This window comes from Ambystoma mexicanum, chromosome 3p (genome assembly GCF_040938575.1).
Source record: "Ambystoma mexicanum isolate Mex_15411 chromosome 3p, UKY_AmexF1_1, whole genome shotgun sequence".
Lineage (NCBI taxonomy): Eukaryota > Metazoa > Chordata > Amphibia > Caudata > Ambystomatidae > Ambystoma > Ambystoma mexicanum.
Genome location: NC_090925.1, coordinates 856624368 through 856912725, shown reverse-complemented (window position 1 = coordinate 856912725; position 288358 = coordinate 856624368). Strand labels below are relative to the sequence as shown.

Here is a 288358-nt window from a genome sequence, read left to right as displayed (position 1 = left end):
ACTGGGCCAATCGCGTGTGGAACTTCCCGCGCACCCCTGAAATACACGTACCCTGCTGAAATCGCGTGTGGAACTTCCCGCGCACCCATGGAATACACGTACCCTGCTCGCACTGGGCCAATCGCGTGTGGAACTTCCCGCGCACCCCTGAAATGCACGTACCCTGCTTGCACGGGGCCAATCGCGTGTGGAACTTCCCGCGCACCCCTGAAATACACGTACCCTGCTCGCACTGGGCCAATCGCGTGTGGAACTTCCCGCGCACCCCTGAAATACACGTACCCTGCTGAAATCGCGTGTGGAACTTCCCGCGCACCCATGGAATACACGTACCCTGCTCGCACTGGGCCAATCGTGTGTGGAACTTCCCGCGCACCCCTGAAATACACGTACCCTGCTGAAATCGCGTGTGGAACTTCCTGCGCACCCCTGGAATACACGTACCCTGCTGAAATCGCGTGTGGAACTTCCCGCGCACCCATGGAATACATGTACCCTGCTCGCACTGGGCCAATCGCGTGTGGAACTTCCCGCGCACCCCTGAAATACACGTACCCTGCTGAAATCGTGTGTGGAACTTCCCGTGCACCCCTGGAATACACGTACCCTGCTGAAATCGCGTGTGGAACTTCCCGCGCACCCATGGAATACACGTACCCTGCTCGCACTGGGCCAATCGCGTGTGGAACTTCCCGCGCACCCCTGAAATACACGTACCCTGCTTGCACGGGGCCAATCGCGTGTGGAACTTCCCGCGCACCCCTGAAATACACGTTCCCCGCTTGGCGTTTGCCGTTTGCCAGCCCGGTGAACTGGTCCAGGGTTAGCGCAGCCCTTTGCGATGATTTAGCGATTTTGATGGCTTTTCCTTGCGCGAGGGCGTTCTTGGGGGCGTTACTGGCGCTACTGCAGGGTCGCTGCGATTCTCTGCGCCACGGCTGGTTTGGGAGCCTAAAATCCATGAATACGCTGTGCACGGAAATCGGTTTTAGCGCACGTGCCTGGCGCAGACAATCGCACGCGGACACTCTTTGCCAGCCGCTTGCGACACTTTTCTGCGAAATTCTATGAATTACCCTGTAAAGTGCGTCGGTGTGGCGCTCCCCTGATCTTGCTCACCCTTTGAGAAACGCACAGGCAGGGTGGCTGTACACACAACAATGTGCATATTTTGCAAATTGCAGTACAGGAGCACATGCATGATTGTTATCTGCTGCTTGCCTTGCAGCTTGTAGAGCTGTGCGTTTACCAATAGTTGACGATGCTCTTTCGTTCAGATTTGCGCAACAGGCAGGAAGGGAGTGCATCAGGAGGATTTAAGGGAGCCACAGGGGGAGCTCTCCCTCAGCTCGGGCACTGTCTAGTCTAGAGCACATACTGCCCTCTTCCCTGCAGCAACACCCCAGGTCAGTCAACTTGGGTGTGTTGTATGCAAACAAGGTATCCACCAATTTCTTGTTTAACTGCGGTGCCACTGTGCTGCCAGCGTAAATGATACGCAAGAAAGTAATTAATTTGGTGTATTTAGAAGATTTCTTTGCGTAAAAAGGCTGAGTACACCCCTTATCTGGAGGGCTGGATGTAGGTGTTTTTTTGGCACTGGGTCTGTTTTTCCAGTTAGATTTGTGGTTCAGGTCTTTCCTGGTGTGTTTCTGGCTGTCCACATCTTTTCTGTCTCGTGATGTCCAGTTACATGAATGTTATGGAGGAAGGATTCTTTTCCTTGGTTGGTATTCCTTGTTGGTTGGCGTTTTAGTGGGCGACACTTGTTTGAGCTGTGTTTTTTTTCAGAGCATCAAAACAGAGAGTGGTGGGCTGTAGTGTAAGATGTAATATTGCAGGACACGCTATCCCAGGTGCACGCTATCCCAGGGGCAGACCCTCCTGGGGGCAGACAGGTCATTGGACAAACCCGCAGGGAGCAGAATATCATAGGGGTAGTGTCGCAGGAGGAAAATATTTCAGGGTGTAGAGTATTTCCAGGGCTGATGCAAGGTTTTCATGTGGTATCAAAACGGAAGATTCTCAGAGTGGTAGGTCCTCACTGTGTCAGGGCCTTATAGACACAAGAGACTGTGCAGGTGGCGCAGGTTTCTACTACTTTCAAAGGTTCATTTTGGGTCTGCTCCTCTTTAGCCCTCTGGCTCCAGCAAGAACTAGAACACAAAAGGAGAGATTGCATCAATTAGCACCCTGCTGACTTCTGAAGTGCTACTGAATACAAACCTTTGGATGCTAAAGCCAGGCTTTCTACCTGTGGTACTGAGGGAAGGAGAGACAGTTGAAAAATGGATTTTCATTAGTAGACAGTATTTTTCTTTGTTTTGTGGGTGGGATATTTTTGAGGTGTTTTGGGGCATGGTAAAAGATAACAGACAAAAATATATGGAATGCCGAGTCTCCATGTTTTTTGGCTTATTTTACAGGGAAAGAACAGTGCTGATTTTCATATAATTAGCATGGGCATGTTTATCATACTTATTTGCTTCACTTGTATATCCATTTGGCCCAATGTTTCTAAATTGTAAACTTGTATCTCCTAGTCTTTATTACAAAAATATCCCTCTTTTTAACTCTACAATATTGGGCTGTCACAGAATGGGGCATTTTGGTTCAAAATGTTTTTGTAAAACTTGTATTCTATTGACTAGCCACATTCGCACCCGGAAGTGGCACGCAAGTGGGCTGTTGGGCTGGAGAGACTGCAAGTGTTTGTTGCCTGGATTGAGGACGTTTGGATCTTTGCCCTGACAAAGTCCATTGTTTGTTTGTTTTCCTGGACCACGCCCCCTGGCCCAACGTGTATTTAGCCTCCCGTGCTAGCGCACCCGCACCCGGAAGTGGCATGCAAGTGGGCTGTTGGGCTGGAGAGACTGCGAGTGTTTCTTGCCTGGATTAAGGACGTTTGGATCTTTGCCCTGACAAGTGAGTCGGCAAGAGGAAGCACAGAAGGCTCTTTTTGCAGCATAACACGCAGGCTACTCAGCGAAGTACTGCGAGCCAAGCGCTGGGACTTGGGGACTGCTCTGGGACTCTGGGTCTTGGGGACTTGGGGATCTGTGCTAAGGGAGTTGGGGACTCTTGTTGGTGACGGTGTGGTGCGTTAAAGATAGGCTGCACCACTGATCTCTGATATTTCTATTTCTATTATTTTTCAGAGTCCATTGTTTGTTTGTTTTCCTGGACCACGCCCCCTGGCCCAACGTGCATTTAGCCTCCCGTGCTAGCGCACTGGCGCGCGCACCCAGAAGTGGCACGGAAGTGGGCTGTTGGGCTGTTGGGCTGTTGGGCTGTTGGGCTGTTGGGCTGTTTGGGTGCTTTGGGGGTGTGGAGGTGGAGGGGCTGTAGGCTGGACATTTCTACACTGGGGTAAGTTGACTTCTCTGCCCCGATTATTTTCCATCCCTCTGCCCTACTACTAAAACAAACTAATACAAACCAAGGGCACCATGTCTACCATGCTCGGTAACGGTAAAATCTGTGCACTAAAGACCCCGGCGCCCCCTACGACCTCACAAAAAAACTTGATAACGCAATGCGTGGGGACAGAGATAGAGCCCATGGGGGAACCACACGAAACCCATGAAATATCCCGTTTGGAAGAGGGGATCAAAGTACAAACACCTGTGGTCCCTATACTGGGTATCATTACTCAGGAAGAAAACTCTGGGGCAGCCATTTCAGAGGAGGATGAAAGGAAAAAAAGGGAAGCCATCAAGCAATAGGTGGAACTTTCCTATATGCACTCACAATTACCTACAAAATTGGGTGCACAATCTTCGGGGGAGGAAGACATATCCTTTGTGCCCGCTGGCTTGTCTTTTGACTCTCAAATTCCTATTCATTTGAGTTTCTTAAGTGTAGGAGAGTCAATAAATCAGAAACTCAATGAGAATTTTGACATCATGCCGAAGGATACAAACTTGGATGTATCTATGATGGGTCAAATAGTGAGGACAGAACTGGGTAAGCGCGCTAGGCTCACAAGGGGTCCCTCTACACCTGTAAATGCTGCCTGCAATGGAATTGATCAGGTACATCTGTTTAATACGCTTCCCCAGTTGAAGACTCTAACACCCCATAGAGTCTTTTCAGTAAATGCAAAATTCCCTCTACTCTCCGCTTCTATATTTACAAATACACAAGAAGGGTGGGGCGAGGAACCAAAGACCACCAAGGGCACTCAGGGGGGACATCTTCCGTTGGAGAATTTGGCGAATTCTGCACTGCCCTTGCATATTAATAACCCTCCAACTTCAGGGCTCTCTTTCACAAGCTCCCCAATAAATGACAATGATACATTTGAGGAGTCACTTCCGGTGATTTCAAAGATTCTGAACCTTTTAGATAAAGGACATGAGCTAACACATTGGGAGATAAAAGACCTGAAAAGAATTGTTCTTGATACTCCAATAAAACTCAGCAAAGTGGAAGGCTTCCTCATGGCTAGAGAGGAAGCCAAGGTACTCGCAATGAAGACAGACATTCCACCTTCCCTAAAAACAACCAATTCACAAGGATCCCAAACCCTAGTTAATGGAAAGGAGGGCCTGACTTTTGCCAATATGCTCTCCACGGGGAACGGGATGAATAAGGCTATGGTAAAAAATGAAACTAATGCCCAAAAGCCTGTTTTTGAAGGGGAAAAAAGGATCATGGAGGTTCTCAAGGACCTCTCTGTGAAATTGTCTGCGTTGGAAAAGGGCATGCAAGTATTGGTAGGGTGCTCAGCCCCAAGATTGCCCTTGGTGCCATCACCACCAGTGCGGGAGGGGGAATCAAATCTCTCTGACACACCAGATAGCCCATCTGTCCTAATTAGAATACTAGACTCTGTAGAGGGCTCAGCGTTGAAAGAAGAGGCTCAAGAAAAACAAGAGGAAGATGAAAGTGTTAGTGGAAGTGGTTTTTTTCTTTCACGGCGACAAAAACGATTGGCTTTGAAAGCAAAAAAAAGGCTAATGAAAAAGGGATTGCTTTCCAGTGAGCCAAATATTCCTAACAAAGAATTGAAGATCCCCCCAAATGAAGTTGCCCTATCTGATCTCAAACAATTGAATGAGGAGAGTAGGAAGGCCCTACAATTAAACAATGATGATTCCCTGAAATCCATCCCGGAAGTAATCCCGGAAAATAAAAAAATAAAAAAACAAAACTGTAAAAAACAAAAAATACAGAAAAGAAACAGGAGAGTGAAAGTAAATCTTTGGTACAGGATAAGACAGAGGGCTTGGCTAACGGAAAAGCAATGTTGCAACAAACGGGGGGGGAAATAAGGAAGTGAAATAGTTACAACTCTCTAACTTCTATAAGGTTTTAGCGAAATCGACATCCAGACAGATACTGCATCAAGACCCCCGTAATCTCCTGGCCGATTGTCCTATGACCTCAGCGGAATCTAATAGACTGGGCTTTTCTTCTTTACCCTCTGTCCTGACCTTCGTCCCCTCAATTCCCGCGACATCAAATATTACGGATACCAATCTACCACAGGGTAACGTGAAGCCTATTTTTGAGAAATCCCAACCTCACAGTGATACGAATGAGGGGCATACATTTGCCCTGAGTGGAGAACAGCCCTTGATAGGGAATGAGGGGGTCAACTCGAATCTACCAGAAACCATAAAAAGGATTATGATGAATTTCTTCCCTGATCTTGCACTACCTGGAAACAAGGTCATGATCGGAAGGGATTACGGGGAAAGGGGAAAGTCTGGTTGGCCATCGAGTGAACTGTCTACCGACTCTGTGGCTAGGGAGGGAAACACAGAAAAAGCACAGTCTCGCGGAAGAGAGGAATACGTGAGGTCACCCACTCAGCCGGGAAATGAACATGCTATGCCCCAATCTACAGGCCCACAGGAATCGAGAAACCCATTACAATATGAACCAGCTAGGCCGCTTCACATTAAGGATAGTGACTTAAGGAATACAATGTGGCGGAAGGTTTCCCTCCCGGAATATCCAAGTTTCCTCCTGTATAATCTGTGTGACATTGGAGGCCCATCCTCCCTGAATAGACCCTGCATCCCGTCGCTCTTTAATGAGGTGTCACGGTGGAGGCAGATTTCTTCAGCGGACATTTGTTTAGTGGACTTCATTCATCCTTTACGGTTAGATCACGTCCACATTGTCCCTAATTCACAAAAGATCTTTGATATAATAACACAGGAGACAGAACAATTTAATAGAAGGGGTTATGATATCTTGATCTTTAGTAATGGTTGGGAGAATGGAAATGTTCATACGCAGGAAAAAATAAACCCCAACATACCAAGGGAGGAAGCGAACACACGAAAGGAAATAAATATGGCCTACAAGGGGGAGGAGGTTCAGGATTGGACCTGACTTGCTCAATCCATAAGAGAGTCAATCACTGAAATTCAAAAGATGAAGCAAAAACTTTAGTACCCAAAATGAAAAATCTTATTGGAAATTGCTTTCATGGAATTCAAGGGGTAACTCGAATTTGGTAAATTCGGGTCCGTTATGTGCAAAACTCAAAACTTTCGACCTCCTATGTATACAGGAGACATGGCTCACTAGTCCCATGCATTTAGATGGTTTTGCTTGTAAACATCTTTTAGCCAAAACGGGGATTCGTGGGAGACCGACTGGTGGCTTAATCACAGCTGTTAAAATTGCATCAGGCACACAAGTTCTGGAATAAAGGGAACTACTGAACTTTGCTCTTGCTGTCATTCTGGAATATGCGAGTTACTCACTCCCGCAGTTGATCCTTGTGCTAAACATTTATTGGAACCCCCATGTACCATTGGGTTACGTTATACCACACTTGAATAACTATATATAATCTATGTTGCTCAAATATAGAGGAATAGACATCATAGTTGCAGGGGACCTAAACGCAGAAATCAGATATGGCCAAGGTATTGCGAAAAAAATGGGTGTCTCAACAATAAATTACATGCAGCCCCAGAAAACTGTGGAGGGTGGCCCATTTGCAATTAAACAAAAGCTAAATAATGGTGAGATCTGGAGGAACTTATTTGATTATTGGGGTTTGGATCACATTAATGGTCTTTTTACTTCCTCTATACATGAGCATACATGGTCCAACAGGGTTTTTAAATCACAGATCGATCACATTTTCATGTCTAAATCCTTATCTGCTCTGTGCTCGGAACTAATGACACCAACACAATACCTAAACAAAGCACAATGCAAAAGCACTCCACAGTGGCATGCGGTGGAAATCGCATAACCTGGCATGAGGGAAATGTCAACAAACTTAATATCGTCTTTGTCCAAGAATATAACAATACGTCATTGTCTACAAGAATTTAACGTTTCTCTGTATCACACTTTACGAATTACATCAAAGACATGATAGGTAGGTCGATAAAAGAGAGAAAACAAGGCACTGTGAAACTCTTTACAAATCGCCAAATTAGATTAATTTTGAAGGCCAATCTGCCCCAAACAGAAAAAAGGAAACAAATTTCTAGAATTAAACAAGCAAAAAAAAATTGGATGAAAAATCATAAGATGGTCCTTCACAACAATGATAATATTAACATGCTAGAGGCACTCAGGGGTTCGTCGGGACGCGAGTTCTGGAGCCTGATAAACATACTGGAAAAACGTCAGGTAACCATTCAATCTGTAAATGTACAGGAAGCAACCTGGGAAAAACACTTTTCTTCTCTATATAAAAGTAAAATGGAGAAGACAGACAAACTTGTAATTATAAAAAAAGGCGATTGGAATTTCGATTTCACAGTTACAGATATCGAAAGCCAGATTAAGAGGGCAAATACATCTAAGGTGGCCGGACCAACCGGGCTGACCAATAATACACTGAAAAGGTCCTCGGAGCATTGGGCTAGTCCCTATCCATTCTCTTTCACTCTATTACACAACTCAGGTTAATTCCTCAGTCCTGGAAAATATCATATGATGTTCCGATATATAAAAAGGGGGACAGAACATGCCCGGCTAACTACCCCCTATTTCGGTGATGGACGCCGATTCTAAAATCTTTGCGGGGCTGTTATTACAGAGAATTGAGGAGTGGGCTGACTGTAATAAGATTCTTCTTCCACAACAGTTTGGTTTTCAAAAGGGGATGGGAACAGAGATAGGGGGTCTGATAATCTGTCTTCTCTTGGAAAAGGCATAAACAAAAAAAAACTGCATCCCCAACATATTTGGCGTCAGTAGACCTGTCACTTGCCTTTGATAAGGTGGACAGGGTGCGACTCTGGACAAAATTAGCCCATCTGGGGCTTCCCTCAGTACTCCTGGCCATTCTTATTAATTTGCATGAGGATTCTGCAATCCAAGTGAGATTGAATTTGTCTGGCGACCTATCAAAAATAATCCAAACACACAATGGCCTCAGACAAGGTTGCCTGTTTGCTCCTACCCTTTTCAATCTTTATACTGCCAATGTAAATGTTCCCCTTATGCCCTCCTCGCTCGTATCTCCCAGTGTAGAGGGAATCAAAATATGCTGCAATGCATATGCTGACGACCTCCTCCTGGTCGATAATACCCCTGTGGGTCTACAGCGCAAACTCACAACACTGGCAACATATGTCCATGAAAACGAACTTTTCATAAATGAAAAGAAATCAGTGATTATATCTTTTACCACCATAAAAAAGATTGAAAAATATAACTGGCGACTCAATGCATGTATTCTTGTAAAAGTAAGATCTCTCTGCTATCTTGGCTTCCCGGTCTTTGGGACCGCTTCCATACAATCCTATTGGAATTTCTACCTTGAAAAGTTGGATAAACTTATTCCCCAAATGAGGAAGGTTGCCAACAAATATTGTACATTTTCAGTTACTCCCCTGATCAGGTTCTATAACCTGAAAATTGTACCAACATTTTTATATGGTTTTGAAATTCTACCCTTCGAAACATCACGTTTGGTACAGAAAATGGAATCGAAAATTTGGTGGAAAATCATCTTTTATTTACCTCAAAGTGTGCCTATATCAGCAATCCGCTATGAATTAGGCCTTACGTCCCTAAAAATGCATGTAAACTGGAAAAAAATGGTTCTGTATCGGAATTTGATTATATCTAAGAATAATTCCCTATACACCTTGCTGGGCTGTAAATTGAGAAGCGGTACTAGTGACTCGAAATGGATGCTGAAGCTACAGAAACACTGTACAGATTTGTTGGAGTCCATTAACGTAACCTTTGAAATGTTAACCTGATGGGCGTGAAAAAACGTCTGCAGTGGCTTGATTGGGCAACCTCCATGGAAATGGTAGCTGCATCTAAGGTTTACAAACAACTAATCGCAGAAGGGAAAGAACTAGGCAGGTTGGAATGCTACCTGATTAAATTCCCGGATCCAACTAGGAGAGCAGTATACTTACGCTTTCGTTTCAACGTTCTTCCTACTGGGGAAATATTAGAAATTAGATTGCGTACTCGACAAAAATTTCCCTGTCGCTTCTGCAATCATAAAACCATGACCGAATCACTCGAGCACTTACTGCTCTACTGCAAAAAAATTGCACCTCAGCGACTCATTTACTTTGGCCGTTTTGTTCACGACATATCAAGGGTATTCTATTAAAGTTTATGGTGGCACATGCTCCATGGGAAGTTAAATGCTCTGAAACTGGCCGTGGTAAATGTCTTAATTGAAGTGTCCGGCTTGGTAAATACAGTAAATTGAACTAGAATAGTGAAGAATTCTGCTTCTGACCCCTGAATTGAAATGAATGTATAGAGTAATGTTCTCTTTTTCTTTGTTCCCTGTTTTTATTTTTCTGTTTGATGTATATGTGCAAATTTAGTAGAAGTTGTATCAGATGTGTGAGCTTACCTGAATTGAAATTATGTCTCTTGTTTTGTTATTTCTGTCTTGTTTACTAGGAAATGTCAAATACTAAATAACGAAATTGTAAATTGTTTTAGAAAGGTTACATACATGGAATATTGTAGTATTTTTTTAAGTCATTTTAATTATGTCTTAATTGATTTTGTAAAAGGTTTATTTTGTATAAACCAGATGCAAATGAAAAAAAAAGACTAGCCACCTTCATTAGAAACATCTGCCACTTTTACGCAATTCAAAGGGACTCATTTTGGCATCAGAAATTTGGAGGGCAGGGATTGTACCTATGTTTCGATATTACACACACATCTCTGCCACAGGCACACTTCACACTGAGTGATCTTACTTGCTTTATAACCTTGGCCTGCAGGCTGAATACACTTCTTTGTTGCAGGCACTCTGCCATCTGAGCTATTTTACTCAGGTTTTGGAACTGACTGGGATCTCTGCAGCAGCTGTATTGTTACGACTTAATTGGATTGGGAATTGGTGGGATTGGAACCTGTACATTTCAAGATTACTCACACAGGTCATCAGCAGACCAATTAGCCCCTAAATAAAATACAATTTTCCAATAGCCTCTTTGTAAACTCTTGTTCCTGCTCAATGGGTTTCAACTGTAACATACAGGGGAGACCGGAGACCAGAGACCTCTCATTGCACATTCAAAATATTGAGCGAACCACCAGATGAGTCTGTTTGTCCAGCACCTGAAGGGCCGAGACTTTGTTTGTACTTTCACACCTGTACTCTGCCTGTACTCGGTCATAAATGTGACAGCAGCATTTGTTTAATGATCCTTTTAAAAGATAAAAATTACATACCCAAATGGTTCCAGGCACCCAGTCAAGCGGTACTTAATGTATTATATAGGGGAAACTTTTCAGCTTTGAGTGATAATAAGTATTCAGCTGAATGTCTCATTTTCAGACGAAATTCAGCTGAATACTTATTTTAAGACGCATTTCAGGGCACTCTGGGCAAAGGGTTTTTGATACCCTATCGGGGGGAAATATGTCTATAGTTTCCACCAAACCTCCCCATTTGAGGGTCCTAACTCAGAATAAAAATATTCACATGCATGTTTATACTGATGACAAAGTCCTGGGCCATTCATTCCTGGCACTCTGACTAGCGTCACCTGTTTGACCAAGATCTGCTTGAACCACAGCCTCTATGTACCTTCTGCAGACAGGCCATTGGCCAGCCTATCACCACAATCCATCTTCGCTGAATCGCATCTTTTCGGGGAGAATTGAAGTATGTTTCATGGAGTACTGCTTTCCGTTGGTCTTCACCTCAGCAAAACTAGTGGAAGAGATTTTACAGTGAACAAACCTTACACACTATTTTCTGGAAGAGTAGTACTGCAGACAATTCCACAGTTTCAGACAAAGTTTCACTGATGTCCATCACAACTCAGTGGTCTCGGCCACTTTGGGAGTGTCTTTCCCGGCTAAAGAGCATCATAGAATCTAGCAATGACGCAGGCAATGCAGGTCGTTCTTGTTCTGTTCTAATAATGCAGTACAGAATCCTGTTTTATGGTAATTAGCAGCAGTTTTACAGGTCGTGCAATTTCAAAGCAAGATTTGTGAGTTGGATTTTGTCTTGCATCATACAGTCATAACACTGCCACAAGATTCTCTAAATGGCGGAGGTGCGCCAAACAAATCCCAGATAATGTATCATGAAATAATAAGCGAGAGCGCATAAGCAGGAACCGGGATGTCAGAGGGCATTCCACTTCAGGATGGTTGCGGACTGGCAAACTGGGCAGTGCTGCACACATTTACAAAGCATTATTGCTTCTATTTTTGTTAGGTCAAAGGGCCAATTTGGACTCTCCCTTTGCTGTTAACCTGAACATTTTGCGAGCTTTTTAGAAACCTAACTTATGTTTGCTGACAAGGAGGCTGCTATTGAGGTCTCAGTGATTTCTGCAACCGTATGTGCTGCCATAAGTAGCCCATATGACTACCTGTAAATGGGCATGGTGTTTCAGGTTAATGGTAACTGTCTACTTTATTTGTCTGCAGTGTTTTAGCCTTGTTACTGCATTGGTATTAAGCCATATGACCTAGCCTTTTTGTTTTCTGGTTATTTCTTTGTGCGTTTTCTGTGAGGAAGCACCATATTGGCCTTTTGAGCCGATGTGGTCTCACTCGAGAGCCAACAAAGGTTCCTTTGTGTGAGTGGCAAATAGTTTTGACTGGATTAGGGTCTCTCAGACACCTCAACCCACATCCGTTGTGTATGTTCAAAAAACTAACTGGAGTTTGACTGGAAAGTCTTGATTGGGTGACTGCCCATGTTTTGAATGGTGCATGGATGCCGTTTGGAGTCCTCCCCTGTGAAACCTGCCTGCAATACCCTCCGAGTAGCTGTAGGAAATGCTGTCCTGAAGGTCTTTGCTGCACGCCTGTGCTGCTTCGTCCATATCTTCCTACTGTGCAGCGGGACCGTATCTTAGGCACTGCCTCCCTCCTATCCAGCTGTGTCCTCTACTGCAGCTCTAGGTGATTACATTTGAGCGCCTGCCTCCTTTGTCTGTGATGGAGAAAGAAGTGGGTGATTTGCTGTAACAGAATGGTGTTGCTGCTCCTCAAACCATTCCGCTCCATCGTGGAATACCTTGGTCTGAACTTGTGCACTCGTTCCTTTAGGGGATCCATCTTCCGCCAGTCCACTGTTCTCACCGGGGAACCACTGACCAGCATCCAAAATACTAGTAATTGCGGTATCTTGCTGTGGTATCTTGCTTGCTAGGTCTTGCTCACCATCTTGTGGGTTGTCTTTTTGTGGAGCTGCTGCTTGACTGTGGTTGCTGGAACCAATCCGCTCTGTACAGGGGCTTAATGTGCAGTCCCAGCATCAAGAGTCTGAGAGTGCTGCAAACACCAACATCTCCTTTAACCACTGCATCCTTGAACTGTAGGCTATTTCTGTAGGACACAGTAGCCACTTCTACATCCTTGGTATCTCTGGGCCTGAAATCAGTCGCTGGTAGCTTTCTTCTGGGGTTCTGTGTGCAGACCATCTGCAAACATCTCCTTCCAGGCCTCTAGTCGAACCTGGATCTGGGACTCCTCTGTTGTGGTCCTCTATCTTAGCCAGCCTGAAGCTTGCCATTTCTACTGCTCCCCTCAAACTCTGCTAATACTTGTCTGTGTTTTCATTATAAGCGCGAGCCGAACTGTTGACTTTGTCCCGTCGGTTTCTATATACACATTATTTAGAAGTTGTAAAACTAATACTACTTATACTAAAAGTACTTGCAACATTTAATTATTGCCAGTAAGTCTTCATTCAATACTTTTTTCCTATTGCGATCTAGGGGGGTTTCCAGTAGTTGGTTGTTTTTACAGCCTACCTGCTATTGTATGTCTGTGGAAAAAATCACTGATGTTCATGCTTCGAGCTCCTTTGATAAAGGAGTGTACTGACTGATAAATAGTGTACTAACTGTTTTAAGCTTTTTTACTTCTCTCTTTAAATTTCTACGTTAGACCCTTTACTGTTTTTGTAGTAATTATCTATGTGGAGAACTTACCTGTAAATTTGTGTATTTCCTGATGCTTTACTTTACTGCAAAATGTTAAATATGTGTGGACAGTCGTTTGTGTGCTGTGGGTTTACCACGCTTCCTTTATCACCAACTCTATCCCCTTCTACGTCTGGTTGATACTACATTATCATTGTGAGTATCTGGGTAACTTGGTGGAAACCCCTGCCTTACACTTCATGTTGGTTTTTCTAAGCCCTCAACAGAGGACACTTTAAACCTCTGCCTAACAAAGTGCAAGCCAGCGATGAGGCCAGGGTCAATGCGCAGCAGAGGTTGTTTCAATTAAGGGAAGGCTTATTTACCCTTTGGCGCAGTATTGATTTCAATTTAGTGTGGATCATGAGTTTATTGAAACCATCTGACTGAAAAAGTAAATCCTGGCAAACAAAAAATGGTGTTCACCTGTGACTAGTTCTCCACCGTGCATATCTTCCATAGATTGACAACACACTACTTTAAACACATTGGTATGCAATTACTTGTTTATCTAAACAATTTTCTTCACAGTGCAAGCAGGATTTTGAAGAACCTCAATTATGTTATAAGGAGTGCTGTCCATGTCTGGTCTCTTCTAGAGAGACATGTTGCACTGTAGACAGGAGCAGTTTCTCATCTGAAAAATTATACTTTCAGCAGCACTACATGGTGAACACAGACTTTACCCAGGGACGTCAATCCACCAAAATGCCGTGGGTAGCGCAAGTGACATTGCATGCCTGATGACATCGCTGGAAGTGATGTCACATGACCCTTGACCTGGAGGGCATCAGTTCCTCTTTAACCCTGGTGACATCAACATAAGTGGCTTGCGAGAATAAAAAGTACATACATTTACAATTTTGTATACACCAAATAGGTACTAAAGCAGACAGGAATATTTTAGATACCAACCACATTTTAACAAGGGTGCTGCCTTCATATGCCATGGATGGGGTCAGTATATGATCGGGTTAGACCCAATAGAATCAACATAGGCTGAGGCACTGCCATAGATATGCCACGTCAGCATTGTATGGCCAGTTACTTCCATATTATGCCAGTTATAGCTGCATGCCAGGTATTGCCATAATATGATAAGTAGAGCCCCTACATTGCCATTTGCTGCAATATTACAGTATCCAAAAATCCCCAACAATGCACAGGAGCATTATTGCTTTACTTCATGATGTTTTGTTATTTATATAGCACTTTTTCCAAAGCACTATACATAGCACATATTTAAATACAAGTATTCCAACTGAAGGTGGTACTCATTTATCAGTCTCTGAAGAATGAAAGGCTAAGTTGGCCTTGCCGAGATTCGAACCAGCAACTTGCAGATCATAGATTGCAGCAGCAAATTCTTAACCCGCTGAGCTATCTTACCGCTTTGCTATTGAAAATGCAATGCCACAATAAGAAAACATGTCAAAATTGGCTGCACAATGTAGGCTAGGCACATAATAACACAGATCATGTTTGCTGTAACCTTGATTATGCACAGTAAAAAATGTCATGCCACAATAAATATGCTCAGATGGGTTGCACCAAAATGCCAATCTAACCACGTAATAACACGTATACTTACTTTATCATAGATGACCAGAACAATATACCATGCCACAGTAAAATAAAAAGGCTAGACTGGCTGTACCCGAATGCCAGTCTAGCCAGGTATTTACACTCATGATTGCTTTATGATTGCTTTATCAGAGATGCCCAGTACAAATATGTCAAGCCACAGTAAGACATTGATAGACTAGCTGGACCAAGATGCTAGTCTAGCCACGTAATAACACTTATGATTCTTTCTTCCTTCTGTATGCCATGACACAGAAAGAACAGACTATACTGGCTGCACCCAAATGCCAAGATAGACAGGTAATACCGAATATCATGTTCACTTTATTAAACATGCCCAGTAAATAAGTCATGCCACAGTAAGAAGTGACTAGATTGGCTGTACCAAAATGTCAGTCTAGCCACTAATACATATCATGCCTGCTTTATCATTGATTACCTTTATGTATTAGAGCACCTCTCTCCTGCCCTACTCTTCCCACATGCCCTCTCTCTCCCCCACTCTCCTCCTCCAACCCACAAAATCCACTCCTCAGCTCAGTATTACCTCAACGCTAGTCTTCCTCATCCCAGTACTTATTTATGAGGCAATGTGCTTCTTAGGCAAGTACTTGGACGAGTAAGAGTTGGACTAGGAGTAATAAAGATTGCTGGTAACTAATCCAGGTCTTTAACACAAGCAAACACATTCACACACCACTTGCTCATTTACTCATGCACTCATTCACCATTCATTCACACCAGCATGCCGAGCTACCTAACCATCATGCACTCATTCACACACATGATAATATACATTACATAATAATTCATACACACACATTTTTACGCTAAAAATAAATAAATGTCCTTACCTTCCAGAATCCGTTGCTCCTCATTTGTAGCCATGACTCTGGCGCCCATGCCCCAGCATGCACGAAAGGAACCAACTCTGGTTCTTGTCATGCGCAGCAGAGCACAGGAGCCAGAGCCACCCATGCCCTGGGTGTGGGGGAGAGGGGGCAGGATTTCAAAATGAAATAATTTATTTTTGAGCTCACTCTGACTTCAAAAAGAAAGTATTTCTGATATGGAAAACTGGAACTGAAATAATTTATTTTTGAAGTCAGAGTCACTTCAACAATAAATCATTTCTTTTTGAAATTCGAGCCCTCCCCCAGGGGTCGCAGAGGCAGTGCCAGTGGTTGCTCGGCATCGCTGTTGCGACCCCCAAATAACGTCCCTGACTGTAGCCCATGATTCTATTCGGGTTTTAAAGTATTGCTGAAATGTCCATGTTAAGAAGGCCAACTTGTTTGACAAATTGCATGCCTATCAGTAGTTCCACATTGCCTATGTTTGACATGAATGGAGAAGGAGATTCTGTCCTGCCTGGCTCCTCAGTCCCGTTATGGCAATTGGGAGGCACAGGGTAGGTGGGGCAGCAGGAATGCTGCACTCTATTGCCAGCTCTGTATTCCTGATGCCATCAAGCGCTGCAATAATACCTGCAGTTATTTCCCAGTCTAATGATACTGGTAATATCTGTTAGTTTAATGATGCTGTCGGTGGCGGTGGAGGGGGAATTTCCACTGTGGACTGTGTGAGAAGAGTTTGGGGCTTGATGGAGACAATATGGCAGACCACTTGGGGAAATGCCCAGGGATTCTAGCCCCTCCCCACAAATGCCTGGCAAACACCTTCTTGATCGGTCAATGACAGGAAGAAATCCCAGCAGGCCACTGAGCACAGCACTTTAGCATGGTAAACAGAGGGTTGAGGCATCCCCCAGCCTGCCAACCAGCATGCTAAGCATATTGGGCAAAATGGGTGACTGGGGTCCCAAATTTCAAGTAGCCCTTTCTCTGAACCAAAGGTTCTTGCCTCCCATAACCCTTAGCTGTTGCTTATGGAAATGGACTGGAGTTTACAGACTGCCTACCTTCCCCTTCATCTGCCAACACAGATGTTTGTTTTGCTGCACATGGGATATAATGTATGATGTGTTAGAGAGAGAGAGAGAGAGAGAGAGAGGGAGGAAGGAGAGAGAGGGATAAGCAGGGGGTGGGTGAGAGAGTCAAATAGGACCTGTATGCAAGAGACCAGTGGTGGGGGTGCAGGGTTGCAGCTTGTTTTGCCTTAACTACATGTTATTCGGTGTGCATGTGTTCTGCATGTAAAGTATCAGAGCCCTCAACTGTAGATAGTTGCCCTAGGGGTCGATAGACTATTTATTTATCATACCCATTCCACCTCTTGCACTGCAACCCAAATAATAGTCCTATTGGACTCCACAGGAATGGGGACTAACAGTTTCCGCCGCCTGATCTCGCGGGCCGCTGAGACTTGTAATGTCCCGGTGGCAACAGGATCTCAGGCGGCAGAAACAGTGTTCGAGTCCGGCGGCAACTCGTCGGTAGCACCAGCAAGAGACCGCTAGACTTGCAATGAGGCCCAATGAGTTCTTTGGAACCCTAAATGAAACTTAGCCTTCAAGTCGATGTGGTCAGATAGTCTTGTTACTGTCTGTTTATATTAAAGAGGGCCCTCCCTTTTCTCCGACCTGTGACTCATGCAGTAGTGATTAATTCCTTGTTCTACTGCCAGCTTGATTACTGTGCCTTATAGGCTGCATTACCAGGCTACTCGATACATCGATTTCAAACCACTCAAAATGTGGATAACAGGCTCATTTGTAAAGTCTGTACGTTTTCTCCATTATCTACTGCTAGACGCTCGCTACACTGGCTTCCGAGCTCCCAACAAGTAATCCTTAAAATGTTGAAACTGGTATTCAAATGGGTCAAAGGTTTGGCACCCACGCAGCTAGGTGATAAAATTGAACCTTACCAGGCGCATGCTACAGTCTTCTAATCAATACCGGTTACATGTTCCGCCAACACCATGGGCCTCATTCCGAGTACGGCGCTAACCAATGGCGCTATTAACGCCTTGGTTGACGCCGCACCCGGACCGGCAGCGCCTTGGTGGATGGCGGAATCACCGCCCCATTCCAAGGTTGGCGGGGCGGTGATTCCCCATTCACCAAGGCTCTTCCCCATTCCCAAATGAGCCCCCATAGGGCTAAAGGGGAATGGGGAAGATGCAAATAACGGTGACCGTTCATTACGGTCACCGTTATTGGCTTGCAGGCCCCTTTGCGCCCTCGACTTTAACACCTGCTCAAAGCAGGCGTTAAGGGCGAGGGCGCAGAGGGAACTCGGAGTATGGCGGTAAGGGAATACTGCCACCGGTCTCGTTACCGGTGGCCGCTATCCCTTACCGCCATACTCGGAATGAGGCCCCATGCCTTACCAGAGGAGACAGGCGTTCCTCAATTCTAGGCCCCCATCTCTGGAAGAACCTCCCTCTTCAGCTTTTCTTTGAATTCCCTGATGATTTTTAGGAACATGTGACCTCCTCTTTTCATGTAATTGCTTAACTGTTTCTGTACATTATGCAGGTTTTCTTTGTCTCCATTCTCTGACTTGTATGTCTCCAGCAGTGCCCAGATGCATGCCATGCCTGCCTGGTACCCTTGCATTTTGCACCCTACAAATGCAAAATATATATATATATATATAGAAACTTGATTTTACTTTTTTATTTGTAGGTTACTGCTATCATTATCTTGTTTGTTTATTTTTTCTTGTGTTTTTTCTTTTTAGTGTATGATGAAGATTGTTTGTTTTGTACCCTATTACTAAAGAATTGTTGATAAATTTTAACGCAATACAAAAAATTACCTTACTTAGGTAAGTGGGTGTACTGGAATGTGACCTCCCTTCCTGGAGTCTCTTCTTAGTGGGCACAATGAAGTCTGAAACTAGGTGCTACCTGGGCATGTTCGAATCTGACCTGACACTATTGTGTTAAATGGAAACAAATTGAACCTAATCATGGAATGCTAGGTGGGCACGATGTTGTGAGAACCTGAACATTGGGCTTCTTAACATTTGAGAGAATGTTTAATTTGATTGCATGAGAGGATATTCTTAAGAATTGTTAGGCTGAGTTACACCTGCATCTAGTGAACATGATATATCACAGACCATAGGGATCTTGCAACAGCTGCGACAGTACACTAGTCCAGAGACCGGCTTCAGCGAGCACACCCAAAGCAGGAAAAAACGGATTCTGAGAAAAGTAAACCAAAGGAGAGCAAGTTCAAAAGTTCACTTTTCAGCTACAATTTCAGCCACATGGCTCATCAGTGTCCACAGAGAATGGTGAGGGCACATCAAACACTGGAGCACCAGCATCCTCAACACCCAAATTATGTTTTCTGTGTGGCTACATGACGCATAGGAAGGGTGATCCGGCCTGTGAGGTTAGCCCAAACAGGTCGTCGTCGGTGTGGGCCTCCCTACAGAAGGGCATAGTCAGTGTGGCTTCTTAGCGGATGAATTTCCACTACGCCACGGAGTGGACAAATGTGCCCTTGTGACACTGAGTGGTAAAGGTACTGGGTCCCCTCAGGAGGCCCCAGATCCTGTCAATACTGAGATCATTTTGGAGCACCTCTTTAATAATGGAAGCAAAGCTCCCATTCTGTGTGACACAGCTGCTAATGTCACCACTGTCAGGTGACAGTGGGTGCAAAGACCGGAATTGCAGGTCCAGACTGGTTATTCGGGGGGCACAGAGGGTTGGGTTGATGGCCTCAGCCAATGTCCACTGGCAATGGTAGAGTTTAGCTGGTGGGGAAGCAGCCAGAAAAACAGCAATAGAGGCAATGGGCCCCAAGGCTCTTTCTGCTAGAGTAGAGGTCTGCAACCTATGGCTCTCCAGATGTTTGGGGCTACAACTCTAATGATCCCTCACCATTGACTATGCTGGCTAAGATTGATGAGAGATGTAATCAAAAACACCTGGAGAGCCAAAGGTTGCAGACCCCTGTAGCTAGAGTGTGCGTATGACTGGAGACCGGTTGAGGCCTAGTCCAGTCGCTAAGCCCACTGAGGCCTCTGTACCTATGGGAGAGGGTCCAGTGACCACTGTTGTGCCTAATAGGGTGGCACAGGATTCCATGATCTCTGGGTTGCCTATGGCATACAACCAGAGGACACAGTCACTTCAGACCTTGGGGGCATGCCAGAACCTAGTGAGTTGCTCTCAGCCGGAGGCTCAAGTCAGGATGTTTGCAAGGCACGGAGGGACTGCCCCACTCGGCACCCAGGTATGTGGAAGCAGACAAGCAACAGGCTTAGGGCGAGGCTGTCGGCTGGTTTAAGGTGTACTGCGAGAATGGTCTTCTGTGCAGTGAACCCAAGAATTATAGCATACAGGGTGACTGGACATTATATGTCTCCAAATGCCACAGATAGTTCTTACTAGATTTGGCTCATGGCATTCCTTTGGCAGGCCACTTCGGAGTGACCAAAACAGGTGACTGGCTCTCCGTCCATTTTTAGTGGCCTCAGATGGGTGTAAAAATCAAGGAATTTCTGGCCCCATCACACTTTCCAAGATTTTTCTTAAGTCAAGCAGGGCCACAAAGGGTCTTTTAATTCAACTACCAGTGGTTAAGTATGCCTTTTGAGAGAATAGCGATGGACATTGTGCATTGTCTTAAGCAGCACCAATGCCTGTGTGGTGGCGAAGACTCTAATAGGGATTTTCTCATGTGTGCAGTTCCCTAAAGAAGTAATTTGTGAGAGTGGCTGCAAATTCATATCTGCGTATATGTAAGCAATTTGTGAGGATTGTGCAGTGACTTACAAGTGCTATACAGCTTTCCAGCCTCAAACAAAAACGGCTTGTAGGGAGATTTAACAAGACCCTAAACGGCTACGTGAGGAGTCTGGAAGAACACCTAAGGAGAAAGTGGGATATTCTCCTGCCATGCCCGCTGTTCGCCTACAGAGAAGTGTCACAGGATGTAATCGGGTTCAGTCCTGTTGAGCTGCTTGGCCACTCTGTTAGGAACCTCCAAGTGTGGTGTGTGAAGGATGAGAGGGTAACCCCTTAATTCCCTTGCCATGACATCTAACATACCTCAACACCTCTGCCATTAGTATACAGCGACAACCTTTGAAAACAAAAATAATTCGGTCTAGGTGGGCACACATGGAATCTCCTGTACTAGCACTGTATCCTAACCCACCAACCGCACCCATTTCTGAAACAAATTTTAGTCATTCATTCAAATGGTAAAATTAAAATATTTACAGGCCGATTCATGGAATTAATGTGCGCCGAAAATTCCGGCGCAGAGGTGCCAAAACGTGCAAATCGCAGTGCAAGTGCGAAAATCGCAGGGAAACCAGCGCACATCGATTCATGGAAGTCCGTGCGCGATAAATATTGGATGTGCGCTGAAAAAGTGCGCAGCGCACGCCGGCGCACAGGTCATCCAACGGCGTGTGCCACGGCCACAGTGAAATCGCGCATAGCGTGGCGCACATAACAAAAGTAGGCGGAACACGGGGCGTAACACTCGGAATGGGGAACAACGTGTGAAAATATGGGCGTCACGGGGGAAGTACAGGAGGCAAGTGCGTGGAACACCCACACGCTCGCCTACAACTCATATTCATGGAATCGAATAGGGCAAACCAGCGCACGGGCAAAGACGCGCACAGGGCCAAACAAGTCCGCCACAAGAAAGCAGGCGGTAGCGTCCCTGCGCCTGAAATAAATGTGCGCCTATATACAGCTATGATGAATGATCCATACTGTGGCCCTCTAAGACAAATGAGGTGCAAAGGGGTACGCGACAAACATGGACACCCGCTTTGTGAAAAATAGCGTGTGCGTGTATTCCGGGGTGCCCGTGAAGTTCCACACGCAATTTCAGCAGGGTATGTGCACTTCGGGTGCGCCGCGAAGTTCCACACGCGAATCCAGCAGCCTACGTGTATTTCGGGGGTGCCGGGGAGTACTACACGTGAATTGGCCGTGTGGGTCCTCCCAGGTGTTCCCTCTACACCCTCCACGGCCCCTGCAGGCAGCCCACACAACAGGGGACTACCCTGCACCCCTGCACCTGTCCCGCAGGCAGCCCATCCACCATGGCCATGCCCCCCAGCCAACCCACATGTCACCTTGCACTACTGCCCACCAACGCATGTCTCCCAGCACCCCCACCCCCCAGCAGTCAGGGGCACCCTCCACCAGGCCCCCACTCATGTCTCCCAGCACCCCCACCCCCCAGCATCCAGGGGCACCCTCCACCAGGCCCTCACTCATGTCCCCCTGCACCCCCACCCCCCAGCATCCAGGGGCACCCTCCACCAGGCCCCCACTCATGTCCAACTCATGTCTCCCTGCAACCCCACCCCCCAGCAGTCGGGCACCCTCCACCAGGCCCCCACTCATGTCCAACTCATGTCCCCCTGCACCCCCAGCATCCAGGGGCACCCTCCACCAGGCCCCCACTCATGTCCCCCTGCACCCCCACCCCCCAGCATCCAGGGGCACCCTTCACAAGGCCCCCACTCATGTCCCCCTGCACCCTCACCCCCCAGCATGCAGGGGCACCCTCCACCAGGCCCCCACTCATATCCCCCTGCACCCCCACTCCCCAGCATCCAGGGGCACCCTCCACCAGGCCCCCACTCATGTCCAACTCATGTTCCCCTGCATCCCCACCCCCCAGCAGTCAGGGGCACCCTCCACCAGGCCCCCACTCATGTCCCCCTGCACCCCCACCCCCCAGCAGTGCAGGGCACCTGCTTGCAGGCCCCCACTCATGTCTCCCAGCGCCCCCACCCCCCAGCAGTCAGGGGCACCCCCCACCAGGCCCCAACTCATGTCCCCCTGCACCCCCACCCCCCAGCATCCAGGGGCACCCTCCACCAGGCCCCCACTCATGTCTCCCAGCACCCCCACCCCCCAGCATCCAGGGGCACCCTCCTCCAGGCCCCCACTCATGTCTCCCAGCACCCCCACCCCCAGCAGTGCAGGGCACCTGCCAGCAGGCCCCCACTCATGTCTCCCAGCACCCCCACCCCCCAGCAGTCAGGGGCACCCCCCACCAGGCCCCAACTCATGTCCCCCTGCACCCCCACCCCCCAGCATCCAGGGGCACCCTCCACCAGGCCCCCACTCATGTCTCCCAGCACCCCCACCCCCCAGCATCCAGGGGCACCCTCCACCAGGCCCCCACTCATGTCCAACTCATGTCCCCCTGCACCCCCAGCATCCAGAGGCACCCTCCACCAGGCCCCCACTCATGACCCCCTGCACCCCCAGGATCCAGGGGCACCCTCCACCAGGCCCCCACTCATGTCCCTCTACACCCCCACCCCTAGCATCCAGGGGCACCCTCCACCAGGCCCCCACTCATGTCCCCCTGCGCCCCCACACGCAATTTCAGCAGGGTACGTGCACTTCGGGTGCGCGGGAAGTTCCACACGCGAATCCAGCAGCCTACGTGTATTTCGAGGGTGCCGGGGATTACTACACGTGAATTGGCCATGTGGGTCCTCCCAGGTGTTCCCTCTACACCCTCCACGGCCCCTGCAGGCAGCCCACACAACAGGGGACTACCCTGCACCCCTGCACATGTCCCGCAGGTAGCCCATCCACCATGGCCATGCCCCCCAGCCAACCCACATGTCACCTTGCACTACTGCCCACCAACGCATGTCTCCCAGCACCCCCACCCCCCAGCCGTCAGGGGCACCCTCCACCAGGCCCCCACTCATGTCTCCCAGCACCCCCAGCATCCAGGGGCACCCTCCACCAGGCCCTCACTCATGTCCCCCTGGACTCCCACCGCCCAGCATCCAGGGGCACCCTCCACCAGGCCCCCACTTATGTCCCCCTGCACCCCCACCCCCCAGCATCCAGGGGCACCCTCCACCAGGCCCCCACTCATGTCCAACTCATGTTCCCCTGCATCCCCACCCCCCAGCAATCAGGGGCACCCTCCACCAGGCCCCCACTCATGTCCCCCCTGCACCCCCACCTCCCAGCAGTGCAGAGCACCTGCCTGCAGGCCGCACTCATGTCTCCCAGCGCCCCCACCCCCCGGCAGTCAGGGACACCCTCCACCAGGCCCCAACTCATGTCCCCCTGCACCCCCACCCCCCAGCATCCAGGGGCACCCTCCACCAGGCCCCCCACTCATGTCTCCCAGCACCCCCACCCCCTAGCATTCAGGGGCACCCTCCACCAGGCCCCCACTCATGTCTCCCAGCACCCCCAGCATTGCAGGGCACCTGCCAGCAGACCCCCACTCATGTCTCCCAGCACCCCCACCCCCCAGCAGTCAGGGGCACCCTCCAGCAGGCCCCCACTCATGTCCAACTCATGTCCCCCCTGCACCCCCAGCATCCAGGGGCACCCTCCACCAGGCCCCCACTCATGTCCAACTCATGTCCCCCTGCACCCCACCCCCCAGCATCCAGGGGCACCCTCCACCAGGCACCCACTCATGTCCCCCTGCACCCCCAGCATCCAGGGGCACCCTCCACCAGGCCCCCACTCATGTCCCCCTGTGCCCCCACCCACCAGCATTCAGGGGCACCCTCCACCAGGCCCCCACTCATGTCCAACTCATGTCCCCCTTCACCCCAACCCCCCAGCATCCAGGGGCACCCTCCACCAGGCCCCCACTCATGTCCCCCTGCACCCACACCATCCAGGGGCACCCTCCACCAGGCCCCAACTCATGTCCAACTCATGTCTCCTGCACCCCCACCCCCCAGCAGTCAGGGGCGCCCTCCACCAGGCCCCCACTCATGTCCAACTCATGTCTCCCAGCACCCCCACCCCCCAGCAGTGCGATTGGCCTGGGTACGTGTATTTCAGGGGTGCGCGGGTAGTTTTACACACGATTTCAGCAGGGTACGTGTATTACGGGTTCTCGTGAACTTCCACACGCGATAGCAGGGTACGTGTATTACGGGGTTCGCGTGAACTTCCACACGCGACTGGGAGAGTGGGGTACGTGTATTCCTGGGGTGGGCGGGAAGATTTACACGCGACTGGGCCTGGGAGAGCGTGTTGCGTGTATTCCTGTGGTGGGCGGGAAGATTCACACGGTCGCCTACAACGCGCCAAAAAAGACGGTCCAATCTGGAAACATGTACGCCAGCATGAAGCAGGCGCACGTCGACCCGCGCAGCATAAAAGTGTGCGCAAACAACAAACAAGCTCAGACGGCAGGATGAATATACCGTTCCTAGCAGCAGTGGCCGTGGGATACCGCAGGAGGAGGAGGAGGAGGAGGAGGATAGTCAGGGCCAGAATCTTTACACCCAGAACCAGCCTTTTTGGTATGCCTGATGACCAGGTGTATGGGAGGTACAGGTTTCACCTCACATAATACTCGACCTGGTCAGTGAGTGGGAGGATGACCTCACATCACTCACCCTGTGCTCCCAAGCACTCAGCCCCCTGGAGAAGGTCCTCAATGTACTGCACTTCTTGGCTACCGGATCATTTCAGGGGACAAGTGCCATAGTGGGGGGGGTGTCACAGGCCACGCAGTCATGGTGCCTACACCAGGTGTTGGCCATCATCACTGCACGCCCATCAGTCCGCAGGCACATATACCTGCCCAGAACACCTGCAGAAAGGCAGGCTGTCATCCAGGATTTCTACGGGGTGGCACAATTCCCCAAAGTGCTAGGTGCCATTGATTGCACCCATGTGGCTCTACGTCCCCCCAGGGCATCTGAGCACATCTATAGAAACCGCAAGCACTGGCATTCCATCAACGTCCAGGTAGTATGTGATGCCAAGGGAATCATCACCTCAGTATATGTCAACTATCCAGGGTCCACCCACGACAGCTTCATTTACAGGATGTCAACCCTAAACCGGGACATGGAAGCTGGGCGGCATGGCGATGCATGGCTGCTTGGTGAGTGTAAATGCCACAGCACACGCATGCATGTCAGATACAGAGTAATGTCACTACCCCACTAATGATACCCATCACCACCTCCCCAGGGGACAGTGCCTACCCTTTGAGCACCCACATGATGACGCCAATTCGGAACCCCATCACGCCTCCCGAGGTAAGATACAACACAGCCCATATTGCAACCTGGGGCATAGTGGAGCACACATTCGGAGAGCTCAAGTCACGCTTTCGCTCCCTTGACCGTTCTGGCGGGCAGCTCTTATACGCTCCCCCAGTAGTGTGCAGGATCATAGTGGCAGCATGTGTCCTGCACAATGTTGCAACACGCCGGGGCCTGGCTGTGGTCATGGTGGTGCCCCCACATCCCCAACCACATGCACGCCCGTACGCAGCTGGTGGCTAATTACTTCACATAGAAATCACACCCCTGTGGAGTGCACACAGCCCTGGCACATACCATCTGACAATCAATGATGACTCAATCTGACAATTATGATGAATGAAGGGACAGTCAACTGTCAGAACCATAGCAGCCTGAGATTGTTCACCTGGAATTGTCACAATGTGTGCATCCCTACCTACACAAACACCACCAATGCAGTGTCATCAAAAGAGACACTTCTATGCAGCAAAAATACAACATGAGAACAGTGCCATGTCACCCAACCCCTCCCCAGCACCGCCACACAACACACCATGGCATGTCATGCTATGTGAGAGCAAACAAAGTAATCCCCACAACATACCTACCTAATGGAAACTGGCCACACATGAAATGCTCACAGTAATGCAGGACCAACAACACACATTACCAAATATTTAGCAATAATACAAATCATCTACACAACCTCAAACCTACCATAAACATGACAGTACAGATTTAAAAAATTAGTAGTCTCACTACCTGATAATGCCAGCACTTCGACCACTTCCAACTGTACAGTGTTAGCGCCACGCAAAAGTGTAGGTGCACTGCTTACAACATGGACTCCATATCCAAAGTAGACCGCCTTGTGAAGACATGAGGAATGGACCTGCAAATTAGGAGGATGAGATGGATGCAGAGGCACATATCAATACACCATGCAGTGTACAATACAACAACAATATGCACTAGGAATGTTTACACAGTATTGACTACAGACTGCCCACACAGCAAATGGGAGTCCAATGTCACTGTGTAAGTCAATGTCACTTGGGCCCACCCTTTGCAAGCCCATGGAAAAGGGAAGCAGGAGGGGTGTGTGTCACACAAACCCAAGCATCTAACCCAATTTCAGGACAAGCCTGCATGTGCCCAGCCACAATACAGCGTATGCCCACGGGAGCCACACAAGGCAGGCACTGTAAAAAAAAGGCCATGTATGGGCCACGGGGGGTGAGGGAGGCCACCCAGGAGGTCCGAGGACAGGGTGCACACCAAAACCCACCTGTGTGGATTTTGGGAATAAAAACACCTCCATGGGCTCATGGCCTGCACGGCTACCCTATTGTGAGAGAATCGCTGCTGTCGCTCTCCTCACCCTCTGCAGCTGCATCAGGAGGTGATGGTACTATGGGAGGCAGCCCACGCAAAGCCCTAGTCTGGTCCTCCATGGCAGCAAGCATGCGGGTGTGGAAGGTCTGGTTCTGGAGGATAATCATGCGGAGGTCCCCATTCAACAACTCACGGGATGCCCGGACCTCCTCCCGAGTTGCCTGCATCTCAGCTGAGAGCGTACGTGTGAGCCGCTCCAGCTGCTGTTCTGTCCTTGTGTCAGTTGAAGCCTCAAGCTCAACAAGAGTCACCCTGAGCTGACGGAGTTCCACCCTCAAGGCTTCCCTGTGGCCCTGGGACTCAATAGAAATGGCTTCCCGCAGAGTCTCCAGTGCCGCCCGTCTGTCCCTGTTGGACGCCAACATGTCCTCCCTGTGTGACTGGCAAATGGAGTCTGTTGCCTGCTGTAGTTGTTCCATCAGCCTTTCTTGGGGGACCATGGAAGTGGCCACCCTATCCATGGCCTGAGCCATAATCTCAGATGATGCTGCCTGTTGGTTTGCCATACCATATATGGATTGCTCCCATGCGGTATTGCCTTGTGGTGTACGGCCACTGCGTCGGCGGGCACGACACCTGTCTGAGGCAAGGCGAACTGCGCCTTGCTGTGCCGGCACTGCCTGAGGCTGCAGGACTGCATTCCCCCTCTGATCTGCTGGCCCAGGAACAGGATCAGATGTTGCGGAGTGTGACCCTGCATCCGTAACCACCAAAGGCGGACCTACCAACACTGACATCCCCATTGATGGTTCTACCCCTGGTGCATGTGGGTTGGATAGTACAGAAACCCTCACAGAAACACTTACCTGCGACGCCACAAAGGTCTCATCATCCGAATCGACACCTGAATAGAGCTCGGGGGAGGTGCACCCAGAGAAACCCCTTGAGAGAATGGTCTGCAGCAAGTGTGGGTTCTCACCCACCACCACACCACGTCCCTCACTGGTGCCCGGTCGGCCCTGAGACCCCTCCTGTGTCTTCACCATCTCCACAACCCCAGCAGTATCAAGTGCGTCATCCCCTGCAAAGACATGAAAGAAAAAAAATGGGAACAGGCATTAGCACCATGGTACACGATTAGGGCTGAGAAGCAACAGAACCAGTACTTCATTGACACATGTCCCACTATAACCCTCCCATGCATGCACCGTCACTGCGTATGAAGGGGAGGCAAATGGCACACATTGATGACACCAAGATGGAAGACCAACACATTTGCTGCATGCTGGCTAGCAGTGCCATCACACATTGGCCTGTGATTGGCATGTCCAATACACATACATGACACATGCCATCACACAGATGGCATGTACCATAGCCATGTCACACATGTGACAATAGGACTGAGAAATGCCTAGTGAAAGTGGTGGAATGCAAACAATCAGCCTGAATGAACACAGAATAATACGCAACAATGTTGTGGCAAGATGACACTTCAAGGGCAACTGGCGTGAGGTTGGGCTAAATGTCTACTGTTGCCAGAAGGGATACTGCAATACCCAAATCCTGGTGCACAGACTGTATTGGATGAAGCACATGGGGGACCCAAACCACTCAGGCACACACACCCTCACCTGGCACTCAATCAGAAGCCCTCTCACACACACCATGCACATGGATGACACACACATGCATGTGCACTCACCGGACAATGCCTCGTAATCTGGCAGGTCTCCCACGCCTTGGATCTGTCCCTCCGTGACGTAGGTCCCAGCAACATACTCATGTGGAGTGAGTTCAATGTCCTCTGCTGGAGACCCACCTCCAGTCACTAGAGTAGCGGCATGACTTGAGGCCAGCTTTTTCTTTGCCCTGCGCTTAAGGTCATTCCAGTGCTTGTAGCAATCATTAGCTGTGCGCCTCACGAATCCAAGGGCACTTATGATGTCCGCGATGGTCTGCCAGTGTGCCAGACGTTGTGTGGATGTGGTCTTGCATCCTGCAGTAATCACCATTTCGCTGTCATGTGCGGACACATACTCCACAAGTGCATCAAGTTCGGCCTGATTGAAGCTGGGCTTCCTTGGCGGGCCGGACTGTGTAGCCGTGTCTGGGGCATCAGCCTGTACTGGACGAGCACTCTTCCTCTTCCGCTTGGAAGGTGGTGGGGATCCTGAGTGTCCTATGCTGCTCTGGACACTAGGGGCAGGAGCCCCGGTGGACTGTGTACTAGGAGTGTGGGAATGAACACTCACCATGGGACTTGGTGCAGGCATTTGCTGAAGTGTGATGTAGTCAGGGGGAACATCAGCAGGATGGACTGGGACCAACACTGTCCTGGCTGGGAGACTCAGAGCTGGGGTGGATGGAGCCGCAGCTGCCCCTGCAGCCTCCCCACCCTGCCTACTCGGGGCAGCAGATGACATAGCTGCCCCTGATCCACGTGGCCTGGTGACACCAACGTGCACCGCCACACGTGGCCTAGACCTGCTGACCTGGAAGTCAGCCATGGAGTCACCCTGTGCCAGGTCTGGTGCCACAATGGGCTGGTCCAACAAGGGCTGTGCAGGGATGGTGTCAGACACGTTACCCTCAACCAGGGGGGGGGCATGGGTGTCCCTGACTGGTCATCCACACATGGGGGGCTATGGGCACCCTGCAAGTCCCGGCCACGTCCCCTACCGTATCCACCACGCCCACCTCTTGAGGCTCGGCCACCTTTGCCACCCTTACCGCATGCTCGCCTCCCAACCATGGCACTGATGTTGTTGTGCGTATGGGAGTTGCAGTAAACTATTGTCCTGGGCAATTGGGGGTCAAAGGGGTAGGGTACTAGATGGAATGCGTACCCTAGTGCCCTAGCAAGGCTCTATGTGACCCCTGGGGGAAGATGACGGGTCACGCAACGCACAGGCACCCCAAAAAAGGGAGATAATGTGCACGCAACCCCTCATAGTCCACGTGCGTGGAAAAATAAACCTGCACTATGCTGTGGCACCCAGAAACACAAAAATGAACGTATGCGTGTCACACGCAGCCTAGAATGACCTCTGAAGGGGTACGTGACACACGGGGCAAGCACAGATGTTAAATACGTGCGCGACTCACCGTCTGCCTGGATAAATAGTGTGAAAAAGACGCGCCTGTGCGTGTTGGCAACACCCCCGACAAAAGAAGAATTGTACGCTGTCTGAGGAGACAGGACAACAGAAGAAGCTAACGCTGTTTGAGGAAACAGGCCCAGGAAAAAGACAAAAAGAGAAAAAGCTGTCAGAGGTAACAGGGAGTACGAACTTGGAACACTGTGAAGTAAATCGCGTGTGAACCGACAACAAGTACAGATTTCACCCACTCGCTCTCCACGAAAAGCATGTACAAGGAAATGGCATTCTACACGTACCTTTTAAACATGCCCACACGTCCAGCGTCACTTCTACATGTACGCGCTAAGGCCCTACCCTCCAATTACACGAGCTGACACTCTGACGTGCAGTCATTGGACGTGTAACATGCACCCGTGTACAGGGAAACACCCGTGCACGCACGTCACAGACGCGCATACGCGCTCAGGCCCTTTCCACCAATTACACGCTATGAGACTCTGACGTGCTTATTTTTTCTACGCGCCATGGTAAACGCACGTGCGCGTAACGTCATAGACGCGCCTACATGCTGGGGGCCTTTGGGCCAATGAATTTGCATACGTGTGCTAACGCGCTTACGCGCTAAGGCCCTTTCCTCGAATTACATGCAGACGTGCTGGATTTTCACGTGCCAAATCACTCCGTATCAAGCTGGCCATGCGTAAGCACACGGAAGACCACGCTCCTGCCCAGAAGGCCGAATTACTGCCCCCCAGAGCCCCGAGCACGCTCCCACCTGCTGCTGCCTGACTGCCTGCTGCCCACGTGCCCTGCCATTTGCTGCCTGCACATCAGCCAGGGGTGCTGTTGCTGTGACCACCCCTGCTGGAACCGAAGACTCCCGACTGGGATTCCATCGCTCCACAGACCAGCCCAAGGACCCAGTTGCCCACCCACTCCTGCCTCTGGGGTTGTCATGTCGGGCACTGCAACATCTGGCACCACTGGCAACCCCCGGCCAGAGAGGCAGAGGGGCACCAGCTTCACTGCACCGAAGTTGGTGTCCTGGTGGAGCAAGTCCTGGGGCAGTATGATGCCCTCTTCAGAAGTTTGCGCACCGACAAGGAAGGACGGACACGGATCTGGACTGACATTGTGACTGCCATCAACGCGGAGGGGGTGGCAGTCCGACTATTCCATCATGTCAAGAAGCGCTGGGAGGACTTCAGGTCCAGGACCCTCAACAAGGCCCGGTGCAACAGTGATGCAACATGGATGCATGTGACACCGGGATGTGGAAGACTGATTGGCGGATGTGACATGGATGCCGATCTCAAACACTGCACCAGTTGGCAGAGGTGTACACATGCATGCAAATGTGGGGGTGTGTGTGCATGTGTAGTGCACTCCCTGTGTTGCATGTGATGTCTGGCTCACCTTTGCCTGCTCATGCTGTTGTATGTGTATGGATGGTGCTGGCAGTTGCGATATGGCTGTGGTATGGCTCATGTGTGCGAGTTGAAATGACATGTGTGTTGGCAATTGTGATGCCATGTCTGAGGTTTGCAAATGCCACTCATGTACAACTGTCGTGTGTATGTGTCCATTGTACAGTGCCCTGGTGCCTGTGTTTTATTTCTCCCTGTCTGCAGCGTCAACTGATGAAGAGGGCGGAGACGGTGCTATGAAGCACAGCGGCAGCGATCGCACCGCCAGCCGGTGACGCAAGGCCCGGCTCCCCTCCCAGGTTGTCATCTCGTCGGGGAGTGAGGAGTCTGGTGCCGCGTCCCAGGCCGCAGCTGCCGGGGGGAGGTCCAAGAGGCGGAGGTCAGAGTTGGACTCCTCGGCAGCAGAAGGGGCAGCTGGGACCCCACAGGGCCCAACGGGGGAAGATGGCACGGAGTCATCCAGGTTGGTGGGGGGTTTGGTGGAGGAGGAGGCCATGCAAGCGACAGAGACTGGGTCTGGAGGTGGGGATTCCACTGGTGCTAGTGGTGCAGTGCAGGGACAGGAGGCAGCACAGGCCGCCGCGGAGGTGCCTGTGTGCAATCCTGTCCCTGATCCTGTCACTGCATCATCTTGCACCAGCAGGGATGCCCACGTCCAGACCCGTTTTCAGGCAGGGGATGAGCTTACAACAACTGGCCTTCCTCTGCCTGCGGACGTGGCTATCCAGGTACGGGTTGAGCCTGTCCTGACTGGTGTGGCGTTGTGTCAACGGGCCATGCGAGGTGACCTGCAGTCTTTTCATGAGGAGACTGCACGTCATCTCAAATGGCTCGTTGACCGCGTCGGCCTACTGGGACAGGTCACCCACGCCGGATTCCTCCGTTTGCTGGAGCTTATTCCGACCCCCTCCTCAACTGAACACCCTATGCGCCAGTCATCCTCCGTGCCATCTTTCCACCCATTTGCCACCTGGGTGCCCTGTGGAGCTGCCTATTACGGTGCGGCCAGGCTGGTGGAGGACACATCCCTGCCACAGTCGGGAGTCGGACGTCCAGCAGGGGTGGCCACATCAACGACTGCACCCCAGCCGGTGGAGAATGTGCAGGCAGCAGGAGCCAGGGCACGGGCACAGGCACAGCAGCAGCAGCAACAAGGTGGGAGCCATGATGGCTCGGGGCCTTCGACATCGGAGGGGCAGGCATCGGCCGGAGGGCAGGAGGACCCAGGATGGGAAGTGTCTTCCATGTGGCAGCGGTTGGGCCACGCCATAGATGCGGAGCGGCAGCGGGCGGAAGAGGCACGGCTAACGATGGTCAGGGCGTTGAACTCCATGCGGAGGGCCCTGAGGCGGGCCGAGTGCCTCGAGGCAATCCACAGGGAGTTGGTGTAGAATATGTCATCATCCCTGCGGACCCTCGGGGCCATAGAAGAGGACCGCCTCCGGGACATTGAGCAGGAGTTCGATGATGCCCTGGGCCGGAACATCCAGAAGTGAGCCGTCGGACTAGCCCGCTGCCCTTGTAAATAGTTCTTTAGTGTTAAGTTTCCTTTGTTTTTGTTTTTTTTTTGGGGCGCTTGGACAATGCCCCAACTTCTTGTATATAGTTCTTCATTAGGTAGGATTTTATTTTATAGGTTTCATTTAAAGGATTGGGCACATGGACCCTGGATGTTCACTTTGTACATAGTTTGACAATGGATTTGGATTGTTGATTTTTTTTCCCCATGGATCAATGTTTTTTTTATTATTTTTGTTCCTTGGATTTATTTTCTCAGACTGACACTTTGGAGACTTGCTTTTGGATTGCTTTTCATTTGGATTTCATGCATCTTTTTCATTTATTGGACATGCTGGATTTCATTTATTATTTCCATTTTCTTCTGTTCCATTTCATTGCCTTGCTTTTCTGTTTAATACATTATCATTTGGTACTTCAATGTGTGGTATTCTCTCTTTGGTTTCATGCATGTCACAATGTGTGTTTTATCATTCACATGCTGTCATTGTGTGGGTTTGACGGATATATGTTGATGTGCAGACTAGCCATTTCGGATGCATCATGTGCTGGTGATTTCTTTGTGGGGTGGATGTCATACCTGGTGGTGTGTTCGGACTGGGGTGGCGTAGACAGTGTATTGAGGGGGCATGGGGGCCATGATTATGGATCATCATGAGGTGTTGGGGGGACATGTATGGGGGCCTGCTGGCAGGTGCCCTGCACTGCTGGGTGGTGGTGGTGGTGCAGGGGGACATGAGTGGGGGCCTGCTGGCAGGTGCCCTGCATTGCTGGGGGGTGGTGGTGCAGGGGGACATGAGTGGGGGCCTGGTGGAGGGTGCCCTGCACTGCTGGGGGGTGGGGGTGCTGGGAGACATGAGTGGGGGCCTGGTCGAGGGTGCCCTGCACTGCTGGGGGTGGGGGTGCTGGGAGACATGAGTGGGGGCCTGGTGGAGGGTGCCCTGCACTGCTGGGGGGTGGGGGTGCTGGGAAACATGAGTGAGGGCCTGGTGGAGGGTGCTCCTGCACTGCTGGGGGGTGGGGGTGCTGGGAGACATGAGTTGGACATGAGTGGGGGCCTGGTGGAGGGTGCTCTGCACTGCTGGGGGGTGGGGGTGCTGGGAGACATGAGTGGGGGCCTGGTGGAGGGTGCACCTGCACTGCTGGGGGGTGGGGGTGCTGGGAGACATGAGTGGGGGCCTGGTGGAGGGTGCCCCTGCACTGCTGGGGTGTGGGGGTGCTGGGAGACATGTGTGGGGGCCTGGTGGAGGGTGCCCCTGACTGCTGGGGGGTGGGGATGCAGGGGGACATGAGTTGGACATGAGTGGGGGCCTGCTGGGAGGTGCCCCACAGTGCTGGGGGGTGGGGGTGCAGGGGGACATGAGTTGGACATGTGTGGGGGCCTGGTGGAGGGTGCCCCTGACTGCTGGGGGGTGGGGGTGCTGGGAGACATGAGTGGGGGCCTGATGGCAGGTGCCCTGCACTGCTGGGGGGTGGGGCTGCAGGGGGACATGAGTGGGGGCCTGGTGGAGGGTGCCCCTGACTGCTGGGGGGTGGGGGTGCTGGGAGACATGTGTGGGGGCCTGGTGGAGTGTGCCCCTGACTTCTAGGGGGGTGGGGATGCAGGGGGACATGAGTTGGACATGAGTGGGGGCCTGGTGGAGGGTGCCCCTGGATGCTGGGGGGTGGGGGTGCAGGGGGACATGAGTGAGGGCCTGGTGGAGGGTGTCCCTGGATGCTGGGGGGTGGGGGTGCAGGGGGATATGAGTTGGACATGGGTGGGGGCCTGGTGGAGGGTGTCCCTGGATGCTGGGGGGTGGGGGTGCAGGGGGACATGAGTTGGACATGAGTGGGGGCCTGGTGGAGGGTGCCCCTGGATGCTGGGGGGTGGGGGTGCAGGGGGACATGAGTTGGACATGAGTGGGGGCCTGCTGGCAGGTGCCCCACAGTGCTGGGGGGTGGGGGTGCTGGGAGACATGCGTTGTTGATCAGTAGTGCAAGGTGACATGTGGCTTGGCTGGGGGCCATGCCCATGGTGGATGGGCTGCCTGCGGGACATGAGCAGGGGTGCAGGGTAGTCCCCTGTGGTTTGGGCTGACTGCAGGGGCCGTGGAGGGTGTAGAGGGAACATCTGGGAGGACACACACGGCCAATTCATGTGTAGTACTCCCCGGAACCCCTGAAATACACGTACCCTGCTGAAATTGCGTGTGAGACTTCCTGCACACCCCGAAATACACGTACCCAGGGCAATCGCGTGTAGAATTCCCACGCACCCCTGAAATACATGTGCCCTGATGGAATCGCGTGTGAAACTTCACGCGCACCTGTGAAATACACGTACCCAGGACAATTGCGTGTGGAACTTCCCGCGCACCCCTGAAATACACGTACCCTGCTGAATTTACGTGTGAAACTTCCCGCACACCCTGAAATACACGTGCCCTGCAGGATTCGCATGTGAAAATTCACGCGCACCCCGAAATACACGTACCCAGGCCAATCGCGTGTGGATCTTCCTGCGCACCCTGAAATACACGTGCCCTGATGGAATCGCGTGTGAAACTTCCTGCGAACCCCTGAAATACACGTTCCCCGCTTGGCGTTTGCTGTTTGGCAGCCCTGTAAATTGGTCCAGGGTTAGCGCAGACATTTGCGATGAATTGGGGATTTTGATGGATTTTCCTTGTGCGAGGGCGTTCTTGGGGGCGTAACTGGCGCTGCTGCAGGGTCGCTGCGCCACGACTGGTTTTGGAGGCTAAAATCCATGAATACGCTGTGCGATGAAATGGATTTTATCGCACGCGGCTGGCGCAGTGTATCGCACGGGGACACTGTGCGCCAGCCACGTGCGCCACTTTTGTGCGAAATTCTATGAATTACGCTGTTAGTCTTCTTGGATTGAAGCCAACTATGCAAGCGACTGCGGGTGTGCTGCTCACTCTTCAATATACTTAGCAATGTTAGGTCTTACTTCCACTGCTTCAATGTGTTCAAACTAGACCTTACTCTCAACATTGGTGGGAATATGTTTAGGGGATTTTCAAGTATTATGGGATATATTGGGATGCTAGTGAAAGGGCAAATGAAAGCATCGAGGTTCCATCCTTTTCAATTCCCACGAAAATAACAGTAAACACATGATAGGCATTAAATAAAGTGTTCTGAAATCACAGCATTTACAGATACATGAACCTAACTATAAGACCCCGGGAGGCAACCTGTAGGGAGATGTGCTTTTACGTGTGATCTTAAAGCCAGTGTTTAATGTCTTTAATTTCTGGGAGTGCGGAAGTAGTGTTACACAGCCAGGAGAGAAAACGCTTCAATTTCCACTGTTTGGCTTAGAAATCACAGCATCAGAGGCATGCTTCAAAACCCTACAGTTTCTACGGCATTGTTTTCCCGTGAGGGACTCTGGTGCAATGGCACGAGTGGTGGTTTTAGACCACACCACACCCCAGTTTGCTTAGGTGCTAGGCAAGCAAGAATTTTAGATTTGTTGGAGCTGTTTACATCAATTCAGAATTCTTCAATTGGGGTGTATATTTGCCAGAGAATGTGTGCAGCTACACTTTATTTTTTTTCATAAGGTATTTTTTATATTTATTTTATTTATCTATAACATGATAAATTGAGACTAGTGCACGCAAACTGTGTAATGTTTGTCTAGTTAGTCCTTGTGAGAGGAAACGGAAGTGACATTTGGTAAATGTGAACATGCTGTATGTTCGTTTGAAAAATTCTGTAGAATCTCTTCGAATCAAGTGGTCTAATTTTTCCGCATTGGATTTTTCATAGATTCATGTGCTGTTGCACAGTCTTTGTGATCAGGCTGGGAATCAGTGGTAGAGGACAATGATTGAGCACATTAGAAAGTTGTTTACAGTACAACAAAAAGATGTGCACTGTCTATGTGCTATCAGAGGGAATAAACAATTCAAAGTAGGTTTATGACCGACAAGGTCAATGTTCTTTTGGGTGCTGAAGATTTCACACCCTGGCTCCACAAAACAATCCAAAAAGTGAGATGGAGGGGGGAGTCAAAAGTTGGCAGTTAACTAGGAAAAGTCACTCTCAATAGCAACAAGATTGTGGTCCCTCCTTGCTGCCTGTGTCGATACCCTGGTCTTTGTCTTAAGTTGCAGGTTTTCGGGGTTCTGCAGAATCTGTAGCCCAGGGCCTCTGAGGGCCACAGGGGGCAGCTTAGGTCACAACCTCGGTATTTCTTCCATCATTCTCTGCAGAAGTGGAGATTCTTTCCCACAGGCCCATCCCTCCACAAGTTGAGCAATGCCCTTGGGTAAGGTTCTGCTGGCTATCCCCTTCCCTGGGCTTGCCACATCAATCGTTATAATTGTTTTTTTATAACGCGCTTAATACCGAAGAGGTTTCTAAGCGCAGACCCGGGATTCGAACCTGTGTTGCTCTCAAGCGCGTTTGCCAGTGAGCTATACTAACCGCGTCAATCATAACATCCCTCGTTGGGGTTGCACAGTGTCATTCCTCCTCTTGCCTCTCCAATTAGTCGTGGACTGGTCTGTTGTGCTGGAACCTTCCTAGTCTCGCTGGCTAGTAGGATGGTGTTAGATGCTGGCTTTCCGGAGGCCCAGCACGAGGAGCTGGCTCCGGTCCAGGAGGCCGCGTGGCCTGGAACGCGGCCAAGGCAGGAGCGCTAACGTAATCACACACACACGCTGGCATGCATTCGCCCGGAACTGCCTCCCTCTCCAGGGGGCGGGGCTTTTTTTAAGCTGCCCTACGTCACCGCGTTGCGGGACGTAGGGCGGATATAACATCCCTCCTTTATTTCAAAATAGCCTAACAAAACAAACATAAACAACATGCTCAACTATAAACTCCTGCCACTGCTGTTGGCTTAGCATACATAGTCATTCAGCCTCGCAGGCGGTCTCGTGGTCTCTCTCAGACTGTACCGCTTCGCTTGGGGGCTGTCCCCGCTCGGTTCGTAAGTCTGCTCACCTTCGCTGCATGTGTCCTCACCGCTGGGCAGTCTCGGTGATTGCCAGCTGCGATCCCCCGCGGGTTCCTCCTCCGTTTCTTCGGCGACTAACACTTCCTGCTGGGTGGCTGGTCGTGGGTGTCTCGACAGGAAGTCCGCGGGGTTGCCGCTGCCCGGTTGGTAGACAAGTTCGAAATCATATTGCTGGAGGTGTAGCAGCCACTTGGTGATTCTGGCTGGTGGGTGTGCCGATGACCCAATGAAGATTGGTAGTAGGGGCTTGTGGTCGGTGATCGCCGTGAACTTGCGCCCATATAGGTACATGTGGAAGTGTCGACACCCCCATAAAACGGCGATTGCCTCCTTTTCTATATGGGAGTACCTTTGTTCCGTTGCTGTGAGCGCCCTGGATGCATATGCAATCGACCTTTTTGTGCCCTCTTTCGTGACCTGCATCAGGATTGCTCCAAGTCCGACTGGGCTGGCATCCACAAATAGTTCTGTCGGGAGGTCCGTGTCATAGTAGGCCATCTTGGTATCAGTTGACAGGGAGTCTTTTATGCTCTCAAATGCTTCCTGGCATTCGGGCCCCCAGTCCCACTTGGTGCTGGCCTTTGTTAGCTCCCGCAGCGGTTCGGATAGGGTTGCTAAGTTCCGAATGAATCTGCCACAGTAGGTGGCCATTCCCAGGAAACTGCGCACCTCGGTGGGAGTCGTGGGGGGGCTGGCAGCTTGTATGTCCGCCACTTTCTGGGGATCAGGTGATATGCCGGTGCGGTCGAACCTGTATCCAAAAAAAGTTATTTCTGGTTTTAGGAATTCGCACTTCTCTCGATGGATTGTGAGTCCGGCGCTTTCCAGCCTGCCCAGTAGTGCCTTGAGTCTCACGATGTGTTCCTTGGTGTCCGGTGCATGTATTAGGATGTCATCGCTCACGTTCAATACCCCTGGTATGCCTCTGATGACCTCCTGGATGGTCTGTTGAAAAACCTCAGCGGCCGATGATATGCCGAAACTCAGGCGCTTGTACCTCCTCAGACCTAGGTGGGTTGAGAACGTGGTGATATAGCGCGACTCTCTGTGTAGCTTCAGCTGGTGGTACCCCGCCTTTAGGTCTACCTTTGAGAACACACACGATCCAGTGAGGTCAGTGATGATTTCATCAATTGTGGGTGTTATGTGTCGCTCTCTTTTTATGGCTGCATTGGGCAGGCGCATGTCAATGCAGATCCGAACTTTTCCTGGTTGTTTGGGCTTCCGGGTGACTACCATCGGGGAAACCCACGGTGTTGGTCCCGTGACTTCTTCAATAATACCAGCGGCTTCGAGTGACCTTAACTCCTTCTCAACTTGTTCCCTCATGTGGAAGGGTGTCCTTCGGTGTCTTACCGCGCGTGGTTGCACTGATTGATCAATATGCAGTTTGATGGTCTTTCCTTTGAGACAGCCTATCCCCCTCTGTAGCTTGGGGTGTTGCCTGAGGAAGTTCTCGACCTCGGATGTGTCGTCAACGTGGCATATGAATTTGACCACGCCCAGGTCTTCAGCCGCATCTCCGCTCAGCAGGCTTTCAATTCCCGCCTTGACAACATAGATCTTCGACCACAACTTCTGTTCGCCATGCTCAAGAGTGGTGCGGAACCTCCCGATGACTGGTAGAGGTTTCCGACTGCCGTAGGCAAATAGCCGAGTGTCTGTGGATTTTAGCTCAGGTCGTGGTGCGAGGGTTTGGAAAACGGTGGTTGGCATGACGTTTACCGAGGCCCCCGTGTCAATGGTCATCTGTATGTCCTGGCCTTGTATGTTGACCATGCATTTTCGTCGCCTGGCGGTTCTTTTCGACGGTGCTGGCCCTTGGTTTAGTGTCGATACTAAGTACACCTTTCGGCCCTTTCCTTCGTTCTCCGTGCCTGCTGTTTGTCGTAGGGCTGAGAGGTCATCTCCCTCTTCTTCCGTCGAGGAGTTGACTACCGCAACCCTCCTCGCGCTGGCTTGTGTCTTTTTTCTCGATGACCCTTTTTCCTGGGATCCTTGTGGAGGCTGTAGTGGCGTGTTCACTGATCTGCACACTTTCGCGTAGTGATCCTTCCTGCCACATGCTCCGCACGTGGTGCCTTGCGCCGGGCAGTTTCGCCTTCCGTGCCTTTGACCACCACACCATCCACATTCAGCTGGTCCTGGTGCTCGAGGCTGCCACATGTTCTGGGTATAACCGCTGCCACTTTCACTTCTCGTGGATTGTCTGTCTGAGATTTGAGCAACCATCGCTGTAGAAAGTGACGGCTGAAGTTTTTGTAGGGTCACTTCCATGTTGGCGGCCCTGGAGTGGGCGAGCTCCCTCTGTCGACCCAGTTCCAGGATGCGTTGTAGGGGGATGCCCTTTTCACTGAGCACGAGACGCCTCAGCTTCCCCGAGTGAATTCCATGTATGATTTGCCTCCTTATCTCCCTTTCAGTGTTCGTGAACTCACACGACATGGCCAGCTTCCTCAGCCTTGTGTGGTAGGCGTCGAGAGTCTCATCGGTGGCCTGGATGGTCGTGCAAAAGATAAAGGTTTCATAGTCTGGATTTAGTTGCGGGAGAAAATGTGCTGTTAGCGCGTCCTTCGCACTCCGGTATGCATCTTGGCCGTCATCGACATCCAGGGAGTTGAAGATGCGCAGCACCTCGTCGCCCACACTGAGGAGTAGATGAGCTTTCATCTTTCTGGAAGACGTGACGTCCTTACATTCCATGGCCATCTCAAACTTCTGTAGCCATAGCTGCCATCTGGGCCCACTGGACGATGGGTCTGTGAATGGGTCGAATGGTTGGATCAACGTCGACGAACTCCCCTGCGTGCGAGGCGGCGGTGACGCCATAGACAGGTTTGCCGCCATCCTGGACGGTGTTGAGGGTCCAGGGGTAGATGACCCAGTCGCCATGGTGTAGCGTGCGCTTGGTCAATGATACTCCGCCCTCTGGGTTCGTGCGCGCCCTGTGTTGAGGCAGTGTCCTACCGGCACTTGTGCTCCGATGGATTGGCGCTTCGTGACCTGTGTGCCATGCGAGGGGCGTTGTGCAGGTGATGACCGTGATGACACGAGACGAGAGAAAAAAAAATGTTTCACCCCCTTGAAGATGATGTGTGGGAGGGGAAATGAAAAAAGAAAAAAATTTTTTTTTTTTTTGTTTTTTTTTTTTGGGGGTGGGGGTCACGTGATCGTGGGGGCCCCCACCGGGTGTCCAAAAATTAACACGGAGCGTCCGTGTGGCATCCGCGTGCGAAGATGGTGGTGGAGCGCGTGGATGCTCACTCACTTCCTCGTCGCCATTGTTAGATGCTGGCTTTCCGGAGGCCCAGCACGAGGAGCTGGCTCCGGTCCAGGAGGCCGCGTGGCCTGGAACGCAGCCAAGGCAGGAGCGCTAAAGTAATCACACACACACGCTGGCATGCATTCGCCCGGAACTGCCTCCCTCTCCAGGGGGCGGGGCTTTTTTTAAGCTGCCCTACGTCACCGCGTTGCGGGACGTAGGGCGGATATAACAGATGGTGTCTCACCTCTTCATCTCATGCCGTGCAGCTCTATTTCCTCCATTAGCCTCCTCACACCAACTTCTCACCAGGTGGTAATAGCTCTCAGTCTCTGCTTCCTCATTACTCCTCTCAAGGTGGTAACCTCTTTCTCCCTCCACTAGCCTCATTAAACACTGAGGAACATCTACGCACATCAACTGATTTAGCTGTGCGCCTTTAATCATGAAGCTCATTCATAGCAGTACTCTTTGAAGCCCCTTCCTGTTTTCCGAGACTGTGGTGTTAAAACCAGGTATCCGTGAGTTCGGTTTTACTCGCAGTTGCATTCCAACTCAAAGGAAAACTTCCCTGAAGTCTGCGTGATCTCCATGCAAGAATGCAGGGCAGTGGTGATCGTTTTCTCTCACTGTGATCTTGAGTGTGCTTAAGCTAAGTCGAGCTTTACTTTCTATGCATGCTGGGGAGGGGACGGGATCAGTCCTCTGGCTATGAGGGTCCTTTAGAATTGGGAATCTGGTCTGGGGAGTATACCTGTGGCATTCCTCTGCGAGGAAACCAGTGTGGGAAGTCTGGAAAATGTATGTAAACAACACAAACTGCATTTACCATCTGCTTCCTTTCATACCTCTTGGCCAATTAGGCAGCAGCCCCTCCCAGCTCCACCCCTGGAGGCCATCTTCAGATTCTTTTCCATACAGTCCAAGTGTTGGGGAAAGCTCTCTCTTTGACATTTTTGTAAAGAATCTTACCATTGAAGCTTCTAAGAAGGCTTTTATGGAGAATGCTGCAATGGCCATCAGTACATTTTTCGCTCAATTTCTATTGGGCAATCCTTAGCTGCAGAGGCTCCACTCAGTCCAAGGGGAAGGCTTTGAAGTAAGCTTGACTTTCCCTACTAGCCTTCCCCATGCTTCACCTTCCCATTTGGGGTGTACCTGTCAAAGTACATCTCAAAGTGGAAAATCATGACTTTGGACTCTTTTGCCCCACACTTCAATTCTGAGTGGCGGCAAGTGGCAGTCCTGCAGGAAACTCTGTCTTCCCTGTCACTCTTACCTGAAGGAGGAGCTTCATTCATCCCCATAAAGACTGTCAGACACCGCAGAGTAGCGGCGAGTGGCAGTCCTGCAGTCATGGTTGGCTTGGCTGCGAGGACTGCCCCTCCACTAACATCGCCCCACGACGACGAAGGCCGTTGGCTGCGCAGTACGCGACTGCGTTTGAACTCTGAGAAATCACTAACTTTTTTGAAATACGGAAAAAGTACCATGCGGAAAGTAGAGAAAAAAGAGGTGGGCGTCCCGCAGAGGCCTGCAGTGCTTAGAGATCCTACCACGCCCAGCCTTGGTGTACAGGATGCCCAAACTTTCTCCCAAACAATGAATCACCAGCCTACCGCACCCAAAATCTTCGGACAAACATCTGCGCAACCCCCGGCTAGAAGTCCACCTCATGTTCACTTACCAGCTATCTCCGGAGGGGAGGGCCGTGTCGGCGGCCCAGGAGGTGTGCAGCGTCGCAGTGGATGGCTCCTGTGAGGAGGAGAGAGCCCCGGAGTCACACATTGGCAGGGAGACCACTAAGGCAGCAGTAGAGACCTGGTCAGGGCGTTCCAGGCTCAGGCGAGTCCTCCCCACCCCCACAGAGGGGCCCCGTTGCTCCCTACGGCTGGAGGCGCTTTGGTGGTGTATCTAAGTGGAGCCGTGGGCAGAGCCCAGATAACAGTCCGAGTGCAAGTCCACACGGACGCTGGAGATGACCTGCCCTTCCTGCACTCAAGAGAAGTTGTTGTGACAAAAGAGGCACCGACGTGCACCACCCCCAAGCGGAACTCCGAAAACAAAACAAACCGCTCTGATGACTACAACGAGGACATGATAAGGCAAACGCTGGAAACTGACCTGGCATCACAGGCAAAAAAAGCTGCTTTGAACCCACAGAAACGATCCAGATTTTTGCTAGACACGCCAAAGAGAGCAAAGGAGAAGAACACAGTAACAATTGCAAGTAATAACAGAGCTCGCTATGCTGGACCTCCAAAGAAACTGTCTCTAAACAAAGGCAGTTTTCCTCGTAAAAGGGTCAGCACTTTGAATAAAGTTGTGGGTAAAGTCACCCCAATTACCCTGTTGACAAACTTTTTCCATAAGCAGGCAAACTCTAGCATTGACAACAGACTTGAATTGTCTGACGCAGAGATATTAGAAGCAGTTCTGGACACTCAGCCTCCCTACAAGCATAGAAAATACAACTGCAACTAAGTCGAGATCTCTGGCAACTAACCTCCAAGCAAACCAAAACCCGACTCTGACAAACCGACACCCAGATGAACCCAAGTCACTGGAGTACATGAACACGCCAGATAGAGGACCGTTCTCAAAGGATCAAGCGCTGCAGATTATTCCAACGCCAGATAATCTTTAATAAAAAAGAATTGACTTAACGATTACAGTTAATTGGGCTGCAGCCCAACTGTGAGCCACATTATATTTGTACCCCAGAGGCACAAACAATTCCAGATGTCTCCTCTCCAAGCAGCCCTTCTTTAAGCCTGCACGCCCTTATCCCTCAAAGTCAATCCTTGGAAAAGTTCCAACTGGCTGGTACCGACTCCCAAAATACAAATAAACGTCAGGCACCTAACGCATTGGCCAACTGGCACCAGCCACATGAAATGACAGCAGTGACTCTGCCGAATCAGAGGTTACGTCAAAAACTATTTTTCCAACTTGTGGAAACGCACAGCGGGCAACCCTGCAAGACACCCACGCAGCAACTCTGCAGCCATACACCCATAGAAGACATTCCTCTGACTGGCACCCTAATCAGAAACAACATAGAACAGTCTCAGGTCTTTTGGCATCTCCCCTGATTCTGAACAAACCTTGTGTACGGTCTCAATGAAACAATAAAGACTCCCCATCAAAAAAGCCAGACATTTTTTCCATCATGTCGTCAATCATCATCGCTCTGGCGCCTTTTACCAAACTTTACGAGTCTATATACGACACAATGAAAGATCACACAACGATTCAGGCCATGATCCATACCAATCGTATCTACTTGGAAGGATACATAATGGTGCAGGAGGAAAGAGCCAAAAACGCAAATCTAAATCTAAAAGACATGACCTCCCAGCTTCTTGCAAATTCAGAAATCCTATTCCACAAAACTTAAATAGAAGACCTGTGCTGATGCTGTTCCACTACATTCCAAATCTTCGTCAGATCAAAATCGACGACCTGAAAATAGTGGACCCGAGTCACAGACCTGGCAAAGCAATACGCCACTTACATATCTGGTCAACGACGGTTACAGACCTTTTGAGACACGAAACAAACAAACTTCTAAGATTGGGTCATGACTTAACAGAAATCAAGACAAAAACTCAGCACTCAGACAGACCCCTAAACTGGCTTTCACCTGAAAAGCGAGCGTCGAAACATATAACGACGAGCGAACGATACCTGGGTGAAAAATAGCAAAATCCTCACCTGACGCTGCATACCAAAACCAAAAAGACTACCAGAGATCGTCCGGATAACAACCAGGACAAGATTCCATCTTTAACCCAAGAGTTAGGCTCTTATCAAAAACCTCAACGGTCGGCCCCAGTCAGAAGCCAATGCCTTCTATCACCACTAGAACCAAAGAAGGGACCCCATTACGAAACATCCAAGATGCCAACAGATTACATAAAAATGGAAAGGACTATTACTCAAGAAGTACATGTCGAAAAAGTTGCTACTGCGCCTCGAGAAAACAGGAAAACCAAACAGGGCTTTTGGTCCTGGCTCCCAAAAGCCTTAACATCAGAGCGCGACAAATAGCAATCCAAGCCCCTTGAATCAACCCTGCAGGCGGGTCCTATGCTTGACACCAGCGTTCCCGACCTAAGGTTAGGTCCTTGGAGTACTAGGGGCTACCTCCATCTGACTGCCACTTGAGACATAATCTTGCGGTCTTACGACATCTTATGTTTCCAAGAAACCTGTCGCACAAAAAAAAACCATATTAGATGGATACGAAACCATTTTAGCTACAGCCAAAAAGTGAACAATGGGCCGCCCTTCTTCTGGACTCCTCATGGCCTGTTGGAGTGGACAGGGCCTTGCAGTGACTAAAACACTGGTGTCGAATTATTCCCTGTTGGCAGTAATGCTGAATTGGAACTATAACTGTACATCTGCAAACACCCAACCAGCAATCTCAGTCGCCATCCTGAACATGTACTGGAACCCAGCGACAACCGATTCCACTCAGTTTCTTGAACTAATTGAGACCACGATCGACGAGATATTAGCGGTCCACCAGGTATACCACATCCTGGTGTGTGGTGACCTAAATGCTACCTGCTATAAACCCAAAAACTAAGACTAAATCTTCCTTAGCGGAAGAGGAGTGGCCCGATGGCTCAACTTGATGAATTCAAGGAACCTACTCAACCTGGACACAGCCTTTTAAAAATCAAGATCGTCTTCCAACCTGGGAAAATGGCAAACTTCATTCAACAATTGACCACATCTTTGTATCCAGCCAACTCTTACATCTGACCACGTCTTTTGAAGTTATACAAACAACTGCTAGTGACCACAACTTTTTGCAGATGACTTGGAAGACAACCAATAGCACCCATGAAACGATGAAAACTACGCTGGAGGTGAATACCCAAGGTAATAGGCTAAAACTGACAGAAAAAAGTATCAGAGAACTAACCGGTAAATACACCAGAGAAGGCGGGCCAGATCGCCACCAAATGGTGGATTACAGGCCATTGTTAATGGTTTACAAGCAAACCGGAACTAGATCTAAGTCGACCGCACTTCTGAAAAAACACACGTATGATAAGCTCCTGGTGCTTAAGCCACGAGAGTTTCGGAAAGCCAAAAGAAAAGCAGCAAACCTGGAACCACAACAAGCCAACATAACCATCTGTGATGCCACGAGAAGTTACTGCTCATGGGTCAGAACCCATTGTTGGGAGTTGTATCAAAAAGATGCTGAAGCAATCCTTAAGGCAATCTGCGGCAACAACATCAGGGAATTTTGGTCTCTCCTGAAAAACACTGCGCCAGCCAGCAGGGATGCAATTCTGAACAGAATAGGCGAATCTACTTGGGTCAGTCATTTTAAAAACGTCTTCCAACTCCCGGATGAAATGAACCCTGTGAGACAAATAACATCACTTGTCACCAAGACAAAGTACCAAGACCAACTCGATCCACCGAGGCAAAAGCAAGAAGGATACGACAAGGTTCCACACGAATGGCCGAAATTTGACAACCAAACTGAAATTGGCGACCTCCTGAAAAAACGGAAAAGCTCCAGGGCGCCCGAACCAGACAGCATCACTAATCTTAACTTGAAGCCCCACCCGGAGGAATGGGCAAAATTCATAAGAGCGGTGTTCATCAGATGTGCAGAGTCAAAATCTATCCCAGCCTCATGGACTTCTGCCATCGTGGTCCAGATCTTTAAAAAAGGGAACCATAACGACCCAGCAAACCACTGCCTGATTGCGTTGCTAGACCCTATCGTGAAGATATTCGGCTCTCTTCTTCTGAAGAAATTTCAAACATGGGCAACGAATGCACCCTGCAACAACCACTTCCAATCAGGCTTTAAAAAGAATACAGGAACAGCTGTAAACATTATTTTGATAAGTACCCTGAATAGCAAGGTGCTGGAAGGTGGACCTAGACTGTTTGCTGCTTTTGTCGACCTATCCCAGGTCTATGACCGGGTCGACAGGGCTCATCTTTGGGAAAAGCTCCAGCACTGGGAATGCCCTACAACAATCCTCGAGCCCATAAACTGTTAACGGCTTCAACTCAGCAATCCCACTAAGTCAGTGCCTCGTCTGGGACGCCCAAGGGAAGCCCTTATTTATATATTTTTATGACAAGTTATACTCTGGTTGATAAACCCTTATATAACGCCCCTCTCTTAGAATCCCCCTGACCCCACTGAGCCAAGAAGTAGGTTTGTTTTGCAAATTGAAAAGGTTTATTTGAAAAATGAAACAATAGATATATATCACACTTTTATAATAAATTAATATTTGACATCACACTTATGAGTATAATGTCGATCAACAATGGATAATGTTATACTAGCACACTTATTTTATTACTTAGGAGTTGGTACGGAAAGAACAAGGTAGCTGGGAATGCTTTATGGTTTCAAGGAGATGCAAAGATGAATAAAAGGCAGTACAGAAATAAACTTGATATGATTTCAGCAAAAGATAATATGATCACTTTTTCTCTGACAATTCACTCCCCCTATGCAATGTAAGGAGATGGAAGTAACACACACAGTCTTCAGGAATACAATCACAGTACAATACGAATTCAGTTCCCCCCTAGCAAGCTTAGAGAAACAGGGATGATTTTAAACACAGGCAAAGTACTTTAAAGGTGGTATGCAAAGAAGGGAAAAATATGCCAAAAATGATTTTAATTCCCTATAAGAGATTCAGGTTGGGTGATAGTTACTTCAAATTAGTTCAGTATCACTTCAGCAATGCTCGATGAATGATTGTCAGGTTGCAAACGAATTTCAGCAAAGGAATGCAAGAAGCTGCTATTTTGACAAGGGAAGCAATTTGAGCCAAATCGCAAATCGCAGCACTTTTTCCGAGTGCGTCGAGCGCGATTACGGAAAAAGTATAATGAAAAGAAAGTCTGGGTTCTGCATTCGTTGGAAAGCCTAGAATCTTAGCTTTAAAATGAGTTAAATCTCGCTTCTAGCACAAACGGTTCAAGAGATACGGACGATTTTGTGAAGGTAGTTTTTCAGAAATTAGATAATGATTCAAAATGGCAAAATGACACTTTTACAGGTTTAAAATTGGAGCAGGGACACATGATTCTATGATGCAGTTCTGGACAGGTTCAAATGTTTTGAATCAGATTATTTTAAGCTAAGAGATGGGTTCTGCACAGTTCTAGCTGGGTACTCGCTCCTAATTTTGGAAGGAATGGGCCTCGTCACAGATCTGGTCAACAGGTTAGACTGGACTTCTGGGCGGTTTCTGGTACTGGTTCTCTGGTTCTGGATCTCTGGTTCTGGTTTGGTCTGGATCTCTGGTTCTGCTCACAGCGATCTGGTCTGGGTCCGGTCTGCGGTTATGGATACAGCTCTGCTTTCTGGGTGTTTCTGGCACAGGGTTCTAGGCCAGAATCCGACAGCTCAGCCCGGCTGTTTGAATAATTTGCAAATGATTTTGAGGCCTGCTGAAAAAGGATTCAGCTTGTGGATTCAGGCCTCTCTTCTACAAGTTCTGGAGTCTGGATTCAAAGTTCTGGTCTCTGGAGATTGATGGATATGAAGTCTGGAGTCTCCCGGCAAAGCGTCCCGCAAGAAAGTGGAAAGTGAATGTTCCTGTCTGGCTTCCAGTGGCTCTTTTTATGTCTTTTGAAAATGGGTGTGTATGCTAACTTTCTGTGCCCAACCCACTCACGATTTGATAGGTCAAGGATTTCTCTTTGACCTGATTTGAGAAGGGAGCAGTGAGTCAGAGTGATGAGGCAGGTTTATGGTCAGAGGATCCTCCCCTTGTCAAATTGCACACAGATCTATTACTGATCCAAATACATATTTCCCAGATACACAATTTGTTGAAATTACATACACACATCATATATCACATAAGGTAGTCTCTGTTCCAACTCTGATGTTTCTAAGAGCTTGGATTAAGAAATGACAACATTTTGCGCTTTTTGGTTGGTTTCCCAATATTGGACTTTTACACAAATGTACAGAGGTACCCTGTCTCTCTACACATATTCCAGTAAATTTCCATGTCTCTAACTTAAACCCAGTGTCTGCAACATGAATAAATTGCGGGGTTCGGTCCCAGAACATCGTACGGAATTGAGTTTAGACTCAAATTGTAGGTACATTTTCATTTTAAGGATCTCCAAATTGTACATTCCTGTCATCTGGTTACAATTAGTTATCAGTGTTTTTATAAAACATATATTTGTATTCAATTCACAAACAGTGTCTGGCCCGCCCCTAGGAACTGGGTGAGTTAGGGATCACATGTCTCTTCTTTCAGGAAGAGCTCTGTTTACAGTCCACAACCAAATCAGCATATCCCATTCAATTGAAAGAGACTATTGTGTTGGGTCCTGCAGGCTGGAGGAGAAACCCCTCCCTCTCAATTAACAGGGCCATGTGATATCCTGCCTCCTGGTGTGGGTCTCAGGGGTGTTAAGAGTTCTCAGGAAAGGCATGTCTTTTGAACTTTTAATTACATAAGAGCCCCTTCTGTTCACTGCACAGTTCTGCAAGACAGCTCTCCTGTCAGGATTTATAGAGCGCCAGCGCCGGTCAGTGTCCAATGCCGGTACTGCACCTATTTTTGACAGCTGTCTTGAATTAATACATTTCAAAAGGAAAGGATTTTACTTGATAGTATATGATCCTTACTTGACATGGCATTGATGTGGATCTGTAGTAGAGTAAAGTAAAACACTCAACCATAGTTGGATTTTTGTTTGGTGGTTCCGGGCCCATGATCTTAGCAATTTTTGACATTAATAAAAACGGGTTTTGAACAGAACCATCTTTCTTTGCACTGGTGGGTGGCAGGTCAGGGGACCATTTTGCTGTGCACAAAACTACACGGTTCTCCAGGATTCTGGTGCAAATGTGGGCTTTTCCGCACTCTTGTATTTCCTAAGCCCACAGCACCAAATGCTGCAGCATAATAACTCGAACATGGGTCAAAACCCCTGACAAAACGCGTCGTATACAGAAACAAATATGGGGGCCCGCCTGAGTAAACAAGGCACCCTATCCACAGCTATTGCCACATCAAGGGGAGTGAAGCAAGGGTGCCCCCTCGCACCGGCCCTGTTCCTGGCCTATATATGCGACTACAAGTCCTCAGAGGAAGGTGTTAGATCATTCCCTCTGAACCTAGTCCAGGTAAAAATCAGCAGATTGCTATACGCCGACGATTAATTCTACTTGACCAGACTCCTATTGGGCTGCAGCGCCGCCTCGACAACCTTTTCAAGCACACAACGGCAAACAACTTAGCCATCAACATTGAAAAGACGAAAATTATGATAGTCGAAAAGTCAGCTGAGAAGTCTGAGAAACTAAAATGGAGCCTTGACAAAACCGCCATAGATAAAGTCAAAAACTTAAAGTACCTTGGTATATTACTGGACATTACAAAAAAAGAAGTCGCAATGCAAGAAAGCCCTTTGCTCAAAATCCGAACCCTGGCCACACAGGGCAAGGCCATTGACAGGAAATTCGGCAAATTCTCTACCCTCCCTGCTCTAAATTTCTACAAAATGAAGGTGGTCCCCACAATCACCTACGGGCTGAGGCAATGCTGTCCATACCGACAGCCATAGGGGCCAGACTTGAAGCATAATATTGGCAGACAGTGTTGGGTCTCCCAAAATCCACGCCGGTAGTTCTAATCAGGCGTGAACTCAGCCTACCTTCATTGAAAGGTCCCCTAAATTGCAACTCATTGATGCTCTTTAGGAAATTTTTGATGCCTAACAGCACCTTCTTACACGGTTTGATTAATAGAGAAATTAGAGACTCAAACTGTGCAATGCTAAAAACATGGAGAGCTGACATCGCACTCTTGGAAGCAATAGTGAGCGGAGAGGAGGAATTGATTAACAACCTGGTAAATGTGTTAAAAAACTAAAGGAACTAGATTGGATTGAGACTTTAACACAGGCCGAAACCAACAAACTGACCCGAGAAAATTGAACAAACTTCAAGGATACATTAAGAAATTTCGCAGCAGGTTGGCGCGAAATTTCATTCTAAGAACTCGCCTCAATCTATTAGACACAAATGAAATTCGAGCAATCAGAGGTCTCTCCACAACAGACTCCTGCAGAATTTGCAAAACCCCCAACGAGAAAGAGACCATACGGCATCTACTCTTGTCTTGTCCAGGCACCGAGGGGGTCAGGTCTCAATATATCAAGCATTTCTTCACAAACCCCGTATTGGCGGAAGAAGAAACCTGGTGGTTAAGGATGATTAGTGGAGATAAAGCCACCTGGAAAAGAGCAACTTTCAAAATTTTGCAACATATAATGGCAACTTTGTCAATGCTTTCAACACCTTCTTCGCAAGGCACATAGGCCCAGGAAATCGGACTCAGTAAACATGAACTTGGCGACCCAGCTAAACATAGCAGATAGCTAAACTGCTATACTGAAACGATCAGGATGATCATGTTGCAAAAAAATCAATTTTCATTTGATTAAAGTCAACAATAAAATAAAAATGAAAAAATTCTTATAAAAACTGATGGTGATACCGCTAGTGTTCTGGAAGGCAGTATGTCTTGGGATTCTCAAAAGTGGTCAAGGTGCTCATATTCAAAGGAGCAATAGAGCTTTTGTACACTCAAAATACTTACTGATCTGGGGGGCGCTGTTGAGCAGCCAACAAGATGGCTGCTTAGTCCCAACGCTCCGTGGCCCGTCTGCAACATATCCGCCTGAATCGGCGGTTATACGGATGTCCTGGACCTTGGAAGCTGAATACTTGCTCCTCAACGCCTCGACACTGTTCGGACTGGATTTGGTTCAAAACCGGAGCCGTTTCGCTGTGCTGCTGCCGGCTGGGGACTCCTGGGCCGCGTGATTCCCTGGTGGCCCATCCCCCCCCTCACCCTCGGAGAGCGGCTCTACTGCGGGGGACGGCCGCCCGGCTCCTCCTGTTGCCTGAGGCGGGCGCGGCCGCCTCGAGCGCCGTGCTCCCCCCTCCTCTGCCCTCCCGCCCTGGACCTTGCTGCTCCACACGGCTTGGCGCCGCTGCCCTTCATGCCTCAGTTTCATCAGGAGGGGTAGCGCCTGAACTGGTCGAGCTTCGGCGCGGCTTCCCTCGCCCGCCCGCTCTTACTCCTGGCAGCGGTGGCGGCCCCCCGCCAGGCCTACTCTCTCTGCGGGATCGCGGGGGCTGCCGGAGCGGCCCCCCGCAGCCACAACATCCTGCAGGTCCCGTCTTCTGAGGGGGGCGGCCTGGACTTGCCGACTCTTTGGCGCGGCTTCCCTGGCCTGCTTGCTCTTGCTCTTGACGGCGGTGGGGGTGCCGGCCCCCGGCGGACCAACTCTCCCTGCAGTGCGGCGGGGGCTGCCGGAGCGGCCCCCCGCGGTCACGACTTCCCGCGGGTCCTGCCTGGCGGCTGGCGCCGGCGTCACTGGTCCTGTGGGAACCCTGCAACTCCTGCCTGGCGGACCCCCACCAACATAGCTGACACGTGGGACATCCCTATAACTTCAACTTGCGGTCTACCGCCACCATCGCTGGTCCCGTGGTGGGGCTGGGGCTGGGCTGCTGTACTCAGGCTGTACTCAGGCTGTACTCAGGCCGCCCTTGGTTCTGCCTCCTGCTACCGCCACCGCCCGGATCGACATACTTTGTGCCGGGGTCCGCTCCCGTCAGGATCACCATCCGCATATTGGCCTGCAGTGCTCTGAGGTGAGGGGGCTGGGGCGCAGCACGCTGCTTAACTCGCATTTTCTTCTCCTTGCCTTATCCTCGTGCTGCGCTTGCCCCATCTCACGAGTGTCTGTGGCCCCCAATTGTACCAAGCTTACCCCACTACCCTCCTGTCTCCGAACTGTGTGGTTATTTGCTATGCTCTGAGCCCACCGGGCGCCCTGGACGGCGCTGCCCTCCATTGCTGACTCCTTCTGTCTGGGGTCCTCCTGGCTCCGGGGTGTGTGCCGCAGGTCACTATCCTTTCCAACTCACTCTGCTGCTTCGACACCCTACCTCCCCCTTGGAGTGGACTTGCTGCCTTACAATACACCCACTGCCAGTGCTCCTTGGTCCTGTCTCTTGAGCAGCTGCATGCTGTTGCCTGACTGTGAGCCGTGGTCCCGTTCCAATCCTCCGGGGCCCCATTGCTGCCTTTCTGCACTACACACCCTGCTATTCTTGGTGCACACCCCAAACATGTCCGGCAAGGCACGCGGGGCCAACAAGGCTGGAGCAATGGACAAATTTGCCAAATCACTTGCAAAACAAGACCAGAGTGGGGCTGCCCTCCCTCAGGACGACCTGGATGCACCTTCCTGTCCTCCCCAGCCAGACCTCACGACGCTCATGGAGTCGATGGCCAAAAACTTTGCGGCATTCCATGAAAAACTAGACGACATAAACGCTAGTGTGGCCTCATTACGCACCAAACTGGATCAGCATGGTACTAGGCTGGTGGAGGCCGAGACCAGGATTGGGGCCACTGAGGATGAGGTACATGTGCTCCAGAATACAGTCTCCGACCTGGTGCGAGATATGAAGCAGGTCAAGGCGAAGTGCAACGACTTAGAGTCCAGATCCCGCAGGAATAATATCCGCATTGTTGGGGTTCCCGAGACAGCCCTCAAGGGCAAAATGGAACTTGCAGTCGAGACCCTTCTGAGAGACCTCCTGGGTAATCCTCAACTCTCCCCGTTTTTCACTATTGAGCGAGCCCACCGTTCACTGGCCCCGCGCCCCAGGCCGGGTGATTTTTCCCAGACCAATTATTGCCAAGGTCCTCAGCTTCAGGGACAGGGACCACATCCTACGTCTGGCCCGCGAAAAAGGGGAACTGAAATTTGAGTCCCAGACAATCCGCATCTTTCCCGACTTCTCGGTCAACGTTCAAATGGAGCGCAGACAATTTAATGGTGTGAAGAAGCTGCTCAGAGAGAGGAAGGTGCAATACGCCATGTTGTTCCCTGCAAGGCTGAAGCTCACGCACCACAACAAATTGTACTTTTTCACAGTCCCAGAGGAGGCGGTGAAATTTATTGAAGCCCATATCCAGGTCCCTGGGCCGGCGGTTGACCTGGTCGAGGAGGGCTGAGTCGGTTTGCCTTGTACCCATTATTTGATTCACTGTGGTATCGCTACCACTCTTGTCATATGCATGCTTTTGTAACCTGACATATCTCTTCCTATGTGCATTTATACATTGTCGTAACTCATTACGCATGAAACGTAATATGAGGGTTTATGGGTCACTGCACCTAAAGCTGGGATCCTCTATTCTTATACCCCCTACTTATTGCACTCTACTATGTTGTCTTCTGAGAATGTTGTGCTTAATTATCGCTGCAAGATATTTGGTGTACTCCACCGTCAATTATCTTAGTCGGGCTCACAGCAGCAGCTTCCCCCACTGCAGTTGCAATGCCGAGTTTGTCGTGTTGTGTTGACTGGTTGCTCCCCTGTTGGGTGTGGGGGCTCGGCCTGCCCCGTTGGGCTTGGCGCGAAATCCATGAGGCTATGGGTGGGTTCCTGGGCACTGCTGTGTTGGGGACGGCAGTGAGGGAGGGGGGTGGTTCAGTTTGGGAATGTTTTAACAAAAATGGCGAGACTGTGGCAGCTCCTGGTATGACGTACCTGGCCGCTGTATTAGTGGCCGGCACTTGTTCGACAAGCTATGACACACACTACTCCGATCCCCCTAAAGCCGTACTGAATGGCCATTAGGCTGATGTCTTGGAATATCAGAGGGCTCAGCCATTTCACAAAGTCTCGAAGGATCACGGCGTATGTCCAAAGACACGGGGTCAAAATACTTCTCCTACAAGAAACCCACGCCCTCGCACATCTCTCGGCCTCTTTTGCTCCGGCATGGGGCCCCAATAAATACTACACAGTGTTCTCCTCTCAGTCCAGAGGAGTCCTAACCCTGATTCACAAGTCCTTAGAGTTCTCCCTTCGCACCAGCCACATAGATGCCCGGGACAGATATGTGATTCTTCACTGTTTCCTTGCTAATACAGAGTGCCTGTTGGTTAACACGTATGCCCCTTGCGTCGATGCACCTCATTTTTTCGATCACATCCTCGACATCCTCCTTGCCTATGTGGGGGTTCCCATTATTTGGGGGGGACATGAATCTCATCCTGGACTCCGACTTGGACAGATCTGGGGTTGCACCAAAAACACTGTCCAGAGCTGCTCGCCGTCTCCAGGCGCATATGCTCTCTGCCAGACTGGTAGATGCCTGGAGAGAACTCCACCCAATGTCGAAAGAGTTTACATTCTACTCTTCTGTCCATGAAAGCCACTCCAGGATAGACCTTTTCCTTCTCTCCGAAGGGCTCATGAGCAAAACACTTACCACACATTCTGCAACGCACACTATCTGACCATGCCCCGATCACATTGGACATTGCCCTACACCCGGCCCTCCCCCAGCACTCTAACTGGTGGTTTAAATCAGATGCACTGCAAGATGTGGTCTTCAAGGCTGACATCCTAGCAGATATCACCTCGTTCTTCGATAATAATAAGCGGCACAACACCACTGATGGGGTGAGATGGGAGGCCTTTTAGGTTTTCATCAGGGGCATGTGTATCTCTAGGGAGGCTGGAGTACTGAAAGATATTAGAAATGCCCTGCGTCGCTCTGAGTCCAGACTCGGAGAGTTAGAACGGGATTATGCGACCAACCCCTCTCCACCTAAGCTTGCGCTGATAAGGACCGAACTAGATGCGTTTGAGTCCTTTGCCCACAGTGAGATTAAATACCTTGCCCGGCCCATTGCGGCCCGAAAGTACGGCGAAGGAGAGAGACCTGGCCGAAATTATATCACTGTACGCTGATGACGTGCTTCTATACATTAGAGACCCCTCGGTCCACCTTGATCCGATCATGCGCGGAATTATCAAAATTGGCACATTCTCGGGCTTCACCATAAATTATACTAAATCAGAAATCCTACCCCTCACGCCCGCAACGCCCCAACCTACCTGCAACTTTCCTCTCAAATGGGCACCGGGGGGCATTAAATACCTAGGAGTTCAGGCTTCCCTCTCAAAATCCTCCTTATTGTCAGATAATTATGGGGCCGCTGCGCAATATGCCGGCGCCAGGATGGAAAAATGGCGTAATCTCCCCCTCTCACTATTGGGGAGACTGTCCCTCATAAAAATGATCATAGTCCCGAAACTCCTTTACATATTCGCTAATGTTCCACTTTGGCCAGGAAACAGTACTTTGCAGACCTGCACGCGGGATGCGCCCGTTTTCTATGGCATTTGGGTGGCGTGCGCAGAAAGTGGCAGCATATGACCCTTCCGTATGAGAGGGGGTGGCTTCAGTGCACCTGATCTCACTCAGTATTGGATAGCCGCTCAGGCCCTGCATGCTACATACTGGTACCATCACCACAACCCCCCCCCCGCATGTTAAGCTTGAAATCCTGGCGACTGAGGAGGTGAATGTCATGTCCCTGATCCTTTTTCACTCATACCGCTCGGAGGCCCCTGCTGACCCAGTGGCCTCCACTATAAGAGCGTGGCGGCAGATTCTGAAGCCTGGTTCTGGCTCCCCCCCGTATTACAAATGGCTTCCCCTCTGGTCGTTCCCTGGCCTCACTCCCACACAAGATAAGCTCCTCATGCGCCACTGGTCGGACCTGGGATACAAATCACTCTCCGACCTGTTCCCTGACGGGAAATTCATCACCCCGGATACGTGGAAGCCAGGGCACTCCAAGTCCCCTCTTGAGTTGCTACAATACTTTCGACTTAGGGCGGCGGTCCAAGACATGTGGCCGTCATATCCAGACGAGCTCCCTAAATCCCCCAAGGTTTGCTACATCTCCAATTCCGCTGGTGGAAGGGGCATTGTATCCTCCCTTTATAAAATGTTGATGGCGCAAGCTGTAGAACCCCCCCCCACACTGCTCGAGATGCCTGGGGCAGGGAGCTGGGATTAGACATCACAGATGGTATGTGGTCCAGAATGTGCATGCATACACGCAAGGTTTCTATTAATTTCAGAATTAGATGTGTTCAATATAAGCTGCTCAATCGCCTGTACTATACTCCCCATGCGATTGGGAAGTTTGCCCGGGATCAATCCCACCCCTGTCAAAGATGCAGATCCAATGATGCGGACCACGGCCATATGTTGCCCTCACCTGGACGCAATCTTGAAAAGAAGACTACATTAACATGTTGCCCAGTAATGCTCGTCCTAAAAACATATGGACTGGGTTTTGTAGCTACTTGAACCGCAAAGTGGATCTGGAACTTTTGTCATCTCCCCCTTCTCCGGAACAGAGGTCAGATCGTAACACATGATAAATGCTTCTACTGTAATTGACCTTAGCTAGGATTACATGTGTCCCTCTGTAGAATTTATGCTTTTCATTCATGTTCGAAATGTAAACTGTGTATGTTGGATTGTTGTAATTTGCGCTATGCCAGCTGCCACTTCTTGCCAATAAACAAAAGTTAAAAAAAAAAAATACTTACTGATCTGTAAATCCTCAGGATGTTGGAGACCTAGTCTGGACTGCTGATTTCTCAACTCACAAGGCAGCAATAGAATAGCATTTTCCTTCCTTTGTTGGATTTGGAAGATTGTTTACTCCACATCCCGTCCAACTCAATTAGTTTTCTCAGGTTGGATGTATGCCACTGAGGATCTTCCCCAAATCTCTGGCCACAGTAGTGACTCACCAATGAAGAGCAAGACATCAGATATGCCCTTATTTGGGCAATGGGCTTCTTCGAAGAACCAACAGTTAGCAAGCTTAACAATGCGTGGAGAAGTTGGAAAAAACTAAAATATCTGCAATCCTTCGTCAAGTACAAGATGTCCTCCATAATTCAAGGTGAATTGTGTTGTTGCGGGCTCTCTGGACATAGCAACTACAACGGTGTGACCAGTCAATGAAAGAATCCATGTTCTATTTTCCAAAGTTATACTCCTGTTGGCAAAGAAAGTAACAACCGTTCTCGTGTACAAGTCTGTGCCTGGCATGCTTTCCTCCTGCATTTCCCTCATTACAAATTCCAGACTGCACATGCAACCACTTCAACAGAACCCAGATGCTAGCAGGTATCCTGTCTCACGTCTGAGGTGACAGGCTACCTCCTAACGTTTCATTCCACAGGACCATCTCATGGTGGAAGAACAAGCACAACTTCTTAAGCAGAGCTCTGTTTGCAGACTCTCAGTTCTCACAAAAGTAACAATGGATGCATTAATGGGGGGCTCGTAAGGCTGTTTAGATGACCTTCCTGCTGGGGGTCAGGGGTGCGTGGAGAAAAAATACATTGCCCGTCAATGTCTTGAGCTCTGAGCAGTCCTTTAAACACTAATGTCTTTCTTGCCCCAACTCAAAGTCATAGTCGGAATTTTCCCAGGTAACACTACATCCATGTTTTATTTAAGGAAACAAGAAGGAACCCCCTCCAAAATTCTATAAACTGATGCCCAGATTTGTATAATGGCCTGAATAAGAACTGAAACCGGGTTAGAAGGATTATATTTTCATGGCATGGGGGCTAGCCTCCAATAAACTTCTTCACTGCAGCCAACACCGAATGCCTAACATTAACTAGAAGGCGCAATCATCCTGCCAGCCTAGGAAAAGCCTTCCTGTTCCCCTTGGAAGGGCCTGTTTGTCTTTATATTTCCCCCTCTGCCTCTCATCCTGCGGGTGTTCTGCAATTTAAGGTGTAGAAATTACCAGTATTGCCCTAGGTTTGTACAGGAGAACATAGTGTGCTTGGTGAATAGCCATTGCCGTACTAAAGATATTGATGTCGGGGAGAGCCACCACACCCTAAAGTTTGGGCACTTTCAGTTTAAGCAGAAAACTCCTGGACCTTTTGTTCCACCATAGAAATCTGGCTATTTTATTGTCAATTGCAGAATAGAATCTGGCCAGGAAAACGAAGTGCTGTTATGGGATACACTTTGATGGGTGTTCTCATCATTCTAACTGCATCCACAGTTCTACCAGGTCCTGTGCAAGGAAGTCCATGATTCCACAAGCTTAGCATGAGTAAAGATGGTGGCTAGGTAGTTAAATTTACGTATTATCTTGTTTTGAGGAACCTTTTCGGGGGTACCTTTTAGTGGAGCTCCGCACCCTGTTGTGTTATCAGAGAATTTGTATATCCAGGTCGCATCAGCATAGGTAACAACAGAGTCCTTAGTTCCTCTACTCCGTTTGGCTAGAAAATTGAATTTGGTAGTTACACTAAAATGTACTCATGTGCCCATTTTTCCAATGAAAGAAAACAGTAAGCCTCTTTTCAGATGATGCATTGTTTTTTATATCAAAAAGTGCCCTTTTATGATGACACGTGTTTCAACAGTATTTCCGTCTTTTTCAAATCCGGGCTGTGTGTACCAAATCAAAATTATGTTACCAATATATTGTTGTTTAAGTTTGAAGTAAGTTTAAATAAAAATAATAAATATAAAACATAAACCATATTAACGCAATTCAAACATTCATTGCAAAAATCATTTAGAGAAAACATATGTAAGATGCCTATTTTAGGAGGGGTGTAGGGCAGGAGGTTTATAGGTATTCAAAAGAAAATAGTGAGAGAAAGAAAAATTAAATACATTGTTGGTTCACTCATTTCAACTCATGTAAGTGCAGATTTCCATAGCAGCAGTAAATTAAAAACCAAGCATCATCCGATCCTTGTATCTGCTTACCCAGTCTTGTTTGATGCACTATATATCCTTAACAGCTTCAATATAATGTCATGGGATAACCCTAGCTACTCCTAAGAAAAAGATCATGGACACAGACGAATGACGGCCCTGCATTGATTATCGGGGTCTTAACAAAATCACAATTCCCGATCGCTATCCAATACCACTAATCCCAGATATCTTGGAGGCAGTTAAGTGGGCAACAATATACACAAAACTGGACCTCAGAGGTGCTTATCACCTCATCAGAATCAAAGAGGGGGATGAGTGGAAAACTGCGTCGCCCGCAGGAAGTTTGTTGCCCTCCGTAGGGGTATGCGTCATTGCGCAATCCCATTCTATACCCACTGGCAACTGCCCTGGAGAATAGTGGCTTCGGCTCACTCCGTGGCAATTTTGGACTACAATTCCCAGCTACCAGCCTCCCTCTGTCAGCCCAGAGGCAATGATGCGTGAGCCTCGGTTTCGTCCGGTTCCGCCTTCTCCTTCCCGATTTAAACCTCAGAACCGGACGAAACGCTGCTTCTGATTAAAGTTGCATCCCGGTATTTAGAAGTTCCGTCTTCAACCCTACTCTTGCCCTCGTGTACCAGACCTGTTTACTTCATTCACAGGCTGCTTTGCCTGCCGTTTTGGAATATCTGCTTGCTCGTGTACCAGACCTGTTTTCTTCATTCACGGACTGCTTTGCCTGCCGTTTTGGTAATATCCGCCTGCTCGTGTACCAGACCTTTACTTCATTCACAGACTGCTTTGCCTGCCGCTTTGGAACTGTTTGAGATCACGGCATTGGTAAGACCCTTCTTTTCACCTCTTGCTACCCAGCATATCTCCTGTACTCATTGTACCTTGCCGCCAAACTATATAACCTGCAACACTCCAACTTAATTGTGTCCTTTGTTGTTACCATCCTCTTGCCACAATAAGACTTCAATTGGGCTTTCTTCAGTACTGCACAGGGACGCTTTGCTGATAGTGCACCAACCCGACTATAGTGCGGCCCTCGTTCTGCCTGGGTTCAGTTTCCCTAACTAACCTACCTATTTGTTATTTTGCCCTTCCGTTGTCAATAACTCTTTGGATATTGCAGATTCAACAGCACATTAGTGGTAAGGGTTTTTTGTGGTTATTCATTTTCCTTTGCTAATTGCCAACTATAGTCAGGACAGGTTACATTCTCCTCTTTTAATTATAGGTGGTTTCCAGTTGCCTTGAATCAAAGGGAGGGCATAGTTCAGGTACCAATAGAAAGAAGTATCGAGGGTAAGGGATCTTTCTGTATTCCCAATTGCCCACCTCTTGTTTTTCCTTTACAGCTGGGTTCGTGGCGGTGTGTTCTCCCCGCTCTTTTAAGCGATCAGTCTCTCTGCCTGGTTCTACCCAGCAGAGAGTCATATCGTTAAAAAGGTCTTGTGCCCTCACAGAGAGGAGGCTAGGTTGGAGGCCCCGACCAAGCTCTTCAATCAATAGTTCAGTCCTGCGCCTTCCGGCCACTGATTTGGTATACTCCCCGTCCGGTGAGTAACAAATCAGAAGCCATGGAAGAAGCGGATCCGTTGGCCACTCTGGTTCATTTGGTCTCCGAACTACGGGCAGACATGACTGCAGCGCATGATGCCTTACACCATCGGATTGATAACCTGAGGCCCTTTCCTGCACCCCAGACTCTGGGGATTGATCCGTCCGTTGCTACTGCCTCAGGCTCCGGAGCCCATACAGCCTCCACCTCTGGGTTCACCTCTGGCCCTGTTCTGATGGCCACACAATTCCCATTGGCCCCTCCGGAACGTTTTACCGGTGACCCAAAGCAATACCGGACATTTATCAACCAATGCAAATTGCATTTTCTTTGTCGTCCCTCTGCCTTTCCCAATTCCACCACGAAGGCGGCCTTTGTCCTTTCACACCTTGGAGGGACAGCGGCAGCCTGGGCTAATCCTCTGCTTGAGTCCAATAGCTATGTTTTGTATGACTGTGATGCTCTTATCACAGCCATGAATAGGGTGTTTGATACCCGATACAAGTCACAGGCTACGGACCTAGAATTCCTGAATTTACGCCAGGGTACGTCTTCCTTGTTTGTATACCTCACTAGGTTCAATCAATTGGCAGCCGAGACGGATTGGCCAGAAGAGAAGAAATCTGCGGTGTTCTACAAAGGATTGTCTGAGGAGTTAAAAGACGTCCTGACTACTGTGCCAGTAATTCCTACCACATTTGGTGAGTTACTTGATTTGGTGTTACAAATAGAAGCTAGACGATCGGAAAGGAAGGGAGAACAGAAAAACGTGGCTCCAGTGCCCCTTTCCCTTGATTCCGTCAACCCTCCCTCCTCTGCTTCTTCAGAACCTATGCAGATAGGGGCAGTGCGTGGTCCGTTGTCTCCTGCACAACGTGAACACCGACGATCCAACAATTTATGTATGTACTGTGGTTCGCCTGAGTACCAACTTAAGGATTGTCCAAAGAAACCCGTTAAGAAGGCGGGAAACGCCAGAACCCGGCGATAGCAGGAGTCCCTAAGCCGGGGGTATTATCTTTGGACTCGAATGTGGCAATTACCATACCTGTTAGTCTGCCAGTGGTATTTACCACTACAACTGAATGTTCCTTCTCTTCTCAGGCTATAATTGATTCCGGTGCTACTGGGAATTATATGGATTATGACTATGCCATGAGTAATAACGTTCCTGTGGTCTCTAAACCACAACCTGAAGCCGTACATGCTGTAGACGGCTCTTCCCTGGTCTCGGGTCTGGTTACTCAAAGCACGTCTCTCGTCCGTATGCAGACGGACGACGGACATACTGAAACACTCTCATTTGACCTGATTAAGGCCCCCCAGCTTTGTGTAATTTTGGGTATTCCGTGGTTACAGGACCACAATCCTGACATCGACTGGGCAAGGAACGTGGTACAATTCCCTTCCTCTGTCTCTAACGAGAGGTGTTTTCAGACCAGTAGCATTACCGGTACTTCCTGTCAAGCCCTGGTGGCCTCAATGGCCTTGATAGGTGCCATTACCAATGCCACCGAACCTCGTATCCCTGTGGAATACGCTTCATTCCGGGACGTCTTCGATAAACAAGGCGCAGACCAGTTGCCCCCACACAGGCCATACGATTGTCCTATCGACCTGGTACCGGGGGCTAAAATACCTGCTGGCAGAGTTTATTCGCTCACACGGCCAGAAGACAAGGTGCTGAAAGAGTACATTGACAAGGCGTTGGTTACAGGGTTCATCAGACCATCGAGATCACCGGCAGCGTCTCCCCTGTTTTTTGTCCCTAAAAAGGAAGGCGACCTTCGCCCTTGCATTGATTACAGGGCATTAAACACAATTACAGTTAAGAACCAGTACCCGCTCCCCCTGATCTCTGTACTCTTGGATCAGGTAGGTTCTTCTATAATCTTTACCAAACTTGACCTGCGTGGTGCCTACAATCTAGTCCGCATGAGAGAGGGGGACGAGTGGAAAACCGCCTTCAAGACCCGGTACGGGTTATTTGAATACCTTGTGATGCCCTTCAGGTTGTGTAACGCCCCAGCCACCTTTCAGGCATTCATGAACGATGTCTTTCACGATTGTCTGGACCAGTTTGTTGTGGTCTACCTAGACGACATACTGATTTATTCTTCATCCAAGAGTGAACACACCGAACATGTGCGATTCGTCTTACAAAGGCTGAGAGAGAACCGTCTCTTCGTCAAAGCTGTGAAGTGTATCTTCAATTCATCTGAGGTTGAGTTTTTAGGTTACGACCTTACCAATCGGGGCATCCGGATGAGCCAGTCCAAGGTTAAGGCCGTTTTGGAATGGCCTGTTCCTACTACAACCAAAGCCCTACAGTCATTCCTGGGGTTCTCAAACTTTTACAGGCACTTTATCTTTTCGTTTTCTGCCATATCGGCTCCTTTAACAGCTTTAACCGGCTCGAAACAACCATACCGATGGACACCAGAAGCGCAATCTGCCTTTGAGGCCTTAAAGGCGGCTTTTTCTTCAGCACCAGTGTTGCAACATCCCGATCCGCTCCTGCCCTTTTTGGTGGAAGCTGATGCTTCTGGGACAGCCATCAGGGCTATACTGTCACAACGTTGTCAGGACTCGGGTGAGATTCACCCGGTTGCGTTCTTTTCGAGAAAACTGACCCCATACGAGCGCAACTATCCTATCACGGAAAGAGAGTTGTTGGCAGTCAAGGACGCTTTCTCGGAATGGTGTCACCACCTATTGGGGGCCCGTCATCCAGTTACAGTCTTCTCTGACCATCGGAGTCTATTGGCATTCAAGTCGATGAAGTGTCTCACTGCCCGGCAGGCCCGCTGGCACCTTTGCTCCACACCCTTTGCTCCGTTCTTTAATCTCTGACTGGGTGAATACACATAAGGAGGAATGTGTAGCCCTAAATGTTGACATGGTACAAGGACTCCCCTATATTCAGGGCCGCCTGTTTATGCCCCCTGGGAAAGCTCGTCTCCATGCGCTTGCGTTGTCCCATAACTCCTTGATAGCTGCTCATCCAGGCCAAAAGAAGACTCTGGACTTGCTCCATCGTTGGGCCTGGTGGCCGGCTATGTCTCAAGACGTGGTTAACTATTTGGCCTCCTCTTCTGTGTGCGCTCAATGTAAGGTCTTCCGGTCTAAACCTGTGGGTTTATTGCAGTCACTCCCGGTCCCTCACGAGCCATGGTACATGGTCTCTATGGATTTCATTGTGGACCTGCCACCAGTAGACGGTTTTGATACCATTTGGGTGGTAATCGATTATTTTACAAAGATGGCGCTTTTCATTCCTTGTGCGGGTTTGCCTTCTGCTCCGACATTGGCCTCATTGTTCCTTAAAAACGTGTTCCGTTTCTTTGGTCTGCCTTCTATTGTGGTTTCGGATTGCGGGCCGCAGTTTACGTCACGTTTTTGGAGGGCTCTGACGGCATCTCTTGGCATTGATGACAGGTTCAGCTCTGCCTTCCATCCACAGACCGATGGGCAGACTGAACGGCTCAACGCTACTCTCGAGAAATTTCTACGCTGCCTCACACTTCGTTTCCACTCCTCCTGGTTGGCGTTGCTACCGCCCACTGAATTCGCTTATAATAACTCTCTGCATGCTGCTTCTGGTGTGTCTCCCTTTTTTGCACTATACGGACACCATCCACGGTCCTTGCCCCTGGATCCTGACCTTCCCATTGACAATTCAGCTGCTCATGCGTTTGTTCGGGACCTCAAGTCTGTTCATGGGGTCGTGCGTGCTCAGGCAAAAGCAAAGAAATATGCAGACATGCATCGGACACCTGCACCCAACTACCGTGTGGGTATGAAGGTTTGGTTGTCTTCGCGCAACCTGAGAATACCTGGTAAACGATTGCTCTTACCCAAGTTTGTGGGTCCCTTTCCTGTTACAAAGGTCTTAAATCCGGTTGCTGTGCGTCTTTCCTTGCCCTCTTCTTGGACACAGCACCCAGTGTTTCATGTCAGTCTGCTGAAACCTTGCCCATCCAACATGCGGTTGCCGGTCCGCCCACCCCCGGTGCGGGTGGATGGCAATGATGAGTTCGAGGTGGCAAATATCCTGGACTTCCGACGTCGTAGAGGTCGTCCTTTTTACCTGGTTGACTGGAAGGGGTTTGGCCCTGAGGATAGATCTTGAGAACCTTTGTCTAATATCCATGCCCCGGCCCTGCTTCGCCGCTTCCATGCCCGCAGGGGGGTGGTGCCGCCTTTGGGGGTGGATGCTGTTACGCCTCGCTGACCCATTCTATACCCACTGGCAACTGCCCTGGAGAATAGTGGCTTCGGCTCACTCCGCGGCAATTTTGGACTACAATTCCCAGCTTTCCGCCTCCCTCTGTCAGCCCAGAGGCGATGACGCGTGAGCCTCGGTTTCGTCCGGTTCTGCCTTCTCCTTCCCGATTTAAACCTCGGAACCGGACGAAACGCTGCTTCTGATTAAAGTTGCATCCCGGTATTTAGAAGTTCCGTCTTCAACCCTACTCTTGCCCTCGGGTACCAGACCTGTTTACTTCATTCACGGACTGCTTTCCCTGCCGTTTTGGAATATCTGCTTGCTCGTGTACCAGACCTGTTTTCTTCATTCATGGACTGCTTTGCCTGCCGTTTTGGTAATATCCGCCTGCTCGTGTACCAGACCTTTACTTAATTCACAGACTGCTTTGCCTGCCGCTTTGGAACTATTTGAGATCACGGCATCGGTAAGACCCTTCTTTTCACCGCTTGCTACCCAGCATATCTCCTGTACTCATTGTACTTTGCCGCCAAACTATATCACCTGCAACACTCCAACTTAATTGTGTCCTTTGCTGTTACCATCCTCTTGCCACAATAAGACTTCAATTGGGCTTTCTTCAGTAGTGCACAGGGACGCTTTGCTGATAGTGCACCAACCCGACTCTAGTGCGGCCCTCGTTCCGCCCGGGTTCAGTTTCCCTAACAAACCTACCTATTTGTTATTTTGCCCTTCCGTTGTCAATAACTCTTTGGATATTGCAGATTCAACAGTACATTAGTGGTAAGGGTTTTTTGTGGTTATTCATTTTCCTTTGCTAATTGACAACTATAGGGAGGACAGGTTACATTCTCCTCTTTTAATTATAGGTGGTTTCCAGTTGCCTCGAATCAAGGGGAGGGCATAGTTCAGGTACTAATAGAAAGAAGTATCGAGGGAAAGGGATCTTTCTGTATTCCCAATTGCTCACCTCTTGTTTTTCCTTTACAGCTGGGTTTGTGGCGGTGTGTTCTCCCCGCTCTTTTAAGCGATCAGTCTCTCTGCCTGGTTCTACCCAGCAGAGAGTCATATCGTTAAAAAGGTCTTGTGCCCTCACAGAGAGGAGGCTAGGTTGGAGGCCCCGACCTAGCTCTTCAATCAATAGTTCAGTCCTGCGCCTTCCGGCCACCGATTTGGTATACTCCCCGTCCGGTGAGTAACACATTTCCTAGCATTACCCTCAGTACCAACAGCTCCACAGATGGCAAGACATTTTATAGATTCCATATTCTCCCAGCACGGGCTTCCGGACAGCATAGTGTCAGATCGGGGTTTCCAATATGGCTCCCGATATTGGCAACAGGTCTGCTCCACTTTAGGCATTAAAAGGGCCTTGAGTTCGGGATACCATCCTCAAACAAACGGGCAGACCGAACGTTTAAATCAAACTCTGGAAACTTATCTGCACTGTTTCGTGTCTGCTGCACAGGACAATTGAAAGGATCTGTTACCTTTGGCAGAGTTTGCCTATAATAACGCTCCCTAGGCATCTATTAAGACTAGTCCATTTCATTGTACTTATGGGTATGATCCCTCCTGCTATCCATCCTCACTTCTGAAGTCTTCAGCCTTTCCAGATGTTGACGCCCTGATGGGCGACTTTCAACAGGGACATCTTTTGGCCAGGACCACATTGATGGAAGCTCAAGAGCGTTCTAAACGCTATGCGGATCTGCATCGCTCGCCGACTCTGGTGATTGCTCCGGGGGACTTGCTCTGATCTCTGCAAGATTTCTTCCCAGACACCTGATTCCATCTAAGTTGTCTCCGAAGTTTTTTGGGCCTTTCACGGTATTGGGTGAGAAGGGTCCTTTGGCCTTTGAGTTGCTGCTTCCACCATCGTGGTCCAGGATCCACCTGGTGTTTAATGTTTCTCAACTCAAGCTTCATGTGTCAGATCGTTTTGGTCGTTCTTCAATGGCCTGCCCTCCTCCAGTGTCTACTATGGATGGTCCCGAGTTCGAAGTCTCTGGTGTTTGTGATTCCCGATATCATCACGGTCGGCTGCAGTATTTGATTCATTGGAAGGGGTACTCGGTGGCTGATCGTTCGTGGGAGCCGGCCTCTGCCGTCCACGCCCCCTTGCTTGTTCGCTGTTTTCACAGGTGTTTCCCTCAGGAGGGGGCATACTGTCACGGCTCGCTGGCGGCGCCGTTCTCTTTGGCAACGCTGGAGGTTGCGAGCGCTTTCTATTTTCCCTTCTTCCAACATGGCTCCTCATCCCCTGAGACGCGGTGCAGTGTTTTTGCGTTTGAATGTCAGACGTCCTCTGACGTCATCACGTTGTTCCAGGGATTCCAGATCCAAAACTCTGTGTGTCGCTTCTCTCTCCAGATGCTACGTGAGTTCGCAGCTAGGGTGCATGTTTACCCAAATCCTTTCCTGTACTTACCCTTTTCCTTCTGTTCTTCCCCGCACCCTTGCGTTTCTGTCCAGCCATCTACATCCGTTGCCCACAATCCTTCAAGAAGCGTTGTTAGCTCCCCTTCCCGACACGCTAGGTACATTCCGAACCATCTTCATTTGATTCCCTTAGTATTTCTGTTCCTTTGCTCATTCCCTGTTTGTTTATTCAGAATGAAGATTCCCTCTGCTAATAGCACAGGGAGCTCTTGATTCTCTTAAAGACAAGGAGGCGAGCATTAAGCTTTCATCTTCTTTATTTTCTACTCTCCAGCAGTTTCAACAAACATAACTTTGTAAACTTTCAATTTAAATCTTTTCTTTTTCTTTTTTTTTTTCCAAACAAGCTTCAAATCCCATCAATCCTGTAGTCCCCTAGTCTCTGGCCATGTGACCTAGTCCTTCCTGTTCCTCTGTCCTTCCTCTTCTTTGACTGCTTGAACTGTCATCTCTCTTTAACTGCGCTCTCAACTGCTGAACTTGTGCTGAACTTCCTGTTTTGTGCTGGCTTGATTTCTCACAAACGAACTTGCAAGTCTGTTCCAGGCGACCAGATCTGATTAGAGCTTTCAGCTGTTCTTTTGCTCATCCCCTAAAGTCAATAAGAAACAAAATTGTGTATGTTAGGGCGGGAATACAAACCCTATTCTGGAAGAAATAGCCATGTTAATTATCAACAGTACTTCACATCATTTATTCCATCATTGCATTCATTGTGTGTTCGGGACGGGAATTTAATGCTCGCCTCCTTGTCTTTAATAGAAACAAGAGCTCCCTGCACTATTAGCAGGGGGAATCTTCATTCTCTGTCAAGACGGAGGCGAGCATTAAGCTTGTTCAAAGCTTCTTAATACTACTCCTGCCATTGCATTAATAGGTCGGTAATAAAACGTTCTGAATGTCGTATCACTAGCCCAGTCTGCGGCTTTCATAATGTCTTGTAATGTTGCGCCTAGTCCTAGTGCTTTCGAGGCTATCGCTCCTCTGAGTGTGCCCCAAATCTTGTCATGTCTACGCCTGCTAAACTTATGATGTTTCTGACCCACCGTGCTATGGTGGCTGTTGCTACTCCTCTGTGTGGCTTTCTGCACAGAATTAATAACTGAGTTGTCCCTGCCGGTCTTAGTTCGGCTGTTTTATTTTCGTATTCCTTTATAAATGCCGCTACGCACCATTTTGGGTGCTCTTGCATGTACGGGTACGTGATAGTACTAGAGTCAGTTTTAGTTCTTCTAGCTAAGCTGAACGTCACGCCTTCCGGTCCGTACGTTCTCCTATTCACTTCTAAGACTCTCACGTCTGCTACTCTCCTGCATGACACCATGCATAATAGCAGGCCAGTTTTTCGGACAGCTCTCCTAGGGACAGATACTTGTTATCGGGCCAGTCCGCAAATAGTTTTAATACTACTGCTACGTCCCATAAAGATTCATATCTCGGTTCCGGTGGTTTCCTGAATATTATTCCTCTTAGTAGCCGTATTACTGCTACGTTCTCTCCCACCGGTACTCCTTCCATGAGTAGGTGACCTGCTGAGATCGCAGATCTGTATACCCCAATTGTTCTGTATGCCTTGCCGTCCTGGAGGAGTTCCGCTAGGAAATTCAAGATCTCAACTATAGGGGCAGAAATGGGATGAATATTTCTCCTTCTGCACCACATTGACCACTTGTTCCAAGCTGCGTCGTAGCTCCTTCGAGTTGATGGAGCCCATGACTCGGCGATGAGGCTTGCAGCTTGTGACGAAATGCCCGGGAGATTCCAGCGTCTCCTGCTATACTGCACACCATCAATGGCAGTGTCCCCTTCACTCTCAGAGGGTGAGATGACCCAGCTGGGTCCGTGAGGAGGCGTTCTCCTTGGGGGCAAGATTCTCGGGTAATCTACCAATAGTTCCATGAGTGCTGGTAACCATACTTGAGATTTCCAGATCGGAGCCGCTACTATCAGGTTCGCTGTCTCTCTGCGTACCTTTGCTAGTACTTGGTTCATCATTATGAATGGGGGGAAAAGCGTAAAGTGTCTGCTCCCTCCAATCTTGTAGGAAAGCGTCCACTCCGGCTGCCGCTGGGTCCAATCTCCAACTGAAGAACCTCTCTTTCTGAGCGTTCAGCCTGGACGCAAACAGATCTGTGTATATTGGGCCCCAGATCTTTTCCAGTTTCTGAAAAATCATCCGGTCCAGCATCCAGTCGCTGGAGTCTGAGAGATGTCTGGAGTTCCAGTCCGCTACTACATTCAACGAACCTGGTAAGTATTCGGCTACCACCGAAATCCCTGATTCTAGGCAGGAATGCCAGAAATCCTTGGCTATTTCCGCCAGTAATTTGGATCTTGTTCCTCCTAAATGGTTGATATATTTGACTGCCGAAATGTTGTCCATTTTTAGCAGAATACAGGAGTTCACTTTCTCTTTCATAAATGCCCTGATCGCAAAGGATCCGGCTAGTAACTCCAGGCAGTTTATGTGTAATTGGAGTTCCGATGCGCTCCATCTCCCTCCTGTCTGGAGATCCCCGCAACGGGCTCCCCATCCTGCTCTGCTGGCATCTGATTATATTATCAGATCTGGGTGGTCGCCGAAGATGGCTCTGCCATTTCAGGCCTCCATGTTCGCTAACCACCATTCCAACTCTGTTCTGGACTCTTGATCTAAGAGTACCAGTTGGTGGTAGTGTAGGCCTTGTTGAAGATGTCGTATCTTCAGCCTCTGAAGGGCTCGGTAGTGTAATGGCCCTGGGAAAATTGCTTGTATTGATACCGCTAGTAAGCCTACTACTCTCGCTATGGTGCGGAGTGATATACTCGTTTTGCTGAGACATGCTCTTATTTCTCTCTTTATGTCTCTGATCTTTTTGTTTGGGAGTTCCAATGTCGCCGACTTGGTATTTATACCAAACCCCAGGAATTCTATCCTCCTCGCCGGAGTCATCTCCGACTTCTCCCGGTTCACTAGGAAACCTAACGAGGTTAAGAGGTATACTACCCAGTCGGTCTGGTAGACTCTCTGCTGTCGGCCATCAGTATGATGTCGTCTAGATATATAATCATGCGAATTCCTTTTCCTCTGATCGCTGCGGCTACAGGCTTCATCACTTTCGTGAATGCCCATGGTGCCGAGGAGAGCCCGAATGGCATCGTTGGCGAACTGCCATAGTTGCCTGTCCCAGTCGAATGCTAGGAATGGACGGAAATCCCTCTGTACAGGAATCGTAACATAAGCGTCTTTCAAGTCTATCCTCGCCAGCCAGTCGTTCTGTCTGAGCATATCTCTGAGCTGGTGGATTCCTTCCATTTTGAAGTGGTTGTAGGCCACCCAGCTGTTCATGTGTCTTAGATTTACCACTGGTCTTACTTTGTCTTTTCGGTGAACCAGGAACATGTTGCTCACAAATCTTGGCGGCATTATGCATGGTTCGATCGCCCGTTTCTCTGCTAGGCTTCGCAATTCTGTGTCTAGCAGCTCTTTCTCGGTCAGTGTCGTGACTACAGGGCGCGGCGCTTGGTCCTGAACGGGAGTCTCTGTGAATTCTATACACATGCCTTTCACTGTTTGAAGGACCCAAGCAGCGCTGGAAAGCGAGCACCAGTTTTCCCAGAATATAGCTGTCCTCCCCCTACTGGCGGATATGTAACATTTCTCACCTGTGGGGAAGTTTTGTCCTCCTCCCTGTCCTCTGCCTCGTCTTCCTCTAGGGAAGCGGCCTCTTGGGGGGAAAAAAGGTACCAGGCTGCCTGGATTCCCAGTATTGGTTTCTGTTGTTCTGAGGCCTCCTAGATGCTTGGTATCGACCGGTCGAGCGACCTCTGTAGCGACCGGTCCCGCCAAAAACTCTCCCTGGGAAAATATTCTTCATCGAAACCTGTGCTTTCTCCAGGGAGGTGTAGGTCCCTACGAACCTCCCCATCTCCTTACCAAATGTCTCTCCGAACAACAGGCCTTGAGCTGCCTCGCCGGCTTCGTATGACGACAGATCTCCTAGTTTACGGTCAATTTTCAAAATGAGACCTCTCCTGCGCTCCGATGAAATCGCGCAGTTTGCGTTTCCTAGTATACATACGGCCCATTGGGCCCAGTTCGCTAGGACTCCTGGGTCTACCTCCTCGCCTGTATCTCTGGCTCGTTCAGCTAGGTCCATTATCTTAGCTAGAGGACCTGCTAGGTAGAGGAGTTTTTCTTGGCAGTTTCTCCAGGAGCAGTCTATGCCGTTCCTCGGGTCTCTGTTCGATTTGGAGACGAACAACAACATTTTAGGGTCCAATTCCGGGGCTTCCGTGACTTTGCCTGGCAGGTCTGGTCTTGGACATTCAGCCCTCAGTCTTTGTCTGACCTCTTTTTCGAGAGCTTTTCTCAATCTCTGCGTCATGTATTTCGCCACTCTCGGCGATGGTACCCACTCCGAGGATCTCGGATTTCTGATCTCTTCCGGTTGGAACATATCCGCCATTTCATCTTCTTCTAGGTGGTGGAGTTTTCGTTGCCTTTTCTTAGGCGGAGGCTGGCTCCCCTCATCCCCTTCATTATCTGCATCCGCTTGAGTGGATGTGGGGGATATCGGCGGTTCCTCGTCTGGGAAGCCTTCTGGGGGTTCCTCCTCTGTACAACCCATATTGTCTTCCCCTGGGTAGGGGGTCCGGAGGCTCGGCACCTGAGAATCTTTCATGAACGCTTCCTTTAATCTGAGGAACGCGTCCGTAGACACTGGGGCTCCAGTACTGGCCCCTGTCGGTTGGCCTGGGGGGGCAGAAGAGTCTTTGCTCTTCCGGGCCCTGTTACACCCCTTAGGGTCATTAAACGTTGCCCTTGTCGACGCGTTTTCTTCCTGCTTGGTGCGTTCTTCCTTCTGGCTCAGGAATAGCTCTATGGTATCTAGCCTTTCTTGTAAAGGCCACACTTCTTGGGCCACTGCCTCTGTCAGTGAATCTCCCAGCACTTCATTGAAGCTATAGGCTAGGTCTTCTTGGTAGACTGCCTCCTGCTCCTCTTCGCTCCACTCAAAGTTTGACATTGTGCTGGCCGGTGCCTGAATCAATACCTGTCTAGGTGTAGTGGCGCGTCCACTGATTCACTTTGCTCGAGGCTGCACCTTCCTTATAGAGCATGTATGTTTGCAGGATATATCTTTCAGATTCTGACTGGTAATAGTCTATAATCATGTGGCTCCGCTGTCTAAAGCCCCGCCCCCGCGCAGGAGGCGTTCTTTGCTAAACGCGCTCCTATTGGCATATTCGCTGCACATGGCCACCTTTGTGAGAGGTGGGGGTTGTTCCTCTGCTTGGCCCGCGGGAAGTCTCCCACCTGTGTAGAGCTCCACCCTTCCAAGGGTGGGGGCTGCGTACTCTCACTCTGCTAGGGGGTTCGGCAGGCCCCTGAGGTGTCGTGCATTACGACACGGGGCCTCCGAATCTCTCTTTAAATACTAAATCACTAACGCTTGCGCGCTCTACTATACATGTTTATTCTATCATTGTCTACGGTATACAATTCCATATACGTTAATGACATAAAACACGTTCTGTTAAGCGAATATTACGGAGCTAAGATAAACTGGTACTTATCTTGTGGAGAGCAGGAAAAGAAGAGGAAGGACAGAGGAACAAGAAGGACTAGGTCACATGGCCAGAGACTAGGGGACTACAGGATTGATGGGATTTGAAGTTTGTTTGAAAAAAAAAAAAGAAAAGATTTAAATTGAAAGTTTACAAAGTTATATTTGTTGAAACTGCTGGAGAGTAGAAAATAAAGAAGATGAAAGCTTAATGCTCGCCTCCGTCTTGACATAGAATCCAGACTTCGTCGGGATTCCGTGGCAAGAACCTGCGAGTCCTTTCATCTTGAGGAGCTGCATCCAGAGGACAACTTGATCCATCCAGCTCCACATCCATTCCAGCAGGGTTTAATTTCCCAGGAGGGCTTCCCTGGGATCCCTCGCATAACCCCTTCTTTCCTTTTGAAGGGGAGGGGAGGTGTTAGGGGCTTCAGGGGACTCCCCATTTGCCTCGTTAATTGATGCACAAGACATGTTAGTGTTGAATTGTTACAGTATCATCAAGCATGTCCTACCCTACCCAAGATCTTCCGTCGAACACCCTGGACTTATCCTTCCATCCCTCTAATATCATAAACTACAGGAAGAATACATAGGAAGAATACATCTTTTCCTTCCCTGTTAACCTCATTTACTGAGGCTACCAGAGTGAAAGAACACCCCTAGAGCAGAGACATGGTTTCCCCCCTTCCTTGACAGTGACCTACCCAACACCCCCTCAAAGGGAATGGGGGTGAAGGAAGCACCGGCACCATTAATAACGGTGCCGGTGCTTCCGTAAAAGGCTGCCGGCGGATGCCGTCCAGGGCGGGACAGCACCCGCCCACAGACTCAGAGTGTTCCGGTCTGGTAACAGCGGCGCTGGTAGGCTTACCAGCGCCATTGTAACTGGACCGGCACACTCGTAATGAGGCCGACAATCTTCTTTTTCCCCCCCAAGTACCACCCAATTACTGTGATGAAGAAGAGGAAATCAAGAGGAGTACAGATTTCCTATGAGAAACACCACTATGGTGCTTGGATGATGAAGATGCAGATAGAGGCTCATCAACATCTTCATCTTTCAATCAGCAAAGAGAGCATATTGGGAGGAGCGCTGAGGAGCCGTGGCTGCCCAGGACCTGCTGGAAGAAACAGGGATGCCAAGACGCTGAGGGTCTGTGTGAGGAAGCATCCGGGAGAAGCATCACTGACAACCCCTGTTTCCAGCAAAGAAGAGAAGTCCAAAGAAGGGAGCCGAGAGGGGTGCTGATCCCTTGTTACATTGGTAAAATGACATGCGCGTTCCCCTGTACAAGTGAGGACAAGTATAGGTTTTGACACACAGTATTTTGTTTTGGACTGAAAGACTTAACTTCCTTTAGTTTTCTTTCCGTTAGGGAACATTCCCATTTTAGAGTTAGGGCATGCTAGACTTTACATCATCCTGACCATTGAGAAGAAAGGTTTTCAAACTGTGTCATCTCTTGATACCATGCCTGCTTCACAGCGTGCATGGGTGTAGTTTTAGGAGAGGACAAGGGTGCCTTTCCTTCCCCAACATTTGTGGCGCACCATTTTGTCCCACACATTTGGGAGGGGCCTCGTTCATTTAGATGTCATATCCCCCACCCCAACATTTTTAGCAAAGTTACTCCACTGAGGGCATAATCCCACATTACAAAACGTATGCTTGAGATTGGGTCGGCAGATGCCGTCACATTTACTCAAACCGGGGTTTGCCTTTATTGTCAGGTCCTAACCTGTTTGCAGAGAGGATGATCAGTATGACACGGAAAAGATACATTCTGATCATGCTGTTTCAAATTCTCTTAGTCATTCTTCTTCCCTCTTTCACAGCAGCTAACAGAAGGGACAACAAATTCACCCTATTTATAAACATCTGTGCTGAGGATGTGCCAGCTATGTACTAGTTTTCATCAGCGTTTTCATTTAAGGACAACTCGGAAAGCAAAAGGACCAGAAGGCAGTCATGTCAACAAATAAATTGATTAGAAGGGTAGAAGACGTGTTAGCAATGGAGAAATTAATGTAGAAAAAAACTAAGTAAACATAACACCCAAAGGCTGGTCTATCTTCATAAAATACATCAGACAAAAAAGTTTGCATGTTTTTTCTCATTTTGAGTGTCAATATGAAAGATTAAATTAAGGTTTCCTCCAAGACCAGAATTGCTTTAGGATACCTGTCTTTGTGTATTCTGTAGCTATTTAGGGTTTTTAGGATTGGCTAATAATTATTTTTTTATCCCACTATAATCTGTAAAACAGACGCAAATACTGTTCATCACTGAAAAATAAAGTCCACACAGTCAATCTACAAATAGCCTAATTTTGATGTGTTTTAAAAGTGGCACGGATCCCTTGAAGCTCTGCATCGTTCTGGTTTTTGCTGTGGTCGTCGCTGCGGGTTGGCAACATTGGCGTCTCTGTTCCTTCCAGCGTGTTGAGGGTACCTTGCGGAAATGGGATATGTTCCATGTTAATACTTCCTGCCCTCTGGTGGCATTCACCATGGTGTTGTTAGATTTGAGCACTGTCCAGGGGCAGGACTCATAGGACAGCGTAATCTTCTTTGGAGGTGTTCTGTTCCTCACTGGCACTGTTTCTCCAGCTTGCAGTTCTCTCTGCTGTGCTCGCTTGACAGGCTCAGCTCTCTTTATCATTTCATTTTTCTGCCTCTCTTTCGATGAGGGGTGGGGTGGGTTCTGGGGTTATCCAGTATGAGTGCAGCGGTAGTTCAACCTAGATAAGCACCCCAAACATCAATGCAGCTGTGCTGACTCTGGTGGAGGTGTGTGGGGTCTGTCCGTGTAACCGGAGAAAACTGTACATGGCAGGCAACCACGGTTGTTGATGGTCCTTTGCAATTCTGATGGTCTTATTAAGGGACCCCATGAACTTTTCCGCGTCTCCGTTTGCTTGTGGCCAGCACCGGGTGATCTTCTGATACTTGATTTTGAGGATGGTCAGGAACAGTCGTAGTTCGCGGCTAGTAAATAGGGGCCCATTGTCGCTCTTAATCTGTGGTATTCCATGTATAGCGATTACTTTTTCTAAGGCTGTTATCACAGATGGCGCATCAGTGGACTTGATGTGCTAGACTTCTGGATATCTGCTGAATTCGTCAATCAGGACAAACAGGTACCCCTCTCAGGCGATGGTGCAGAATTCTACAATAACTGAGTCCAATCTCGTGTTGCTTCTGGGTGCTCTTGTGATGGGTTCGGGTGCTATTTCTCGCCTCAAAGACTGTCACACTGCACAACTCTCTACTAGTTGTGTTGTGTCACCCTGTTATGTATTTTCAGCATCCACACTCTGGACTTCAGATAAGCTTGTGTTTTTACGATTGATTCCCTGGTGTCTCTCATGTGCCAACCGTGGGGCCCTTTCTTCTAGTGCCTGTAGCAGAACAATTTGGTGTCCTTTCAGTACAATTCCTTCTTCGGATACAGTGAGCTCATGTCCGATTCCAAATAGGGCTTGTCATTTCTCTTGTGCCGCTGCTGTGTGATGTGCCACTGCTGATAGGACGTGTTTCCAGTCTCCTGACTGAATGGTGAGTTTTGTGCATTGCAGGCAGGCATATGTTTCCGTTGCTTCTGCTATCTCCTGTAGGGTCCTTGCCTTCAGCCGCGCATGCTACTACATGGCATACATGCTCCTCTGTTTCGATGGCGTGTTCTTTCTCTTTGGTGGTGGCCGGTCGAGGGTGGCAATATAGGTAGTCCACCGGTTGTCTGCACCGGCTCAGTACAGCACTTCGATGTAGAAAGACTGCAGCTGCAGCATCTACTTCTCCAGGCTTGCCGGAAGGTGTGGAGCAGTACCTTTGAAGATTGGTGCCAGGGGTTTATGATCCGTGAATACCTTTTCTGGTTGGCCCAGGAGGTATACTTGAAAATAGCGGCACCCCCACAGTATCGCTAGAGCCTCTTTCTCTATATGTGCATAGCCTTAGTGAGTGCCCAGCTGGCAAATGTGACCGGGTACACCATGCCTTCTTAGTTGATCTGAGCCAATTCCGCTGCAAGTCCTACTGGGCTCACATCCACTAACAGCTCTGTGGCGTGGTTGCTGTCAATAAACGCCATCCTGGTGGTGCTTCATAGGGAGTCTTTGATTTGCTGGAAGGTGTCCTGGTGGTGTTGAGACCATTCCCACTGTGTTTCATTTTGGGTTAGCCTTCAGAGGGGTGCTGCGATAGTGGCCAGGTCTGGGATGAATCTGGCACAGTAGGTAGCCATTCCCTTGAAGCTCCTTTCTTCTAATGCTGATGTTGGGGCCTTGGTTTCCTTGATGTCTGATACCTTAGCAGGGAGGGGGTAGCGGGGTCGGGAGGGACCGGGGGGCAGGTGATACCCCTTCTGCATTGAACACATATCCAAAGAAGTTTAGTTCGCCCTTGCCAAATTAAAACTTCTCAGCATGTTATTTGAGGCTGGACTCTTCTAGGCGTTGTAGGAATGCTGCTAGCCATTTACGGTGTTCCTCTGTGGTTGTTCCGTATACTAGGATATCATTACTAAGATTAGTGGTACCCTCTAGGCCATTCAATACCCTTTGTATCTCGTTTTGGAAAACTTTGGCAGCTGATGATATCCCGAAGTTGAGTCTCTTGTATCTCCTGAGACCCAGGTGGGAAGAAAATTTAATGTAGCGTGACTCCCACCCAGGCTTATCTGATGATAGCCACATCGTAGGTCTAACTTAATTAAAATCTTCGCCCCTGTGAGATTCACAATCAGCTCGTCTATTGCCAGAGTCACATGTCGTTCTTGGCCTATGGCTACATTTGGCAGGCGCATGTCGATGCAGATTCTCACAGAGTTGGGCTGACATGGTTTCTGTGCTACAACCATCGGTGATACCAATGCTGTTGGTCCCAATGTCTTTTCGAAGATTCCTTGTGTCTCCAATTTTTCTAGTTCTTTCTTGACTGCTTCCCGCATGGGGAAGGGGACTCTGAGGTGTTTCAGAGCTTTGGGCACGATTGTTGGGTCAATGTGTAGTTTAACTGTTCTTCCTCTGAAACATCCGATTCATTGGTATGTTTTGTTAGGAGGTTGGCGATATCAGGTGTGTTAATGCTAAACTCAAATTGAATTAGCTTTAGTCTTTCTGCTGTGCGGCAGCTTACCAGCATCTCCAGACTTGCATCTACCACACATATCCTTGTTCGACATGTTGTTCCGTTATGTGATGGACTGGAGCGGAAGGACCCTTTTATGGGTAGTAGCTTTTTGCATCCATACCTAAATAGTTGCACTCGTTTGTCTTTGAGTTGTGGCCTTGATTACATTTTCTTGAATTCTAGCATGACATTCACTGTTGCTCCATGTCCACGACAACCTTGGTGGGTGTCCCATCCACTAGGGTGGTGCATGAGGGTCGTCTCAATCTCTTTCCCTTTCGATTGTTGTTCCTTGGCTTGATGGTGGAAATCATGTGGACCCGTTCATTGTTCTTTTTTTGTCTGCTTTCTGGAGATGTTTCCTCCTCTGCTGTGTCCTCTGTGTCTCTTCAAGGGAGAGCAAACACCAGATATCGACTCAGAGACAAGCCTCAACCGTGATACTTCCATCAGGAGTCCCATGCTGGAGTGGAGCACAGAGCCGCAAATACTGTCTATGCATTTACCTGCTCCATTAGTGGAACACGACAGCATCTCTGTTGTGAATAATTTTGATGTGGACGGAGAGGCTAGAATCCCTATGGGTTACCACCTGTTATTTACAAGAGAAAAAAGCTACTAAGATGCACAGGGATTCATTTTAATGATAGCCACCATGACTTGGTGTCGGCCAACATTGTCCATTCCCTGAGCAATGTCCATAAAGGCACTGTAACTGTCTGGGTTCCCAAAGCCCTTTAACCAGCCAAATTATCAAAATCCACCAGAAGGACTGTCATGTGGTCGCAGATGTATTTAATAACAAATGACCAGGGTGAGTAAAACCACACAGTTTCACGGCTATATCTCTATGTGCAGAAAAACCATTGTTCTCAAATGTTGTGAGGGTCAAAAAAGTATTGGCCCCCTGCTTTTAATGCACATCAGTTTATCAAAAAACAACAAGGACACTTTAAATTATACAGCTTAGTATGAAATTCACAAAAGTACAGTCCAGTCAATTTGACTGGAGTGGATGAACATTATGGATGTTTCTTCCTTTCTAACATCTAAGTAATTCAATTTACAGATAACATGTGAGCACAACACAAATTCACAGTGCACACATATCAGTGTTCGTGATGGACACTGGTACAGAAAAGAGGGTCGTCAACACTACTGTGTTTCGGCCAAAAAGGGGAAGCTGTCTAATGAAGCTGGCAAATGGTAGGCCTTCATCACCCTGCAAAGAAGAGGGGGAGAAATGAACAAGACCTTGACACGTTTGGAACAACGTTGGGTGCACAGACTTAACACGGTCAAAAAAGGTCTGAACATCACTGTAGAATGGAAGCATTTCTGGCACTTATGACAAGCTCACCTTCCAATCATCCATGACACTATCATACCAGCCACTAGACTGATGTATCCACAACAGAAGACAACCATGTATCTTTTAAGATCCTGATCTGCCGTCATAACACACACGTGCTGCACGGCAGTATGAGATATAACAGTCGAGTCCTCATCTATGTATAATATGGGTACTTTAATGAATTGGGGCAACCTTATGCCACCCACACAATCCATACTAATAGCAGCAGTGACCGCTTGACTCAAGGAGAACACAGGTCTTCATTGAAAATAATACCATGCTAAACTGTTATCCACTGTACTTTTGAAAAGCCAATAAGTACAGTCTGCTGTCCTCGTGAAAATTATGTTGTATTTTTGAATTTTTTGTACCAGTGACCATCACCAACACTGATATTTGTGCACTGTGAATTTGTGTTGTGCTCACATGTGATCTGTAAATTGAATTCCTTAATGTTAGAAAGGAAGAAACATGCCTAATGTTCATCCACTCCAGTCAATTTAACTGGACTGCACTTTTGTGTATTTCATACTAAGCTGTATAATTTAAAGTGTCCTTGTTGTTGTTTTTTGATAAACTGATGTACATTAAAAGCATGCAGCCAATACTTTTTTGACCCTCATAACATTTGAGAACAATGGTTTTTCTGCACGTAGGGATATAACCGTGAAATTGTGTGGCTTACTCACCCTGATTATTGGTTATTATATAATTGTGTACCCACCTGGGTAAATCAGGGCCTAGCCAGGTGCCCTTTTATTGAGCATGTGGCCGCAGAGGTAGTCTACTAGGGTGGATTGTAAGTACGCCTTCAAAATAAAGTACACATTGGTCACTTGGATGCCACCCAAATCAACCCGTTTTTTAAATGTTAATTCTTCACTGTGCGGTGAGTCGTGGTGTACAATGGTGTATCTTGGATCTTCCAAATCATGATCCTTGATAATCAATTGATGAAACCCCAATTTGAAATCAATTATTTATGTCTTCTACTGATAACCGTTTATTAGGATAATGCAACGTGCATCTATGAAGATATCTTACACAGTGCTGAAGGCCTTCAGTCTGATTCAGAGCTGTCTTGTCTAAGTGGTCATGTTCTTGCCCTAAACTGCCGTTCACAAGCTTCCTCAAATCAAGCTTATGTGCTATTCCACATTGAAGCATGATGAATTCAAATTGTTTTGCTCAAATCAAGTTTGGAAGTTCCAATGTCCAGCTTGTGGATACGAGTTGCACCGATCCCATGGGCTAATGCAAGCTTTAAACCAAACCTGTTATTTAAAAACATTTTTCCCTTGCCAAAGCCAGTCCTTCACTATATAGTTTGTCAGCTGGCATTTTAGGAAGGGCTAGTCTTTCATTACAAACTTAATATCGCTCTGTATGGGTGGCAGTGTCCTCCTGACCACTAGGGATGGGCAGAAGGGGCCTGTAGCTAAAGGACAGTTTGAGATTTGTGAACCTGATGCCAAACTTTCCCCACTATTGTGATGGGCTATAAGTCCCCTTAACTCTCCCCAGATAGCAATTAGAGGGTGGGCCATCTTTGTTCTCCTGCCCTATCCCCTATTATGTGGATGACTCATGGAATTGGGATTTAGATCAAGCCTGAAGGGTTCTCAGACTTGGCGACTCTGTTGTGTTGGGGTCCTAGCGTTGAGGTTTACTCTCAGGCTGGTTATGCACTGGGGAGCCTGGGGCATACTCTGTGTGCCTCCTCTGGAGCATGCAATACATAGCATCTAGGGGTATCCAATTCCTTCAGCCAGACTGGCAATATAGTGTGACAGAATGGCCATCTGCGAGGGTGGTATAGTCTGAATGTTTTTGATTTTTATCACATAGAATGATACTGTAATTCTGCCCCTGAAAGGGAGCTTTGCTAATCAAGCCCCCTTCATAAATTGCTACCTGCTAAAAAGCATGTGTGCACCCCTGTAACTCAACTGGGACTGTCACCTGAATTCCCCAGCCCCTGCCTGCAGTGGCCACAGAACAGGGTCAAAGGTTTCAAATGCATTTCTGAGTACAGCTTGCTAGTCTCAGGAAGGAGGATGGCCCTTGTAGTCAAAGACTCCCCTTTCCCCAAATGGATAGTTGTGGGTCTCAAAAGGGCTCGGTGGCACAGGAAACTATAAAGATCAGCCATGCCTGATTTGGCAGGGTGGCTCTTAAAGTCACACCATTCTAAAGCAACTTGATGTCATCCAGTTCCTCATCCATGGCAGGACAATGTGGATTCAGGTTAATCTGGCCTGCACCCCACCAAGGCATCCTTTGGGTGTAGGTTAGGAAGCTTCCCTTTTGATTTTCCTGTTAGGGAATGTCACCTCTTCTCCCAGGACAGGAAATCCCCGTAGGAGTTGTGCTCGGACATCACTTCAAAGGCATGCCTGCTAGGATACAATAGACAGTCCCCACCAGTGTTCTGATTACAAGAGACTCTTTCAAGTGTGGCAGACAGAGGAAGGGGTGGAGTTAAAGTAATCTGGGAGAAAGGTATAGTGCACTGAGGGGTTCCATCATCTTGGATTCTCTTTGCCGCCCCACTCTGTTCCGGAAATAGCAGCCCTCTGCCCATTTTCTGCAGATGGAGCACTATGGGTTTGACATCAGAATGCAAAGGATTCTTGCTATAGCAGCAGTCTGGATTGGACCTTCTTCAACAGGCTTTGGTTTGGACCAATGACCTGCAGCATTTTGCCTATAAAAATCTGGAGCTCCCCTGGTCGATTCATTTGTAGACTCTCAAGAAGGATTCCCTGGAACTCTGTTAGGAATACAGACTATTTCAAAGGTTTCTGCCAAAGACGCAAAGACAGCATGCTACAAGTCAGATGCAAGTCCTGCTGCCTACCCATCCCAGGGGCAGATCTGGGATGACCAGCTGGCTTGACCAAGCCTACTGCAACTGAGACACTGATACCGAGGACCCTACTCATTGGAGGTGGCAGAACCTTGCAGGTTTTCTCTGCACCTGTCCTGGCCGGGAGGTGCAGAAAGAAAGGACTTGCCTGGCCCATTAATACCCTGTGTGATGTCAGTAGACACTGGAGTCACGTGAGCAAGGGGAACCCACCTCACGTGATAAGGGGCAGGATGGAGAAATAAAGGATGGGAATGCCCGGAAGGGGATTGCCCAGTAAGACAGTATCCTGGCTGGCTGTGCTATTCTTTGGCTCTGTGTGAATCTTGTGACAGTGAGAGTGTGAGCGTGATCCTGACCTCCTGACAACAACCAGAGGTTGGAACCATACATCATCACACTGGCAACGAGGATGACAAGCACCCATGTGTTTTCTCGCCTGCTCTGAAGCTTCACGGCAGTGATCCCACAGCCGGCTGTCAGCGCCTCACAGGCCACCGGCCGGAAGTGCACGGCCGAGACCCAGAGGCCGGCTATCACGCTGCGCAGGAGGCAGAACGTTCCACCACACGCAGCAATATCGAGGTGAGAACGTGGTGGGGGAGGGGCACATATTCTTCCTGTGAATAGAAGGGAGAGAGCAAAATAAAACGAACGCTGAAAATAAAAGGCGCTGCTTCTCCCTGCGAGTAGAAGGAAAAAATAAACGCAGCTCACACACTCCAGCTCAATGGCGAGCTCCCAAAGCAGCCCAATAAGGGCGAGCAGCAGCAGAAGGCACAGAAGCAGCTCCATGGGACTACAAGGACCAGACCCAGAAGCCACGCAGGCAACATTCATGAGGCCTTTTGACCCATATGCCACTGGGGCAGCCCTGAGATGGGAAATATGGCTCCAATAATTCGAGCTCAACGTGCAAGCCAGGGAAATAACAGAAGGGAAAAAGCTGTGCACCCTATTACTGCTAAACATCGACGCTCTTGCGCTAAGACTATTCAACAACCTGCCAGATAGAGGGACGGCAGACAATTATGACACAACTAAATTGACACTAAACAACAAATTCAAACCCAAATTAAACCAGACTATGAACGATTCCAGTTCTGCATGTCCAGACAAAGAGCAAAAGAAAGCATCAATGACTTCCACGCTAGACTCGGGGAGCTTGCGCTAAGCTGAAAGTTCCCAGACAAAGAGTTCACTGTCCACCTGCAGACCATCAACGGAATGTCATCAAACTATGCAGAGCTCTGCTATCGGAGAAGAGCATCCCTCTAGACTGTATTCTAGCCATGGGCAGACTACAGAAATGCACAGACAACCAAGTAGCTGTCTGGGAAGCTGCTATGCAACGTCTTCCGCTCGACAACATCCAAAAAGATAAAGAGATTGCTGCAGTCAGGGGGAGACCAGAAGGGAGAAGTCCCACTAATACTGCGTCTGGGCGAGCGCCAAAGCAATGACAGTCCTGCAAGTGGTGTGGGGGACCCTGGCACAGAGGAGAACCATGCTCAGCCCTAGGGGTTACCTGTAGAAAGTGCAAGAGGCTAAACCACTTCGGAGCTGTTTGCCTCAACCCGCCCTCTCCGAAGGGAAAAGAACAACCAGAGACATTGAACCACAAGCAGAAAGGCAAAGGCAAAGGAAAAGCAAGGGCCGTAGTCGCTGCATGAAGATCACCCAGCAGCAGCAACACAGAGGACACCTCAGAGGAGGAAACATCTCCAGAAAGCCGACAAAAAAGAACAATGAACGGGTCCATTTGATTTCCACCATCAAGCCAAGGAAGAACAATCGAAAGGGAGAGACATCAAGACGACCCTCATGCACCATCCTAGTGGACGGGACACACCCCAAGGTTGTTGTGGACACCGGAGCAATGGTGAATATCATGCCCCTGCTAGAATTCAAGAAAATTGAACCAAGGTCACAACTCAAAGACAAACGAGTGCAACTATTTGCTTATGGATGCAAAAAGCAACTACTCGTAACAGGGTCCTTCCGCTCCAATCTATCACATAACGGAACAACATGTCGAGCAAGGATATATGTGGTAGATGCAGGTCTGGGGATGCTGGCAAACTGCCCGCACAGCAGAAAGACTGAAGCTAGTTCAATTTGCGTTTAGCATTAACACACCTGATATCGACAACCTTCTGCACAAAACATAGCAGAGGGTTCCAGGAAATCTGATGCTTCAGAGGAAGAACAGTTAATCTACACATTGACCCAACAATCAAACCCAAAGCTGTGAGACCCTGCAGAGTCCCCTTCCACATGCGGGAAGCAGTCGAGAAAGAACTAGAATAATTGGAGAAACAAGGAATAATTGAAAAGACATTGGGATTAACAGCATAGGTCTCACCCATGGTTGTAGCACAGAAACCACGTCAGCGTAACGCTGTGAGAATCTGCATCGAAATGTGTTTGCCAAATGTAGCCATAGGCCAAGACTCCGGCAATAGACGAGCTGATTGTGAATCTCACAGGATCAAAGATTTTCATTGTTAGACCTACGATCCAGACTCAATCCGACTCAAGTTCGGGTTATCATCAGCTGTCAAAGTCTTCCAAAACGAGATACAAAGGGTATTGAATGGCCTAGCGGGTACCACCAACATCAGTAAAGATATCCTAGTATATGGAACAACCACAGAGGAACACCATGAATGGCTAGTAGCATTCCTACAATGCCTAGAAGATACTAGCCTCACTTAATATGCAGAGTGTGAATTTGGCAAGGGCGAACTAAACTTCTTTGGATATGTGTTCAATGCAGAAGGGATATGACCTGACCCCCCGCTAAGATATCAGACATCAAGGAAGCCAAGGCCCCAACATCAGCATCAGCAGTAAGGAGCTTCATGGGAATTGATCCCAGACCTGGCCACCATCGCAGCACCCCTCCGAAGGCTAATACAAAAAGAAACACAGTGGGAATGGTCCGAACACCACCAGGATGCCTTCCAGCAAATCAAAGACCCCCTATGAAGCACCACCAGGATGGTGTTTTTTGACACCAACCACGCCACAGAGCTGTTGGTGGATGCAAGCCCAGTAGGACTTGCAGCGATATTGACTCAGATCAACTGAGAAGGCATGGTGTACCCGGTCGCATTTGCCAGCCGGGCACTCACTAAGGCAGAACTAAACTAAGCCTACATAGAGAAGGAGGCAATAGCGATATTTTGGGGGGTGCCGCCATTTTTAAGTATACCTCCGGGGCCAACCAGCGAAGGTATTTATGAACCATAAACCCCTGGCACCAATCTTCAAAGGCTCTGCTCCACAACTTCCGGCACGCCTGGAGAAGTGGATGCTGCAGCTGTAGTCTTTCAACATCAAAGTGTTTTACTGAGCCAGTGCAGACAACCTGTGGACTACCTATCCCACCACCCTCGACTGGCCACCACCCAAGCGAAAGAACACACCATCGAAACAGAGGAGCATGTATGCCATTTGGTAGCGTGCGAGGCCAAAGGCAATGACCCTACAGGAGATAGCCGAAGCAACAGAAACAGATGCCTGCCTGCCTGCAATGCACAAAACTCACGATTCAGTCAGGAGACTGGAAACATTTCCCATCAGCAGTGGCACATCGCACGGCAGCGGCACAGGAGAAATTACAAGCCCTGTTTGCAATCAGACATGGGCTCACTGTATCCGAAGAAGAAATTGTACTGAAAGTAAAACAAATTGTTCTGCCAGAGGCACTAGAAGAAAGGGCCCTACGGTTGGCACACGAGGGACACCAGGGCATCATAAAAATACAGTAAATACAGAACAGGGTGACACAACTAGTAGAGAGCTATGCAGCGTGACAGTCCTTGTGTAATAATCTATGCAGTAACGGACCTTGGATCACAGAAACCACTAACCTGGTCAGCAGGCAATCCCTGGGCATCTGGGAAAACTCCCCTGAGAACCTTACCACCCTCAAAATCCCCAGGGAAACCCTCTGGGGTGGAAAACCCTGTAGCTGGAATCGGGAGCGATGTTGAAACCGTGTTCCTGGAATTGGGAGCGATGTTGGCACTGGGACTGGATTCTTCGGCTGCTGGTCTGGAGACCTTCTAAGACGAGGAGTCTCTTCTAATATAATAAAGGGAAGAGTTAAGTAATAGTACAGGTTGAGGATAGGATAGAGAAGGAGGGATATCGTAGGGTATACCTGACACCAATGCATCGGTCTCTATCAGTAGCTTAAGTGGCATTGAAGACAGTAGAGAAAGGAGCAATAATGGCCACTGGTGGAGAAAGGATGAAGTTACCCATACGGGTGCGAAAATTCTATGGAGGTAAGAAAACATATATGAAGTACCCAAGTATCTGACTTCTTGCCCGGATCCCTTATCCCTTGAATCCACCTCAGCGGGGTCATGGAGGAGTGTTGCTTGACTCCGCGGAGCGGGCACTTCTTTCAAAGGGCACGCTGATTCAGATGCCGATGCTAAAGAAAGGAGTAGAGTGTAAGCTCTAAATTGGGAGAGGCTGACAAGTTTCAGCGTATTAATAATCCTACCGTACAGAGACGGGTCCGGCTGGAGAGAGATGCTGCGGCTACGTGAGCCTAGCCAGGTAGTAGGCGGAGATTACCTTTCGGACAGAGCTAGGCGAGGACAAGGTGAGAGAGCTGTGAGGGGGAGACAGGGTAGACCGAGAGAACGAAGCGTCAATGAAGAGAGTAGCGACGCATTTGGATACTGGAGTTTGGTTTTGATATACGGTCACCTGACCACCAGGAGGCGGAGACACCTTGCATGCTGAAACAGTAGTAAGCACAAAACACATGCAGCGCAAAATCGCAGCCATTTTGGAGGAATCCTTCTCACCCGGACCACAGGGAAGAACTACACGGGCATTAACGTAGCAAAGGCGGCACAGTCGCCACCAAGACCAGCGGGCATAGGCAGACGTGACACCTTGAGGCAAATAATAGTGCCCAAACCCATCACAAGTGCACCCAAAAGCAACACAAGATTGGACTCAGTGTAGACTTCTGCACCATCGCCAGAGAGAGGTACCTGTTTGTCATGATTGACGAATTCAGCAGATATCCAGAAGTCGAGCACATCAAGTCCACTGACGCGCCATCTGTGATAACAGCCTTAGAAAAAGTATTTGCTATACACAGAATACCACAGAAGATTAAGAGCGACAATGGGGCCCCAATTACTAGCCGCAAACCACAGCTGTTCCTGACCATTCTCAACATCAAGCATCAGAAGATCACCCCGTGCAGATCCCATGCAGTGAACAGAGACGCTGAAAGGTTCATGGGGTCCCTTAACAAGACCATCAGGATTGTGAAGAACCAACAACAACTGTGGTTGCCTGCCGTGTACCATTTTCTCTGGTCACACTGACAAACCCCACACACCTCCACCAGAGTCAGGCCAGCCGCATTGATGTTTGGGGTGCCTATCTAGGCTGAACTACCGCAACACTCATACTGGATAGCACCAGAACCCGACCTTCCACTCATAGAAGAGAAGCAGAAAAAAAATGAAATGACAAAGAGAGCTAAGCCCGTCGAGCACAGCACAGAGAACTGCAAGCTGGAGGCACAGTGCTAGTGAGGAACAGAACACCTCCAAAGAAAATTACGCTGTCCTATGAGTCCTGTCCCTCGACATTGCTCAATTCTAACAACAGCATGGTGAGTGCCACCAGAGGGTAGGAAGTAGTAACATGGAACATATCCCATTTCCGCAAGATACCCTCAACACTCTGGAAGGAACAGTCTGTGCTCGAAGAAGGAGGAACTGACCCGTCTGAGTCACCAGGATGGCACCCTGGAACGAGCAACGCCACCCCCCGCAAGAGGAGACACCAACGTCACCAACCCCCAGTGATGACTACAGTGAAAACCAGAATGAAGCATAGCTTCAGGGGAGAGCAAACACCAGATATAGGGCCTCATTACACGGACGGCGGTAAGGGTTAACGGTCACCGTTAATGGTACCGGTGACCATTAACCCTTACCGTCTTACTACGAGGTCCCTTTGCGGGTTGGAGAATTTAACGCCTGCTTTTTGCAGGCGTTAAAAAAACCAACCCGCAAAGGGACCAGGGAGCTAATTACGGTACCACAATTTGCAGTGCCGTAATTAGCACCTTCCCCATTCCCATTATGCCCTATGGGGCAAGAATGGGGAAGGGCAATGGGGGAAGGGGGAATTACCGCCCCACCAACCTTGGAATAGGGCGGTAATTCCCCTTTCCACCAAGGCGGTGCCGGTATTTTACCGGCATGGACCAAGGTGCTAATAGCAACTTGGTCCACCGCCGTCCGTGTAATGAGGCCCATAGACTCAGAGAAAAGCCTCAACTGTCGACCCGACTACGAGGATACGTCCTGCATGGGATACATAACTGAAGAACACGAAGAAGTGGTAGCCCGTCCGGTGAGTGAGAACACACAGACACTCTAATAGTGGGAAAAGATATTTGTGTTCAAAAGATCTAAGATTGTGAGGAATGTGATGTCAGTAGACACCCGAGTCACGTCAGTGAGGGAGAACCCACCTCACGTGACAAGGGACAGGATGGAGAAATAAAGGATGGGAATGCCCAAAAGGGGATTGCCCAGTAAGACAGTATCCTGACTGGCTGTGTTTTACTTTAGCTCCATGTGAACGTTGTGACAGCGAGAGTGTGTGAACAATCCCGACCTCCTGAGAACAACCGGAGGGCAGAACCATACATCATCATAACCTGCAGAAGGCCTCACGGCCTCCCATCCACCTTAAAGTCAAGGAACAGCTCTGGGACCTGATTCCCACAACAAACTGCCTGTGAGCTACACCGACCTGAACATCACCTGCCTTCCCCAAGTTTCTTTGTGTCCCGTGCTGTTGCTGCTTGTGAACCGCACCATGTTGGGCCAAGGCCATCAGCTCACAAACCCGACATTGTATCACTGCCTCATAATGTGCCTTGAAGAATTACCATTTGCAGTGGTCCTGTCCTTGTGGCCTGCCTTTGAGGACACTAGAGACTTGTAAGACCCAACGCTCTAACTATTTCAAAAAAAGGGATCTTTTTTCTAATGACATTGATGCCAAACTATTGACTGTCCTGCCCCCGTCTAGGCGACCACAGAGTCTGATGTTCAATATAATGCCTTTATTCTCTGTGATCCCTCCAACAGGGGGGTGCTTAGTGGCTTTATTTAGTTGTATGCATTTTGTCAGTTCGATTGAAGTTTCCATTTTCATAAACCTCTGTTCGGACATTCCTTTAGTTTGCATTCCTTGTACTAATGAGGTTTGGGTTGCTACTGCTACCAGCTCACACTGGATTTTTACATAAGTTTATTTTTGTGAATTTAAATGTATAAGTAGCAAGGAGTATTTTTATTGTGACTATAGGTCCATAGCTCCAGCTCACACCCCCTCGTGAAAAGTGTAGCCTAATCTCGGCTCACCTTCCCAAAAGAGGTGCAGGATGTATGCAGTTCAGGATGTACCTCGTTCAATTTTATGATTGGATAACCGTTGATTTAGTAATAGTGTGGGACCGAAGAGGTGTTTCAGCCACTACTAATGCATGTACTCCTGGAGAGCAGCAGTTATTTAATCACATATACTGATCCCAGAACTTCTAACAGTAGTTTAGGATGTCATTGTTGCTACATTATGTCACCTGGACATGTACATTGTGCTAAATCGCCCCAGTTCGGTAGTTGTGTGCTGTCTGGAACACTATGTCACATTCACATGCATTCACTGCGTCAACACTGAGATATGGCCATACAATTATTTGGGGGGGATGTGTGGTGACTAGCTCAGCAGACAACACATAACGTACGCACATCCAATCGGGTTATGGCTCATATGGCCTTGTCATTCTCATCCATTCCAAACTCATCCACTGACAAGGTTCTCCTCAAACCTATTCAGTCTGTGCGTAACTCCTGGCCCTAATTAAAGTGGGCTTTTGTCCTTATCCATGAGACTTTGGAGAAGAAAGGAGCACCATCTGCACCAGGATTATTTTCTCTTAATATGCGTTTGTTTGCCTGGCCTCACATTTTTACAACATTCTGGTCAATGCTTCTTGCACAGTGTGAAAAAAACAGCATTGCCAATGGCGCTCAAATAAATGCCATTTCTACGGAACCACTGAATATTTTGCGACCTCACGATCTCATAGTGGATGGAGAACATGCCAGCAGTCTGTTTATAACACACCTTCCGACCGCTGGCTGGGGACAAATTACACCGCCATGGACCCACACTGCTCTTGGTGTTATGCATGAGAAAACCACCTTGGCAGTAGGAAAAATACGCATCACTGCAGTCAGCACTCATCAGTAGACGGATTAATCGTCCACATGACATGTAACCCAAATGTGCACTTCCATAGTGCACCACGACACAGTCCACGTTTGGGACGGACGCCACATATCTGCAAAGGCGAACCATCCCATCGAAACTGCAGTCACCGTGACAGGCCCAGAAAGCATCCACTCCTTCCAATTCGAAATTACCAGCAACACCTCTTTGCACGCAAACTGTGCAGATGGTGCACAAAGGTATCACCAATGATAAGCACTGTTCATCTCTCCATGTCGACCACCCTCACGACACTGTACTGTGATGAAATGGTACCGCCCCTTCCAATGACCCATGCCCGAAACTCCTAATTGCCTATTTCCCACAATTCCATTTCCATTTCCACCCTGCTCATAATGGGAGGATGTGCACATGCGCTTTCCCATTTACAATGAGGGCCATAGCCCAGTAAAGCTCTGACAATACTTCTTCCCGTTGCGCAGTCACTTTTTGCAGCACTCCCCCAATTGGGTGCTGTCACATTTCAAAACACGCATGCACCAATCACATACAAAATCTCTGCATTGCACACTGTCATTTTTATACACAACTCCTTATTTACTGTTAAACACTCTCAGTACACGTTCCGTTTGATTGCAAAGCCCCTCCACCAGAAATTTCTGATAAAGAGGGCACTATTGCACCATCCACAAACATCCAAACACGCCCCCAGCACACCTTTAGCTATGCACACAACATTGCAACCCTTTCCACACCCACCACAACACTACACATCCAAGCAAGCGACCATGTGGGCACCTAACATTATGCACAAACGTTACATACGTAGCGGCAGTTCTACCCATCTCCCCCAAACCATAAAACACTGATTTACGAAAAGATGTCACACTTAGCAGAAGCCACAAACATATCGCAGCCTGCACCACCCCTACACACTACCATTCACACGCTATTGTGTCACTGCCAACCTAGTCTGGTTGGCTCTTAAAGATGCACCTGCCCTCAAATCCCAATCTGTGCATCAGGAGGGCTCTGCAGTGCTCTATGCTGAATGTGGGACCATGTAAGCAATGTAAAGTAATTTTGGAAGTCCTCCTTCCATGTGTCCCACTTAACCGCCGGCTCATTTGTTGTGGGTAAAAACTGGGATGGCAGGTGTTGTGTGTCAGCCCTTTAACCGGGGCGTATTGCCCCTTTATCATGACTTGTGCCAATAGAGGGGGCTCTGCGTGCACGTGCAGTCACTGCAGCAGAGATCCAGTAACTGGCAACTCTGAGTCTGTTTGTCATTGTGTGGAGTGTTTGCCTTGTGCCCACGGCCTGTTCTGGAGCTCGGGGACTGTGTGCTCACAGAGCCGAGGCTAATGTCAGCTAGGTGTCCGCAGCACTGGTATCACGGTCGGGTGATCCTGACCATAACAGGGTGATCCCTGCTTGGAAATCCGCTGCGTGATCGCAGCCTGTTTGTCCATCCGGGTGATCCCGGTATCTGGTGTGTCCCGCTCGGGCGTCCCGAAAGCGGTGTTATGTATGACCCTCCCCTGTGTATTGCCCCTTTAAGGGGATGTGTCCCTCCCACAAGTATTGCCCCTTTAAGATGGGCCATGACTTTGTCATGGCCCAAGCTAATAAAAGGAGCCCCTGCAGGCACGTGCAGGAGAACGGCTGCAGACTCCAACCATAGAACATCTGTGTCCATCTCTCTCCTGCAGTCCTGCAATTGCTTAAAGAGAACTCAGTAAACATGTGTGTGTTGATGCTGTGAACCTGCATATTAGCTACATGCTTAAAGTGGCCTCAGTAAAGAACAATAATGTGAAGCTGTGATCCCACAGTTACTATGCATATAGTGCCAGCTGCCAACCATGGTGTCTTTTCCAGTAGTTGCAGTTCCAAACCTCAGGTTAATAAAGGGTTTTTGTAAACTGTGGTAGAACTACCTACTTTCCACCAGCAGCTCATCGACCACGACTGTCACCCGCTGAGTATGTTTAGAATGAGTTTGTTATGTGTTATGTCTGTAACTACCTGAGTAGCTATGTATGTGTCAGTGGCATATCCTACTATTTGTCTACCCCGCAATTTCTAAAGTGATAAGTACTTTGTCGTTCTGTAACGGGTGGGATTCATGTATGTCTCAGCAACGTTTGTTTTGTTCCTTATGAAAAAGGAGGAGTGTTATGTATGACCTTCCCATGGGTGTTGCCCCTCTAAGGGGATGTGTCCCTCCCACGTGGATTGCCCCTTTAAGATGGGCCATGACTTTGTCATGGCCCAAGCTAATAACAGGAGCCCCTGCAGGCACATGCAGGAGAACGGCTGCAGACTCCAACCATGGAACATCAGTGTCTATCTCTCATTGTGGGCCTACAGGCCTGCACTGTGTGATCACGCTCCTGCGGCCCTGGCCTGCAGGCCCCACAATGTGTGACCACACCCCTGCAGGTCCTTGCTGGCCTGGCCCCCCCCAGACCAGCCTGGTGCCCTGGGTCCAGCCCAGACACCCACCATCCAGGATGCACCAGGCATCCACGGTGCTTCGGCTCCCAGGCTGTGCCTCACAGCCTCTCAGGGCCCTGCCCTGCACCACCTCAGTAAAACCGGGTGACTCCGGCAAACCAGCATGGTGCTTGGCCCCCCAGCACCAATGAGGCCGGCTGCGTGACCGCCGCCCGCCCCACAACAAGCGGGACACCACAATAGGGAGCTAATTGTCTATCTTTAATCAAACAGTGAATGATAGCTGGATCAGTACTGTCTGTACTGCAATTGCCCTTACCAGCTTTGCAAGAAGAGGTCCAAAATCCCATGTCTGGTTCAGCACGCTTACAACAATGCCGAGCAAACAGAAATGAGAGAAAAGAAAACACAGACACACAGCATACCTGTACCTGGGTTTCTGTAGCTTCGTTGACCTTCTCACCCATCATGCGTCGCCCAGCTATGGCTCCCCAACTCCATATGACACCCCCACTGTGGCAACCACATGAATCCTGTCTTTATTGCAAACGTTGTTGGAGCTTATGACCTGCAAGTACTTGATGCATTGGAGGGTCTTTCCTCCTACGCCGACTTCGGGGACACTCGCCTACACACAACGGCACCTCCAGCACCTGAGAGAGTAAGCCGCCCAGAATGACTCTCCTGTCAAAACGGCTGATTCCACTGTACCAATGGGCCCTTTCCTCCAAAGTCAGCCGCCTCCGTACAACTGCACCACCACGGCACCAGTAAGCAGATCCACCACAGTCAGCCTGCCAACCTGGGTCACACTGCAAGGGCAGTGCTGGAGCACTGGAGCGCAGATCTAGCACGGTCTGCCTGACAACTCAGCTGATATCACTGCAATCCACATAGCAGTGCAGTCCGGCACTGCCTGACAGCACACCAGCAGGGGAGAAAGGCCTCAACCAGCTCGCCGCCAAAATTACAAGGTATTGATGAACACGACACAGGAGTTTCCAACTGGGTTCCTTTATTGTTATCTTCTTTACAACGCCTTCCTCCACACAGCACTCTCCCCTGAGCAGTTCCAACTGGTAACCTTGCATGAGCTTCTTAAATATATACATGCTTGGAAGGTGGAACCTTGGGACACACAACTATACATAAACATACATGGCATGCCCAACTGACCGTGCATCTGCACCTGCACCCAGTTGGAAGTGAGCATAAACAAACAATGTTAAAAGACAACACAGATAACAATAGACGAATGCCCATGACCTATTTGCTATGTCAGTTGCTAGTACATTTTGAATGTCCAGCCACATTGTATTGTCACCCAATGCAAGGCTAAGTGCTGCTTTGGTTGGTGTGAGGTGTCAATGGGAGGCAGGATGGTTCCCTCATCCAATTGTCTGCAAGTTGCAGGTCCTGGTTTTGCTCTCTGTGGCATATTGTGTCCTGACATTGCGTGACCTACAGTCGGGATCCTTGGGCACCCTTCAGGAGTTAACCACAGATGTGCCCAAGTACAGAAAATGGCTTGCTGGCATGTCGTTGCTTCTCTTTTCTTTTTCTCGCTTCACTGTAAAGTTGATTGCCTTCAGGCAAAATGGAAGATTTCAACACATACAGTGAAAGAATCACTCACCACATGATGGTTTACGGCCTATTTCCTCTTTCTGCTCATTCTTTTCTCCCCTTAATTATGAGCCATGATTTTTTCTGCCATACCACGATAGATTCTGCTGGACTCTGTAGACGAATGCCATTCCATCATGGCCCCCTAATTCTTCTGGGTCATGCATTGTACCGACTCTCTCCAAGATGGTTCTCACAAAACCCCTCAGTGCTTTTCAATTGCTTGAGTATGCTTTTTGGTCCCTCAGTGTTTTTGACACTTCAAAATGATGTTAGGTTTATCACCTTGTTCTTTTGCTGATTTTGCTCCAGGGAATATTCTTAAGGAATCCTGGACCTTTTAAATGAATTTAATTCTTCATGCTGATGTTTTTCCTGCTCTTCCATCTGCCACACTGCTTTCCTCAAATCAGCAACCAAGCTGGTCCTATTGGTTGCTGCTTTTCTTCTGCCATTGTATCTCGTGGTGGGTGCCTGTAATGGGAATGGAAAAATGTCGGGAGGGAACAGTAGATCCCCTTTTTCGCTGCATGACCCAGGTAAGAAAAATTATGGGCACATTACCTAGTTTACACAATATAGTCTTAAAAGCCCTGAAAGAATGCAAAAGAATGCCTAGCTGGCAATACTAATACAGCACAAGACCTTTTCTGCCACTCCTCACAGTTGCCTCTGGAGGCAGCTTTCATTTTCATTCTCTCACACTCTCACTGTCACGCACTCTAAAACAGATGCCTTGAACTCCAGGTGCAACAAGGGTCAGGAGATACCAAATACCTGTGGGGGGCTGCTATGGGTCTCCCCTCATTCACTTAAGTCCAGAGCAAGGTGTTCAAGGTGGCATACATTTTTTATTTCAGAGAGAGCTATACTGAGAAATGAAAAACATATGCCCCCATTTCACCTTTTTTCTTTTTTTAATTTATTAAGATTTTCAAGGGTATAGAGAAGACATTACAAAGTAGTGTTTAATTTCACACAGAATGAATTACATACAATTGAAACATTTCTGCCCTCCCAAAAAAAAAGTACCCTTCATACAAATAAGTTTCTCCCCCAACAACCACCTTCCCCGGAGCATTCCCTCCTTGCTCATTTCATGATGCACTCATTCAAAAAGCGACTCGATTGGTGTGCAATGTTACATATATAATAACCACACTAAAATAGGTTGTCTCTTTGTGAGGACCTCAGGGTCATAAAATATGTCCTTTCCAATATAACAGATCAAAGTATTCTCCTCAGGGGGACAGATGCAGCCTTCCATGTCCAGTCCGCACTCTAATAGTTAGTTCCTGGCATGTACTTAGAAACAAAGTCTCCCCAAAGTATGTCACATTGTGCAGATTTTGCATGCAGGTTTGAGGTTATTTTCTCCATGGCACATATATTCCGTGCCACATGAATCCATTCACCTTTGCTTGGTATGCTCTCAGACTTCCATTTAGTAACTGTAGCGGCACGGGCTGCCAACAGGAGGTGAGCTGCCAGACCTTTGATTCTATTCCTTTCGTCATCACATTGCTCAAACCCAAAGAGAATCAGAAAGGGGTCTGCAGACCTCTGAATGCCATCAAGATCTTTGATCCACCCCAGGACTTCGTCCCAGTATTCCTTGATCCTGCGGCAGCCTCACCACATGTGCCAATAATCGGCTATTCCACCACATTTATGCCAGCAGAGTAGACTCAGTGACTGGAACATTCTGGAGAGCCTGAGGGGGTCATATTGCCACCTGTGTAGCAGTTTGATCGCATAAAGTTTGTATTGGCTAGATATAGAAACCTGAGGGGCGGCCCTGCACATTCTTCCCCACATAATCGGATCAACTTCTTCGCCCAAATCTTTCTCCCATCTACCCTTCAGGGGCAAAATGGAACCCTTCCCTGCTTCTATCAGTTCCCTATACATGGCGAATATCAGACCCTTCATTTCTGTTCTGGAGTTCAAGAGCTTCTCAAAGGGGGTACGTTCTCTACTAGCATTTTCTTTCCATTCGTCCTTTGTCAGAACTCCCTTGATCTGCAAAAACTGGAAAACCGACAGGGGGCCCAACCCGAGGGTCTCGCTGAGTTCCGAAATTGTGATGAAGGACCCATTCTTCCAGAACTGACCCACTCTCTCCAGTCCAGCTTCGAACCAGGGTTATCTAAATTGGGAATGCTTTCCCTGATGCCGGGGGCCCATAGATGACTCGGGGGGGACGGGCACTTTCTTCCAGGCCACCCTATATCGTATTCCACATGGACAGGGTTGTGTTGAGGGTAAAACCCCCTTTTTTGCCTAAAGTTGTATCTGATTTCCATTTGAATCGAAACAATTGTCACTTTTCACTTTTCACCCTCCATATTTCCCAAATGGTCCCCAGTATCGGCGGTCTTTTAACCACCGTAATAATTTGTCTATAGGCACCCATAGCCACTCATAAACTGTTGCTGGGGTCAAATAGGGATTGTCCATTGAAACCCATTAGGGCTCTTTATGATTGCGAAGGTGGGGAATCAGGATTCCTAGTTGGGCAGCCTGATAGTACTTCTGCTGGTCTGGCAGCCCCATCTCTCCCTTGTCCTTAGGTAATGCCAGAGTGTCATAGGCTACCCATCGCTCTTTTTCCCTGCCAAAGAAACCTTACAATTGCTCTTTTAACCTCATCAAAGAAAAGCTTAGGCATTTGTATTGGGAGCATCTGGAAGGGGTAGAGAAAATGGGGGAGGCATACCATTTTAATCGCATTAAGCCTACCCAACCACGATATCGTCAGTTTTTCCCATTTGGTGAGGTCTGCATGAAACTTTAGGAGAAGGAGTAGGAAGTTGGCTTCATATAATTTGGTAATGTCCCTCATGGCCTGTATGCCTAAATATTTGAACTTAACATTTTCCAGGATGAGACCCAATGGAGAGAGTCTATCCACATCTGCTTGTGTGATCTCATGTAGGGGAAATAAGATTGATTTGGCCTCGTTAATTTTGAAACCTGAGAGACTACCGTACTCCTTAATCAATTGAATTGCTCTAGGAATGGAGGATGTGGGGTTTGAAAGATGCAGAAGAAGGTCATCAGCATACAGAGCTACCTTATATTCTATAGTTCCTATTCGAAGTCCTTCAATCCAGCGGTCGTCTCTCAATTTCTGGGCTAAAGTTCTAGTGAAAGCGCAAAGAGTATTGCAGAGAGAGGAGATACCTGTCATGTTCCCCTTTCCAATTGAAACCAGCGGGAATGTTCCCCATTCACAAAAACAGAGGCTTTGGGTGTTGTATATACCACCTGAATCCCTCCCCTAAATTTCAGCCCTATTCCCACTTTGTAGAGGACTGCCATCCGAAAGCTTCATTCAAGCCTGTCGAAGGCCTTCTCCGTGTCGACCAACAGGAGAGCAGGGTCATTGATCATGGTTTGGGATGCATTAATTAAATGTAGGGTCTTCCTCATAGTGTCGGCTCCCTGTCTACCCAGTATAAAACCGACCTGGTCTGCATGTATTAGACGTGGCATGAAAGTTTCTAGTCGGGCTGCAAGGATTCTAGTATATATTTTTGCATCTACATTTGACAAAGATATGGGGCTATATGAACCACATTGCTTAGGGTCTCGCCCCTCTTTGGGGATCACCGAAACTAGGGCTCAAACAAAAGAGTCTGGGGCCATCCCAGTGTCCAGGATCTCATTGAAGAGTTCTACCATGAAGGGGAGGAGGGGGGCAAGAAAGATTTTGTAGAATCCGGCGGTATAGCCATCTTCTCCAGGGGCCTTCCCTAATGACAATCTCTTAATCGCGTTTTGGACTTCTTCTTCAGTTATCTGACCCTCTAATGCATGGGATTTATCTCCTGACAACTTTGGCATTTTTACCGAGGCCAAATAATCGTTTGTCTCCGATTCACCAGGTTGGGCCTCCGATCTATATAAGGCCTCATAGAATGAAGCAAAGGCTTCAGGAATATCTGCATTAGTTGCCACTTGGGAGGATTCCCGGTTCTCTATTTCCTAGACCCTTCGCTCGGTTCATTGGTCACGCAACCTGGCTGCCAACAGGGCATCAGCCTTATCTCCCTTCTCGTAGAACTATTGTCTCAAAAGCTGTACTTTACGGATTATCAGTCCGTGTTCCAGAAGGCGGAGCTCTTCCCTCTTTCTTTTGGCTTCCAAAATCTTATCTCCTTTCCCACCCTCGTCCTTCCTTACCGCTTCAGCTAGATGAAAAATCTAATTTCTAAGTTTGTTTTCTACCAAGTTCCTTTCTCTCTTCTTGCTTGCCCCCTCTCTAATCATGACTGCGCGCCAAGTCGCCTTCCCTGCTTCCCACACGGTTCATTTGGAAACCTCCCCGGTGTTATTCATCTTGAGATATTCAACAATCTCATTTTCCATTTCTGTTTTAAAGACTGAGTCTTTCCAGAGAGTTTCATTACATCGCCATCGACCCCCTTTCTTAGGTAAAGTATCGCAATTGATGTCAGCTGTAACCATGTCATGGTCAGACCAGGTGACTGGTACAATTTCCGATCTCATAGTGGCATTATATATCTCTTCCGTTAAATATACGTAGTCAATCCTAGTGAAGGTATTATGGGGGGCGGAGTAAAAGGTGTACCCCTGCTCATCCGGGTGGAGTTGCTGCCATACATCCCTCAAGCCATATATATTAAACATGTTTGCAACCTCAGTGCGCCCTCCCTCAATTGGCTCCCTACCGTTAGGGTTGCCCGCTTTCCTATCCAAGCTGGGGTCTGCCCATAAATTAAAATCACCTCCCAGGAGGACATGGCTGGTGGCTTCCAGCATGATTTTGGGGACAGTCTTGGCCAGGAATCTGTCCTGTATTCAGGAGAGCAGTGATGTCCCCTTTGATCGCTGCCATTTCTGTCCATGAGGCCTCCATAACTGCTGTACCTGTGACTCCGATGACAGGAGGGGGTGGAACGTAGGCAAACCTGGCTAGTCTTGATTTAATGTCCATATAAGTCAAAATGGCTCCTGAACCACCTCATCCGGCAAATTGACCAGTGGCTCGGGGAGAGCAGGTCATCTTCACTACCATCCTCTGGCCGAAGGAGGGCACACGCCCCGTTTCCGGGGGCCCATCCCTTCAGAAGAGAGGAGAGCTTGCTGGCCTTCCAAGTAGGTGGCAAGTGTGGGTGCTCCAAGGCCTTGGGCGTAGTACCTTCGTCAAGGGGAGTCAGCATGTGTTCTATCCCAGCCTCGTGCAATGTTATATTGGGACTACTAAATTCGTGTTTGGTTGGTACCTCTCATATACGATTCCCAGACTAGAGGAGGGTTGGCCCACCAGAGGTACGACCCCATAGCTGCGGTTCCTTGTGCGGGTTTTTGTTTACTTACAGCAGCGTGAAGGGCAGGACTTTCGTGTTGCTGTAGCGGCCCTTTGTGCATCCAAAAGGTGTGAATAGGATGATTTCAGAATGATTCCAGGAGGTCATTTCAATTCATTGGTCTCTCTGCTCCTGGCGTTTAGTTCACTCAATTCCGTAATAGTTGATCCAGAGCTACAGATTCCATTCAGAACATGTTAAGCTGTCTCCTATCCTGGGATTCTGGGCTCAACAAATAGTCTTTAATGAGGATTCTACCTCCTCAGGCCCTCCAATTAACCAAGGCACTGGTAGCAGTCGGAATGTGCTCTGAGGTGGCTCAGCAGCAGGACCAAGTTTGTTGGCTCAAAATCCCCTCAGTTGTCAGATGCTCTGGTGCCCTCCAGAGTATGTCTAGGAGAGGGAGACGTATCAGAGCACGCGTAACCTGTGTGGGAGGCGGTTCCTATTTGGTTAACCCTCAGCCAGATCCTGAGAGCCTGTAGCGTCTATACTGGCCTTTTCCCAGATCAGTTATTTAGTGGTTCCGGTGGGAACTTCTATTAGGCATACGCTTGTTGGGGCACACGACTCCCAATTACAGGAACTTATTGCAGGGAGTCCCCTTGGGTGGCTTTGAACAGTGTGTATCTTCCCTCTGGCCCTAGTTGTCTTTGTGCTTAATCAGGGTTTCTGGCACTGGGATGGCTTTACCTCCTTCAAAATACTTTGTGCCCACACAGCTTCGGAGGCAGTGAGTAGCGTGTGTGGTAGATTACAGTTATAACCCAATATAACCTGGGTTTATTTCAGCGTGCGTCGCGTAGCAAGGCACATGGGCGCATTCTCCTCCAGGCGAGCGCCGTCATAGGGGCTCTTGGATCAGTTTTCAATGCCTTGCGCCACACGCCTCGGGTCCATTGGGGCACGTTGAGTGCACAGATGGCTTTCAGGGCTACTCTGCAATGTCCCCTTGTGCGATTCGAGGGGGGAGATCCTCTCTCGCGTGTCCACTCCTCTGCAGAGGCACAGATTTCCCCTTGTATGCACGGCGGGGGCTGAACGCCTTTTAGCGGACGTTTGTGGGAGACTACCTCCAATCTGGGCACATCTATGGCAGTCCGCTCCAGGGAAGACGGCCAGGGCGTCGCTCGGGTTGGGGGGCCGCAGGGCTCACCTTACACGCACCGGTGCGCCAGCGGGTTGCTAGTTCAGAGAGCTGCTCCATTCTCTTCACGCACCGCAACCCTCGTCGGGAGGAGCAGCAGGTTCAGATGCCGTTGTCTATGTGCGAGCTGGGATTAGCTGGCATGCCCCAGATTCATTCCGTGTGTCGCGCAGTCTTCTTAACCTCGTCGCAGGCCCTGCAGGAATCTTCTTCAGAGTCACTCGTGCTGAAGCGGATTTCGCTTTCGGAGGCCCGTGGTGCAGCCAGCTCCAACTTTCTCTCTGGCTTTTTCATACGAAAACTTCACCGTTTTGGACCGGGTTTCGACCCGCAGGAGGGGGGGATATTCATATTGCTTGACACCAAGTATTACAATAGGGCAGTGGTCTTCAAACTTTTTGACCCCGAGCCCCCCCTAAGAAAAATTTCTCTGGCCCAGGCCCCCCCTATACACATGTACTCCAAAATTGTACTCAGTTGCGAACGGTTATCGCGCGCTGGAGTACAATGGTGCCCCCAACGAAGGAGTGCATGCCAAACACCACGTTGTTTCAAAATCATTGCTTGCAATGATTCAAATCAGATGAGGACAAATATTTGTGAACAAAGCATTCCGATTATTTTGCTATGATACAGAGGACTCGACTAAAAATAGTGTTGGATATTTATTTCACACAAACGAAAACACCCAATATTGCTGTCCTGTAGTAACATTTGCTATGCAAGTGCTGTAACAATTTGTTTCTGAAGTACAACAGCGTACTGTCAATGCTGTCACTTGCAAGTTGGACAGTGGCATACTGGAGAACTAGTGTGAAGGGTGGGCCTGCCTTTCACCAGCCAGCCTGTCAATATTGGGTTCAATTTTTCCAATAGCCAACCGCAGGCTTTCTTCCACCTCCAGCTTTGACCGATATTTTGTCCTTAGGGCTGCAAGTGCAGAGAACCCAATTTCGCACAGGTATGAGGTGCTGAAAGGTAAAAGTAAATTGACTGCACATTTCGATAAAGTTGGATACTCTGCAGACACATGTTGCCAAAATGCACCCAAAGACAATTTTCTGAATTTGCTCTCTAGTAGGTGGTCACTTTGGAGCTCCATTATTTCCTCCTGGAGTTGTATTGGGAGATGGGCTCCTACGTCAGCTAGGAAAGGCTGAACCACCCAGTCATTCATGTTGCAATTGTCGTCAGGAAAGTACTTTTCTGAGAGCATTTAAATGGTTTCCAATTACTTCAGAAAATTCATGAGCCCACCTGACCCTTAATGTTTTCATCACTCGATAGTTTAATAATTTCTGCTTGTGGTTTCCTTGTCTACTGCACAGCCACAAGATTAGAACGCTTCGGACTACAAGATCTGGAGAGGGGACTGGGGGTGCATGGAATGGACGGGTGGGCATAAGGGGGACTGGAAGTCCAGCAAATTTATGTGGAAAATTAAAGTACTTGGGAACAATGCTACTTCCTGTTTTGCTGGGGTGCCCCGAAGCACTCTTGCTAATTGTGGGTTTAGTGCCCTGGTGTTACTACCATTTTACATTATTTCAGCGGCTCTGGGAAAGACTCTGGGGGGCAGCTCTGGTGTGCCAGTAGTGATGCCCCTGGCAGACCTGGGGGCAGAGGCCATGGGTGTAATTTTAGGGGGGGCGGGGATGTTTGTCCCCCCAACTTTCATGGCATACCATTTTGTCCTCATTCATTTAGCTGGGGCACCTTTTCTTCAGATGTCATGTCCCCCCCGACATTTTAAGCAAAGTTACTCCACTGGCAGAGGCCCTCAATTCTCTCAGGGGAGCAGGAGCTTTGCACCCCGGTTCCCCCTGAATGTGGGGTTATCGCTATTGGGGGACGGAGGGGGACCGGTGCTGCATTAATAACGCAGCTTCCCCATGGCAGATTGCTGGGCTCCAGCAATCTGCCATGGGGGAGCCGCGTTGTAAAAAAAACACCGGCAGAGCAGTTCCGGTCCCCCGCTCGCCTCCTCTCCTCCATGCATGCCCCCAATGTGGGGGATGCAGGGAGCGAGGGGCGCAGGGGGACCGGTGCTGCATTGATAACGCAGCTCCCCCGTGGCAGGTTGCCACGGGGGAGCCGTGTTAAAAATAAAGCCGGAACGGCTGACTTACCTCGCACTCGCACACGTCGGCAGCAGCAGCAACAACAGGGAACACAGGACACCACAACGCAGCCTGGACGCGCGATCCAAATGCAGGAAAGCGCGCGTCCAGGCTGCGTTCATTTCCTGTTTCCATGGCCACGCCCCCACCACATCGCACTGGCTGAGCATGTGCATGGGAGCCAGTGGCTCCCCATTGCACATGCTCAGTTCAGTGCGGCAGAAAAAAAAAAAGCGTTACTCTTTTTCTTTTCTTTTCTTCTGGAAGGCATCATGCGCCCCCACAGGCATGGTGGCGCGCCCCCCAAGGGGGGCGCGCCCCACAGATTGAAGACCTCTGCAATAGGGGGTGGGGGAGTCCAGAGGTGGGGGCTCAAGTCACCTCAAGGACCTGTGAGGGGAGAGCTCACACAGAGGCAGAGATCATCGTGCGCCCCCTGGTGGCCAGCCAATTTCACCTTTTTTGGATGCATTGGATTGTCAGGTGCTGGGGATTTGAATATTGTACTATTTTGTTTTGAGTAGCTATGCTTGGAGATAAAATAATTGCCCATTCTGGTACTGGTGTGCCTGATTCAGACAAATGTAGCTGTTCAAGCGAAATGCTAGGATTAGGACTTCTCTATCTTGGGAAGCAAACTCAGGCCAGAGATCTACTTTGAACGTGCTGTGTCAGATATAGAGTCTTTATAACAAAAATGTTATATAGAATTAATGTATAACGAAAATGATATAGCGAAAAACATAACGAAAATGTATGTGGGGGTGGGTTAAAGGGTTCAATCTTGTGGGGAAACGGTTGGGGTGAGTTTTTAGGGGTGGGAAACGGGGGTTTGGGAGGAACCCAAAACCCAAAAAAAAGAATCATTATGTTATGTTGTTATAACATTTTCGTTATATGTGCATTCGTTAGAAAATTATTAGTTAAAAAAGTCATGTAACTGCTGAGTCACAGACTGAGGGATTAACAAAGGACTCTGAAACCAGAATTTCTGTACTAAAATGGGGTTTTATTGTATAGAACACTCCAGTAAACCAAATAAACCAAATATTCAATAACCTTGTAGAAGGTCTAAGGAAAACCTAAATAAGTGCAGTCTCAGTCTGCAGTAAGATTCTAAGTTCCAAAGTCTACCTAAGTAACAGTTTGCAATCAGGGTGCATCCTTATGACCTTGGTATCTGGTCACAAACAATTCTCCAGGTAATGGAGCATCAATACCACTCTTGCCAGAGATTTGAAGTTGATTTACCGAAGCGGAAATGTTCGAGGGAGAAATAATCTTCGGTCTTTTCTCCCCTGAACATTACTGAGTTACCCAAAACCCCTACCCACACCCACACCTCCACCCCCACACCCGTACTTACCTTGTATTCTGTCCCACTCTGTCGCTGCAATGCCTGTTCCCTTTCACTTCCTTGATCGGGAACCGGCGCTGCAGAGTCTGTTCCTTTTTTTTTGGGTCAGCTGCAGAGGTGTCCCCCGCAACCCCCGCAACCCCTGCTCACAGTATAGTGAGTGGGTGTTGCGGGGAACACAGCCCCTGCAGCCTTTTTATTTTGAGGGGGATTGCGGGACAGCTGCAGGGGACACTGCCATCCCAAAATATTTTTAGGATGGCTGCGGGGGACACCCCTGCAACCTCTGCTCGCAATATAGTGAGCAAGGGTGAGGAGGACCCCCGAACACCAAATGCGTGATTTAGTCGAACTTTTCGGCCATTGGATTTTTCTAACTATCGAAATACGTCCAAATTCACGCATTCAGTATTTTCTATTCGGTCATTTTGCCAGAAACCATGGCAGCTGCTGGCATACAAAGGCCCACCTGGCTTGCCAATGACAGTCTACCTCTTCACATGTGTCCTGGTTTGATTTTTTGGCCCATCATCTTTATACCTCTTCCCAACCCGCACCATCACCAAGGGTGATGCAGCAACTAAGGTCTGTAAGCCCTCTTGGCTTGGTGTCTGTCAGAAGACTCCGGCAGAGCTTTTACTAATGTCTTGGGTGGCTTGAGAGGTTTCTACCTGTTCTGGTGTATGAATCGCTTCTACCCTACAGACCTTCTCCCTCTTTCTCTTGTGGAGCCCTTAGGCTTGGACTCGCCATTTTCTGGGGCCAATTCAACAAAGATCTCCATATTCAAGAAACTGTACTTTGGCTGCACCTCAGTTCAGGCACCAATGACTTTGCTACCTGCCTCTCAGCATGCCCTTCAGCTGTTGACACTATTGTCTTAGCCAATAATTTTTTCTACTTGGGGTCTCCCGGTTCCCTCACTCCTCCTCTTCTGTGATGGCCGTCCTTCTCCAAGCAATCACTGGATCTGTTTTTCTTTAGCCTCTGTATATTCACCAACTGCCCCCTTTCTTTCTTATTCTCCTCCTCTGGCCCTCCTAAAACACCAACCTCTAACTGCTTTTCATGTTCCTCTCCTTCCTTTTGTCACCTTCCTTCTACGACTTCCTCTGTTTCCCCTGTTCCCCAGACTTCCTACTCCTCTGTCCCTTCAAACACACCAACCTTTCCCTCACAGGCTCTTTCTCCTCCTCTCTGATATTTCTCTCCATCATTGCCAACCGTACCCTTCTCTTGACTCCTTCCCCAAGTTTACTTTTCCTACTCCCTCTAACGCTGTCTCTTTGTCTCCGAACATTGATCTTGAGCATGCTCCCTTTCATACTGTCCTGGGTAACAGTACCAATAATGTATGTATTGCAGCATCAGTGCACTCTCACAATCTTTGGGCCTCATTACAAACCAGGCGTTAAGGGGTTAACGGCGCTGTAAAAGGTGTCGGCGCCGTTAAACCCTTAACGCCTGATTACGAGGTCCCTTTGCGGGTTGCACTTTAACGCCTGCTTTTAGCAGGCGTTAAAAAACCAACCCGCAAAGGGACCTAGGAGCTAATTACGGCACCGTAATTTACGGTGCCGTAATTAATGCCTTCCCCATTCCCATTGAGCCCTATGGGCCAAAAATGGGAATGGGGAAGGGGCCATGGTGAATGGGGAATTACCGCCCCGCCAACCTTGGAATGGGGCGGTAATTCCGCCATTCACCATGACGGACCCCGGCATGGACCATGGTGCTAATAGCACCATGGTTTAGCGCCGGGGTCGTAATGAGGCCTGATTGGGTGCATGCATTAAGCTGCGCCCCAGCACTTGTGGCTTCTAATGTTCAGGGCCTTGTGAGAAGGCCCACAACTCTGACGGCAGAGGCTATAAAAGGTGAGGCCACCATTTTGGGATTGGGCAACCCTAACATGGCAGCCTCCTAATTCTGTCATGGCTCCCTCACCATGTGCAGCATTGTTGCTGTCTGATGTTCCCTGTGGGAGCATTTGCGAAATGTGCTGATCTCCCTGTATCTGGTCTTTCCTAGTGGGATCGCAGTGTGTCATGTGATCCATGCTAGCAAACTGTGTTAGAGTGCCTGTCATTCTCTTTCAAATGTTCCTCCGGTCTCGAAATGGGACCGTGATCCACGCACTTGAGCAGACTTCATCATCATCTGAATGTCTGTCAGAATCTGGTTTTTGGGTTAGGTGTGTGGCTTAGGTCAAAGGTCTTGAATAGTGGAAAGGGCCTGGGTATCTCTCATATATCACCTCTTGCGTTGTAGTGGGTAGCATTCCCTGGTCTCTAGGGTCCATCTTAACCTATTTACCAGCCACCATGAAGTATCAATTGCTTTATGATGTTGTGCCTGTAATCCTACTTGGCTTGTATTGTTTTTTCACGTCTGATACCTTAGCTTCTCTAATTTCATGCATTGCCTTGTTTCCCATTTGAAGTCAGTTGTCTTATGCATGGTTTTGTCTACTGCTTGTGGCAATGTCCCACCGTGTGGACTCACCACTTCGTCATCTGTGGCGATATAGGAATAAAGATATGGATACAAAGATATATTTCAAGTGTTTTATTTATACAAGTGCTTAAGGGTGCTTGCCAAAAGATATTTTAACAGTGTCTGGACGATTTGCCAAAAGTACCACTAAGGATTTCCAGATCATAAAGTTGGCCAAAAGTAAAGTCTCCAGGTCTTAAGTGAGAGTCAACACCAATGAGATCCAACAAAGGGTCCAAAGGAACAAGGATTGACCATCTTGTGCCATAAGGGATCCTCAATAAATGTGTTAAAGTTCAAAACTTCAATTCAAACAAAAATCTGTGGCAACAAAAGTCCATTGTTCAAAAGTTCTCCTGGTGTTCAAAACATAGCTATTCGCAACAATTTGTCTATCCTCAAGGAGGGCATCTTATTTCTGCTGCCAAGTGTCTCTGATAGGAACATGGTCTGATCTCTTGATTCTCTTTCTTGGGATGTACTCTGTCATAGACCTGTGGCAAAGAGGTAGACTGGTGTTTTTGAGCTATATTAGACCTCTATCTCCTATGCCTCTTTCTGTGGTTCTCTGGGGGTGGTGGGGTTGGAACTTCCTACTCATCGAAAGGTTAGGTTCTTGGTTGCCAGGGGATTTGGCTGGCCCTTGTAGGGTTGATTTGAGAAGTGTAGCCTGATTGTCACTCAGTCCCTCTCCCCTTTTTCAATAGTCTCTCTTGTTATCTTCATCTTGCCTAATCCTAGGCTCTCCCTCTAGCTCTCTGTTGAAGAAGGTAAATTGTTCCCTTAACCTCAGATGTTCTCTCTAGCCCTTCCCTGTTACTCTACCTCCTCATCACATCCTTGTGTCTGCTCCGACCCACAACTGCTTTCCTCTAGCTGGTATATCTTCTCCTCAATGCAAATCTCTCCAATGATCTCCCCTTCCTCCTTCAATTCCTTCCTCCTTCATTTCCTTCAATACTCCACTTTTCTCTGCCAACGCCTTATAAAAATTCTCTCTCATCTGTCTGTTCTGTCTTTCCTGGGTAATGTCTCCTTTGCCCACTCGCCAGGTTGTACTCTTCATTTCACTCTTCAAATTGGTACCCTTCCCACTCTGTTCTACCACAACCACTCTTGTTCCCTTCTCTCTAGCCCTTCCCTGTCTAACTCTTTCTCCTCGTCGCATCCTTCTGTCTGCTCCTGCCCACAACTCCTTTACTCTAGCTGGTATATCTTCTCGTCAATGCAAATCTCTCCAATGATCTTCCTTTCCTCCTTCATTTCCTTCAATACTCCACTTTTCTCTTCCCACACCTTCTCAAAATTCTCTCTCATCTGTCTGCACTGTCTTTCCTGGGTAATGTCTCCTTTGCCCACTCGCCAGGTTGTACTCTTCATTTCTCTCTTCAAATTGGTACCCTTCCCACTCTGTTCTACTACAACCGCTCTTGTTCTCTCTAAATCCTTGTTCAGTGTGCTTCCAACACTTTTTGGGGATAGCGGACTCTTATTCTCAAATCCACTACCTCTCTCACTCTCTTCCCAGATGCCACCCCTGGCTTCCCTCAACTCAATTGTACCCTTTTAAGTCTGTTCCCAATTTGCCCTCTTTCGAGGGTCTCTCACTACACGTCTCCACAGCGATCACTCTCTCTCGTCTCGGTCTCCTCCTTCAACCTTACACTTTTCTCAGCTATTCAATACTGTTTCTCTCAGATGTAATCTCACTTGCTGGTCTATTATTGTTTCCTGTGGCTTCCTTTTTGGTGTGTCCCTCACCTGGCTCTCTAAGCTGGTTATCTTCTTACGCACTTCCAAAACCAACTCTTCCCCTCCCTCTAAAAACTCCAAAGCTCTCCCCTAATTTATTCTGCTTTACTTCCCATGGGGTGCCTCTTGCTCACTCGCCAAGATAGTAACCTTCTGCTTCATACTGTCCTTAGCTCTGTAACAGGAAACATTCCTTCTCACTCTTCTATGCTTCTTTGGACTCCTCACACACCAGGGCCTCCCCCTTCCAGCACTCTGCCATTGTTGTCTGCCTTTTTGAGCCTCCAAGAAGGGCTTACTTGTCATATAGTATTCGCAATATAACCATATTTTTAAATTTCGCTGGTGTCTGTTGTCAAATTGACTGTCTCTTGCACAATGTTTTGTATGTGAGTTTCCCACTTTGATGAAATTCACTCCGTATCCAGGCATTGGTTCACACTGAGTCACGATTTTATAGCATTCTCTCCATCGCCTTGTGCGGATGTCGCACCACACATGGTTTTAAATGCTTTTCATTCACTAAATGAATATTCCTCATGAACTACTACAGAAAAAAATGATATTGTTATTTAAAGGTTTACAATCCCCTTTCATGTTTACTAGTTCTTCTTTATGCTGTGAGGAGCCAGGAATGAAAGTCAGACACAAGTTTGCCGTGTTTTTGGTTAAAGACTTTTATTGATAAAACGAGGTTGGGAAAAGGCCTCTCCGACCCTGCTCTAAGAGGATTATCCCTAACTAAACAAAAACTAAGGCTCTGTCCGTGTCAGGATGTCAGAAAACAAAACAATCCTGTGCCCAACGTTCTATTCTGACCCTCACACTATAAACTTAACTCTAAGGTGAAAAAAAGTGAATTGTCTTTAACCTTTGAGTGGTTTCGAAAAGTGTTCATAAAAGAAGAATAGATGACTTAAACAAAGGTTTCTTCAAGGATAAAGTTCTTGGTTCGAGAGGGTAATTCTCTTCCCCTGGATTCTTCCTTACTCCTTGAGGTTTTCATACACTGATGTTCTCTGGACCTCTCAAGGATAAAGGTCCTTGTTCCAGAGGATGGTTTCTTTCCTCTGTTTCACAACCGTTCTTTGGGCCTCTCTTGGCCAAGCACAGTACTTGCACATCAACTGTTTGACTTCACAATTTTAGTTTAATTCAGGCACAGTTTCTTGGGCCTCTCTTGGCCAAGTGCAACATCTGCACACACAACTTGTTTGACATCTTTCTTGTTTAACACAATCCTTTCAAATTGCCTAGTGTACTCTCCTGCCAGAACTTCTGATTGGCACACTTGAGATTGCCTGGCATACTCTCCTGCCAAGACTTCTGATTCACACACTTGTGACTTGCCTGCTGTACTCTCCTGCCAGAACTTCTAATGTCCACATACTTGTGACTTGCCTGGTATACTCCTCTGCCAGGACTTCTGTTCATTCGGGTTTTTTCACCTGCTCTCAAAGTTGTTTGTATAGGATATATGTGATTTGACTGTGGCAGTATTCTTCGTGGTGGAATTGATCATGGTCAATTTCACGGTTTATAGTCATAATGTCGAAAAAAAAATGTCGACAAACAAAAATGTCGAAAAAAAAATGTCGAAAACAATAATGTCGACATCCTATACTTATAATGTAAAAAGTCATTTTTTCGAAAAAAAAATGTCGACAAACAAATGTCACTTAGAACTAGCAACACCTCACCCAACACCCCCCTGCCACCCCCCCACACCTCCCACCACCACCCTCCCACCCCTCATACTCAACACATTCTAATTATATATATATATATATTTTTTTAATAAATAAATAACCAAAACGAGTATCATTTACTATGGGGGGGTCCCCCCCAACCCCCCCCTCACCCAACACCCCCCTGCCACCACCCCACACCCACCCCAACCACCCTCCCACCCCTCATACTCAACACATTCTAATTATTTATTTATTTATTTATTTTTTTAATAAATAAATAACCAAAAAGAGTATCATTTACTATGGGGGGGGTCCCCCCAACCCCCCCTCACCCAACACCCATCTGCCACCCCCCCCACACCCACCCCAACCACCCTCTCACCCCTCATACTCAACACATTCTAATTATATATTTATTTATTTATTTATTTTTTCACTAAATAAATAAACAAAAAGAGTTTAATTTACTATGGGGGGGTCCCCCCCAAACCCCCCTCACCCGCCCCAACCACCCTCTCACCCCTCACACTCAACACATCTTAGTCATATATATATATATTTATTTATTTATTCATACAATAAATACAAAATTTCGAAAAAATGTCGACATTATTGTTTGTCGACATTATTGTTTGTCGACATTATTGTTTTTCGACATTTTGACTGTCGACATTTTGACTGTCGACATTATGACTGCACACCCAATTTCACTGCGAATACTATTTTGACGCAGCCAAATCTGGCAAATCCTTGACCCCTCCTGCCCCCAATGCATCCCCTTATTCCCCCCACTTACCTTTTGCTTCCCTGCTTCCTTCTGACCCTGTGGCGTCAGTTAGGTCCCTCTTTCGTGGGTTGGGTCCCCCGCCGCAGGTTCCGCCTTTCTCTTTTTTTTCTTTCCCGTTCCCCGCCTCCAGTCCTCAGGAAGCGGGGGACACCCCTGCTTCCCCGCAAGGCAATCACTACCAAACACGGCAAGTGGTGGACACCCCTGCAACGCCCACTCCCCATGTTCAGTATTGATTACCAAATTTGTTCAAATTTAATCGATCAAATGGTACTGGCTGAATTCGGCCAAATTTACCATACAATCAATTCAATTCGAACAAATTGGGCAACACCGTTTGTATATAGTACCAGATAATGGATCTTCCTGATATATTATCTTCTCTCTGTTTTTTTGTATTGGCACTGTGTACATTTACACATAAGAAAAGGGTTGTTTGTGACTTAAATGCCCTTTTTTCAATATGTCAATTTCTCTTCTCTCTATCACGTAAGTAACTTTCATTTGTTCACACTCGGCATGTACACTGATACGCTCCATTGTCCCTGTTGCTTTTGCGGGGACTCATTGGTTTCTGTAGGCATTGTTATCTTCTCTCGCGGTCGGCCGATGAGGCATTCCCAGCTGCTTCCTTCTCGCTGCCTCCTTTCCTTTGTCCGCCGGTCCTCCGCGGCTTCCACTTGGGACGCCTGCTGTCCTCTTGACTCCGGTAAGCGAAATGCTGTTTTCAGTCATCTGCGAACACCCAGAAGCTCCTGGCGTTCCCACAGCCTTTCTCGGTTCAGCAGTTCCTTCTTCCGGTGGTGAGCCGCCTGGCTCCACCACACCGGTTCTGGCTTCTCGACTCTTCGCTCCTCATGGAGAGGTAGAGCCCTCTCTCACCAGTTGCCACAGCAGCTGTCTTCAGTTCTCTGTTTGTGCTGCTTAAGTTTCCCGGGCACAAGTGTGTACCAGAAAGCAATAGAGCACTCGCGGCACTTGCGGTTGGTTTTGCTCCACACTTCTCGATCCTTCTTCTTCTTCGTCCTAGTATTTTGTGAACTCTGGGAACAAAGGTCCATTGTGAATGATTGATTTATGGAATTTGGAAGAACATTTTTGAAAGGTTTTGATGGCAAGTAATTTCTGATTAATTACCAAGTGGAATTGAAAAGGGTGATTTCATCACACTGGCAAGGTAGACCAAGGATGGAAGGTTGGTTGGTAGATTTGGTTAAACGGGTTTCCCGGCTCTTCATTGGAAAAGGAGTGGATGCATGACAATAGACCATGAGGGTTTCAGAAATGGGGATGTTATTTTCAAGGGAAAATTGGGGATACCAAGTCTCATCCAATGGAGCCACGACATCTTCTTGGAGGTGGTCTCCTCCCATGGTATCCTCCCTCATATAGCCACCCCAGGGTCAGGATCAGGTAGCGGCTGCTGTGCCCAGGCCACATGAGAGAAGGTCACTGCCAGGAAATCAGTGATGACTCCACTGGATTCATCACAATGTACAGGACCAGCATTCATCATGGCTGATTCCTTTTTGCTTGTATGCACATGCTATGGAAGTATTTTCTTTGTATTTATTTAAGAATAGGTTTTAATTTATAACAGAAATGTCTTAAAAAGTAGGCAACAACAGAGAGCAGAGGCAGTCTTAGGGTAAGGTGCCTTTATATAAGAGTATTGTTGGAGTTAATGACCTATACCCGCTGGTGAAGGGGTAGCGGTAAGCACATACCAGGGACCGATACTGGGGGCATTTTTTGACATTGAGAGCCTAAGGCCAGTAATCAGTATTCGTGAAGGCAGAACACCGGAACAGTGGATTGGTTGGGTGATTTGGATAGGAGGATGTAGGTTCTTGGGGTGGAGGTTCCTTTGATTGCTAGGAAGTAGATTTCCTGCCTTGTTTTAAAGAGTTCCACTGAATAGATGGCCTTGATGGCCAGGGGGAGAGCATGCCAGTAGAGTGGGGCAAGTAGGTAAAAGGAGCAAAAGTGGGAGGAGGCCAGAGACTGATAGGTTGTGAAGAGGCGAGGAGCAGAGAGTTTGAAAGGAAGAGATGAATTAATTGATGTAGTCTGGGCCAGACCATGGGTGGATTCATAGATGAGTGGCAGGAATTTAAAAATGTCATGTTTTTGCATCGAGAGACATCCAGATTGGTGAGTTTGAAAAAGGTGTTTGTCGCAAAGTTGAGCACTTTGTTGGGGGGAGCAAAAGAGTAGAAGGATAGACCAAGAAGTAGGCTTGAACACTAGTCCAGTTTTCTGAGCATGTGAGTAGAGCTAGGAATTTTAGGTGCATGGTTTGTGAGTTATGCAGGGATTTTATGAATGTTCAGGAGGTTGCATCTGGCTGCGGTGGCAGTGGCTGTGATTATCTGGTAGAGTTTCAGGTCGCTGTCAAAGAGAACCCCAAGGTTGCACGCCATGGTTGAGGAGGTCAGGAGGAAAGAGATGGGAGAAGTGGGAGTGAGGGTGGCACTGGAGGCAGGGAGAAAATAGACTTCTCTCTTTTAAGAGTTTAGCATGACACAGTTGTAATGGTGAAGAAGAAGGAGGCTGACACAAAAGTGCCATGTTTCGGGCTAATGATTTTTATTGAATAGGAAAGAAAAGGAAAACCTGGCTATCCCTATTCCTAGGAGCGGTTTCCCTGCCTCAACTAAAGAAATATTGTGACTGTCAGGATGTCTGTCAACTAAAATTGTCCATCATCTTGTGTCAAGAAAACTCTACTTCTTTCTCTTACACTAGAAACTAAAGAAAAAGGCAGCACTGTTCGGGTCCCAGGAGAATGACTCCCTTCTCCTGGGTTATGGCTCCTGATTTGTTAAAACAATTCCCAAATCTTAGAACAGTCTCATGTCTCACATGTTGCCAGGGGGAATGACTCCCTTCCTCTGATGGTAAAGTTCCAAACAATCATTTTCTTCTTCTTCTGGATGAGCCACAAGACTGTCTCCATTCTCCTGACGTCTGGTCTCACATAGCCCGGGGGAATTTCTCCCTTCCCCAGGCCTTTTGGACCTTACTTCCGGTCTCTGTCACCAGGAGAATGACTCCCTTTTCCTGCCATGTTGTTATTAGTTCCTTACAACCAGACAAAATGTCTCCCTTCCCCATGTCTTCTTTTCCTTTGAATTCACCCACATAACACCCAATTGTAAGTGTTAGGAGGGTCCACGACCCTAGCTTCTCTTCTTATTTGATTTGACTCTCCTGGTTCACTACTTTGCCAAGCACTGCCACAAGGAAGATGACTTGTATCACTTTCTTAATTTGGGGTTCCAGACATGGTTTCTCCTCTTCTTTGAACTGGCCCATTTGGTTTGCCAAGTATTGCCACAAATATGACTCGTACTTTGTTTAGGGCCCCTGACCCTCCATTGGCTGTTAGTGGCCTTATCTCGGTTACTGTTGTGAGGGACTCTCCCTCTCAAGTTCTCTTTATGGTGGTTGGGGTTCTCGATCCTTCCCTGGTGGTCAACTGGCTTTGTTCCACCACTATGATGAGAATAAGAGGGTTTGTAAGCTCTCAGCCCCTGTCGTGCCAACCAAGCATTATGATTGCAAAGAGGCCTAGGGACAACTGCATGCGCCCTCTTAGCTTGTCTGGATTTTTGGGACATTTGCAGGGCTTCTTGGGATTGCGGGCATTCTGTTCGGCTTCTCCGGTGTCTTGCTTTCCCTGCAGCTGTATGATGGCATTTCCTGCTGGCATCTGCGTTCCTTCCTCCTCACAGCAATGTTGTGCACAGGTCCGCTTCCAGGGACCATCCGATCATCAGACGTGGCAGACTGCCAGCGTCCTTGGAGCTCTCTCCCTTTGCATTAGCAGGTTTGAATTTCCCCAGTTTAGTGTGCAGCACACCTGCAGGCTTCTGCGGCTGCCCGAGATGAAGTCCATTGTCGATATTTATGAAATGTTGTGTGAGAAACCTGAGGGTATTCTCCCAAGCAAGCCTTGAGAATCCCTTATTCAGGTGACCAAGGAAGGGCTGACGACACTCTCATATCCCAACCCTAAAGGCAGACGAGCGGGAGAGGATAACCTGGAGGGGGAGCCCGGATTTGTGCTCTGGGAATAACCCAGGTGAGATGCTGTATTATACCGGGGACGAATGAGAAGAGGACAGGATCCCCGAGACTTTTGTAGGTTGTAACAAAGATGATGGTGAAGGGACGCACAGGTTCAAAAATGTCCCCTATTTTATAAAGTATCAATAGCACTTCTGGTGCAACTTTGTGACTATCTTTGGCTAAAAGGATATACAACATACAGATTCCAATGAGTGTTCATTGAAGTTAATCAAGTAAATCACAGTGCACTCTCAAGAGTAAACTCTATAATTTCAATTTTTTTCAATTTTTTTTAATAGTGATTCATGGAAAATAGATCAAAGATCGTGTTTGATAAAGACATTCACTTAAATAATACTTAAATTATTAAGAAACACAACATTAAACACAACACACTTTTAGTACAACAAAAGTATTTTATTTCATTACCGTTCTATTGATAGCGAAAAAACAATATATCTCTCTGAGAGTTGTCTTTTGCTTAGTGTACATCAAATTGCAACACACCCTTATCAGGGTGTAATGCTTTAAACAAGTGATTTTACCATGCAAGAAAATATCTTAAGAAAAACAAGAATACATTGATAAATCAAGTTTTCACTGGAATCGACCCATTTGTAAAATGTGAACCCGATATTCTATGTTTAATCTGGGGTTCCCGTTCTTGCTACGCATTTCGGGATGAACTCCCTTCTTCCGTCAATGGAAACTCTCCACTGGTGAAGTAACTGTATGCTCAACCTAATCTATCAATTGATGGATATCGCCAAAATTATTTCATTTTCATCAATAAGAGCTTTACTAACCTGGTAAACTATCAAGTGTATGTTCACCGTATTGAGATTGCCAACTGTTAAGCCACAATGGCCCAAAGTATATTCTAACAGAAAAGCACAAAACAATATATCCTAAATATAGTGAGGGGAAACTAATTAACTAATTGCAAAGAAACGGATGACTGATCAGTCATCTATCTCATGAAAGTAAAGTACTAGTTTAAAAAAATAAAAAAGGGAAATAGCACTCTCTCACTGAATGATTAAAGGTAGTAATGAGGTGGTAGCTATCTAGTAATCTCTTCAGGAAATATCTACCTCCTACTTGTCCCATTCCACACTGTCCTAGTGGAAAAAGAAAAAGCACTACTTGTTAACTAAAGTAATAGAAATATATAGCATACTAGATCATGTATCTAGTTAAGCCAAACAAGTTTAAGCAGTAGCACCTCTGAAGCTAGTTGCAATGCCATATCTCACCTGTTCTAATTTAGAATGACGAGCGCAGGAAAAGAAAGCAGCAAAACAGCAGCCTCCCATCCTGCGTTCGTCTAGAAGTAATGGTCTTCCGGTCACGTGACTGCAGCATGGTATGCGCTGATACATCATCATGTGACTCGTGCTGATTACCGGATAAAGAATTGTGCAACTCTGTCGACCATCTTGGAAAGTTGCTTATGGTTTTTAAAATACCCATTTTATGATCCGCAAAATTGGACGTTTACTTATATACTGCATGTAATGAACAATGTTACTACCATGTATTTCTGTTTATTAGTCAGCTGACACTTACTAATAAAAATATTTAATTTTCTATAGGCATCTTTACTCCGGAAACTTGGTGGTACCCCATATTTATAGTTGAATAAATATGGACATGATCTACATCCATGAATTTACCTCTAATGAGGGTGTTGCTGCCAATTAATAATAATGTGAGGTAATCCTTGTGGCAACCATAACTGATCATGTTGGTATTCAAGCGCTAACTAATGTAGTTTGAACAGTTCAGGATACATATTGCCATGTTCCATTATTGAAAAAACATAGTAGCAAATAGGCAGAGGATAGTAACACATTAAAAAACATACATGAGAATCGTGGAATGAAAAATAAAACAGAATAAACAAGGTCAACAAGTTATACTACTTAGTTGATCATGAAACCAAAAAGAACAGTAGTAACACAGTTCATTAAGTACCGGGACTCACTAAATATGCATCGTCATTGTTGTCACACTAGAGCTCAACTGCTGCATTCCACAAATGATCAAAGAAAACAGCCTAGGCCATGTTCAGCATTCAATCCCCTTGGTTGTAAACTGTCTAAAATGTCAATCCATTTAATTTCTTTCTGAAGTAACATCTTCATGCCATCTCCCCCACGTCTAGGTCCTTCACTTTTTCTAGGATGACTACCTGCATTTGTGCTACAAAATGATTCAATGCAGAAAAGTGTTGTGACAATGGAGATTTGTCAGATTTAGTTCTGATGTTCGACTTGTGTTCCGTCCATCTTGTCTTGGCTTTGCGTGTGGTGATGCCCACATAGTAAATACCACTTGGACACTGTATGCCATAAACTACGTTGGCGGAGGCACAAGTTGAGCAAGGTTTTAAGGAAATTGGTTTGCCTATGTATGGATTATTAATGGTATTACCCTTCATAATGTTATTACAATGTTGGCAGTTCATACAAGGGACTGTCTCTTTAAATTCCGTTGCCACATTTTTTGGGGCATTAATGTCAGCTCTGATAAAATCCCTTTTGGTTTTCCTATAGGCAAATATAGGTGGTGATGGGAATAGGTTAGTCAGTGTCAGATCTAGATGTATAATACTCCATTTCGATTTGAGTATTCGTTTAATCTGAGGACTATGGTGTGAATATGTTGTAACATATACTAGGTTTGATGATAGCTCATTCTCCTTCTTTTTCAAGGTAGATACGCTTGTGATTTCGCTCACCTTTTGAGAAGCCTGATCAATAGTATTCTTAGAGTATCCTCTCTTCAAGAATGTATTGGTTAATTCACATGATTTTTGTGTGAATTGATGGTTGTCAGAGATAATACGTTTATATCTGAGAAATTGACTAAATTGAATACTCTCTATTGTGCTTTTTGGATGAAAACTTGTGGCTAGTAAAATACTGTTCTTATCTCTGGGTTTAGTATATACTGTAGTGTTGAGAATGCTGTCTTGAACATATATTTCCACATCTAAGAATTCTAACTTGACAGTACTAGACTTGTTAGTAAATGTAATCCTCTGTGTAATCAAATTCATAAACTCAATACATTCTTTCAATTCATCAGATGGCCCACTCTAAATTCCGACAATGTCATCTATGTAATGATATGATATGATATGATAGGTTATTTATAACACGCTTAATACCCAGAGGTTTCTAAGCGCGGACCCGGGGATTGAACCTCTGTTGCTCCGTGTCGTCTTGCTTCCAAGGCGAGCATGTTACCCCTTAGCTATCCTCCCGATAATAATGATAATAGAATTTCGAATGTTGGGTCCAGTGTGTATTGTTGAAGATATATTCTTCTTCAAGATATGCCATACAGATATTCGCATAGCTCGGTGCCATTGTGCCTCTCATTGATATCTGAATTAAATAGCGGCCCTCAAAGCTATAGAAATTATTACTTAGCGCAATCTTTAGTAAACTTAGTACAAACACCATATCCGCTGAACATGTTAGTGCTCTCAGTAATTACCACTCGACTGCCTCTATACCAGCTTGATGTGTTATGGTGGTGTAGAGACTAGTAACAAATTCTATTTCTGGTGCACATCTATAAATAAGAATGCACTACGCCTTATGTTCCCTTTGTAAAACTCGCATGATAATTTTATTTCTACTTATTAAGCATTTTCCAAAATGAATCGTACTGTTTCAATACCATTTGTTCTTGACAAGCATTACAAACATTTATCACCATTATTTCCATACAATATCAGCTAGCATTATTATCCTCTCATGTGGGGTACGTATTCAATACTGCTGTTATTGCAGTCAACATGTCAGTTTTAATTCCAATGTTTTGTACAGTGTTTTTGTAGGTGGCTGTTCAACAACCAAAATTGATTCTGATGGTCTGGTTGAAAGACAGTTTTGTATTGCTTTTCCCTATCTAGGCTGCAATGATTCTGGTTGTAAAACAAAACTTCACCGGTAATGGTGCGTACATCCAAGCGACCATACCATATGTAATTCCTAATAGGTCTTCATCAGGACGGATGTAATTCAAGGCACGATGTGAATCGATGTTCTAACCCTTTGTTACTCTATGGATCTAGCAGTTGCTCAAACCGATTCAGCAGATTGCTTGGCAGTATGTAATTCTCTGGCCATTGTGTGGCCAGCAGCTCCAGTGGACAGAGAACTGCATACTGCCAAGCAATCTGCTAAATTGGTTTACTCTTGGACTCAAAACCAGAGTACATATCAATGGTCAAGATTTATCCAGTAAAAGGAATAGAATTATCCCCAAGATCTGAGCAACTTCCAGATCCATAGACTAACACAGGGTTAGAATATCGTCTTTACCATTCTCCCCATCACACCTCTACAGGCTAGGGAACGTTGCAGGCCCTTGCGTTCGCTTGGCTGCTCTTCTCTGATACTGGGTTTCTCTTTCCTTCTATGTCACACCCTCGTCCTTGGCTCATCCTTCTAGCAGGTACAGAGTGGGTGTTTTGGAAGCTGCTCACGTTCCCAATGACTCTCTCGTTCTTTGTGTTTATCGGTTTCCCATTCTCAACTTCCCTTATGCCGTCTATGGGCTTTACTGCTTGGAAGCTGCTCACGCTTCCTGTTGCCTTCTCGGATGGTCTCAGCATGTTTGGTTGGACGCCCTGCCCACCAAAGGAGAGACGTGGTCTCACCACCACCTGCATCAGGACTCTGCTTTCCTGAGGTACAACAGTTCTCCTGTTGTCAGGTACGCTGGGCCTTCAGCATCTCAGTCTGGCATGCAGCCGCTCTTTGAAAGCCGCGGGCTCTGCGGCTGTTCTCTGGTCCACCTCCTTTGGGTGTGCTGACGTCAGGGGGCGTCCTCGGCGTAGCATACTCTCTGCCTCTCCAGCTTTCTCCACTCATCCCAGTTAAGTATGCATGTTCTCTCAAAGAGATGTGCTCATTTCCTTCTTCATGCTGGTAGGTTCCAGCATTACCTTCAGCCAAACAAGTATATGGCACAGTATTCTTTGTTGTAATTAGTCCCATCAATGCTACTAGGTTGCGTGGCTTAGGCAGTTCCTCACAGGAACGGGAGCCCTTGTCCCCCAAGGGGGAGTCTCTCCCAGTGAGGTCCCACTTGCTCAGATCCTTAGGACGGATCTTGCTGAGCAAGCTGACCTCCCCAGCCTCAAAGGGGGACGCTCCCCCTTGGGGTGAAGGGACGAATACCTTTGATTTGTCGCAGCCCCAATACCTCTGTCCAGTGCTTTTAAAAAAAAAAAAAAAGTGCCAGGGCCTGCATTTTCTTACATGTCATTTACATATCGAGGGGGTGGGGGGGCAGCTCCCAGCACTCATGCCTGCTTCATACAGTACCAACATAATTGGTGTTAAGGCTACAAATACCACTGGTTCATTGAGGGTGATGGATGCATGGTGTGATTTACAGATACCAATTGACATAACATATTGTGCCTTGAAATAATATAAATATTTGTGTTCCTTTAAAACACATTATTGTTAATATTTTGCTCTGGTCCTATCAGCGGCAAGTGGAGCGTTTTAACTATCAATAGAAAATAAGAGCCAACGTACTTTCCTTCTATGTTAAATTATTGGACAAATGCAGGCAAAATTGTTACTGAACTGATGAACGTGCCCGTCAAACACTGCAGCAAGATCATCTTCCTTGGTTTGGCACTCCTGCAAGGCACTCCTCTTTAATTTGGTCTTTTCACTGAGCTTTCCCCTGTGTTGAGGCTGCTGGCTGGTGAATGCCCTGATGTTGTCAGCCCACTTTACTGTTTATTACAGTAGAAAAGGTGACCAATGTCATGCAGGTTGTTTGGAGCATTGTGCAGGCATGGCCAGCATCAGTGCCCAGCATTGTCACCTTCTATCTCATGGTTATTCATGGAAATGGATAAATAGCCATACCCTGCCACTCTGGGTTATCAAGTTTTTGACTAACAACGTGTAAGCCCAGGATGAAGAGACCCAGGTTAGGCACACTGTTGTTTTTATATTACTATGACAGACTGTTAAAATTATAAAGTTGCCAAAACACCACACCATGATTAGAAATAAGTGTCAGGGCTCAGCCCTGGCAAGCCCCCTAACCCCACAAACTAACCACTGCCTCTGCCCCATAAGTAGAAGCTGTAATAGTCTGAGCTTGATCAACTTCCAAGGCCAGTGTCAATAGGTTTTTCCCAAAGAAGTTAGAAAATCTCATGATTCAAACACATTTTCTCTCATGTAATGTGATTACTTTGGCAGAATGTTTGGCCCTTTTCCCATTTCGTGCTATTCTGACCCCCAGGTAGTCAAAGTATGAAACCTCTTTAATTTCTTTTACCAATTTTTAGGTTTAGGTTTAGCTTTGAATGTGTGCCTATCTGCTTGCCACAGCTCATCACCTTTGTTTTCTCATGTTCATTTCTAAACGCAGAAAGGTGCTTGACTAGTCTTAGGATGCCCGAGGGGGTTCAAGAAATGATGACCGGATCATCAGCAAAAAAGAGGATACTGATCTTCTCTCCTCCCAATACTGGTGCATCAGAAATGTCTAAGGGGTAGTCATTTAATACTTCGTAAAGCAATACATTGAAGATGGTAGGTGCCAGTATGCATCCCTGCCTCAACCCTTTCTCAACCAGGAACGGCAATGTGCTTTCACGTCCTGTCCCCCATCTGGTCCCTTTCTTTAGTATTATCATAGAGGTCTATTATGGCTTTTAATAGGGAGGCTTTTATTCAGTGGGGCTTTCCATGATATAGACCTTGGGATGCTGTCGAAAGTCGCCGTAAGGTCTATAAAGACAAGGTGTATCTGGCTCCCTTTTGATCTTTGCATACTTGTCAAGAATAAGGATGAGCTAAGTACTCAATTGTGCTAACGACTTTCCAAAGGCCAGCTTGAAGGCTACTTATTGAGTTTGTATCATTTAGCCAGTTCTCCAATTTGGTCTGTAGGATTTTCCTGTATATTTTACTATCAATGTCAAGAAGGGAGATTGTTATACGGCCATTGCAAGCACATAGCCCCATCCTAAAAAATAGTTGGGCTGCCTCCAAGACATATTTATAATTTTTCTGGCGGTATGGCATCTCATACCTGGAAATGTTTCATATAGCCTCCTTTGTATTGACTAAAATCCACACACAAATTCTAAAGTCTGATGAATTTTCCATACCTTGGACTTCTGTCCCCTAAGGGCGTTCACCTAAAGCGATTTGAGACCATACCAATGGGAAACAACGCTATACAAATGGCAATTATATTACATTACCTAATTTCTTCTTCCTCCATTAGATCCATCAAGCCAAGCTGAGGTTCAAGTTGTACATTTATATTCCCTGCAATTATCACTATTGGTTTTCTTCATGGTAATTGTCCCCATTCATCTACCAGGGGTTCCAGTCTATTTAAGATGTCGATCCCAGAAGGACCATGAAGTCTGTTATAGAAATTGCATAGCAACAAGATTTCTCCTCCGGGTAGGTCATTTGATAACCCTTGGGGGTCGACTATATTAACAAGCCAGTGTTGTGATGTGAGCACTGAGAATTGTTCTTATCCAGATGCATAGACCCTGCTTGGTAGCCCGATCTTCTTATTAGGGCAGGATGCCAGTAACATGTAGTTCACATAACCTTCTAAACTACAAGGTTCATATGCCCACTTTTTCTTGGAAGCAAATGATGTCAAACGTTTTAATTAGGTTTAGCCAGTCTAAGTCGTTTAGATGTTTTGAGGCGGCTATGTTCCAAGAGGCTATTTTAAAATCTTGTTTATAAGGGTCCTGTGCATACATTATATTTTTGTTCTCCAGCACTGAATCTTCTATATGTTCACATACTGTAAATATTTCCTGTTGTCAGGCTGGGAATCCTCTGTAACACAGAGTAGTTAATTTTTAAACAAAACTTCAGCCAATGTTTTGCTCTATTGTCCTTTTGGGTCATACTGCCCCCCTCCAATAGGAAGGGCTTCCTTAGCTCCACCACTGGTCTTTCTTGTTGGGATTCCTCTTAAAAATGTCTCTTCGATATTCGGCAGTAATTCATAACATTCAGCAGAAATGTTCCATTTCGAAGACAATTCAAGGATTCTATGCTCCGGTGACGTAAAGGGTTTCTTCTTGGGCTTATCACCATCGTTCCTGTGAGCGAATTCTCGTCTCTGGCTCTTCATCAGCATTGAGTCCTACATCATGGCTGAATCCAAAGAGAAAAGTCTCTTCAAGAACTGCACCTGGTCCAGGCTGAAGAATGTCTTTGTGGAGGATCTCCACGACAACTGCCTTTATTGCTTGCACCCGACACATGGCATACAGGAGTGTGAGATATGCTAAACGTTCTCGAACAAGACCCTCAGAAACCACCATCGAAGATTGGTAGTGTGGTTCGATGATGCCGGGGGGGCCTTGGACTCGGCCTCAATCTGTAGTCAAGCCTCGCTCAGGCAGGCAGAACAATGCAACGTACAACCTCTAGTAAGAGGTCTAGATCGCATGAGGAGGCATCCTGAAGCAGCAGGAAGAAGGCCCACACAACACCTCCTTTGTGGTATGTCGGAAAGCAAAAAGCATCTTATTTGTCGACGACCTGCCAGAAATCATCTTCAAAGACTAAGGACCCATCGATGTCTCCATCAACGCAGAACAAGTAATTAAACGCGCCATCAAAGACAACTCTGTCATCAGGCTTGAGATCCTCGTTGACGACCACAACACCATCGATGACTGCAAAATGTATCCCATCGACTGCAATGTCGGTGACCACAAAATCGACCCATCAACAACCAAATGTAGACACCCCACGGCTATGCTGTCGACGACCTTGTCAACGACCTCATCGACAAGCTCAATTAAATGTGGCACTACCACACCGTCACACCAGCCATCTGCTTTGGCTGTGCTGCTACTACTAACTTCCCCTCTTCCACTAGTGCTTGGATTTACTCCAGCGAAGGTCTGGTCATCTACAGCTCATCCGCAAGATATCTCCCAGCCCAGTGTGGAGCTGGAGGATCCAATGGTGGTCTTTTCGATCGAGGAGGCGGCTGTGGATGAGATACCTACACCCCCAAATGAATGCCTCCACCTAAAAGGGCTCCTCTACCCAAGACCACTCCAGTTCAGTTTCCTCTGCCTAGGGCAGATCACCAGGGGTAAATCCGCCTCCAACCCTGGCACCGCCTAGGGACATCTCATTGGATATTGTGGACACTCAGAAATCATTAATGTCAAAACTGCAGTACAGGTTGCCTGACCCTGCTACACCTCAACCTGGTGGAAGTGGCTATTCTGCTACACCTCAATCTGGTGGGAGCAGCCAACCTGCCCTAACAGAAAAAGGACAGCTTGCTGAGCCAGAGGCAGGAACAAAACTAAAAGTTGGTTGTCGCCATACCACTACTGGACATCTGGGAAGGCGACTTGCTAACAATTACCAGCCCTTCCTCTGCTCCTCCCAAGAAGGAGAGATTAAACAAGAAAGAGAAGGTGCCAGACTCAGCCCCTACATGTCTTGGGTCACAACCAACCCTGGACTCTGCAGTGTCGGCAGCAGCTCGTAAATGTTCTGCCAACCCCTCGTCTTCTTGTTCAGTCCCCCAAACCAAGGAAAGGAAATGTCTGGATGACTTTGGGAAGAGGGTAATCACTACAGCTGCCACAACCATCAAGGCAGCCAATTACATGGCTATTCACTCTAGACATGACTGGGAGCTATAGTTCAAGATGGGCCCCATTCTAGAGTTCCTCCCGGATGACGAGAAACAGGAGCCTTTTTCTCTGCTGCGGGAAGGGAAGTCAACATCTGATCATGCAATATCTGTTTCTGTGGACATTGCAGACACCTGATATCACAAGCTGGGGAATGGTGCAGTACTTCGCAGAAACGGTTGGCTCAAGTCTGCCAAATTCAGACCTGGTATGCAAGCGAAAGTTGTTGACATGCCGTTCAATGGCAGTGATCTCTTCGGCAAGAATGTTGACAAGAAAATTGCAGGCCATTAAGACAGACATGGACACTGCATCCTCCTTGGGCACGTTGCATCAAAGGCGACCAGTCCTTTTGCTCTGGAAAATCCTGTTTCTCCAGAACTACACAGGATTATCAGCCTTCCTACCAGTCCCTGCCACCCTCTTACAAGTCCCTTTTCTATGCGACATCAGACGTCTATAGGAACAAGTCTGCAGTTTACAGGGGTAATCAACGCTGACAAGACTCTTCACATCCCAGGGGCCAACCGGCAAAGCAAACCTGACCTGCCTGGGGTCCAGCGTCCCCACTTTTGCACCCTAGTGGGGGAAGACAGTCTAAGTTTGTCCACGAGTGGCAGAACATCACCACCGACAAGTGGGTGCTGTCCCTTCTCCAGCAGGGACACAAATTGGAGTTCATCAAACGACCGTCCAACATCCCTCCGCGGCCAAAGGCAGAGAAGCTGCTGCAAGAGGAGGTCCAAGTGCTGTTATCCAAGGGTGCCATCTAGAAGGTGCCACAGAGCCAACAATGGTGATGATTCTACTCAAGGTATTTCCTGATAAGGAAAAGGTCAGGAGGGTGGAGGCCCGTACTAGACCTCCAGGTGCTAAACAAGTTCTTGAAAGCTCAAACTTTCAAGATGGTTATGCTGCAGGATGTACTGTCTCAGTTACAAGAAGGGGATTTTCTGGCATCACTAGACCGAGAGGACGCTTATTTCCACATCCCTATCCATCAGAAGCATCACCACTGTCTACGCATTGTGGTTGCAGGTCATCACTACTAATTCAATGCCCTGCACTTCGTGCCCTGAGGGTTATCAGCAAGTGCCTGGCTCTTGTAGTGGCCCATATGCGCCGAGCGGGTGCACATGTCTATCCCTATCTGGATGGCTGGCTGATGGGAGTGACATCATTCGACATGGCAGCTAGCCACACCACTCCCACCATTCGATGCCTGCAGTCTCTCGGATTCTCCCCAAATTATCCAAAATCCTGTCCGACCCCACCGCAGCTGGCTCTCTACTTCGGTGCACGCCTAGACACACAATCTTGCAAGGCAAACCCGCTGGAGGAGAGAGTCCTGGCCATTCACGCCAAGGAGAAGTAGCTCTCCCACTTACCAACCGCATCGGTCTGCCTCCTGAAATGCCTATTAGGGATGATGTCATCTTGCATCCCCATACTCCTGCACTGCCGGCTCTGGATGCGCCCGCTGCAAGAGTTCCTAGATGCATGCTGGTGACAGCTGTCAGGTTCCTGGGAGGACAAGATTTCACTGACACAACTCTTCAAGAAGACACTGCAATGGTGGTCAGTCTGATCTCACATGGTTCAAGGTGCTCCATTTTGCCTGCCCCCTCACCAAGTCACTGTCATGACCGATGCCTTTCTAGAGGGTTTTGGCACGCATACAGGAAGCCTTCATGCCAGAGGGTTATGGAGGGAAGAGGAAAAAGAACTCCATATCGTACTTCTTGAACTCTGAGCTGTGTTTTGGGCACTCGAGTCGTTCCTTGTGCAGATCGCAGGGGAGATGGTGAGGATATTTACAGACAAAACCACCACAATGTTTTATGTTTACAAGCAAGGAGGGACCAGGTCCCTCTCTCTATCAATGGATGCACAAGCACTGTGGCACTGGGCGCAGAAACACAACATTTTCCTCATACCTTTACACCTTTGAGATGTTCAGGGCACCATGGCAGATTCCCTCAGCAGGGAACTTGGCTCCTGCCATGAATGGGAGTTGCAGGAGTCCCAGCTTCTCAGGATAGTTCACTGCTGGGGTACTCCAGACATCAACCTCTTTGACACGTTCCAGAACACGAGGTGCACACATTTTGCCACCAGGTCACTACATTCAGAGCCTGGGGATGCATTCTCACTTTACTGAAAGGGGGGGGGGGGTATCTATATGTGTTCCCCCATACCCTTAATCGCACAAGTGCTGGCCATGTCAGACAACATTAGTGCAGACTAATTTTAGTGGCCCTTGCATGGCCAAGGCAGGTCTGGTACTCTGACATCCTGCCCCCAGCCTCTGCCCTCGCCCCACCAATGAGACTTCCTCCTCTACAGGATCTGATATCTGGAGATGAGGGTGCTGTCATCCACTACAATCCAGCTTCGCTTAACCTGATGGCCTGGCTCCTATGCTCCTAAAGTAGCAAATGGAAAAATGTTACCACATGGTGTCCATCACAGGGAGTAGACCCGTTTCCTACTCAACCAAAGGACATCCTGTCTTACCTGCTATCTCTAGCACAGGTTTTGTTGGCACATTCCTCCATCTAGGTGCACCTCGCAACGGTGTCTCGATACACCCATGCTTCTTCCAGATCTTCACTTTGGTCCAGCTGGGTTGTGAAGGAGTTCCTCAAAGGTCTCTTTCGGTCTTTTCCTCCAACAAAGCACCCAGCACCGGCAAGGGAACTTAATATGGTTCTGTCAAGGATCATGCGTTCCCTTTTGAGCCACTACATAAAGGTTCACTCAAGTTTTTTTCTTGGAAGGCCACTTTTCTGCTCACTATAACTTCAGCACAAATAGTTAATGAAATCTAAACTTTCTCTCGCAAGGCGCCATACCTTACCTTCCACAGGTCCAAGGTGTTCCTTCATTAATCCATCCTTTGTGCCAAAGGTTTTGCCAGCATTCCATCTCAATGAACCGGTAGTGTTACCTGTTTTCTTCGGCTTCCTGGGATCTCTGGCAGAGCGATCTCTAGATTCCCTGGATGTTGTTTGTGCTCTAAGGTACTACATCACTTGCACAAAGCCATTCTGTAAGAACTCTCAACTCTTTGTGGCGTTTGGACCTGCTGGTGTACAGAATCCACTTTCCAAGTGTTCCATTGCCTGGTGGATCTCATTCTGCATTTCATTGAGCACCAGGGGACCACTGCGGTGGTGATAGTGCACGGTACAAATGTTCTTTAACATTAACATTAACATTCTGTCAGGAACAAACTGGCAGACCTCTCCCAGGAAAACCCAGGGCGCATTCCACCAGAGCGTTGGCCGCCACAAAGGCGTTCCTAGCATGGGTTCTGCTGATGGACATCTGCATGGCGGTGACCTGGAAGTCCGTCCACACATTTTAGAAGTTTCTTCTGCATTGACAGGGATTCTGCGTCAGAGTCCAGATTTAACCAGGTGGTTCTACGTAACCTGTTTGCATAAGGTCAGTGTCTCCTGTGGTAAGTGTTGCTTACGAGAAGCTTGCCTCTGCCCAGTTTGGTTATATTACTGCTTTGTAATCTATTAACAGCATGTGAATCTATGAAAGATCCAATGCTGGAGAAGAAATAAGTTTCTTACCTGTAACTCCTGTTCTCCAGCAGTGGTATCTTTCATAGAATCTCATGAGATCTTCCCACCTACCCTTCTTGCTCTTCTTAGCTTTCTTGGCTCATACTGGCATTCTACATGTGATTGCCAAAATCTGAAGATGGCTACCAGGGGTGGAGCTAAGGAAGCCCTTCCTATTGGAGGGGGCAGTATGACTCAAAATGACAATTGAGCACAAAAGTGACTGAAGATTTCCATTTTCAAAATAAACTGCTCTATGTAACTGAGGATTAGCAGCTTGAAAACTGAGAATATTCACAGCATGTTAATCTATGAAAGATATGCTGAAGAACAGGAGTTACAGGTGAGCAATGTATTCCATCCTCAGTGGGCTAGGTAAGCTCGGGACTCTTTTGTCAACCATAGTTTGTTCCAGTGGATAGTGTAGCTTTAGGGGATCCAACCACCGGGATATGTTGTTTAGCTATGTCCAATTTGTCTCTGATCGTGGGAGAGTCAGCAGGGCTACTTCTCAATTCAATCTGAAGACCTGCGCTGCGGGGAGATTGCGGAAATCAATAGATAGCAGGCCAGCTTTTAACTGGTAATTGACACATAAAAGAGTGGAGGGAGCCCCCTGTGAGTGAGCAAGAGGACATGCCAGGGGAAATCCCACGCCCAAAAAACGGAAGAGTCCAAAATGTGATAAAGAACTGTTTTATTCAACAGAATCCATATGAAACACTGACAGTTATGGACATCACAGTGATTTCCAAACTCTCGAATAACTTCATGCTTGACAGTTCCTTAAAAAGGGGTATGACATCACAATTGACGTTTCATCTAAAAAAAACTAAGGCGGGAAGGGATTGGTTAGGTGAACCAACTGTATATGTATTGTATAGGGGTAAGTACATTAATTGGCTACACTCTACTTGGTGGCTCCATCCGAGGCCACCTACTAAAAGGATACTATTGAAAATATATCATCATAGAGCAATATGAGTGGTTGCTACAACATTGATAGATGTGTGTTAAAGGTGAGTAGGGATTAGTCAGTGGTGTCTTTCCCAGCCTTGACACCTTGGACTGTTACCAGCACATGAGCAACAATAGGGGTTGGTCAGAACGGCACCAAGGTGCTACTTTTCCATAAGCTTACCATTTCAGATTCTCTAGGCTGCAAGCCAGGACATTTAGCCCTCAACATTGCACTATCTTGTATCGTTTGTCCCGAGAACTGGATGGAAATTAAGGTCTCAGTCTGTCCGTCTCTGAACCTTATGAATAAGCCTTATCCTCCACTGTGGGTCACTTGTGTAGGGACCACATTTTGGATTATTCTGCTCGACATTTATGAGGATTTGAGTCCTTTTTACTGAGGGTGTCATTACCTTTCTTGGACTCTAAAGTTTTGTTCGAGCTGCTCTTCCCCCAATACTAAGTACGAGTTGGTGGGAATCTGACCTTCAAGCATGATTTGATTCAATGCTCAAGCTAAGCGAAATGTGTCTCCTGTCTGGGAATTATCGTTCGACTCCTTTGGATGTCGATTAAAAATGTTCCTTCCATGGTAATAGTGGTGAGGCAGGTGCATTTATTATCTGAGCTGCTCTAATTTGGCTTTTCTGCTAAAGTCAGTGAGCCGGGTCCCCCTGCAATTTTGAAGCTTCTCCACTGTCTCCCATTCATCTTGTTTAGCATGGCCACTCATTTTAGTTGCGTCCAGCATTACTAAGCTTTGTGTATTCTTGTGCGACTTGCGTTTCAGCATTGAGAGAGCATATGGTTTCTAACCTAGTAGATGCAAGCATATTATTTATGTCTAAGTGCAATTTGACCTATTGTTCGTGTAGCTTCATGATGGATGCATATGTGCTTCGTGTCTAATACACCTACGTGTGTCAGAGTTCAGTAGCGATGTCATTTGTTTTCATCACCTTTGTCACCGCATGTTCATATCCTCCATAGCTTGTAGATTTAGCTCTTCTTTGATACCTGTTGGTTAGGGTTGGTAAGGTTTGTCTCAGCGAGTACGGTCTCTCACACCGGCGGTATGGTAGTGGGGAGGAGTCAGAGGCCATTAATGATGTGCAACTGCCGTTTTTCTAGCATCAAGACAGGGGAGGGGCCGAACTGATGAAGTACACATTCATTTGTCTCTCTTTAGACGAAAAGGATCTTAATGTGGTCCTCGTCAACTGTCCCTGTTGGTGGCCTTTATGTAGAGGTAACAATTCAGCCATGGTAAAATTGAGCTTATAGACTGAGAGGATGGCATAAGTATCCAGGATTGCAAGGAGGCCAGTCACACATAGAGTAGCACTCCACGCTGACAGTATACTATGTGTTTGACTCATCCCATTGATCCTAGAATAGGTGCCACATTGGCATATGCATGATGCCAAGGGTTTTATGGACAATGTAGTACTATAGAGGCGAAAGAGGGCAGCTATGACTAGTTTCTGATTAGAATTCAAAGTGTGGGAAGAGATATCCATTGTTAAGAATCGTATTGGCAGCTTATGCACAGCTTCTACAATTACTCTGAAGAATCTCAGATTCCACATTTTACCTATGCGTGTCGCAAGTAACTAACTCCACCTGATCCAAACAAACGCCTTTTCTGCATCAAGAAAGGGCACTGGTTTCCCTCCATCTATATAGGATGCTGCAAAGACATTCAGCAGGCATCTCACATTATCTTTTTAATGGCTCTTTTGTAAAACCCTCTCTTGTTCAAATGGACCGGTGTGGGCATTAGTTTGTCTGGACAACTAACAAGGCCTTTGGCGAATCATTTTTATGTTTATGAGCAAAATGAATCAGCTCAATAAACATTAGTTGGGTACCTTACAACATTAGGGAAAAGAACCATGATAGCATCCTAGATGGACGTGGCCAGGTCCCCACATCGATCTATATTCTCAAACACATGTTCTAGCATAGACATCTGAGAATCATTTATATAATATCAATGGGGATTCAATCAGAGCCCTCCGCATTACCTTCTGATGGCCACACGTTTCTTCTGGTTATTGGGGAGTTCATCATGTGCAAGTTATTGTCTAGGACATGTGGGAGATCTTCGCCATCAAAAAAAGGAGCTTACATTAAATTGCACCATGTCTGTAGGTTTTGAATGCAAGCCTTAAAAGCAATAATGTCATGCCTGCGCCATGGGCGCATCCATTTACGCTCAATTTGGACTATATGTTTATCATTTATTTACAACAGACTCTTGGATCCATCTATATTTACTTTGGGAACTTTATTTCCCATTTGGGAGACTTTGGTGTTTTATTATTATTTCCAACAAACTACGCATACCATAATGCACCTGGCTACAAGCATCGATTACTGGCTGTTCCTATTGGTTATCAAAGGAACTACACCCCCCAGAAGCCCTAGGGACTTGCCCTGCTTCCACCAGCCCAGGAACAGAAAGGGAGGTGGCCGATTGCCTGCAGGTGTGCTTCGCCAGGTGCAACCAATTAGCCTGCCCCTGTGCTGGGCTAGGCAGTATAAAGGCTGCTGCCTGCAGTGGCTCAGCCTCTTGCATCTGAGAGTCCTTCCTCCACCTTTTGCATCTTCCTACGGATCTTGTATGCTGCTTACCTTCACTCCTGCTTGGACCCTGCCTTGTTGCTTGCTCCACCCTGCTGCCTCCAGCCATAGCCTTCCAGGCTCCCTTCCTCACAGCCCTGCTCCTCTGGGCTCTCCACACTGCAGCTGATCACGCTCTGCTGCCTTCCAGCCTCCGCCCTTGCCCTGCCGGGCTCTCCACATTGCAGCCGATCACGCTCTGCTGCCTTCCAGCCTCCGCCCTTGCCCTGCTGGGCTCTCCACATTGCAGCCGATCACGCTCTGCTGCCTTCCAGCCTCCGCCCTTGCCCTGCCGGGCTCTCCACATTGCAGCCGATCACGCTCTGCTGCCTTCCAGCCTCCGCCCTTGCCCTGCCGGGCTCTCCACATTGCAGCCGATCACGCTCTGCTGCCTTCCAGCCTCCGCCCTTGCCCTGCCGGGCTCTCCACATTGCAGCCGATCACGCTCTGCTGCCTTCCAGCCTCCGCCCTTGCCCTCTGGGCTCCTTGCTCTGCAGCCTGCCTCACTCCGGCTGCCTTCAGCCCTTGCTTTCTGGGCTCCCTGCTCTGCAGCCTGCCTCACTCCGGCTGCCTTCAGCCCTTGCTTTCTGGGCTCCCTGCTCTGCAGCCTGCCTCACTCCGGCTGCCTTCAGCCCTTGCTTTCTGGGCTCCCTGCTCTGCAGCCTGCCTCACTCCGGCTGCCTTCAGCCCTTGCTTTCTGGGCTCCCTGCTCTGCAGCCTGCCTCACTCCGGCTGCCTTAGCCCTTGTCCTCTGGGCTCCCTGCTCTGCAGCCTACCTTACTCTGGCTACCTACAGCCCTTGTCCTCTGGGCCTTCCTACTTTGCAGCTGATCACGCTCCGCTGCCTACTACCTACCTTTTCCGCTGGGTTCTCGGCCTAGCAGCCCTCTACAGTCCTCTGCTACCTTCTACGTTCAGCGGCCCTGTCCCTCAGGGTTCACTCCTTACTGCCCGGCCCTTATGGGATCCTTGCCGTGCAGTCTGCTTTACTCTGCTGCCCTAAGCCCTTTTCCTCTGGGCTTTCTACCTTACAGTCCTACTCCTGTGGGCTTACTCATTGCTTTCCTGCTCCTCTGAGCTCTCAACCTTGTTCCTTACTGTCCTCTGCTATCCTATCCTGTTACACGACTTTCCCTTCATTTCCTTCTGCTAGTTTGCTATCACCTCCTTACCTGGATTTGTCTGTAGTATCTTCTCTTGTACTGTTTGTAGACCCTTTTGTACAGAGCTTGTCTGTTGGTTCCCATCAGTCAACCTCTGCCCCTTCCCTTGTCTCGTTTCTACATTACAGACACCCATAGCTGCTGTTCCAAGTCATGAGCAAACTGCGTGGGCCTCTGTTATAGCAAACTGTGCAGAAGGCTAGAGTATTTCCAAGGTTCGTGGAATACTCTTTTCCTATATCTACATACACCCCAAGAGGGTATTCATTCTGTATCTTTTCCCTTGCTACTCTTGCCTACTCTTCGTTCTCTTTCCTTTCCGCTGTGTGTGCTCTTATCTGTCCACTTTATTTGGCACAACCCCCCAAACCCTTTCTGGGTGTCCTGTGCCACTCTTAATAGAGTGCCATCCCTGACAAATAAACTGTTTGGTCTGTTGCAATAAGGAAAATATAGATTTTCCCATTCGCCCTTAGTACTTGGCGTATGACATTTGATTCCTTTTGGCAGAAAAGGGTGACTGTGAGAATCTGAGATGACCTGTCCCACCCTTCCCACCAAACCTTTATTTACCCTTGGCAAACAGTTTGTGCTGAATTTTGGTGAGTTGCACCCTTGTTTTAGAAAGTTTGTCTAGATCCCTAGGAGAGCAGTTTGTCTTATGGGGGGTCTCTCAAATTTTTCAATGGACAGAGTGAGTTCCACTTTGCTTGCTCTAAAATGATGTAATGTGTTGGCCCATTTCGATACATATTATCCTCTGGCAAATGTCTTCATTGTAGCCCAACAGAGATCCCTGGGCTCATGTCGGGGGAGTCATTCATGTTTTGGTTCTCCGCCATTGAGGTCTGTAAGGATTTTATAATGTGGGCATGGTCACAGAGAGTCGGAGGAAGGACAGGAGGAAGGATAGTATGCTCTGTAACTCAACTGATAACACGTCTATGGGCAAACTGCAAGTCTCATCTGGAGTAAGATTTTTGGGTGGCTGGACTAGAAACTGAAGTCCCACTTCCTCTCATGTAGGAACCGCCACACATATGCATAACCGATGTTCGCAGTCAAATATGTAAGAGCACATGCAATTGAGTGAGTTCATGCAAACCCCAGGGGCAGGGCATTCATCTTTTGCGAGGTTTAAAGTGACATTAAAGTTGCCACCCATTAGGGCAGGGTTGTCCAACTCCGGGCTTTGAGGGACGGAATCCTGATGGGTTTTCAGGATACACCTAATTAATATTCATGAGTAACAATTTGCATACATTTAGAATCATTGTATGCAAATTAATTCCATGAATATTAATGAGGGATATCCTGAAACCCGTCAGGATTCCGGACCATCGAGACCTGGAGTTGAACAACCCTACATTAGGCTCAGTTGCCCTAGATATTTGGCGCAGGTGTCTTTAGAAGGAAGGCCTATCCTCCACTTACCTGTATATATTTAGGAAGGCGATGATCCCGCCCCCATTCTATCAATATATATATCTTCCATGTCCATCCCTCAGGGTGGCAGCTGAGTGGAATGGGATGTGTTTTGCTACAAGTATTGAGACTCCGCACTTTTTACCTAAAATTAGGTCAATACACTTCTAACCCACCCATCCCATTTTCAATTTGACTGACAATTTTCGTCCAAATGTGTCTCCGGGCAGTATGTTTGCCACAGGCAACAGAGTGTCCAGGAGGATTATGCAGGATATCTCTAAAGCACTCATGAACATGCCAAAGGTATCATGAAAAAAATCTTTGAATGCAATATGAGTTTTTAATTACTACAGCAGCCAACCAAACTAATATACAGGTCTTGTGTTCTAGATGTAAGTTTAAAGACAAGTATGGGTGTGAATCAAAAAGGCTACCAACTTGGGAGTGGTTGCATAAAAACGTGAATACATTAACAGGCATTCTCAAGGCATACTGGTCCTCTGTAAGGTACAGTTTTAGATGCTTTGTGTATTATGGTTGAGCATGTTTGATTGACACATGGTGGTAAATCCACTCAATTGAGAGTTTAATATCAAGGGGTTAAGCACTGGGGGATGATTACAGGAAGACTAATGGACCACAGGGGCAACGAACATTCTAAAAAGGCTTCAAGGGTGTCTAATGGATTCTGGATTCTCACAAGAGGTTTCATAGAGACACCTTTGGGAAAGAGGATGTGTAAGGGGATATTCAGCACCCTGTGTCCTCTTGTTGTCTAGTGGTTTCCCTCATTTGCTCTAGTGCCTTCTGAGAGGGGCAAGACAATGGCTTTCACTATAAGGTTGGCGGAATGGGTTTACCGGCACCGGTAAAGGTGCCGGTAAACCCGTTCCGCCCTATTACGAGGTCTCCTCGCGGGACCCGCAATGGGTGCCTGGAAAAACCAGGTGTCCTTACCGGGTCCTGCGAGGGGACCAGGGAGCTAACAACGGGGCCCGTCATTAATGGGCCCGTTGTTAGCTCCATCCCCATTCTCATTGAGCTCTATGGGGGCTCGAATGGGAATGGGCCGGGTCCGGGTTCCTCGGACGGGGAATTACCGGGTCCGCCAAGGTTGCGATGGCCTGATAATTACTCATTCGAGGAACCCGGGCCCGGATTGCGGTATGGAGGCAATCATGCCGCTAAAAGCGGCATGGTTACCTCCAGCGTTCTAATGAAGCCCAATGTGTCTCTATTAATGAGGTCCATTAAATTGCCTCAGTGCTATGTAACATTATGAAGAGACAAGATGGTTCCTAGGTTGCAATCAATATATCTTTGATGGGCATACAAAGTTTGTATCCTGCTAAGCATTATGTTCCTTGGCACTTCCCGCAAGTGCAGCATTGGCATTATGTGCTGGCATAGGTGGGATATAGCTTTGAGAGGTCTATCAACCCTGATGATGCTCAAGGTGAAAGACCGCTGGGAACATTAGGTAGAATTCTAACTTTAAAGCCTTGGGGCGATCAAACCTGTCTTTGTCGTAACACCTTCATTGAATAGTTGTTGAAAAGTCTCACTACTGCATTACCCACCTTGATTGTGTTACGCTACCTGTAGGCTGTCCTGGTCATTTTGTTGCGTGAAAGATGAGGACATGGCAACTTCTGACTCTTTGGCGGTCTCCCGGTACTGGCCATGAGATTGGCACTCGCTGGGCCCTTTCGAACATCATGGATTGCGGTTCTGCTATTGTCATATATGAACCTTAAGCATTTTTAGAAATACCCAAATGTCTTAATACTGTTGCATCAGGACCTTTTTTCCTGATCATCTGCCTTGGTGCTGAAGAATTGCATTATGGAACTCCCTGATGATAGTATCTCAATTGTTCTTGGTAGCACTCATATGATGCACATTATGGTGGATGCTGGCTTTCTGCCATTCAAGGCCTTCATTTCTCCAAGGATGGCTTGAAAGGATTTTGGCAGCATCAGTGGAGTCCATTATGCCCGGGTTCACTATGGTGGGCCACCTGGTACCAGACACCAAATAGGCAAACCTAGAGGAGGTGACACTTGCAAAACTTCTGAATTGGAGAAGCACCAGGCTGGCATCATTTTTGGTAGGAGACCTTCAGTCTCCTGCTCACTGCAGTGTTCATATCAAAAGGGCAATTATGGCATACACAGAAGAGGTTTTTTGCATTTTAAGTACTTTGAACACCCAGGGCTTCACGATGTAAAGGCGCTCTGTCACAATGATTTATAGCCGGTTTCCAAGCCAAACCATGACAAGTGGAGGCCTCTGTTGGCGCTTCAATCGTGGGAGTTGTCCCTTACCCGCCACCATGGCTGAGCATGCCCACAGCAAGCCCACCAAAGCATGTGCTCTAAGTACTTCTTCAGCCCTTGATCCCTAGTACCTCTCCGCCTATAGGAACTATATTGCAGAACTGGTATAGCATTGGCTTGTACAAATCATTACTCGTCATACAGTCTTGTAGGGCCATCTTGCTGACGCAACAGAGGCACTCACAGATGCCCACTCTAAGAGATTAGGGACCATTCTTGGCTGAGAAGGAACCATCTTCAGTGTGATTCAGGCATAGAGGTTCACTCTAGAATTGTCTAAGTGCTGTCTTTGGAACCGGTACTGCAGGGTGTTAATTCCCCACTCTCCTCAGGAATGGGTCTCCAGCTCAGCTTCACCTCATTCTTCCGTGTGGGTGGCTGGAGTGTTCATGGGCGCAATCCACCATTGTCCATAGGAGGCCCATCAGCCCCACAACAGAACCAGCCTCCAGTGCGCTCCCTGCCCGCTGCAGCTAGCTCTGACAGCTGAACATAGGTGGAGTTCTTCTTGGCCCCTCTGGCTGCAGCCACCTCATGCAGTGTGCACGTCAGAGCATCCTGGTGCCCCTCGCAGTCTTCCGCTGCAAGCCAGAGAGGTCCCTCTGTTGGCAGTAGGCCGGGTCATCCAAATCCTGCATTTCTTCAGCAACTGGAGGCTGCATAGCCCAAGCCCCTCATCCATTTCTTCAATGTGCGGCTGGCCAAGGAAGGAAGGGGAATGGGCATCAGCATTTCAGTACCCGAGGCAGATCTGTCGCCCACAGTATTATCAAGCCATTCCCAAAGAGTTCCGACCGCCATATTGCACTCAGTTCTTCACAACTTACATTATTTTTGCACAAATTTCTATTTGTAGGGCCCTAAATATGTGGAGTTACACAAAGGGACCAAAACCTTGAGTGATCTCTATAGCACCCCTCCCGGGTTTCTGTTATGTTTAAAGGGACTTACTTAAAGAGTTATTGATTTTAAGTGAACATGTACGACAAGCCATTTTTATTGTATTTAATATTTTCTCGGGAGGATAGCTCAGGGGCAGCGTGCTCGCCTTGGAAGCAAGACGACGTGGAGCAATACAGGTTCGATCCCCGGGTCCGCGCTTAGAAACCTCTTGGGTATTAAGCGCATTATAAATAACCAATTACAATGACCTCATTGAGTTATTATTCTGCATGTTATTCCACTTCACCTGCACCTGCAGAATTCAGGTCTTGTTGATCAAATTTGTAACCAAACTTCAACCAGGGAACATAGGAAAGCCACTGGTTTGCCTCATGCGTGATATTGCACAGTTAGAAAGGAGCTAAAGTGGTACCATCTGTGTATACAAAAAGCCCTCCTTTCTCTCCACAGCTGGAGAAAGCTTGAAAAGGGGGGCTTATTGTGTTTGCTCTGGACCTTATTTAAATGTTTATTTCTGCTCTGATCAATGCACCTTCATGCCACACTTTCTGGGAAAATGTTGGTTGCTGTGGAAGCGAGTTCCTGGTTAGCAAGAGAGCAAGACAAGATCAAAACAGCCTTTACTCCCACGAGCTATGTTGCACCTGAGCCACAGAGTAGAACTGCTCACTGGCATGTGGCTTAAGGGAAGGCCTGTTATTGTCCCCTTATTCGGCTTGGTCTTCAGCTGTGCCCTCGGGCGACACCTGTCTAACTGAGCTAGACACTGGAAAGATCAAACCGTCACTTTCCACAGAGAACATTGAGGTCTGGCCCAGTCCTATGGCGCACTGGGTGCTGTGCGAGCAACGCTCTGCTTCTGCCATAGCTTGTGTCATACGGTACCCAGATCCAGCAGTGCAGGCAGCTGTGGTCTGGCACATCACTGTATCTCTGCTCTGGCAATCTCAGACAGCAATAGTGCCAGCCACACCTAACAAGCCCTCCTTTCCGACTGATAAAGCCATAGTTTATATCATTTGACCGTGATATCCCCATTACTCCCCCAGTGTCCCTCTCTCCATTATGCCACATATGAGCCACTGCGTTTTCTATAGTTCACCTTGTGTCTTTGTCTTCTTGTGTTTTCCTGCTCTCTTCACTCTTAGATTTGTCTAAACACCACAGCTTTTCTGATTTGCACAAGCCAGGGCCTGGTTTTTAGATGCAACACAGTAATTGCTTGTGTGCTGCTGCTAATGTTCAGACAGTATTGTTGCATCGGCCTTTAAGTGGGGGCCAGTTAGATGGTCCTTGTGATTTCTTGGTGTTACGGCACCTGAGGAAACGTATACTGTTTTTTGGAGAGACAGCCTCTGTGCCCACCCTATGCCAGTCTACTATGTGATTTCCGATTCTCTTTGTACAGTCGCCTACAAGCTAGTTTGGCATGTGTTCTACTTTTGGTGCAGATTCTTCATCAGATCACCATTGCATGGTGAAACATTCCACCTCCTTGACTTGATCTTGCGAAACCTGATCAAGTTGCTTCCCACCTGTCCTGATTTAAAGTTGCTGCTCTACTTCATTGTGTCCTATGGTTTGACCTGTGATTCTGCTTTTCTTTCCCTTGGCGGGCATCCTTTTAAACAGCATTTACTTATTTATTGTACACCGGGCTAGCCCTACCCAGAGAATCTCGGAGCGCCTTACAAAGTTCAAAGGGAGGAGGTGAAAAATAAGTTACATTTTTATCAGAACAGGATAGGAAGATCATGAGAGATAAACAGTAGCAGTGGAGGGTGTCTGGCAGGGTTCTCTCGTGACAAGGGCTGGAACCAAAATGTCTCAAAATGCATTGTTATAGTTTAAGACAGAAAGAATGGCCATTTTAGTCTACCTTCTCACAAAGGAAGAAACCTTTAAAAGTCACCAGATTAATGTTCTCCTGAGCCCTTCTCACAAAACACCACGGATACAGGTATGTTTTCAAAATGTAAGTCCTTTATTAAATTTGTACAGGTGAAAAGATACAGGAACATTATCTAAACACTAAATGTATTATTTCACGGTATTTACAGTACAAAGTATGTAAACCCTCTTTTCCTTCTTCTTCTTACTTTCACTTTTAGAACCATCTCCCCGAGCTCTGGCCGGACCATGGACTATCTGAGTATTATCTCTACTACAGCCTGAGCTCCACCCAATTGGGTCGGAGGGGATACATCAGCCAGTAGTGGAGCTAAATGACTTTTTCTAAAATTATTCCATTCTGGCCCCACCATGATACACCAGCAAATAAATGATTACCTTAATTACCCAACATGTTCATCTATGGACCTGGTTGATTCTTTGCTGCCCATGGAACCAGAAGCCCTAGGATCAAATCTTGAATCCCCCACTTGAATACATTGTGTGTTCTGAGGTGAATCCCTTTATCTCAATCTGCCCCTGCCACAGTCTCCTCTACAGCCAAAAAGTGCTGGTGCTTGTAAGCATGCTAAATGTGCGAAATAAGTGCAGCAAAAAATGCGCATTCATCTTAATGTCTACATACACTCTATATTGTGATTATTGCTTCTAGGTCAAAATACTGATTTGATGAACCACAATCACAATTTTCCTTTTTGAGTTGTTTAATTAAATTGCTATTTTTAAAAGCTTTTTTCGTTCTACGAAGTTCCATCCAGTGCTACAGATGAGATTTTAGAGTGGCAGCATTTTACTCCCAATTTTTGAAAGTTGGGAGTGAAAGGGGAGTACGCTGGTTGGTCTCAACGCAGGTGGAAGTGACATCAAACACATTCCAGCGTCATTTCGCTTATCAGCGAAGGTCATACCACCACGACCTGCACAAGCGCTTCACACCAACATCCCTGAGGGCAACTACAGAGGCCATCCCAACAGCAGAGGGCACAGACAGGAAAAGCTCAGTGGCCATTATTCATCCTCTTTAAACCAGTCAAGTAGCATGTCTAGTGCGAGGGATCCTCATGTCTGTTGCGAGGGATCCTCATGTCTGGTGCAAGGGAACCTCATGTCTGGTGCGAGGCATCCCCAGGTTCTGGTTGACAACATGTTGCTTGTGGAAGGTCTCGACTCCTGGGTACAACATTGGAGAATGATGTAAAAGCTATGTCCACGGTGCCACATGAGAAAGGGGACCTATGTAACAGGTCCTCAAGATTGCATGCAGAAGAAAATATTGAAGGCATAGGAAGTCAAAGACTGCACGTGTGAGCGGTAACTTAAGAAAATAGCGTGGATCACCTGGGAGCAGAAGGTGCTCCCACTGATAGAAGTGTCACTGGCCTAGAGGAGTAACATTACACAGGTGAGTGAGGCAGTAAAAGATCCACACAAAAAACCTACTTTACAAATACCATCCAAAAATGGGAAGACTTCCACCTCTTTGCAACTCCATCATATGGGCACACATATGACCAGAGCAAACATGAGCACATGCAAAACATGCAGTGCAGGAATTTTGGTATTGTTGCGCAAGTCACACTGCACCGTTTTCTGCAACACCCAAAAGATGTGCAAGTGGTGCAGGACGTAGGAAAACATAGTAACACCAACACTCCACATGTGCAAATGCTGAAGGTATCTATGGCCCTCATTATGAGGTTGCTGGTAAGCCGCCGGTACTGCTGACGGCTTACCGGCAACCTCGGCTTACTGTTTCTGTCTCCCGATTCCTGTTATTACCGGGATAATACGTGCAGCGGCGGAACGGTACGTTCCCATTCCCATGACTCCATAGGATGGGAACCACTGGCAGAGTTGTTAACGGTTACCGTTGCTTACGGTGTGACTGAGGCCCTGGGACCACCTATAATAAGGCTCAAGAAGTGCAATACGTTATCAAAGAAATTGTCATGAGGTTGTCCTGTTGTGTACCTCACACAGACATTGATATTTGGTGTAGGCAACTGTGAAGGGACCCCAGCATGCTGCATGTGACACAATGTGTATGGGGTCTTGTTACACTCACAATGTTGGATGTGGATTGAGAACATCACTGGAGAATTCCATGCACCTTCAAGAGGTATGGTTTTTTCATGGGAGCATTGTCTAGTCTTTTACTAATGTCCTCATATGGATACCACTAGCCACATGACATGATGTATGGCACAACTGGAAGAAAAGTAGGAAGGGCACACCAACGGTTGTGCGAGTCCCTCTTTCTGGTGACTGTTCACTTACAGTTTGTGGATGTGTGATGCTGGTTTTGTGCCATGTCTGTGTACAGTTGAAGCACATGTATATATGCAAACTAGGATTTGATGGTTACCTTCCTGGGTTCTGAGTGGCACTGCACTACCCACTAGAAGAAGTCACACATTCTCGTGGCTGTGTAGTCATTTGGGTATGTGGGCGATTCCTCCTCTGCAGCATCCTCTGTGTTGTCTTCCTCATCCTCGCTCTTTGTTTCGCCAGCCTTTGGTAATGGCACAGCCCTATAGTTGACAATGTTGTGTAAACTATAACACAGCAGAATGATGCTACACACTTTGTCTGGTGTACACATTACAGTGCAATCATTGTGTGCCATGATGTGAGCTTGGTTGTACTTGTGGTCTGCACATGTTTATGGATTGTGCACAGCGGTTAGAAACCATGGTCTGCAGGGGTAGGAAGCATAACCTGCACATTGAATTTGTCTGTACAAATTTAATACATACTCTTTGTCAATACACTTGTGCCTTGATGCATGCGTTCAGGCAATTACCAATCAGCAATATTGCCCTGTTGCTCATACTTCGCATCAACTATGACACACTGTTTGTCTGCATTGCCATGTCATCTGTCAATCCTGGGAACTTGACATATATATATATATATATATGCAGATATGGTTTGAATGTTAAGCAATATGTCAACCAATGGACAAAGGAAATTATGTCAATCAAAAAACACCTAACATGTGAAAGTCTGTTTGCCATATATATCATACAATGTGGTTGCGAAAAGCGATATGTAAGGAGCACAAAACATATGGCCAAAATCTGCATCCTACAGCATATCCGAGCCATTACTAATAAAGATTATCCATATACCCTGGCTAAACTGTTCCAAGAGGTACATCACAGAGACCTATCCACATTACGATACTTTGTCATAGACACAATTGACAATCATACATGCGGAGGGGATAGAGAGAAGATTACGCCAGCGGGAGTCTCAGCTTATTGTGGACTTGCTACAAAAGCTCCAAATGGACATAATATGTATGAAGAGATGTACAACTTTTTGGGGGAATGTTGACCATTTTTATGTTATACTATGGCTCTCTAGGAAATGTTAATTTAGAACATCTACAAAAACAATTACAACAGGTTAATGAGGCTTCCAAGTTCTCACGTATGAAGTAATAGCACGGATGGGTTCACCTATTGATATGTTTTCACTAGACCCATATCTCTCATGACGATTTCCTAGGTGACAAGGGCTTAAGACATACATTGGATATATGTAACAATAGATTTTAAAGGTGATTGGTGTTTTGATGTTCGAACTTTAGGAATATGTCATGCATTTTCTGCTCATAAGGGCACACAACCGTAATAAGCACTTTGAATATCATTTAATACTGAGTCCCTCACTTGATGAGGAGATTGGGGGATGAGCCAACGCACATTTTGTACTGAATACAAAGGATGCTGCTTGTGCACAGTCACAGTTTGTTCACATGAAGCTGCTAACACACTCTTGCACCAGGCCTGGGCACACATCATAGCCTATCAATATAGGATTAGGATGTAGCCGTTTAGGATTGAAAGAGATATTTAATCTCAACATTCATGTGGGAAAATGAAATGTGAGGATACCACATAAAATATAGCGTTGGTTTTGAATGATATGGCGGAGGCATAATGGAATTCGAAATCGCAGACCATTCCAAAAACCTTTGTTTTAATGTGTGATAAAATATATAAGATACATGTATATTGATCCCAATGAAGAGGTGACTGCACAAATACACTTCAGGTGAGAATCTAAGGATATGCTGTTAAAAATATGCTGCGAGTGCACGACTGAACTTCAGATGAAGCTGAATTTTATTACGAAATGTATATGGTTGTTGTATATTGAATTCAATGGATTAGCCATGTTACAAATGTATTACATCTGAAAATGTAAGGATATACTGCCAAATCAGGCTGCCCATGCACGGTTACACTTTAGTTGAAATTATAACTTTATATGCTGTGAAACATATTGCCTCCAATGCACATATTATATCAATCATTTAAGTAATAGAGCTGCGTGCGCACGAGTGCACTTTAGTCAAGACCTGCATGATGTACCATAAGGGACATCATCGCTTCCCGGTGAGATGTACCTTTGGACATATGATGTATGAAGAGGGATAACACACTGTATATGAACACCAAACTATATGATATGATATGGTATTTATAACGCGCCTATACACAAGTGTTTCAAGGTGCGACGAGGCAAGGGAGGGGGAACAGAGGGAAGACAGAGACAGTGATCTTACTAGGCCAGCTGACATTGAGATTGAGCAAGTGCAGGGGAGGGGCGGAAGGGGAGAAGTGCAGGGTAAGGGGGATGGGGCAGTGCAGTGCATACGATAACCATAAAAAATAAATAAGATAAATACATAAAATAAAGACAATAAATAAAAGTGCGGGCAGCTGGTGGCAAGTGCAAGGGCAGACATCAGGTGTCAAGTGCCGGTAGGGGGCTGTAGGGATACAGAAACAGTCCCCGAATGCAAGGGTTGCCAGTGGGGCAGTGCAGGTGTGCAACTGGCAGAGAGGGGACCTGGGCCTGAGGGGACCTGGGCCTGAGATCAGAGGGTAGCCAGGTAAACCAGTGCAGTATAATGAGATGTCAGGACACTGACCGTGCATGGTGCAGGGCACCCAATTGTTTTCAAGTTAGACATCACAATGCTACTATAGCAGGGCTGAAGAAATGTAAAAAAAAAAACTGTAAGAAATGATGACATTCCCACGAGAGACATGAAATAGATGATTGGGGGCAAGAATTACCGCCAAGCCATCCTGTATTGGGTACAAAACCAGATATTGTCAGGTGAGATGTACCTTGTGATGTATGTCGTGTGCATATGGCCTACATATTACACATGAGCACGGAACCATAATAAGATGTCACGATACTGACTGCGCATGGTGTAGCACATCGAATTATTATCAAATTAAACATCACTATGCTACTATAGCAGGGTTGATACATTTTAAAGGAAACTGTAAAAAATCGTGACATTTCAATCCAGCACATGAACCAAATGAATGGAGGGCAGGAATTATTGCCAAACTATCCTATATTGGTAATAAAACATATCTTGTCCATTCGTCAGTATAGGAGAAACACAAACTGAATATACTAGGATCCATTGGGATAAAACAGATAGGTGCATAGAACACATAGACAGCAAAGACACTAGGACAACATGGCAGCTGCTTTAGGCAATATCCACATATAAACACACTGGGTAGCACATGGGAAAGCGTAGAAGGAAAACAACTCATCCCCACAGAAACAGTATAAAATAAAGGTCTTTACTCATACCATCAACTCTGAGGAAGCCTTGACGGCTAAACGTGTTGGTTGACTCATTTGAGTCTCTTTGTGCCATCTGGTGTTTTTGACATTTTAAACTTTGTGAGTTTGTTTAATAAAAATCAAAATAAATGGAAACTTACATTTTTTAAACTCACTATGGGTTTTGCCGCTCATTTCGACTCAACATTGTGAACACTCTCGAATGGAGGAGAGAGAGGAGGAATAACTGAGTGCGGAGGCAAAACGGGGAGTCGTCCCTGGACTGTTTTTGTTATATATGTGAAGACCCTGTTTGCATCACACATGGCCTGCAAGTTGATGCTGTGAAACCCATTTTTTAATTCCAAAACATGCATTCATATGCCTTGGGGGAATGCCACATGTGTTTCATCAATCACATCTACAAACCTGGAGGCCTGTCACTGTAGAATTCAGACTTGGTAATTGTGGTCTGTGACCCTCCCAAGTGTGTTGCCCCTTTAGGGGAATGTGTCCCTTCCACGTGTGTTGCCCTTTTAACATGGGCCAAGGTAATAAAAGGAGCCCCTGCAGGCGCGTGCACCAGAATGGCTGCAGACTTCCGAAGAGGAATGACTGGTCCGTCTCTCATTTAGGCCTGCAGGCCCGTGCTCACACGGTGGGGGCCTGCAGGCCATGATGCCGTGGGACCCTCGAGCCAGCAAGGTGACAAGGGTATGCATGGTCATGGGTAGGGCCCGCCCCGCCCCCACTAAATACCGGGTGTCCCCTCGCAACCCTCCAAGGTGCTGATGTGACATAGCACCCATGGAGGCCTGTTGGATGCCCATAGCAGGCCCCTCCTCCAACAATGTCGGTTATGGAGTCATCGGCTGGGAATTTGATGTGATCCCTGACACCTGAGATGATGGCATCTACCACCTCTGTGACAGTGCAACTGAATGACAGTTGGGAGATGCCACCAACACACCCTACAGATCTCTGGAAACGCACACCTGGAGACACCTTCACTATTAGAGGAAGGGCTGTTACAGTGCTGCTCTGCGCCTCTAGGTCTGACACTATGGTGTCTGTCAAGTCCATGATGGTCCATTGTTCGACTCTTTAGATGCAGTGTGTGCTCTGCTGACATCACCTGGAGACATGCGCTCGATAGATAGGTATGGGTTATTTGCCCCAGTCTGTGATGTGGCCTGTAGAGGGGCAGTGCATGTCAATATGGTTGTGTGTAATGTTGATACCCCTACAGCCCACCCCATCCCATTGGTGTATATGACCCAGAGGACAAATATTTTGCCCATGCAGCATAGAAAAGCCATAATGTGCGGCACATGGATGCGTGGACTGCAGATCTGTGGTGGCTGACCTGCTACGCTGCTTGAGACTTAGCGATTATCCTGCACAGGCCTCTCTCGGCTGGTACATGAGATCCCAAACTTTCAATATCCTTTGCAAGACTCACCCAACATGTGGTGCTGCAGAGTCCTCTGGCTCTGTTCCATCCTCAGATGCCCTCTGCCAGTAACACTGCTTGCCGTCGTCTGCATATGTGCAGATGTATGACGGCCACCAATCACCGTCTTGCTCTGGTGGATGCTTATGCACATTACCCATTGTTTTTGTCCCATTCATGCTCCATATGCAAATTAACAAGGGGGGTCCTGGGAGTCCCTCTGCCAGACATTCGTCCTGGTTGCGAGAGACTTACCCAGAGTCTTTAGCTCACTCCAGGACCCCCCTTGTTAATTTGCATATGCAAGTAACTTTGGGTCTCACCCTAAGTTACTAGGGGAATCCAGACGTGGACCCCTTGCTCACTATTCTTAGAGAGGCACAGATCCACCCTACTGATGAGGTCCAACCAGACCGAAACACGTGTCTGGGGTTTCTGTTGGTACTCTTGTTCAGAGGAGAATTGCCTAGCATTTTGGTGCTGGACTGCCCCAGGGCCGGGACAAAGACTGATATGTTTAGGATATTTCTTCTCTGTGAAAGATAGTGAGCTAAAGACTCTGGGTAAGTCTCTCTTAACCAGAACTAATGTCTGGCAGAGGGACTCCCAGGACCCCCCTTGTTAATTTCCATTCATGCTGCATCCATTGTAAGTTATGGAGGAATACCCAAATATTTTATTTATTTACTGGCCACTCCTTTTGCGGTCTTTGCATGGCCACCTATCAATCGCTTTTCTGATGGGGCAGGGCTAGTGACGCATCAGTGTTGTGGCCATGCAATTGGGCAGATTTGTATTTTCGTCGGTGTACGAAATGCTGCTTTGGCCAAACTGATTATGGGAGGGAAAAGGTCGTCCCAATACCTTTACGACTGTTTTTTGGCGTATTGGTGGCATAAGTATTCTTATCCCCACACTCTAAATGAGCTTCTGTATTGTTCTTTTATTTTTTTATAGCGTTATCGATTTACTTCTGTGACAAATGTAGGGACATTCAAACTCAACCTCTGTGTTTCTTAACCGTTTTTCTTATAACAATAATACTCTAACACGGTTGTTTCTAGAAGTTTTCAAGGCAATAGATTCCTCCTTCAGGCTTACCTTGTTTAGTAGACAAGGGACGACAGCTGGGACCACTCTGCATATCTTTGCAACTCCTGTTCCTGCCTTCACTCTGTTTCATTGAGAATGTGGAGTTATGTATGTTACGGCGTGTATTAAGCAGTTGTATGCATGCGTGAGCCACGTTCCGGCTTGCGCATGCAAGTTTAATTAAAGAGTAACCCGAAGGCAGCAGTCGCCGTCGGGACCCTGAACTACATAGACATGTCCGTGTGTTCTTAATACAGGTGCTTGTGTGAGATGAAGGGCGGCCTGGGGCAATCCTAGAATCCAACATTGGCGATGAGGAAGACGCTAAGTGGGGTGGGTGGAATCCTCAGAAGGACATTCTAACCGAGGTTGAGGTGATCTGACACACTCACGAAGCGCTGATTCCTACGCGGAAAGTTGGCCGCCATTTTGGCATATTCAACACAACGGTTGCGGCCTGAAAGAGTGCTTGTGCACCGATTGTGTTTCTTCTGAACTGATAATTTGGTATCCCATACACCATGATCCTGCCACTGTAAAGATCCTGGCCACAGGTGTTGTCTAAGCCTTGCACACTGAGGAGTCAAGTATTTGGGGTGTGCTTCATCGCGAGGAGGAGACAGACTTGCGGCCTCATGCACTAAAGTGGGGTGTTCATGCGGTCTGACAGCATGGGCGAACAGGAAGATGCGGCTGTTGCTCCAGCGCCACTGCCACACAGACAACAAGGTACTTTGGTGTCTATGCCTGAATTTGACCTTTCGGGGCTCCCATCCAAGCTCGGTCCCAAATGGTTGTTATGGGTAAAGAAGCTGGAAATGTTCTTCAGAGCCACCGGTGAGACGGAGGACGACGCAAAGGTGGCAACTATGCTGTACTCGGCAGGATAGGATCGGAGGTACATCAGATTTTTGAATCATTGAACACGCAGGCGACGACATATGCAGCTGTAAAGACTGCCCTACAAAATAATTTCCTACCTCTAGCAAATATGGATTATGACAGGTTTGTCATGTGTGCGGAAAAGCAGTCGGGGGATGAGACATTGGACCAGTTCTGTGGGAGGTTAAGGCAACTGGTCAGCACATGCAGGTGGGAGAATGAGGAAGGCATGGTACGCAACCAACTTATTCAAGGGTGCAGCTCGGGGAAGCTGCGAAGACAGGTACTCCGTGAGCCCGGCCTGGCGCAAATTTTGGACATGGGACGTGCATATGAACTGGCTGAGAGCAGGGGAGCCCGGATGGATGCAGCTGTCCGCCCGGGGAAGTGTGAGGAGGCTTTTGCCATAGGTCGCTCAACCTCTCAAAAGCAGCGCTGGGGTCATAAAAAGCCTGAAGTGTCTCAAAACCCCAACATACGCATTCATGTCAGTACTGTGGTTATGATCTCCCTCACGTGGGCGAGTGTCCAGCAAAGACAAGGGTATGTGGCCGTTGTGGCGTGCCAGGACATTACGCAAGTGTGTGCAGGGCAGCTGTACCAGTGGCTATGTCCAGGGGCCCAGCGAGAGTTGGCAGTGGTAACCCAAGAAAGTCTAAAAATGTTGCGGCAGTAGAACAAGGTCTTCAAGAACTGGACATCGCGGAAGAGGATGAAGAGGAAGTATTTTTCATATCGAATATAGCGTCAGGCACAAGGAAGCGGAGGCAGCCTACCTGCATGGTCAACATCGGGGAAACCCCAACCCCAGTAGTAATTGACATGGGAGCATCAGTCTGTGTTTTAGCCGCAGAACATTATGAGGCTCTACCAGGCCCGCCGGTGCTTGAGGGCACCAAAGCAAGAATCTACACTTTTGGGGGGGACACGCCCCTACCACTAAAGGGGTCATTCATGGCATCGGTCACCCACGGACAGAACGCTATAAAGGCCAGATTCTTTGTCACGTAAGTGAGCTCCCATTCGCTACTAAGCTGTGCGGCCTCAGAGGTGCTGCACATTGTTCATTTCGTCAAGTCAGTCTATCTGACAGACATTGACCACATCATGGAGCGTTATGCAGACATTTTCAGAGGCGTCGACAAGCTCAAGGGGGACCCCATCCGTCTCCACATCGACGAGTTTGTGAGGCAGACGGCACTCAAGCATAGGAGAATCCCGTTTCACCTGAGGACGCAAGTCAAACAGGAACTACAGGCTCTAGTGGATAGGGACATCATTGAAAAGGTCGAAGGCCCCACCCCATGGGTGTCCCCAATCATTGTAGCGGCGAAACCCAAACAGCCGGGGGCCGTACGCATTTGTGTCGATATGCGGCTGCCTAACATGGCAATCAGAAGAGAGAGGCACCTCACTCCGACATTGGATGATATAGTGGGCGAACTCCAGGGTGCCAGAGTGTTCTCTAAATTGGACCTCCAGTCCGGGTATCATCGGTTGGAGCTACACCCTGAGTCCTGCTATATTACGACCTTCACTACACATGAGGGCCTATATCAGTTCAAAAGGTTAAGCTTCGGCATCTTGTCAGCGGCCAAAGTTTTTCAAAATGTCATCCGAGGTGTCCTGGCTGGACTGAAAGGCGTCATAAATTTAAGGGACGATATCTTGGTTTTTGCTTCCTCAGAAGCGGGGCACATGGAAAGACTGGAAAAAACATTGGACAGGATCAAAAACCTAGGCCTCACGTTGCACAAGGGCAATTGTGAATTTTTCAAAGAATTAATTGAGTTTTTTGGGTTTATATTCCACGCAGGGGCATATCCCTGGACCCGGAGAAAGTGCGCGACATACAAGAAGCAGCGGCCCCAGAAACACCCTCGGAGGTCAGGAGTTTCCTAGGTATGGTGAACTACTGTGGCCGGTTCATCCGAGATCTACCGTCTTTAGCTGAGACGTTGAGAGTGCTTACTAAGAACAATGTCTGGGCATGGACCTCCAGAGAACAGAAGGCGTTCGAAGACATTAAAACTGCGCTAACGGGCAGTGAAACTATGGCATACTTTAATCCGGAGAGAGAGTCGGAGATCGTGGTGGATGCCAGCCCGGTGGGACTGGGCGCGGTGCTACTACAGGCAGATGCCCAAGGACAGATGCATCCAATTGCGTATGCCAGCAAGGCTCTGTCTGATACAGAAAAGAGATATTCGCAGATTGAAAGAGAGGCACTGGCCATCCTATGGGGGTGTAAGCACTTCAGACTATACATTTTTGGGAAACCCGTGGTGGTCATCACAGGCCACAACCCTCTGATCCCCATCATGTTGGGCGGCTCCTCAAAACCACCCCCTGGAACAGAGCGGTGGATGTTGTCCGTGATCGAATATGGGGCAAAACTGCAATACCGACCAGGCACCAAAAATCCCGCTGACTATTTGTCTCGTCACCCAGGGGCCGGCCGTACACATGAGAAACTGGAGGTGTTCGAATGTGTTGAAATGGTCTGGAATGTGGTGGAAGCAGCCATGCCCGTGGCGTTAACAATTCAAGAGATAGTGGAAGCTTCGAGAAAGGACAAGGTGCTTTAAATAATTCAGGGGGCCATGGACAGCGGTGATTGGAAAGAAGTACTGGCCATCAACACCAGAAGAGAGATGGGGGCTCAACAAGACTTGCAGGCGCTGTGGAAGGCCCGAAATGAGCTCTCGATGTCAGAAGAGGAACTGATGCTGAGGGGACTGCAGATTATCATACCTCGCACCCTGGTTGCGAAGGTACTGGAACTCGCTCACAAAGGGCCCCAGGGCACGGCAAAAACTAAAGCACGTTTGTGAGGCAAGGTATGGTTTTCGGACCTAGATAGGCGAGTGGACGAATATGTGCGTCTATGTATTCCGCGTCAGGCTGCCAGCCCTGCCGAGAGGGGACCCACGATACAATCCATGGAAAGGAGCGAACCGTGCACGCAGACTTTGGGTCAATGGGGCGGGGTATGTATTTCCTGCCAGTGGACCAGTCGTCCAGATACCCATAGATCGAGCTGGTGGAGTCTACAGCTTGCGATCGTACCATATTATCTCTGGAGAAAATGTTTGCCACACACGGTTTTCCGTATGAACTTTGCTCGGACAATGGCCTGACGTTCCAGGGTCAGCAATTTGCCAAGTACATGGAAGACGGCGGCATCAGACATCGAAAGATGAGACCCCTCTGGCCAAGGGCCAATGGTGAAGCAGAGAGGTTTATGGGTACTTTAGACAAATTATTCTGAATTTCACTGAATGGAGGAGGGGAGTTACATCAGAACTTATTTGAATTCCTCAGGGAGTATAGGGCAACCCTATACCAGTCCACTGGAGTAGCACCTGCAGAGGCACTGTTTAAATGTTGCCCCACAGGTCTGATACCTGAGGTGGAGGGAAGAGAACCAGGTATAATTGACAATGACCGTGTTCGAGAGCAGCGGCAGGCAACCAATGAGAAAGAAAGCAGCCAGAGAAACCTACAAGGCAAGGTCATCGCTGTAGGAGACAAAGTGTTGATACGAAACAGGCATCCCGAAGGAAAGATGTCCCTTACGTACGAACCTCAGCCCATGGAGGTGACACATGTGAAAGGATCAATGATATCTGCGGCTGATGGACGCGGAACTGTGACCCATAATGAGTCCTATTTAAAAAAAATGTATGGCAATCCGCCGAAGGAAACCAAGGGGCCAACGGGCCTGAGGATGCAGACGTCACTCTGTCGACGAAGGGTATGACGGTGGAGGGGATCCTCCACCAAATGACACACCACGTCCGGCCCAGGATGACAGCCGGAGGTACCTGAGCAGGGAGGCGAGGAGGCGTCCAACCCCGATTCCAGGACTATGTAATGGACACCGATGCCGAGACAGCTGCAGTGGTAACACAAGTTGACTCACGTTGAGTCGTTGCATATTATTATGTTACTGTTCTGTTTTTCATTTAAAGAAAAGGAGGAATGTTACGGAGTGTACTAAGCAGTTGTGCGCATGCGTGAGCCTTGTTCCGGCTTGCGCAAGCAAGTTTAATAAAAGAGTAACCCGAAGGCAGCAGTCGCCGCCGGGACCCTGAACTACATAGACGTGTCTGTGTATTCTTAATGCAGGTGCGTGTTTGAGATGAAGGGCGGCCTGGGGCAATCCTAGAATCCAACAATTTATTCATTTTATACTTACTGTAAGATTTTTGTAAGCCACTTCCTGTGATTTAATCATAGCCCAAGACTGTGATGCCCCTGCGTGTGATATAATTGAGGTCAAGGTCCTGTATTGTAACTTCTTGGGGTGTCATGTGGTGGGGGGGGGGGTCTAGCACAATAATGGCAGTGCATCTGAGGTAGATTGCCAGTTTAAATGCAAGTCTGTGCACATTAGGCCAGTCTATTTCACCAGCACTGCCTGAAAAAGGGACCTACTCCATGAGAACAGTTTGTAAAACAGAATATACTTTAGCCTAATAAAGACGTCAGCCTGTCAAAGTGCTGCTGGCTCACCTTTCTTGAAAACATGAATTGGACTAATAATTCATATTTTCATTTATACACATATTATAGTGCTGTGGTCACAGTATTAAGTTGAGTATCGAGAAAGATAGGAAAACCGAAAAATAAATTGCTAATAACTTTTGACGCATATGACGGATTTGGCTAAAGTTCTGCTTTTTCTGGGGAACCCTGACGCAACCTTGGAGTAAAAGGACAGACTCTTCCCCTCTTCTGAAGCCTAGAACACAACCCAAGTGTGCTACTCTATCATTAAATGTAACATGGTTTCCTTCCTTCTCTCCTGTACTAGTGCCTGCCAGACCTCTTGTCCTTGTTGAAATATTACTTTATATCTAGTTAAGTCAAGATGTTAGCAGCCTGCTTGCTTGCTCTGTGCCAAGTTGTTCGCTTTACCACCAGGAAAGGCCCCAAGTACTGTTGCTGTGCTGCACACAGGATAATAGAATTGATGAATGGTTATAGTCCAGATTAGAAGTCAGTACTTGTATGATAGGGCCTACAATTGGGGTTTCAAGACCAGGGGGGTAATCAAGGGATCTAATTGGACAGTCAACTTAAAAGGGAGTAACACCACCTTCAGTCTGAGGTGATGTCTTTTGCATAAGGGACATGAAACAGTGCACAATTCCATTGCCAATGCTCTTGTTACATTGCCCTAAATAATGTATTTTTCAGATGAGGCAGGGATTCTGTCCAGATGAGTTGGGATTCTTTGCTTACCCCCAAACCACCCACAACCCCACTTTCCCCATCATCACAACCACAAAGGAACATATTTTATTTTAGTGTTGTTAGTATTGCTCAAAACAAGGATATGAAGTATAAACAATGGAATCCATGACTTTCTCCGAAGGTTTTTCATTGTTCTTAAGTGCTGCTAAACCAAGAACCACCACATCAGTGACATTTGCGGTCCAAATGCGCCCAATTCCTGCTCCTAATGAGCAAAATTATTGGTTCAAATCAGTGGCGTACTCGGTCAAAATGATTGAAATAGCTGTGCTGCCGTTTGAGTGGCTGCAGTAGTATCCATTTTACTTTAGAGGAAATGCTCCACAATGCTTCAGAAATGAAAACAAGTGATTATCAAGTGTGTCACGCTGGATGAGGTACGCTCGACTGATCAGGTGTCTCTAGCAGGTTATTTGTTGTCCTGGTGGACAATTCATATTCCTGTCGGGCTATTGATGGTTCTCATGACTGATTTGGTGAGCAATTGTGTGGCCTCTTTACCGTCCGGGTGCAAAGATGAAATCCAGGGCCTGCCGTTCAGGGGGTGCCACGTTGGGGTGCCACAGGTCCACCATGAAGACTACTCGTGGCCCATCCTCTGCAGTGCCTGATGGGAGAGATAAGCGTCAATATGTAATGTATATAGACCACACCAAAACAGGCAATATCTATAGATGTGTCCACGTATGTAATGTGAAAAGAGCATGTGTACATATATTATGTGATCAGGTCATGCATGTTGGGTTGATGCTTAAAAAGAAGGCTCAATATTGCCACGTGGGTACCATTCAAACTGCACCTAACACATATTGATCTGGTCTGCTCAATGCACAGGCAAAGAAGGCCCCCTATCTCTCTTTGCGTTGGTAATGCGGTGGAACACCAGGCAGAAGTGCTGTAGGTCATGGTTTGTTGATTGGGATACTTGTGGTGCAACAGTCTTAAATAAAGCAAGAATGTCCAGCCAAAGAAGCACGGACATTATTTTTTAGCTTCCATGTAAATACAATTCTTCCAACGTGTCTGTGTCTTTCTTTTTTGTAGATTGTGGACTTCAGTATAAGAGGGAGAAAGTTGAAAGCAAGAGAGAAGCTCTACAAAGAATTCTCTTTGGTTTGACGATTCACGGGATCTCGTTGCTTCTCCCCTTAGGGGGGAGCCCTTCCCTGTGTGGCTAGGGACGTGAGCCGCTACTCAATATTCTTCCTAGGGGTGGCGATAAGCGGGACCCCACAGGGAGAGACTTCCCTCTTGGAGATAGGGACTCCCGTTCTGTCATGGAACTTCCTAATCCTTTATCCTGGGAGACTTTCAAGTCATCAGTACCCCAACCTGACCAGACCACTACTTGCTATTGTAACACTGCTTCCCTGTCTCACTTAAAACCCACAACCATGGAGAAGAGGGAGAGGGAAGGAAACATGAAGAGTGACAACAGGTTGGAATCCAGTCATACTGGGAAGAGTTGGAACCATGGAGTAATGAAGAACACTTCATGGAGACTAAAGAAGGACAACGATCCCCCGCTGGGGGAGACCCAGAACGATCATATACAAATTGAGGAAGGATTTACAGAAGAGGGAAGCCAACATTGAGAAGGTGTAGCCCAGTAAACTCAAACCTGTTTGAGAGACATTTGTGGAAACATTCTGGTCCTCAGTCAAGAGAATGTGGCGAAGGAGAAGGACATGCAGTCCAGGAGCCAGCAGTGAACAGACTCATGTCAAGGCCTGGAAGATCCAGGTGGTGGCGTGACCTCAAGGAGGTGGACCATGCGTGCCCAAACCACATCAAGACCGCCAAGGAGAGGGCTCTATGGAGCCGCATAGCCGCCCAGGAAGCTGGATAGAAAAACGCTGCTAGCGTTTAACAGCTCAAAGTAAGCCAGTGACCCCAGTGAGAACCGATAACACCGGCCCGTCAAGGAAAAGATAACGGGAGCGGTCGGAGACCTAGGAGGGGACTGGGACACAATGAAGGAACAAAAGCGAGACAAGAATACTACAGAAGTCATCTCCCTCATCTCAATAATTGGGAAAATACTGAAGAAAGTCAAGAATACTACAGGAGTCATCTCTCTCATCTCAGTAATTGGGAAAATACTACGGGAGTCATCGCACTCGTCTCAATAATTGGAAAACCCCCAAAACATGTCCAGAAGACTTCAGGAGTTTTCTCCCTCATTCCAGTAGCTGGAAAACCAGTAAAGCAAATCAAGACTAATACGGGAGGGACTTCCCTCGTCCCAGTAGTAGTGTCAGCCAAGAAGACTATGGGACTGGTGACACACTTACCAATAGCAGGAAACAGTATTGAAGAAGTACAAGAGATTTGGAGGAAGGGATAGTGGTTGCAGGTGTCATTAAAACAAAACACTGTGATTATCAGGAGGAACAATCGAAGCAACGGAATGGCTAAAACTTAGTCAATACTGGAAAAAGAGAGACATTAAGACAGGAGTATCAATGGACACTTAAGAAAGACTGCAAGAGTCTCTTTAAGGAACTACAGGGTTAATAAAGAATATCACAGGGAACGTAAGATAACCCTGTCCAGGGGAAGGGAGTCATTCTCCTGGACCTCCTTTTTGTATGCTGAAACTTTTTCTTTAGTGGTAGGGTCAGCGGTAGTTTTTGGATGGAGGACGGACTATTTTTGATTTGGAAATCATCGCTGAGGACGAGCACCTTAGTTAGATTTCTGTTAGGCAGGAAACGCCTCACCCAAACCCTCCGCTCTCTATTTGGTAAGGTTCTACGTTATTTCGCCGCTGTATTTTTCATCGCAGGTTTTTTCATCAGCTTTCTTTTTCGAAAAACCCGTTTTTTTGGGGGGGGGAGTAACTCCCCCTTTTTCTTTATTCCTTTACACCCACAACCATATATATTTTTTAACCCCCCCAAAAAAAAAATTTCGAAATAAAAACGGCGATGAAAAAACCAGCGATGAAAAATACTGCGGTGAAATGTGTGTATACCTTTGGTAGAGGAGAGACAGAGAGACCCCTGACAAGATTCTCTATTGTGGTAGCAATGGACGAGCAATCAAGGCCTAGCTTCTCAGGAGTTGATGCGAGCTGGTTCTTAAGTACAGTGTAGTCCTCAAGCACCCACAAAGGAATGTCCACACACTGTATCGGTTAAAACACAGTCTTTATATAATTAATATTCAAAGTGGTGTACACTATCACAATAACTCACTTTGTACGCAGAAATCAACAATGGCAAATATGTACAGTTCTAAAGTGTTACCACTAACATTATCCGATCTCATTAAAGTGTATACGATCAGAATGACACACAGATCAAAAATAAAGAGGAAACCAGCAGCAGAGAGAGGAAGGAAAGCAAGATGGTTGAGCAATAGGCAGAATACTGGTAACTACCGTTGAACACAGTTCTGTGTGAAGATCCCCTCACCTGGGCAACCTGCAGAAGAAAGATAAAAGCCCAGTCCATATATTGTTCACACTAGACTTTCCAATAGTTCTGCAACCCCAAAGTACCTTGGCGCTGTACCGTTCCGCGTCGGGGAATCGACGGCCCTTCTTGAGTGTCCTCCCTTTCAGGCAGGAGTCACGGGTCATCGAATGTCCGACGGAGAACAGGTCGAGCTACGACGGTGAAGTGGCCGCGTCATTCCTAGCGGTGCTCGTTGACGGGGAAGCGTAAACGTCCTGCAAGGAAGAGGCGTGCGGGACACCTCAGTGTCGATAGTTCTGGACCGCAAAGAGTTGAAGAACTGTGGCCCAAGGGCGTCAAGTCGTCGGCGTCTCTGTGGTCTTTGGGTGGCGGGAAACCCACCAGTGGATGCTCCTCGGCGTGTCGACGGTCAGGCCTTCTCCAGCAGGATACAGCGGCAACTATGCGGACGAGAGCGTCCTTGGATCAATGAAGTTAGGCAACGGGAGCATGGCGGCTCCAGTCGGCGACGGCGGTCGCCGACAGTGGCGGACAACAGTCCAGGCGCTTCTCCTTGGAGTTCCACAGCAATCCCTGTATCGGGTCGGCAGCCTGTCGAAGGTCTGTCTACCAGGGAGCTTCAGGCAAAGATCAGCTGTGCACGATGGTCCGTCGTAGCTCGGGAAGAGGGTGCCTCACCAGGTCCTCTCCGGGTCAGTCCTTGAGGCACAGCAGCTTTCAGATTGCAAAGTAGAGCAACAGCAATTCTTCTCGTCCAGCAGGGCTCAAGTTTAAGCTTCAGTTACTCGTCATAGTGGACTTCAGCTTCCGAACACGATTCCTAGCAGTGAGAGGTCCCCAGATATACTGTTGACCTCCCATTCATTCCACTGGGTCGCACTCAAGCATCCAATCACGACTACGGTCATTCATGCAGGTAGGCAGCCAATCAGGCACACGGTGCATTCAGGCCATTCACTTCTCTCCAGACACTCACAACAAGTTATGTGTATTGGGACAAGTACTGAGCCATTCAACACTCCAAGCTGCATTCATACCGGTTTCCGGCAGGGCTGTCTCAACCACTGTGTCAACCATCAGATACTAGACAGCCACAACATAGAATGCATATTCGTCACACACTCCATTCACCCAGGTCCCACCCACAGGCGTACCCACAACATACGGTCATTTGAGAAGGCTCCAGCCAGTCTGGTCGGCACTTCCCCACACTACCATATACAGAACTTCCACCCAACAGCCAGTCAAGGGGAAGGGACAGAGGCAGGGCTTCCCAGGACTTCGGGAAGATCAAGGTAACAGATGATGGAAGGCAAGAGGCCATGGGGGCCATTTTGTCTCCATCAGGAATATACCGATTCCAACGACAGGGCCTGGGCATCCCAAAATGGAGGACGCCCAGGGCACCAGTCATTTCAGCATGGAGCCACCACCAGCCCGTACCCTGCTCTTTGGGTCACACAAAGGTGCCCAAAACATTCACTAGGGGCACAGGGTTGCACCCCTACGTGCCATAAGGGTATCCCACGGGTCTGTTCACCAAACCAAAAGAGAGAGAGCTGCACCTCCGGGAGTCCCACATGAACTCCTGCGCGGAAAACACGACAGAACACACAATAAAAAGCAGTAAAGGCCCTATCCCTCTGATGCATTTCCAGCATCACAATATGGACAGATAGGCCTTTTTTCTATTATTTCAAAAAAATCTTTGTTAAAAATGTCAACTTTTTGTCCGCCTCCTTTTTCTGACCTACCACAGTGGTTATAAGGTGTTCGCCAAACTGCTTCTGGGGTGGTCTTCTGCAAGCCCGGAGCACCATACTACGATTTTGAAGAATTGAATACAAAATGTGTGTAGCTGCTTTTGCAGGATGCCTTGGCAGCAGTCGATCCGTCACACATTGCAATGCAGCAGTCGCACAGTGTGCATGTTTATTTAAAAAACCTCAGCTGCCTCTGATTCTAGTGGAGTGCTGTGCATGCTGGAAAAAAGAGGAAGCCCGCTTGGGGTTCCTTCTCCTTTCCTTGGATACATATATGGCCAACACATTTTAGGAATGCTGGATTGATAAGATACACTGCAGACCTTAAAGTACATGAATTCTGGGAGCACATGTTGACTCGAATATCTGCTCAGGAAACACGGAACCTGTGCTACAGACCTACTACTGGAAGGATAGTCTTACCTCACCTCTGAAGATCACACTAAAAAGTGACACCTCTTTATTCAGGTAGCCAATTACTCCTTTTGTGTCCTTCACCCATATACTCCATTGCTGAAAACCCTCTTCCTTTCTGATTTAAGATAGACAAACAATCCACTTTGTATCCACTGATACAAAATTGTTAAATAACGCTGACCATAACATCAGACCGCTGTATTATATTTTCATAACTTGTTAAATAAAAATCAGATGCTGCTAGCACTCAAATGATGCTGCAGCTCAATAGGAGGTGTAACCTTCTCAAAGCTGAGTAAAAACCTATATAGATTTACCTTTCGAGGCCCTAAAATGATGCATTGGTCCTTTGCAGGTACATCAACACATGTACCCTCCATGTTGCTCTAGATATCACTCATTAAAGCCATCCATTCTTTTACATACTATCTCACACCTACCCATCCCGTAACAAGTGTACTGTGCTGTTTCTAAAATGCACTCTGTTGTGCTCACAAACACGCATCACAAATAAGGAACAAGTTACTTACCTGTAACTGTTGTTCTCCAGCATGGGTCTGGCATGGATTCACATGCTCATGAATATTCCCCGTCGTCAGGCTGGGAATCCTCGGTAAAGAAAAAATCAGTATCAGTTTCGTTTCTGATCTGTCTTTCTTAGTAGTAACCAATCACTGGTCTCTGGGTCATACTGCCCCAGCCAATGACTGCCCTCTCCCTAAGCCCTGCCTCTGGCAGCCATCATCTGATTTGGTTGCACGTAAAGTGGCAGTATGACCAAGTGAAGAGCCGCAGAGGGGTAGGCGGGAGGGTTCGCATATGAATCCATGCCAGACCCATGCTGGAGAACAACAGTGACAGGTAAGTAACTTGTTCCTTCTCCAGCATGGGGTCTGGCATGGATTGACATGCTCATGAATATAAGAATACATAGCAGTACACGCATGCACAACCACGGGAGGTGGCAAAGGCTCAACATTAAGCATTACATCAAATCTCAACATTAAGCATTTCTTACCTCCTCACCAGGCTCACCTTAAGCGAACAGGTTGCGCAGCAATGCTTGGCCGATTCTGGACTCCTCCCTGGAATCCCGGTCGACGCAGTAGAATCTCGCAAAGGTGTGCGTCGACCTCCACGTAGCAGCCCTGCAGATGTCCAGCAGGGGCACACCAGACAAGAACGCCGTGGTAGCAGCGATCGCTCTGGTCGAATGGGCTCTTGGACAGCCGGGCAACGGTCGGTTTGCCAACTGATGACAGTGCATGATGCAGCCGGAGAGCCATCTGGAAATGGAAGCCTTTGAGAGAGCCTTCCCTTGGTTCACAGGTCCAAAGTTCACAAACAGCTGTGATGTCTTTCGAAAACTCTTCGTTCCGTCCACGTAGAACTTCAGCGCTCTAGCTACATCCAGCAAGTGCAAAGTCCTCTCGGCCGGCGATGAAGGCGACGGGAAGAAAACAGGTAACACCAAGGGCTTGTTGAGATGGAAGTCCGACGGCACCTTGGGCATGAAGGAGGGGTGCGTCCTCAGCACTACCCTCGTATCGTGAAAGGTCAGGTATGGAGGCTTGCAGGATAGGGCCTGAATCTCTCCCACGCATCGTGCGGAGGTGATGGCCACAAGGAACGCTGTCGTCCACGACAGAAACTTCAACGGGGCCGAATGCAACGGCTCAAAATGGCGGACCCATGAGCCTGGTCACGTTGAGCTCCCACGCCGGGGCTGGCGCCTTCGCCGGTGGGGATGATCGAAACAGTCCTTTCATAAATTCCTTCACCAGGCGATGAGACCACAGGGATGACCGCCCTGTAGTTCTGGTGTATCGGGAAATCGCTGCCAGATGTATCTTGATTGAAGCAAGAGATAGTCCAGCTTTGGCTAGCGACAGTTGGTATGGTAGCACTTGAAGGGCTGTAATCCTGAGAGTGTTAATCTTCTGTGCACAGCACCAGACAGAGAACCTCTTCCACTTGTGTCCGTAGCACTTGAGAGTTGAGGACGCCCTGGCCTTTGCAAGGACCTCTCTGCAGTCAGCCGGGATATCGTATCCTCAAAACTCTAGTGCTGCAGGAGCCAGGCATGCAAGTTCAGCGACTCCGGGTCGTGATGAAGAATGGCGCCTCCTTCTCTGGAGAGAAGATCCGCGTCCGTCGGCAGTTTGACTGGTGGGGACGCTGACAAGTCCAGAAGGTCCGGGAACCATATCCGTCTTTGCCACTTCGGTGCGACGAGGATCATCCTGCACTGGGGACCTCTTGAGTTGGTTGATGAGCCTGAGCAGCAACGGAGGGAACGCATAAAGGAACAGGCCGTCCCAAGGGAACGAGAAAGCATCGCCCATGCTCCTCGGCTGGGGGAACCTGCTGGCGAACCTCTGGCACTTGGAGTTCGTCGCTGTCGCGACCAGGTCTATTTGGGGTTTGCCCCATCGCCGGAAGAGTTGATCCACTTGATCCTGGCGTAGTTCCCACTCGTGGCACGAGCGCAGCTCCCTGCTGAGTGAGTCGGCGATGGTGTTTTTTATCCCTGCTAGATGAAAGGGTACCAGGAACATCCCCTGGGCAACGGCCCAGTGCCACAGGTCCTGCGCTTCTTTGGACAGGGCTGGGGATCTGGTTCCTCCCTGCTTCCTGATGTAGAACATCGTGGTGGTGTTGTCGGTGAAGATCCTCACCACTTTGCCCTTGAGGGACGCGAGGAAAGACTTGAGAGCCCAGAACACCGCCTGGAGCTACAGTATGTTGATGTGGAGTGGCCTCCTCCGGGAGCCATAGGCCTCTCGTGTGAAGATCCCCGGTGTGCGCTCTCCATCCTTCCAGGGAGGCATCCGTCATCACCGTCACCTGATATGCTGGGGTCTGAAAGTCCGTGCCCGCCGCGAGATGCGCGCGGGTGCCCCACCATCGAACAGCTTGGCGGAATACTTCGTTGAGCGAGATCTTGTCCTTGAAGCTGCCCGTCGCTTGCATCCAACGGGCGTCGAGAAACTCCTGCAAAGGACGCATCCGAAGCCTGCACAGGCGCACCAGATAGATGCAGGAGGACATCATCCCGAGAAGGGATTTGATGGACCTCACTCTGGCCACGTCCGTGGCCAGCAGACGCTGTACCTTGCCCAGGACGGCCTTCGTGCTTTCCTCCGACGGCGAGGCCAATTGGGATTTGGGGAAGTTGATGGAGAATCCCAGGTCCTTGAGCAGCTGGACGGTCTTCGCTGTGTGTTCGACGGCAAGCTCCCTTGTTGTTGCGCGGATGAGCCAATCGTCCAGGTAGGGGTAAACGTGGATCCCCTGCAGGCGCAGCCGCGCCGCCACCAGTGCTAGGCACTTGGTGAACACCCTGGGAGCCGACTTCAGTCCGAACGAGAGGGCCTTGAACTGGTAGTGCCGCCCTTGGACCACGAACCTGAGGAACTTTCGGTGCCTTTTTAGAATGGGGATATGAAAGTACGCATCCTCCAAATCCAACGACGATAGGAAGCCGCATTCCTCCAGCTGTCCTAGCACGTGCTGGAGGGTGACCATCCGGAACTTCTGTGCCTTGATGTACTTGTTCAGTCGACGCAGGTCCAGGATGGGGCGCCATCCGCCCGTCTTCTTTCTGACGAGGAAGTATCTTGAGTAAACTCCGGAGCCCCGAAGCCTCTTTGGGACGAGCTCGATGGCACCTTTTTTGAGCATCCCCTTTACTTCCAACAGTAGTTGAGGGACGTGGTTTTCCTTCCTAGCCACGGGTGTAATGCGGGGACACTTCTTTAGGAATTCGTGTGTGTGCCCCTGGGCCAGGGCATCGAGCGCCCAATGGTCATTGGAGATGGATTTCCACACGCTGACGAACCTCGTCAGCCGGCCTTCCACCGGGGTGCTTCGCTGGGGGCCCGACACCACGGCCGGTTCAGTCTTGCTTGGCCGCTGCCTTGCCGCCTTGGCGACGACGGCGAGGTCCTCCTGACTTGCCTCATCCCCTGTAGGCTTCTTGCGACGAGGAGCGGGTTGCTTGATGGTACGTTGAGGAGCTGCCGCTTGCTTGCCTCCGGAGTTCCGAAAGGGCGGACGTCGTTGTTGTAGAACTCCCAAGGCCCGAGCCGTCTCCGTGTTGGTCTTGATGGCCTGAAAGGACTCATCCACTGTCTTCCCAAACAGGTTGTTCCCGTTAAAGGGCATGTCCAAAACCTTGGCCTGTACATCCTGGCGGAAATCTGTCGCCTTGAGCCACCCCTGCCGTCAAAGGCAAACACTGTTGCCCAAATGGTGGAAACCGGTGTCGGCAATGTCCGTGGCCACGGTTATGGCGTGGTCAGAGGCCACCTCACCCTCCTGCAGGATTGCCAGGGCCTCTGCTCTCTTATCGTCCGGGAGGAAGTCCAACAGGGGGACAATCTTGTACCACAACTCCCTGTCATAGTGGGCCACGATCGCTAGGGAGTTGGCCGCCTTAATCGTCGTCGCCGCCGACGAGATGACTCGTCGTCCCATGGCATCCAGCTTCTTTCCCTTGCCGTCCGGCGGGGAAGTAAAGGTCGAGGCCGATGCCCCCCCCGCTTTCTTCTTGGCCGCTGCTGAAACGACTGAATCCAGGGTCGGTTGCGCTCTAAGGCACAAGGGGGCGGCGTCGGAGACCCAGTACTTCTTCTCATACCGGTCCCTCTTAGCAGGTGTCGTGGACGGGTTCTTGAGGAGGGCAAGTCCCTCGTCCCAGATGTCATCCAACAATGGCACGGTTTTCCTTTTGGCCTCACGCCGTTGGTAAAGGAAGCCTTCCTTCTTCGTCTCTTTGGGGCAGAGCTGAAAAAGCGCCGATCCCCTGCGATCATGGCGTGAAACGAGCCAATTTCGTCGGGAGGAGACGCCCGAGGAATCGACGACAAGAGATCAGTCCCGTCGTCACCACCGTTGTCATCCGTCCCCGTCGTGGCCGTATCCGTCCCTGTGTCCTCCCTCGGGGTTGGGGAAGGAGACAAAGGCTGAGAGGGCCGTGAGGGCTGAGAAGGCGGGGTTGGATGGATCCTTCTCCTCTTGTTAGGGGGGCTTCCCGACGTACTCGGCTCTGTCGGGTCGTCCGTCGGATGCAAGGACAACCTGGTCCTTATCTCCGTGCATAAGGCATTGTGGCCCGGGCTGCGACGAACGCGATGGTTGCTCCTCCTCCACCGGAGCCTCATCGTCGTCACCCTCGCCGGGATCCCTCCTGTGGGGACGGGCCTCCTCTATGACTTCGACCAGTCCCTCCTCGGAGGTCGTGTCCGTTAAGGCCACCGGCTCCACCCTCTTTTTCCACCGAAGTCTTCACGGGGGTCTTCTCAATGGGCTTAAAAGAGGCTTCCCATCCCGGGGGCAGGGAAACTCTGGGCCCGGAGGTCGCCTCCACTGGGGGAGCCTCCACAGGCTTCCCCAGGGCTGTAGCGATACCCTCAATAGAGACCTTGGCCGTGTGAACCAAGGCCTTCACCACCTTAGGCGCGCTTGAGGCCTTCACCTTAGGGGGAGGGTCACCTCCTCGTACCCCTTCGGCCGGTTCCTTCGAGATCGACCGGGGCCTCTCGAGAAGCTTAGCCGGGTTCTCAGACTTTCTCTTCCCCGAGCCAGAGCGTTGGCTCGCGGTTGATGGCGTCGGTGAAGGTGCGCCCTGCCTGACAGCTGAGGAGCCCGACCGTTCGGCGCTCCCGGTGTCTGCGGACTCTCAGTGCTTTGCCTTCTGTTGGGCCCCCGTCGCCGGGGCGCCCTCACAGGACTTAGAAGACCGCTCAGGTTTCTTCTTCTCACCGCTGGGCTCTTGCTTTCCAACCAGTTGGCGAGGCGGGTCCGACGGTCCCTCATGGTCCGTCCCAACATGTTCATGCAAAACGCACAGTCCTTCTCTACGTGCGATTTGTCTTCATGAAGGCAATAGAGGCACTTTGATTGGTCGTCCTCCTTGAACAGGTTCTGTAGCTTGCATCCAGGGCAGTTCCTGAACAGCTTGCCCAGTGTTGAGCTTCCTTTCTCCTGAGCCATGTCCACGAGGTAGGCTTCAGAAACTTCTGGAATCCTCCAAGAAGCGTAGCTCGACGAAAACATCACCCTTGAGGGGCGTAGAGGATTCCGAAACGGGTCCCCGTTGATCGGAAGTAGAAGCGGTGGAGCTTGAGGCTCTATTTAACCGAAAAATTAGATAAATCTCTTTGAAAAAGCGCAAAACTCAGAAAAAGCTCGAGAGCTATAGCACGAGGACTCCCAACACTTGAACGTGCGGTAAAAATCTGAGGATGGCTGCCAGAGGCGGGGCTTAGGGAGAGGGCAGTCATTGGCTGGGGGCAGTATGACCCAGAGACCAGTGATTGGTTACTACTAACAAAGACAGATCAGAAACGAAACTGATACTGATTTTTTCTTTACCGAGGATTCCCAGCCTGACGACTGGGAATATTCATGAGCATGTGAATCCATGCCAGACCCCATGCTGGAGAAAAACAGATTGCATTGCTGTGAACTTTGCCCTGTTTCGGTGCTCCTTTTATACAGTGCTGTTTCATATGGGAGTGCTCAGTTTCTATACTGTGGAGTTTCATACATGGGTTTTGATGTGATGGAGCATTGCATTGCACTCTATACTAGGTAGGTATCCTTTCGAGGGAGCACTGAGTTGTTCCACTGTGTATACCATTGTGTCTCTTAACTGGGTGTCCCTTTGAGCGTGCATTACCATATAGTGTGCTACTTCTTGCCCATATCCGGATAATCCTCACTGAAGGTGTTGCATTGTTGCACACCCTGTGACGCATCTGACTGCCTCTGGGAAGGCATGTTGTATTTATTCCAGATCATAGATCATGTGCATCTTTAGGCATAAAAAAGCACATTGCATTGCTATTCATTTTTACCTATGCAATCTAATTATCTCACTCCATGAACTCTGGCACCCTTATGTAAGAGATTTCCCACGATATTAATATATTGTCAGCATAACAATCTTTACGTTTCCCAGACTTAAGCGTACTGCACTGTGCAGTGACAATGGGACACTCACAGAAGAATAGCCGAGTCAGAAGTGAACTACTTACTGGCGCACAGACCAATGCTGCAAACTCCGCCCAATCTTCCACTGACTGGGTCAGATATAGAACAATGAACAACAGCAACCCCCGTACCCCTGAGGGAGAAAGACGACATGCCATATCCAAAGCCTGCTTTGTTTCACGCTACCTCTCCATTTACTGACATACCCCACAACCTTCATAGAGCTCACAGCAAGAAACAGCTCAGGATACCGGATACATGAGGACAAGAACCAGAACCATGGACCTCCCCCCCTTACCCCCCAAAACAGCCTTACATGCGACCACCTCAAGAATACAGTTTTAGAACACCAACTTTAAAACCTTGGCCCACTCATCACAGCACAGATACCTGAGACCACATGACCTTACCAAGAACTTCTAACCTATACATTCCTTTCATCACCAGAGACTGCCCAGCAGTCACATTCCTGCTGGAATTAGATGAAATAAACAACCAAACCTGTAACCTAATGGACCCGTTTGACAATAAAACCTCAGAGTCTATGCAGCTGACCAAAACCAATCTACCTTCTGACTCGGAACTTGCACACAGCAAATGGAATCAACAGAGGGTCGTCCAATAACATTGGCACCTGATCCAGGAGCTTGAGACATGATGCACTGCAGTCTGATCAATGCCTGCTCCATATCTAAACAAATTCTTGGCGACGGAGGAACCGACATGCTCTTTATAACATAAACCTGGTTGTCAGATGACTACATGGTAATAGCAAGCAAATGCATCCCCACAAACTCTAAATTCATTCAGGTCAACCGTACTAGAGGAGTAGGTATTGCCTTAACTCAAAGGACACCTCAAAATCCCAACTTGTCACAACAGGGATTTCCCAGACTGTATGGAACTCCTGATTCACCTCACACTTAACCATCAAACCAACCTCTCCTCCCAATGGGTACCATAGCTCAGTGGCAACGCACTCGTCTTGGAAGCAAGACAACGCAGAGCAACACAGGTTCGAATCCCAGATCTGCACTTAGAAACCGCTTCAGTATTAAGGACGTTATAAATAACCCATCACATTACATAACTTACTTACAGACCACCATCATACAACTAAACCTTCACGGAAAACGTTTCAGATGTAATTGCTAACCCAGCGATACAACTAACTAACATCGAACAGTCCTCAGTGACTTCAACATTTGATTCGAGGGGCACCCAAAAGCTTGAGCTCCTTCATCAACAGCTTTGACCTGAAACAAATGGTCAGAGGAGTGATGCACACTGTGGTTAATACCATTGATGCAATCTTTTGTGAAGATGTCATGATGGCCCCCTCAGTCCCCCATCAAGGTACATTGGAGCGATCATCTAATGATTCCTTTTTACTATCAACACTCCCATGTGTCATTGCTGACTCACAAAAGACAAACAACCACTGCCGGGTGAAGCTAGAAAACGCTAAACCTGGAAATCCTATGGAAGAGACAAAACCCAACTACATAAACCAGACCTCTTACTACTGGAAAGAATGTTAAGAACACTAGAAAAGTAGACAAAGTCACCCCACTAAAAGGCATCACCCTCTCAGAAAAAAAGACCTCAGCAAGATGGTTCACACCCCACCTATGAACAATGAAAAAAGCAATCGAAGGCTTGAAAAAAAATGGACTGAACACAACAACCAACAAGACAAGGAGGCCTAGCAAAGATAGATCCTCCACTACAAAGCAGAAATCATTAAAGCAAATAAACATCACTAGTCTGAGCAAATCAATAATGCACCTCATCCAGAGAAATAACTTTACCAAATCATGAATGAGATGAGAAACACTCCTTCCTGCAGTAAAGTACCTTCACCTACCCAAAAACTATGTGATGATATCACCTACCATTTTAGAAGCAACGTTCTAAATATACAGCAAGGCGTCAATTCTGCAATAAGGAACAAAATTAGAAGTTACATTCAAATCCTGCTCAATGATTTTCAACCTACAGCTCCATCGATTATCAGCTTTTAACCAATCTCAGAACCAGGCTTTAAAAATAAAGGGTGAAACCAAGCAACAAAGCGGGCTCTCCGATTGACCCCTGCCCTCTGAACATCTACAAAGTGATCCTTAACAAGGGAACCCCAGATTTCTACTTTCACAAATTAATGAACTGTTGTATTGAAACCGGAACTGTGCCAAAAGCTTTCAAGACTGCCTTCATCAAACCACTTTTAAAAACACAACTGAAGACCCAGGAGATGTCTCCACCTTTCGTCCAATCTCAAACATAGCATGCCCAGGCAGAATTCTAGGGATGCTATTTATACAATGAAATCTTGGAGCATGTAGAGTCTAATAACTTACTAGATCACTAACAAGTTGGTTTCACACCTATGAGAGGCACTGAATCAACATTAGTTTCCATTTGGGCCGACCTCAAAAACACAGCGGATGGCAACATCACCTTGGCACTAATACTGTGCCATCTCAGCTGCTTTTGACACTGTGAACCACAGAACACTAATTAGAAGGCTCAAAGAAACTGTGCTCCATAATCAGGGCTCAAACTTTGCGCTCACCACTAGCCTCTGGCTGACAATCATTGACTCTTGACACCTTTTTATGGATGTCTAGTATCTTGCAACCTGAAATGTTTACCTCTGCTATAACAGAACTGAACAATGAATAAGATGTTTTCTAACATACAGAACAAAAAACACTCGATTCCCCCTTTCAGTCCAAAGCCCTGCCCTACTGCCTGTGGATTTCCTCAGGAATCAAGTCTCTCACTGCTCCTTATCAACATCTACATGACTCCTTTGATGAAGATCATAAAATCTTATGGACTCACCCGTTCCAAATATGCAGGTGACACACAAATCATGTACAAATGACAGACTATAAAACCTCTAGCACCACCTTCAGAAATTGCCTTATGCAAATAAGTGAATAGATGATGGCCAACTACACAAAACTGAACCCAGAGAAATCAGAAACTATGGTAGTCTCACTGCACGCCACACCTGACTCACCTTTACCAAAATATTAATGGACAATGGTCTAAGGCTGGAACCGCAAGTCAACACAATAGTCAAAAAGAGCTTCTACCATCTGCGCTCTGACAGATTATGCCCTCCCTCTCCACGCACAGAGGTCTAGTCGTCATTTCCTATATTCTTTCAAGACTCGACTATGCAAGCCGCATTTATCTAGGTATGCCAGACTACCTCACAAAAACACTTCAAAGGATCCAAAACACAGCAGCTAGACTACCACTTACACTCAACAGGAGGGAAACACAACACTTCCTCTCAGAACACTGCACTGGCTACAAATCCATAAAAGGATCCCGTTCAAGGCCATCTCCATTGCCCACAGACCACTTGAAGGTCAATGAGTATAATTCCTCCAAAACAAATCTCACTCTAACAGCAAACCAGAGATCAGGGAGCAACATACTATTAGAAAGCAGAAGAGTTTGCAGAGAAATACACAGAGGCTTCTCCTTTTCCACCATGGTGGCCAAACACTGGAACGCTCTACCAGGGCAAATCTACACCCTACAGGACCACCTGAAATTCCTGAAAAGTCTAACAACCTGGCTGATCGATGCTTAATAGATAGAAGGTTTTACCTGGACCCATAAAGCAGCAGGAACGACACTCCTCAATAGTTTGACTTCCATCTGTGGACACAACCTAGGGAAACACTGTACCGGCTCCTGGCTTCTCTACCTAGAACACAACACACAACACTCAGGAACCTATAACAACTAGAAGGCATGACTGTCTAAACAATAACAGAAAGCATTCTCTATCTCACAGAATATGTTACCCTCAACACAGGACATCTTCATGCATTAACCACTAAAGCCAAACTTCTATCTAACCCTCGATTATTCTACACCTTACTCACCACACACAAATGCAAACCAGCCACTATCACATAGCTTTTAAAACAAACAAAAAACAAAAACACCTCTCCCCAAACTTTGAACACCACAAACGTACACCTCTAACAACAAATAATATACTAGGCCCCTGTGCAACTCACACCCACGCTATAAGCATGGAGGCGCCCCTCTGGACACAACGCCTTTGATACCTCCTGCACTTCTGATCTAGAAAGCTTACAAGCACGCAGAGTTTAGGGTACTTCCAATCTGCAACATCAACACAAAGCACTGGAATCTTGCCTTTCCCTAAACAAACCCACCTACTCTCTTCCAGGTCCCCCAGAGCTCCTGGAGACCATGCAAATGGCGACAGTGCACAGTACACATCCTAATAACATAACATCAGATGCATCCCATGCCAAAATATAGCATAAACGGTGGATTTCTAATAGTCATCGTACTACATATTATCAGAAATCAGGGCACCAAAAAGTGATCAATTCAAAGGTGACTCAGCAGTGAACACTCCTCCCTGCGGATCACTGCTTCAAGAAGAACAATGCCTGGAGTGCCAGTCAGGGTCAGGCAACCCTCCATTTCAAATTAGGAATGCATTCAGGGAGCCACCAGGGGGCGCTGAGATATGCTGAAGTCTCTCAGCCGATATCCTCCCCAGGGCGCCTTATTTTCGTTTCGGGGCCCCCCTGCCCTGCTTTAACGGTGCCCCGGCCCCCCCAGTGCTGTCCGACGTGGTGGAGAGTGGAATGAGCGAGGACCCGCTGTCCTGAAGTGCCGGGAGCACGTTATTCGAGGCAGCCCCTGGAGGAGGCGTTCTGTTTCAGGTCTGATCTCTGGCGAGGGAACCGCACAGGTTGGAGCTGCTTGGCGATGGGGGAGGGGCTTTGAAGTCTTTGGCGGGCCATCGGCCGGGTCTGTGCCCCCTCCTGCCCTGTTCGAACTGTGCCTCGTCCCCCCCGGGTGCTGTCCGGCGTTGTGGAGAGGTCAACGAGTGAGGACCCGGTGTCCCGAAGTGCTGGGTGCGTGTGGCTTAGACAGACCCAGGAGGAGGCGTTCTGTGCCGGGTCTGATCCCCGGCGAGGGAGCCGCGCAGTTTGGAGTGACTTGGCGGTGGGGGAGGGGCTGAGGAGTAGTTGGCGGGCCATCGGCCGGGTCAGTGCTCCCCTTACCCCCCTAATTCGGCGGAACAGCGCTCCGGTGGGCGGCCGCATTAGGCTTTTATATGCGGCAGACTTGGAGTGGAAGGAGCAACCCAACTGCTGCAGATCAAAGGTCCCGAAGAGGGAGGACCCATGGCCGACGCCGGCCCGATGCAATGTTGAAGTGTGGCCGTGCGTCCGGGAGCTGGTGAGTGCGAGAGGGGCACTCTCTGAGGCTATGCTCCCTGTCCCTGGAGAGGGTAGAGCTTGAGGTCATTGTGGGGCACAGCTCCGGGAAGGCTTGTGTCTTGTGGAGTCTTCGCTGTGGATCTTTCTGGAGCTCCCGTGTGCACTTTCATTGGTGTTGTCGCCCCCTCGTATAACTCTGGTGATTGCCGCTGAGGGGACCTCCTGCAGTGCTCTGGTTGAGGGGGAGTTGATGTTGGAGTGGACCCCTGGTGCTTCTCCTGGTGGCAGTTACTTTTAAAGATTGCAGTGTTCCTTGTGTCCCTCTGTCTTGGCCTGCTTTTCTGCGGCTTCCCTTTGCTGGAGTGCCCCACTCCTGCAGGCTCTGAACTGATTTGGCTGAGTGGACGTATTTGCTCCTCTGGGCTCCTGTTTGAGCCATCTTAACTTCGAAGGACACGCTGGCATTGAGAGCAGAGGGTCTGTTTTTGCCCTCTTGTTCCTTAACCAACTTCCCTTTGGAAGATCAGCGAGGCTCTCGTATGTCCTGTGACGAACTGGTGGGGGGCTAACTTTTAAGTTACGTTCTTAGGGGAGACCTACCCGGGTCATTGGCCCCCAGTCTTTGTTCCAGAGCCTGGTTGTGGATGCACAGAGTGCGGGCGCTGCAAAGATTCCGGAGGTCGCCTCAGCATTCGGGGGAGGACATCACTATGCATGACTCTGGCCAGCCTGAGGATGTAGACACCCAAGATATGAGCCGCAGTATGGCAGCTTTGCTCGAGGAGATCTGAGGTTTTTGAGCGGACATAGGGAAGAGACTAGATTCCCTGGATAAGAAGGTGGATGATGTGGAGGACCGTGTCCAAGCCCTTGAGGCTAACCAATCCTCTGCTGATCTCTTTGAGACTCAGTTCGACTTGCGGCTGGTAGAGCTGGAGAGGAGCGACAAAAAGATTCCGCTCAAATTCGGACGATTTGGAGAACCGGGAGAGACGCTCTAACCTGAGATTCCTTGGCATACTGGAGCAGGAGGGAGAGACGCAGGCGGACATTGTGAGAAAGGTCAAAGAAATGATAAGTCGTTTGTTTGGGGGAGAGAACACCAATGTCCCTACCATTGACAGAGCCCACAGAGCGGGGCGCTGCGTTGATGGCCCTCGCTCCGTCCTAGTGAAGTTTCATTATTTTGTGGAGAAGACCAAGATATTGGAGCTGGATCGTAAAAGAGGTCCGATTGACTGGAATGGCGCAAAGATCTCCATCTACTAAGACCTTTCTGCGTTCACGCTTGCACGCCGGAGACTCTGTGGGCCATTAACGAAATGGTTACGGGCTAAAGGAGTGCGCTATAGGTGGGGGCATCTGTTCTCGCTCTCCTTTGAACTCAACAGAGATAAGTATGTTCTTATTTCAGAGGCCGACATTAGGAGAGCGATGAGTGACCTGTTGAGCGACCCCCCCCCCAGGTAAATATCAAGTCGGGCGATGGTCCTGATAAGGGGACACGTAAAGATTCCTCAGAGTCTCTGGGGCGGCGGCACGTTCGGGGTCACAGGAAGTACAGGAGGATAGCGCCGCCCTCCCCGGGACAGTCGGCGACTTGAATGGGGGGGGGGTAGAGTCCTCAGTGACCTCTTTGTGGTTTTGCTTCTGAAATTAGCCTGTGGTTGATGAGGCAGGTTTGAAGTTTGAACTCAGTTATTTGATGACCTGTTCGATTGCTGGGAGAAATTATTTCATATTCTTTCTATCTTCTTTTTTGTCATGTGTTGGAGGACCCAGAATATGGTGTGACTTGGAGAAGCTTTTCGCCCTGGTGGAGGCGATCCTTGGTGGTCTGAAGGCTCGGCAGTTGGATGTTGCAGTCCTCTCAGGCGCTCAAGAGTTGGGTGGGGGGGTCGGAGTTGGGTGGGGAGGGTGGGGGGGTGTTTGGAGCTACCATGGTTGTTGGGTTCAACTTGTTTTTTCCTCGTTTTTCTATGAATACCACAGACTTGGGACAGGGCTTATATGTCTGTGGGGTCCCTAAATGGGTGAGGCTTCAACTCTCCGACAAAGAGGTCTCTGGTGCTCAGAGAGTTTCTCAGGTTAAAACTACAATTTCTCTTTGTGTAGGAGCCCCACTGGATTAAGGGGAGGGAGCCCGCTTTCAAATCTATGGCTGTTCAGCACTTATTTCGGTCATCTTATGTGGCAAAGAGGTGGGGGGGTTGTGCTCATGGTCGCTCCGGACGCACATTTTTCTCCTAGGGCTCATAGAGCAGATCCAGAGGGGCCTTATGTCATGGTTAAGGGGGAGGTGAAGGGTAGGTTGTTCACTTTTGTGGGAGTGTATGCCGCAAATGAAGATCACAATGTGTTTTGGCAGGGGATGGGAGGGAAAATCAGAGATTTTGCAGAGGGAGCGATAATTGTAGGGGGAGATTTTAATATGGTTTTGCGCCCAGATAGAGATGGGAAATCTCCTAGCCAGTGTCCTGACCTTAGATCTCAAATGAAATTGACGGATTCCTTCCGAGGGGTTAATGAGGGCTTGGGTCTTGTTGATGCTCACCCCGCTGTTGGCAATCGGGACCCTCTCTACACCTATTTTTCCTTAGTACATCAGTCGTTCTCCAGGATTGATTATGTGCTGGTTGACTCCTTGATCCATGAATACATTTCTGATTTCAATGTAAGTCCATCCCATGGTCCGACCACGATCTGGTTCGTATCAGCCTGGGGATTCCCCAGGTGGCCCAGAGCAAGTCACGGTGGATATGTAACAACTCTCTCCTAATGGATAGGGAACTAAGTCAGTCTCTTCTAGATTCTATCACTGAATTTTTTTGTTTAAATGACAATGGGGAGGTGGATGTTAGAGGGGTGTGGGATGCGTTCAAAGCCACGATCAGAGGTGTTCTAATGAAAATGGGAGCTAGTAGGAAGAAAGACAGATCTAGGGAGGAGCGAAAATTGAGAGAGCAGATTCTAGCTATCCAACCAAGGGGTAAGTTGAGATCGCATATGGATCCAAGTAAGCGTGACAAACTCCAACAGCTTAGAGCAAAACTGTCCGCCCTCCTTGTGGGGCAGACGGAGAAGAAACTTGCGTTCCTGAAACAGCGTTTTATGGAGAAGGGGGAAAAGGCGGACAAGATTCTGGCTTGGAGGCTTAGGGAACTTCGTAACAGTAGGCGAGTTAATTCTATTTCTGGCCAGGGCGGTGCAAAACTGATTGGGGATCATCAAATTGCGGAACAATTTAAGTTGTACTACGAAAACCTAAATGCTTCTGAGTATACCGGAGATGGATCCGAAGTGGATCGGTTTTTTGAGTCGCTTCCAATCCCCTGTCTAGCGTGAGAAAGTTCGGCCTCCTTGGAGCTCCCCATATCTCCCCAAGAGGTTATTGATACTATTACATCTCTGAAGAATGGTACTGCTCCAGGGGATGACGGATTCACCGTCCGTTTTTATAAAACATTTTGCTCCACCTTGGCTCCGTTCTTGGCTAGGGTGAACTCTGCCTTGGATACTGGCTGTCTTCCCTCTTCCATGATGTCGGCTCTCATTGTGGTCATCCCGAAGGAGGGGAAGGACCCTTCGTTATGTCAATCCTATAGGCCCATCTCATTGCTAAATGTTGATGTGAAAATATTGGCCAGACTCCTGGCGACCAGGTTCTCTAGATTCATTCCCTCTTTGGTTCACGGAGACCGGGTGGGCTTTATTCCCGGACGCCAGGGGTCTAACAATATTAGAAAAACGGTGGACCTGATGTATCAGGTGTCCAAACGGCAGTCCGAGGCTTATCTCCTATCGCTGGACTCTGAAAAAGCTTTTGACTGTGTAGAGTGGTTTTATATGGGAAAGGTGCTCTGTAAGATGGGTGTCTGTGATCAATTCTGTGGATGGGTTTCGGCCTTCTATAATGCTCCCTCCGCGTGGGTTCTAGTTAATGGTTTTACCTCTCTGAGCTTTTCGCTCTCTAGAGGAACTCGTCAAGGGTGCCCTCTATCTCCCCTTTTGTATGCTCTGGCTATGGAGCCCTTTGCCATCGCGGTCAGACGCGAGGAGACGATTTACGGAGTGCGGTATGGGGACTTTGAATTTAAATTGTCTCTCTTTGCAGATGACATCCTAGTGTATCTCTCTGGTATTAATGACTCCCTGCCTTGGTTGTTAGAACTGATACGCGGTTTTGGAAGGTTCTCCAGGCTCAAGATCAATGTTTCCAAATCCTGTATTATGCCCATGGGTAAGTTAGACAATGATATTAAGGGTAAGACGGAGGTGTTCGGGATGCGACTAGAGAGTGTCAGTACTAGGTATCTAGGCGCCAATATACCTAGGGATCTGAGCAGGATCTGGATAGGTGGTCTCCCCTCACGCTTTCTTGGTTTGGGCGTATGGTTTCTGTGAAGATGAATGTGCTCCCCAGACTTCTTTATCTCTTCTCGTCTCTTCCCTGTATCAATCCGGACTCTTTCTTTGCGTCTCTTCGAATGCGTCTTCTTCTTCTTCGCTTTGTGTGGGGTGGCAAGAGGGCTAGAATAAAATTTGGTACCTTGTCCCTCCCAAAGGCGTTCGGGGGATTTGGCCTGCCGGACTTCAAGAAGTATTAAAAGGCGGCTCAGCTGCGGGTGATGCTAGAGAATTTGCGGGATGACCTCAGGACGTACTGGACGTACGTTGAAGATGTGCAGGTTCACCCTTATAAGGTTAGGGATTTGCTCTGGGCCCCTCCTCATTCTCTACCCAATGCAGCTAGGTCCCATCCGATCCTATCGGTTCTTTGGGCGATGTGGAGACCAAGCAGGGACAACAAGTTACTCTCATCATGCCCCCCCCCCTGTCTTCTTTGTGGGGTCGATTTGGGGACCAGGGGTTTTTGAGGGGCGCAATTGTGGTTGGACCAGGGGATTGAGAGGGCCGCGCAATTGTTTGACCAGGGAGGTTTTATTGAATTTGCCCGATTGTCAGAAATGCTTCCGTAGAAGCCTCCTTCTATCTTTGATTACTTGCGGATTAAGGGTATTCTTACTCAAGCAGACTGGGTGGCTTCCCTCTCTCGTCCTTTGACCTCTTTTGAAAAAGTCTTTGTGGAGGCCAAGTCTAGAAAGGGGTCTCTCTCTAAAATATACAATGTTTTAATTACGGCTGATTCGGAGGGTAGGCAGACGTTTAGGGGTGCATGGGAGGAGAGACTGGGCACAACCCTTGATGATCGTGCTTGGGACTCTGTTTACCGGTCAATTTTTGGGGGGAAGCTCTATACTACAGCCATGGAGCACAACTTTAAGATTCTCCACTTTTGGGACCGGCCGCCCGCTTCCTTGTCTAAAATGTTCCCTGGTGTATCTCCAAGGTGTGCTAGGGCTTGTGCTGGTCGAGGAACCTGGTTCCACATGTGGTGGGAGTTATTCAGGTCTACTGGGCGGAGTTGCTGAGTTGGATCAAGGATATCCTGGGAATCTGTCCTTCCCTTCATCCCATGGAGATCTTATTGGGTACCCCTAGGCCCGAGTGCGAGGAATTCCCTTTTTCTAGAGTGATGAGTGCGATGTCGAGGGCGGGGAGAATGGCTCTGGCCCAGAAGTGGAAAAGTTCCCAGGCCCCAACGAAATCGGAATGGTTTAACAAACTTTTGTCAATCTTTACTCATGAGAAACTCGCAGCCATTGTCAATGATAAAATGTCCTCTTTTTTGCAGGATTGGACTATTGTGCTTTTGAGTGCGGACTGTGAAGCTTTGAGGCTTTAAGATCTTGAGCCCTGCACGGAGCTCGATGATAGAAAGGTGGTGTGGGATTTGGTCTTCAAATGGAATGTGCAACCTGATGTCTTCTGTTTATCTGGGACCTTGCAGATAGGGATATGTTGCTAAACAGCCTTAATTTGTACTGGGCCTTTGTCCCGGTCCTGGTGTACCTCTTGCTTCTGTTCTGTTGAACCCTATGTAGCTCACTGTTCGGGGGGGGAGGGTGTGTTGGGAGGGGTAGGTGGGGGATGGAGGGGAAAGGGTGATATATGTTGTCTAGGTTGGACCCTTTATCTGATGATATGAGTGTTGTTATTGATGCTGAATAAACTCAATAAATACAAAGTGGAAAAAAAAGAAATGCATTCAGGAAATCCTATCAGCCATTCTGTGGGGAATTTCGATTTAATCGCTACAAGTAGTTTTAGACTTGAGGGAGAAATAGAACAATGCAGAAGTGTCGGGTCCCATAATTTCCATGGTCTGTGATTCATTTGTATCGGGCATAAATCCCAAGTAGCTAGGGTCCGCATTTCTTAAGAGACCAAACAATGTCAACACACTTGTTCTCTATGGATGCCAACTCTGCCCTTGTTGGAGTAACCACCTATTAATGAAAGCTACTGGGTTCTACCTGTTCTACTCACTACCTGGGCCTATACATCTCTATTGCACAGGCAGGTGTGTCTGATTAATTCTTTGTTGAAGCCAGATGTTTTTAGTATGGTAGCTGAGCCAAGATTACCCTACATCCTATGAAAGGTTGCCTGGCAATCATCAGCCCAGTTTAACTTCTTGGATAAATGTTCTGCCAGTAGGGCCACAAAATTCCTATACTGATTTACAAATATCCAACAGAACCAAGTGCGACTTAAGATGCATCTTATCATGGGTTTGGGCTTTGGTTGGCTCCCTGTCTCTTCATTTAGATCATGAACTGAAATGATCAGGAAAAAGAAGCCTTGCCTCAAAAGGTGTGCTATAGCATGAATAGTCAAGTTGAAGAAATAACTAATTTTGACCCATTAGTATCTGTTATACTAGCCCCCTGAAAAGTGATAGGTGCATCCTTCTATCAAAAGCCCATAACCAGAAACTGGAAATGTCGCTGTGGGCTTGAGAATGCACATCTCTTTCGCCACCGTCCATGTGGGAAGTTTGCCAGTAGCCAAGGGTTAGATGCTTATTGCTCTGCAACTGAGCAGCCCCCAATTTGCCAATGGGTTCATTACCTTTGGATTGGGCTGTGCATTTGTCTTTGTGACTGCATTCAATCCTCAGAAATCCATGTACAATTTTAACTCAGAGGTTTCATACTGCTGGACAAGCTCCACCGGATTTCATCTGAACCAAGTTTGATTAATGCAAAGGTCAGCATTTTACTTCACCATTGATACTTCTCCAGCATTGGATCTTTCATGGATTCACATGCTGTGAATATTTCCCTGGGAAACCTCAGTAACTTTAACTTAGCGTTTTCCTATGGAAAACTTCAACACTTTAGTGTCCTATCTACGTCATTTTGGATGCTTTAGGCCCCACCAATAGGACACCTTGTATAAATAGCCCGCCCCGCGGCTTCCCTTCAGATTTCAACCGTATCCAAACTGCTGGGATCACCTTGTGTTTCTTTGTGTTTTTGCATGTGCGTTTGGTTCATGGGCTAGGATGTCGTCTGTAGCCCAGAAGAAGTCTCTTTTTCGGCCACGTGCTACCTGCGGCATGAAAAAGATGTACGAAGGGGATGGTCATATGGACTGTTTTTACTGTCTTTACCCTCAACACTTGGCGGATACCTGCGAGATATGTCGGGGGGTTTCGCAGAAGACCTTGAAGGACCGGAATAGACGGTTTGTATGTTGGCTTAAGGGCACGTACCCGGCTTCTGAGGTGGGTTCGGCCCGGGGGAGCCAGTCTTCCGGACGGGCGAAGAAATCCGCGGAGCATCGCCGAGCTGCGTCGGCAGAACCCCCTGCTAAGAAGCATCGGCCCGCAGCGCCTGCGTCGGTGGTGGGGAGTGGCAGCAAGTCTTCGTTGAGGCTGCATCAGTCGGAGGGGGCAAGTGTCTTTTCGTTGTCCAAGCATGGTCGGCCTGACAAGTTCAAGGGGTCTGGTAGTATGCCCGAGAAAGTCTACGGTGTCGGAGAAAGACCTGGCATAGCCAAGGGAGTCTTCGTCAAAGCACTCGACGTCCAGGGACCATCACAAGTCTTTGTCAAGCGGGAGTCTTCAAAGCATTGTTCCGGGTCTTCGGTAAAATCGAGCCCAGGGGGCGTGGTTCCGACGACGGTAGTGCTGCAGCCTAAAGTCCCGTCGTCGACGGCGGTGTCATCGGTGCCATCCACGACTGTGACGGATAGGGGTCACAGATTGAATCGGAAGGGTTGTTGACGACGGTGGGGCATGGCAGTCTGCCGCCTTTGAATCAGTCCTTCCTGAGAACATTTTGCAGCAGGATCCTGCTACATTTTCTGTTTCTGCAGGGATGGAGGAGGTAAAGGAGCCAGTGTTTGACCCGTCGGCCTTGGGTCTGCAGAGTGTGAGGCCTCCGACGTCGAGTGGGGAAGGGGCTGGGCCGCCCCTTTATCCATTGGTTAACCCGCAATCTCTGCTGTCACTGCAAGTACTGTCTACGCTTCAATCTTTGTTGGGGCAACTGGATGCAAGGTTGCCTCCTCCTCCGAGTCTGGCGGTGCCGGTGGTCGAGGTGTTGCCTTGTGAGGCACCTAGAAAGTCTCCTCTGACACAGTTGCCCTTGCTGTTGCCAGTGGGGTTGGGTCGTCCGTGGTCTCATCCTGAAGAAGGCGAGCTACCTGATTCGGACCCAGAGAGTGTTCTGCGGGACACCCTGTCTACTGTGTCGTTGTTGCCGATGAGGGATGATGCGTGGGACACGGACGTGGAGCTGGAGCAGCCCTGTAGTCTGGCTCAGCCATCGCCTCTGGATGATATTGGGACGTTCCACGCCATGATGTCAAAAGCATGTCTGGAGTTTCGGCTGACGCCTGAAGAGGAACGTAAGGACTGCTTCCTCTTCGAACATATGGGCAAGCGGAGGAAGGCGGTCTTCTCGGTGCCGATACTCGACCACGTGTGGCAGGAGGGCCTGCGCACGATGTGCCACCCGTTTTCAGAGCCGGCTGTGAAAGGTCGCCTTGAAAAGAAATTCAAGGCTCCGGAGGCTACCCCTAGATACCTGGTGTCGCAGCCCACGCCCGAGTCCGTGGTGTCGGCGGCTGCCAGCTATAAGGCCAGGAGCCAACATAAATGTGTGAGGCCTCCGGACAGTGAGGCCAGAAAGCAGGATGCTTTTGGTAAAAAGGTATTAACGGTAGGGGCTACGACTGTGAAGGCTGCAAATTCCTTGGCGATTATGGCCAGATACGATTGTGAGATGTGGCATCGCCTGGCCCCGATTCTGGAACATCTGCAGGAGCAACAGCAAAAGGAAGCTATGCTGTTTGTTTGAGAGGGAAAGGAGGCCTCCAACCACAGCATCAATATTGTTGTGGACCTGGCAGAGTCTGGTTTTAAACAGATTAATAATGGAGCAGTGCTCCGACGGCAGGCCTGGTTGAAGTGCACAGACTTTTGCCGGAGGTCCAATATAAAGTTATCGACATGCCCTGTGAAGGCGAACACTTGTTCGGCGAAAAAAATTGATGATTCCCTGAAAGGGATGAAAGAGGATACGTAAACCGCTAAATTCTTGGGTTCCTTACAAGGTGTCGCTCTTTCTGCTCTTTTTGAGCTTTCTGTGGAGCCTCGTGGAATGCCCAGTTTGCTTCCTCCAGAGATCGGGGGTACGGGCGCTCCAGCTACTCTTCTCAAGAGTATTAGCGTTCTGTCCAGTCGGCACAGAAGGGCCGGGACTTCCAAGCTCACAGAAAGAAGGGTTTGCTGTCCACGGCGTCCAAGGGGCGAAAAACTAAAACTCAACAATGACTGCCATATGGACAATCTGCTGGGGGGCAGGGTCAACATCCACGTTGATGAATGGCAGAAGACAACATCAGACCGCTGGGTGCTAGACACAGTGCGTCTTGGCCACTCGTTGTAGTTCCAGCGTCCTCCAGTTCCTATTCCGCCGGTGCATAGGCTGCAGCCGCATCTTCAGATCCTGCGGTAGCAGGTGGCGCTCATGCTAGAAAAAGGGGCGATAGAACCAGTTCCGGTCGCGGAGCAGAGCCAAGGGGTGTACTCTCGGTACTTTGTCGTGAAAAAGCCCAACGGCAGGTGGAGGCCTATTCTAGATCTTCGGGCGTTGAACAAGAACCTGCAACGCCTGATGCTCAAGATTGTCACCCTTCAGATGTCATCCGGTCGGTGCAGCCGGACGAGTACCTGGCATCGTTGGATCTGCAGGACGCCTATTTTCACATCCCTATGTGGCGGAAATGCTGCAGGTTCCTGCGTTTTGTGGTCGGAGAGGAACACTCTCAGTTTCGGGTCCTCCCGTTTGGCCTGAAGTCGTCCCCCAGGACGTTCACAAAGTGTCTGGCTCCGGTGGCAGGCTTCCTCCGGAGAGAAGGCCATCATGTGTGCCCCTACCTGGACGATTGGTTTGTGAGTGGTTTGTCACAGGGAAGGGCACGATAGTCTCTCATGGCGACCATGCAGATGTTGAACGGCTGGGATTCGCCGTCAACTTCGAAAAATCATATTTGATGCCGTCCAGAGAGTTGGTGTTTCTCGGGGCGCATTTTCTTACCTGGCAAAATCTGGTGAGGCCAGTGAGAGCTTGTGGACAAGTTACGGGCCAAGGCAAGCGATTGGAAAAGGGGCACGGTGATCTCGGTCTGAGGTTACATGTCGCTGTTGGGGGCCATAGCATTGTGTATCCCTCTTCTTCCCAATTGCTGCCTGTTCATGAGGCCGGTGCAGGAGTTCCTCGCAGACAGATGGTCACAGAGTCAGGGAATGTAGTCAGACAAGTTGGTGGTCGACAAAAGCTTGGTGAACGCCCTTCACTGTTGGATGGGCCAGGTCAATCTTGTAAGGGGCATGCCCTTGCTGGAGTTCCAGTTTACGATCATTCTGGACTCTTCCCAGGTAGGATGGGAGGCACACCTCGACAGGTCACCGGTGCAGGGCCTATGGTCTCGGCTGGAGACTTTGTTACATATCAATGTACTCGAGTTGAGGGCAGTGCACTGGGCCCTGAAGTTGTTTCTTCCGCGCATCCGCAGATCGGTGGTGAGGGTGTTAAGGGACAATACCACCACCATGTTCTAATTAAGGCAACAGGGGGGCACACATTCCAGAGTCCTGTCAAAGGAGGCGCAGGACGTTTGGCATTGGGCTCTGGATAAAGGGATCAGCATTGTCGTTTTCCATCTGCCCTGAGTTCTGAATGTTCAAGGGGACGCGCTCAGCAGAGATGCCAGTCAGCTGCACGAGTGGAGGCTGAAGGAGCAGCAGGTGACATGGATCTTCCGGCGATGGGGGCATCCTCCGTTGGATATGTTTGCTACGCGGGAAAACAAGTGGTGTGTGGAGTTCGCCAGCAGAGGGGCTCATCTTGAGTCATTGGGGGCGCATTTTCGTTCCAGTGGAGGGGTCTCTTTGCGTATGCGTTTCCCCCCTTCCCTCTCATTCGGAGGACCATCCAGTGGATTCTGAAGCACCAGTGTCGAGTGATTCTGGTGGCCCCGTTCTGGCCCAGGCAGACGTGGTTTTCGGATCTTCTTCATCTGGCGGTGGAGGAGCCGATTCGGTTGGGAGCGGATCCGGATCTCCTGTCTCAGGGCGATGGCAGAGTGTGGCATCATAATCTGGCATCTCTCAGCCTGGTGGCGTGGCTCCTTACCACTCCCGAGTTCGGTCAGTTAGGTATACCCCGAGAGTGTCAACGGATTTTGGAGGCAGCAAGGGCGCCGTCCACGAATATCTCGTATGGTTATAAATGGACGAGATTCTATGAATGGTGTATGGGTCAGTCTGGGGTTGAGCCTTTGGACGTTTCTCCGGCTCAGGTTCTCCCTTACCTGTTAGAACTGGCAGAAGGGGGCCTGGCATTGACATCCATTAAGGTACATTTGGCTGCGATGTCTAGGTTCACGAGAAAGCGCCATGCTGCTCCTCTGTTCAGTGATCGCTTAGTGAAACATTTTCTGAAGGGGTTGTTTCAGACATTTCCTCCAGTGAAGAAGTTTGTGCCGCTCTGGAGCATTAGTGTGGTTCTTTCGGCTTTGATGAAACCTCCTTTTGAGCCCATGTCGATGGCTCCTTTGAAGTTCCTCTCATTGCAGATGGCTTTTCTAGTGGCCATTACCTCGGCCAGGCGGGTGTCTGAATGAATTGACACACCTTACCTGAGGTTTCTGAAAGACAAGGTTCTCCTGGCCACTAACCCGCACTTTATTCGGGGAAAGTGCTGTCTGAATTTCAACAAACTTGCTTCTATTGCTTTGCCTTCGTTTTTTGCTAATGCATCCACGCCAGCGGAAAGGGCCCTGAATTCTCTGGATGTTAAGAGGGCCCTGAAGTCTTATCTGAGTCACATGTAGGACTTCAGGAAGTCACGGCAGCTGTTTGTGACATATGGGCTGTCCAACAAGGGGCAGGCCATCTCAAAACAAGGATTTTCCTGCTGGGTTTCCGCTATAATCTCGTTTTGTCACACTAAAGCTGCCAAGCCTTTGAAGGGGATTCCGAAGGCTCATTCTATGCGGTCCACAGCATCGTCAGCGGCGCTGTGGTCTGGGATACCGCTGGTGGACATTTGCCAGGCAGCCTCGTGGGCGGTGCCGCATACCTTCACCGGGCATTACTGTCTGGGGCAGTAACATGTGGAAGATGTGCAAGTGGGGTGTGCGGACCTCCAACGCCTGTTCCAATAAGGTAGTCCTGTAGCTTCGGGGTTTTTGTATGTACTATATCACTTGCTGGGTTTGTTGTCTCATGGATGTGATTAAGTAAAGTTTTTTGGTTTGCCTGTGACACAACGCCACACATTGGTTGTACTCAGTGCTTAATTTGTGGCGGTGGTTGCCGGTTCCCAACACCGGCAATCTTTTTTGGGGACCGGAACATGGCTAGGCATGTGCAATTACTTTGTTCAGTTTCCACCATTCCAAGATCATAAATCATTGCTCTGCAGCTCTGCTTGCAGTTGCAGGCCATGGCTGGCTGCTGGGCCTAGGAGTACAGCAACAAACAGCCAATGAAAAACAACATTCTGTTGTTACTATGCAGTATTTGATACATTCTGTGTAGTAACACAGATGGAACAGTTTTCATTGGCTGTTCTACAGCCAGTGAAATGACATGATGACCTGTGTGGGTCACATGGGTCTGTTGTTGTTGCGAGGGCAGGCAGGCCACCTTCACTTCACGAGGCACACTTGATTTGATAAGGCATGGCCGTGGCGTGACTCGTGAGAAAGCCTGCCTGCCTCACGTATGGTCCCGTGTGTGGCCTACTACAGTTGCAGGCTTTCAGTTTCAGCTTAAGTTCCTTAGGCTGCTAAGGTAAGTCAAGTGTCAGTTAAACTTTCTATCCGGATTTTCACCACTAAACTAACTTAGCTAAGCTAAGTTAGATTATTGCGTCCGTTCATGTCCACCGCTGTGAATATGTTGTGAACTTGTGAACTTACTCACGACATCCACGGCGGCGGGCGGAACGGCGGCACCATGCCATGATAATAGTGTAGGTAGTGGTGGCCCCCCTGCCCTCTACCCCAACTTTGACCGAGCCGATGTGGCGACTGGTGTGTGCCCGCGGACCGCCCAGGCCGCCGCAGGCTCAGGATTGGCCCAAGCAGCTGGCAGGCCACGGGCACGAGGCAATGCTAGCGGCGCTGGCAGTCCAGGCAGTCCAACGGCAGCAATGTCATCAGTTAGCCAGTGAGTGCTGCCCCGGCAATCGCAATTATAATGTAACGGCCACCGGGGCAGCAAATAATAACAGCCTGCCCAAGCCCCGGGGCGGCTCCCTGCCCCCCCCAACTTTCACTGTGTGTGGCAGGTGTGGCGACTGGCGTGTGCCCGCCGCGGCCCGTCCCGCGGTCGCCGCTGGCTCAGGATTGGCCCGAGCTGGCAGGCCGCGGGCGCAAGGAAATGGGAGCGCCGCGCAGTCCAGCATCGTCCAGCCAGTGCGGCTGCCTTGCCGGCCGCAATTATAATGTGACGGGCCAGGCACAACAAATCAAACCCGGCCATAACTGGCTGCACGGTGCGCCAATGCCTAACAAGCAGAAAGTCATGAGGGAGCATAACAAGGGATACCATCCATAAAAGGAATATATGCATGCCAAGAACAAAGGGCATAAAAGGCACAAAGGGCATAAAAGGAATCAAGGGCATAAAAAAGTGCTGCACGGTTCAACAACCCAGAACTAAGCTGTACATGGTGCGATAAGGCACGACAAGGCAACCTTAATTTCAAATCATTGCAATGCATAACCATGCATAACAAAGCATAGCACGGCTTTTCAAGGAGAACGTGGGTTGATGAGGGTGAGAGGGGATGTGTCAGTACTGGGTGTGGGTAAGTGGAGTCGAGAGGCTGGTGCAGGTGAGTTGGTGGGTGATGGTAAGAAGTGTTGGGTGGGGCAGTCTCCGTGAGGTTCATGAGGTGGCGTTGGGGCCAAGAGAGGGTGTGTTGGATGGGAGGAGTGAGAGGAGGTGTGGTTGGGGTGAATGGAGATGATTAGGGCTGGTTTGGGTGGGAGGGACCTGGATGGGTAGGTGGGTAGGGTGAAATAAGGAGGTGTAGTTGAGAGGTGATATAATGGTGGTATGCTGGGTATATGTGTGTGACTGTGGGGTGATGGGTTGGGTGGAAGGTTTCAGAGTGGATCTGTGGGAGTTTCCCATTGCCAGGGGTCCTGTGACAACAGATCCATGGTGGGGTGAGAGTAGCTGGGAGATGTAGGCTAAGTGGTTGGGGGGCGAGTAGAGATGATCTGATTGACTGGTTGCTGTGCAAGGGTGTGGGCTGGATAGGTGGAGTGGAGGTGAGAAGAGGTGGGTGTTTCCATTGTTGGGGATTGGAGGGGAGCATGGGTATGGCTTTTCCAGTGGCCTTGACTATGCAGTCTCATGCAGGGCAGTACTTATTCCTGGAGAGGTTGGGAGCCAGTTGTCTGTGCAGAGCAGGTTTGGCGCAGAGCTTTCTTAAATGTCCAGATGTTTGGCTTGGTGCGTATACCCTATGGAAGAGAGTTCTAGATCTTAGGTGTCATGACAGAGACTGCGTTATCTACTATGCCAGTCTTTATGGAACAGTGGGGTTGCTAGCGTTGAAGTCAACCACATTTTAATTTCTCTATACCTTATTATCTGGGAACCCATCTATGCACCATGTAACTTGCCCACTAACATTCATCTCTCTTCGTAAAAGTTTATCTTCCCTGTATCTTGTCTAGCTTGTCTAATTTCCGGCACCTCTATGGCCTGGTCATGTGCCCTCTGCTGATTGACCGCCCCCCCATGTCCGCCTGTATTTCAGGGGCACCTTTCTTACCATACAGCTCCTTGAATGGGACCCGGGCTAGTTCTAGCCTTCAATATGCCTCTACACACACTGTTTGATGCTGTCCGGGCGGCAGCACAGCACTGCAGCCTTGGTCGGACGACCTAGGTAAGGTAAGGCAGCCCTAGGGCCCCTAGGGCTGCCTAGGTCATCTGACCAAGGCTGCCAGTGCCGCAGTGCCAGTTGTGCCGCTCAGATCATGTTGTGGTGCCTGGGAGGGGTTTGCACTGTGTGGCCTTCAGTGGCAGCGCTAGCGACCAGTGCACAAGTAAATGAGCAGGGTCTGAATGGACCTGCCAGTAGGAGGAATGCATCTGGCCTTACATATGGGAAGGAAGGTGCATGCAGGATTAGTGAGTCGGGGCAGGGGCAGTCTTCATAGTCACCTCGTAAATTTCACACATGGTGATTTAATGATTTTTAATATGCCAAAATGCCTTCCGTTCCGCCATGAATGTGCAAGGTGGGAGCCAGAGGCTGTTGTGTTGTTATGACAAGTTTATTCCAGACAAATGCAGCATCTTTGCCCAAAATGAGGCACAGGTGGCTATATCTTGTAATTGTGAAACCGAGCGGATTAAGGTCGGGAGGTGAATTCATAAATTAAAATCCAGGTCCCTGCTCCATTCACAAATACAGTGATGCAAACAAAGAAAACGAAAACAAACAGAGTTACCTGCAGTGGCAATGGATCTCGCAATACAAATGAGATCATACAGCTCGATGATTAACAGAATGCAGGTGAATTTAATTTGGCATGCCATGCCAGGTGAACAGGTGCTGAACTGTTCCGTAATGCCTGGGCAGGTTCACACATAGACAGTAGCGTGTTTGTCCATGGGATGGGATGAGTAGATCTGTGAGGTTGTTTAGGTTCAGCTGGGCTGGCCCCGCAGGGTTACCTAATTGCCTGCCCTGCCCATGACAAACAAAGGCCATGTTGTGCCTACCTGCAGCGACGGCGCTGAGTCTTTACATTTTATGGTCTGATAGGTTATTTAAAACGCACCTAATACCACCAGAGTTCGGTTTCTAAGCGCAAATCTGGGATTCAAACCTCTGTTTCACTGCGTGGTCTTGCTTCCAAGACCAGTGCTTTGCACCTGTGCGTGCGTGTTATAATACAAAGTATTAATATTAATTAAAACAGTAATAATTTGTTTAGGGTAATTCCCTAACTTGCTCAGGTTTTCTCAATTGACAGCATTATTATGTGTAAAGCTTTTAGGTATATTTATGAAGCATTAGCAGCACCCTCGGAGGTGCCTGCTGTTCAGCATAAGTGTGTAATCCTGGGCAAATAATGTAATCTCACCTGACTTCCACTGCAAAGGGTCACTCTACCCTCTTCTTCCCCTCTGCATTGTTGAAGGCAAGTCAAACATATGTCTGCGGGTGCTGTGATAGAGGTCAGTAAAATATTGTGCAGTGTGTGTAACGTCCTGTCATGTTAAGTCCAAACTACCATAGAATGTTTGCCCTGTTAGTAAAATGTCTCTCTTGCAGTACGTACAGATTTGGCCCACTGTTTCCTATGAGGCTTTTTTTTCCCGCCCTCATGTTTGGTGCATACAGTTCAGGGGGCAATGGTCGTGCCTTTTGTGTGAACCCAAATATCCCAATTCTGCCTCCAGCAGTTGAATTTCCTATTGAGCATATACAGGTATCACGCCAGCGGTTTGCAATTTAATTGACTTAGTGCCTTTGCGCCCCTTTAGGTTTGCAGGGAGCGACTTCATCAGAGGTCTGAGAGTCGCAGGCTGCTGTGTGGTATGCTGCATCCTCGTCCCTGAAAACAATGTAAGAATTAAGACGTACGTTACCAAGCATAAGTGTGGTGTAATTGTTTTAATGACTCAAGGAAAGTGGGTGTTTTTTAAAAATGGAGACGGGCATGGGTACTACACTACAGAGCGACATTTCAAAAGTCGCAAAATTCAATTGTGTGGTTCAGTGTGGTGTGTTGGGGGATAAAAGGAGGCAACTGTCACTTTGCAGCCATTTACAAACCACCCACATGGTATTTGTTGTTAGATTTCTTTTTGCAATGTTCTCTTCAGCCAGGACATACATGTGCACATTTGTATTTATTAGCCCGACTCTAATGGAAAGCGCATTCCATGTGTGCACCATTATATGTGTTTGTTCTTATACATTTGCTGTTCACCAGTCCTTGATTCCATTTGAAGCACTTAAGAGGTTTGTTGCCCTGTCCTGATCTTTGTGTGTAGTGAAACTTGGAAGAAATCCCATGATATTGATTATCCCTACTTCTCATTTCCTTCTGTAGAATGTCTGGAACCCAGAAGAAAATGTCTTCATATTTTTCAAAACATGGTAAAAAAACGCAGCACAGATGAGCCCTCAAGCAAGCAAAGTAAACTTGAATCTGGTTCTAAGTCAGATAGTGTTTGTGAAGAACCAGAAAAAATACTAAATGAGACCACCAGCGCTACTACTGTCAACATCCATACAGAAAACCAGACAGCAAGCATTCCACTTGGAGAGAGACTGAGCGGCACTGGTATCACTTATGAAGATCGCGAACCACCGAACAACAGTGACAAAGAAATTCCAAGTACTAGCATGCCGGAATCTGGTCAATTATCACTTCTGCAACATTCAGCTCCCTTAACAAAAGTCTGACTCCCTAAAGGCTGGAAGCTGGACCAGAAACATTTTTTTCAAAGCAAGTACCCATGGTTGATTGTTAGAGGACACACTCTTGGATGTACCATTTGCCGTCAAGTCAATAGCTTTGGTGCAGAGAAAATTCATGGGATGAAATTGTCTAAAGAATGGACTGAGTGTACTGTTAGCTCATATGGTACCAACAAAGACAAGCAACAAAGTCCTTATGAAAGAAGATTACCGAACATTTTTCAACAAAGGCACACGTCACAGCATCAAAAATATTAGAGCAGGCAAAAAAAGATGCATTGCTTACAGTAACTTCTAGAGCCCAGGCAGGGAAAATAGCAACAACTGCCAGAATATTCTGAACGGCTTATAAAGAAGCAAAGTGGAACAGGCCAGCCTATGGTTATGAATCTGAGATAGAGTGCCAGCAATTGAATGGGCTAGATATGGGACGCATTTTACATTCCAATGTGGCTTGCTCAAGTATACAGCAGCACATTTCATCGGAAATTAAATGAAAGACATTTGCCAAAATAATTGCGTCTTCTCCTAAGGTGAGCCTTTTGCTGGATGAGGCAACTGCCCTAAATAAAACAAAGTGCTTTAATTGTGTACCTACGTACTCAGCTGCAGGATATGGAGTCTCCAGCTAATATTTTTGTTGACCTTATCGAGCTCAGTGATGTGTCTGCTGAAGGTATAGTGAACAGTTTGCTGTTTTTGCTCCAAAAGGACCCAATTAACATTAGTGAGGACTTTCTCACCAAATGTCTGGTGTCAGTCGCTTGTGATGGAAAATCAGTAATGTTTGGCCGCAATAGCAGGGTTGTGAAAAGGTTATAAGAAAGAATTTCTCCCAATATTGTAGCCTGGCACTGCTCAGCACACCACTTAGAACTTGCAGTCAATGATGTCATGAAAGACATTGGAACTACAAATCATTTCAAAGCATTGCTAGACAAACTGTATTCTGTATAAAATCGTTTGCAGCTAAAAGAATGTGCAGATGCTCTTGACATTCAGCTTTGTAAAATAGGAAGAGTGTTAGATACTCACTGGGTTGCCTCAAGCTACAGAACAGTAGAGGTTGTCTGGAATTCTTATCCTGCGCTTTACAAACACTTTACATTGGCATCTCGTGATGGCTCTCGTGATGGCACAACACGAAACATTGACACTGGACTATGTAGGCGCCTTTCGTCTGTGCAGTTTGTTGGTATTCTTGGGATTATGTTTGATGCACTTCAAGAGTTATCAGAATTGTCTCTTGACTTACACAAGCGTGATTACACAATCATTGATGCACATTGTGCTATTTGCAGACAAATATCAGTGTTTGAACCAATGGAAGAAAGGTGAGGAAAACACTCTTCCCAGTGCCAGAAGGCCATAGAAGAAAATAGTTTCCAAGGAATGACCCTGCATCAAGGAAAGGCGTGCGACAAAATAATTGAACATGGACAGTTTATTCGCAGTCTTGCAGAAAATGTACGGAGTCGTTTGTTGTCTACAGGAGGTTCTGCTGCTGCTGACAACAAAGTTGCGTATGAGAAACTAATAAGCGAACTCAAAGTTTTGTACAAGCACTACTGGCCAGATGAGTTAACACCTACGTATGGAGAAAGTGAGAAAGAGTCTCTGTGTGAAAGATTTGACATTGGTGACACTCGTCAAACCATTCGGGCTTACAGGGAACATAGGGAGACGGGTGGAAAAGAAGCTCATAGACACTACAAGAAACTTTTGACAGCTCTGAACACTGTTGCCATCTCCACTGCTGAGTGTGAACAAGGGTTTTCACAAATGAATCTTGTCTGCACATCAACAAGAGCATCCCTGCATACTGACACCATTTCATCCTTATTATTTATTAATCTCGTTGGCCCACCATTGAAGAAGTTCAACCCCATCCCCTATGTCAATTAATGGATTGCAAAAGGACTAAGAGCTACTGATGACCCTAGGAGTAAGGAACGAAAAGAGGACATGGCCAGGTCAGATTTAGACATTTTATGGGCTTTTATGAGCGAATAGAGACAACTATGCACACTATTGCACTTGCAATTATTTAATATATTATTTATTTGTACTTTATTTAGTAACTGCTATTTACATTTGTTTGTTTTGTTCATCTATTGCAATTTGCACTTTACTATAGCAGCTTAGCCATGTTGATCCCAACCAGCTTTTGGCAAAGTTGTAATAGAATCTGGAGTTAACATGACATTTTGTGAAATGTTATACAGAATAGTTTGCCATGTTAGGCTAAATACTGTGGCTGGCAGAATGTTAATTACTTCAAACAAACACAACATTTAAATAGCATTTGCCAGACTTCTATTTAATTGATATAGATTCAATGCCTTCTCTACCTCCTTTTCTAAGTTTAAAATGAAAGCCAAACATGGCACATTGTTCTTTCTTGTTTGGTTCTTTTCTATATCCAATGTGTTTGTTTATTCTTAGTGTGTTTATTTATTATTTATTCAGTGTGAGGTTAAATAAAAACGTGTTTTTTAGGATCATGTCCCAGATTTGTAATTACAGCAACATCTGTTAACTTTCATTCAATCAAACATAATGTTTCAAATACAGTATTATTTTTCCTAGTGTACGTCAATCCAGAAAGATACTCTCACTTTGAGTCTCACAAGAGACCCCAGCTCCACTCAGCCATTTGGGAAACAGGGCGGTGGGGGGGGGGCTTGGGCGGCGGGGGGTCATTCTACAAAATTGACAAATAAGATAACATCCACAGGTTTGCAACAATTTTATCAAATGCATTATCACTTCGAGGACAGCAAATATGGTCCAGATGTCTAACGAGTGTGGTTTAGAACTTAGAAGTGTGTTCAAATGCACTCTTTTGCCTCTGGGGTTGTCGGAATGCTGGAACCACTACACCTACCATAACAAGTAAGTGTTTTCCAACTTTAAAGCATTATACTTTCTCAACCCATGCGTGCCCTTCCCTATCCATCCCACCACTAGCCTGTGCCAGCATTTGCTGCAGCGCCAAACATGTGACATGTTGCAGCAGCAGTGTGATGTGCTGGTGGTGGGCTGATCTAGGTAGGTCTAGCACTGAAATGGTGCGGACCGCGCATCCGCACTGTGGGGTGGCGCCGCGTCCGCACTGCAGGGCGGCGCCGCACCCAGCATTATGGGGCCCATATTTTTTGGGCACTGCCACTTATTTTTTTACAAATTAAGCACTGTTTGTACTGCTATGTAATCTATTCACAGCATGTGAATCCATGTAAGATCCAATGCTGGACAAGGGAGTAGTTTCTTACCTGTAACTTCATTTCTCCAGCGTTGGTATCTTTCATGGATTCACATGTGCCCGCCGTCCGCCCCTGTAGGCAAACCTGATTTTGGGTTCCCTCTCCTTTGGAGGTTAAAATCTGAAGAGAAGCCGCGGGGGTGGGGCTAATTATACCAGGCGTCCTATTGGTGGGACCTAAAGCACCCAAAAAGATCGGCCTTTGATCATGCCATAATTTGATCAGATCCTCGCTGACATGGTGGTTACCATTTTTATTCTTCGCTCAGTCTGCCATCTTCTGTCACAGACTCATCACATAATCAATCATCTGGTGTGTGGGAGAGTGGGGAGTCTCTTGCCACTTTTTCTTGACCGAGGAAAGAGGCTTCTGATAGAGTGTTCAAAATTGAGTTCAAGAGGGCTAAACCTTTTTTGTGTCTCCCCCCCTATACGTAAAGAAGCTAGGAGATATTCCACATTTCCTGTTCTCTAAGGCCGCAAACATGCTGTTCATTGTGTTTTTCAATCTCTCACTCTGGCCTTTGGTCTATAGATATAGATGGAAAAACTCATAAGTAACTCCCCATGCATAATATATTCCTTTTATGTTCGTCAATTTGAAATTGAGATTGTCTGAATTTGGGTAAATCCATGCGCTGGGTCCCTACTTTGCGTGAACTAACTCAATCTTCGTCCCTACTGGGATAATTATACTCCAGAAGGACATAGTCCAGAGGGATCTTGCAGTGTAACTTGCCACTACAATCATCTGTTAGTTCACAAGGTTAGTTGGCATAACTATTGTTGTCCATCTCGACCTTCTCAAAAGGGACTACCATCAGCACTGGAGGGTGACCAGAGGGAGCTTGGTCTGGTTGACTTAGGGTTTGCTTGGCTGCTCAGGTAAATCCTGTGGTTATCTTATATGTTCTTTCTGGGTTTATACATCAGATCAGACACCATGGAGACCAGCCAACAGCACTTCGGAGGCCAACAGACAAAGAAAATCCATGTGGCATTTAGGGGCAACAGGCCATTGGTTAGTACCAGGAACAAAGCAATTGGGATACCTCTAAAGCAACTCATCTAATCGGAATACTGTAATATCCCAGATGTATCACCTGCTTTCCAGGATAGTTCCTGTTTTCTCAACCCTATGAGAGGACCACTCTCTTTTGTCTTGACAGACTGTTTCCTTATCCAAGCCTTTTCGAGGGGCTCCAAGGGATTTCCTGCTCTTTCTTTTCTTGGTGCAGCCAACTCGCCCCTCCTTTTATAGCACTTTTCCTCAGCCGGGCTCAGCACCTTCAGAACACCCAGACTTTAGTATCTCCTATCGTCCCCTCACTAATTCTTTCTCACTAATGTGTTTGCTAATTCCAGACTCTCTCATGTGCAGTTAATGCATGCAATCCCCCATTCCCCTCAGCAGTTCATGTGCTTCCACAGGCTCTTTTTGCCACTTTCTCCCTTCAAAAATCCCTACTCTTCCCCCTTCTTCCCTCTAGGCCTTTCTTGCCGCTAGCAGTACTGCTAGTGATTCCTGCTGTTTCCTCAGCAGATGTTCCTCTCACTTATTTTAGCAGTCCTGGCAGATTAGGTCTCCCGCTGCCGTCCCTCTGCCTCTAGTGCCTGTGTCAGGGCATATCAACTTTTTCAATTGATATGGGTTTAGGGTCTCTGACAAAGAAAGCTAAACCACTTTCCTTCAGTTGTCATTTAAGGTTTGAGTTCCCCAGCTGGTTGCCTCTCTTGTGCATATGCTAATGAACAATCCCCGGATAATCTGCACCCCAACCCCCAAACATAACCTTGATTTATCTATGACCTCAGCAAAAGCCGATGTAGTGGGCAATGCCCATGTTCACCAAGGAAGGTGCAGTTTTGGAAAATGTTATATTGTGAAGTATGAAAAACCTAACATCATTACTCAAGAATAGAATTCTTACCATTCCCTATAATAAAGGCATCATTTTAAGTGTGCCCCCTTGCATCTTTGGCCAATTCTGTCGCCCTCAGCAGATTATGGTCTCCGTGCTGTTTACCTCCCTCCCTAATACTTTTGCCAGGCGGCAGTATGCTCAGTTCTCTTTACCCCAGCAGACGCTACATGACCAGAGCCTGTACCGTTATGGGACGTTGTGTGCAGGAACGAGTCATCCACTAGGAGGCAGTGTCCCTCCGACCAGCACTGTGGCTCTCCTCCAACCACCAGCTCACAGCCCGCAGGAACCTTCACACCTGCAATAGAAAAAGATGGGCTGTAATATTACTGGTAATCCTTCGATCGCACAAATAGTATTTGTAAAGACTGGAGGGGGTATCTGTACTTCTGTCTTCTATATGGTTGGGACAAAGGCACAGAGCACCCCAGCCGAGGTTCTCTATATGGTTGCTTGTACCAGCAACCAAGGCTTAAGGACTCAGGAGGTGATGCGGGGAGGTTCTTAAGTGCAGTGAATCCGCAAGCCCCACAAAGGAATGTCCACACACTATGTTCGGTGATAACACAACTGCTTTATGTAAAATAAGGTTCAGTAATATATATATATACATATAAATAATAACACTTTGTACTCAGGCAGATCTATTCAAAAAATGGCAAATATATACACTCTATGTGGTACCACACAATTCTTAAATTCAAGAATAAATGGACCAACTGCAGACAGTTTTAAATAGGTATGTGCATTCTTACGTGATGTTTAACACCATACACCAGGGAATAAAGGCAGGTTAGTAATGAACAGTGGCAGAATGCTTTACACTAGATAAATAATTCTGTGTGATGATCCCGCCACCTGGGCAACCTCTAATGGAAAAGTTACGGAGTAACTTATTTTGTCTTTTACAGTCCAGTCCAAAAATGTTCAATAACTCTCTACTTTCTTCTTAAAGGTTTTACTACCGCAAAGTACCTGAGGGGCCACAGGAGAACAGGATCCAAGACGAATATGGGACCCCTGGATAACTCCTGAGGCTAGAAGATGCTCTTCCTCATCATAGTACCTTTGGTGCCTTTGCAGGGGGAGTGGCAGAGTTTCTTGGTTTCCCTTGATAATTCCGTTTGAGGATGGGCCCCCCCTTGGAAGAAGAGCCACTGGCATGCTGAGCCCAAGAAGAAAAATGTAACCAAAGTCTTTCTGAAGTGCATCAGTTTTGGTCTTCGCGGTGCTCTCCGTTGTTCGATGATTTCTCTGACTGTAGAAGTCCTGGGAAGATGAAACTTGTTGTGGGCTCCTTAAAGGCTTGGCAGATGAGAATAAGACCCTTGGGGACCTTTGATGACTTCCAGCAACTTCGGGCGCATACATCAATTTGCGTGTTGGGTTTCAGAATATCGCGTTTTCTGACTTTTGGTTCTTTGGTGCTGCAACCGCGCACAGACCTTTGGATGGCCTATGGCAACCTGAACTCGACCACTGGAGTGGTCCACAGACCATCAACAATTCTGGACCCTCGGGACATCTTTGTTGGATTGTGCTCCTTTTAAATGCTACGATCAGTTTCTCAATTGGGCCAGTGCCCTTTTCCATGATCTTCCAGTTTTTGTTCACAATTTTCTTTATATGATTCGACAAATTACTGAAAGTATTCATGAACACCAATTTCTCATCTTCTCTTTTGGATAGCCGCGTTTCTCTGTATTCAAAAAGGGACTCAAGATTATTGTTACTTGCCCTATCATAGCTTTAGCGGCAGTCAACCTACTCGGATAGCTTCTGTTGTGTAACCACGCCCTAAGGTCTAATGCTTCCTTTTTTAAATCTTACCTCAGCGTGCTGTTCCTATTCAGTCTCAAGAATTGCCCCAATGGTAAATTATCTCGCATGTGTTGTGGATGATAACTACTGCAATGTAACAATGCATTGCGGTATGTAGGTTTGTGATAGGGTCTTACAAACAGTACTTTATTTGTTTCACTAGCTGTAATGCTAACATCTAGAAAGTTGAGTGTATTTTACTCATGTTAAAGGTGAATTTCAGGTATCTGTCTTGCCCGTTGATCCACTCACAGAATTGTCTTTCCTCGACTTCAGTCCCTCTCCATACAATGAGAATATCATCTATGTACCGTCGCCATAGGCGCACCTGCTTTTTAAAGGTGTTGTCTCCATAAATTCTGTTGATTTCAAAGGCTTTGATATAAAGATTAGCAACACTTGGTGCTAGGATTGCCCCCATTGCCGTCTCGTGTGTCTGATGGTAAAATGCTTTATTGAAATGGAAATAGTTTTCGGTTAGCACAATTTCCGCATACCAGAGAATAAATGAGGTTGGTGTCTTTGTGCACATCTGGTTGAGGAGCAATCCTTCTTCTAGTATGTTAGTAGATGCCCCTGTAGAACACTCATATATAGAGCCACCACATCTAGCCCTAATAGAAGTACTTCTTCTGTGTTGAAATTCAAACTTTCTATATCTTTGATTATTTGCGTGGTGTCCTGCACATATGAGGTCATTCCTTTCACCATAGTTTGTAGAAATGTATCTGCAAAATGTGAGAGGGTTTCTAGAATTGAATTCACTACAGACACAATTGGGCTTCCCGGGGGGGGTCACTAAAGCCTTGTGAATTTAGGTAACGTATAAAACTGGGGGGTCTGGGGTTTATCTATAACCAGAAACTCTGCTTCTTTGTTCAAAATCCATCCTCTTTGTTGTGCTTTTTCACTTTTGTGTCTAATCATATGTTGAAGTCTTTCTGTAGTGTCAATGGTCAATTTTTCATAACACGTTACGTCTGACAATTGTCTTTCACATTCTTCCACGTATGCATACCTGTCTTGGGTCACGATGGCTCCACCCTTATCAGCCTTTTGGATCACAATCTCTTCATTATTTAGTAATGCCTTCACTGCCAGATGTTCCCCTTTACTCCTCATATTGTGAAAGGTAGGTGTGTCCTTATTCTGTTGTTTGAATGCTTCTATATCTATTAGTATTCTTTTCTTAAAAACCTGTGCTTCAACACTCTGTGTCTGTGTAGGTATGCAGAAGGTAGATTTATTGTGTAGACTAGTGTCCACAATATCCCCTTCCTGTGCTTTATCCTGGAATTCTTTTTAAGGTGGACCTTCCTCATGAAGTCAAGGAATTCCTGTCTAAAAGCAAATTTACTGTGTAGGTACTTGTTACAAAACCCATGAGTTTTTCCAATGTATTACGTTCATCCATAGTTAGAGTATGTTTATACAGATTTACCACAAAGCTCTCATACTCCTTGTCACCGGTGGTTCTGTATTCCACTCGCCTACATGACAGGGTATCAGGTAATATTGTCCCCATAAATATGGTCGCCATACATAATGTCGTTGGGAAAGGTTGTGGCGACATTTTGGTGATCATATATATGGGGTCAGGGGGAGCAGGGTTGCAGGGGTGTCCCCCGCATGTTAAATGTAATAATGTCCCTGCTAAAAATGGCCGTTTTGTGGCAACTTTTTTGCCATGCAACTTTTTTGCCAGGCAACATTATTACATGGAACCCATGACAGATGGTTTCAGAAGTGTCCTATACCAAGGTTGCTCTAGAAGCCTAGCTAACAGTTTGGATTATGCTACCCATTATCCTGAGGCCTTCCCATTGCAACTTGCATCAACACTACGCATCACATGTAAAAGAAATATAGTACCAATTTTACACAGGTGGGGTTCAATGAAGAAATTTTCGCTCACGAGATACCCCATTTATGTCCAAACTCCTGACTGATTTAGATAAATTATTGCAAATACATATCCTCTATCTATCAGGCCCCCCCTGCACAGACAAATAGTTTAGTAGACTTATTCAACCAGACCATAAAGAACTTTGTCCAGAAATAATTTTTGGAAGATGCAAAGTATTTAGAAGAAATACTATTTTGGGCCTCTTAGCTGCACAGAAAACACACCAGGCTTTCATTGGACGCTCCATTTGAACTGTTGTATGGGCGACAACCCCAGGATGCCCTTGATGTATTGATGGAAAGCTGGGACATATGAGAAGACCTAGAAGGAGGAACCCTTTAGTCTGACTGACTGTCACTATGGCATAAAAGCCACGAGAAGTAGAATCTCTCATATGATTGAGAAGCCAAACTAAGGAGGTTCAAAGTATGCAATTGTATCTTGGTATTTTTTTCTGACCTCAGAAAATAAATTGGTGACTAAGTGACATTGGCCTTAACAAGCAATGTAGGTCCTCAACTACCTTAACTATCAATCACAGTAGGCCCATCGGAATGCTGTTGAGGATGAGGTAAAACAAAATGCTGGACCACTGCATCACAAGCCCTCATTTGTATTCATCTGTGTACCCATACGTAATGGGAGCTGATGATTTTACATAGATTTCAGGAGAGTAAAGGAAATCTCTCGCTTTGACCCTTAGCCCATGCTGAGAATTTAAAGGTGATTCAGAGGATAGGACGGTCAAAGAATAATTCCACCCTCAACTTAAAAAAAGGATAGTGTCAGATCTCTGTGGCCCAGGAAGATCTAGAGAAAACACCTTTGTTGCACCTATGGGTTTATACAGTTATCTGTGCGGGCCGCTGGACTACAAGGGTCTCCTGCTACCTTTCAACAGGTAATGGATACAATACATCAGCCTTACCAGCCCTTTTCCCTGAGGTTACCTTGATGATGTGGTATGCAGTCTGAACTGGGATAAACACAGGAGACATTTATATCTGGTGGACCAAAATCTCAGAAAGGTGGGGCCTAAAACTGACCTGGCCAAAGGCCTCTTTGGTCTTACTTCAGTCCAGTACCTACAGGTCCAGGATGTAAGAGGGATGGTTCAATCACAAGATGAAAGAAAGTTGAAACTATCCAGAATATCCAGGCTCTTTCGTGTTACTCTTTTTTGGTATCCAGTCATGATATCAACAGGAAAGAACATCATCTGAGAAACAATGTTTTTTTCTCCCACTATCCAGCACTTTCTCCACATATTCTAAGACAGTAGTTTGTTTATATAACTATACCGGTCCTAGGATTATACTGGTCCTGATGAGTAGGAGAAAAAGATATTGGGGCTCATTACGAGGTTGGAGGTAGCCATGCTGGTTTTACCAGTATGGCTACCCCCAAACTCGGCTCCGGCACCCGTGAAAGGGGAATTGTCGGGCCATTCCGACCTCAGCAGACACAGTAATTCCCCTTGTGCGGGTGCCAGAGCCGGTACGTCCCCATTCCCGTTCATTACCGTACCGTTGCTACCATCAAGTTCTGCTCGCGGGTGCCGGTACGGCCTCCTGGTCAGACCAGGTGGCTGCAAGAGCACCCTCGAGCAGAACTCATAGTATGTCGGTACGGTAACAACGCTGTCAGTAGCTATGCCGGCGCCGTTGTTGCCTTACCGCCATACTCCTAATGAGGCCCATTGTGTGTCCCGACAATGTTTTTTTTGTAGATGTAATGATTCAGAACGCTCTCTTACCATAGGGAGGCCAAATGCTAGGCCAATTAGACAATGCATGTAGATACTATGTGGCAGAGCCAGAAAGAAGATCATGCGATATATAACAAATTCCCCAGCCTAACTCTGGGGACACCTAGTGGTGTGACCAATGAGCCGAGTGCTTCCCTGAGCTAGTGGATGATTTTCTAGGGTGGAATGGAAAGGAACCGCTGGCCACCCACACAGTCCTCATCCCAAGGCAAAGGACCATCATGTGAGGCCTTCATTACCACTGTACCTTTCAGGAGTGCAGCTTCCACACTGATGAATAAGATTAGACTTAAAGATACTTTGGGCCTCATTACAATGTTGCCGGTCCGGAAATAAGGGTTGCCTGGTAAGCTCACCAGGGCCCTTGTTTCCAGACCGGCAAACTACGTCTTTGACTGCCGTAGCTGCTTTGCCCGACAGGTCTGACCCTACCAGGCACAGCAGTAATGGGTGGCAAACCCTTCATGGACGCACCAGCACCGGTGCTTCCGTGTCCACATTCCCATAGAGTCCAGTAGGACTCTATGGGAATGGGGATTTACAATTTACCGGCGCCTGACTTCCCGGGCTGCCGGATTCGTAATGAGCCGGTGGCACCGGGAAGTGGGTCCGGCAGCAACCCACTGGTAGCACCGGCAGGGTTACTGCCGGGACCTGTAATGAGGCCCATTGTCTCATCTGGACCCAAACCCAAGCCCTTCATACATTCCTGGAGTAGGTCATGTTTTATGTACTGTGCCTTTAAGAGAGCAGAACTCTCAGAGTGAAGGAAACCATGGACCAAAGGATTTAAACTCCTTCAACATTCAAAGCCAACAATCAGATACCAGAGACACCCCACATTCTTCTAGGGCACTTGCACAGAGAGCCTGCGCTGACATCAGAGGCCCAACAGTATTTCCTATGGTAATCGTGTAATTAGTCCATTGAACAAACTGATGCCATGGTAGTTTCCCGGCAGTGCAAAGACAAAAAGAGCAAGTGGGGAAATAGTGCCAAATTTAAAAATGCTGTTATTTTACTCACCTTTATGTAACAATCCGGTGGAGCCAGAGCACCAGCTCACAAGCCTTTGACACCAAACAAACTGCATGAAAAGACCAAGGCTGCCCAATGGAGGAAAGTAAAATCAAGATGGCCGGGAAAACCTTTTAAATATTTGGTCTGGCTTCAAAAACCCAATTCAAAATCAAGTGAGAAATTAAAATGAGCGAGTCACAACCACTGATTCATTGACAACCACAGGGGCAGACCCGCACAGGAAGCGCAAGTAAGGAGAGAGGTCACTGGTCTATAAAATCTCAGAATGCCCATCATACGGTGTGGTTGTTTGAGGAAGAGTTTTGAGTGAGTTGGTGAGCAAAGAAGTTGTTTGGAAGAAGATTGAAGAGATGAGGAGGTTGGAAACAAGAGGTCGGCATAAGTCAGGATTGGGAAGGTTTGGAGAGCTCAGGAGTGGTTTGGTTGAAAACATCAGGAGGAGCGTGGTTGGAAACATTAGAAAAGGGGTTGGGTTGTGACATCAATAGGAGGGTGGTTGGAAACACTAGGAAACTCATATTTGGTTGGTTGTAATTAAAGATGCTGCTCACAACTTATGCTGTTATGAAAGCTACATTTTGTAACTGTTAATGTTTTACTCCCCTCCACTGTGTTTGAGAAACTATATTTTCCCCAAAATCTTAGCCACAGCTTGCAAAATGATAATTGGAATTTGGATCACATATTATTAAATATAGTAATTATGAGTGACACAAAATGTGTGATGTAAATGTCCGGATTTCGTGCGTGTGTGTGTGTGAGACAGTACACTTGGAAATGTCCCCGGTCCAGGGAGCCCTGGGCTAAATCTGTCCTGGCCCTCTGGCCAGGAGATGAGCAGTGAAAAGGTTGCATTTTCAATGTCAATAATCAAACTATGTACTGTGGATGACACTTCTTGTAACTGCCCCATCGTTCTGTCTAAGAACTCCTTTCTCAACTTGTTAGGGTCTGGACAGTTTGCTATGGATCTTGGACAAAAGAGACACCCTTTCTGTAAGGCCATGTTGTGCCTTCTGATAGGCATAAGGGGAAACGCTAAGAGATGTTTGGAGAATGTCTCCAATGGGGAGAAAGCAATGCAGCAGAGGAAACAGCCTGATATTGTCTGAAGCAAGGAGATGTCCAGAGCAAAATATTTCATGGCCCTCTTTCAAAGAAACAGCCTCATATAAAGATGGAAGAGTTCTGACACATATCCATCCCATCTCCTATCATTTAAGTGCTAAGCGTCAGCTATCCTAATTAGGGAGGCTCGCACCGGCAGCCACGCTGCAGTGGGTCTGTCACTCCGAACGAAGGGAAAACATGGCTGATATCTCAGACAGTGTGCACTGAAACATTTGCCAAAGTACTCTATTCAGATATTGCATATCAAAAAATATTTATTTCACTTGATACAAACATTTACAAAGATGAATCAATCATGTATAAATCAACACTCTAAATCACATTAAGGTTGAAGGAAGAACAAGATTTAAAACATTGCAGATGACCAAAGAGATGTGATCAAAGGAACTTTTACAATTATTATCCAAATCCATTCCAATTTCTGACATGTTCTTAAATTGCTAAAATATTATGAAATTCTCTTCAAATCTTCTTCATGTTGTCATTTGAATGTCTTTTTACATATAAAACAAACTGTTGTGTGTTCATTTTTGTATGTAGATGTATGTATGAGAATGTATGTTGATGAATGATTGAATTGTTCATTGAAGAAATGAGTTTGGTCATCTGCAATGTTTTAAATCTTGTTCTTCCTGCAACCTTAATGTGATTTACAGTGTATCTGAATAGAGTCCTCTGGACAATTTCTCAGTGCACACTGGTATGGTAATACCCTGATCCAGAGTGTAGAGTTTTCCTGCATTTTTCAGTACAGTTCAGATATCTCTGACAGGACAATCTTCCTATACACTAAAAATTTGCAGTCTGTACCACAGCCATAACTGTATGGCATAAGGATCCTTAAACACACTGTGCTGTGTTCCAATGCACCAATGTATCCCAAAGCCATCTGGTGACCTACAGGAAAGCCCTGCTCTGAAGGCCACACTACAATAGATGATCTCAAAGTTGAAGTAGAGCCTGATGCAGAGAACAATAAACTGGCAGCCAGCATCGCTCCCTTGACACCTTACAGGACCCGATGCTGTAGTATGAAAGGATTTACTGTGATTAAACCAAAGCTGAAATGTTTGACGGAGAAAAGATCGAAAGTTATTTTACTGAAACTGAGACTATCCCCTTGCCCCCCACCGCCTTACCTGTTGGCGGCACACCTCCTTGTGTGCCGCCGTCTCCAGCAGCCCTCTGCAATGCTGGTTCCCTTCACATGCCTGTATGGGAATCGGTGCTGCAGGGTCCGCTTTTCCTTTTAGGTTGACAGTACAGTGAACAAGTGTGCGGGGTACACCCCCCGCTTCCCCTGCTGCCCTTCTTCACTGTAATGCAAACGAAAGGGGAGACTTGGTCGAAATTTTCGCCCATACGTAGTTTTCATATGGCCGTAATTTGGGCAACTCTGCCATTCAATTTCTTTCTGTCTTTTTGGGTCTTTCCGTATTAAAGACATCCATGAGAGTGTGGCCAAAACGTTTTTGACATTTTGACATTTTGAAATTCAGGGGCTGATGGCATGCAAGTGGACTGGACTGAATGGACATTTTGGATCTGGGCGTCCATGCTAGTTATCTCATTGTACAGTATCACGGGTCAACATCTTTATTGGATTTTGTATAAATGTTTCAATTGGACGAGACAAATTGAGGGCGATTTAACAACCCATACCAAAACAGGATTTGCACAATTACTTATTTTGCATTCTTTGAGAGATGAGGGCAAACTCAGTTCAATGGTTCTAAAAGTAAACTGTCCTATAGCACTATTTGTACTGCAAATAGAAAATTGCACCAAATGTATATTATTTAAACTTCGAACAAAATGGTGAGTTGGACTGAAATACTGTTGACAGACCCAATCAAAAATAAAATACAAAGCAGCCTGCCTTTTTAAGTCTGGCTTAGAAGGATTAAGCCACATAGGATGAAATGATATCACTACTCAAACAAGAACATTCATTAAAATGCAAATTTGAGAACATCTGTTCTAAATGAGATATGGGTCTAACATCTTTACTGAACTTAAAAGAATACTACACCAATTGTATATGCATTTACATGATGCAGATTTTCAATGCAATGGCGTTTAATCTTGCAAATCACTCAAATCGTACATTTTCAGTCAGGTTAAACTGTAAAGAGTTTGTAAATCATTACCACAATGTTGGAGTGATTACTTACCGTGAAAACCCCTTAAGTTCTTTGATGGTTCCTGAGATTTGGGATGACTGAAAGTCTGCTGGATTTTTGTACAGAAATGCCGACAGAAGTAATCTTCACCTCTGCCGCGGTATTCCTGAGAATCCACCCACTTCAGAGTTAACAGCAGGCACGGTCTTAATGCAGCAGTGTTTCTGGAAAAACTCCACTGGTATTCCAAAAATACGATGCTACAAATGGATATAATGGGTATTAGCATAATTGTTCGTTTTTAATTGGTCGAATGGTACATTTGACCGAATTTGGCCTGTACCATTCGTCCGATTTAAAATGAACAATTAGGCTAATACATAACAAACATGTGGAGCGGGGGTTGTGGGGGTGTCCCCCGCTCCCCATGATCATTATGTATTAGCCTAGGGAGGTTGCAGGGGTGTCCCCCGCTTCCTCAACATGGGAGGTAGTGGACCGGAAAAATAAAGAAAAAGGGACCCTGTGGCATCGGATCCAACCCACGTTAGAGGCCCGGATCTGATGCCGCAGGGGTGAAGGGGACCAGGCAGCATGCTAACAAGTAAGTAGGAGAGTGGGGTTGGGGTTGTGGGTTGGTGTGCGCACATTTGGTTTGCGCTTTGATGTCAGACGATCAAACACCACCAAACTGGATAATGTACATTAATAGTACACGCCACTAACGTAATTTTTATTTAATTTTTTAAAAAAGGCCAGTTCTTACCCTTTCATGCATTACATGGGTAATATGATGTGGGGGCATTATAGATGGCTATATGTTCACCCCAGTAAAATGTTCAAAACCAAAAAACCTTTGTTCTATATTGGAATCCCATGGCAGTGAACGATAGTTATTGTGAGACGTCGGAAGCGGCCAGTTCTCAGCTCTGTGTTCGTGAGCTCCCGAGAAACGTGGTGCGGCTTGACGTGTGCTGTGCTGCGCTGACGAGGGACGAAGGACCACCTCTGCTAAGGTCCTTTCCTCAAACCGAGCGAGGGTGTGCGAGCCTGGACCGGCTGGAGCTGTGGAGCTGTGAGCCGCAAGAGCCGCGAGAGAACCAAGACTCAGTACTCGATACCTGACACCCGGAGCAGTGTATGGGCGGGGCGGTGCGGGGCAGTGCTGGGCAGTGAGGTGCGGCGAAGGATTGCAGGACACGGCCAGCACCAGGCCAGCACCAGGGATCGCTGAAAGAACTGGTAAGCCCTGTGATCCGCGCTGTTTTTGCGGTCTGCTCTGCAAGGCGACCGGTGTTAAGAGAGAGATAAGTTGTACCGGTGTCTAGTACTTGCTTGGTACTTGGGGCTGCTTGGGGAGTAGTGCTTTGGACATGCTCTGTGTGCCCCCATAAACTATTGGTTAGGCAACCAGTCTGTAGATATTGGCCAGACTGAGGCCACAGCGCCAACATTCCCACTTACGACCCTCAGCTCGGTGCTCCCGCTTGAGGAAGTCGTGGTAGGTCACTTTCCACGAACTTCCCACACTTTCACGACCATCAGACTTGGGGGTGAGAGCTATCAGGAGACTGCGGGGGAGTGCCCCTTTGATCCTGTTACACGCTCTTGAAAACCCCGGGTATCCATTATTCCATTATATATATATATATTTTTTGCGAGCAGTCTACGGCAGTCCGCAGCAGTCTAGGCTGTAATGGCCTCTTCGGCTGCTTTGGACCTTTTCAACCAACCACTTGTGCCGACAACTCCGCTTGGCCGTGTTCTACGCAGCCAGTATACCCGCCTGGAGCGAATCGACCGACGAAATAAAAAAGGTAAAGGAAACCTTCGATTCCACCCAAAAGCAAGGAAGGGTAAGGGGGACGCTAAACCTATTTCAACTTCCCCCTCCTTCTCCTCGTTGTCAAGGTCAAGCTCGCCAGACACCCTGCTTCTGTTGGACGCAAGGTCTCGGTCTGACGTTGAGGAAGGAAACGTCGAGCCAATCAAACTGGACTCAGTAATTGATGAAGTCTTTGACCAGCCCCTCGCTACTACCCAAGCACTCTTGTATGTCAATTGTGGTGCAAACTTACCCGATGGCTCCACAGAAAATGGCATAACGTCGACAACGAACATCTCTGGTAACACTCCGTGTTCTGTAACACGTAACCAGCGGACGTCTTCTGCTGACCGGCTTGTCTCCGCTGCGGCGAGTGGGACCACACCTGACGACGCCGAAGGGCGCCGTCGGTTTGACCCCAGCGGCCTGGTCCTATCGAACCGACAAAATCCTTCTGACCGGCCTGCTTCCGCCGTGGCCTCAGCTGTGGCCAGTGGGATCACACCTGACGACGCCGGAGGGCGCCGCCGGTTTCACCCTAACGGCCCGGTCTGGGATGAACAACAGACTTCTGAATTCTCAGTCGAGTCAATCTCGTGACAACCTTTTGAAAAGCGAAACATCTACACGCCCCCACAACAAGCTGGAAATCAGCAAGACAATCTAGTGGCGTGTGCTAATTCTGGAAGAACCATTCAAGTTGAACTACATGCAAACCCTGGCTCTACGAAAATTCTTGTTGAAGGGGATTACATCGAACCGCCTATCACTTTACCTTCACATCCACCGTTAACTTTACCGACAATAGAGAGGTTGGTAGGCTCTCCAACTCCTCTTCTAACGGTGGTCCCTTCTACCTTACCCACGGAAGCGGACATAATATTAGACCCCGTGAATATGCCGGCTACAGAGCCCTACACCTTACAAAGACAAACTGCCATAGCTTTACTAAAAAGAAAAGCACTTTATCAGAAGAAACCATGTGAACCCGGTATTCAAGTAAGCACCAACTACTACCAAAGGAAACAGCGAGCAACAGCCAAGAAAATTGAGATCGGGAAAACGCTACTTTCCAAACCCCTAACATGCCATGTGTTAAAAGACTTCTTTGCCAGGCAGACTAAGAGAAAACTGGAGAGGGAAGTTGAGCTCTCAGATGCCGAATTATTGGATGCAATTGCTGAAATTCCCCTGGCTCCCAAACAAAGGAAAACAGGGGTGACCTACTCACCGAATTCACCCCTAATCGACCTTGCCTTTCTCCAGAAAGGGCACTAGACTCCCAGCATAACCTGGACCTCCCACAGTTAAACACATCAAATGGAACCACACAACCACCTTCCAGACCGTCCGTCGAGACATCTGAAGACCGACTGTTGGGACCTATCGTCACGAAATTGGATAAACTCAACCTATCAATAATCGCTAGGAATGATGACTCACCCCAAAGAACCATCACAAACCAACTCACTCCAAACAAGCAGCTGTTAGACGATCAGAGAAGCGCCTCCACGCTGGGGAAAGACAAAATCTGTGAGATATCTCCACCAAAATTAGAGCACGGATCAAAAAACCAGTCTACAGACATGTTTGCAGTGATGTCAGCTATCACGGTGAGCCTGGCCCCGTTTGTAAAGCTGTATGAATCGCTCAACGATTCGATGAAAGATCTGGTTGCAATAGCAGCCACCACAAACTCAAAAGTGATCTTCTTGGAAGGCTACATTACGGCTCTCGACCAAAAAATATGGAGCGAGAACACCAGTGGGAGCAAAGAATGGCACACTTAGAAGCCCAATCGAGGAAGGAAACGTTCGCACTTCCACAGACACTCTGTCCACCAATAAACATAAACGGACACATAACCACTCAGGAAAAATCGGATAAAGCGAAGAAGGGTCAATCCATCAGGGAAACCCAAACCATTCCTGAAACTGAAGTATTAAAAGCAGGCGGCCATCAGAAAGTCGGGGATCTAAAAAGATGTGTGGCTGAATCTAGCAGAAAATCGACACCATCCATCGATATGGATAAAAATAGAACAAAGAAATTGGAAACCAAAGTTGCAGAAATCTTTAGCTGGAACAAGCAAGGTGGGGAGCCGCAACCTAAAAGAGCGCCACCGCAAGCTGAGGCACTGAACTCACTGAAAGAAACAGTACCTCAGGTATTTCAACCAATAATCGACGACTCACATTCATCTATCCCAGATTCTTCCTTGATGAACCTTACACAACACTTGGAACTGGAAGATGCTTCAAATCCACACTTTGCTTCGCTGAAGCCCTCATCTACAGGTGCAACAAATCCTTCTACTTCCTCACGTACATTGGGCCTTATAAAAGTGTCCTTGACTCCATCGAATCCAGCCATACCGTCTACGCCTAACCGTCTACGCGAAAGAACCTTCTCCTGAGGTACTTGTCGGGAAACAAATACTCTACAGTTACGGCCAAAACGACTCTCTACGACAACAACTCGCAGGAAACCAACAAAGAGTGCACTGGAACAGTCCCCCAGTCAAATTTAGCAGTAAATAAAACAACAAAGGACCCTTTAATACACGCCCAAACTACGAGACAAACCCGTCTTTTTAAAATGGAACAACTAGTGTCAGGAAATAATAACCTAGTCCTGAACAGAAAAACAGTTCTTACAATACTGGCCAAAGTGCCTAGCTTGACCCATCTGTCTACTACCAATTTCGTCTTAATTGAGCCTTACCATAGGCAGAAAAGGCCAAAGCACATTTACATGTAAAAACCATTCCTCACCATGAGCCAACTAAAGACACGCTTGAAGCCCTGAATCAACTGGGTTTTGGTCTATCAGAAGTGCAGCTTTCTCAATCTGCGACCCAAACAGGATCAACACAACACAAGATGAATTCTCCAACCCTAAACCACAAATGATCCTTGCAAGTGCAACACAATACTAAGCATCGAAGTTACCATGCAGAAACACGAGAACATCAACGCGAAAGACCTAAATACACCCCACGGGTCTGGACGAGCAGAGCGCACCACCTTAGACCGGAAGGAGGCCAAACTTGGAAAAATACTTGTCTCAGGTCAGACAGAACCTCTGTGGAAGACTTTCCGTCAGACCAAAAAGAACCACTGAACCAATCGCAACCACAAGCTCCTTCTGGCCCATGGTCTTGGTTAAGAAAAGTGTTAAAGCCTAATCCTCAAAATTAGCAACTACCCAACAAAGATTTACTACCTTTAGATAAGCCTTCGCATGTAATCACTGAAGATATCCCCCAATCCATTTCTATGTGTTCCTGGAACAAGAGAGGCCATGATTATCTGCTAAATCCGGAAACACAAGACCCAGCAAAATTTGACATAATTTGCCTCCAAGAGACTTGGCTGAGGGAAAAACCAATTTTAGACAGCTACACTACCGAAATATCACCAGCGACAAAGGGCATCTTAGGCAGACCATCGTCAGGCCTTTTGACTTTAATCAGGATTGGATCCGGAATCGACGTTAAGGCAAAGATAGCAGAAACCTAAGGAATCCTTGCTCTTCAGACGGAGTGGTGCCATCCAAAAACAGGTCCCAAGGGAAACCAAAAGTCAAAGCTGGCCATCATCAACACTTATTGGAACCCGCAAAGATCTACAAACAAGGACTTCTGTGAAGAAATGACCATGCTATTAGATAAGATCACTGCCGAATTGTGTATTGATTACATCATCCTATGTGGCGATCTGAACGCTAAGTGCGATCATTTTAGTCACTCTTCACTTTCGACAGCCGCAAAAGTAAGAGGAGATCTGTGGTTAGACCTGAAGGAAGCCAGAAATGTCCACAACGTGGCAATGGTGAGGGGCCAACTTCCTGCTTTCCCGACATGGGAACGTGACTTTTCAACAGCCACGCTTGATTACATCTTTATATCCCTCGCTCTACTACCTCATGTCACTACTTTCGAGATCTACAAAACAAAAGAAAGTGACCACAGCCTGTTAGCCATGACGGTGGAATCCATAACTGTGCCGAGATCGTCCTATACACCTAAGGTGGAGTTGGCAGCGAACCAAAGGTGGCTTCAGCTTACAGCTCTCAACGTTAAAGATATAATGAAAAACTATGACGAAGTTCAAAAAAACGCAACTGGTGCACTGGCAAGGCCGAACTACCTGCCTCTTCTGCTACCTCATACGCAAAAGCAAAAGAGCTTCAAGTCTACAGTAACAACTGGTTAGCACGAATATGATGAACCACTAGTGCAAAAACGAAGAGAACTGAGAAAACTACAATGCGAGTATAAAAGAAACACCAACGAAAATGTTAAACAATTGCTGACTGCGGCGACTAGATCTTACAGAACCTGGGTAAGACATCGGAGGGCGGAACTTTATCAGAAAGATGCAGAACAGATGTTAAAAACGTTATCCTCAAAAAGTGTAGGAGACTTCTGGGCTCTAATAAAGAACAAAGGCATCCGAAGTGATGACAAACTCCTCAACTCGATACCGGAATCATCCTGGACTTCTTTCCACTCTGCCCATTTCGCTGCGACCTCGCCATCTGCTACCGACGCGATAAACCAAAAGGAAGCGCCATGGATAAATCTAGCAGTCCAAGTCGAAATAAAGTCAGCAATCTCAAAACTGAAAGCGTCTAGAGCACCGGGGCCTGATGGGCTGACTAATATAGATCTAAAGCAAAACCAAACTGAATGGTCCCTTTTGATGACAAAAATTTTCAATCATTGCATAGCATCCAGACAAGTCCCGAAAATATGGACCGAGGCGGTCATTGTACCCATTTTTAAAAAAGGAAGTAGAGATAACCCGGCAAACTATCGACCTATAGCCCTTCTCGACATCATGGGTAAAATATTCGCGACTCTACTCCTTTCAAAATTTCAAAACTGGGTAAGAACATCTCCTTCAACAGACCACTTCCAAACGGGATTTCTGAAGACGGCCTCGACAAGCATAAACATCATGATCTTGAATATCATCAAGGACAATGTGAAAAATGGGGCTCCGAAAGTTTTCCTTGCATTCATTGACTTATCCCAACCCTTTGATAAAGTAAGCCGGCAAAGACTATGGTCTAAACTGACCAATTGGAACTGTCCAGAGGAAATCCTGGACCCAATAATCGCACTACATACAGATACAACTATGCAAGTCTGTCTAAACCAACAAGGCATGCTATCAGAAGCAGTTAAGGTTGAAAGAGGAGTCAAACAAGGCTGTCCTTTAGCCAATGCATTATTCATCGCATTTCTGGGTGACTTTCAATACACGCAAACCCCTTTGAGAGCATTCCCTCCGAAAGTTGGAAACACTGTAGTGTCCAGGTTACTCTATGCTGACGGCATGTGATTCTGATGGATCAAACTCAAGTCGGTCTTCAGGGCCAGTTGACAAACCTGGCCAGATTCATCTCCGAAAATGACCTAGAAATAAACACAGAGAAATCGAAAATCTTGGTCTTGGGGAACAAGCGATCAAAATCGAAACCAGGCGGTTCCTGGTTCTTAAACAACGCAAACATTGAGACAGTTACAAACATCAGGTACTTGGGTGTAATGATTGACGAACTAAGAACTCTACCATTGTGGCTCTGTGGTCTAAAGTCAAAACGCTCACCACTCAAACAAGATTAATTGACAACAAATATGGAAAATTTTCCCTAATACCAGCGATTCAGTTTTACAGAAAAAAGGTGGTACCGTCCCTAATTTACGGAATGGATGTGGCGCTCAACATTCATGATTCAATTTGGCCGAAACTGGAGGGATATCTCTGGAAAGCTGTTCTGGGCCTGCCAAAATCTGCATCCATCGCAGCGATACGACGCGAACTTGGCTTACTATCTTTGTCAGCATCCATAGAACAAAGCCAAATGAGAGCATTGAGGAAAATCATCGACCCTGACTCACTGCCTATCTATAAAACAATTCTAGAAGAACTACGGCTGGAGCGCTGTAAAGCGCTGACCATTTGGGAAAAAAAACTAACGTCAAAATTAAAAGATCTTGCCTGCACCAAGAGGACTTAATTCAAAATCCGGAAAAAATTCAAATCAAAGTTGCACAAGAAGACTGGATCACTACGTGTAACTTGGCAACCGCAAATAAACTTCTTGGTCACCTTCCACATACTACGAACAAACTGAACCTTCCGTTGAACTACTGCATGAAATTCCCAAACAAGAACTTTCAGAAAATATTTTTAATGCGAACAAGATTAAACCTGATGCCAACACAAGAAATTCGGACTATTCGCACTCAATCTAAAGACAAAACCTGCAGACTAAACTCGGATACTATAGAAACAGCAAGGCATCTGATTCTAAACTGCCCTAAAACCAGTTAGTTACCTGCAGGTAGCATTCTTACTTCCGCTACATCACGACACCCCTCTCAGAGAAGAACACACTTGGTGGTGTAGACTGATCGCCGGTGAAAAAACAAAATGAGTTATAGTAGCAGTTAAGATCTTCGACGCCGCCTTAAAAAAGGCTACTGACTCTGATTCTGATACCAAATATATCCGAGATGGAAACCTGTGAAATTACATCAACGGACTTTGAAAATTTGGCATGCAACCAAAGAAGCAGCTACTCTTAATTTTTATACTTGTAAAAATCCATTTTTTTGTTTGTTAAAATCAAGTAAATTAAAAAAAAATAAAAAAAAATAAAAACCTTTCTTTACTGTATAGAAGGGAAGTGCCTGTGAATCGCGCATAAAGGCGCCTCAGCTTCACAACCATACGTATCGTGCCCATCACATTCGTTTCAAAGCTTTTAGAGGGTTTTCGATACTGCATATCTTGTCTCTTTCAGCAGACAGGCAGATACAGCCGTTGCAGTGATTTTGATTGCTCGGGAGATTTGCAATCGTGTTCTCACGGGTCACCCTCCGTATGCTACAGAAAGCAACAACGCGATCAAATGCTTTTTCATGGCACAGGAGAAATGGAAGAATCCCAGCTTTCCACCTGTATCTACTGGTCATGCAGTCACCCCTCTCCCACTCAGCGTTGCTTTCTCGGGAGAATGTTCTTTGGGGGTTTTATTGACCAGCCTGTGGAGAATGTTCTTTGAGGGTTTTGTTGACCAGTAATTGCAAATCACTTGTTGGTGATCAGTATATTTTACTGGGGCAGCTAAGGTTTTTTTTAACTCTATTTTTAGAACATTTGGCACAAACAGATGCCACCTCTATTTCTTTTTTTTTTTAAATATTTATTTTAAACAGGCAGGATTAGGCAATACAAAGTGATCAATCACGACAAATGGCATAAAGAAAGCACAGTAGATTACTCTCCCTTTCCCTCCCCCGTGTCTTATCATTCTTCTCCTTCCTGTCGCCGCTGGGAGTTATCGTCCCGTAAAGTCCTCCTGGCTAGTTGGGGCTTGTATGTCAGGGCTGGATAATTCCGATCAAAGTCTAGGATTGGGCCCCAAATGTTTTCGAAGCGATGTAGGCGGCCTGCCCCGGCAGCCGTCACCTTTTCTGCGATTAAGATGTCCCAGATTTTTACCCACCAAAAGGGCATTAACGGTCCTTCTGCTGTTTTCCAAGTGCGAGCTATTACGTTTCTGCCCGCCAATAGGCATTGAGATAACAGTTTGGCCATAGGGCCAGATCTGGGGTAGATTTTGGTGACTGGGGCTCCCAGGAGGATGGGCTCGGGCTCCAGGGGAAGTCGCACCTGAGTGATGTCTGTGATTGTTGCTAGGCATTGTTCCCAAAAAGCCTGGGCCCTCGGGCATGACCACCACATATGGAAGAGAGTCCCTACTTGGCCGCATTGCCTCCAGCAGTTCGGGTTGAGCGTGGGGTTCATATGGTGTAGTCTTAGGGGAGAATAATACCATCGGAGGAGGATTTTATAGGCGCCTTCCCTGTTCGTAATGCAAGATGAAGAAGTATGAGCCCGCGACCAGATGTCAACCCACAGCTGGTCCTCGACTGGGCGGCCCAGGTCTGCCTCCCATTGGGCCATATACCGGGTTTTAGAGATTAGGAAGTCAGGTTGGAGGCGTTTGTATAAGGTGGAGATGCTCCCCCTAGTTGGGAGATCATTTAGAGTCAGTTCAATGGCCGTGGGGAGGCGGGTGGCAGCTTGGCGGGTCTGTGGATGGGAGCACCAGTGGCGCAGCTGAATATACGTGAATCTGTCCTGCTCCTGAAGTTGGAAGAGTTCTTTACATCGCCTAAAGGTGCAGGGCTGTCCTCCTTCGAAAAGTTGCCCCAGGGTCACCAGGCCTCCCGCTATCTAGGATCTGAAGTTCCGGGTGGCCCAGCCAGGTGTAAAGGCCGGGTTCAGGAACACCGGTGAGGAGGGGCTGAGTCCCACTGGGATTTTCTTTTGTTTCAGTGCTTTGTCCCAGGTAGCCACAGTGTGTTTGGTGGACCTCAGGAGGTTCTGCCAATGGCGGCGCTCGGAGAGATTGATATGTGGGAGAAAACGTAGCGGGAGCGGCAGTTGCGCCTGTTCAAGGTCCACCCATCTCGGGCGGTTGGTAAGTATCTGCCATGTTCGGATACAGGCGAGTTGGGCCGCCATCTGATATTTTTGTAGGTCTGGAACTCCGAGGCCACCCAGTCTAGCATTGCCCAGCATCGTGATCCTAGGGATTCTGGGCTTTCTCCCTTTCCAAATGAACCGTGACATTTCCTTTTGCAGATTTTGAAGGGCCGGTGCCGGGATCGGTACTGGGAGCGAAGAGCAAGCATATAGGAACCTCGGAAGCAAGTTCATTTTACAGGCCGTGATACGGCCCATCAGTGAGATTTCTTGCGCCGTCCACCGTTTTAAGTCCGCCACGAGTTCCGTGAACAGTGGGGGAAAGTTTGCTCGGTAAACTTCCCCCGGGTCAGCTGGGATCTGGACCCCCAGATAGCTGATGCTCTTAATTGACCATTGTATCGGGCATAGTGGGGCCAGAGCCTCTCGAATCTCTCGGGAAGGGGCCACCCCTATGGCAGCTGATTTCCGGAAGTTGATGGCAAAGCCGGTGACCCTTCCATAGCTCTCTATCTCAGCTAGGGCCTGAGGGAAGGAAGTGCGAGGTTCTGTGATGGTTAATAAGACGTCGTCTGCATATAGGGCCAGTTTATGGTGTGTTGTGTCCGATTGGAAGCCCTTGATTTCCGGGTTTCGCCTGATCCGTTGGGCGAATGGTTCCATGATTAATGCAAAAAGCAGTGGCGATAACGGGCAGCCCTGTCTGGTTCCGCAGGTCAGGCCAATAGGGGGAGAAAGGATGCCATTGACTCTGAGAAAGGTTTTGGGCGCAGAATAGTTAGCCAAAGCCATGGCGCAGAACTCTGGACCAAAGCCAAAGGCCTCGAGAGTAAGCCTCATGAAGTTCCAGTCCACTTTGTCAAAGGCCTTAACTGCGTCCAGGGCCAGAAGCACCAGCTCTCGGGAGTCTCGGGAAGCAAGTTCCACCAGGTTCAAAGCTCTGCGAATATTATCAGCTGTAGAACGGTGTGTGATGAAGCCACTCTGGTCGGCGTCAATTATCTCTGGTAGGGTCCGGGACAGGCGGGTTGCCAGAATTTTGGAGTATATGTTGGCGTCTGTATTGAGCAGAGCAATCGGTCTGTAGGACGCAGGATTCTTTGGGTCGCCGCCAGGTTTAGGCAGCAAGACGGTGATTGATTCTTGCATTGACGGGGTTATGGTGCCCGTGGTTCTGAATGAATTAAACAGCTGTACCAGAGGTGGGAGGAGTTGGGGTTTGAAAATTTTATAAAATTTCGTCGTGTAGCCATCCGGGCCAGGGGCTCGAGACTTGAGGGATTTTATCGCCTCATCGACTTCCTCGCCGGTGATTGGGGCTTCCAATGAGTCCCGGGCTGCATCCTCTAGTCGGGGGAGCGCCGCGCTTTGCAGGTATTCCCTCTGTTCTTCGACCTTCCGAGGCGGGGCGGCCATTACCTGGGTCAGGTGGGCCGATGCAATTCGAAGCTTGTCGTGATCTGAGTATTGCGTCTTGCCCTGCTGGTCCCGTAGGCCCACGATTGTGTTGTTTCTTCTTATCTTAGCCAGTTTAGCCACCAGTAGTTTGTTTGCTTTATTATTTTTGGCATAATAGAACTGTTTGGCTTTCGTCATTTGATGGGCGGTATGTTCCGCATAGTGGGCTTCAATTTTCTTTTTTGCTATTCGGAGAGCTCGCTGCGTTTTAGGGGTCCAGCCCTGCTCCTTATCGGTCTTTTCTGCCTTCTCCAGTTCTTCTTCAAGGCCCTGACGAATTTGTTGTTTATGTCTATGATAGGCTGCCCCCTTGGCAATCAGTTCTCCCCGCACCACTGCCTTCATTGCATCCCAGGTGTTAGCTAGGGAGGTATCTTCGCTAGGGTTTTCCTTGAAGAAATTGACGATCGTGGTTGCGATAGCGTCTCTGAGTGGCATCTCATTAAGGATGGGGTCGTATAGTGTCCATCTGCGTCGCTGGGGATCAGGGGGACCCTGAACTCGGAGTTCCAAGGTGACCGGGGCGTGATCGGATAGGATTCTGGAGCCTATGGTCACCTCTTCAGTGAAGGCGAAGATTTGCGGGGATATTAGAAGGAGATCTATCCTGGAGAATGTCCGGTGAACATAAGAGTAGAAGGAGAAGTCTTTTTCAGATGGGTGGAGCACTCTCCATGAGTCCACCACTCCCAAAGTCCTGAGCAAGCGCAGGAGGGCTAAGGCCGTGGTGAAGTCTCCGGGGGAGGGTGAGTGCGATTTGTCTTTTACGGGGTCCGGGACCCCATTAAAGTCCCCACCGATCACGATCTGGCCCTCCAGAAAGGGCGAAAGAGTTGTGGTTAGCGAATCATAGAAGGGTGCTTGGCCCAGGTTCGGCGCGTATACGGAGACCAGGGAGAACTGTTGTCCCGCTAGTAGGCATTTCACTGCTATGTAGCGTCCTTCCGGGCAGCTTATGGTGTCCAGAATCTGGGGATTCAGCCCCCTCCGGAACAGGATTGCAGTGCCACCTCGCTTGGAGTTGCCGGATGCGAAGAGTTGTTTTGGAAAGTCACAAGAGTGTAGGCGGCTGAAGTCTGCCGGTAGCAGGTGAGTTTCCTGTAGCATGGCCACGGCGGCGGCCTCATTCTGGAGTTTTTGTAGAATTGATTTGCGTTTAGCCGGTGAGTTCAGGCCCTTGACGTTTAGAGAGATAAACTTCCAGGTTTGCTGTTCCGGAGCGGGACCTGGGGTCGCTGATGAAGCTTGTGGGAGGGGGGGAGCTACTGAGGAATCAGCCATTATGTCGTGGGAGATGTGACCATCTGTTATCCTGCTTCTGGGGTTTTTGCTCGGACCGCCAACGGGAAGTCCAAGTTTTAACTGGGGATAGAGGACCCATTGTGGGGTTGGGCCCTCCCCTGGCCAACGGGGCCGTGAACCAAAGAATAGCCAACATGGCTGAAAATGTGAATGGTTTGCTCCAAGGACTCATAGGTGGAATGTACCTTGAAGCTGGGCATGAGCCGTGGGGGGGGGTCCGCTGCATCGGGGATGAAGTCCATCCGTGTTTACAAGAGTGGCGGTTGGTTCCGCTGCGCCAGGATCGCTGAGTTGGGTCATAGGGGTCGGAAGGGTCCCTTGCAAGGTCGTTCCAGGTTATCTTCTCCTCCTAAATCTCGGAACCCTCGACCATGTATTTTGTTTGGACCTAGGGGAGGCTATGAGGTCCGAGTCAGTTGCCGCTTCAGTGGCCTGTGAGGGCGAGGAGTTAGCGGGGACCGGCTGCAATATACTTTCAGCGTCTTCTAGATGATTGATCCTGCGTATGGTACCCTTATAGGAGAATTGCAAGGCTGTAGGAAAGAGCCATTTATAGCGAACCTTTTGGGCTTGAAGGAAGGTGGTTAGCGGGCGAAGGGCTCGCCTTTTCTGGAGGGTCAACGGACATAGGTCTTGGTAGATCTGAAGAGGGATCCCTTGGAAGGTGATTTCGTTCTCAGAGCGACTTATTGCTGATATGGCTTCCTTTGTTGTAAAGAAATGCACCCTGGTGATCACATCAGGAGGGCCGTCTGACTCAACTCCACGGCGGGGGTTTAGTCTGTGGGTGCGATCCAGTAGCAGCAGTGAATCCTCCATATCTGGGAGGAGAGACTGAAAGAAGAGGCCCACGTATCCGGCAAGCTCTTGGTCTGGGACTGACATAGGAACCCCTCGGATGCGGAGGTTGTTGCGCCGGGCTCTGTTCTCCAAGTTTTCCTGCTTATACTCCAGGATTTCGCATTTGTCCTGCAAAAGCCCCACGGAGCGCTGAATCTCAGACAGGGAGGAGGCGTGGTCCTGGGCTCGATCCTCAATCTCCCCCACTCTCTGTTCTATCTCCGAGACCCTTTTATCGGTAGTCTCCAACTTGGCCGTAAGCTCCAACATACATGATCGAAATTCGGTTTTAATGTCAGCCATGAAATCACGAATGTCCTCCTTAGTTGCTAACGGTCCCATGTTGTCCAGAGATTCTCGTGAGGCGGGGGGAAGAGTGTCCAGTTTCTTTGCTTTGTCGGACGACATTAGCATTGTTGCTATGTCTGAGGACTTGGCGGATTTCGGTTGCCTAGACATGGTGTGGCCTGGCAAGCGTGGGTCAGGGCCACAGGCAGTTCATACGCAAAAGTGGCGATGGCTTGAGGGTAGCCTGAGACACTCCGGGGGCTGGAATGAGTGTTCCGATGTCCTGGTTGCACGCAGGGGCTTCTAGTGCGAAGGGGAGGAGGATTAAAGTGTCGTCCCGGTCTCACTGGTACCAAGCTGGGCGGGGGGGATGGCGGGCGTGGGCTGGGGCGCCCCAGGAAGCAAACAAAGGGACGAGCGGGAGCAGCTCAGGTGCCGGGGCACGCCAGTTCAGGCTGGGCTCTCAGAGAGGAGGGCGCGGGTCCAGATCGCCACGGGTGCCCGCCGGATTCCTGGTGGTAATGGTGGCAGTAGAGGGTTTATGTCACCGTTAGGAGGGCAGTAGAGCGTGGCGCCGTTATCCGGAACTATGGGCCAGGAGGTCTGTTCCTGCAGGGGTGCAAAGTCTGATGGAGGTGGAGTTGGTCCGAGGCTCGCCCTCGAGAACTCTATGGCCCCGGCCCCCTCCTCCAAAGTGGCGGCAGGGCGTAGCGGAGGGCGAGAGCCGAGGGACCGCAGCTGCGTGGTGTGGCGCGCCCCAGGTGTATCTGGGGCGGCTGCAAGGTCTTCTTCTCCTGGGGGCGTCCGGGACAGAGGGGGAAGCAAAGGGGGGCCCGGGGCCCGAAGCTCCTACCTCGTCTCCCGCCGCCCGGGATGTCAGCTGGATCGCCGGAGTGCTCAGGGGTCCATAGGAGGAGCTCCGATGGCGAGGCCGCGTCTCGGCCGTCGTCGCTGGGTCCCGTCCGCCATCTTGGGTTACGCGGCGGAGGGGCCGCGAAATGCAGGCGGCCCGATCATCTATGTCTCGGCGAATCCGGGTCCCAGCAGCTCAGCGGCGGGGCTCCGGACCTTCTCACATCCCCTCACCGAGTTGGGTCCGAAAACGCTGCCTGGGAACCTTCACAAGCTGGGATGCAGCGGGCTTCCCACGGAGGCCATCAAGGAGGCGACTGCATAGTCCGCGCTCCAGGCCACGCCCCCTCTGCCACCTCTATTTCTAAGTAAAATAACATAGCACACCCATGTGAGCTTGTGAAAAAAAGGGTATTTTAGGGTATTTATGACACGTTTCAAGAACACATGAACAGACATTTTTATTTAGTTTAACTATACTCCCACGAAACTCAAACACACTCTTTGAACTATCTGCAATTCAAGTAGAAACACAGATGTGCCCAGCTGATAACAAGTAGCACATCGCATATGTGTTCCTGTTCACCATTCCCACTTTTCATCGCATGTTTATTGGCAGAAATCTCTTAACCTTTTATTATTTTGTTCCCCCGTTTCCCCTCCCTTTGCCTGGTTGCGCTCTGAAACACTTATGAGCGTGATATAAATAAAATATCATTTCATTTCATTAACTGTTGCTTTTGAACAGCATTTTTTCGCTGTGTGGCGTTGGTAGGCATGTTCCGCTTCTAGGCCTAATTACAACTTGACTCACATGATGCATAGTATTTATATGCTGATGTGCATAAGGAAGTCTGACATTTACTTCCATAAAATGCCAACAATATTATTCTACATCAATAAACATGGCATTGCTGAATGTTCTGATAATGGGCCTAATTACGAGGTTGGCGGTAACCCGCCGTTCGCCAAAGCTGTAACGATGAATCGGGCGGCTGACTTCCCGGTGCCACCAGGACATTACTAGTCCCAGCGGCGCGGCAAGTCAGGTGCCGGATTTTGTAAGTCCCCATTCCCATAGAGTCCCAGAGGACTCTATGGGACTGGGGAGACAAAGCGCTGGCACCGTTAGCAACGGTGCCAGTGCTTCAGTGACGATTCAGCCTACTGGGGCCGATGCACCCACCAGGGTCAGACCTGGCGGGCCTGGAGGGCCCGGCGTCCCCGGCAGGCGTACTCATAGTGTGGCGGTCCATAAACAAGGGTGCCGGTAAGTTTACCGGCAGCCTTGTTTCTGGACCGCCACACTTGTAATGAGGCCCAATGTCTTATTACGGCTGAATCAGCAATTAAGGACCATTGCAAAAGAGAATGCCTTGCAAACAACATCGGTTTGCTGCAAACCTGGGGTCATCTCAAAGTAAGTGCATGATCATATCACTGGCAGCTGCCAGCAGACGAATGGGTCAATATTGTCCCGGATAAATATTCACTATACAAAAAACTCAAAACTAAATTAAAAAAAAATGAACACTATCATTAAAAATGCTCGTCCTATCTAGAAAACAATCAGATTGAACAAACTTAAAAAAAAGGCGTATATATAAAGAAATTAAAAAGAGAAAGCGAAAAACCAACAAACAATGGGCCTCATTAAGGGTCCGGCGGTAACCATGTCAGTGCTACCGGCGGGTTGCCACCGGACCTGTAATCAATTACTGGCACCTGACTTCCCAGTGCCACCAGGCTATAACAAGTCCGGCGGCCAGGAAGTCAGGCGCCAGTAATTTAGTTAATCTCCCATTCGTATGGAGTCCCATAGGACTCTATTGGAGTGGGGACACGGAAGCACCGGCACCGTTGATAACGGTGCCGGTGCTTCTGTGACGGCTTTGCCTACCATGACCGCTGTGCTCGGCAGGTTTAGACCTGTCAGGCACAGCGGCTCCAGCAGGCAAACCCATAGTTTGCCGGTCCGGAAATAAGGGTGCCAGTGAGCTTACCAGCGCCCTTATTTCGGGGCCGGCAAACTCGGCATGAGGCCTAATGAATTAACCCTGATAAATAAGATGCTTGTTTAAATATTCAGAAGAACAATTTTCAAGTACAGTCAACTATAGGGTTTCCAGATGCGTGTTAGCACATGAAGACTCAAAACAAATTGCAAGAAAATGCTTATCAGGAAATAAAGCCGAACTGCTACGCAGAAGGTGAAACCCAGGCCAGATCCAAGGACCTGAGGGAGAACCCTGGCCTGTACCCTATTCAAACCGGCATTGGTCGAGGGCGGCTGTTGAGAGCCGCAGTAGCCTCCTGGAGCGGAAGCTGAGTCTCACTCCTAAGCCATGCTCCTTACAACGTCCCCTTACCAATAAAAGCTGAGGGAGTACCCCGGAGCGGTGAAGCAGGCATCAGTCAAGGGTGGCTTTTGAGAGCCGCAGGAGCCTCCTGGAGCGGAAGCTGGGTCTCGCTCCTAAGCCACACCCCTTAGCAATAAAAGCTGAAGGACTACCCCGGAGCGGTGAAGCCCGGCATTGGTCAAGGGCAGCTGTTGAGAGCCACAGGAGCCTCCTGAAATTGAAGCTGAGTCTCGCTCCTAATGGACACCCCCTTACCAATAAAAATTAAAGGAGTTCCCTGGAGCGGTGAAGCCCGGCATCGGTCAAGGGCGGCTGTTGAGAGCCGCAGGAGCCTCCTGGAACGGAAGCGGAGTCTCGCTCCTAAGCCACACCCCCTTACCAATAAAAGCTGAATGAGTACCCCAGAGCTGTGAAGCCCGGCATCGGTCAAGGGCAGCTGTTGGGAGCTGCGGGAGCCTCCTTAAGTGGAAGCTGAGTCTCGTTCCTAAGCCACGCCCTCTTACCAATAAAAGCTTAAAAGCTGAAGGAATACCCCACAGTGGTGAAGCCTAGCATCGGTCAAGGGTGGCAGTTGAGAGCGGCGGGCTATTAGGAGTTATGGGCTGGTTGTAACTCTTCCCCTCTGCTCGCATATCTTCAGGACCATATTCACGAAAGGAGCTGAAGCTCAAGTGCAAGTAAGTCGTGAACTTGGCATGGGAGTTTTGCTTGCGTCTCCCTCCCCCACTCGAGCCCGCGCATCTGAGGCTTGCCGGTGTATTTGCCAACTCGTTGCCGGGCGTTGTTGATCAGGTCTGGGGTGACTGTTGGGGTTCCCAAGCATAGGGGGGGGGCGTACAACCTGCACCTTGCTACCGTTATTGTTGCATGTCTTCCTGAGGCCGGCTATACATCTGGCCACCTGCACACTGCCCACTAGTCACATTTGCCCAGGAACACCTATTTATAGGTATACTTGGACCCCAGAAGTTTTTAAGTGTGAAACCTAGTGCGGGGGATTGTGGGCCCGCCGATGTGCTATTCCGCTCTAAGTGGGGAGTTTCCACAGAGTACGTCATGAGCGGCCTGTGTTAAAAACGTGGTCACTTGGGCTTCCTTCAACCTCCTCCTATATATTTTTGAAACAATGTGGATTTTTTATCCCAGTGGAATGCTCTAACGAACTTGTAGCGGAAGCGGAGTGGACATTAGTGGAGGAGGGGGAGTCGGACTATTGATGCCCCCTTAGTCAGACGGGCGTGCCACCACTTTGTTCAACCCACTTTTTAAATGGTTATTAGTGCCTCGGTGCTGTGGTCTTTTTTTATATCTATTGACTTTTTAACTATATCATTTGTGTCTTCATTTTATTAGTCATGCTGTGTTTATATTGGTATTTTAACTATTCGACAAATCACAAGATTTCTGACTCATCGTAGCTATTTAACTTTTCTTGCCATCTTGTTTTAACCATCAAATACCCATGTTGAAAAGGAAGGCCAAAACAGATATTTCCCCTGGGGGAGGGACTAAGAGACTCTTTAAAATATTTAAACCCATCCAGGACGTTAACATCCTAATATCTGAGATAGAGGGTTTACTATTTGACATTGTGGATGGCCCCTCCGACAGTAAGGTAAAATCTAACTGCGTGATTGGGGAATGGAACATGGGCATTTCTGAAATTGGTCCAAATTGTTCCCTCCTACCGTGTACCAATTTATAGGGGGAGCCTCCACAGGGAAGCCAATTCCGTTATCGAAGCAAACTCTTGATGATTATGCCACTGAGAACATGCCCGGACAACAAGAGGATAAATTGTTCAGGTTGGTTGCAGGACATTTGGATCCCGGTAAAAGGGGGGGGGTGTTATTGAGGTTATACCTGCCATGGCTCAGCAAGGGCTACAGGTAACCAATGTTGAGATAGGGATTCACTTGTCAAGTACTGATCATCCCCTCATCAAGCAAAACCTTGGGGGGGAACCCTGGGGAGGGGGTAGCGAAGGGGGCACGGCTAGGACTCAGATCATGGGAGCAGAGAGGGTGGAAGTCTGCCCACTTATACCAACAGCTAATAGATTTTTACCACTAGCGGTCCAAGAGGATAGAACTGATCCTGGATCCAGGAGGGGGGGAGGGGAAGGTGTCGAGATGCCTAAAAGCTGGGGGCCAACCAAATGGAGGGCCTCAAGTCATAGGGACACTGTATCAGGCAGCTGTCCCCCACATCCTCCACTGTCACCCAGTAAGAAGCAGGCTTTAAGCCGGCAGAAAATGCTTAAATCTCTACCTAAGCCTCCCAGGGCCTCTCCTCCAGAGAAGAAAATCAGAAAACTGAGAGCTACGAGGCTAACAGAGCCAGCAAAGATGCAGGAAGGGGAGGGGGACGCAGCTAACCCTGCTAGAGAGCTGTATGGTGCCATTGATGCACTGAAAGAGTTGGTAGCAACTGTAAAACATTTCCTGACCACGCTACTAACAGAGATACTTGGACTCTCTGAAAAATGTCCCCCTTCGCTGAATCAAGGTCTGGTCACAAGCTCCCCACGCCTCCAAGCACTGGAGTGGGGTCGGCTCCCCATCATACTGCAATTCCTCCAGCTCCACCCCACGGGCTACACTGTGGGGGCACCTCGCTAGACCTCTTTTGGAGGTTATTCAAAAACGAATGTGCACAAGGGGACCTCAGCCTAGTGGTATTCAGGTCTCTCAAAGTGCTCCTACTCTTGCCCAGGGGCATTACCCATCTTCCTCTGCCCTTGGGCAGGGATTGAAAGCAGATCTCTGGAGCCCGCGAATTGTAGGCCTGATAACTTCCAGCAATCTGGCTACCAAGTGATGCTGCTCAATGTACCTAAACTCTTGGAGGGTTCCATGGAAAGTCAGGAAGCGCTTACCAATAAGGTACTTCATTGGATCCGTCATAAGAGGGGCTGTACTTCTATTATACAGGATGATATTCTTCACTGCTTAGCCATCCCATTATCAACCTCGATTGCATCTGAGTCTGCTTAAAGGAGGAATGGTTGGTGCAGGGCATGTGGCGTATTGAGACCCGCAGCCACCCCTCTTCCCCCTCACAGAGATGTAACATCATTATTAAAGCCTCCATCCCTGAACCTCGGCATTTAGCACTCCGAGGGCTAGAGCAACCCTGTGTGGGCGATTCTAGAAAAGCCTTCCCATAGAGTGATAACAGACTAAGGTCCTTGCACGGACCCTGGGGAACCCTGGGGAATGCCCATGGGGGGCGCCACTCGTAAAAGGGTGGCAAATCTGGAGACTGTTGACTGGCACAGACGGACACCGTGCATAAGGACCAAATCTACTCTCCTGGAACATCGCAGGCCTTATGAAACATATTGATGATAATGAGTGACCAAATAGTTTCTGCCTGAACCAGTTCCCAGTTTAGTGCTCCACATTCCTCGGGCTCACTTGTTTTTAATAGTAAAAGGACTTCTTCTCTCAGTCCACAAAATTCAAATAATATTGACACCCAAGCAACTGAATGCCCACAAGTATTATTTGCAACCAAAGCAGTGGGGAGAAACACGCTTCAAGTTGCCTCAATACAATTAACAAATCAGTGTGCAGCGCAAGGTTGGAAATCGCAAATACTGAGGGAGGGAGACATCCCTGCATCTCATCTTAATGTAAAATATATGTTAGTTATGAGCCACATTGTACGAGTAAACGCCTGTAAAATGTTTTATTTCTCAAGAGGAGTGTTTCCTGTTTGTACCTCAGGGAAATGCTGTCATTTATTTTCAGCCATGCAGTGTAATACATGGCCTTATCAATCAATCAATCAATCAATCAATATGTTTATTCGGAAACACAATACATGGCCTTATGTGATGAGGTCCCTGGTCTGGTGCTAAGAACATCCGGGACAATGGCCTAGTGGACTGGGTGCCAACGCAAGATAGAGGATGATGGACCCGGGGTTGGATCACCTGTTCATTTCTCAGTGGTGGTCAACACTTGGCATGAGACAGGCACATGACATCTCAGCAAATTCACCTGTAGACCATCTTTTCTGGCCCTTACCCGGGCAAGTGAACACATTTTCCCCGGGACAGAAATGGACCACGCTGGCTCCCAGACCAGCTGGCGATCAAGGGGTGCTGAGCAACCTGCATTTTAAAAGATATTAAGACAGGAGATGGGCCTCAACCCTGGGTTTGCAGCCAGAGCTCCAAGTAAGTCTCTCTGCTGCCCTCCCCATCTTGTCCCGGGGAAGGTGGAGACGCTGCAGGCACCACATGGGTGTGGGTGGCTCCTCCACACACGCTCGCTGGCGAATTAGTTGGATCTTCACCACCCATCCCATCTGGCCCCAGAGCGGGCAGACTAACCCTTTTGCAGTACACAAGCTCTTCACGCAGGCCGCCACGTGCTACACAGTCTGGGACTTTGACCTCCTCTGCCCAGTCTGGTCCCTGAGAAGACTGTATGCCTCCAGGCTGCGCCTCTTGCCTGTGGTCGCCTGGCTTACGTGACCCTGGACTGGCGCACCTCTTCACCCTTTCCTCACTCCTCATGCGGCCCAAGGCTTTGATCTTCACCGGCCCGCCCAATCTAGCCCCCGGGAATCAGGCCATGCCCCAGTTCTGGGGCCACTCTGTGCATGGTGCCCCAGATCTCGGTGTCCACTATTTCTGGCAGGGGAGTCCTGCCCTTGGTAATCTGCCTGAAGGTTCCGTGTTGGGGAAACTTTAGCACAGTCAGGTAGTCCAGTAAATACAGTCAAGCACATATACTTTAACAAAGAATCGCTTAAAACCCTTCACTGTCTCTGTGTCTTCTTTTATCTAGCATATCCTCTCTTTTAACATCCCACTACCCATGTCTATGTATAACCCCACCCTCTCTTGGCCCTCTTCCTGCTCCCACCTGTGAGGCTAAAAACCTCAGGGCCATCTTCGACTCCACACTTTCCTTCTCTCCTCACATCTCTGACGTCTCTGAGAAGTCCCACTACCAGCTGCACCTTCTAAGAGATATTCTTCCTTTTTTCACTTTCCCTGAGAAGTTCACTGTCTCCAGAGCCCTGGTGCTCTCTAGGCTGGACTACTGCAACAGCCTCTTTCTAAATCTACCCGACTCTACTCTCCACCCTCTGCAACTCATCCAAAACAGCACTGTGAGACTTGTCCTTGGCCTCAAGCTCAGGGATCGTGTCTCTCCAGGACTGAAATCTCTGCATTGGCTCCCATTGGCTGCGAGGATTAAGTTCAAAACCCTCTGCATTGTCCACAAAGCCTTCTGGGGCCTGGTACCTCAATACCTTCAACTCTCTCTTCCTAAATATCTTCCTTCGCGAGCTCTTCGCTCATCCGCTTCCAACTCCCTCAGGGTCAGTCGATTCTCCAAGCAGCGAGTTGGTGGTAGATCTATTTCTTCTGCGGGGGCCTCCCTTTGGAACAGCCTCCCTGCCTCTCTGAAACTTGAGGAGAGCCATCTCTGGTTCCGGAAGCACCTCAAGACCTTCCTCTTTGCTTCTACTTTCTCTCTTCCTCTCCCCTGCTGATCTCCTGGCTGAACCTGAATTGGCACTCGTTACCTGGCTACCCTCTGATCTCGGGCCCAGGTCCCTTCCCTGCCAGTTGCACACCTGCACTGCCCCCCGGCAACCCTTGCACTTGGGACTGGGCTCAAGTTTTGCCACGTATGGACAGCCAGGTTTAGCAATCTTGGAGCACAGTGAGAGACTCCACTTTTTCAACTACAGAAGGCACTATTCATACATAGTGGGTGTCACCACTCCTTCCACTAAAGAAGACATACTTTTACATATTGGTTCCTGGAATCGGCATACTTTGGTGCCGTCCAGATATCCACACCCACGATGGATTCTACTGCTCATTCAAGCACTGGATAAGCTTTTGATAGAGACCCTGGGACTACCCCATCACTACCCCATCACACGCCCTGATGAAGGCCTGCCCACATAGCTGCATTTTACAGCTCTTTTCTAGGCTGAAATACCGTTGTGTCGACGATCATACCAGCTGAACAATGCACAGTTCAAGCATTGTTGTTGTTTGTTTTTCTCAAAATGTCCATGAAACTATGTTTATGTTCATTCTATAATTGCACAATTGAAACAATTGACAACATTTTGGCAGTGCTTCTGTTTATGTTGGTTGCATTTAAATCCAGCTCTTTTGTCTACTGGATTATACATACTTGTATTGTATTTTAAACACCCCTGGGTGCTCTATCCCCACCATTCTTTGATAAATGTTATTAAATACATTCAGTTCAGAAATTCATTACTCATGACTGTGATATGTGTTTATATGTAGGATTGGTGTGACCTCTCACCCTGTAATTTCGTTTTTGTTCACTCCCTCCAGACCCTTCCAGCACTGACCCCTGAAGTCTGATCCTACCCCTGCACTTGCCACTAGCAGGCTGACTTGATGTATTGTCTTTATTTACTGTCTTTAGTTATTTATTGTCTTTATTTATTTATTGTCTTTATTTATTTTACTGTTATCCTATTACTGCACTGACCCTTGCACATTTCCCCTTTCCACTGCCCCTGCACTTGCGCAATCTCAATGTCAACTGGACTAGTAGGATCGCTGTCTGTATTCCCTCTGTTTCCTCTCCCTTTCCTCGTCGCTCCTTGAAACACTTGTGCATAGGTGCGTTATAAATGCCTTATCATATGATATCATATGGTACCATATTATATCATATAACACGCCTTATTTGGGCCGGGGATTACACACGTCGTCAAACAGACTCCTTTCCGAGTCCCAATGGCCATGTGCTCCAGGGCCACAGTCACATTTTCCCTGGAATCACCCTCCTGGCTAGCCATGAGCCCTTTCAGGGTACAAAGAACTTCAGAGGCCTAATGCTATTAACAGGGCATCCTGTCGCACAAACCATAGTCGTGGCCTGGCCCGTTAAGGAAAATCCTTCTCTTAGCAACAGCAATATATACCCCGAAACACTACTAATTAAATGCTTTCTGCGGAAGGGACATGTGGTACAAAGACCCATCTCACTTCGGGGAACACCGGAATCTCTCAGGCGAGTTATCTCTAGTTACTGAGATCTTGGCCCTTCCAAAAGGATTGCACACATTGAGACTTTATCGTTACTGTGCAAATAAGACCTGTGCTAGGGATGAAACCTTCCTGTTCTACAGGATAGCCTTCCCAGGGACAGCCATTCCCCAATCCCCAAAATGGGAAACTTCAAAGAAGGATAGCACGCTACTAGCCCCGTCGGACATAAAAGGAAAGGAGTGCCAACTATTAACGGTTGCACTTCGAGCTGACGTAAAGCCAGTGATTGTTCCCCAAACCTTGACTGAGTTCAAGCAGTTACCGGGAACATGGAATGAAGTGAAAGAAATTCCAAAACAATTCTGGCTAGGGATCAAATCATTTTGGGCCAGTCCCCTAAGCCTCAATCTTGCCCAGGTGTGACCAAAAGCAAGAGCCAATGTCATGCCTTACTAAGTTCGCTCACGCAGGTGCCAAGCATCAGAAGAAAGCTCAATGAGGGGGAGGAGGGAGGACAGTCAAAAAGCCGGCAGTTCCAGTTTCTGGGTCTGTGTTGCAGGCGCAGGAGACCCGCTTTTGGAGAGACCTAGAGAGTGAAGGATACTGGAAAAGGGAGTAGGAGGCTCCCTTTTGGAGAGGCCTGAAGAGGGAGGAAGGTGGGCGAAGAGAAAGCTTGAGAAATGGAGGCAGCTGGCGAGGTGGTGGCAGTGGCACGCAAGAGGAACTGGTGAGGCTTGAGTTGAGTACAAAAGTGGTGCTAGTATCTAAAGAAGGGGTAATGTCAAGAAAGGAGAGTGGACGGAAGAAGGTGGTGGCCGCTAAAAACTGGTAACATCAGGAGGGTAGATTGGGAGCAGCAGCTGGTGACAGCTAAGGCAGTGATCACAGCAGGAGGCAAGAGTGCCCAAAAGTTGTGGGTGGCAGATGGGTACTATTTTTTTTATTTTTTTTTATTTTTTATTGGTTTAGTTGATATATCAACTTTTCAATATATAATTACATTTATAAATTTACAAAAAAAAATATTTTAAGATTGTATAACTATTAAGAGTTAGTTCATCATACAAAATGGTCAACACAAAATGATCAACACAAATTGACATGCACTCATACTAGGTCATCAAAGTATAACACAACTAAAATTTCACTTCCTTTACATAATTACCACTAAATCAAATCTAAAATATTTAAAATTAAAACATATAAAAACAGATAAGACGAAACGATATGTTAAGCTGTACGTGATTCAGACAATAGTCTGCCATGTTATTGGCAAAGTTTCCCTTAGGTTTAGTGCTATGAGAAAATTCACAACCGCTAATCTTATCGTGGTTATCTGTGTGTTATAAATTCGATGCCAAAAGTTTTCAACTGTAAGAAATGTGCATGTCTCAAAGTGCTTTTTGAAATAGTCAATTCTCATGGATAATATTGCCTGGCATTCTGCTATCAGATGATATGCAGTTTCTGCATTTCCAGGTTTCTTACAAAATCTGCAATAGTTCTCAGATTTATCGATGGCATTCCACTTAGCTAGATTACTCCTGGTGTGCCACCAGTTCATTCTAAATCTCAGAAATGCATTTCTTGCCTCGGCACCTGGGAATTTTAGCAGATAGCTTTCTCTAGTCCGAATTTTTTTTTGTAATGATTCTATGGAGGACAGCATGCTTGGTCTTTTGACAATCCTCGTATGTCTTTATCCAATCCCATATGATGATTTTTCCCTTCGCTCGTTCAGGGTTCGTAACTAGCAAGTCTACAGAAACCTCAGTTTCAGCAAGAAAATGTCAACCTGTTGCCGCCATGCACTCACTGCTTTATGGTCACTAGTTTTTATGTAGCTGGACAGGATTTGCATTAAAGAATTGCCTTGTTTTGCCATAATACATTTCCTATACAAGCTGCATAATTTCCACATATACATGCAGTTTAATGATGAAATGCCCAATTCATATCTTAATAGACACATCTGAGCAGTCATGGGTGTATGTAGGACCTTTTTCCAAAATTGGCCTTCCAATTTTTGCCAGAACATCTCGTCTCTCCAGATTTTGGTTTCTGCACCATAGAGTACAATTGCGACTACCCTTTGACAGTAAAAGGCAAGTATCGGTTTTAGAGAAAAGGCACAAAATATGTGATTTATAATAGATGCCTGTGAAACAGATGTGCCAATTTTAATTTTCAGCTCATCAATATACGGAGCATCTGCTCTAGAGTCGTTTATATTTAATCCCAAGTACTTATATTGTGTGACATTTTCCAATTCATTCATGCCTATAGATAGTGAGAGACGAGATACCCTGGTTTTCTTATTGGGCACAATCTTGAGAATTTTTGTTTTCGAAACATTAATTACCAACTCATTATCATGTACACATTTTCCTAATTGGTCCAGTAGATTTTGCAGCCCTTTTGTAGTTTTAGCTAAGAAGACTAAATCGTCCGCATAGACCATCCAAGGTATGGGATACTTTCCAAGACATGGAGCATCAGACTGAATTGTGCGAAATTTCTTCACTGCATCTGAAATGAAGTAATTAAATAAGGTTGATGCCAGCAGACAACCTTGCTTCAGACCTCTATATGTTTGAATTGGTCTAGATAGTGTACCATCCATCGACAGACGGATTTGGATAGAGGTCCCCGTGTGAAACTGCATGATCCAATGTAATAAATGCTTTGGACATGCATTTTTTTTTAGTTTGTTACTCAAAAGGGTTCTTGACACAGAATCCAATGCAGTCTCAAAATCTACAAAAGCCATGTAAAGAGGCTGATTTGCTTGTAATTCGTGCTGCTTTATGGCTTCAAGAGTACGCAAATTTACTGATGTCCCTACACCCACAATGAAGACTGTTTGGTAGGGATCATTAAGATCCGCTTCTCTAGTCCATTTATTGAAATCTCGCAACACCAAACGGGCGAATATTTTCCCAGGCTCATCTAAAAGCGCAATAGGTCTGTAGTTTTTTGGGTTCAATCTATCTCCTTTTTTATGGATGGGGACAATAATGGATTTTTGCCATGATGCAGGAATTCTTTTGCTAGCTATTACTTGTTTGAATATCACTCCTAAGATCATGGCCCATGTCTCCGGGTTAGATCTTAGCATTACATTGGTAGGCCACCTGGACCAGGCGCTTTGGATTTACTTAATTTTTTTATGTAAATTTCTATGTCCAGATTATCATATCCAATGTCCTGTGTTTCATCATAGCTCTGCTCGTATACTGTATCAGAGTAATGGGTTTCAGCATACAGAGAGTTATAATATTGGACCCAAATTTCTTCCGATACTGCATTTACTTGTCTTATGGATTGTTTAGAGGTGTACACAGTTTTAATTAGGCCCCAAACTAAAGCAGAGTTCTTAGAGGAGATGGAATGAAGCATAGTTTGAGCATCTTTTAGCATCATTGCAGCTCTTCGTTGCTTCATCCAGTTCCGATAGCGATTTTTGTACTTGGAAATCATGAGGATCTTATCACTATGATTTAATAGAGTGATTTGTCGAATATCCCTCCTGAGTTCAGATTTCCTTAGGCTAATTTCTTCATCATAAGAATGACAATGGTATTTCTGAGGCTCGTTACACACCTCATGCGATTTTTTGAATAGCTGAAGGGTGCTAACATAGTCTCCATTCATAAATTGTAAATTAGGTTTCAGGATATCATCTGGATATGATATCGCCACGAGTAGTTTGTTCAAGTTTTCAGGAGTCCATTTAAACTTGTGACCTTTGCTAGAGACTTCTAGGTTGGTTGTATGATTTGGTCTAGATCTCATAGCAAATTCACTCACTCTGCGCCATGTCATACAGAGAAGACTATGATCACTTTTTATTTGTTTAAATACCTCAAAGGAAGAGATGGTGGAGAAGAATTCTCTATTGATGTACACATAGTCAATGGTGGAAGTTAAAGAACCCTGTTGCCAAGTAGTTCTGGCTGGAATATCACCTTGAACCGCACCATTTACCATAACAAAACCTCTCTCATGCATCAAATTAGTCCACTTTTCCTTAGTTTCTCTCCCCCCCACGTCATTCATACAGTCCATATTCAGGTCACCTGGAATTACTATAGAGTTGATCAAGTGGTCTTTGTCAATTTTATCTAAACACTGCACCAGATCTTTGAAAAATCTTTTTCTGTGATGTCTAAGTGATTCCAATAGATGTTTATACATGCTATAATATGGCTTTCAGGTGAAATACGAACCAGTTGCATATAGCTATTAAAGGAGGCCCATAATTCAGCAAAAAGTCCGTTGGTTGATTTAACAGCAGTAAGAAGTCCAGCTTTGGGACGGCCTCTCACAGACTTAATAGCAGGTTCAAAGATGATGTAATGATTTTCCCATACGGGGGGGTGGGTGAGGTGAGCCATGTCTCTTGTAACAGGACTATATCATAAGTACCTAATACAGATTCAGAGGAGTTTGCAAGGTGCAAGTGGCCCCTAGTATTCCAGGATGCCAGCTTAAAAGTTGTTTCATTTCCCAATATTGGAAGCTAGCATTTGCTATACAATGTGTTCTGAGGATAAGTTGTGATCGTTTTCATCTCATTTGCACCTATTGTGGAAAATGTGATCGTCATAGGTTCAATGAGGGTTCCAACAGGGTGTGCCTTGGGTTTTATGTTGTTTATATTGGCGCTAGCTTGAAGTGAGGGATAAATGTTGCCAACATTGGATGGTAAAGTACCATTCATTTTATTTTCTGCCATAGGATTGTCAAGCAAAAAAACCTAAATGATATACTTCACTACGTGCTTGCCAAATAGTATACGTTACAATAGCAGATGTCACCAGATTTTTACTACAGATCTAACCTGATCATTGATAAATGCAATCTGTTCAAAATCTTTGGACTTTATTTCCTGGAGAGCCTGAACACTACACAAGATATTTAATACGGAGGATCAATTTAGGTCATATAGGCCAAATTCACCACCGCGACATTTCAGGATGAGGCTTACATGTGTCATATCATTGCATTTCTTGTGACAATTCCTAAAGGGTGTTCTATTTTCTTGCTGTTTTTTCAGGGCAATTGTTTTAACTGTTCAGACTCTTTTTTGCCTCTGAAACTAAAGTCACCATGAGGAGCCCTTACCTGATAGTTTCTTATCCTGTCTTCTCCCATCTGGTTATTATCATTTTCCTTCCTTTTTGAGTACCCTTCATCAGAATTATGATGGTCTCATGAGGTAAATATGCCCATTGATTTCATAATTTCTTCTTGTCTTTCTTCCAGTGCTCTAAATGTATTATTTCAGCAACTTTCCTCATTTTCACTGATTTGCTCATTTACTTTTAGTATTTGAGAGGGAGGAAGAGTCTTTAATGAACTTTCCAGACACTCTTGTTTGGAAACCTCATTTACATACTCATCAAGCGGCTCGTAACTCACATCATTAACCACTGTATTTTTGATTACTTTAGGAGCCAGTTGTATAGGCGGTAAATTGGTTTTGCTTTTACTAATGTCAATATATATCCTCACAATTTCTGCACTTTTCCCTTGTGTTCTTTTATCAGGTGTGTTTAGGGCTTTAATAAACTGTCGCAAGTTTGTATTCTTCTGCATTTTAGTCAATTTCTGATTTTTGGTTTTTTTGGACTCAGAATGCATGTTGGACAGTTGTTTTTTCCCTTTTTTTGTCACACTGAATATGTTGTATGTTCCACTCTCCAAAGGAAACTCAGTAAAAAAAATGTTGGTTGTCACAACAGGTTCAACTCCTGTTGCAGTTAAATCAGTGTCTTTTTTTGTCTTGGTGCTCAAGGGTTTCTACTAAAGTCACATCATGATTGACACATCCGGTGTTATTCTTTTTTTCACTCGTCACCATGGAGTTATCATTAGTTTCATGTTGGTTTAGGTCACTATCCGGTATGTTATTGATCATGTCAGTACTATTAGTTCTACAACTGACCTTTTCCGTATCCTCAGCTAAAGTCTTACAGTTACTCTCTGTTGTGCTTTCTCGCTATCATTCATATTAGAAAACATTTGTTCCACTATGCCAGACAACATAGAGCGCATTTTATATGGGTCAGGGCTTTTCAGTATTACACTTTCAGTATGCTGACATTTGTCACTTTTCTTCTCCAAAATTTCTCTGAGTAAAAAGTTGTGGTCCAGTAATCTGGCATCCAGTGTTTCATAAAGTTTAGCTAGAGAAAACAAAGCAGTGTTCATAGCTTGTAAAGTTAATTCTGTTGGAGCCAAAGTAATAGCTGCTTGTGGTTGATGGGGTATAGGTTTATTGCGTCCACATCGTTTGGGGGAATGTTGGGTAAAGGAAATTGACAAAATAGAGGAATCATTAGTACATTCCGGAAAAAGAATGGGGGATTGAGACAAGTGATCTGCATCTTCATCATCACCAGATAGATTCTCTGGGAGCACGATGTTTGCAGATTCTCAACTTGCATTATTTGTGCATTTCTTTTCGTTGTCATCAATTGCAATCATGTCTTTAATAGACACATTGCTACATGGTTGGTCTATCTCAGCATGAAATTGAATTTTGGTCACCACTTTGTTGTTTATAGGGAGGGCTAAGTCGCCTAACAGGCTTTGTTCAGAGAATGCTGCTAGCAATGAGTCAGAAGGGGTACATACATCTATTGATACAGGAGGGACCTGTGCTATTGTGTTATTACTATTACAGATGTCGGTATCTGTCAGAATGACAGGTGCTACTACGTCATTACACAAGTCTATTGCTGTCGGAATCACATGAGCTACCCTATCAATGCACAATTCTACAGCTGTGGGAGTTACATGTAGCATCATATCCTTACACAGATCTATAGTTACAGGATTGACATGTGGTGTTGTTTTTGGACTCACCCTTTTCTCAGGTAGACCCTCCGTTGAGTTGACATTGCTCACTGTACTCTCTTTGTCAATAACATCAGCCTGACCTGATGTACTGTCAATGTAAAATTTCCTTATATCACTCGTATATGACATGGATCGACTCTTTATAGATCCACGGCTTGGCAGCCCATTTGAATTCCGCTTAGGGGTAGTATGGAAGTCATAAGTTTGGTCAACAAGAGGTTCAATATTCGGCATATTAGTCCGAAGAGAGTACAATTTGACCATTTTGGTCTGTTGCATAGAGACTGGCTCTCACAAAAACCTCTTTTACATAGATATAGTTTTAACCACAAATGCTGCTCAAGCACAGTTCACTGCGAACAGTGAACAGTAAACAGTTTACTTGCGGTTACTTCCGGGTGCGCGCGCGGTGCGCTATTCACTCGGGTTAAGTAACAGAGGGGGGGCGGGGCCAGAAGGGAGTCTCCTTCAGAAGCTCCAATCACAGGGGAGCTGCAGAATTCAAAAAACAAAAGAAACAGAAAGGCGGGGAATTAGCAAGTCTCAACGCATGAACGCTTCTTATTGAAGCAGGGCAAAAATGTACATAAAATTTTCACCAAAGTCCGTAAAGCATTACTTGTAAGTCAGGCAGAGTGAGTGCAGCCTGAAAAGACTTCCTCCTGCTGGAACGCCGTGTAGATTCGCTAACACACGGGATAGTCTTTTTTTTCCAAACGAAGTCCAAAATCCAGGCAAATCAAAGCAGGTCCGGCCAGTAAACAGTTTACTTGCGGTTACTTCCAGGTGTGCGCGTGGTGCGCTAGTCACTCGGGTTAAGTAACAGAGGGGAGGCGGGGCCAGAAGGGAGTCTATTTCAGAAGCTCCAATCACAGGGGAGTTGTAAGTCAGGCAGAGTGAGTGCAGCCTGAAAAGACTTCCTCCTGCTGGAACGTGTGTAGATTCGCTAACACACGGGATAGTCTTTTTTTCCAAACAAAGTCCAAAATCCAGGCAAATCAAAGCGGGTCCGGCCAGCGAACAGTTTACTTGCGGTTACTTCCGGGTGCGCATTTTTATGTACATTTTTCCCCTGCTTCAATAAGAAGCGTTCATGCGTTGAGACTTGCTAATAGGTATTACCCAAATTGACTTTTTCAAACTGACCTTTTGTCCTTATTGACATTCTCACAATTGACCTTTACCTTTATTTTAGTTCTTTTTATATATGTGTGGGGTAGGTTTGGGATAATAAACAATATAAGGGGATTGGGTGGGGGTTGTGTTGTTTTTTTTGGATTGGGTGGGGGATTGCAGGGGGTTTTCCCCCCACATATATGTCCTAATTGACCTTTTAAATTAGATAAATGCTCCTGCAATCAATTGGCATTAAGTCAATCCATATACATCCGGCAGATAAGGGGATGGTAATAGTACAAGAGGTGGTGGTAAGATCTGAAGACAAAAGTGGGCAGGAGGAGGTGGTTAGAAGAAAGAAGGAGGAGGCGGGAACATTGACGGATGAGGAGGTGGTGAGGTCAGAATGGATTAAAGAACACTAGGGAAGGAGGTGGATCCCTTTGGCCAGGAGGAGGAATGAGGTTGGAAGAATGACAAAGAACTAGTCATACTTTGGGAAGAGAGTGATACAGAGGATGTTGGTAGAAAGCAGAAAGGAGCAAGGAGTGTCAGACCAAGCAAGGCCAGGTCCTAGTCTGTTAGAAAGGGAAGGGTCTGGAGGGCGAGGCCAGCTGTAAACAGAAATGGATGGAGAAATGAGCACAGAGACAGCATCAAGGCGCTGAAAGCAAGTTCTGAGATGTGAAGAGGAGGAAGACTGGGGTGTGTTCTGCCTGCCCTAGGAACCCTTATCTAGCTCTACCAGCCAGTCATGACCAACGGCCCATCCATCTAGTGCTGGACTCTTGAAAGCCAACATCTAGAATAAGACTGAAATGCTTGTGAACCCATAAACCTGCAAACCAAGAGGATGGGGATGTGGGGCAACGATCTAAGAACTTTAGTGACTTGAACCCCTCCTCCCTCCTTCTCTGCCTTTTCCCTTTTTTCTGCTGACGAGGTTTCCAGACAAGTCCGATCTATGAAAGTCTCGTCTAAACAGGTTCACCCCTGTTCCTCCAAAACTATCAAGGACCACATTGACTCCCTGGCTACAGCCCTGGCTGACTTTTGCAACCACTCTTTCGCCTCTGGAGTCTTCCCATCCCCCCTTAAGCACTCCCTTGTGCACCCTCTTCTTAAGAAACCCTCTTCTGACCCCTCCTGTCCGGCTAACTATCGCCCAATCTCCATCACTCCCTTCCTGGGCAAGCTCCTGGAGAAACTGGCCATCTCCCAGCTTAACCTCCATGCTGAATCTGTTGGCAGTCTTCATGACCATCTATCTGGCTTCAGAGATGCCAGAAGCACGAAAACCGCTCTCCTGAACATCTGTGAGGACCTGCTCTTGAACCTCGACTCCAACACTCCTTGTGTTCTCATTCTGCTCGATCTCTCTTCTGCCTTTGACACTGTCAACCATGCCATCCTGCTCAACCGTCTCCGTGATAACCTGGGTATCACTGGTCAGGCTTTGGCGTGACTGACCTCTTTTCTCTCCAATCGACCCTCCCAGGTCCAACTCGGTTCCTTCCTCTCTGACATCTTTTTCTCCACCTGTGCTGTCCCCCAGGGATATAATCTCTCCCCCTGGCTGTTCAACCAGTATCTGGCACTCCTTGCCCACCGCATCGCCGCTCTCTGCCCCAACTTTCAGTGCTATGCGGACGATACCCAGCTCATTTGCAGGCTACCCTCGGCCTCCTCCTCTCCCTCCCTCATCTCTGACTGTCTGTCTGCTATCCAGGAATGGTGTGCCGCCAATGACCTCTGCCTTAATGCCAGTAAGACTGAGATTCTGCTCATCGGCACACCCACTGCCTCCTTCCCTGCAGCTCTCTGGCCGGCCTCTCTTGGCCCTCTTCCTGCTCCTACCTGCAAAGCAAAAAACCTCTGGGTTATCTTCGACTCCACACTCTCCTTCTCTCCTCATATATCAGACGTCTCTAAGAAGTCACACTACCAGCTGCACCTCCTCAGAGGTATTCTTCCCTTCCTCTCCTTCCCCCAGAAGCTCGCTGTCTCCCGAGCCCTGGTTCTCTCAAAGATGGACTACTGTAACAGCCTCTATCTTAATCTGCCTGCCTCCACACTCCGCCCTCTGCAACTCATCCAGAACAGAACTGCGAGACTTGTCCTTGGCCTCAAGCCCAGGGACCGTATCTCTCCAGGACTGAAATCTCTACACTGGCTCCCAGTGGCTGCAAGGATAAAGTTCAAAACCCTCTGCATTGTCCACAAGGCCTTCTGGGGCCTGGGGCCCAAATACCTTCAACTCTCTCTTCCTAAATATCTTCCTTCCCGAGCCCTTCGCTCATCCGTCTCCAACTCCCTCAGGGTCAGCCGCTTCTCGAAGCAACGAGCTGGGGGTAGATCTCTCTCCGCGCCAGGGGCCTCCCTCTGGAACAGCCTTCCTTCCCCCCTGAAACTTGAGGAGAACCATCTCCGGTTCCGGAAGCACCTCAAAACCTTCCTCTTTGCTTCTGCTTTCTCTCTCCCTCTCCCCTGCTAATTCTTCGCTGAAACTTCACTGAATCTGCAACTGGGCCACTCTCACCGACCTCGGTCCTGGGCCCAGCCACTCTCCACTTGCACTGCCTCCCTGGCAACCCCTGCACTGCGGGACTGTCTCTGTATCCCTACAGCCCCCCCCCCTTCCCAGCACTTGTTCTGCACTTACCTTGCACTTGCCACCAGCTGGCCCTTTTATTTATTATTCTACTTACCTTGTACTGCACTTCCCTCCTCCCCTTCCCCATGCACCTCTCCCTTCCCCCTACCCCTGCACTTGCGCAATCTGAATGACACCTGGCCTAGTAGGATCGTTGTCTGTCTTCCCCTTGTTCCCCCCTCCCTGCCTCGTCGCGCCTTGAAATACTTGTGTATAGGCGCGTTACAAATGCCTTATCATATCATATCATTATAAAGGTCTGAGAACCAGGATGCCTGCAGCTAGCGGGAGAGATATGTACTTGTGAGAAGACGACTTACATTTCACTTAGCTCCTACATAGTCCCCATATAAACATAATGAGGTTGTCCTGCTCAAGGTCTTGGTAGCCTTCTTAATGCTAGGTGTTCTATATGACACTTACTGTAAAATCATAATTCATGTAGAGAGATAGGAAATTAAAATATGTGCTCACTAATATAAACGTTTTCAAATCCAAGGTTTTACGATTCGAAGAAGAATAGCACGGGACTCCCTGGGGTGCATTCCCCCAGCGTTGCTGCATTTGCAATGTTTTTCTTAAAATGTAATATACATGTAAATATATATATATATATATAAATAACATACAAGATGGTGAAAGTTAGTATACGCCCGTTTTATTTTATGAAGTTATTACACCCTCCAAAGAGGTAATCGGAACTGTTCTTGAACGTTGGAATGTGTGACCTAGAGCGGACCCCAAAGATCGCCTGGTGGCCTGAGTAGAGAAGATGGAGAGTTATGGCCTACTTACCCAGTCACTAGTCAGCATGTGGGGCAATTAACTCAAAAACGGTTTCCTGATCTCAGGTAACACTGATCATCCATAGAAGATGTACTCCTGCACAGCTCCCTCCTATACCTCAGTCCTGCAATGCTTTATCGCAGTGCCAGCAGCAGTCTGCAAGACGCCTGTGGGCCCAGGAACAGGGACTGTGGAGCAATGATACTCTGAACCTCTTGTAACAAAGTCTCTTGCAGGGTTCTGTAACTTCTAGTTAGGTAACCCAGGGGACCTCCCCAAGCCAATGGATGATAGGCCCAGGGGTGGCATGTAGAGGTCTCCTAGTCACCCCACTTAGTCTCGTTCATTAGATAGGGGGGTGTCAGTTATGTACACTCACTGCTCCTAATGATTTAAGAGAAGGCACTGTGGCAGGGATGCCAAAGACTACCTCGCCCAGAGAGGCAGAACCTTGCACAGAAACCTTACTGAACAAGAGAAACGCGAGTATACAGTTGATCTGCTCATGCACATCAAACATTGCCTAGTGGAATGGAAAATGGAATTGTCAGTTGCCCACTACAAACAGACCAAGCTTCACAAGTGCTTACCCACCAGAAAGTATCAGGCATGGCTGTGCTCCTGAAGTAGTGCTTGCCAGTGCATACAGCAGCCCTTAGATGGCGGATGTGGTTTTGAAACCCACGGGAAGACCACACTTGGGGGCGGAGGGATTGGGGATTTTTTTTAATACGTAAGGAACGCGGCACTAGAAGCGATTCGATCACACCTCAGAGGTGAAGAATATGGCACAAATGGCAGCTCTTTTATCTCACTATATGAGCCAAACAGAACTAGTGTCACATAAGAGATACAATTAAAATATATGGATGTAGAATGAAGGCACCTTTGACTGACCCAACAAAACAGCATTACACTGAGGTATGGTCCTGATGAACGCAACGATATCCAGGATACTTGCAGAAACCAGGCAACCATGTCTATTTGGGATATTCTTTATTGGTTTGAGATACTTTATCGAGAAATGATGTGGTTTACGAATGGCCAAATCTGCTGCATATACATATCCAGATCTGGGTGAAATGAACAGATAAAATCCATACCTGGATTTATTATCAACAGTAGACCTTATTAAGTAAATTTGTTTTAGTCACCCCATTGTGTAAGTAATTCTCGAGTAGACAGGTGTTAACCTGCCGCTGTGTGAACTTAGTGCAGACTATCTTTGTCCCTTTTTTTAGCAACCCATGAAAGTGGGGTGATTTTGATTGCTCTATCCCTTTTAGGTAGGTGATACACCACCGTAATGCCTTTGGATATTTTCCCGAACTAGGGAGAGAGTAGTCTTTCCTGAGGGACAGCTGTAGTGACTTTATGATAAGATATGATATTTTATTTGTAATGCGCTCATACACAAGTGTTTCAGAGCCCGAAGAGGCAATGGAGGGGAACAAGGGAGGGCAAAAACAATGATCCTACTAGGCCAAGTGACATTGAGAATGCGCAAGTGCAGGGGAGCACTGCTGATAAGGAACCGGTGTCCCCCCTTTTTTTGTGGATCGGAAAGCCACTGTCCAGCCCTCATGTATGGAGCAGCTTAGCCACAAAAGGTTTAAAAAAATACCAATGGCAAAACTAAGTGAATAATAAGGCAAATGTGGAAAACTGTGCCCATGCCAACCCTCTGGGAGGGGCAGATTGGGGATAAAAGGGACAATGGAGAAGGGAAGTGTTGTGGGTGTTTAGAGCAGAAGAGGAACAACGTGTGGCACAAGTTGGCTTTGGCAGAGAAGCTACAAAGTGGAAGGGAGGAGATTGGAGACGTGAATAGGAGAAGAAAAAAACTAAGTTGTGGAAGGAGAAGAACAGCAGAGGGTGGAATGAGAAGAATCACAGTGGGCAGAAAGGGAGAGCCGCAGTGGGTGTACGGGGAGAACCGCAGATGTTGGAAGAAAAACAGCAGGTGGTGGCAGGAGGAGAACAGTAAGCTTTGGAAGGAGGAGAAAAATATGTGGTGACTGGAGAGAATCACTGAGAGGCAGCTGGAAAGTAGGATAAAAGGGATAAGATTAGTAATGTCAGAACTAACCAGAGGAGGGGGGAATGAGGGCACACACTTTTCAAAAAGTGTGGTATGGGGATGAAACAGTGATTTGAACAGGCTGAACCCACGGTGGGAGGAGGAACAGCACATGGGGGAGGGATGAGGAGGGATAGGACTTGTGTGGGATTTGAGAATCAGGGCAAAGGATCTAGAGAAGGGAAGTGATAAGTCCCGTGATAGCTCCCTGTGGAACCTGCAGGTGGCCTTTCCTGTCTCAGGATATGAAGCTGCAGCTTCTGCTAATCCTTGTGGTTGAGCTGTAGCAGTGGCTACAGAGGCTGGAGGTAGCAACATTCCACCAGCACCAAGAGAGATGACAAAGAAGATCTATTGTGAATCCTTTTACTTGACTGAGTACGAAGGAAGCAAGTCTTTGACCAATTCTGGTGAATATTTAAATATACTTTGTTTTCTGTTTGAACTGAATTAATGGAAGATAGACTGGTTGAATGACTTTTGATTTACCAAAACCGTTTTAATACTGGTGACCCAAGAAGGGAACCCTACTGACTTTGAGGACATTTTGTTTTGCTTTGACTAGTTATACACCGCCAAAGAGAAAGAGATGGAGGTGGGTGGGATCTAAAGCATAGATTAGGATCCTCTCTAGATCTAATTTGATTTTCTTTTGTTACAAATTGAGAATGGCAAAACCACAGAATAAAAGAGGCATTCTTGAAAAATCCCTGGTGTGGTCCTATCTGTTAATCGATATTCATGGTATGCCTCTCCTTACTTATACGAAAGCTGACTGCTATGTTCTGGTATTGCCAATCTGCAGCAATGTTGAGACAGGAGACAATCCAGAGTAGCTACTGAGGCGTGTCCGAACCTGTAAAGAAATGAAGTGCACCTCATGCAACAGCAAGCATCGCCTTTCGGCTCAGACCTACACAGACCGAGGGCAGGTCAGCTTGCTGAGTTGCAGCATACAGTGTGCTGACAAAGGGCTCCATGTAGTGAGTGGCTGCCCCCAATGTTTCCTAACGCACCCAAATATCATGGGTGGAAACATTTGTCAACACAGCAGGGGTAAATAATGAGTAGAAAGGAAGCAAGTGAATGGTATTGTTGTGCCTTCTGTGCTCATTATCTACCAAGCCTAGAAAAGAGCCATCAAAGGATCTGTCTTCCCTTTGAGGCTTTTCTCCTAGCTGTAAAAATGTTAGCATGATTAGTCTTTATCCATCTATGTGTAAATTGTCCAGATCCGGGCTAAAAGTACAAACTACTGTTTCAGTGTCTGATTGGCCCTCTCTGTCGGGCCATTGATCTCAGGGTGATAACCACATGAAAGTTTCAGCTCACTCCTCAATCCTTTAACGGCCCGGAAAAACAGAAGCCAATCTACAAACATGTTTATTTAAAGCATATCTTAAAACGCTCATTCAACGCAAATAGTACTTTCACAAACGTCGTAGTCTACCACTCACACATACATATGGAGATTCAGGATGACATACAAAACATACAAACAGGACCCCACAACAGAGAACCACAGGAGCACGCAAACAATCCAAGGGATATACATAGAACATGGTTCTGATAAAAAAGGAATAACCCTTAAAAAAGTAAAACGGTCAAGAGAAGGACTGACAGACCAGAGGCTCCAAAAAAACAACAGAAGTATAACAGGGCATATTAAGCATAGCCATACAGAGTGCTTTTATAGATCAGGGAAAATGCTGCTTATGAAATACGTTTTTGAAATGTGCCTCACTCTGTCTCCAGCACTGCAGCAGTAGCAACTCGTTCATTTTACTACCTGTGCCTGTTTACAGAAAAAGCTGTAACATTTTGCTTCCCAACGGGATAAGGCGCTGCTTTGTTCTCTTTACTCACTGTCAAGAGCATTGAAGGTAACGTGGATGTGTTGAGCAGACGCTAGGTCCACTCCCACAGCTGAGATTCAGCAAACGATTTTTGATGTAAGCAGCATAGTGGCAGAGCAAAGGAAGGGATTCTAAGAGCCAGGACCGGCACAGAGGAAAAGGTTGTGATGGGCAGTCCAAATGCAGACCTATGAAAGAACAGAAACTTTATTTATGGACATTGATGAGGAGTTTGAGGCCATGCTGAATGAAGCTCATCATGACCACAAAATCTTACTAAGAAGGTTTGAGGGATGGGGGTATCGGGTTTTGCTTTTGATTGGGTCCAGTCCTTCCTTCCAAAACTGCAGACAATAAATTAGAATAGCGCCAGCTGAATCCTTGACATATGATTTTACATGCAATGCCTTAGGGCACATAGCTACCATAATTCCCATCAGCCCCACCCGGGCATAATCAATGGTGAGGGATCATGTGAGTTGTAGTCCAAAGCATCTGGATAGTCACAGGTTACTGACTCCCCTGAGCCCTTCTGAGTCCTGTATACAGGCTACTGGGCAATATAATATACTCTTTCAAATGAATGCTCAGAACACCAAGATCCTCATTCACCCGGCAGGTCAATCTGGGAATCAGGCCAAGATTTCAAATAGCTTAGATTGCATTTACTACTGGATGAAGGGCAGTTTTCTCTGAGTGGTGATGAAATGGAGATTGTTATTCTGGGAGACACTGATGCCAAAACGCTCCATTCCAAGTGGCCTACAACATCTGGCACACCTTTTTCAACCGCAAAATAAACTCAGTAGTCAAGAACACTGACTGTCAACCTTGTGTGCTCTGAAGGATTGTGTGATTGTTATCAACCAACCATTATATGGAACTTTAGAGAACACTGTTCATGGCATGGCTAGACTCCTACAACATGGTAAACACCAAGATCCCTGAGAGGCTTATTGACAGACTGCAAAGGCCACAAAGCCAGACAGTAAGGTTGTGCCATAATATGAAGAAATACAATCACATCACACTAGCACTAAAAGTTATTCACTGGCTCATGGTTGAATCTAGGATCAACTTCAAAATAATGCACAATTGAGGCATTACATCTCAGAAGACTGCTTCAAACTAACACTGGCAGGTCAAATGCAACACAAACTGTATTGTTTCTACAGATAGAAGTAGCAAGAAATCAAGAATTAGATATTTTCCAAGCACTGGCATAATGAAGTTGGCCATGACATGGCAACAGCTGGAAAATGTAGTACCCAGTCACATGATGTCAGTGCCTCACAAATGCCTATCTATCAACCTACACAAAAGTCTTAAGTTATAGCCTTTGCCTGTCCTTGTTTTTACCTGGAGCTAAGTGCAAGCAACAGATACAAGGACACACATCTGTCTTATTATAATTACAACAGGAACTCATTTACATGCAGGACCCGTACAACACAAACTTTTGATGTTACTACATAACCTATGCTTTACCCCCCGCCATTGGCTCTTCACCCATATATCCTCATTTACATGTTAGACTTTGATTTGTAAGTAAGAGATGATCTTCATACAATATGTTTCAGAAAGATATTTCAGGATATTGTTGCCTTGCCTTTCCGCAGATATATTAACATTTATACATATCCACATACGAAACTCATTTGTCAACTGAGTATACCCAAGGGTCCACCTGAGGGGTGGATGTGTGTTGCAATATGCCACGGATGTGACTGCCAGTGTGCATTCTGATTTTCATGTTTGCATTGACTACGGTCTTCCAAAGAGCCTTCCACCCCACATCACTTCGAAGCTATACCAATGGCAGTAAGTACTATACAAATATTAAATAACATAACATAAGGCTGAGAGCAATAAAGGCCCAAGGATTGTGAAAAAAATGCATTGTACTACGCGATAAAAACCTCTGGGAAACATGTGCACACACCATCAGTTAACCATGCTACAAATGCCGTTAGCATGAGTCCATGGTCCTCAGACTTTGCAATGCAGTAAAGTTTTGCTTGGGGGTACAACCGAACATTCTAAAGTTCAGAAAATATTTGAAACTGAAGGCCCCAAAATGTGTACTAATAACTAGCCGTTGGCTAGTGTAATTGACTCTTGGTGAGTGAGAGATGCTGTTATGTGTGTATGTGGGTAATTCGGGGGGTGGTTAACTTGATACGCCTTGCTAGTAGCTGAAACTGTTTAAACTGGCATTTGACTGAAACCTGGCAATCTTGTGCCACGTGTTTCCATCTCAGACACAGAAGAATGCTAAGACCGTAGTTCACCATCTATAATTTGCTAGGGAGTGTTACAAGCAGGGCCAACCTAAATGAACACGTGATATTTTCAAACAAAGGTCACAATATTTCCCTTTAGATGGGATCAGCGCCCCCCCTCTCTCCCGAGATCCTCCCATCATCCAATGTTTATTTCCATGTTTGCAGATTCCTAGCACTTTCCAGCTTCCTGCTCAAGTATCTCAGTTTATTTGATGTATTTATTGATTATTTGTAATCCGCCTATGCACAATCTGTTTCAAGGTGCAACAAGAAAAGGGGGGAGGGGACAAAAACAGAAACGGTCCCACTAGTCCTTGTGAAATTCGGATCTTGCAAGTGCAGTAACAATAAGTGCAGGGGAGAGGGAAGTGCCGGTCAGGGCGGAAGTGCCAGTCAGCGCCAGAGGTTAAGCGAGTGCCAGGGGGGGCAAGTGGACAGAGCCTGGGGAATGCAGAGACTGCAGGAGACACAAGGTCCACATGCTAAGTGCAAGGAGCAGGGCTGAAGGGCTCAAGGAGTGCAGGACCAGCCAGACAAGGGCAGGGGGCCCAGAAGGGCAAGTGCAGGTGAGGGGGGTGGAGTATCGGGGAGACGAAGTGCAGGGGTAGACTGGTCGAGGAGGGCCGGATGCCCTGTAAGAATCCAAAGGAGCCAGGCAACCAGTCAAGAGGCAGAGGGGGACTTTAGGGGGGTGGGGCGAGGGATGGAGGAAGAGAAAAGGAGGGTCTTGAGAAGCTTCTGGAATTTAAGGAGATCTGGCTCAAGTCTGAGAGGGGCAGGGAGGCCATTCCAAAGGGAGGCACATGTGAAGGAGAGATCTACACCTCATTCTCTGCTTGGAGAAGCGACTGATCTGCGAGTTGGAGCTAGAAGACCGAAGGGCTCTAGCAGGGAGGTATTTAGGGAAGGAAAGTTGGATGTAGCGGGATCCCAGGTCCCAGAAAGCCTTGTGGATGATGCAGAGGGTCTTAAACCTGATCCTTGCAGCAACCGGGAGCCAGTGGAGATATTTTAGGGCTGGTGAGATGCGCTCCCTGGGCTTGGGCTATAAGTCTTGCAGTCCTATTCTGGATAAGTTGAAGGGGGCGAAAAGAGGAGTTAGGCAGATTGAAGAAGAGGCTGTTGCAGTAATCTAGCCTAGAGAGAACCAGAGATCTGGGGACATTGAGTTTTCTGGGGGAAGGTGTGGAAAGGGAGAATGCCTCTGAGGAGGTGCAGCTGAAAGTGGGACTTCTTGGCAAGGTTTGTGATGTGAGGAGAGAGAGGAGTCGAAGATGACACCAAGGTTTTTAGCCTCACAAGAGGGTGAGGTTAGGGGGCCCATGGAGGGCAGCCACAGTGTAGGAGGGAAGGGGGGGAGCTGGCGTCCCAATGAGAAGGATCTCAGTCTTACTGGCATTAAGGTAGAGATTGTTAGCAGTGCACCATGCCTGAATAGCAGACAGTCGGGAATGAGAGTGGAAGAATAGGAGGCAGAGGAGGAAAGCTTGAAGGAGATCTGCATGTCAACTACATAACACTGGAAGTTAGGAGAGAAGGCGGAGATCAAATGGGCTAGAGGGGCAAGGTAGATGTTGAAAAGCCAAGGCGAGAGGATAGAGCCATGAGGGACACAACAGGTAGAGAGTGAGATGGTGGAAAGAAAAGGGCCCAGTTGAACCTGGGGAGATCGGTCAGAGAGGAAGGAAGTCAACCAGTCCAGAGTCAGGCCTGTGATGCCAAGGGTATCACAGAGCTGATTTATAAGGGTGGCATGATTGACTGTATCAAAGGCAGGGGAGAGGTTAAGAAGGATGAGAACGGAAGGAGAGTCAGAAGCGAGATTAGAGAGCAAGTCTTCACGGGTGTTCAGTAGTGCAATTTCCGTGCCTCTGGCTGCTCTGAGGCCAGACTGGTGATCATGGAGACAACCAACAGATTCAGTGTAATGGATAAGCTCCACAATGGCAGCTTTTCCAAGAGTTTGCCCAGGAAGGGGGTAATGGAGATAGAGTGGTAGTTAGCTGGACAGGAAGGGTCGGCAGAAGGCTTATGAGGATGGGGTGTACAAGGCAGTGCTTGAGGAGTAGCAGGAAGGATCCAGTGGTAAAGGAGTGATTGCAGAAATCAGCCAAGTCTGTAGTAAAGGAGACAATGTTGATACAGTTTAAAAGGGGTTGTCTCTCCTCTTCCTGTCAATGTGAGCTTTAGGCATCTTTTCTGTCTGATCTAGGTGTGGCCTTTCCAAGGCACCCTACTGCTAAACACACTTGGGTCTAAACCCTCTCAGCTCCCACAGGCGAGTTACTTGGTCCAGCTGTCAGGGAGGGAGGCCGGGACAGATGGAGAAGAGTCCCTTTAGGTGTGTCCAGCTCTGTAGCCAGCTGGCTGCTCCCTTGCCACCTCTCCTGCTGCGGTAACCTCCCTGACACAATCTCGTTCCTTCTCCTGTCTCCTGATGCTGCCTAGGGAGGAATGGCTTGACCAGAGCCTTCCTGCTCTGGCTATATAAGATGAATCACTCTCTTCACCGCATCTTTTACCACCTGATGTTCTTATCTCTTCTTCCACCTCTCAGGTCCTGGGAGGATAGCTCAGCGGCAACGTGCTTGCCTTGGAAACAAGACGACACGTTGATCCCCGGGTCGCCGCTTAGAAACCTCTGGGTATTAAGCGCGTTATAAATACCTTATCATATCATATCATACCTTGCATTCTATGATATTTCTGCCTGCTGTTGCTACCCACCTCCTCCATTGGGTGTTCTCGCCAAGGGGAATTCCCCCTTGATGTCACACTTCCAACCGCTTCTGCATCACCTTTACTACCACCTCCATTTTATAGTGTTCCATCCGTTACCACCTTTGCATCACTGTCGTCTTCTGAGTTTACCTCCATGGTATCACTTCCAGCCTCTCCTCCTTCTCCTTAGGCTTTAGCACCTCATTTTGTACCCAGATTCCTATCACATCCTCTTCACCTTCACTCGTCCGTCCTGACGGTTTCACCTCCTCATTCCCTTTCTTAACTCTATCTACCTCCTCTAATCTATGTTTTCCCTCTGATGTTACCACCTCCTCTTTGTAACTCTTAACTCTCTTCACCTCCTCCTGCTCTCCACTGCGGCCACCTATTTCATGTCTTTAGCCTATGTTTCTTCCACCTCTTTGCAGTCTCCAGCATTACCCAAATGTTAGCCTCCTGCACCTGCAAGCCACACTGAGCAGCCAGGGATGTATGCTTTTATAATAAGTTCCCTCCTCCCCCTGACTGGGACTTTCAGTGAGGGTCTGCACTTCTGCCTTGTAATATAAGCGACAGCAGGGATTGGCTGTTGTCCCAGAGTGCATCTGAGGCTTATTTTGGGCTGGACCAAACTGTTAACAAACATGTCCGCGATCTTGGATGTTAGTTTTCCTCCGCTGAGCCTCCCTAGTGCTGCCTACGCTGAGCGGAGGTCTTCTGTGATTCCAGTGTGTGAATTGGGCTCTAGAAACACACTCGGAAAGCTTTGTAAAAAATGTCCTGTCTTCACATTATGTCCGCAATGAAATGAAGACATATTCTGGTGTGAGAAAATCTCTTGCTGGGGAGCAATGCTTCTGTAATTTGGTTTCCCACAATGAAGTCTCAATATTCGTGAAGTCGCAGATTGGTAGTATTGTACCTGCAGAGTTATGGCGGTCACCATGAGCCCCACAAACTCTGTAAAATAGCTTCTTTGATGTATCACCCTAGTGCTGCCTACGCTGAGCGGAGGTCTTCTGTGATTGCAGTGTGTGAATTGGGCTCTAGAAACACACTCTGAAAGCTTTGTAAAAAATGTCCTGTCTTCACATTATGTCCGCAATGAAATGAAGACATATTCCGGTGTGAGAAAATCTCTTGCTGGGGAGCAATGCTTCTGTAATTTGGTTTCCCACAATGAAGTCTCACTATTCGTGAAGTCGAAGATTGGTAGTATTGTACCTGCAGAGTTATGGCGGTCACCATGAGCCCCACAAACTCTGTAAAATAGCTTCCTTGATGTATCATGTAAAGCTATATACATGCTACCATTGGTGTATGAAGGGATATTATTTCCTTCAAAGAGAAGTGTGTCTTTTTCCATGCTGGAGCTTAGGGTCAGCTCAGTGGGAGCTTTACACTCTTTCAATTGGAGAAGCGGGGTGCCTTATCATTGCCCCGAGAGGTCTCGAAATGGGTTTGGGCAGTGCCAAAGCTTTTGGGGCTGGCGGACTAGGGAAGGTCCAGGACCTCAAGACCTGCCTGCGGTGAGACACTGTGATTGTCCCCTGCCACTTAACAGGAAAAGGGATACCAGGGGCTCTTCTCCATACTGCCCTCAGGCCCAACATCCACAGGCTTGCAGTGGCAACCAGCAACCTGAGTCAGTGGCAAGCAGCCTCCCTGCTTCTCTGAAACCTGAGCAGAACCATCTCTGGTTCCGGAAGCATCTCAAGACTTTCCTCTTTGCTTCTGCCTTCTATCTTCCGCTTCCCTGCTGATCTCCTGTCTGACACCGCACTGGCTGCCTGGCTACCCTCTGAACCACGGGCCCAGGTCCATGCCCTCCTAGTTGCACACCTGCACTGCCTCTTGGTAACCCTGCACTTGGGACTGTATCTGCAATCCTATAACCCGCCTACCTGCACTTATCTAACACTTGTTGTCTGCACTTAACCCTGCACAGCCACCTGCTGGCTGCACTTCTTGTTTTCAATGTTTGATCCCATGTCTTGCACTTGCTCCTCCTCCCCTTCCCCTGGCACTTCTCCCCTTCCCTCTGCCCCGCACTTGAGCGATCTCAATGTCACTGGGCCTAGTAAGATCGTTCTTGTCCCCCTTGTTCCCCTCCCCTGCCTCGTCGTGCCTTGAAACAATTGTGTATAGGCGCTATAAATAAAATATCATATCATATCACTACATCGGTGGACCTAGAACTAGGCAGGGGACTTCATCACACTAGCCATCAGAGACTTTGAAATGCTGCATAGGGTTGCATCTTGCATCTGGTTCAATTCTAACTACCTATTGTCAATTTTTCTAACTTAACCAACTTCCATTGTACGGCCACAAATATATCATAGCTGAGAACCCTCTAGACCCAAAATGCAAGCCACCAATACCTGTTGGGGTTCAGCTATGGCTGACATAACCTTTCCAAAATACCCGCTAAATCTGTTTTTGTCTTCTTTTTTGCACATTTTAGTTATTGCATGTACCTTTACTTAACAAACTCTCTGAAGTGACAGCAGTGTGGCATGTGGTGGCACTATGCAAAACACGAACTAAATGAATAAATTGCTAAACTCTTCAAAATAATTTTCTGTTGAAGGTCTCCTCCAAGAAAACCAAGCAATGGGCAAGATGAAATCCGAAAATCTCGACCAAAAACACACAAGCAAACTCAGGAGATGGCAGCACATTTTTTAAAAGGGTAATATGTGCTATTTTAGAGAAGGTATCTACAGGACAACATGCTGTGAAAGGCATAATGGCAGTGCTTTGTTCTGCTCCCACCTCTGGGCCACCTTCCTGCACCCACAGAGTCAGCAAATCTGAAGCTGGGGATCGGGGGATTTGGACATGGGTGTCAATGGCAGTCTCTGCCACGGTTAACCTTTTTTTATTGCCTGTGTCCACAAGGTCAATTGTAAATGTCCCCCTGGGTTGAGATGGGGCTCATCCAGTGATATGATATGATATGGCATTTATAACACGCTTATACACAAGTGATTCTGTGGCACCCACAGATCCAGCCTGGTCACTGCTGCTTGACGGCTCCTGGACACCACAGCATTGCTGCTGTGTGCTCCTGCCTATATCTTCGTTCTTCCTCACTGCAATTCTAGGACGTAGTGAAAGAACTGCACATCCCAGCATGTCAGGTGCATGCACGCATTATCCAGCTTGCACATCACGCAGTGATTCTTCTACTACATTGTATAGAGTGCTGTGTTTGAATGTAGCATTCTTCCTCAGCACGTGCAATCCTGGTTTCCTAATTGGTTCTGGCCCTTGTCTGATGAAAGTACTCCTATAAAAATAATATTGCTACTCAGCTGGGCATTGCTCTAAAACTGAGCAGTGTCTGCTGAGTCCTACCCTGGATTTTCATAGTCCTTGGGAATTTTCTGTACTTCACTTAATCAGAGAGCCAGAGATGCTGATTGAACCAGCTAACACAATCCTGTATTTCATTCCAGCCACCAGCGCCTCTCTCATGGGCTGCTATCGTTTATTTCAGTTGTTACCCTGGTCCTCAGGAGTCCACCGAACCCTCCCAAGAATAGTAAAACCTGTGCCTTTTGCTTTCCATCAATAGCCTGCTGCTCGACAGACACCTCCAACATCTATATATAAAATGCTTAGGTATGTTTCCGTACTCGGCTGATGCCATTGATCAGTGTTAGGTTGCCCTCTGCTGTCCAAATGGCAAAGTACACCTCTTTGTGCCCTTCCAGTTCAATAACAGCTATCATTTTAACAATGTATCAGTGTTTGGTTGCCCACTGCTGTCTAGAAGGCAAAGTACACCTCTGTGTTCCCTTCCAATTCAACACAGGTATCATTTTAACAAACAGAATGAGCACGGTTCAACACAGTCCCTTTCACCTTCCACTATCACAAACATTCAGAATAATTTCAAGTTACTTCTTTCATCCCCCACTTTTCTTCACACAGGGCACAGTGGTTCTAGTGTCAATGAACAGTTAATTACCAGCTCAATGTTTCAGTCTCTAAAGAGCAAAACGCTGTAGGACAAATTCCTCCTCACAAGCTAAAACTGAAAGTAGGTGCTGTAATTTTGCTACTACGCAATCTTATGCCATTACGGGGACCCTGCAATGGAACAAGGTTGATAATTATGTGTCTACAAAGACACCTCATAGAGGCCTGTTTAATCGATGGAACTTAGATACTATTCTTATACCATGCACTTTCAATGATCCTTAATAAGTCACAGGCACCTATGCCCCCTTCCTGGAAGTGATGGATGGTGACTATTAATAAGCCACAGGGACTTATGCCCCCTTCCTGGAAGCGATCAGTGGTAATTCCGATCTTTAAAAGGGGTGGACAGAAGTGACCATATGAATGACCAACCGATATTGACCTTTAAGATATGCTAGAATGGCATATGTTATGCCGGGAACGGCTAGTGGCAATATAAATAGTATAGGGACTAATCATAAGATCCCTTTACTAATTCCAGTGACTATTTTTGTTTGTATTTTTTTGGGGAAAATCACTGCTCATCGTATCTGCGAACTCAATTTCCCCTAAACAAGTGACCATTAGCAACTGAGTTGTTTGTCTGGTGTGCTAGTCGTTTGTTTATTTTTTTAAATTTATTGTTTATAAAACAGCTGTTAGGCTTTATATACATATGAAATAGAACCAATCATCAGGACACAGTAAAATCAATTAAAAAAAAAAATCGAGCATACAAACCTATTGCCAGAAAAGATTAAAAGTAGAAGCAATTATTGCAACATACAAAGAATCTCAGATACCAAATCGCAAAATGTTATCACATGATCAGTGCTCCAGATAAGATTTTGAGGTGGGAGTATTTTACGCATGATTTTTCAAATTAGAACGTAAATGCAATTTCAAGAGAGTAAAAATGAGTTTTCTCCTCTGCAAGGGAGTAAAACTTATCCAACACATACTTGATGGGTATGAACACATTGTAAAAGAGTGCATGCTTTATTGTGTTGCTCGCTTAGCTGTCAAAGATTTGGTCTTTCAGTTGGAAATTCACCATCATGCATAAGAAGGCTATGCTGCTGACAAAAGAAATGCTACAGTTCCATCTAGTGGTGGAAAGTATGTTTTTTTAATGAATAAATCAAAGCGTACACGGTACGCATTACAAAATTAAATGATCCGTATTTGCCATATTTACATGCGTAAAAGGGCAAGATACGCACGTTAACTGGTAGGCTGCACATGATATATAAGAAACATCATCACCGTTCATGTAAGATTGTGATATAAGGATAGGATTCTATGTCAAGACTCGTAGGCTCGGATTATGCTTCTCTTGTACTTTACTAACTTGAGCAGCATAACAATAACTAAACCATTTGAACAATAAAGTGAGAAAAAAACTACATGGTTCATGAAAATCGAGTCTTTAGTAGTTCTCTTGTTATTGGACCTTAAAGAAACATGTGACCTTATTCCACCAATAGTCCATATTCACATCCATAAATCTGTTCCCCATCTTAAAAACCTCCTCTTACTGTGCTGCTCGGCAACCAGTTAAGTAACAATTTTGCTTATGTATATTTTCATTGAGCAATTGATGTGTGTATTTTATATTTAAAAGCAGCGCATGCATGTGGGATTATTTGCGCGAGTGCAGCGAGTTAAGTAATTAAGGTGGAGCATATCCACAGGGTGTTTTGTTGCAATCCGCCGGTCAGGATGCTCTGAGGAAGGAGACGGAACCGGCATTAGGGGGCAGAGTAGACACAGCAGTGGAGAGGCGCGTCCATAGTTGAAGCAGGGAGCATCTTTTATTGGAATCGCTCGATGGAGCCTAACAGCACCATCTGGTGGAGAAGTTAAATAAGTTGCATAAAAGCAACAAATTGACAGGCACACTCCAAGTAATACCTGGTTGGTAGGAAAAGCCATATTTTTGGACCACTGCTCACACGGTTGTGGGTTGATTGTGACGGGTAAAGGCCCAAGATGTGGATATATATATATATATATATATATATATATATATATATATATATATATATATATTAATATATGTATTGAATATGTGGCAAATCCATTTTGAGGTGAAGGTTACAATGTCCAGCTCCAGCGGAGAGGGTAGAGCACAAGTGAGCCAGAAAAGGAGCCACCCAGCTATGGGTCAGATTATTCAGACAGCTCTGCGGGCCAGTATGGGGGGACCCCACCAACTGTCTATTATGAAAGATTGGTCAAAATTCTCACAAGGTATGGAGGAGCTCAGAGGGGCAAGTGAACATGGGACAGAGAAAGGGGGAAGAAAGAGAGCCTGTAAGGTTAAACATGCCAAGTCTCGGCACGCACAGAAAAAAGTGAAAAAAGCTGTGAAGTCCAGGAGGAGAGTGAACAGGTGACAAGATGCATGCTCAGAGAGCTCAGAAGAGGATGATGAGTGGCAAGAGCAATCCTCGGAGGAGGTGGAAGTGATGTCTTCATCTGATGAAGTGGTAGCTTCTAAGAAAAAGAAAACAACAGAACTAGAGGAAGATGCCGGTGAGGATTTTGACCCATATACACTAATACACCTGCGTTCTGCGGAGTGGGAGCCACCAGCGAAACTAACCGAATATCTAAAGCAACTGCTGAGAACATCTTTAACGAAAGAGGCCAGGAACAAACTTAGGGTGAAATACCCAAGACCACATCTCTCAGCCAGGCATAAAATAAGCGGTGTAGCATAGCAATTTGCTATGCAATTCTGTAAGTTTGCTAATCAAAGGGACACTTGTGTGGCAAAGATAGCTATTTAAGATGCCCTCTTGAATGAAAACACAGCTCGCGCTGCAAGGTAAAATTATCCTCTGTGCTCTCTTTACCCTCTTTTCTCTGTTCACTTCAAGTGCTAATGCAGGGAAAGTGCAGCAGTAATCGTCTCCTCCACTCATGAGTGACAAAAAAAATGTGTGGGATTGCTAGGCAGGAATTCTTTTCTTTTTCAAATAATTGCAATACAGAAGTAATCAGGATGTTACTTTTATTAAGCTTTCTATATCCTGTCTAGCAATGAGATGTATGTGTCAACTTTATATTTTTTTTTAAAAGATAGTCATGCAATTCCATTCCTAAATTTTAAGCTGTTACATAATGCACAATTACAGTATTGATACTGTAAAACACTGCATCATCTCCATGCTTTACAGTAATGGTTAGGTTAGTGTATCTAAATGTCATAGTGGCAACTATATTTCATTTTGTTGGGAAAGATGCACCATATTGACGAGTGAACACTTTTAAAATACACATGATCACATAATAAAATGCTTTTGATGACAAACCTTGTTCTGTAACCTGCAGGTTGCATACATCTTGCAACTAGTGCTCGATCCATGAGCGAACCCATACTCCTTGATATTCAATATTATCACCCTGTTGCTTTATACCAGGTACCCTGAAGGTGACATGACCACAAACTACAATATTCCACCTATTATGCCCAGTTCTCTATCTGCTACTCAATCCACTCTGCTTAGTCTCTTTCTTGCCTCTTACATAATGACTACACAAAGCGAACTAGATGCTTATGCAAAGTAGTGATCAGTAGTTCCAATACCAAACACTGTAGTTAGACTCCAGAGCTCGCTTTGCTTTATGCTTACGATTGTATTATTTGATTGTATTATATAGTACCACCTGTGGGAGACAACTGGCCAAACTGTTTTCAGAGCCTTTTTGATCATATCTATTTATTTGTGTCCATTCATGCAGCTAACCTTTTACATTTTACAGACTCATCTATGGCTCGCAATGTTTTTTTGCCCACTTGCATAGTCGAATAGATTTTATGAAGGGCGAGTAGCATTTACCAGAGAAGTTTGAAACTTTATTTAACATCTTCTTTGTTTGCAGTAAATATCAAATAAAAGTTTCACTTTGCATGGCTGGCCTCTGGGAGGACATGGTCTGCTTGCAGGTGCCGTTCCGCCAGCCTGGTCAGACCTGGTAGGCGAAAAGGCACCCGCAAGCAGACCTTGTAGTTTTCCAGTCCGGTAACAACGGTACTGGCAAGCTTACTGGTATAATGAGGCCCTTCAAGATGGAGGGTATTTACCTCAGGAGACACATATTGCAACGAGACAATTGGCTAGTAAGGATAGATCTCAGGGATGCATACCTGACGTTTCAGATTGTTGCAGAACAGCAAACACTTCTAAGGTTCAGATGGATGGGGCAGATATGGGAATTCACATGTTTCCTCTTCGGGTTAGTGTGAGCCCCATGGTGTTTCACAAAATTGATGAAACCAGTAGTGACGTATCTAATAGAACAGGGGATATGTATGATTATCTATTTAGACAACATTTGCATAATGTGTGAAGACAGAGAGAAAATCAAGCTGCAGGTGGACACCACTCTGGAGCTGCTAGGACGGCTGGGTTTCCTGGTAAACTGGGAAAAGTCAATACTTGAACCAGAAACAGTCTATGGAGTTTCTGGGATTCTTGGTAAACACCCCTTGGTGTACACTGAGTCTATCGGTTCACAAGGTAAACAACATCAAAAAGGAGATCAAGAACGCTCTAGCCAGAGAAGCGATATTGATGCAGGAGATAGCCAGGTTAGTGGGACGATTAGCGTCATCGATACAGGCGATTTTCCCAGGTCGGTTCCATTACAGAGCCCTACAGATATTAAAAATACATCTCAGGAGGTTAGAGAGGAGATGGAGCGGTGGCTACAGCGTATAGAGACATGGAACGGGAAGGCAATATTTGGCACATCCCCGGACCTGATAATAGAATCCAATGCCAGCAGATGGGGCTGGGGAGCCTGGTGTGGGAATCTGACGACTGGAGGGAGATGGTCGGAGAAAGAATTGGATCTACATATCAACTGCCTGTAGTTTCTGGCAGGCTTGTTCACAGTGAAATGCTGGACACAGGAGAAACCTCAATGTTGCATTCTCCAAAGATGGCCAACGTGTCCGCAGTGAGATAAACAAGTTAGGCGGCACGAGATCCAAAATTCTAGCGAATCTAGCAAAGGAGTTCTGGCACTTATGTCTCCAGAGAAGGATATCGGTGACGGCAGAATACCTGCCGGGCAGTCTGAACAAGGTAGCAGAGTGAAATTCGAGGTTCCTAAGAGATGCCAGCGACTGGAAGCTGGACGAGACATTATTCCAAAGACTATGGTCGAGAGGTAGCCCATTTCTTTTTTTTTCTTTTTCAAATCTTTATTTATACATTTAGGACCTTACAGAAGCAATAGAACATAATACCATATCTCAAATGTACAGGGTATACTTATTCACCCATAATTTCAAAAATTAATCTTTAAGAATTGAAGTAACAGAAGGGAACAGAATACAGGGAGTAATGCGACAGAAAGTAAAGGAAAGAAATAAAATGAAAAAGCAAACACAAAAACAAAGTAAAATAAGAACCCTAGAACACGATCAAATATTTTAAGCATAGAGATCATTAAATGCACCCCACATCCTCTCATATTTATCAAGTTGATCTTTTGCCTTAAAGGATATTTTCTCCCTCTTGGACAAAAAGGACAAATCCAGCAACCAGTCATCAATGTTAGGAGAGGTATCACTTTTCCAAAATTTCAAAATCTGCTACTTGGCCAGCAAAAGAGCTCTATTTCAAAGGGACCTATTTGCATCGAGGCTGAACAGACAAATACTTCGATATTTCAGCTGGAGACCAGACCCCGAGGCAGTGGCGACAGATGCATTTCTGCAATTATGGTGTCCAAGTTTGGAATACGCCTTCCTGCCGTTCTCAAGCATAGCGAGAACTCTGGCGCATGTGAGGAGGCAACGGGTATCGATAATATTGGTGACACCAGCATGAAGGGGCCAGGCATGGTTCCCAGACCTGTTGGAATGGGGTACGACAACCCAATTGTGATGCCGATGATCGGAAAGGATCATTTGGGACCCGGCAGGGGCAACCATCCTCTAGTGGGATCAGTCAATCTCATTGCATTCGCAATCTCAGGGGAGCTTAGGCTGGGCGGGACTATCTGTAGCAATTGGATATCTCAGTTTAGCAGTTATCACCAAAAGCCATATAAAGCCTACCTGTCGCAGAGTTTGCACCGCATATATTGAGGAATGTCTGCTGATAAAACAAGGCCTCTGAAATGGCTGCTGAACTACTTTTAGGGTAGTTGTCTTTATACTCAGTGGGATCTGTAAAGTGGCACAGAAGCACACCCATAGCCACAGTTTTAACTTCGATCTGGACGCAAAGAAGGAATTCCCACAAACATACCCCCATTAAGTGAACTAATAAGGGCAGAAAAGACAAAATTTCAGCATTTAGATCAAATGTTCTTTGATCCTAAAATAAAAGAGTTGCCCAATGTTATGTTATGCTGATTTATCCCGCGCACCGCCAACACCTAAGGCAGTCTCCAGGCGCTCAATTTGCAACAATATGCTCACGAGCCAGCTGTCACAAGCAGGTGTCCTGTGCAGCAACCAATGTGGCATCACATTCTGCGCTGGAAAATTCTGTGGCATCTTCCGGGACCACAGCCATAGGAAGAAGTCTATGCTTCCCAACAGCGCCCCTTTAGGATGCAGAGGAACTGTGAGCGGGGTGCTGACATCCCACGGAGGCACAGTCGCCCAGACCAGGAAATGAAATTGCGCATGCTAAAACACCCCCATGCTTTTCAAGTGGACTTCTCCATTGATGTGGCATTTGCATCTGAAAGCCTGTTAATCTATTTCATTTTATTGGTGTGTTCAACTACATCCTATTCCCAGACTCTGGTTCAGATTGCCTTTCGATTTGGCATTCAGACTCCCTTTACTGGCAAGTGACTCCTGGCATGGATTGCTTATACTTAATCCCAGGTTGTGGTGACATTGATGCAGGCCTCGATGTAGGACTCATCCTGTGACTTGTCCTTACCCCCTTTCTTAGGTTGTCCCAGGTGATCATTGATTTTTTTAGGGTATTTCTTCATCATCCCTTCTTTTTTCTTGCTTCATTGGCTTTGTATGGACACATTTATGAATTTGTGTTTGACCAACTTCCTTTTCTCCCCAATCTGGATTACATTTTCTGTTGCTCCCTTAGAATCGTGTCCTTGTGCCATTTGGGGACAGTCCATTTGAACTCTTCCACTTTTCGTCATCCACGGGCCACCAACAGTTCGGGGCGGACAACTCTGGCCTATGGACTATTCACACCTAGGTTCCAGGATAAATGTCAGCTAAATCTAAACTATTTCAGGCCTGAAGGAGATGTGAGGAGACGGTACTTGACAGGTACCTGTCTGCCGCATTAGCGTCTCTTCATTCTTTTATAGCATGGAAGAGAGCTAGTTTTTATAGCGTGGAAGAGAGCTAGTAGCATTCCTTGTACTTTCCCCCATCGCTTGGCTGTGGGTGTTACAGTAACGCTCAGCAGAGGTATCTGAGAGGACTTACTGTCCTCTAAGTACTCCTTTGATCTGGTTAGTCCAGTCTTAGTCTGAAAATGTTTTATGTTATGTTATGCTATGTTCGTTAATTTATATTGTGCCAAAGCCTGAAGGCGTCCAGGCACCGAAACATAAAACAAGATACATTTTAATTATATATGTCATTTATAATGCACCTGTACGTAAGTGTTTCTAGGCGCGACTCAGAAAAGTGACAAACTTAACATTATTCTGGTCAAGGATATGTTAACACAATGTCATACTCTGTCCTAACAATGCTCAAATGGGGCCGTAAAAGAGTCCTTGCACTAATTAGTGAATCATTTGTGCAAAAGATAATAAGCACCCGCAAACCCAACTTAGTGAAAATCATAGCTAATCTTACAGATTCAAAATATCACTGATCAGGAGGGTTTTATCCTTGAATGTTACATAAAAGCGGTAGACCACAGAGGGGCAAAATTAGACATTCTCCTTGGGTGTACGAACAGTGCTAACCAAGGTGGTGACATTAAAATTACAATCAGCCTATTAAAGATATTATATAGTACCTAAGAGTTAAACAAATATCTGTATCATTCTCTGAAAAGGTGTACATCTGACAAAATAGAAACACAGCTCTGATTGTACACTTGCACTCCCTAATGGGGGGATCAACATGATATTTAGGTGTCTGAAAAACATCCAGAAAATCATGGTATTGAGTTGGTGAAATTAGGCATTGCAATAACAAAATGCCTCACAGAACCCGTAGTCAAACCATCTGCTTCTCTTTATTCGACTTGTGTGGCCAAAGATCCAATATCAGCCAAACAATGGTCCTTGTAAAGGAATTCATATATAATGATGCAATGGATACTCCAGCCAATGAAAAGGTTATGCCTCTCCATCATGGAAACCAAACAAATCAAGCAAAATCTGAAGAAGAGTGGGGGGCCACATAACGAACCACTCTTCATTGGTTTGCCCGAACAGGAAGAACCTGATTGGGTCTGCATCGAATCACTCCTGAAAATTAGAATGCTCTGCAGAGAAATACACGACCCAACACATCCCCTACTGCTCTTCCTATCCTGCAAATAGTAAACCAATGAAACCCTACCTTTGAGAGTAGATGTGCTTGAATCGCCTAAAATGTTAAAAACCCACATAACACTTCGCGGTACCGTGGGCACACAGTAAATTAGGCCCACACTTCCAAAACTGTTCACATTTTCAAATGAAGTTAAGTGTAGATGCAAGCTGCAATATTCATCCACAAACTAAGCACAATTCTGAGGATCTTCCTCCATTTAACAAGTAAAGCACACGAGGGTCCATGAACAATACACACTTCCAATGTGGAAGGTTCCAGATGTTGAAGTCAAATCACTTAGCTCAGTATTTATTCTGTGTGATTCCAGTCAGCAGTAACATAAATACTGTTCAAAAGACTTATGTGTTGAGAGATGAAATCCTCTGTAAACCAAGGTAAACTGGATGTTGCCATAGTCATCACACGGGAAGTGGTCCAAACCATTACATCTATTTTATTATTATTGTAGGCATGCCTCCATGTTTGCAGCCCAGACAAACTGGCCGTTATTTTACCATTTCAGTTGTAGGAAGAGATTGATATATTAAAAGGACTTGTACAATTAGTGGGGGGTTGCATCCCTATTTAGAGAATCACGGTGCTTATATTTCGGCAGCTGGAGAAGCTCTTTATTACCCAAATGATACAAAAATATTCTGAGAGAATGTAAACAGAACTCAGCAATGTTTCAAATAATCAAGAGAGAAACAATCAGAGAACCCAGTTTTTCTATAATCAAATCCATTTAACGACAGTAACAATGAAAAGAATGGAGCCAATTCTGACAACAGTGAAACGTCTAGGTTCTCAGTTCAGTTGATGTTTGCATTCTATAGCATGACAGTTCTCGGATTTCTTTTTTAAGAATTATTGGACCAAAACTACTTTCAGCTCAAATACCGTTACCGCCTCAACATCTTCTGAAGACAGGTCCAAAACAGAAAATTAGGGTTGGACCAAAGCTCTCCATGAGGCAATTTTCCATTCAGCCTCCATGCAAGGAGACATATCCGGCGCAGATGCCTCTGTGTCATATAATTTCACAACTTTACATCTGTAAACAAACAAAATTCAATGTGTTGGGTTCCTGGGGACAGGGGGGTCGGGGGTGGTAAGGGGGGAACAAGTATTGAAAAGGTTAACCCAAAACATTCCATTTGATTAAGTTGCTTCTCAAAGCCACCAACGTCTTTAAGGATTTGACCAACTCAAGAAACTGAACGTGAATCGGACATACTGCATGTCTTGAATAAGCAAAATGTCATGCCAATGACGAACCGAACATGCATCCTTTAAAGAGTATACATCATTTCTGCCCCCAGATTCCTATGCTTGCTTTATGGCTAGTTTGTCCAATCTACAATTTAACACATGGAAATGTAATATTGTATTGTATTGTACTACTCCAGTCGCATAATTTCTTAGTTGAATAATGTTCCCATAATTACATGACATATAGACTCGGGTCTAACTACTTTGAACATTTATTAAAATTGAAACATGGAAAAGAGCAACATCTTTGAGACCCCAGCTGACATCCAGCAGCAGGCAACCGAGACAAGCAGCACCCTACCAAGATGGCGGGGACAAACTTCTAGAGTTACTCTACACCCTATACCACTAGGGTCACTATATAGGGGGACTGAGACCCTCCCCACACCAGTACTTACCTGCAAGGCCCCACAAACAAATCCCCATAACACAAACTTGAACATTCGCTCTCCCGGGCCCACCATTGCAGTTCTGCTGCAGGACTGCGTGGAGGAAGATATCGGGGCTTAGATCCTTACCAGTACCATTTCCTGTCCCTGTGGAATACAGGGTCTAATTGGCCAGGGACAGGGGCCCAATCCAGGAAGGGTGGGGGATAAAACCCCAGTACAGGAAGTAGGAAGTGTGGGTTGTTTGTGTGAGGTCAGAGAAGTGAGAAGTGGTGGACCAAAAGACCAGCAGGAGGAAGGGGCGGCAGATTGTGGAGGTGGTTTCTGAGTAAGGTGAGGTATTGTATAGTGAGTGCAAGTGGTACTACAGTGGGAGTGTGCGTGTTAGAGTGGCAAGTTTTGTTAGAGTAAATAGTGTAAGGAGTGACTGTCAAGTGGATGGCACAGAGGAAAAGGAGTGTCTTTGGATAGTGGTAGCTGGAGGCAGGAGTAGGAATTGGAGGGAAGAGTAGTAGTTGGAGGGAGGAGTGGAAGCAGTGTAGGGGGAACCAGAAGGTGTGAGAAAGATTCAAGGAACAGGAGTGAAGTGGGAGCAGTGAATATGAGTGGATGCAGTTGAAAGATGAAAGAAGAGAAAAGAGAGAGTGAGCGCACAGGAACCATCTTGACTGAAGTAGGGTATTTGCAAGGCACTATTGCCTTTCCCCTATAGAAAACTAACCACTGGTTAGAGAATGGAAAGTTAGGAGGTCCCAGCGGAAGTTTAGCCAGAGAAGGCAATGTATGGTCCTCATCCCTACTATACGTCAACTCTTAGACAGTATGGGTCATTAACCCCTATCTACAAATCAAGGGCCATAGATGCCTGGGTTAGAGGTTTGAGGAGGAGGGAGGATAGGGAGGGACAGCCAAAGTGCCCATTGGAAACTTAATAAAAACTCTTAAACCATGTCTGAGATTTGGGGAAATTATTGTGCTATCAGTGACAGTAGATACCCACAATGCACTGCTCAGTGGCTCTGAAATGAAAGTGAACTTCCAGGTGTGCCCACTGTGGGGCACTGTTGCATGTGCAGCTTTTTAGCTGGCCTATTCTACATTCACATTTCAGGTAGAAGGTTTTTTGTAATGCTTTTTTTAAACCCAACATCGCTTAGTTTCAAAAGAGTCTGTAGTTGGCTTAGAGCCATACCCTAAGCCTGTCTACACATCTTTCTTTAATCATGCCATAAATATTGATCAGGATTTTTGAACTTTCATTTGACAAGATACCAGCTGTGTATCTCCCGTTTAGTTTATTTTGCCTTTCCTCCCCACTAGGTGTTTCACTAGAGTCATACTTTAAACAAAGGAACTTGGGGTCTGCCAAATGTTTAAGATGTCAACCGTGCAATGTCCTCCAACTGAATGTCTACTTGCTCATCACCACCCGGCCGCTCTTGCCAATTCCTCTTTAACGTCCCCCTTGAAATAACTTTTAAGTTCTTTCTTCCCACTTGGTTTCAGCAGCCCGATACTAAAACCTTGTGATATATTAAAGACCCTCGACAGGTCCCTGTTGCGCATCACCAAAAAGCTCCTCAGACGAAAAGTGGTTGTCTGGCCACTCAACCATCTGTCAAATGTAGCAAGAAGTACACTATAATTATAAATGGTGGGATCATCAAATGCCATCTAGGGCTTTGCCCGGGATAACTCAGATCCAGCCTAATCCCAATCTTAAAGCCAACCTTAGACGCCCTTTGCGGAAGACGAATGAACCTTGAACGTGAATTGCACCAAACAGATGTCAAGGAACTCCTTCCCCTTTTTCTCTACTTTGCAAGCTTGTCAAAAAGGAGGTAACCCGCAAAGCCTCTGAACTCACATATGGGTAGGTACCAGACCTGCCTTAATGCGGCTTTCTCACTTTTTGGATTGCGGACCTCAGCAGTCATAGTGCATACAGCGATTGAAAGTCATTGTAATTGATCCATGCCCCGAACAGTATTGTGTAGGCATCTTAACCTGTCCCGAACAGGCTGCACACCCATCGGCTTCTCATTCCTAGTACTGAAGAAATCGTAGGGCCTTCTCTACAGCCACCGTTTCGACCGATAGAAAGGAAGGGCGGTTGTAAGGTTGGACATCTCTGGTCAAGAAAGCATAAGGCATAAGGCAAGACCATAGACTGGATCTTAGTGGAGTTTCAGAGAATACGTATTAAGAACCAAGTGGCAAGAATCTGGCAGCAATCATGGAGGCGACAAGAGTCATGACATGCATCCATCCTACCACCGGCTGCTTTAATACCTGGCCCAGCCGTGAGCAGGAAAAATGCATTGGCAGTCCGCGCATCTGGCTACCAGACATCAATCCATAGCTACAAACTTAAATGGCAAGAAAGGGTTAGATGACAGACATCTTGGAACTAGACAGTACTCACAACATCCTTTCATTCCCAAGTCTCAGTAGCAGACCCAAATGCCAATTACCTCCACCACTGGAAAAGCTGGGATCACCTCACCGGGGAAGATAGCCTGGACTCCACCGTGCCATGAATCACCTGATGCCTCAGGCAGCCACCATGATACCATGATACCAGTGACCCCCAGGTGCCATGATGGAATTCATGGCCACAGGCCCAAGGCTGGATTCATGATCCATGGCTTGATAATTAATCTAGGCATTCTACTGTAGGAGGTTCTTTGATGACAATTCTGCTGAATTAAGCTTTCACTGAGGGCACTGCTGAGGGAAGCTCCCTGAGGACACTACATTGAGATGCACACACTCAGGGTAATCTCACATTGAGGTAAGACTGTACTAAGGGCACTGCCTGAGGAAGCAAATGCTGTCGAAACAACTAACTGAACCTCACGTTGAAGGCACTGCTGGAGACGTCCACACTGGCATGGCACATCAGTAGGATGTTGAGATGGAGGGCAGGGCTGGTAAGCTTGCACTACGGGCACTGGTGGAGAAATCTCAAATGCAGGGCATTGCCAACAGAAGCTCAGAGTGAAGGTGCAGCATTGATGGAAGTGCTGGAGGGAAGTCACGCTCTGAGAAGATCAGGTGGAGAGCACCGATGGTGGAGGCTTCCATAGTGGGATTATCTGCTGGCAGGGGCTGGCACTGCCGGCTGTACTGGGCAAAGCTCACCCTCAGAGTCATGCTGGAGGAATCTATCTAAGGTTGCTGCTGGAGGAAACTCACACTTAGTGACCTGCTGAAGACACCTCACAAGGACAAAGTAACTGATTGTGGAAGCTCACATGTAAGGCACTGCCAGGGAAAGCACACACTGACAGGCCCCATCACACAGATGGAAGGAGGTGCACATTTCTAGAGTCCTCTGCCACTGACAGGGCACTGCTAGGATGACGTTCATACTGCAGTGGTCGTGAAGGAACGACAGGGCACTCCTGCAACGATGACGTTGCCATGCAAGTCCTGTAAGGCACCACATCCAACACACTGCTGTGAGAGTCACACATTGCTGAGGGCATGTGTCAGTAACAGGCCACAGCTAGGAGGAGACTCACACTGCTGGTTATTGCTGGGACATCTCACGCTGCTCAAGCGGTACATCATTGCTAAGACACTGTTGGGTGGATGTCTTGTGGCGCTCCCAACGCAATGCTGGAGGCAGCTCATGCTGCAGAAATTCTGTAACCTCAGGTGCTACTGCTGGTGGCAGTTCACACTAAAACGGTCCAGTAGCACTGACAGAGCACTGCTGGAGGTAGGGCGCACTACAAGCGTCCAACAGCACTGAAAGGGCACTGCTGGAGAGTGAGCTCATGCCCCAGGGATCCTATGTTGTTGACAGGTCACTGCTGGAGGCAGATTAACTTCATGGGACCCAATAGCGCTGACATGGCCTTTTCCGTCACCCGATAGTTGCATCACGCTAGCTAGAGCCCTCATCTTGTCCAGACTTCATTATTGTAATGTCCTCTATGCGGGCACCACGAACTATAATATCAAGAAAATGCAGGTGAACCAAAACGACGCTTTGAGAGCAGGACTAAACATCCCTAAAAAGACCCACATTTCCATGATTAGACAGAACACAGACTGTGACTTCCTATTCAGGAGCGAATCCTCTTCAAAACAGTCTCTATGACCCACAAATGTCTACAGAGGTCAGCCCCTAAATACCTGGCAGACAAATTCAACACTCAACTAATAGGCCCACGTGCTCAGCATACGCGCACCTACTCTCCACCCCCAATTCAAGCTTCGGAAATTTAGAGGCAGTAGCTTCCCAGTGGTAGCCGCCAAACAATGTAACACATTACCAGCCGCTCTAATGTCAGAAGCCTCCTTCTGGACCTTCTGTAAACACCCGAAAACTTGGCTCTTCACACAGGAACTAATAAAATAACTCTCTTTCAGCATTTTTCACGCTATTAACTTCTAAATGATCATTGCTAGTTAATGGACAGACTGTAACGTACCTCTCTTTGCATATGCCTAACCCTGTAACTACTGTACTCCTTATTGTCAAGAATACTTTTGTAACCATGTAACTTTCGATGCTCTTTCCCGTTCAAGAACAGCTGCTAGATGCCTCTGGGTTTGGTGCGCTATACAAATTTCAAAATAAATAAATAAAATAAATAGCGCTGTGGGAAATAAACAGCTCACACTGCAGTGGTCCTAACTGCTGAAGGTGGCTCACACTATTGAATACCTGTAGCACATAAATGGCAGCACAGTAAGGAAGCTGAAACTCTGTTGGAATCTTACACTGCTGAATGAAGTTTGCATTGCTAGATGAAGCGTGCATTTCTAGATGAATTTTGCATTGCTAGATGAAGCGTGCATTGCCAGATGAAGCTTGCATTGGTAGAGAAAGCTCACACTGCCGAATGAAGCTTGCATTGCTAGATGAAGTTTACTCTGATGAATGAAGCTTGCATTGCTAGATGAAGCTCACACTGCTGGAGGGTGCTTATAGTGCCGAGGAAGATCAAACTGTTGGGGAAAGCTCACACAACTGGAGGATGGGTGATGGTTACTCTGCATTTCCTTCTCTCACAGTTGATCTTGTGCCCATTTAACCACTCTCCTACCCCATTAACCCTTCTCTACCCACCCAAGCGCCCCTTGCCACCCAAAACCTCATATCCCACTCTCACCTAAATGGCACCTCACCCGGGCGTTTGTGGGCCCATAGTTACCAGGCAGCACGGTGCCAGGATGTATCACTGAGAAGCAGGCATTGCCGAAGATGTTACTGTTGATGAAGGTGCGTAGTGCGCCCAGAAGCCGGTATGTCCGCGGGCAGCTGCGGCAATTGCCCACCACGCACTCGCCTTTGCGGTACAGGTAAAATGTATGCCAGCCTCCTGTTGGTGCCAGGTGGGCGGTCCAACCCTTTGGCGTTGTGCCACCTCCAACAAAGTCCCATTGAATGCCCTCGAAGTCCAGTGCTACCGCAGGGAAATTGCGTTCCATAATCTCAACGTCATGGCGCTGGGCATCTCTCTGGCAGTATGGAGCTGAGGGCAGGTCTGGCAGAAAAAACACTTTCGGTTTCTGGATGGCTTGGTGGTGGGTACCCAAGTAGCGGACCTGGTCGCGCACCCCCTTGTGCACTCGGGCCATGCCCGACCAGGAGTAGCGCTTAGCATATTCTTGCAGGTTGCGGTAGAGTTTACGGTTTAGGCTGCCAGGGTGCGGAGGGCTGTGGATGCCAGGAGCTCCCGAGCAAGACAAGTAGCCACCACCCGTGCCTGGTTGACCTTGACTCTCCCGGTTGGATGAGATGCGGTCTGGCGGTCGCTCCTGTCCTACCCAGTAGCAGTACCAGAGAAAGAGGGCGGCAAGGAGACTGCACACCACCAGGATCGGCTCGTTGGGCAGGCGGGTGCAGGGTACACCCAACAGGAACAGGCCCATTGGGCTCCTGGCATCCCAGTCCCCAGGGCTCGGCAACATCTTCTCTTTTTGATCCAATGTCAGTTAGAAACCAGCCCTGTTGACAAGTGGGCCAATGCGTTGGGCCCAATGCTCCAATGGTTTCAACACGTTTGTCCAACGACCACACAATCTATGCTGCTGATCATGCAAGCGTTTCAGCCTCTTCAAGACCGTTGTGTCTATTGGCACGGTAGTTTATATGTCATTTGAGCCAACAACGTAGTAGGTTCCACTCTATTCTGGCCAATGCTAAAAAAGATTGAACAATTTTGGAACAATTCAGCAAAGTCTTTAAAACAGATAAGGGCAGACATTTAGTGAAGTTTTGATGGCATTTAGTCCAATGCTTCAAAAGATTTGATGCCGTTCAAATAATCTAAATAAGATTCAAAGCTGTTGGGAGACTGCCCCAGTGACCTTAATGTTGATGGGCTGACACGGTGGCTTCCATACCATTAAAACCAATGACACTGCAGCTCCAATATTGTGTGACCAAATGTCGAAGAGGAACTGGGGCTTCCTAGGTGGACGCTAAGGCAGCTTTGACTCTGTTAAGGTCAACACTAAAGAGAGTTGAACGTCATAAAGGCCCATCTGGAGAAGGTGCAATGTTATCGTGGTAATCTGACCACTCAAGCAGAGGTTTCATTGACATGTGGGGCGAACCTAAAGAGTTCTGGCATCCCCAATGCCGAAGAAGCGTGGAAACGGCTGTGGCCAATGATGGGGCGTTTGCAAATCCTTTTGGGCCAAAGCTAAACAAGTGGACACCATTTTATCCAATAATTAAGAGGCGTTCAGGCCGTTGGGTCCAGAATCTGTGGCGGCCTTCGGCTGTGTTTGCCCTACAGGTGGTAGTGTCGCAGTGGGCGATGCTAGGCGGTGGCAGGGGTCGGGTGTAATTGTTGGTGGTGTCCCCACCTGTGATGCTGTTAGTATGGGGTCTGCTGGAGTAGCTGCTGCGATCCCGCCGCGGCGCAGCTGCTGCTGTTGTTGTTGATGATGGAGATAGCGGCGACGATGAGCTCATGACAGGGATTCCCTGTTATAGAGCAGCTGAGGGGCGTCGGCCATGTCGCGCGGCGTCCGTTCCCGCGCGCGGCGTCTCTGCAGGCAAGATGGCTGGACCTCCAGAGCGGCGCCCATTAACCCGCCGCCGCGGCGCCGCTAATCCTCCGTTTAGCCTCGCCTCAGCAGCCGCTCGCTCTCTGCCGCCTGCGGTGGCGTTTGATATCCGTCTTCAACAGAAGCTGCGATCCGGGCGCGGAGCGCTGCGGCAGCCGAGGCGTCTGTGGGCTGGACCCAGAGTGTCCGGCATCCGGGCGCTCCCTCGCTTCCTCCTACTAGCTGCCTCTCCGCCTTTCACGCTTCCCCTCTTTCCGTTCCGTTCTCGCTATCTTTTATCCGCGCCCTCTCTGCTTTTTTTCATATATACCATGCTCCCTTTTTCTTAATCCTGCCCCAACTCTCCTTTGCTAGATTGGTGCTCCCTTCGTCTTTTCCCGTTTATTTCTGCCCCCTTTATTCGTCTTCCCCTTATCTCTCCGTATTTTCTTCTTCTGTCATCTCGACTTTTTTCTCTTCCCCCGTGTCTCTCCCTCTATTTCTACGTCTTGCTTCGACTCGCCCCAACGTTGTCTTCTCTTTCTTCCTTTGTCGATCCCCGCCACCCTTTCTTGCCCTCTCATCTTCCCTTTTCTAACTTCTTTTATTCCTCTCTATTCCGCCATCCCTCGCTCCACGGGTGGTTTATAATCTCTCTCCTTCTTCAACCCCCTCCCTCATTCTCCACCCCCTCCCTCATTCTCCTCATCTCTTTCCCTTTCTCTACCATTCACTCTATTTACTAACTTCCTCACACAAACTATTGGAGGGGGAGTTATCATTTTCTCTTTCGCGTTTCCCCTTTTTCCTCTCACGTCCTTTCCCTGCACCCGCTTTCTATCTGCCCCTGCTCCCTCCCTCCCGTTTCCCCCTTTCTATCTCCCCATTCTGCCACCACTGCTTCCACCCCTTACATGTCCACCTCCGTCAACACGTGTCTCCACTCTCTCCCATATGCGCCCTCTATCACCATTTCTCTCTCCCACGTAATACTGCTTTTCCCCTCTCTCCTGATCTTACACTATCGTTCTCCTTCTGCCCCCGCCATCCGGCACATACTACCACCAGCCCTTCCATCTATTGAATCTCTTCTCACTCTTCATCGCTTCCGCCTCAAACTCCTCTCTGTCGAGTCCTTATTTCTATCAATGCGCCCTCTCACCTTTACCTCCGTGTTTCCCAGGGGTACCATTTATTCAGATTTTTCTATTGTTTATTTTCCCTCCAGCAAAATTCCACTGTTTTCCTGAAAAAGGATGCCACGAAATGTCGAATGTGAGTGGTCATGAGGCATGGTAAACATGTGAAGGCGCTTAGCCAAGGTGCTGGTATTGTGCTGGAATGCGAGGGCACCTTGGCTAGCTGTACATGAGTTGGTGTACCAGGCCTACGTCTGGCGTGTGTATACTTTGCAAGTAGACACAGTACCTAACTTCCTTTACTTCCGTGAGTCCACTTGTGAGCGCCTGCGACAGCGGGCCTAGGCCTGAACTCATCAGATCACCGCTTAACAAATTGTCGACCGAGGATAGTGCTAGCAACTATGCAATGAGAGCATGAGACTGATCTCCCTGTCTCCGCCCACCTATCTTCACCAAACAATGTAACCCACCAAGATACAGGAAGATTCCATGCCCTTGCCAGGGACTGGAAGCTGAACAGAAATAAGGCCCCTCTGGAAAACACACAGACACTCAAACACACCACTATGCCAACTCTTGCCTCTGCACCAACAAAAAATTAGAACGCAGCTACACCTCTCGAATAATTCGGCCTAGCTGCCACTGGCGTAACAGGAGCCCCTGCAGCCTCCGTGGAGCGGGGGGCCCTGCCAGCAAATGTCCTGGGAGGGGGCCCCACTTGAAAAAAAAACAAAATTTTGAGTGTGTTCTGCACCTGATGCAGGATCTATGTTCCCCTATTCTCTTGTCGATTTTTTTTCTTTTGGTTTCACCCACGTATCATAGACCACATGGGCACTCTATAACATAAATAACATTAGATGTTTTACAGTTAGGGAAATGTCTGAGGTGCCACTCTGTCATGCCTGCGCCATGGGCGCATCCATTTGCGCTCAATATGGACTATTTGTTTATCATTTATTTACAACAGACTCTTGGATCAATCTATATTTACTTTGGGGACTTTATTTCCCATTTGCGAGACTTTGGTGCTTTATTATTTTTTCCAACAAACCGCATACCACAATGCACTTGGCTATAAGCATCGATTCCTGGCTGTTCCTATTGGTCATCAAAGGAACTACACCCCCCAGAAGCCCTAGGGATTGGCTCTGCTTCCACCAACTCAGGAACAGAGAGGGAGGTGGCCGATTGTCTGCAGGTGTGCTTAGCCAGGTGCAACCAATTAGCCTGCCTCTGTGCTGGGCTAGGCAGTATAAAAGGCTGCTGCCTGCAGTGGCTCAGCCTCTTGCATTGAGAGACCTTCCTCCACCTTTCGTGTCGTCTACGGATCTTTGTATGCTGTTTACCATCACTCCGGCTTGGACCCTGCCTTGCAGCTTGCTACACCCTGCTGCCTACAGCCCTAGCCTTCTGGGCTCCCTGCCTCAGTCCAGCTCCTCTGGGCTTCCTGCCTTGCAGCTTGCTACACCCTGCTGCCTACAGCCCTAGCCTTCTGGGCTCCCTGCCTCAGTCCAGCTCCTCTGGGCTTCCTCCCTTGCAGCCTGTTACTCTTCGCTGCCTACAGCCATAGCCTTCCAGGCTCTCTTCCTCGCAGCCCTGCTCCTCTGGGCTCTCCACATTGCAGCCGATCACGCTCTGCTGCCTTCCAGCCTCCGCCCTTGCCCTACCGGGCTTTCTACATTGCAGCTGATCACGCTCTGCTGCCTTCCAGCCTCCGCCCTTGCCCTGCCGGGTTCTCCACATTGCAGCCGATCACGCTCTGCTGCCTTCCAGCCTCCGCCCTTGCCCTGCCGGGCTCTCCACATTGCAGCCGATCACGCTCTGCTGCCTTCCAGCCTCCGCCCTTGCCCTGCCGGGCTCTCCACATTGCAGCCGATCACGCTCTGCTGCCTTCCAGCCTCCGCCCTTGCCCTACCGGGCTTTCTACATTGCAGCTGATCACGCTCTGCTGCTTTCCAGTCTCAGCCCTTGTCCTCTGGGCTTCCTGCTCTGCAGCCTGCCTCACTCCGGCTGCCTACAGCCCTTGTCCTCTGGGCTTCCTACTTTGCAGCTGATCACGCTCCGCTGCTTACTACCTACCTTTTTCCGCTGGGTTCTCGGCCTAGCAGCCCTCTACAGTCCTCTGCAACCTTCTACGGTCAGCAGCCCTGCTCCTCAGGGCTCACTCCTTGCTGCCCGGTCCTTCTGGATTCCTTGCCGTGCAGCCTGCTTTACTCTGCTGCCCTAAGCCCTTTCCCTCTGGGCTCTCTACCTTACAGCCCTGCTCCTGTGGGCTTGCTCATTGCTTTCCTGCTCCTCTGAGCTCTCAACCTTGTTCCTTACTGTCCTCTGCTATCCTATCCTGTTACACGACTTTCCCTTCATTTCCTTCTGCTAGTTTGCTATCAACCTCCTTTTCCTGAATTTGTCTGTAAGTATCTTCTCTTGTCCTGTTTTGTAGACCCTTTTGTACAGAGCTTGTCTGTTGGTTCCCATCAGTCAACCTCTGCCCCTTCCCTTGTCTCGTTTCTACATTACAGACACCCATAGCTGCTGTTCCAAGTCATGAGCAAACAGCGTGGGCCTCTGTTATAGCAAACTGTGCAGAAGGCTTGAGTATTTCCTAAGGTTCGTGGAATACTCTTTTCCTATATCTGCATACACCCCAAGAGGGAATTCATTCTGTACCTTTCCTTGCTACTCTTGCCTACTCTTCGTTCTCTTTCCTTTCAGCTGTGTGTGTGCTTCTCTGTCCACTTTATTTAGGCACAACCACCCAAACCCTTTTTGGGTGTCCTGTGCCACTCTTAATAGAGTGCCATCCCTGACACACTCTTTGTTCTCTATCAGGAAGGAAGTTGTATTTTTAGTCAGTCTGCATACTGTACTTGTCCCACATTGATGGTGTCTTTGGATCTCTCTTATGCTCCATATTTCAGATCTGGTTGTCTTCTTGTTTGTTCTAGCATGAGTAAGCACATCTTTAAGGTTTCTGGAGCATTTAAGCGCCATTCTGGGTGTTTGCTCTTCGGGCAAGCTGATTTGTACGAGTGGCCACAATTTTTTAAGAAGTCCTTTCAATTTGGTAGTGGTCAGTCTGAAGGTTGAGACAGGTTATTATTTCTTTATTTTCTGTGTTGTGTACTTTGGGAATGAGTAAGGATTCTCTTGGTGTGTAGCAGGCTCCCTTTTTGGCATTCTTTAAGAGCTTTTTCGGGTACCCTCTGCAAAGGAGTTTGTTCTGTAGATTTGTGGTGTGTTTGTTGTATTGTTCCAAATCTGTACAATTCCCCCGCACACGTAAGAACTGTCCATAGGGGAGGTTGTCTCACAAATATTTTGGGTGGTTACTCCTATAATGCGGGAGGGTGTTTCTGTCTGTCTCTTTAGTGTATGATGTGCAAGAAAGTGTGCCATTTCTGGACCTACTAGAGAGGTCTAAGAAGTTCATCTCCAGATTGTGCATAGTCATCGTACATTTCATTTCCTGTGTTTGTAGATTGATCCAGTTAAGGAAATTATCCAGGGTGTCACTCTCTCCCTTTCAGATAAAGATAATATCATCAATATACCGATTCCAGAGGGATATTTTGTCCACAAAGATGTTGGACATGTTGAGTACATGGCTCTGTTCATGTTCTGCCAAATAGATTACAGTCATGCTCAGTGGAAAATCTGCCCCCATGGCTGTGCCGCAGGTTTGAAGGTAGAATATGTCATTGTGATGCTGGAAATGCATTGGAGGGACAGGGCCTCCCTATCCTTGTCCTGTAGTCCTTTTACATATGTGTTCTGTATTGTTTTCTGCCCAGGAGTCCATGTGGGGCTTCTGGAAGTTCAGCTCTTCCTATTTGTGGTTTGCTGTACAGACCCTTGGGATACCCTTATGGCACCCATGGGTGGGGGTACAACTGTGTGCCCCTAGTGTATGTTTTTGGGCACATGTGTGTGACCCACAGAGCAGGGTATGGGCTGGTGGCAGCTCGATGCTGAATTTTACAGGTGCTCTGAGAATCCTCCATTATGAGGATACCCAGGCCCTGCCATTGGAATCAGTAGATTCCTGATATGGCCTCTTGCTTTCTATTGCCTGTTACCCCATTTTCCCAAAGTCCTGGGAAGCCCCGACTCTGTCCCTTCCCCCTGACTGGCTGTTGGGTGGAAGTTCCATATATGGTACTGTGGGGAAGTCCAAGCCAGGCTGGCTGGAGCCTTCCCAGTGACTGTATGTTGTGGGTACACTCTTGGGGCGGGACTTGGGTGAATGGAGTGTGTGACCAATATGCACTTCTTGTTGTGGATGTCTGGTTTCTGGTATGAAACACAATGACTGAGACAACCCTGCCCGAAACTGGTATGAATGCAGTGTGTAGTGCTAAATGGCTGGGTACTTGTCCCGATACACATTCCTTGTTGTGAGTGTCTGAGACGCAGGACAATGGCCTGAATGCACTGTATGCCTGATTGGCTGACTGACTGCTGAATGCCCTTCTGAGAGATTGGTTGCCTGAGTGTGACCATCAGAATGAATGAGAGACAGAATAGTATATCTGGGGGCCTCTCGCTGCTAGAATCGTTCAGAAGCTGAAGTTGATACTTGAAGCTTATCCTTGAAGCCCAGCTGGAAGAAGAAGATCTGCTGCTGAATTTGCTTCGACCCGATCCAAAAGCTGTCGAGTTCATCGATGATTGATCCGAGAGAGGACCTGGTTAGGCGCCCTGATCCCAAGCTCCGAGGGACCATCGAGCACCGCTAACCTTCACCAAAGTTCCCTGGAAGTCAGACCCTCGACAGGCTGCTGACCGGAGATGGGGACCGCCGAGGAGAATGAGGAGAAGCACTGGACATTACGTCTGCCATCGTCGACCAGGGTTTGCAGGTTTGCTATAAATGCTGGAGGCCCGTCAAAGCCGTGTTGCCCAGAAGCGGGGACCGCTTGACACAGTGCCGTCATAGACCAAAGCTGCAACGCTCCATTGACTAAGACATTCGAATCGAAGGAACTCCTCGCCAGCACCGCTGAACACCTTGTCCCGCCAGAGAAAGTCGAGGCCGCCGATGCGCTGAGGAGAATCCGCCAGTGGGTTTTCTGCCACCAGAAGACCGCAGATACGCCGGACGACTCAACACCCTGACTGGGCCAAAGTTCTTCATAGTCTCTTTGCGGTCTCCAACTATCGGCACAAGCTGCCCCGCAAGCCTCGTCTTTGCCGGATGTCTTCGACTCATCGTCGACGAGCACGGTCAGGACAGAAGCTGCTGCCTCGACGCTGTTGTTCCCCATTTCGCTGAGGGATCTCGACAATCCGTGGCTCCTGCCTTAAAGGGAGCCGCTCAAGAAGGATCCGTCGACGACACAATGTCGAAACCTACTATTCCAGGTACATTGGGGTTGTAGAACTATTTAGAAGGAAATAAGACTCATTGAACAATATATGGACTGGGCTTGTGTTATATCTTTATTTACAGGTTGCCCGGGTGGGGGATCTCCACACAGTGCTGTGTCTAGGTAACGGGGCCAGTATTCTGCCTATTGTTCTAAATAACTGCTTTCCTCCTATGTCTATTGTCAGTTACCTTTATTAATTGATTTGTGTGACATTTAAACTAAGCACATTTGATGCAATTTAATGAAATCTGATAGTAATTTTGGTATCACTTAGAACTGTATATATTTTTCCCATTGTAAATTAACTGAGCACAAAGTGAGTTATTGTGATTGTGTATATAACCTTGAATCTTAATTATATAAAGACTGTGTTTTCACTAATACAGTGTGTAGACATTCCTTTGTGGGTGCTTGGGGACTACACTGTACTTAAGAACCAGCCTGCATCACCTCCTGAGAGCTTAAGCCTTGGTTGCTCAACCATAGCTACCAAATAGTGAACCTTGGCTGGGGTCCTCTGTGCCTCTCCTCTGCCATATAGAGAGCAGGAGTACAGAACCCCCCTCCGGTGCTTTACAGTCATCAAATGAAAAGAAGTTGTTGGTGAGGGCTAGTTCGAGCAATGCCACGATGAAATTAGTGGGCACTCTCCTCTGTGTTGTACGGTGCGTAAAATGGTGTCAAATGCATTCCACTGCTGCATCTTGAGGTATACTGGTGTACAGACTTTTGATAGCCATCGTAACCAGAAGCTCTTCTTCTTGATTAAATGGTTGATGTTTAAATTTGGCTATGGTGGACATGGTGTCTCTTAGGTAAGTAGGTGCAAATATTGTGATCTCCTGAATTTTGGTTTTGATCCCTGCTGAGGGGTCTTTTTTCCGTTTTTTGTAATTGCCTTCTTCGTTAAGGAGGGTCATAACCATTTCTCTGTATTGATTGATGCTTTGGATGACGATGCCTCTGCCTTTATCTGCTGCTTTGATCACAAGTTGTATATTTTCAGCTAGATTTTTAAGAGTGTTGCGTTCACCCGTCGTAAGGTTGTGTCTAAGTTGTTGAGGATTTTCTTGTCGTTTTTTCATTTCCTGTTTTATGCATTTCTCAAAAGTAATTATAGATGGAGGTATCTCATTGTCTCTGAGGTTAAAGTTGGATTTCTCTCTAAGCCCTGTGTCTTCTTGTTGTGTTGCGTGATCGTTTTCCTTCTAATGCTTCTGAAAAAGTTGGAAAGTTCCACGTCCAGCTTGAACCAATCTGTAGGATTAGTCGGCACAAAGGACAGTCCTTTCACTAGGACCGATGTTTCTTCTTTGGAGAGCAGGGTCCCCGAAAGGTTAAAAATTGGGATTTCATTTAGTACCTCCAATTGCTCCGACGTCTCCTTTTGGGTTGTCTCCATTGTGGGTAATTGTAGAGCGGCATGGGTTGTGGTGGAGGTGGGCCCCAGTAGCCTCCTCTGGGACCCCTTTGCTCTAAAAAAAAGCAACCAGGGGAGGTGGCTGATATTGACCTTGGTGCAGGTATCTTCCTCTGATCTGAGATTGGTCGTCGGCGGAGGAATCCGAGATGGATGTATCTGAAAATGATACCAATTTGTGCCTATTTATCCTGGCACTCGCTTGGTTTGCTGCTCTTTCTTTGTCTTTGTAGTCAGCCGCAAGGTACGGATATACATGTTCAATCTTAACGTTTTTTATGTCCATGGCCATTTTTTTATGTTTTATCTCCAATATGGCTGACATGGCTTGATCCAAGGCTTTATTGATCTCTTTGAGGTTCTCTCGCGCATTATCCAGGCTCTCATTGTTTAAGAACTTGGTTTCCTCAGCTTTTAATTCCTCTTGAATTTTGGAGTGTATACGCTGGGCAGTTGTAATGGTGAGCACCATCAGGTATGTGCTGCATTTAGTCGATATTTTACTGAAACCCAGCATATACTCTTTGTCATCCAAGAAAAGTGCAGGTTCATTTCGGACCATCAATCCCATGGGTGCTGGGTTGACTCTTAGGTACTCCCTCAAGAAATGTCCATGTTTTTCGGTTCTAAAGCACTTTTTCTTCAAATTAAGTAAATCGTCTCCGGTGGCTGTGGAGGCTACATGCTGCTGTGCGCCATCCATATTAAAAAGGGTCGGGCCCTGGATGATATCGTTGATCTGTTCTTCAGAAAAACGAAGTATTTGTTCTATGTTGGTGGCAATGGGCAGATGAAAAGAGGGGGTGACAAAAAAGGTGCAGTGAACATGTAATGGTGAACAAAGGTGCCTAATAGAGAGGCTGCAAGGATGCTTGGGAGATTCCACAATTTCGTGGTCCCTATTATAGCTAGCGCTATATCTAGAAAACTGGTAACAAAAGGGACAGGCCTAATGGCAGCAGGACTGTGGGCTGAATAGAATTGAAACAGAAGGGGGCGTCCTACCGTTCACAATTAGGAGTTTACACATAGTTTATGCAAACATATTTACTTTTGACATATATCACAAAACCAGAGTGACTCTGTATCTGTTGCAACTTTAGTATTCAATAGCAAAACACATAGACTAATTTGAGCTCATACAGCATTTATTATGTTGCTGCTGATAATGTATTTTTCTTCCTCCATTTATCTTTTTTGTCAAAAGCTTTTTAGTTACTGTAAGACATTATGGCTACATTCATTACAGTATAAAAAATGACACAAACAGATAGTGCAGTGATACTCGTGTTCAACCTACACCACCAGTGTATAATAACTGTGCATGTCTTGATTACACATATTCAGGTGTCACAGGTGTCACAGTTATGTAACAACTAACAACAACAACTAGTGCAGTTAATATGCTAGGCAGAAGGGTAACCCAGTAGTAGGTCTACGTCAAGATGTAAATCAAAGATATGTGTTCTTGGTGAGGACTGCTAGGGCACAAGAAGTGCGGCGTCCTAAGACGTTTCGGCTTGTAGGTAAAATAGCCTTCTTCTAGGGCCAGGTCAGGGTCTCCGTATTAGAGGGACATGTAAAAGGGACTGAATTAGTGATGGATTCTACATATTTCTAAAGTAAAAACATATTATAACATGAAAATAAGTAAAGGTAAAACATCATATATGAGTAAATGAATGACTATAAAACATGTCGGTGAGACACTGACCTTAAGTGCGTTCCCCTAGATCCGCTCCCAGGACGGGAGGCAGATATGTTCTTCAAATATAACTTGTAGCCTTTATCTTGCCACGTGGCATCCAGGGAAAGCCTTCTAGTGGATGTGAAAACACTCAAAGAGCACGTTTTAATTTGGGCAGGGAGGCAATATAAGTGAATGTGTAACATATAGATTGTCTATGGTTATAAGGGGGCAGGAGGTGTAATTACCTGCTCTTGTGGATGTCCAGGTGCAGTGGAGTTGGGAGGATGCTGGTATCTTGAAAGTTGAAAGGCATCATGGAAGTCTCAGTGTAGGGTGAAACAACCGTGATAGGCAGTAGCCCCAGATGGAAGCACAGGGAATAAGGGTATGGGGGGAGAAGTGGCATCCAACATGTAATTGGAGTGCTGTGGGCCTACCTCAGGGAGATAATCCCGGGGTTGAACAGGTTCTAGGTCCTTAGGTACAAGCGGCTGCCGTGCTTGCAACCAATCGGCAGTCAGAACTTGTCGAGCTGTGTAGTAGAAGCTTAGTGCGCATGTGCAAAAGAACAGTGTATCCTCCGTGGGCGCATGCGCAGAAGCGTGTATGTCCCGTAGTCATGGGGATAGAATGAATGGCCTGATGTGTGGCGGAGAGGTAAGGCAGAGGGACAAGAGAGGTTGCCATGGAAAAGAGGAGAAAAAAGAAAGGAGGGGGCAGAATGATGAGTGCGAAACTGGCACACACATAGGGACGGCATTGGATACTTGGAGGGATGTGGCGGGCTGCTAAACAGGTACAGCGTAGCCTCCTGTATGGAACATAGCTGATGAGTAATGCCGGCCAATAGTGGGGCACTGCTGGAAATTAGGGTATAGCAGGTGCATTGCTATGCGTTCACCTCAACAGCCTTTAGAACACAGCTATACCCCTCGAATTCGGTCTAGCTGCAAACATAACGTCACCCTCAAGATCAGCACAGCCAGAATGCAGATATAATTTCCATTGATCTTACTGCACACATTCTACTGCCCTTACACAGCCACCGCACCACAGCTAACGCTAGTATGCAGCTACATCACCCAATGAACACAGCTAATGCTACTATGCAGCTACACATCACCCAATGAACACATACCGAGTGCACCCATGCATGTTGTACTACACTACTCTCTCCACTGACCGACATGGACTGCAGTCGCTGAGGGCGTTCAACCCACAGCGCTTTCGAATCATAATATGGTAAAAGGCGCTATACAAATACCAAATAACATAACATAACCTCAGCTTATAGCCTTGCTTCAGCCCGCTCATAACTCCTTTGTGAGCCTGACTCGCACGTCATTTCTACACAAATTGTCTGAATTGCCTGTGCGGTATGGAATAATATGGAATGATGCACAGACATATAAATATTTCACACGCAGAGTGCGAGGAGAGTGATATTAGCACTGCTGCTGGTGCTGAGGGGGTCACCCTGAACTGACTCTACATAATGGCAGGCATACACAATTCTAACTGCTTGTGTTAGTTCCCCGATACCGGACATGCCCGGCCAGACACACAACACATTGTCAAACTCTGAGATTCCATACTTGTCATCAGATCCAACGATGAGTACCCCATCCAAACTCCTGTAGTGAATAGAGACAATATGAAGGGACCCCCTCCCATTGTACCTACGGCACTCTAACAGTGCAACACACCGACTCGGAGTTGTCAGGTTGTCCAGTCACAATGTGTTACCATGACAACTGGTGACAACATCTCTTTTTATTACACTAGTAGCTCAGTAGTAATACAAAGGATCACCTCTAGATGACCAGATGAGCACTAGGCTTCCTTTTGGAGTGACTGACTAGAGTTACGGCCGTTACCATGGCAACCGATAACAACATTGCGTTTTTCTCACATCAGAATTCGAGGAATACTCCACACAAATGGTCACACATTGTTCTGTTGCCTTCCAGAGGACCAGACAGCTTTAATAGCCTTCATTCCACGGCCTCTCAGAGTCTGCCACGTCGGCAGCCCCAAAATGGCCACTGCTAGAAATACACCGGTAGTCATGACGACTGGATAGCATTGCCGGAGGCCCTGCTAGTGTGGAGTCGGGTTCCTTTAAAGATCCAAGGTAGGACATTTATGCCGACTCATTTCCCAGATCCTCTTTTGATGCACATGACAACACATTGAGTGGAGTGTGTTGCTGGGAATCGGACCCAGCATATAGCACTTAGACACATGCGCTGAGACCCGCCAATCATTTTAATCGAGGTACATCTGCCAGTGTTTGTTTTTTCGTTACAGGTGTGATCTCTTGGGCGCACCAGTAACTATACGCCAATCCATATCGACTTACCTGGTTTTGAGTGCAAGAACGAGGTAAGACGCTGTGATAGCCCGCTTCTGCCACACAATGTGAGTTATTAATAGTGCCCCTAGACTACATTAATACTGTCGGTCCTCTCTTGTAGATTGGACCCGGAAAATAAGGAAATGTTTCTGTCCCAGCCTGGACCGCTGACTTAGTCTAGACGGCCCGTGACTCCGCCCCATGACTCTAATCGGACACGGTAAGATTTGCAATTTGGTCTCCACCTGGACACATGCTTTATCTAATCATACATTCATTTTGACCCACTTCATAATAATACTCTTTTACATGGAACCACACACCCATTCCTGACACGTCTCTCTGTCCCATTCTCTCGACAGAGCCCACAGGAAACTCCCACCATTCACCTCTTCGTCCTGATGAAGGCTGACACAAGAATGGCTACATATCCAGCCCTTTAAGGCCGAAACACTGTTGCGTTGACTGTATGACAGTCTAAATTCATACACTGTTTTACTATTGTGCATATCCGCACTGTACTATTTTTGTATATAATGTGTCACTCGTGTTGTCCTTTCTATGGTGTCAGGGTATGTACATTCTCTTTTTGTGAATCGTAATCCAAGGTAGTAACTTTGGGTAAGCACCATTTGTACCATTTGCTGATTTTCGTTTGTAAAAATTGAGCTTCCTGTGATACTCCTTTGTAGATACATATCACGTGATATACATTAAAATTACTGAATGAACAATGATCACTGTAGAAATGTGTTAATCCACCACAGGAGTGGGTGTTTTGGGTTCCTTGACCCTGTTCATTTGTTTTTGATTGAATATTGACCTACCTGGGTAGAACAGGGTCATAACCAGGAGCCCTATATATTGTAATAGGCATACAGCAGTGACATCAGCAGCGGTCAGTGCTCGTCAAACATTTGCTACCTCCAATTTTGGTGTATGTATGAATTAAGGAGTAGATCAAATAACAACAAGATGTCTTACGATGCAGCAGGGGTAGTAAAATTTGTCACTTAAATGCCCCCCCCTTCGCCTAAAGAGGGATGGTTCGGTGGCGATGGGCGATGTTGCTGCCATGCCGTTGTTAATTACGAGGAGTGTAAAAGCGTCAATACTCACCTCATTTTTTAACATTGTTCGATCCCGGTGGCCGCAAGCAGTTTAATGGTTAGGGAGAGCTTGGTCCCAGGCCAACGTGATATGATTACTTATGTGGAACTGCTGATTGTTCCTGATATTCAGGGAGGCATTCAGAGACTGGGTGACGACTCCTATTTGGCTACACCTCAAATTTTTCCGAATCAATGACCCAGATCTCAAACACTTCAGGTACCCATATGTGTCTACACCTAGTCCTGCTCTGCCTGACAGTGGCAGAGTTAGGGTGGCGGCAGAGGGGGTGGGCACCCTCCTTTCCTCCCCGCTGGTGCCCCTGCGTGTGCCCAATGTTCCTGCCAGCCTCCTGCGGGGCCCTTTTATCCGCCACCCCCGCCCCGGCGACAGAAGCTGCTTCCGCTACTGCCACCTGGGAGATTTTATACTATGCTTAGACACCTGGACTCTACGAAGTGGGATAGACGTGATGTCGTATTACAAGAGACTAACCAGATTGTGTGTGTTTTGGTTCCATTGTATATTAAGTTGGAATCTATTTTGTCCAAACTTAATAATCCTGGGGCACTTATTAATCTGAAAAATTTCCTTCATTTAAAGCAATCTTCGGGAGGTGGCTGTGGGCCGCAGTTCCCAGTCAGCAGACGCTCCATCCCTATATCAATGGAAGCTGCATGCTTTGAACAACTGTTGACTAAGGAAAGGGCCCTAATGGATGTAGTAGCAGCTCTGGAATTAGTTGGGCAAGTGAACTCTGAAACTGCAGCAGATGAATTGCGGCGGGTGCATAAGGATACTTCTGGCCACATGGCCACTGTCGTCTGGCCCCTGGACCAGCATTCTAGTTTTTTGGTTCTGGATAATTTGCAGCAAGCACTGACCTTAACTGAAAAAGAAGGCGCTGATCTTTCAAGCACTGCAAATGTGGTGTCCCTAAAGAATAAGAAAACGGAACTAATGTGCAAGCAAAAAAATCAAAGAGCATAAAGTGAAGGAACGCCGCCAGACGATCCTCAAGGAAGATCCTTAGATTGTTGGGCTTGCATAAATGCCATAATTCTGTAATGGATAATGGGGAGTAGAGGGGAAATGAACATGTCTCTAAAGATGAGGTGCTTACAATATCCTCTCAGGCCCCTTCTTATAATGCCCCTAGTAAATCGTATGTTTCTTTATCTGTTCAAACCGATCCTAATCCCAAATTTGGTGCCTCCACAACGCTAAGTGTGGGCCCATCAGCCTCTCCTATTTCGGTCCCATTAGTGGATAGTAATTATCCTTATACTAATGTTTTGAAGACTGGTAATCGAACGTGCAGTCAAGATTCTATTTTAGCGCCTTTATTAGGTAGAATTCCTAAACACAATTCTGAGAATGAGCCCTAAGAATAATCTGATATCCCCTGTTTACAGTGTACTCAAAGGTACCAACAGAAAGGGATAAACTAGTAGCCTACAAGTAGACAGATTCCTTAAAGGTCCCGTGCATGGTTGGGGTTTTGAGAAAAAACCCTATGACCCCTGCCTTACCAACAAGGTAATGGTTGAGAGTCAGCTCCCAGTAAATAAGAATATGGTGCTAAATAGGTCTGCCATCCTTGCTCTTATGGCTGAAGTGCTTAATTTAAAAGCTATTTCAACTAAAGATATTGACCGTGTGGACTTTCTTGACCCGGTTAGCACTGACTTGGCCGTCATGGATATTGCCTCAAAAATTGTCTTAGAAACAATATTAAAGGAATCGCAACCATTGAGCTGATTAGGATTTGACATATCGTCATTTGTACCAAGGGTTAGTAACTATGGAAATTGTGCTGAGAAGGCATGTGGCTCCACTATGCCAAGTGATGTTGTTATATCTGTGGGAACAGCTGCCATCACTACTACAGAGGTGCCGATGGTAAAGAATAGACTGATTTTATCTGATAATTCATCGGATTCATCTTGGTTGGTAAGTGCCTTATGTAAATATGGGGCTGGGCAAACAGACTCATCTTTCAACCATCTGTAGCATTAAAGGCTTGATATCTTTGATATCATGGAACACGTGTAGGTAACTTGAATGTATTTACCAATATTTCAGCTGGGGCATTTTTGAAATCTCATAAATTAATCCTTCTGCAGGAAACCATGTTGATTGGTTATCTATCATTAGATGGTTATGCTTCACCTTTTCAACCTGCAAACAAAAGGGCCTTGGGTCACCCATCTGGGGGTTTTGATGACACTGGTGAAGTCATGTATGGGATTGGACATAAATAATGCCTGTAACATTACAAAAGGAGCATTAGCCAGTCGTGCGCATGTGATCGCTGTAGGCGGAACTATGAACCTCTTGATTCTTTATTTGTTCTGGCACTTGAGAATTTGTAAATTGGAACATTTCCTGTATGCTTTAACTTTATATGTAAATGACTGGCTTTCTAGGTGGATAGGAGGTCTGCGCTTGTCGCTGGGGATATCAACTCTACGTGCGTTGAAGATACAACTAATGATGATCAATTTCCAGCATTTAATACCTAGACAGATAATGAACGTTATAGTTTGTGCTGCGGGAATTGTCTTGACGGGTTGGCTCTCCAAATGTTAAATGGAGCAATTATGGGTGATATTCCCAGGAAAAGCACTTGGCGTAGAGGTGGATCATCACCCACTTCTGACTATACATTCATTGATGATACGTTATTTAGCAGATGTGCGTTCTTGAGGGTTGTGGGTTCCAGCGGCAGTGATCATAGCATGCTTGCAACAGAATTTGACATGGTTATTAAAATGGGGAATTCCAATGGGCACACAGATTTATATAATATTCCTGGGGTAATAGGATTTCCTCGAATATCAGATCTATTGAACAATTTAACATGAAGCTGCCTATGTGTTTAGAAGAAACATTTTGGGCGTGAAACGATACAAACTTTTACTGTTGACAATTATGACATTTTTATGGTAGACATATTTATAGACCTGATTTCTAAAACGAGGGTGAAGGGACTTTCTCATCAATCTACAGTACGGACATGCCTTGGTAACAGTGCAAATAAGAAAGATCAAGCAAGCATATAAAAATTGGTTGCGGATACTCAGGCCCATAGACTCCAATGGGGTGCGGAGCAGATGTTGGAACTTCATAGTAATAAGAATTTGTCTGATTTTGGAGCGTGATTAATGATGTGGGTGTGAGCCATCCAGCTAAACAACTAAAAAAACCTAGTATGACCACTTTA

At 47.4% G+C, this 288358-nt stretch overlaps 1 protein-coding gene and 1 long non-coding RNA gene across 3 annotated transcripts; one reads left to right on the top strand and one right to left on the bottom strand.

Annotated features, from left to right (window-relative positions):
• Positions 1–148759: 148759 nt before the first annotated feature.
• ASPHD1 (aspartate beta-hydroxylase domain containing 1) lies at positions 148760–271749 on the bottom strand. 2 transcript variants are annotated; one of them, XR_011304400.1, is made up of 4 exons: positions 270155–271749; positions 196464–196577; positions 149256–155973; positions 148760–149135 (listed from the first exon to the last, which is right to left on the bottom strand). XR_011304400.1 is itself a non-coding variant. In XM_069652001.1 (3 exons), the coding sequence occupies exons 1-3, from the start codon at positions 270954–270956 to the stop codon at positions 155864–155866; spliced, it is 1026 nt and encodes a 341-aa protein (XP_069508102.1). In that variant the 5' UTR covers positions 270957–271749; the 3' UTR covers positions 148760–155863. The 2 variants fall into 2 exon arrangements, 1 of the variants encoding a protein (XP_069508102.1); XM_069652001.1 differs by having other exon boundaries at positions 148760–155973.
• A 909-nt stretch (positions 271750–272658) lies between these two features.
• Positions 272659–284759, top strand: LOC138581003 (uncharacterized). The gene is made up of 5 exons (XR_011304401.1): positions 272659–273317; positions 283637–283800; positions 283977–284051; positions 284144–284242; positions 284385–284759. It is a non-coding gene; the product is annotated as an uncharacterized lncRNA (long non-coding RNA).
• Positions 284760–288358: the final 3599 nt, after the last annotated feature.

What these genes read in the sequence shown, in the direction of transcription:
- ASPHD1 (XM_069652001.1), bottom strand. Translation starts at nt 270,956, where the DNA reads ATGTTGCCGAGCCCTGGGGACTGGGATGCCAGGAGCCCAATGGGCCTG. An exon ending in CCGGGTGAGGTGCCATTTAG is followed by an intron (nt 196,578 to 270,154) that starts GTGAGAGTGGGA and finishes TTTCTATTGCAG; the next exon opens with GTGTGAAGGTTCCTGCGGGC. An exon ending in GCACACAACGTCCCATAACG is followed by an intron (nt 155,974 to 196,463) that starts GTACAGGCTCTG and finishes CTCTCCCATCAG; the next exon opens with GCACTGCAGAGGATGGGCCA.